Genomic DNA, 288,358 nt, shown 5'->3' on the forward strand with positions numbered 1-288,358 from the left:
GTCTTTTCGAGCGTCAAAAATACATTCGAGACAAAATCCACAATGATTTCCGGCGCCGGGGGGCGTTTGTACAATTGCCAGTATGTACAGCGGGGCGTGGCGCTTTCGACGGCGCTCGACGTTTCTGCACAGGCGCGAGTAAGAGAGGATGCGAGAGAGAAAATCTGGGGGCCTTCGCTCCTTGAATATGTGAGTCTGCCTAGGTACAACGGAGGAGGTTTCGCGTGTTGTATGCGTTTGTCCCCTAGGCATGCCATCATTGCGGAGTGCGGTCCAGTTTGCGCTCCGCCGCTAGCTGCCAGCGCGGTGAGGCAGTGGGACCGGACGCCCCATTTGGTGATCGCTGTGTCTGAAGGGGTAAGGTTCTGACTGGTGTTGTATAACTCATGGGTCGCTTTTTTAGTCGCGACGATAGATTGAATTTTTTACAAGCACTGCTCCAGGACGGCACATATAACCGGCAAATGGAGGCCTCAGGATAGCACCTGAGGTTATATGAAAGCAGGCGGAGCAGGATTTCCAGGGCACCCAAGCGGTAGCGGGGGGATCAAAGCTAGAAGCAGGGTGGTCCTTGGGTTGGGGCCGCGCAGGCCTCTGCGAGCCCCAACCCACGGACCAGGCCGGGTTCTAGCTTTGGTGTCCTGGAGGCGCCGCCAATAATTCAAAATAATGACGCGTTGTTTTAATTTGTAAAAAACACGATTGCATAAATATAATTGCGTCGAGCCGCCAACTTGCGATGCTAAGTTCAGCAGTACCACGCCCCGCGACTTCTGTCGGCATGCCTAGGGACAAGCGCATACAAGAAACTCCTCCGTAGTGCCTAGGCAGAGTCGTATATTCAAGGAGCAAAAGCAACACTCTCTACAGATCTCTTGTCTAGGTGGTGTTGGCAAAAGTCCCCACATTTTCGCTCTCGCACCCGCTCTTACTAGCGCATGCGCGCAAACGTCCGTCGTATCCGCAAGTGCCACGCCCCGCTGTACCTACTAGCAATTGGAATACGCCACCGGGGGCTGTTGTGGTCGGCGGTGCAGGACAGCGTGAAAAAATGACGGGGGGTGGGCGGCGGCTGAAGCACCATAAGGCCCCTTCCCCACTGGCTACGCCCCTGCTACACACATTGTCTGGATAGGATGCCACAAAGGAACTCGCTTTAAGGAACCTATGCTGCAATGGTTGCGGGTTAATTCCTTGGTGCACCATAGGAAATTGACCAATTTGATCGACAGTTGTTCGACCTACTCTAAAACAGTGACACGGGAGCACTTCCACAAGAAACGTAATGCAGTCTAAAATGGCAACTACACTTTCTTTTTGGTCACATTTGGCTGTATTTAATGCATATTGTGGTATTGAAAACTATGATTTTGACAGCAGGTTTTGTTGAAACTGGTGTCAGCTTATAACTATTCCTAAATTTAACAATGAACGAGAAGAAAAGGGATTAACCGAGGGGCCAGGTTTTTATTAATCATATCATAATCGCAAAAGCTTCAAGGACATTAGGTTACCTACGTCGTAATCTAGGTAATTCACCTTCCAACATCCGCAAATAGGCCTATGAGACATTTGTTTGTCCACAGCTCGAGTATGCATCATCCATTTGGTCCCCGCATCCTACATACTTAATCGACATGCTTGAATCAGTCCAAAACCGAGCTGCCCGTTTCATTTCACGTAATTATAGCCATCACTCCAGCGTAACGCAAATGAAACTCGATCATTCATACAGCCTTTAGTTCTTCGCCGTAATATCGCTCTGTTATCCTTGTTTCACAAATATGTTTATAATGCCACACAATCCACACTACATATCCAGATCGCCTCGAACACGTCTCGCCGATTAAATAACCACTTCAGTTTTGCGCGCATGTACGGTACGACACATGCTTTTAACTTTTCCGCGCTCCCTACGGCCATTCGCTTGTGGAACAATCTGCCTCATCACATTGCTTCCGAGTCAGATCAAGAAAAATTTCATCTCCTACACGAGCATTTTTCATAATACTAGCACTTACAAATCACTTTATCTTGTTTCTTACACTTGGCAATGTGCTTCGAACTTCTTGTGATTTTTTAGAGCGCAGCTCTTTGGCGTCCGTTCCTGGGTTTCGCGTCGTCGTCGGCGTTGTCGTCGGCCTCGTAACCAGCTCCGCCCCCCTTTCATCCCCCCAGCGCTAGCAGCGACCGACTGATACCGCTGGATGCCGCTGACGCCGCTAGAGAGTCAAGATAACGTGACTGCATAGAACACCGTCGCCGCCATGCAGAAAGAGGAGGAAAGGGTCCCCCCCCCCCCCCGTTCTTGTGTGGCGGATAGGGTGCTCTTCAGTTGCCGACGCGCCGGTTATTTCACGTAGGCCCCGGCACGTCGACGAATACGTGACCACCTTCCCACGGCTAGACCTAGTTCTTAGCGCTGCGGAAGCGAGGGTATCATATTGTTTGTGTCGGCATCGGCGGCGTTGTCCCTGAAACCAACTCCGCAGCTGGGGTTGACTCACTATCGGCGTCAGCGGCATCAGTCAGTCGCTGCTATCTCTTCCCTCCTCCCTTTATCGTGTTGTCCGCTTGCTGCGCGCGCTTCTGCCCCCATCGTTTGCCGCTGGGTGTACACGCCGCCCCCCTCCCCCCTCTTCCTGCGAGTCTCCGGTTGTCAAAGCGCCGGCTCGAACTTAATTCCTTTCTTCGCTCCTCCTCCAATGCAACCCCTGTGCGGTGGCAATCAGAGAGCCAGATCGGTGGCGGCGGATCTGTATATGTGCACCGCCCGAGCCGAAATTGCCGCTGCCGTTCGCCCTGTGCGGTGGCAATCAGAGAGCCAGATCGGTGGCGGCGGATCTGTATATGTGCACCGCCCGAGCCGAAATTGCCGCTGCCGTTCGCCACTGCGAAATTATCTGCCAGTTCTTTCTGAGCCATGAGCGAGACGACCGATGGAAGTCCTCCGTCTGCTGCTGCTGCTGCTGCTGCTAAACGAGCTGCCAGAGCAGAGGCCCAGCGCCGTCGCCGTCAGAATCCAGAGGTGCGTGCCGCCGAAGCAGAAGCTTACCGTCGCCGCCGTCGAGATGATCCAGGAGTACGCGTCGCCGAAGCAGAGGCTAAGCGCCGCCGCCGAGAAGACCCTGCCGTTCGCGCCGCCGAAGCGGAGGCTCATCGCCGCCGTCGAGAGCAACCAGCAGTAAGCGAGGCTGAAGCAGAAGCTCATCGCCGCCGCCGAGAAGACCCTGCAGTTCGCGCCGCCGAAGCGGAGGCTCATCGCCGCCGTCGAGAGCAACCAGCAGTAAGCGAGGCTGAAGCAGAAGCTCATCGCCGCCGCCGAGAAGACCCTGCCGTTCGCACCGCCGAAGCGGAGGCTCATCGCCGCCGTCGAGAGCAACCAGCAGTAAGCGAGGCTGAAGCAGAAGCTCATCGCCGTCGCAGAGAAGACTACCGTTCGCGCGGCCGAGGCCGAGGCCAAACGCAAACAAAGGCTCGCAAACAGTCAGGGTGAAACAGCTTATTTGCTGCGCTCAAATTTCGCATTAGGAAGTAACGTAATCGTCGGTAATTTTTTTTTATTGATGCATTGCTATCTCGCTCCTATGAATTGCTATATTATGCTGCGTCACGTGTTCACTTGTATGCCCTGTATATATTATAGCTTTTTTTGCGTCTGTTTCCCTAAATATCCCTTCAAGAATTGTACTCCCTGATATGTTCATTTTTAGTGTATTTTACTTTCTAGTATTAGTACCTTACGTTGAGTTTTACTCGTGTTATTTCCTTAAGTGTACCTTTGTGGCCTTTCATTACTTCAGTTGTTCCTTTTACATGTTTTTGGTATTAATGTTGATGAGTCCTGCATTGAGGCGTATCTTTAGTGTTACACATTAGAAGGCTGTTTACTCTTTTTCCCCCCTTGATTTTGTAACCCCCCTTACACAATGCCCCCATAGGGCCTGTAAGGTATTTTAAATAAATAAATAAATAAGAAGCCAACAAAGAGAGACACCAAGGACAACATAGGGGAAATTACTCGTACTTACTAATTAAAGAAATGACAAATTAATGGCAATGAAAACGGATGAAAAAACAACTTGCCGCAGGTGGGGAACGATCCCACGTCTTCGCATTACGCGTGCGATGCTCTGACCATCCTACGCGTAATGCGAAGACTGCAGGGGATTCACTCTGCGTGCGACTAGGGCTGAAGGCGAGCTTCTTATCTAGCCCCACACAGTCGCTCCGTGGTACTCCCCAACCAGTAGCGCAGGAATCGCGGCTACGTCGGGTTCGAACGAATAAGGCGGCGAGCGGCGTCAACTGTAACAACGTTTATTGCTACAAGCAATAAAGAACACTGGCAGAGGGAAATCCTCTCTGTAATAAGTAATAATAGGCTGGCCTCGTTGCCCGGGAGAGTCAGGCGAACGAGGTCACTCAGAGGTTGCGGCAGGTACTCCGGTGGCGCTGTTCTATGCCTTTCTACCTTTGCGAGGGGAATGTCCTCCTCGCACGTCAGATACATTCCCGTGGTTTGGGGAGGGAGGGTGCACGCGTCGTGAGAGCAAGGGACAACGGGAAGAGGGCGTCGAGCACCGCCCCCGTGTCTACGCCGGCTCTCGACGCGACCGCACCCAACATTACTATATAAAAAAAGGATTAAATTGCAGTGGTACGGTGGCAGCCTGAGTACAATGCATCCAGCCCTTTATGCTGCATTGTCTACAATGTAGGTCAGAAAGCGTGGCCAACTCAAGTAGCTGCTTTCTAACCATCCTTTCGCTGTAGGTGATGGTTTTGCTTTTGAGCCACTCCTGTATTTTTTCCTTCTTCCAAGCTGTCATCGGCAATTTCTCTTCTCTCCGGGAATGGTAAGGTGCATTGTCCAAAACAATGACGCTACCAGCAGGTAGCGTACCAGTAGTACCAGACGTACCAGCAGAATTTTAGTCGCGGAGGCAATCGGACGTCGCGCTTCGGTCATCTGGGCGGGGCCTCCCCTTTTTTCTAAAGTTGTATCCGACTATAGACTAGCTTCAGTTGTAAAACTCTCCGCCCGCGCGCTTACAGCCGCTGTCGCCACTTCTGTGACAGCCGCCAGATAGCAACATTGTTCCATCGGGCTCCACTGCAGACGCCCCGTCACAGCCTTGAGCTCGTGCGGACGGGCAGTTTGCGCGTGTTTCACGCTCGCCGGCGTTCTACCTTGTCCGTATGAGTGATACCACGAGGAAGCGGTGATACCACGAGAAAGCGGTATCCACCTACAGCAATAAGATTTATCGCGCCAGTTCGTTAATACTGAAAGGGTAAAATGCACGAAGAAACGCATACAGCGAAGCGCAGAGGCTGCGTTCCTAATGTCGTGTGTTTCTTCCTCTCGTCTTAACGTTTCGCGCAGTTTAGGCTCACGAGCCTGAATATCTGGCCAAAGTGCGTGATTGTAGGATGATCTTCATCCCCACCGAAGCTTCTCACCACGCCAAAGAAGCGCTACAAAACAAAAGATGAGGTCGGTCTTTCTACACACAAGCCACACACACACACAAAAAAAAAAAGAAAGGTCGGATTTTTCATTCCGTGAAGATACTTAATCAGCGAAGCTGAAACATGCAGCCACTGTGTTTATCACTGGGTAATCCCGAGGGTTCATTAAAGTATTTCCCAGCTATGAGGTTACACACACAATCGGCTGCGACGGAGAGAACGACGTCACTGACGGAATGCCCGCAGTTGTCGCTTGCGTTCGATGTCTCGAGTTTGCTCGGCGGCGTGGTTAGCAGTCTTCGCCTGCGATTTGCCGCTTGTGATTCTTCGAAATTAAATTTCTTCAAAATTAAATATTTCTGTTACGTAAGGCCATGAGTGGCTCATACCCCCGTAAACGCGGCCTCCTCATTACGACGACAGAAGTGAAGTGAAATTCAACGCTGGAAAGATGAACGGCCACGCAGCCAGCTGTGGAACACGACGACGAACGCGGGAGCAGTGACACGAGCGCGTGCCGTTGATTTCGCAGAGAGTTCCCGGTCGGCACGAGGAATCGCTTTGTTTCACGTCGAGCGAAGCGTCGCATTGCTGGGAGCACAGAAAAAGTGCCGCGCCGAACTGTCTACACCGTTCCGATAGCCGCCTATGCAGCCAGGCACGCAGCACGTCGACATCGTCTGCTGATATTCTTAACAAAGTCGGTGAAGGCTACAGTTTCGCGGATGATATGCTTGCTGAAATTCGCTGTCAACAACGAACCACAGAATACACCAACGCTGCACCGCGTGCTTAGTGCGTCCCGCCTGCGTAGCCGGCTAGTGAGGAAGAGAAATCGGGCGCGACTGCAGCGCCACGAAGGCGCGGGCGGGTGGCGGTTCCGCGCAACGGCGCCGAGTTTTAAAACTGAAGCTAGTCTAGTAACGTTGACCGCAACGACAGGTGGGCGCGTGTGCTCCCCACAAGACGTTGGATCGTTCCCCACCTGCGGCAGGTTATTTTGAAGCGAAGCCTTCTTTGCCTCTTCCTTGGACTTTCCCACTGCTGCTGCCGTCGGGCACACCGCGTCGGGGGGTGGTTAAGAGCGTCGCGAGCCAGAGAGGAAAGGCGACAGGAGAAACTCGTTTTCGCCCCACCGCGTCGAATGTGCACAGTGCCCTCTGGAGCTCCCTGCCCGTCGCCACATTAGCCGCTTGAGAGTTGTAATTATCCGTGACTCCCCTCAGAAGCACTGCAGAAACAGCAGCACTTCCCTTTCTACTATCGTGCGAGGCCAGAAGGAAGACAGGTAGAACTACAGAGAGGAGAAGAGGAGAGGGAGGTGACGTGAGAAGGCAAGGAAACCCCACTTCTATACGACAGCGGTTGCGGGGAAACAGGATAAGCTTAAAGGGTCCCTAACCAGGCCTGGATATTTTGAGCTGACAAGCGCAGAGCATACATTGCGTGATAACGATCGTGTCTGCAAAGTATTACATCGCTACGCGCCGCGGAAAGGTCTAAAATTTCAATCCGAACGCCGTTTTTCCTTCTCGCGGCCGCTGCGCTCCAATTGGACGGTGACGTACTCGCGTCCCTGCGCCTACGTACTCGGGTCCGCAGTGTGACGTCGCTCGTGGTGACAGTGACTTCGAGAATTATTCAAGTCACTATCTGTTATTTGTGTGATGTGTTGCTTGAATTGACGAACTGAAACGGGAATGCCTGCGCGTTTTTTTGCTTTACTTCGCACCGAAGCAAGAGATGTACTTCCGCTTCGTCTGCTTGTTCCCACGGTCGTGCGGTCACGTGCGCAGGTACCGAAACTATGCCATTTTCTACCGTAATGCAGCGCGTGATCATGCTCTGCGATCCACTTGCTCTGCCTCAGTATTCGTGTAGCACTGAATTATACCGCTAGTCATGTGTCCTTGTTCACATCGCGCCAAATCGTGCGCTGCGCGAAACGATAATCGCGCGCAACGCCGCCAGCGATAACGCGCATCACCGGGGGGAAAAAAAGGCGAGGAGAAAAAAAAGTGAAGGCGGGGCCCGTGACGTACGTGTCACGCGATCCTCAAGGTCCGGCATGAAAGATTGCAGGGAAGGAATTTCGCTTGCGAAGGCTAGACGGGGCGAGTTGAAGGGAGCCTCGCTATGCAGTGGAACCCTCCTGCCGAAATGATGGGCTCGCGGCACTGAAATATTAACGAGCCGTCTTGAAAAATTTTTGCGGCAGAACGCTCCCCAGAGGACACGTAACTTCCAGCATATAACCAAAATTTGCTATGGGGCCTGGTGAGGGGTCCTTTAAGTTCTAGGTACGGTTCAGTACATTGCTGCTATTTCTGAAAAATAAATGCCATGCAAATAAGCCAAGCGGGCAACTTACGCAGGGTGTGCAGAAGCAGAGCCGCATTAATTAAAGCGCACAGCAGAGCCCAGAGACAGTACGCAAGCGGTCGACCGTCAAATCAACACTTCTGTGCCCGCCGCGTTAGCTTTGATCCCAATCGCGGCAGCCGCATTTCGACGCGGGCGAAATAGAAAACGCACGTGCACTTAGATTTTGGGACACGTTAAAGAACATCACGGTGTTAAAATTAATCCGGAGTCCGCCACTACGGCGTGCCTCATAATACGATTGTGGTTTTGGCACGTATAGCTCCATAATCCAATTCAAGTTTAATACTTCTGCCACAATGCGATGTGCCATGTGAGGCAAGGACAATACTCAACCCTCTGAGGTTATAAAATATGGCGCACAACAACGCCTCAAGGAAGCACCTCTTCCTGTGTGTTCTGTGCACTACGCAGAGAAACAACAGAGCACGCAAGGTAACGTTTAACATCAACTCATCACTCTCGTGTTAGCCTAAACGTTGAAGAAATTAGGCTTTAGCTGTCAATATCATACTCAATGCCAGGGTAGGCAAGAAGCAGGCTGGAGACAAGTCAGTGGGGGAATATGGGATAGGCTCTAGGAATAGCAGAGGAGAATTATTAGTAGAGTTTGCAGAACAGAATAATATGCGGATAATGAATACCTTTTTCCGCAAGCGGGTTAGTCGAAAGTGGACGTGGAGGAGCCCGAATGGGGAGACTAGAAATGAAATCGACTTCATACTCTGCGCGAACCCTGGCATCATCCAAGATGTAGACGTGCTCGGCAAGGTACGCTGCAGTGACCACAGGATGGTAAGAACTCGAATTAGCCTAGACTTGAGGAGGGAACGAAAGAAACTGGTACACAAGAAGCCAATCAATGAGTTAGCGGTAAGAGGGAAACTAGAGGAATTTCGGATCAAACTACAGAACAGGTATTCGGCTTTAACTCGGGAAGAGGACCTTAGTGTTGAAGCAATGAACGACAATCTCATGGGCATCATTAAGGAGTGCGCAATAGAAGTCGGTGGTAACGCCGTTAGACAGGAAACCAGTAAGCTATCGCAGGAGACGAAAGATCTGATCAAGAAACGCCAATGTATGAAAGCCTCTAATCCTACAGCTAGAATAGAACTGGCAGAACTTTCTAAGTTAATCAACAAGCGTAAGACAGCGGACATCAGGAACTATAATATGGATAGAATTGAACAGGCTCTCAGGAACGGAGAAAGCCTAAAAACAGTGAAGAAGAAACTAGGAATAAACAAGAATCAGATGTGTGCGTTAAGAGACAAAGCCGGCAATATCGTTACTAATATGGATGAGATAGTTCAAGTGGCTGAGGAGTTCTATAGAGATTTATACAGTACCAGTGGCACCCACGACGATAGTGGAAGAGAGAATAGCCTAGAGGAATTCGAAATCCCACAGGTAACGCCAGAAGAAGTAAAGAAAGCCTTAGGAGTGCTACGGCACAATATGCGCGATCACGAAAGGCCAGCAGTGTGAAGACGACGACGACGATTAGAAGCTAGCGCGGGCTGTTGCCTCTTGGCCAAGCGCAGCGTATTTTCCTTGTAAATATATTTGTACATAGCTTTTCGTCTGCGTCTTCCTACGTAACATATCTGGTGGAGGTGCGGGGTAGCCCGCACGTACGACCGCGTCCGCCGCCGCTTCTATTGGCCTGGTCTCGCTCGCTCCGTTCGACGCTATGTTGCTGCCTGTGATCCCTGCCAGCGTCGGAAGACACCTCAGGTGCTACCTGCCGGTCATCTCCAGCCGATCACCGTCCCTGTGGAACCGTTCTTTCGTGTTGGATTAGACCTGCTCGGTCCCTTTCCCACGTCATCTTCTGGGAACAAATGGGTAGCCGTCGCGACTGATTACGCCACCCGATACGCTATCACTCGGGCTCTCCCTACCAGCTGCGCCACTGACGTCGCGGACTTTCTCTTGCGTGACATTATCTTGCTTCATGGCGCCCCGCGACAGCTGCTTACTGACCGTGGTCGAAACTTCCTCTCGAAAGTTATCGCTGACATTGTGCGTTCCTGCTCCATTCAACACAAACTGACTACTTCATACCATCCTCAAACCAATGGCCTGACAGAGCGGTTAAACCGTACTCTTACCGATATGCTGGCCAAGTACGTTTCCAAGGACCACCACGACTGGGACATTGCCCTTCCTTACGTAACATTTGCGTACAATTCTTCCCGGCACGACACCGCCGGATTTTCTCCCTTTTATCTACTGTACGGTCGCGAACCTACCTTGCCCCTAGACACGGCACTTCCTCCTGCTGCGGTCTCAACAAGCGAGTATGCGCGCGACGCCATCGCCCTCGCTGACCATGCACGCCAGCTTGCCCGTGCTCGACTGACGGCCTCACAGACCACTCAGCAGTGTCAGTACAACGCCCGCCATCGTGACGTACAGTTTTCACCTGGTGCGCTCGTGCTCCTGTGGTCGCCCTCTCGTCACGTCGGACTTTCAGAGAAGCTCCTTTCGCGATACACAGGGCCCTACCGCGTGCTGCGCCAGGTGACGCCTGTGACTTACGAAATTGCTCCTGTGGCCTCAACCTCGTCCTCTCCTGTGGCATCTAGTGATGTCGTACACGTCAGTAGGCTCAAGGCCTACTACACTGCTTCCGAGTCCGATCTTTAGTCGCTCCGGGACGGCGCTTTTGCAGCCGGGGGTAGTGCTACGGCACAATATGCGCGATCACGAAAGGCCAGCAGTGTGAAGACGACGACGACGATTAGAAGCTAGCGCGGGCTGTTGCCTCTTGGCCAAGCGCAGCGTATTTTCCTTGTAAATATATTTGTACATAGCTTTTCGTCTGCGTCTTCCTACGTAACAGGAGCTATGCAAAGGGGGAAGGCAGCTGGGGAGGATCAGGTAACAGCAGATTTGTTGAAGGATGGTGGTCAGATTGTTCTAGAGAAACTGGCCACCCTGTATACGCAATGCCTCATAACCTCGAGCGTACCGGAATCTTGGAAGAACGCTAACATAATCCTAATCCATAAGAAAGGGGACGCCAAAGACTTGAAAAATTATAGACCGATCAGCTTACTGTCCGTTGCCTACAAAGTATTTACTAAGGTAATCGCAAATAGAATCAGGAACACCTTAGACTTCTGTCAACCAAAGGACCAGGCAGGATTCCATAAAGGCTACTCAACAATAGACCATATTCACACTATCAATCAAGTGATAGAGAAATGTGCAGAATATAACCAACCCTTATATATAGCTTTCATTGATTACGAGAAAGCGTTTGATTCAGTCGAAACCTCAGCAGTCATGGAGGCATTACGGAATCAGGGTGTAGATGAACCATATGTAAAAATACCGGAAGATATCTATAGCGGCTCCACAGCCACCATAGTCCTCCACAAAGAAAGCAACAAAATCCCTATAAAGAAAGGCGTCAGACAGGGAGATACATCTCCAATGCTATTCACAGCATGTTTACAGGAAGTATTCAGAGGCCTGGAGAGGGAAGAATTGGGGATAAAAGTTGATGGAGAATACCTTAGCAACTTGCGATTCGCTGATGATATTGCCTTGCTTAGTAACTCAGGAGACCAATTGCAATGCATGCTCACTGACCTGGAGAGGCAAAGCAGAAGGGTGGGTCTGAAAATTAATCGGCAGAAAACTAAAGTATTGTTTAAGTCTCCAAAGAGAACAGCAGTTTACGATAGGTAGCGAAGCACTGGAAGTGGTAAGGGAATACATCTACTTAGGGCAGGTAGTGATCACGGATCCGGATCATGAGACTGAAATAACCAGAAGAATAAGAATGGGTTGGGGTGCGTTTGGCAGGCATTCTCAAATCATGAACAGCAGGTTGCCACTATCCCTCAAAAGGAAAGTGTACAACAGCTGTGTGTTACCAGTACTCACATATGGGGCAGAAACCTGGAGGCTTACGAAAAGGGTTCTGCTGAAATTGAGGACGACGCAACGAGCTATGGAAAGAAGAATGATGGGTGTAACGTTAAGGGATAAGAAAAGAGCAGATTGGGTGAGGCAACAACCACGGGTAAACGACATCTTAGTTGAAATCAAGAAAAAGAAATGGGCATGGGCCGGACATGTAATGAGGAGGGAAGATAACCGATGGTCACTAAGAGTTACGGACTGGATTCCAAGGGAAGGGAAGTGTAGCAGGGGGCGGCAGAAAGTTAGGTGGGCGGATGACATTAAGACGTTTGCAGGGACAACATGGCCACAATTAGTACATGACTGGGGTAGTTGGAGAAGTATGGGAGAGGCCTTTGCCCTGCAGTGGGCGTAACTAGGCTGATGATGATGATCATACTAATTATCGTCAATCAAAGCATCCAGCAAGGAAAGCGTCGTCTACATCGATTCCCACAGTTCGTGGGATCTGCATAATTGTTTTTTTCATCTGTTTGCATTGCCATTAATTTATCATTTCTTTAATTCAATTAGTAAGTACAAGTAATTTTCCCTACATTGTCCTTAGAGTCTTTGTTTGTTAGCTTTTTATGATAAATTTAACAATGCAATAAAAGTGTTTCGTTCATGGAGCTCATGTCCAGTTGTCCGCTCAGGTATTGGCACATGTTCGAAAATGGTAAAGTGCAAGGATAGTAAACAGCATTAGATGGTAATGTATCCCGTTTTGCAGAGTCTTCCTTCTACCACAACCTTGTGCTCTCATTCAACATCCGCAATACACTGAAGTCTGGTATGGTTAATTTTAAAGCCAGTTGTACACATACAAGGCTGGCATATTATGCTGACACTGTTAAAGGGGACATCTAAAGAATAATTAACCCAATGTAATTGGAGCTTTCACTTATTGGAAAGTGACTGAAATGATCCATCGGACATGCATTCATTCATAAAGTATCCTTTATTTTCTTCAGTCATGAAGTATGATTGAACGTCGATAAATGCGTGAAATTTACATAATTTTATGCCAACTTGCTGGAGACTCTACCGAAAGCAAGTAAAGGTGGGAGAATGACTGTGCATGTTATATAGTGGCTCATCATAATTACATAGTAATTAAATATTCATTTATTGCAGATAGTCATGCTACGTTTTATTAAAAGTATTGAATCACCCGCTCAAACTACATGCACAGGTTAATTATTGGGTGCAAGCATTAAAAGAAGCAAAGAAGAAAGATCTCTTGCAGTTACTGCCAAAACGCCCCACTTCAACCATCCCGTTAAACAGCAGTGCCTTCACCAAAGCGGTCGTCTGAAGTGATACATTTCACTCGGAAGCGGAACGAGTGTACTCAAAGCTTTACGTTCATTGTCTATCCCTTGCAACCACTGCACAAAAATGGCAATAATAGCTCTCCATTTACAGACGTGTATGCCATGACTGAAGGGGTTATGTCACATTTCAGCAATAATCGGACTGAATACAGCAATGTTCTCTGATCTTAGTGGAAGACCTACATACTGTTTCATAAGTAGGAGTGCCAGGGATCTTCCCATTTCTGGGTTGTTCCTACTCCCAATTTTACTCAGACGAGGCATTTTGTGGTTGAGTAAGGAATGGAAGTGGCCAAGGAAGTTTTGGAGCAGCGAATTTGGCACTTGGGAGCCGGTTTGGAGCATAAATTGTAAGTTTTGGAACAGCTTGGTAAACATCAATACGGGAGAAATACAGGCCTATGAAGAAAACGTGCTCCTTATTTGACTTTGCAGACCATTGTTAGGTAAAGGCTAATCAGTTTTGCACGCAACAAAGGAAGCTACAAAGGAAACCCATACAGGTTTCTCAGAAACCAGCATTAAATTACATGCCGGATGCGCCACCTGAATGTGTCCATGAAAAAATAACCTAGGGCTCTCCATGAACAGGGCCCACTCTGTGCTAACAGGCTTATTTTAATGCTAGTCGTTTTTTTTTTGTGTGCAAGCAAGTGATTAATGTTCACTGTTAATGAACTAACATTTATTATTACCTTACTTATTCAATAAGGTGCCAATGCGAAGGTTGTGGAATACACCGAGAAATGACCGAAACATATGGGTTTTGTGTGGTCTTCTTTTCCGACAAAGAACTTAGACTTTTGCGAAAAAAGGAAAGAAAAAAAAAAAACGAAAGAGCTTGTAGTTTCTTTTAAATTGCATTATTGGGCTTCATGTGCCAAAAGCACGATCTGATTATGAGGCACGCCGTAATGGGGGACACAGGAAATCTGGTCCACCAGGAGTTCTTTAACGTGCAACTAAACCTATGTACATGGGTGTTTTCACGCTTCGCCCCCATCGGAATGTGGGCGCCGTCGCCAGGATTCGATCCCGCGACCTTGTGCTTCGCAGCCCAACACTACAGCCACTATGGTCAGACGCAACGTACGTCTGCAGTGAAGCACCGCCCACGGCCTCATAACTGCCAGCCACTGTTCGTCCGCGAGGCTGCAAATAGTTCATACTTCAAACTTCCCATGACTTAAGTAGGGCGGTAGCCACAAAAATTAAAATAAGCACTTAATTCTATACATTTTGACTCATCTATTATAGGGTAACGGTGAAACCCTAATTTTATATCGAACTGAAATAGAACGATTGTTTCGCTGCAACTGTTTACTGTCAAGTTTCACTTCAGTTGGCATTGAAATATCATCAGTAAAAGACTCAGCAGTGAAATGAACTGCACCATGGACTTTAAAGAGTGAAATCCTGACTCCGTACACATTGTACATGTCTCTTGCAGACCTTATCACTTCCGACGATGAAACGACTCTTCCAGAACAGTAGATGTCCCGATATCAAGTACGATGCCATTTTGAGAACATCGCATGACGACTTCGTTTGCTTCTGTGGCTGGCTAGAGGAGTAAGACAACCCCATGCAGTCCGTGTGCCTTGGTTGCCAACTGCTGTTTTTTTAAGTTGTATCCTACTAAACAACCATAAACAACCACGGCGAGTTTTTTAAGTCCACACAACACTTCTCCATGCCACTAATATAAGTGGCCAAAGACGCGTGCCATCATCAGTGCATTGTTTTCAAAAACGTAGAAACCTGGGGCACGGTCTTGTAACGGTTCGCTTTTCAAAACGTTACAAGATCTCGCTACTTCACAATGGAGAGGTACCAAAGAAGCGCTCCAAAATTGCCGACGCAGCAAGAAAGAAAGCCCGGCCGCTTGTTCTCAGTGCCCCAATTTGACGATGTTTGCATAAAGATTGATGCAATCTTTGGTGTGCAGCATTGTCGTGGTCACTGCAATTTTTAAAAAAATTATTTCACGGGCTTCCTTTGTATTCAAAAAAGCCTTCACGAATCCCAAGTTGTTTTAAATGTCATTTGTAAACATCATTCACGTTTTCATTAACATCTGATCGATGAGGTAAATTTAAAAAAATTAAACGTGTTCCTGCACAATGAATTAGAAATATTCACAATGGCCACCATGGACAGCACCCATCAAGGTACAGTGAATGCTGTTCATGTGGTGCTCTCAGGCCATTCTCAATTCTTCGCAACCTTCAGACAAGATACAAGAATACCGCAGAATACGAAGTAATATATTTCGCATCACGTGCCAAGGAAAGGCTCTAAAGGGATAAAAAGGTTCACTGGCTTTTCTATGCGCGTCATTGACCAACATCTTCAACAAGCTTGATTATTCGGGCTTATTCACGGTTCTGCCACAGCAACCATAAAGCCAATGTAAAATGGCAACCGATATTTCGTGCAACGAATGATGGTTAAAATTTTTATCTGTGCAAGTCACGTTAATTAACGCAAGTTTGGAAGTTTGTGGTTTCACCAAACGATTACGATCACAGCTTGGCCGTTAAGGTTGACTAAATATGAAACTTTACATCCTTGGCTTGCTTTCTGCCCGATTTTGTGTGGAACGGCCTGGCAGAAAATAGTGCAGCCTGCATGCAAATTTCAGTGAAGATTGTGGTTGCCATAGGATACTTGTGACCAAGAAGCTTCATGAAAGCAAGCGGGTCGTATGTCAGCATGCCGCACTATCATCCCAGTAAGTGGACGTGGTGCATGTGTGAAATAGACGTACGTCACATGCACGGTGTTCGCCTATTAATCGATGCAGCTGTGCCAATAGGACGCAAAATAACGAAACTGATCAGTTAGACGCTGAGCAGACTTATGGCCTTATTCATTCAGCGTGGCTTTTCTCCCCGACTGCCACATGAAATGAGGGCAGTCTCAAATCTTTAGCTGATATACGCAAACGAGCAACACTTTTGTAACATTTGTGATGCATTGTTTAGCACAAAAACGTCATCTTCTTGTGGCCTAATTACAATTATGCCACCAAACAGACCCATGCTGATTGCCTAGGCTTAGATTGCAGGGTTAGCACTAGTCAAACCACGTCTATGGCTGTATGGTTGTCACTGAACAAGCACATCCTGCTAAATTTGGCAACTTCCTTCGAAATTAGTGTTATGGCACAGGTCGGTGCAGCACTTCCATCCCTGTTGAGTGCATCACTCGCCTGTTTCACAGAGTATAGGTATCGTCATCTGTGGATCACCATCACACTCATAACCGACTACACAGCGTTGACAAACTACCAGTACGAGGCCCAGTAGCATGGCAATGTACATTTTATTGGTGAGCAACTTATGCAGTGAGGATGCAGGCGCCACCGACACTCTTCACTTTCTCCTCAGCCTGCCGGCTGAACCACTTCGCCTTGACAATGACCGGCTGCTTGGGAAGAACGCCCTTGCCCAGAAGCTTGTAGTAGCCCTGCAAGAAACAGTTGCGGACATGCCATGTCTGTTCACTCAGGATTATTAAAAAACAGGGGCAGTTAAGGGGAGAAGCGGGTCTTTAAATGACAAAAATCGCAAAAAAAGTCAATTTTCTGAAAAGTGGATTTTTGCTACGTGTATACATTCAAGAATCCCTCTGCGAAATCTAGAACCTAAATTTAATTAGAAAATAATAAAAAAGCACTTATACGGGCCAGGGCGGCCGCAGAATTGGCAAAAGATTGCCAAAAATGTTCGAACTTCGCGCCGTCGTCATTTGCGAAGGCGGTGGCCGGCGGATGCCATTTTGAGCTTGTTTGGAAGCTGCTTTCTTTGTGCGAATTTTGCAGAGGTTCAAAATGGCATAGGTGAGGAGGAACCGACGCTATCGCATCATCTCTGAAGGATGCACCCGTGCCGCTGATTGGCCAAAGCATGCACGCTCCCCACACGGCTCGCTCCTATTGGTCTGGCGCCGTTTGGGTGCCGATTCTTGCGTGCCCGACAGGCTGGTCGCTCTCGTGTGCGCTGCGTGTACCTCTCTGTGGTTTTATTGCGCCGCTGTGAACGTTTGTTCAGCCTCTCGCTTCTCGACAACGTTCGATAAGGTGTCTTTTTCGCTGCCTGAATGGTTGAAGGAGATCGTCGTCTGAAGACTACTACGCATCAAGCGTGCGGCAAGACGCGAAGGCGGCTGTGGAATGCGCGTCATACACCTGGAGTTGCCGGTTGCTGGTCTGCCTGAAGATTCTGCCAGATCAAGTTCCGAGCTGCAACTCGGTAAGTCTAACATCAACACTTCGTCGACCCACGCCTCGCATGTTGGCACAGACCGTGTAGATACCATTTTCTTCACAACCGAAGGAAGTAGCAAGCGCGCAGCGATCGCCGATAAAGCGAAAATAGGCCTGGCATCGCAGTCTGCTACGGAGCCAAAGTTTGAGCTGCTAGGTGTTGACACAAAAGAGGACATCAATGACAGCTGAACGGAATTTGCGATCGTGGATTTATCCGTGGTACAAGACTTTCTTGGACTTAAGACGTGTCCCGTGTGCGGCAAGAAAACACTGATGCTTTTGAAGGACCCTGCCAAGGAGTACGGGCTCTGTGCCAAGCTTGTGCTGGAGTGCTCCACGTGTGGCATGCGTGAAAGGATCGTCGGAGGCCTCACATGTCCAACAATGATCACACAAACGGAAATGCTTTGACAAACAAGCTTGCAAAGAGGCACAAGCCAGCAACAGACTCTGCCTGCAGTCCTGGGCTTTTATAGGTCTAGGTGTGACCTGTGCTGAACGCACAATTGTGCGAGTGTGCAAGAGATATAATTCTTTTTAAAATTTGAATTCTGGTATTTTACGTTCCAAAACCACGATATGATTCTGGATAATTTTGACACGTTGGAAGTGCTACAACACAAGCACGTGAATTTTTTTGAATTTCGGCTCCATTGAAATGTGGCGACCACCACTGGGATTTGATCCAGATTTTTTGTTGTAGCCATGAACTATGCGCAACTTTATTTGCATAGAGATGCCATTTGTGTGCCTTCTGTTCAACAAGGAACTAAAATAGAAATGTGAAGCTCGTGGTGCTAGCTTTCTGGCATTGCTTTCAATGACTATGCATGATGTTGCAACCAATATCTCAGTGTTATTTTTGCACAATGGCCAATAGGCCAATATAACTATTACATAAATATATATATATATATAACTATAACAATGGCACAATATATGTCATGAACTTGTTGCTGAAAGACAGGGCTACATATTGATGCAATTCATATCGCCATATTGTTAGGCCATTAAAAGTTACAGTGAACTGAAAGTTAAAGTTCGTTTTTCTCAGCTTCATTATTTTGGACACCACACACTGCCTTACGGGGGGGGAGGGGGAATCTTCATATGTTCTTTATAAGTACCAGCAAAATGTTTGGTATCAATATATTTGTGTCGAATGGATCTAGCCGGTGATGCTATTAATTTATTTTTAAAGTTGCCGGCTAAATTTTAATTGCCACTAAATACAAATGAAAATTAGCAAAAATATTGAAATTATGTTTACATCTGTTTTTTTTTTGCATTATAAGTGCACTGAGAATAAAAATAGCATCACCGGCTAGAGCTACTCGCTGGCGTTCTGGCCGTATACTTAGTCTTTGCTTTTGACAAAGTTAAGTTTTTGAAAAGTCCCGTAAGAAATTGATTGAATTTCTGTATCAGAAACTTTCCATCATTTGTTCTAATGAAGATATACAAAATCTAATTAGATATTTGCAATCAACAGAAAAAACTGAACAATACGGTTAAATATCATCCAGTTCGTACTAAAATTAACGAAATTGGTTTTGGAACCCACGTCTCCCCTTTAATTAAGTCAAGCTAGTGCTTCAACTTTAGCTGCATTCTTGAATACGAATTCTTGAAAAAAGTAACGTTTAACAGTCCCAGGAGAGAACAGCAGTTTATGACAGGTAGTGAGGCACTGGAAGTGGTAAGGGAATACATCTACTTAGGGCAGGTAGTGACCACGGATCCAGATCATGAGACTGAAATAATCAGAAGAATAAGAATCGGCTGGGGTGTGTTTGGCAGGCATTCTCAGATCATGAGCAGCAGGTTGCCATTATCCCTCAAGAGAACAGTGTATAACAGCTGTGCCTTACCAGTACTCACGTACGGGGAGGAAACCTGGAGGCTTACGAAAAAGGTTCTACTTAAATTGAGGAGGATGCAACGAGCTATGGAAAGAAGAATGATGGGTGTAACGTTAAGGGATAAGAAAAGAGCAGATTGGGTGAGGGAACGAACGCGAGTTAATGACATCATAGTTGAAATCAAGAAAAAGAAACGGGCATGGGCAGGACATTTAATGAGGAGGGAAGATAACCGATGGTCATTAAGGGTTACGGACTGGATTCCAAGGGAAGGTAAGCGTGGCAGGGGGCAGCAGAAAGTTTGGCGGGCGGATGAGATTAAGAAGTTTGCAGGGACAACATGGCCACAATTAGTACATAACTGGTGTAGTTGGAGAAGTATGGAAGAGGCCTTTGCCCTGCAGTGGGCGTAACCAGGCTGATGATGAGTATGAGGGTTAGTGTGCATTTAAAAAACTGCTTTACAGCTAACCTCACAACAGACACGCACTGTCACAAGAGGCCACTCACGTGCTTGACAATGTCAATGACTGGCGCCTTGCCGTTGCTCTTGAGCTTCTGGCGCGTCTGCTCGGAGACCAGGGACCACAGCTTGTCCACGTTCAGGCACGGCTTCCAATAGTGGTTCTTGCGCAAGTGGTAGTTGCGCATACCTACCTTGCCAAAGTAGCCCGGGTGGCTGTTGAAGGAAGTGAGCCATGTACAATCAGCACAGCAGAATAAAACAAATGTAAACACCAAGTATGCAAGACAAATAATAAAACGACAATGGCTTTTCGTAACCTAAGAGCAAAAATCAATAATGGTGTATTCCACTGGGAGACCTGGAGCAGTTGACCGAACCCTCGAGCAAGCACAGTGATTTCGCAAATCCAAATCTGACAGTGGAAAACAGACTTCTATGCACAAGACCAAAGCGGAAGCCGTCGCTGTGGTCCAGTTCTGGAAATGGGTCTTCATGTTCGAATTCACTGTCCCATAGCATGTTTTGATATGTATGAGTTTTGGCTAGCATGTGGCCGACTTTGGTGCTGAATTTGCAAGAATCGGCATGAGTGGCATCACAGAGATGACACCAACTTCGAGAGTCGAGGCAATGGGGTGCAGCAACATTTATGACAGTGTGCAGCCTGCTAAAAGCAAACTCCTTTGGCCCTTCCTCCGAGCTCTTCTTAATCGGCGGATGTGACGTGCAATGAGCCCTCGAAAGTCCGACCAGATCAGTGATCGTTGGCAGAGCTAGACGGTCTGAAACAACCAGTGGAACGCACTCCAGATCTACCAGTGTAATTCAGCAATGGGATTACGGTAACAATTCTAGCACAAGAGCAAATTTGATACGTCAAAATCCAGAACGAGACCACGCAGTGGCACGGCAGGGAGTGGAACTACCTAAGGTATTGCAGCATCACAGGTCTGAAAGGTGCCTGGCTTGTAGCACATGTTGCGAAAACCGGAAGTGGGCAGTGCAACGACTTCCAGCCAACTCTGACATGCCTCCACTCTGTGCATTGGTTACACTCCGCTGCACTTCTACAGATCCCAAATACCGGCTATCACAAGCGCTTGAAGAACCAAGCGAGATTACGTTAAACTAAAACTGTTCCTAATAAGCACCTCCCAATGAAAACTATCTTTAAGAACTTTTAAACATTTACATTGTTGCAGGACGAAAATAAAGTGAGAATTAAAAGCAGATGCTAAAATGCAAATACCTGAATGTTAATAAGGCAGTGTTTCAATCACAGCTTTATCTTGTGGCCAATTTCATTCCCTATTCGAATACATGTAAAATGCAGAAATGCTTTTATAAGAGAACAGCTGGACTTGTTTGAGTAAATTTTGGTGCAATTGAAAGAGAAATTGGAACTCCAGCAACTTTTCATTCACGTTAAGTGCCTTGAATCATAAGCATATGCTAGAAAATTGGCAAGTATTGCAGTTCTCTAAACTGTCTCTGTTCGGGCATCTACATGCAGACAAATCAAGTATGTAAATTGACAACTAAGTGTTTACGGGGTTTTTAAGAAAGTCCTACTCACAAATCAGCAGTATGTTTAAGAGTGGTGTATTACACCAATTTTGTCCACTTCAGAAATTTTAATAATGCAGCTTACAGAATTCTGAGATTGTTACTGAATTAGAGCTACAAAGGCTAATGTGGAGCAGGGCATGCCCACAACACTCCGCCTATTGAACGTCACCATGGCGCGCACTGCAAATCTGACTTTGGATGTTCACGTAGATGCCAATACTTCCAATCTTGGCACTTACGATGTGCCAAACGCAGTTGTTCTCGGCAAGCCGCAGTGCACTCAGCCTAAGGACTCGTCGCAGCACTCCGCGGTATCTTCGATATGTAGCAGACCGCAACTGCATCCAACTGTAGCGCGTATGCGCTCATATGGTCCAGTCTGGCTGTGCTATGTGGTGGGGACTGGCTTTGTACTGCACCAGCTTGACCGTCAGATAGTAGTCACATCAAACTTGTGCATTTTGAAGCACTGTCAATAGCTCAATGTGAAGCACAGTCTTCCAAGGCATCCAGCCAGGAGCGAGCACAAGCTGGCAAGTGTGCATGTGGTCTGACCTTACGTTACATGTGGTTCAAGGCTAGTTGAGTGTTCAAAACTAATTGCGATTAGCGAGACCCGATGGCTATGACAACAAAAAGCAGCCTGGCAAATGTTTAGTCCCTACATATATGGCCATAAGTGTAGTCGGCTTCTTCCCGAAGTACGTAACTAATGAAATTGGAAAGCAGATTTCTGCTTGCTTCAGCCAGCTTATTAAAACTGCATCAAAACATATATAACTAGCAAATAGGAAGAAGTGCACTGATCCAAACACCCTTCTTGGTTGATATCAGTTATTGGCCAATAGCAGCTGCATGTGGGAATCTGCTATACTACAAAATAATGCGTCCAGAGAAGAGTGAGGAGCAGGCTTCAGTTCAAGAAGCATTTGAGAAAATCGTGACGTTGCGCTCCGCTTCCGTGCTCCATGTGCTGCGCACGACTGCAAAATTTGGCCGAGATGTGCACAGCAGTATCTGCGGACTTTTTTCACCAAGCCCGAGGGGTGGTTTAGAACCCCTTTAAGCACAGCACACAGATTTCACGTCTTGAAATCATCCAGATGCAAGCTCTTAATATTTACAGATTTGTGGAACAGCTTATTTGCACATTCAAGCCTCTACAACGGGCAGTGCAACATCATTTCGACAATGCTGCTGGAATGTGTTGAGAATTATGCTGCCCTGACCATTCACCAATGTTTCAAAAGCACCATCACTGCCATGATTTACACAACTATAAAAGAGCATGCAGCTTAAAGATGCCAACTAATTTGACTGCAAGCACACATGCTAGCCCTAAAAGCACAGCCAAGCAGGCAAGTCCTGTCGTTACTAAAGTGCATCACTGAATCTGCAGAGAAATCTTGCTAAAAGTTAACACATGCTATTGTAAACAGGACTCGAGTCATGCTGCTGTCACAGGTCATACTGAATCACCTTGGAAGTGTTCATGAGGCATCTCTTCAAGGCAACTGGGCCTTTTTATCGTATTCGACGTGCCACCGGAGTTCACAAAATTCAATTCCGTCGGATGTTGCTGCTGAAATATGTCGACCAACAGAGTAAGGTCGGCCGACACCTGAAGACAGCTTTTTTAATGTCCCCACCAACTGCCACCACAGTCGCAATATATTGATGCAGACACGGCCGGCTTAACAGTGGTGGGGGTTTGTAACTCCAAATTCACGGCTTTAACCTTGCTGCTTGAAAACAGCCTCGTACATTATGACGCAGGAGAGTCACAGCCTACAAAAGATCCGAAACTGCATTTTAGCACGATAGCCAGAACCTCGTATGTCACGTACAAGTTTACTAGCAGGCAACACGCGAGTGTTTGTTTTCGAACATTAACTTAGGCTGAGAGTGCGGCGGTGTGTCGCATTCAGTCTGTGCAGCGTCTGCAGCGCATTGCTGAAGTTTGTAACACGCGTTGCCCGACGATGCCAGACACGTTCGAGAAACAAGCTAGCTTCGTCACTTACTATTTGTCGAAGTTTATCCTGTGATGGTGCTGGCCACCAGCGTTACCCCGACCGCCAGGATGCTTGCGGTGCTTCCCTGCGGAAGGCAGAAAGTTACGATCGCCGCTCGACGCATGTGACACCGCGAACACAGCGGAGTTCGGCCAACCTACCCACACGACCGTGGCCGTGGCTCACGTGTCCTCTCAACTTCCTGGTCTTCTTTTTGTTGGTAGACTGCACAAGAACGAGCACACAAGCAGGCAACAACCATCAGTCGAAAATCACTCCGCACAAAAGATTCATAGCATGGCACACTCAGGCGTCGACGCGCGAGCCAAGTTTGCCTGGCCAATATAAACGCAGCGATTGTGATAACTGTATGGTTTAAACATTTCCTTGGGCATTTAGGCGATCGTGTTGTTGTATTTGAGAGAAATTAAATGCGTGATATGTGAAGATTACATGGATTTCGCGTAGGAACTCGAAAATACACCACCTACCATTTCGACCGTGCTATCCCAAAAGAGGAAGTGGTTACGATGCTAGCGCCGGATACCCCAGCGGTGAACGGGTGAAGTGCGTTGGCTGCACATGGTTGGCTGCTATTAGATGACCATAGGCCATTGCATAGGCATCGGCCGCGTACCATAAAGAATGTCCGTACGCTACTGTTGGTCTAATAAACGTTCGCTAAGCGACATGGTATGCACTAAATAAAATTATACCATACAGTGAATTATAATTTAGTATTCTAAATTGTATAAAATGTATTTATAATAATGAGGTTTGCTGTGATATACCGCTTTCTTACTTTTAATTTAGCGCCTTCTTTAGGTACATTGGCAACGTTGTGTAACATGGCGGCGTTCATAAAAAAGCTCGCTTTTTAAACTTCTCAATGCTTTCGTCCTTGTTTGTCGTATTTCATTTGGGTCTGCTTTTGTAAAGGCAGGGCTTGTTTTAGTTCATAGCTCGCTCGTCAGGACACTATGGACGCGAAGAAAGAGCTAGATGGGCTAACTTTTAAGGAGATGAGATTCAAGATGTGCCGCTTCCTCGAAGAGCAAGGGATCGTCAATGACCTTCGTGCGCGACTGCGCTACAAATTTGTGGAGGCGCTCAAGATAACTACGCAAAGCGCCAAGTGTTCTTCGCAAACTCTTCTCCATCAGGTTAGCGCTCTCATGTGTTACTCTGAACTATCAAATGGCACGCGTACTTTGTCTGCCTTCTTCCGAGGACCGCTTTTCACCGGTTAACAAATGGCAAGATGCGCCTGCATAGAACCTTCTCGATTCTTATAGCCGAGTGTACCTATTGCTGTATCTGTTGTATGTGTTGTCGCCGAACTTTGTAATCAGATTGTATGCGCGACGCGAATAGTGTTGCAATTCCTGGAAGGTATGCGAACACAAGCTACTACGCTGGAATCTTCGGAGATTCATGTATACAAGCCGACGCATGTGACCCGTTGATCAGATTTTAAATGGTGAGCTCTCCGCTATCCTTGTGCCGAGTGTGACTTGTTTTGCTGGGCACAGGTTCACCGAATACACAGTTATTACTTTCGTGACTTGCGTTGTGCCACTGTGGTTGCTTACCGTCACTACAAGGCGGCACAGATGTCGGGACGACAGGAAGAGAGTGCCCGCTAGCTTTCGGTGGTTGTTGAGTTTACTTATGATCGAACTAAACCAGTTCATAATGAGCGTGGTTACAAATATTGCTAGTTAAGCAGGTTGATATGCGCCAATAACGCACCAACAGAAAACCATCGACCAGTGCCCCGTCTCGAAACCGCTTTGAGCACTGCGCGCATTCACATTTGATTCCCATCCTTGTCCGCAAGCCACGGATCACCGCAGCCAACTCCCCCCTACATTTAGTTTAATCAAGTTCCTCGAACTCGCGCTTCCCTGGTGTGCGTGTCGAGTGGACACCGCCAAGGGAAGCTCCGGACAGCCAATGCGCAGACCCGCACTGCCGACACGCGTTGCTGGGCACAGAGGCGGCTTCCCGAAACACTCTCCGCCCAGGTGGTCCTGTGGCTGATCCAGGACTACCTGTCCAGCCAGGGCTACGAGTACGCGCTGTGCACGCTCGCCTGCGAGTCTGGCGTCGGCCGGGAGCCCTTCTCGGCGCGCGACGTCGAGGAACTGCTGCGCGTGCCCCCCCGGCGTGACGGGCCGTGCCTGCTGCAGCGGATCGTGTCGCGCATGATGAGCCACCGGCCGGAGACCGCCTCGGCACAGACGTCGGTCACACAGGGTGAGCGCCGCACGCCTTTTAATGCGATTAGCATTCTTAGCCTACTTTACGCCGCTGACCCAAGTTGTCCACTAGCTACGTGCTGGCTGGTATCTCGCCGAGCAAGGTAGCAGCCACAGTACTGGTTAGTATGTTTTACTTATTTATCACTTTACCCACAGCACCACGAATGGCATTACAGTGGGGGCATTATAGTACAGTGAAGGGGGAAAATACACGTGAATTCTCATGTGCATAAAACATTGCAATAACACATTCCTGGAATACACAATCTTTCGGTACCAACGATCAGTACATCGCCAAACTATGATAGCGTGATACGTTTTCAGGCCACTAGTTCCCATGTAAACAAGAAAATGTGCGAGGTGCATGTAACTGAGAGCAGTAGGCGCCTCCCATGGCAGCTTCCCTGTAGTAGGCACCCGCCTGTGTCACATGAAATTGCTGGCACGCACTCAGTTTCCTATTGCAGTTCCAGCAAATTTCCTTGCGAGTCGTCGCATGTCGCATTCGTGGACCGCCAACACTACTGCGATCAACCTCAATGAGTCAGCACACCATGCTGCACGAGGGATCGTCGACCGCATAGCTACCGGGCAGACTGATTTTCGGGGTACAAACAATCGGGACTCTCCTTCCTCGTACAATGAAATTACTAAGTGCTTTTACTTGCTTCGGAGGATCTGGCCCCTCCCACATTCTATACTCAATAGACCTCAGGCTCTAACACTAAGGCTTCTACAGACGGGGGCATACCCAAACGCCCTACTTCTTCACAGGCTTTACCCTGAAATTCAGGCAACAAATGCATGTGCACTATGCAGTGACAGCAAATTTAGACCATATGCTCTGGTGGTGTCCCACATTATGCGGCGATGAAAGCGACACTTCATTATGCTGGGATGCAGTTCTACACAGACCCAACCTCAAAGAACAGTTATGGGCTGTCCAACGGGCCATGATGCGGCAGAAAGGCTCGGCCTTTCTTTCACGACGTGGGAGCGGCCCATTGCGTGCTAACGCATGCCCTAAAGCACCACAACCATCCATCCATCCATCCATCCATCCATCACGTTCTGGCGTTGCCCACCTGCTCAATTTTGTTTCGGCTTCCCATTGCCGTCTTAAAATACTACACAATAGGCCTTGAAGACAAGTCCACTTGTTGAAACGTTGGCTCCTGCTTTCACCTTGTTCTTGTTTTGCTCATCGTCTTGAATTTCCATCTCCCGCCTTCCCCCTGTTTTCCCTGCACAATAGGAAAATTATATGTGTCTCGGCATGCTCAGGCCCCACCAGTTCGAGACATCTCATTCCACAACGATTCTTGCCTAGCGGGTATGTCAAAATTTCCTAGCCGAAGAAACTGCTGACCCAGGCCCAATTTGAGGGGCACCAATGTAAGCTTTCTAAAGCTGCCAAAACGACAATGGGTGTCTTAGGCCTCTAGGGCGCCACCAGCTCGGCGTGCATCGGCATTCGGTGCTGCAATAATTTGCACATTTTTATTACGTAGATGCCAACTGCAATTGAGTCCACCATATTTTTTAGTGACTTCAGATTGTACGTCTTCCCAGTTGGTACATTTTTTCTTGCATTTTTTCCCAAAATGTATGAACGAAATTCTGCTGTATTTATGGCATATTTGGGTTATTTGGGTGGTCGTTTGAGAGCTATCTGGCCGTGACAGCTTTAAAGCTCCATTACGAGAATAATCCAGTATGGAAGTGCTGATCCTGCTCCCTTACAAAGGCCTTGCAAAAGAGTAAATATGCGTTAGTTACTGCTAGTATAAGTGGAGCCCACTTATACTAGCAGTAGCTAATGCTTAGTTGCTCTTTTACAAGGCCTTCATGACTCTGCAAGATTCCTGTGAAATGACCACCCAAAGATGCCATTAGTTTGTCCTCAGGGCCTAATGTATTACAGAGGGCAGTGGCATAGAGGAATACAAATAATAAAGAAAACAAAAGTGCAGGGAGCGATTTAAACCAGCAATAACTTTATCTTCACTAGTTGCCATGTCAGCGGGGAGATGGGTTTTACTGTACGCGAGGTATAAGAAAACCAGAAGAAATATTGGTATTGCACATTTGAATACCACCAACTTTTGGAAGCAGTAGTTTCATTTCGGACCTAAATATCTGCAAAGTTCAAGAAAATATGCTGCAAATATCAATAAAATTTATTTTGAAGTTGTGTAATTCCGCACCAAAAATTGTAGTGTAATGCACATGTAATGTAGTCAAGAAGAGTTGATTGTTGGGCTAGCTGGTCTTGCATTGCTGATGAAAGTTAGTGCAACAAAAAGACAGTGCTTGTCTTGGTCTTCGGTTCCTGTGTGCATTGTCTTTTCCTTGCTGTAATTTTTCTCATCAGCAATGATGTATAGTAGTTTACAGCCTATGTGAAACAGTTGCATTCTTCACATGAGTATTGATAAAAAGCCTACTCGCAAATCAACATTCATTGAACAGGGCATGTTCACTGTCGATCAGTTTAAGCCTCCAGCATCATGTGATCTTCTGTCTTGTTCGGCTTACTCACAAAGTCGGTGGTATGATTTATAAGTTTACTCAATCTTACGTGTCTTAATAAAGATAGTTTGCACAATTGAAATACCATGTTTCTTCTTTTTTTTTTTTTTTTCTGAGCTGCAAAGTCGCAAACTTAGCATCAGTTTATTTTTTTATTTTCTGGCAGTTCTTTGTAAACGAGAAAAAAATAAAGCCATCATAAGTGACAAATCCGCTCCAAGCAGTTGTTAGATTAATTTTTCTGAGGTGTCAAACAGAGCAGATTGAGATTGGTTAGCTGCTTCGTAGCAAATTTTCTCCTTGCCCATGTATTTTAGCTACAAGCTCCTGAGGTAAAGCTTTCTGTTGACACTGTGTGCCACTTGACACTACATGGGTGCATTGCAGGGCTAATCTTTTCATTATGTCATTGCACCGAATGACGGCAGTGTAAGTATCTCTATTATGCAGGAGACCCAGAAGGGTTGCGTTTTAGTCAAAAGAAGGAAACAGCGCCAGAAGTGTGTGTGGGGGGCGGGGTGATTCTTTTTCCGATAGTACCACATGCAAAAATACAAATAAAATGAAAACAAAATAAAGTGGCATTACATTGACTACAAAATTTGCATGTTTGACATTCATGCACAACATTATAAAATTGATATACACATTTTTGAATAAAATTTAAAATTTTTTAACACTCGTGGGTAAAGCCAACAGCCCGCTGAGCATCGATACAAAATAAATGTGTTACAGCTGCTATCGGATTGCCTGGTCAAATCAAACACGGAGCAGCATCTCGGGTCCAGGTTGATAAACCCAAGCATGCTTATGTTGTCCTTGCGCCTTGAATCTCAGTGCCCGAGGCAAGCCAGGTGCAGGCCGAGCTGGAGAGGCTCAAGTGCTCCATGGCCGAAGCGGAGCAAAGGCTGCTTGCTGTCCAGCGGCAGCTGCAAGGTGCACAGCCTCCGAGCAAGGATGCTGTGTCACTGCTGAGTCAACAACCTTGTCACCGGCAGGTGGGTGACCAGGCCTTCTCCTGCAACACTGTGCTCAACCGAAGCAGCACGATACTTACACCTGGGCCAAACAGTTTGATTTAACTTCTAAATGCAAGCATTTCATGCATTGCCTTTGTTTCTTTTTGTTTGAAGGTGCTAATGTAAAACTCTTGTGCCTCATTAGTATTTTTGCTTTGTTGTATAGTTGCTAACTCTGTTATCAAGGCATGAAATCTGAATTCCTCGCGTGTGCAAAAAATCAATGATTATGTCAGCTTGCTGTGCAACTAGTTGAATATGCGAGTCCAGCACAACTGCAGAATTGAAGGAGGCTCACTAGATACGTCACAAGCTGTAGAGGTGATGGTCACAGTAGCCTGCATCAGTCATCTCAGTGCAGCAGTGACAGAGGCCGCACTGACCGTATTGCCAAAATTGACCACCATCGAAGCAGGCATTCTCTCCTGCTCCTTCACTGTGGCCATTCAGAACAGGATGAGCCTCTGCTCTCGTATGCGTAGCAGTACTGCCTCTTGCTTTCTCTCCTCTGTTATTTCAGCGAGTGAGGTCAGCTTTCAGTGAAGTGGTCGCAGTGTGGCCTGCAACCATTAGCAAAGTGGTTTACAGTAGCTCATGACCTGCACCTCCAAATTCCAAGTGCAAATTCCGTTATGTGACCTAGTCGGCCTGCTTCGAGATGAACGGCTTGATTGGGTGGGTCTGTAGGTATAGCGTGTGCTGTGACAGGGACGCAGGAAGACACGAAACAGCATGCACATTGCTTGACATGCTTGCTGGTAGTCAATCCTTTTAGGTACAAGACATAAATATCTGAAAAATACGCTTATTTTTAATCTAAGTGTGTCAAATACACAGAGGGCAAGCATACTAATTAGCGAAAAGAAAAATAATTTGTTGACACTTTTTGAGTAACAGGTGTGCAACACCAGGCGCAACACTGAAAGTGGGCTTAATCCCAAGCCACCTCTGGCTTCGTTTGGAACTTCTACAGACAGCTCTCGTCATTTGTGTATCATAGATGTAGATAGCATCAGCTTTACGTTACCCCCCTCTCCCTCTTGGGCTGGAAACCTTAGACAGCCCCGATTAGCTGGTGCATTTTGTTGTGGACGTGTATGCTGCTGTAATCGCGTCACGTATTAGAATTTGCTGATTCAGTTTGCAAGAGCCTATTTAAAAAACTTCACTGCCATTTTACATTGTTTGCTCCAGATCACTACTGGAGCAAACAATGTAAAAGCAAACAAGAACAGCGAGTCCGAAACTGAAAGCTCCCTTCAGTGGTTTACTAGCTCCCATCTGTTAACTTCGATTTGACTAGGTGGTCAACTACTTCTCTTCATTTCTCCCGAAGAGATGGTGTATCAGCGGCTGTCACGTGACTCCAGGAGGCATTAACGCGCTGGCCAGCGTGTGAAGCTCATTCTGTCAGCCCTATGTTACCCCCCTCCCTCAACCAATGCAATGACGTGTCAGACTTCCCCCCCCACCCACCCCTCAGGAAAGAAGGGTTCCTGTGTTTCCAATACCAATACCAAGGAGTTCTGCTCTGAATGTGCTTTTAAAAAACATGAGTTACTGGCCAAAATTCTTCCTCATTCCGTGTTCCTACTCTAACCCAACAAGTGATGCTTGGTGCCTGCCATTCAGTGTTGGCCAGAGGTATTTAGCTAGAAACTCCATACTCGATACCCTAACTAGGTGACAAGAAAAATGTTCTTATGGTGTGTTCCCGGTAGGCAGTGCTCATCTCTACAGGGTTATTGATGGTTCATGTGTATTTATGTGCCCCTGTTCTCGTGTGCGCTATACCTATAGATTATCACGAACTATCTACAAGCCCATTTTATCACACTAGTTGAGTCAGTTGCATTATGACATCATTCATCAACTAATTATATGTTGCGCTGTTGGGGAATAAATGCTTGTGTAATACACTTTATTGGCTACTGTAACCTGCTGCTGCCCTTCGAAAAATTTACAATTAAACCTCGATAAATAAACTTCAGTTCAACAAAATTCTTGATATAACAAAGTAATTAACTTTTTGTGACTTCTTGTTCATATAACACCTTGTTTTTTGAACCTCAGTATAACGAAGTGTGTTTATGCACTATTTTAGTATAGAGCCTACGCTCATTAAACGGACCCGCATACAACAGACTTTCAGGTATAATGAACCATACTTCAACCTAAGTTTGCTCTACCTATTTTATTGATGCAACGAAGTTTGCTTTTAACTAGGGGTGTGCGAATATTCAAAAAGTTAGAATATTATCGAATATTATATTTTTATTATTTGTGTTCGATTTGAGAAATAGCTATTCGAAAATGTTCAAATATTCGGTTGGATACTAATATTCAAATTAAACCGAATATATTGCTTGGTGTGTGGGAGAGACCACGATTCTTAGCATTTGTTTCTATCTAATCTAAGAATATTGGGGTGATTCTGTGCTGAATATCGCAATGATTTCGTGTTGCAAGCGAAATTTTGCTTGTAAGGCACACTTAGCCACTAAACGTGTAAATATTGCGAGAAAGCCTCTCAGAAGCAAGGCGCACGGGTTTGCAAACAGCCAAGGTGCACTTCTTTTTTTTTTAGCACCACCCCTAATTATGAGCTTATTGCCTGACAGCAAGTGCGATGAGTGACGACCGGCACAGGGTCTAACGCCTCCGATTTTACGGGTATTTGATGCGGTATAATAAGGCACAGGCTGGCGAGAACAGCTAGTGGGAATGACTAAATTCTTGAAGTTAACATGATCCAAATACATGCTGTCTTAGCATAACGGCTTAGTAGTCTAGCTTTTTAGCATTTACAATGTAATTGCAAGGTTCGAAAATAACAAATTAACCCAACTTGCTAATATATTATTACGATATTATCGGTAGATACCCGAGAGACGAGCCGCCGCGAGAACGACGACGAAGTGGGTCGGTGCCCTTGGCGCGAGAAAATGTCAGCCTGGTGCCCTGGCTCCAGTCCAGTGTAAATAGCTTGTAAATAGCCTCTTCCGTCTGTATCTTTCTACACGTAACAATATGCATGTGCATATCATTATTCATTATTCGGAGCTAAGTATTCATAGTTGATTTGCATGCGAAGATTTCGATGTTTGCACAGCCCTATATTTAACACACCATGCTGCAATGGACTATCGACTGCAGTGGACGCAATTAGCAGCAATTTTTTTAAAATGGGGCGTATAAAACATACTTGACAACTGACTGACATGCTGACAACTGACTTGCGAGGGTCAGCTGACTATAGCGGCTCAATATCGCGACTGTGAGGGAGGAAGGCGGGGTCTGGCGGCTCCTGCTTACGGCACTCTTGAAAGCGATCTGCGATGTGGACAAAGTGGGCCCAGTGCCAGTAGCTTCATATGCTCTGTGCTTTCGACGTTTAGTTTGCATTGAAGCAAGAGACAGCATGAAGGTCAATTCGCTTGCCGCTGCCATGCTTCCTCACTCCAACGTTTTGGCAGTAACTTTCCACGGTCATCAAGCAAGACGTGTTCATGTTTACCTGTGTGTGCTTGACACTGCGCTTGTTAATTTAGTAAGTGAATGTTGACAACATTATACGGCTGAATAAACTACTATCGTTACTTCGCATAGCTGTGTACTAATTTGCTATTGCAGTCGATGCTTCGTGTTTTAGGTGAAACTGCGACTTTTGCTTGTTTGTGTTTTTACTTTGAACCTTCGTCACTTTTTGCAATAACGTTGTTAGACATCGCGACCAAAGTTTGGGAAGTGAGGCATTTTGGATGTTACGGACTACGAACAAAACGGACATTTTTTGGCGGATTATCAGGGTACGTTGTAATGAGAGTCGACTGTAAGGAAATTTCAATGCCGCGGCGAAGGAATACCAAGACAATAAATTAACACTTCCGTGGATGCACATGTTCAAATGGTTAAACTAGAAGTGGCTGCTTGCGAATGTGCCTGTGAAATCGTGCGACCCACAACCAAGAGCGACAGCTGAAGCAGAGCAGGGGAACCATGTTTCATATAAAGTGTCTAAGTGTGATAAGATAAGTCTGTAATACACCCTGTATGTTTTATACTGTATGGGCAGCTTTGCACACGTCTCCTTTTCTAGCGTGCCTGTGATGGTGCATGGCTGTTAGCGTGAGTGAACACAGCTTGCACGCCCTGTTTGAGAGGTAATCTGCCACGTGTGCGATGACATTGTGAGCTGAGATGCCATGGCATCATGCACGGTCTACTCACTTGTTTAGTACTGAAGGTTGCATAATCTCGACTTTTTGAAAATGCGTGGAAACATGCTCGCTGCTGCTGGGGAGCATGTTTCGTCGGCAACTCTTAAGCTGGAACTGCATAGCGCGTTTTCCGCGAGCAAAAAACTTGACGTGCGGCGAATACCCGCGTTGCCGCCAACGCGCGAGCACCCGCACGAAAAAAGGGAGTGGCGCTCTCGCGGCGCGTTTTCCGGGTCGCCAGGCAACATAATTCCCAACGACATGAATTGTTTCTGTTAGCGCATATATAATATGCCCTTAAACTTGTAGAACACTACAATAAAAATAATCTTAGTGTAATTAGACAGCGGCATTTTTGCCGAAGTGTATTCATCAAACTTAATTCAAGCAGCAAGATTGTGTGCAAAACTGCGAATATGTACCTTCCGCATACTGAGAGGCCGCTGCTTGTTTACAACTTCACATAGAAAATGGAGTGTCAGCTGGTTACTACCGAGCAGAAGAGGCGATTGCTACTACTAAGGGGCATGCTGATACTGAAGCAAGAACAAACAATGCGGGTCAGGAGGTCTATGTGGGTGTGGCCTGCATGGTTGAGAAGAAAGCAAGAGAGCGAGTACCATACACTGGCAAAATTATTTCATATATTTTGTAGAATTAGCGATGAGATGCGATGCTTCTCCACTTCAGTTATTAGGGCCTTGTTGAAGGTTGCTTTGTCCATTTTAGGTGAACACGATGTGCGAATGAAATCATGGTAACACGTGCTTTCTTTGACGCACGCACCAGTTCTGCTGAGAAAAAAAAATAGTGCGCCAAAGAGGTTCCGTCGAGATGCGCAGAGAGCAGGGCCATCTGGTGGCAAAACCAAAATGCCACGTGACTTACCTGAACTCTGATAGGCGGACGTGCCATGCGAGGCGTTTTTTCTTCTGCTCCAAGCAGCAGCACGCGGCGGCACGATTTTGTGACGGATCATGCTGGGCACGTGTCAAAATGATGCCCGCGTCCCCCCATCCACGCGTCAATCGCGCCTGAAATCACGCCATGTGGTTCTGCCTTTACATTCAATAATAATTTCTTTTAACATTCAAATTTGTTTTTTTCAAGTTGTCCAATAATTTAGAAAAATTTTCAACCCCTTTCATGTAAGAAAATTCTTACATCATCACTTTTGAACTTTTTAAGTGAGACTGGTTTAGATGATTGCCTCTAGAAGCTGCGAGATGTGCAGTCAATGCGAAATGTGTTTGCGCAATAACTTTTTGTGACAAGATTACTTTTTGTATGGACAAGTTTACGCTTACGTGTATTGCGTCTACAGTGCGCATCCGCATATTGGACGTGTATATAGTATCTAATTGTACCATAACATAATCACCCGCTACCTACCTTTCCCTGTATTTCCCACTTCCCCTTTCCCCAGTGAGGAGTAGCAGGCTAGAGACACGCTCTCCAGGCCGACCTCTCCTCTTTTCTATTCATTAAAATCTACTCCTCCTCCTATCAGCTACTGCTTTTATCTGTATAAAAAATTGAATTTAAATGCAACAAAATTTTGATATTACGAAGCAAGTTGCCGATATTGCCAACTTTTTTTGTCAATGCTTAGCTGTACTACATATTAGAATGAAAAAAAATTCTGGGGTTTTAAGTGCCAAAACCATAATATCGTAATGGATACAAAAGGCAGGTACAAAAGAAAGAAAAGTAGATGAGGAGAACGAAAAGCTTTAGAGGCCGGACTGGCGCTACGATCACGCTACGACCTTCGTCCATCTCCTGCAAATAAAACCATTTCTTCACAACTCTTCGTAACAGTTGCGGTGGAAGGTGCAGGGTAATCGACACCTGAAGATAGAGGCTGAACCAGAAGTTCTTCGACGGAGCCGTCGCCTTGCTGGACTCCCACCGAATACACCGGAGTTGAATATGTCCCACGATGCAGGTGAACAACGACCCATTCCAACTGCTGCGCCGACCAATTCCGTTCAACAACTGAGAGATGCGCATCCTTTCGCTGGAAGATCGGACGAAGATGTCGAGGAATGGCTCATCGATTATCACCGGGTGAGTGCTGCCAACAAGTGGAACAGCGCTTGTCAGCTTTCGAACGTCATGTTTTTTCTAACAGATACTGCGTTGTTGTGGTTCGACAATCACGAGGAAACATTCACATGGGGAAGATTTGTTTCGGGAATCAAAGAGCGATTCGGCGACTCCGCGATGAAAAAGAAAAAGGCAGAACAGATGCTACTGCAACATGCTCAAGTGCCAGGCAGAACCTGCACGACCTACATTGAGGCAGTAATAAAACTGTGTGGGATGGTGGACTCTGGAATGTCTGAGGAAGACAAAGTCGGGCACATCCTAAAAGGAATTGCCGAAGATGTCTACAGTTTCCTCATCACAAGAGACACCCTGGCTTTCGTCGCCGACATTGTTCGGCACTGTTGCACTTTCAAGTAACTGAAGACGAGCAGCATCACGCCGAAGTTTGGCAGGCTAGCCAATGTGACGACAGTTGCAAGCGTAGACAGCAACCAGCCCCTCGATCTTGCATCAACGATGTGACAAATAGTTAGGGAAGAGCTTAGCCTGCACGCACAGGTGACACACCCAGGCACTCACAGCTTCCGCCTACCACCAGGCTTCGAGCCAAACGTGGCATCCTTCTCCCCTTATCCTGCGGTGAGGGGCATTGAGGATTATGAACTTGCGCCCCGACAGCAACCACGTCTCTACGACAGAGGCCCTACTTATGATGCTCGGCCACAACGAGAACAGCCGCGTTTTTACCCCCAAGGCCCTGTGACTTCTGTTAGGCCGCGAGAAGGGCAGCACCGACCCTACTACCACGATGTGACTTATGACGATATAACGGATTTCAGCGAGCAGCAGAGACACGTTATCCACATGACAGTGAACTTTCTCGCTGCCTGCAGCAGCCTAGCATTTGTTTTGAGGAAGATGCTGTGAACCGCGACCCTCCCACGTGCTACAACTACGGTTCCACAGGCCATATAGCTCGGTATTGTCGCCAAGGCCGTCAATCACGAAGGACACCACCGATGTTCTCGCCACCCAGAACCCGTACTTCATATGACTTGCGGGCGGCCGATTTGCTTTCAATGAACCCCTTCTCACACGAGACCAGGCGCAGCGATTCGCCAGCTTCTGAGCGGAGTTTGATGCAACCAAATAACCGTTCCCGTCGCTCTCCGTCCCCTCGGCGCCGTTCTCCCTCACCACCACCAGGAAACTAGCATCTGCGGATAGTGGAGGTGAAGTCGCCGAACGGTCTTTGCAAGAAATACCTCTGCCTGTTGTGATGTTCAAAAACAAAGTGAATGTGTCGATTGACGGAATACCGACCATGGCGTTAGTTGATATTGGGGCGACTGTGTCTGTGGTGAGCTTTGCTTTCAAAAACTGTCTAGGCCACAAAGTTATGGTTTCTTGGAACTACCTTTCGTGGAGTAGGCGGCGAGTGGCTTCATCCCCTTAATGTTTGTGCTGTGTGTGTTTGATTGGTTGGGAAAGTATTTATGTCGGAATTCCTTGTTCTTTCTCGTTGTTCGCACAATGTTATTCTTGGTATTGATTTTCTTGAGCAATGCGGCGATTCCGTGGTCTGTGATTGTGGCAAAATATCGTTGAACAAGTTATTTATATCAGCACATTCCGAACAAAGCTCGCATTGCGAAGACAGGGACACAGACACACTTAGTGTTCTTGATAAAGTGATTGCACCATCGTGGTGCCTGACGCCCATTCATGTTTGTGCAACTACTGTTGACGCTGCTTGTGTTGACCTTGTAGTTAGGCCTCTCCACATAAAGTGTGCTAAAAAAATATACTTGTGCCCTGCTCTGTTGTGTGCATGACGAAAGGAGTCGCCACATTGTGGGCGCTGAGCTGTTTGCCACGCCAGTTGTCCTTCCTCGCGGTACGGAAATTGCTCTCTTCGGTGAAGCCGCATCTAGCTCAATAGCGGCACTAACTGCGGCCATCTCTATAGCTTGCTCTCCTTGCGACAATCGCCATTCTGAAGTGCTAATGCTTGGCATGATCAGCAAGGCTCTCTCTACATCGGAACAGCAAGCACTGGTACAGGCCCTTGCCAGGCACGAGGCTGCATTCGACTTCACGCATGGAGATGCATCCCATCATTTACCGTTGTCCCACGCTTGTCACAGAATAGATACTGGCACAGCACACCCCATACGCCAGAAGCCCTACCGAGTGTCATCCTCCAAGCACAAAGTTATTGCAGAGAAAGTCAAGGAGATGATGAAGAAAGGTGTCATTCAAGAATCCATGGGCAGCACCAGTAATCCTGGTCCGAAAAAAGATGGCTCCTGGAGATTCTGCGTGGATTACAGACGTCTAAACGCAATGACGAAGAAGGATGTCTATCCGCTACTGCGAATTGATGACATCATTGATTTCTTACACGCTGCTTCTTACTTCTCAACACTTGATTTGCGATTGGGGTATTGGCAAATACCTATGAACCCTGCTGACAAGGAAAAGACCACTTTCGTGACTCCAGATGGCCTATTCGAATTTAATGTCATGCCTTTTGGCCTCTGCAATGCTCCTGCCACCTTCGAAAGATTCATGGATACAGTACTTCGTGGTCTAAAGTGAGAGATATGCATGTGTTACCTCAATGGCGTTGTATTCTTTGGCCACACGTTTGAGGAACATAACAAACGCCTCAGCCTTGTTCTTGACTGCATTGAGGAAGCTGGACTGTTTCTAAACTAAAAAAAATGTCACTTTGGCAAATGTCAAACACTGGTCCTGGGACACTTAGCCGACAAGGATGGTGTCGGACCCAAGCCTTGTAAAATTGATGCGGTGAGCTCCTACAAAGCCACCACAGTCAACACGAGAACTTCGCTTATTCACTGGCCTGTGTTCGTATTTTCGTCGTTTTGTTCCCCTGTTTGCCGACATCATTTACCCGTTGACAAGTACTTTGTGACAAGATGCGGCCTTCAATTGGACACCAGAGGGTGACACATCATTCTCTCAACTGAAGTTTATACAAACGTCAGCACCCCTCTTGCATCACTTTGATCCATCTTGCCTGACTGAAGTTCCCACTGATGCTAGTGGAATCGGCATAGGAGCGGTGCTTGTACAACGTCACAGTGGCACAGAACATGTTGTCGTGTATGCCAGCCATTGCCATGAGCATCACTATGTCAAAACATATGTTCATTGAGTTTAGGCTTAAACTTTTTCATTTCTATTGCATAGCTCTTGACCTCTGTTTGTTAATTTCTCATCCAGTGTATGCATCTTACAGCATCGCCCTTCCTTCCAGCGCCCATGTAGAGCAAGTTTTCAGTGTCACTGTTGATGTCTTCTGGAGAAAATGAAAGATGACTGACGAAAATTTTCAAAACATATTGTCATGTAGTAGTGACGATGAATAATACAGTGGCAAATCTGTAAATGACGAACTAACTTTTCGTGGGCGAACTTGTGCCCACAAAAGCAACTTGCACTCAAAGCCAGTGATAACGGCGATCATGGTTGGCGATTGTTGAAATATGATCTGCGGGGCAAGCACGTCGGTTTTTTACATGAGTCATCGAAGGTTCCAGAATAATCACTAGTACCTGCATGTCTTACAGAAAGTTCTGCACAATTAATGTTGCGCATACAAGCAATCGGATTACACAAGGTTCAGTGACAACAGACAGCCGATAGAACACTCGATAACATTTGAGAAACTTCTTATACATGCAGGCACATCCTGTGCTGAGCGATAACATTTCTTAGATGGTGAAACGCGGTCACCCAATAAAGATAAACAAGTACACGTGTCAATGCCCCCCTCTTAAAAAGAATCGTCCTGATGCTGCAAACATTACAGGTGAGGGAGAAACAAAAGCACAGTTAGTAAAAAAAGAAACTAACAAAGCAACGAAGAAACAAAATCCCGAAGTTTGTTAGCGCTGGTAGGTAGAATGGCTTAGGGCGCACAACATGGACTACCGTATTTACTCGCATAATCATCGCACTTTCTTGTAAAAAAATTTGATGCAAGTTCAGGGTTGCGATCATTACGGAGGTTTAATTGCCCACGAAAAGAAAACTGTGCTTTTTTTATCCTGCACATGCTGCGGGATGACAAGCAGGCGGCTGCCGCTGTCAGTGTGGGATACCAAAACAAAAATGGCGGCCGGCAGAGCAAGCCGAATGCGATTATTTTTCTTCTTGTGAGTACATTACGTGCATTGAAACAGTTTCTTCCGTATCAGTAATGAATAATATTGCCACGTGGTGGTGACGTTGAAGAACACAGTAGCAATACTGTGAAAGACAAAACTAACTTTTATTGGGCGAACCTGTGCCCACAAAAACAGGCTACACTTATAGCACAACGCTACAGCGAACACGGTTGGAGATTGTTGAAAATCTGATCAGTGGGTCAAGCGCGTCGGCTTTTATACAGCAGTTGTTGAATGTTCCAGACGAATTGCTGGGACCCGCGTGTCTTCCACAAAGTTCCACAGCTTTCGCGTCACGTGATGAAATCGGAGAACACAAGGTTCGGCGACAACAGACAGTGGATAGAAGCATCGATAACATTCCAGAAACTTCCGATACATGCAGGCACGTCCCGCTCTGTGCGATAACATTTGTTAGGCGGTGAAACATGTCGCCCGATAAAAACAAGTACACGTGTCAATACCTCCCTCTTAAAAAGCATCGGCCCGATGCTGCAAACAAACGAAAGTAATAAAGAAAAGCACTCGTAGCAAAGAAAACAACCACATTAAGAAGTTCGTCAGCGTGCGTAAAAGGACTTCAGACGCACTACGTGGACCACTTCAGATCGTGCCTGGCGCCGCTGTGACTGCGAAATGCCGTCTGGCACGACCTCATAGTCCAGTTCGCCAACATGTCGGTTGATCTTGTAGGGTCCGAAATAACGTCGCAATAGTTTCTCACTGAGTCCTCGTTGACGTATTGGGGTCCAAACCCAAACGTGGTCACCGGGCTGGTACTCCACGAAGCGTCGTCGAAGGTTGTAGTGTCGGCTGTCGGTACGCTGCTGGTTCTTGATCCGTAGGCAGGCGAGCTGCCGGGCTTCTTCGGCGCGCTGGAGATAGGTGGCGACATCAAGATTCTCCTCCTCAGTGACATGCGGCAGCATAGCGTCGAGCGTCGTCGTCGGGTTCCTGCCGTAAACCAGCTTAATCGGCGTGATCTGTGTTGTTTCTTGCACCGCCGTGTTGTAAGCGAAGGTTATGTACGGCAGGACGGCATCCCAGGTCTTGTGTTCGACGTCGACGTGCATTGCTAGCATGTCGGTGAGGGTTTTATTCAGGCGTTCTGTAAGACCATTCGTCTGTGGGTGGTAGGCAGTTGTCCTCCTGTGCCTTGTCTGACTACTGAAGAATGGCATGGGTGAGCTCCGCTGTACAGGCCGTCCCTCTGTCGGTGATAAGGACTTCTGGGGCGCCATGTCACAGCAGAATGGTTTCGGCGAAAAATTTTACCACTTCGGCTGCGCTTTAGTTTCAGCGAAGCGGGTGAGGTAGTCTGTCGCCACACGATCCACTTATTTCCGGATGTTGACGTCGGAAATGGTCCCAACAAGTCCATCCTGATCTGTTGAAAAGGTCGGCAAGGAGGCTTGATCGGCTGTAGTAATCCGGCTGGCCTTGTGGGTGGTGTTTTGCGTCGCTGACAGTCTCGGCATGTCTTGACGTAACGGGTGACGTCGGCGGTTAGGTGCGGCCAGTAATACCTTTCTTGTATCGTCGATAGCGTCCGGGAGAAGCCGAGGTGCCCGGCGGTCGGATCGTCATGTAGGGCGCGCAGTACTTCTGGACGCAGCGCTAACGGAACAACACGATGGTAGTTGGCACGGACTGGTGAGAAGTTCTTCTTCACGAGTAGATTGTTTTGAAGCATGAAGGAAGATAATCCGTGCTTAAATGTCCTGGGGACAATGTCGGTGTGCCCTTCCAAATACTTGACGAGGTCTTTTAGCTCCGGGTCTGCCCATTGCTGTTCAGCGAGGTCTTCTGCGCTTATCATTCCAAGGAAAGCGTCGTCATTCTCGTCATCTTGCGGAGGCGGCTCAATGGGGGTGCATGATAGGCAATCGGCATCGGAGTGTTTTCGTCCGGTCTAGTAGGTTACAGTGATGTCATATTCTTGTAGTCTGAGGCTCCACCGCGCCAGTTGTCCTGAAGGATCCTTTATATTCGCTAGCCAACACAATGCGTGATGGTCGCTGACGACTTTGAATTGCCTGCCATATAGATAAGGGCGAAATTTAGCTGTAGCCCAAACGATGGCGAGGCATTCCTTTTCGGTCGTAGAATAGTTGCCTTCCACTTTTGACAGCGACCGGCTAGCGTAAGCTATCATCTGTTCGACTCAGTTTCTCCTCTGGACTAGAACGGCACCGAGGCCTAGACTACTGGCGTCAGTATGGATTTCTGTATCTGCGTACTCGTCGAAGTGCGCAAGCACCGGTGGCGACTGCATGCATCGTTTGAGTTCTTCAAATGCATCGGCCTGCGGCGTTTCCTATTTGAACTCAACATCACATTTAGTTAGACGTGTCAACGGCTCAGCGATGCGTGAAAAGTCTTTGACAAAGCGCCTGTAGGCACACATGCCAAAGAATCTACGCACTCCCTTCTTGTCGATGGGTTGCGGGAACTGTGCGATGGCAGCCGTCTTTTGCGGGTCTGGGCGGACACCAGATTTGCTGATTACGTGGCCTAGGAACGGAAGCTCATCGTAAGCGAAGCGGCACTTTTCCGGCTCCAGAGTGAGCCCTGATGACTTGATGGCCTCTAGTACTGTCGTGTTTACAGGAGGTATTCAGAGACCTGGATTGGGAAGAATTGGGGATAAGAGTTAACGGAGAATACCGTAGTAACTTGCGATTCGCTGATGATATTGCCTTGCTTAGTAACTCAGGGGACCAACTGCAATGCATGCTCACTGACCTGGAGAGGCAAAGCCGAAGAGTGGGTCTAAAAATTAATCTGCAGAAAACTAAAGTAATGTTTAACAGTCTCGGAAGAGAACAGCAGTTTACGATAGGTAGTGAGGCACTGGAAGTGGTAAGGGAATAAATCTACTTAGGACAGGTAGTGACTGCAGATCCGGATCATGAGACTGAAATAATCAGAAGAAAAAGAATGGGCTGGGGTGCGTTTGACAGGCATTCAGATCATGAACAGCAGATTGCCATTATCCCTCAAGGGAAAAGTGTATAACAGCTGTGTCTTACCAGTACTCACGTACGGGGCAGAAACCTGGAGGCTTACGAAAAGGGTTCTACTTAAATTGAGGACGACGCAATGAGCTATGGAAAGAAGAATGATAGGTGTAACGTTAAGGGATACGAAAAGGGCAGATTGGGTGAGGGAACAAACGCAAGTAAGTGGTATCTTAGTTGAAATCAAGAAAAAGAAATGGGCATGGGCAGGACACGTAATGAGGAGGGAAGATAACCGATGGTCATTAAGAGTTACGGAATGGATTCCAAGGGAAGGGAAGCGTAGCAGAGGGCGGCAGAAAGTTAGGTGGGCGGATGAGATTACGAAGTTTGCAGGGACAACATGGCCACAATTAGTACATGACCGGGGTAGTTTGAGAAGTATGGGAGAGGCCTTTGCCCTGCAGTGGGCGTAACCAGGCTGATGATGATGATGACTGTCGCAAGCCGCCTAAGGTGATCGTCGAAGTTTCCGGCGAAGACGACGGCGTCATCCAAGTATACGAGACAAGTCTGCCACTTCAATCCTGCTAAAACTGTGTCCATCACGTGCTGGAATGTTGCAGGCGCCGAGCACAGCCCGAATGGCATAACCTTGAATGTGTAGAGGCTGTCTGGGGTGATGAAGGCGGTCTTTTCGCGATCTCTTTCGTCGACTTCTATTTGCCAATAGCCAAACTTGAGGTCCATCGACGAGAAGTATTTAGCGTTGCAGAGCCGATCCAATGCGTCGTCTATTCGTGGGAGGGGGTTTACGTCCTTCTTCGTGATCTTGTTCAGACGGCGATAATCGGCGCAGAAACGTAGGGTTCCGTCCTTTTTCTTCACCAGAACTACAGGAGATGCCCACGGACTTTTTGACGGCTGGATGATGTCGTCGCGCAGCATTTTGTCGACTTGGTGCCTTATAGCCTCATGTTCCCACGTAGAAACTCGATAAGGGCTCTGGCGGAGTGGTCGAGCGCACTCCTTGGTTATTCTGCGATGCTTTGCGACTGGCGTTTGTCGAATCCTTGATGACGTCGAAAAGCACTCTTTGTATCGTCTAAGTAAACTTCTGAGCTGTTGTTGCTTAATCATGAGGAGACTTGGATTTATGTCGAAGTCTGGTTCGGGAACTACGGTCGTCGGGGTAGATGTGGCAGAATCCGAGAGGACAAATGCATTGCTGGTTTCCAGAATTTCCTCTATGTATGCAATCGTTGTGCCCTTGTTGATGTGCTTGAACTCCTGGCTGAAGTTTGTCAGCAACACTTTCGTGTTTCCTCCGTGCAGTCGAGCGATTCCTCTTGCGACGCGAATTTCATGGTCGAGCAGTAGACGTTGATCGCCTTCGATAATGCCTTCTACGTCAGTGGGTGTTTCGGTGCTGACCGAAATAACAATGCTCGAGCAAGGCGGGATGCTCACTTGATCTTCGAGCACACTCAAGGCGCGGTGGCTAGGAAGGCTCTCCGGCGGTATCGCATGATCTTCCGACAGCGTTATTGACTTCGACTTCAGGTCGATGATTGCGCCGTGTTGGTTCAGGAAGTCCATGCCGAGAATGACGTCTCGTGAACACTGTTGGAGGATAACGAAGGTGGCAGGGTAAGTCCGGTCGTGAATGGTAATTCTCGTTAATATTGGCAAGTTTGCGACAATAATGTAGCCACGTCCACTTTGAGGGGACAGAGATGGGCGCACTTAGCTGCTAGTGACATAGAAACACATGGCGGGCATGCTATGGAAACTGCGGCATTTGTCTTTACTGCTATCCTAATACGGCACATTTCCACTAAGGGTGGGCGAATATCTTAGCTGCGTTACAAGCGTCGGCGTATGAATAGGGTGCACTTCTAACGTGTCAGTGTAAACATGGCCACTATTGTTGCCGCTCGCGATTTGTTGCGTGCCCACGAGTGCGGACGAGAAGAATCAAAAGGCGCCTTTTATGTTGTTGTTGACCAAAACCATTATGAAGCCTACAAATAATAAAGCCGAGGCAAGTTTGGTTGTAGCTTTTTTTTTTTAATTGAAGTGCGGAAAGTGATGAAAAAAATGAAATGGGGCATCTACTTATTAAGAATGTTCGGTGCGTGCAGACCGCTTGGTATGTCTTCAAGAGTCGTTCACGTAGCATGCGACAGATGGTAAGCGCGATCATCATTGGCTAGACTTGGCACACGACATATTGCTGCGACAAGTTCAGGGTGCGATCATTACACGGGAAAGAAAAAAATCGAATTTGACGAGAAAAATCAGGGGCGCAATCATTACGGGAGTGTGATCATTATGCGAGTAAACACGGTATTTCAGGTGGCGAGCGCCGCCACTGTGATTGTGAAATACTGTCTGGCACGACCTCATAGCCCAGTGGCCAATGTGTTGGATAATCGTGTAGGGTGCGAAATAGCGTCACAATAGTTTCTCACAGAGTCCTCGTCGGCGTGTCGAGGTCCAAACCCAAACACTGTTGCCGGGCGGGTATTCCATGTAGCGTCATCAAAGATTGTAGTGCTGGCTTTCAGTCTTCTGCTGATTCTTGATGCGCAGGCAGGCGAGCTTTCTGCTGGCGATGTCGACATTTTCTTCGTCGGTGACGTGTGGCAGCATGGCGTTGAGGGTCGTCGTCAGGTTCCTTCGATAAACCGGTTTAAAAAGCGTGATCTGTGTTGTTTCTTGCACTGCCATGTTGTAAGCAAATGTGACAAATGGGAGCACCGCATCCCACATCTTGTGTTTGACGTCGACGTACGTTGCAAACATGTCAATGAGGCACTTGTTCAGTCGTTCCATTAGGCCATTCGTTGGCAAGTAGTAGGCAGTGGTCCTCTGGTGACTTGTCTGGCTATACTGCAGGATGGCTTGAGTAAGCTCAGTTGTAAAAGCCATTCCTCTGTCAGTAATGAGGACTTCTGGCGTACCATGTCGCAGCAGGATGTTCTCGACGAAAAATTTGGCTAGTTCCGCTGCACTACCTTTGGGCAGGGCTTTCATTTTGCTGTAGTGGGTAAGGTAGTCGGTGGCCATGACGATTCACTTGTTTCCAAATGTTGACATCGGAAAGGGTCCCAACAAATCCATCCCAATTTGCTGAAATGGTCTGCCAGGAGGCTCGATCAGCTGTAGTAATCCCGTCGGCCTTGTCGGTGGTTTCTTGCGTTGCTGGCAGTCTCTACATGTCTTCACGTAACAGGCGGCATCGGTGGTAAGGTGCGGCCAATAGTACTTGTCTTGTATTCTTTCGAGCGTATAGGAAAACCCGAGGTGCCCGGCTGTCTTATCATCGTGCAGGGCGTGCAGGACTTGTGACCGGAGTGCTGTGAGCACAATGAGAAGGTAGTTCGTGCAGGCTGGCGAAAAGTTCTTCTTCACCTGGACATCATTTCGTAAGGAAAACAAAGACAATCCGCGCCTAAATACCCTCAGCAAAACGTCGGTCTTGCCTTGCATCAGCACGGCTTCCGAGCTCTGGGTCGGCTCGCTGCTGCCCGGCAAAGTCGTCTGCACTTAGTGTGCCTAAAAAGGCATCCTCATCTTGGTAGACGGGGTAGACGCATCGGGGTGGACGCAGCAGAATCAGAAAGGACAAATGCATTGCTGGATTCCACAATTTCCTCGATGTGCGGTATTGTTGTGCCCTTGTTAATGTTCTTAAATTCCTGGCTGAAGTTTGTCAGCATCACTCTCCCTTTCCCTCCATGCAGTCGAGTGATCCCTCTTGCGATGCAAATTTCACGGTCGAGCAGTAAACATTGTTTGCCTGCGGGACGCCTTCTACGTGTGCGGGTGTTTCGCTGCCAACGGAAATGACAATGCTGGAACAAGGCGGGATGCCGACTTGGTCCTCAGGTACATTCAAGGCATGGCAACTACGAGCGCACTCCGGCAGGATCGCTTGATCTTTGGATAGCATTATCGACTTTGAATTCAGGTTGCAGATTGTGTTGTGTTGGTCACTAGCTTTTATTGCGTGAACTTAGGGCCACAAAAGCAAGTTACACTCAAAGCACTGCGACAACGGTGAACACGGTCAGTGATTGGCAAAATCTGATCTGCGGGGCAAGCGTGTCGGCTTTTACACGAGCCATCAAAGGTTCCAGAATAATCGCTGGTACCCACGTGTCTTCCACTACACAATTTGCATCACAAATACAAGCAATAAAATTACACAAGGTTCGGTGACAACAGACAGCGGATAGAACCCTCAATAACATTTGAGAAACTTCTGATACATGCAGGCACGTCCTGCACTGAGTGATAACATTTCTTAGGCGGTGACACGCGGTCACCCAATAAAGATAAACAGGTATGCGTGTCAATATTGTGAGCAGATATTAACAACGTGTGAAGGCATGCAGAAAGAGCAATGGAAGAGCCAGGCTAGCTCATTCTATTTACTGTACTTGTGCAATGTTTATAGATGTTCAGACAATTAAGGTGAAAGTAATCTATCACTTCTAAGTAATTGCTCAATAACGTTTCTGGGGCAGTAATTGCTCACTGTACTTGACGTTTCAGTTAAGTATGAATTGTAATTTTTTTTCTGTGATGTAGAGAAGTCTGATAGTAAGCTGTTCATGATATCCTCATTGACAGCATTGGTAGCTGAACTCTAGGTTAAGTTAAACAACTGTTATAGTAACCCCTTTGTTGCTTCAGGACATTAAACCCACACGAGCGCTCCTTTAATTATTGCATTGCCTTCTGTTTCAGGCCATGCGTCACATGTCAGTACTGACTGAGTTGAGCAGCGTCGGCAGCGACACCATTCCTGAAAGCAGCACTCTGTCTACCTCAGGGTAAGGAGTTGTGCCAATAGTGTGCTGCTATCCAGGCAGCTTATACAGTTAAACCTCAGTATTGTAAACAATGTTGGAACAAACAATGTTTAATAAAATGCAAGGAAATACTACATTGCGACAACAGTCAAAGTGCACGCATGCACAAACACACCTCAGTGTTCCACACCAACTGCTGATGATGATAGGTTGGGCAGTGGCACCTAACGATAACACTCGGCCATTCTGGCCCACTGACTGTCCTCAGTCAGTAGTATAGTCAGGGTCGATCCAAATAAGTGGCGAAGCTTCGGGCGAAAAGCGGTTCAGTACAACTTGTCACCGCAAGGGTGGTTATGGGAGCAGCGATTGAAGCGCTACTATGTTTAGAGGGAACAAACATTAGGAAAGAAAAAAGGCGTTTTTTAATTCAAGTGAGACACAGTTAGACTCGTTCAATGAAAATGAAATTTCTGGTCCAATTTATATAGTCGTGAGGAGTTAAGAAAATAGAAGTTTATTTATTTCATGAATATAATAAATACATTTTTTTTCAGCACCCATTGTTACAGGGGACGTTGACGCCGCTATCACTCGCAGTGCAATGCAGCTCTTGAAATGTGCAAGGAAGGCGCGCTCGTAAAGTTCACCTGTGTAAATGTGCCCCCCTCACACATTGTACTTTTTTGTTTGTCGACGTTTGTCTGAATTTGGTGACGTGGGTAACTTCATTGCTTCTTAACCTGTTCAATCAAAAGGAATGAGTTACGACCGCCAGATAATTGTTTAGTTGCTTTCGTGCGACTGCGCTGGGCGACGGGCTTGGCATCCGACGATAGGATCGGCACTCTACACTTAAAGCTTTCGTCGGCCTCCAAGGAAAGTACCGTATTTATACGATTGCAAGTCGACCTTTTTTTGAAATTTGAAAATCTGAAGTGGGGGAGTTGACTTACAATCGAAATCAAAACATGGCACTGCAAAAAAAAAAAAAAGCGAAACCAACGGGATATCAGGGGAGTTACAACGTAGTTCCAATTTTATGTTTGCTCTACGGCCTCACCCGTAGCTTTCCGCTATCCCGAGGGTTTTTTCGCTTTTCGGAAGGGTTTTTCAACATTTTTGAGAGTTTTACAGTGCACGCAGCACTCCTGTGGGAATGTTGATAGTTCATGGAAGTGCCGCTGTTCCATTTGCAGTGGCACCCTCAAAACAGCGGCGCTTGCGGGGAGTATCAATAGTTCATGGAAGAGCTGACAGGAGCAGACACCGCTCGCAGCTCGTGTGTTTCTCTTTCCCTGTAGCTCTTTAGTTTCTTTCATGCGTTCGATTTGACTGCCGGCCACGTGCTACTTCCGTGCTTCCTCAGTCATGAGTGCTCCAAGTCCACTAAACATTCGGCGCTCGTTCACAGCGGTGTTGAAGAGGGCTGCCATCTCTTACGCTGAAGAAACAAATAACTGCGCAGCGGGCTGCAAGTTTGATGTTTCTTAATAGGTGGTGCGAGAATGGCGACGGCAGCGAAGCAAAATTTTCACCTGTGATGGCAAGCGGAGGTTTCTGCGCGCCGAAGTCGGGACACTTTCCGGAGCTGAAGGCCAAGCTTGCGGCATACGTTGCTGAAATGCGAGATCGGTCCCTGCCAGTGACGTGCGACATGGTCATGAGACAAGCCTGGATCTTCGCCTTTTAAGGACCTGCTCAGCCTTGAGTACAAGGGGCTGGCTGCAGAAGACCGCGAACTTACGCCAACCAGACATGTCAAAAAAAGCCTCCCTGATGGCTCTGTGTGGTTGGGTGCTTTCAGCGTGGACTTACGTATGCAAATGCACTTATGTATGCAAATGCGAAATTTCACTGGACAGCGACGTGCTTCGGGACCGTAGCAGCAATGACGATGGCAGCACTAGTGAGGAGTCCAGTGACCATGCCAGCTACAAATAAATTTTCATTATGAAATGCGCCCGTGGGTATGCTCTTTTTTTTTTCCCCTGTCACGCGATATGGGGGGGTCGACTTACATTCGAGTCGACTTACAGTCGTGTGAATACGGTATGTTCTGTGCAGAGGTGCGATTTCGACAACCATACAGCTGGCCTTTTTCTGCATCGCTTTCCACGCTGAAAGCTCGAAATGCCCATTAAGTCAAATGGCGGGGCATTTGAATATATAGCTCTAAAGGCAGGCCAACAAAAATTTCACGCCTTCGAAAAAAAAATGTCACTTCTGTTTTTAACTGATATGGCGTCACATTATTTTTTCTTCCGCCGGAAGCGTTCCCTCCATATACAGATGGCGCTAAGCCTCATGAATCCCCGATGAACTGCCATGTTTTGAACGTATGGGCTTCTATGGAAGCTTCGCTACTAGGTATATTTACCTTGGTATAGTCCTGGAAATCTTGTGGCCTCGTTTGTCGTCGCCCATGACTTAGCGCATGTAGTTCCAGAGCAGTTTATTCGGCCCTACCCTCACCACTGTCGACTTCTTCCTTGGACACATTGCAGAATGGCTTCAACTGACTTGCATCTGCTGTCGTAAAATACAGACTGGCATTCTTCGCACAGCAGTTCTTTTTTCTTTTTCTTTTCTTCTTGACTAAAATAACTGGACTGCTGGGCTCAGACTCACTGTCTGGGATCAGTCCACGAGCCTTGAGCTAGTCGTGGATTTCTTGAAGCACCTGTCATTCTGCCCATGAAGCTCGGTAAAAGGGTCACTCACTGGTGTACTTCCTGGTTTTTTTCTGAATGGTCATGGTCACCACAGGCATGCATCCAAGTTTCCTGGTGCGCATTGCAAAGCACTTTTGGTATCGGTTCAACAGCTCAAACAGCTCTTCTTTATGTGCTTCTGCACAGATGGCCCGAACTTGACTTCCTCAGCCTCTATTGGTGATATCGTGTTTGTTGCTTGTCCAACTTAGTTGACCACTTGCAGAGAAGATGCTGGCCTACCAAGATTCTTAAGCTCAATACGATCGTCATGCTTGACTATTTGACCTTTCTTTAAGTTGATGTCCGAGTGCAATAGATCCATGACCGGCAGGCTTGTCTTCCCATCTTTCAGTTCCCACAAGTATTCCACCTCATTGGTTCCAGAGAAAAGCACAAGAACATTTGGTTCCACACAATCTGAGACGATGATCGACTGAACCATGTTACCTTCAAGCTTGACCTTCTCACTTGTTGACAAGGCTAATCGATCATGGTCACTGTTGGTTTCAGTCTCGCTTAGTAATGGGATATCTCGCTCATCCAGCGGCATGATGGTGCCTTCTTACCTTTGCAGCACGATATTTTGTGAGTCAATGATGTCTGTTGCCACGATAATGTCAGGCCCTGTGAAGGCATCGTTCGGAACTACGTGCATCCTCAAGCCCTTGAACAGGTTACTGTCAACTTCTAAATCAGCCTCGATCTTGCCCATTGTTTCACAAGTTTCACCAATGCCGTATAACTGCTCACAGTTATTGGGCTGGCTACTCCTTTGCCCATCTGCATGGCACATTTGGGCGTGATCAAGGTGATCTGTGCACCAGTGTCCAGAAGAGTGGCCACAGGTTCACCATTGACATGTACAGTTTTCAGTGACTGACATTCCAGGCCTTTCTTCCTCATTCTTGCTTTATGTGGACCACGTGAAGTGTGTTTCCTTTGAGCTTGGGACAGACCTTTATGCTGTGCCCTTGTTTGCTGCAAGAAGTGAATTTTGTTTCATATCGTGGACTCACGCAATCTTGTGCAAGGTGATCACAATCTTGACAATTGTAGGTCCCTGCCGGTGTGTCTGCTTCGCCACATTCTCGTCCTGTCATGATGGCAGTTCGCTTGTCTTCGAAAATTGTGCAGGCTTCTTGTCACTGTGTCTTCGATCTGGCGTGACCTTCACTTTGCTTTCTTTTTTTTTTTTTTTTTTTTTTTGAAGCACTCGTAATTTTTAATGTCGCGCAGCAGGTCATTAATGGAATTGTAGACACAAATCCTCATAGCGTAACTTAATTCTCTCGACACCACTCCTGTGACGATTTCTTTCGTTCCCTCCACAGTGAGGCCAAGACTCGCAAAGTTTTTCTCACGAGCGTAGCTCTCGTAATGCTCCCGTTTTTGTTGGACGCACTGTTTCATGAGGCTCCATTGCTGTGTCTTCGATGGTGAATGAACGTAGGCATCTTGGAAGGCAGCTTCCCAGGATGGTCACAAAGCACAACTTCCTCCTGTGGACTGCTGCAAGTCCAATGAGGCGACGCAATACCCAACATTTTTAACTTTGCCACGGTGAGCTTCTCCTCACCTCTCCATCCCACTAAGCTTGCAGTTTGGGTGAACTTGTCAATCCATTCCTTCGCAGGAATGCTAGCTAGAGAATGTTGACACGATTGCTGACGCATCGAGAGTCCCTTGCTTGGGCAACTGCATCTCAAGTTTCTCGAGAAGCTGTTCATTCTGACGCAACACTTGCAACATCTCCAAGACGCCCATGGACTCCATTGACTGGTCAGGCCTCACCCCTCACCATAGGTAGCTGCCCTCCGCAGTTGCATGTTTCTCGAACTCCGAACGGTAATAGGAACTCACGAATGTTTGATGGCCTTCTCATTAATCGAAGGAGCGCAGTCTTATCCCACTTCTAATCTGTAAACAATGTTGGAACAATGTTGAATAAAATGAAAAGAGATACATTGCAAGAACAGTCGGAGCGCGTGCACACACAAGCACACATCAGCATTCCACACTGTCATATGTAAGAGGCATGCGGCGCAGAAAGGAAGAAGAAGATGATGTGCACGTATCAGTCCGAACGGCACGAGCCCTCAAGGCATGTGACCCGAGCTGTGATTGAGGGAGAAGCCGTGCCGAGCTGGCATTATTGACGTGGCTCTGTGCCAAGAAGGTCATAGCGTCAGTATCGCACTGGCGATGGGAGCCATGGAGGTTCGGTCAAGTCCATGATGCTGGCGGGCCAGTGTGTGGCCGTCGACCTCTGCGACGTTCGAGCGAGGGTCCTTGGACCTGCTGCATTCTCTCACGGCACTGCCGGGCACTCCAAGAAGGATCCACCTTCAGAGGCTGACCAGCAGGTACAATAGTTTCCGGGGCGTCTCCTCGGCACTCAAAGGAGTAGCAGTGGAACCCGGAGTTAGGCCTAACCGGTGAGGTCGGGGTGCCACGTCACCGATGGAGTTCGGGATATCGGCATCAGAGATGGACGAGTTGACTGGCCAACACCAAGGCAGCAACACTTACGGTGTCGGTGAGAACACTGACTCTGAAGGTCTGACACGCTTCGGACTCTGAAGAAACGTGTGACGACAAAAGCCTGTAAGAACGCTCCTTTCTGATAGCGTCGCAGCCATAGGCCAGGGTTGCCTGACTTTTGCATAGAAAATGCCTAGGACTATTGTAGACGGGGACAAGGACATGTTTAGGTTACATAAGTGCTACCATTCCTTCATTGAGTTTTATTTCGAGTCAATTGAGGTTTGAGTTTGTGAGTTTCGAGTGTAATTAAAATCTGTTTGCTGTGCTGCTCTGCGTCTCTCAATCCCATCTCTCGTGGCTTCCGCACGCCCCCGAGATCGGTGACGCATGACACGCACCAACTGCTGATCATGATAGTTTCGGCAGTGCCACCTAACTATAACAATACTGTGTAATGAATTTCAATATAGCGAAATTCTCATTATAGCAAAGTATATAACTCTTGATAACTTCTTGCCCATATAACACCCTGTATTTTGAATCCTAATACATCAAGGTGTAGTTATACAGTCGAAGCCACTTATAATGATATTGCTTTTAACAATATATTGGTTATAACGATGAGAAGCTACTGCACCGTCGACTTTTGTATGCTTTCCATGGTGAAATGACCCGCTTACTACAATGCCCGGATGCCGCGTTATCGGTTATAACGCTGAAGTCTGGCTGCTGGGTGTCCGAGCCGAAAGCCGAGAGGTAGTGAAATGTGAAATCCTTAAAAAGAATTTTAACCCTTTGAGGGTCAATGACCTAAATATGCGGCGTCGCGAACAAGTCAAAAAATGGTCGATGCCATATATTTACAGCGCCGTTTGTACGTTTAAAAAGCGCGCCAATTTTCTAACTTGTTATTTTCTATCATGTGCTGCCACTATTTGGGAATACAGGGAATTTTTTTCGCTCGCATCCCTCTCGGTTTTCGTTGCATGCTTTGGTTTAGAGCTAGTTTGCTCCCGCACGTCTATATACTACCGCTCGTGCATTGGCACGCGCGCAGGCGGGTGGCGGTTTGGGCTTCGTTCCATGGGCAGTTCTGGGTTCTTGCACTCGCAAAACTGATGGCTATCTCGTTACTAATCGCTCAACGGGCTACCGCTTGATTCTTGCTCGTATTGTGCTCACAAGGGTGTGCATAGGAAGGATGCCGCCGTGCATGTGTTCCCGCTGCTTCTTTTTTTTTTTTTTTTTTTTGACACTCGCGAAAACTAATTGCCTCTGGTTGGCGATAAGATGAAGATTAGCGGAAGTTTGTCGCATGTTTCGCTTTTTTGACGGGCGCACAACCAGACAATTTTCTTGAGTGCGTGCACCTATGCAGTTTGATTACGCTATGGACGTAAATATTAGTGTAAGGTGAGAGTTGCGAAATATTCTCGTGTGCGCATTTTTAAAGCCTTGAACTACGTGTATAACAATGCATCAAATTTTTAATTCAAGTTTATTTCCTTTTTTTATTGTTGTTATTCATGAATCAACAGTACATATATACCAATGCAAAATATTTTTTTCTCACATTACGGTCACACTAGAAAAATTACGGTAAATTTTTTTCGAAATAAGTCCCTAAGAAGAATTGGAATCTGCAATAAAAAAATCGACCCTCAAAGGGTTAAAAAATGAGAAATTCAAGCCGCTTTTTGATGTGCCACTGCTCCAACAAACGCCGCGCACTCATTTTCTAGCCATTTCCGTGTGGCTTTCTCCCGTCGCCCTTCCATGCCTCCGAACACGAATTGGCTGCGCCCATAGCTCTACGCCGCCCCACCCTCGGAAACACTAATGGACTGGCTCCTCATTCCTCGCTAGCTCCTCATTCAATGTAGTTCTGCGAACAGCTTAATCGCTCGTGTTCGTTTTTGTTGGTTGTGTCAAAGTCATTCCTGGCCACGTGGTTTCCCAACTTCATTCGCTTGACTCGCTGCCGAAACGGAAGATGGCTGATCCGCCCGCTGATCATCGGCAATGCACGACGTTGCCGGTGAAAACAAAGCGCACGGCTATAGATTTGGAAACTAAGTGCTTCTAACTGAGGAGACGATCGTCGCGAACGTGGTTGCATCGGATAGTGACGGCAGCGATGACACAGTAGGGCAGGCTGCCTCAACGTTGTCCTCACAGGAGGCCCGGCATGATTCAATCACTCTGGGGCTTCGTTTTCATGAGGAGCCTTCCGCTGCACTACGTGGAGCACTTGGATGTTTTGGAGAAGGATGTCGGCACGCTTCGCGTAAAGTATGCATGGCTGACGGACATAGGCTTTTCTTGTGCAATACAGTGAGAAGTACGTGGTGAGATGCCTGTGGCGATCTCTCCTCAGCATTTCGTCTGGATTTCGCAAGCTGACAGGCTTGCAATTTTTAAAAGGCCCCTTATGGGGCCACGAAAGTTATGCCTCGGCGGTGCCTGCCACCCGTGACACCTCTTTGCAGTTGTTATAGCAGTGCCATTCTTTAAAGGGACACTAAAGGCAAATACTAAGTTGACGTGAACTGTTTAAATGCCATTCCAGAAACCTCACAACACTTGTTTTGTGCCAAGAAATGACTTAGTTTACGAGAAAATTGCATCTGAAGGGTCCAAATACTTTTTTGGAAATTCAAATCTCATGCCATCCAACCGGGGGAGGGGTGCCATTGCATATGCCATCACCACCTTTTGCTGCCGTCGGCGAGTGAAATGGCGCCCGACAGACAGTGGTACCAAGCAAAGACAGTGCGGTTAATCGCCGCTGCAGCTGCTTTTTGGTCAAGTGGAGCAGACCATCCGGGCATCCCGCAGCATTGAAAGTGATCACATGGAAGTTGAATTCTGTGTTACATGCAGTTTGTGCAAGTTTCGCGAGCCAGCAAAACCGGTGCAACACTATGAGGTAACGAAAATACTGAAACGTGAGAGCGTGAGTGGCGTGGAGGCGAGCGAAAGCGACACTTTTCGTAATTTCCATGAGTTCTTTTTTCTGAAAATGAAGTAGAACTAGACAAGTAGCATTCTATTTCATCTTATAATACAGTAGAAGGATGTCTTTTGCAATGAGTGGTTGAGTACTAGTGATAGAATTTAATTGAGGAGTGCTTTCGTCATAGGGCAAGTGCTTGAATTTCCCAGGGGAGTCTCGAATCATGTCGTGCACTTATCTCAATTTCTCGATTATTAAGGCTCTGTTCGCAATAATATTGATGCCTCAGAGATTCTCGAGCACTGATCTATCATTTTAGCTTGACTTAATATTTGCCTTAAGCATCCCTTTAACGCTGACAGCCGTGGCTTGTTACACGTAATCGGAGCGCCCAGCAAGCAGTTAAATGAGTGAATACAATCAACAGCCAGGCGAAGGAAGGTGGCGGGGAGGGGCTTTGGCCTCCCTCCCTATATAGTTTTGTCATATCAGCTCAGCCATCCCCCTATTTTGGTTTTTTCATGGAACCCGGTTATAACAATTATTGGTTATAACAATGGAATTTTTGTGGCACTTGAATGTTGTTATAAGTGGGTTTGACTGTACATGATTTCAGTGTAATGAAATTTTGCTGCTGTAACAAAAAGAATACTGAGGCAATAAATAAAAACTGCCACAGAAACAGATGGTCAAATGGTTGAATCACATGCGGCTCTATGCAAATGCACCTCTCAAGTTGCACAGCAGCAAGGCCCTCTTGATGTCATGTTTTGTATCAAGTCCAAGTGTGAAAAGATCTTGTCACCCCTTGCGTGCCATATGCTGTGGTTTGCAAGGAAAAGCGTGCGAGGGTGAGCTGAAAATGGTGCTGGCTTGATGCGTGCTGACTTCCTGTGCCCGCAAAAGGAAGGTGCAGGGCTGAGCACATGGTAGCGTTATCGTGTGCACGGTTGGGGGAGTGGAGGGCAGGCGAAGGCGAGAATGTGCATCTCCTCCTCCTCCAGTCCGCCCATGGCTGTGCATTGTTGTCACTAAGGCTGAGTGCCTGTGTGGCTCGCGTGCCCTATCTTAGCAGTAATCTGTAGTGGGTGCAAATTTTTGGCGAGCCGAGATTTCTGTGGCTTCATGCGCCCTGTCTTTCCTGCACGATTAGTTCTGGAGATTGCGCAATGTCAAGTTTGAGAGGCACGTTGAAGCAAGAGGCAGATGATGCATTCACTTCCCTCTGCCTGCGCTCTTTATGATAGCATTTTCCCATTGCGGCCAACACTATCAGTCACGACAATGAAGAGGACACGAATTCCGTTTTCATCCCTCCATCCAGTGACATTGTGTAGGGCACTTGTATGCTGCATTAATGACACATCTAGGAGGAATTTGTATGGTATCGCATATTTGATTGTCAAAAATTTTTGTTAATTTGTTCAAGAACTAAGTACTAAAAGAAAACAAAAGGAAACACATGCACAATGGCATTATTCCTATGTGCACCCCAGTGAGCACTAAATGAGCGAGAAACAGGCGGTCGCCTTTTGAGCGATTAATAACGAGATAGCCATCAGTTTTGCGGGGCAAGAAGCCCAAACCGCCTGCAGAACAAAACCCAAACCGCCGCCCGCCCTTGCGTGCGCCAATGCGTGAGCGGTAGTATATAGACAGGCGGGAGCAAACTAGCTCTAAAACGAACCATGCAACGAAAACCAAGAGAGGGAGGTGCGAGAAAAAAATTCCCTGTATTCCCACATAGTGGCAGCACATGATAGAAAATAAAAAGTTAGGAAATTGGCGCGCATTTTAAACGTACAGACGGCGCTGTAAATATACGGCGTCAACCATTTTGGACTTGTTTGCGGCATCGTATATTTACGTCATTGATTCTGAAAGGGTTAATTGGAGTAGTAGTAATTTATTAAATCACATGTTGGCTGCATATGTAGGATGAGCTTCCGTGTTCAGAGCCACATGCCAGCAAAAGATTATTTGAATGTAGTCCTTTACCGGAAAGAGTGAAAGTCAGAATAAGTAAACAGAAGGCAATGGAGAGAAAGAAACCTGTCACTGTGTTGCACGGCGTGATGGCAGTTTAACGTGCCTGTGCCTAAACTTTTGAATTAAATCAATTTTATGTACCAGTGTACATGCTAGATGGTCATTTCAGGTTAAAGGCTGCGCAAGTAGCTTGATATGTCCCAAAAGACCTTACAAGGCAGAAGCAGTCAAACAGTGTTGCCAGTTACAATAGTACAGAATAACAATAACTAAAAGCAAATGCAAACGTATGCTGGAATTGCTGTAAATAATTTAGCATTGTTCTCACTCATAGAGAATGTAACAACATAAGCGGAAATTGGAACACTGATGAAAATGCAGCTATAGAAGTAGGTTCAATACATGGCTTGACAAAAACCAGAGAGGACCATCATTGATAAGCAAAGGGAAGTTGGCTGCTGACCATACATTCAAAGCATTATAACTAACGCTATAATGGCCTGTAGAACAAGCAGAGTTGTAGTAGACTGCTTTCAGTTGTAGTGTTTGACTTTCTCTGAGTAGTGTCTCCTCCTGGGCTCTTGCAGCACTTCGAGGCAGGTACAGAGCCGCAGGGTCAACAATTCTAGCGGGAGCAGCCTGTCCAGCCTTCCCCTGGATCGCGCAAGGCGTCGTCTGCAGCGGCTGGCACTGCAGACGGACTACCTGGATGACAGACTCCGTGCCATGGGCTCCACTGGAGACAGTGCATCTACGCTCTTGCGGAGTGTGTCCGGCGACGTGAGCATGGCATCGTGCGAGAAGAGCTCAGCGGCACATTCTTTCGATGCAGGCTGAGGGATCCATCTCATCTAACCAGGGAAGCCGATACGAACAGTCAGTGCCTCGAGTTACTCCGAGGGCGAGGTCTGTCGTACTGCTTCGTACACAGTTCAGGCGTAACATGATGTTTTCAGAAGAATGAACGCTCTCCTCTTCATTTGAATTTCAAGCGTGGCTGGTATCGAACATCAGCCAGAGAATGTCCACCAACGGAGCCTCCGTCGTAGTAGCTGCTGTGTGACCAGGCCACTGGAATGTGCAGCCAGATGCCAGCATTGGTAAAGCTCTGGCACAGCATACAGGAACATGCGTCAGAGAGCAGAGGGTATGAAAGAGAAGCACTCAGCGGGTGTATGGTGAGGTATTTCGAAAGATTCCAGCTTATTGCAGTAATTACACTGGATATATATGGTTAGGCGCTTGCAAAGTGTTTGGTAGATCTTGGGCAATGGCAAACCAGGCCCGCAGGACTTTCAAAGGGTGTTGAAACCCCTTACACAGCATTGCTGTCTTTGATGCATGAGTTCCTCAAATTTTCATACATCTGCAGTGTATTTTCTTTTTTTTTGCCATTCTTGCAAGTGACAAACCTGCTTAGCACTGTCTCTGTGCTTATGCAGCCTGTATAGTGCATGGCTGAGCACCCCAAATTGTTGAGTCCAGCACCTATTCTGGCTGTCATGCTCATTAGTATGTTTCCCTCACATGGTTCTTGGATCATCATTTACATTAAGCTTGTCCATCACTTGTCATAAGGATCTGTGAGTACCCGTAAAGGAAATTTTGCAGAATCATACCCTTAAGTAGGGCTGCGTGTCGGTTTCCATTCTCTTGTACAGTAATTTTCCCAGAATGCCTGTCTTGGTAATGCTGTCATCATGTTTGCCACCTTGCTAGCATCATTATCACCATACTTAAAAAGGTATATGTACTAGCTAGCTGGGGGGTAATTCAATGTCCTACAAAAAAAAAAAAAAAAGAAATCTGTGTGAAGTACTGCAGTCACTGACTGATTTATCAGACGCAAAAATGCCCCAGTAAGCAGGCAGTCTGCAAAAACAAATTTCAGGAAATTTTGTTCTTTTGTACAATGCTAGCAGTACAGAAAACTCATTTAGACTTTTTCACAGCACCGTACTTCAGTGAAACAATCTCTGAAATTTCATGATGGTCAAAGTCATAGGCGCGCTTTGCATTGATTCATCACAAAGCTTGATGTGCATCATATGTCATTGTGAAGTGCAGATGTCGCATGCAACTTTGACTGTGTGACATCTACGTTTTAAGCCGTATGGTGTAAATTTGGTTTGGAATGCATTGCTTATGTGCAAAATCAGCCTATTCCCTTTATGGAGTAAGTACACAGATAAACTTTGCAGGCGATCTCATGGTAGCTGCTGGCTGGTTGCCTAGAGACCCAAACGTGGCTTCGCATGACCAATAGGCCACTCATACAAACATATCAGTGTCAAGCTTTTCATGACTGCTTGCTATCAACCACCATGCAGGCCTGTGTGAATTTTCATCATGGCCACACTGCCTAATCACTTTGGCCTAGCGAAGCCTACTTCATTTGTTTTCACAGTGTACGTGATCGTGAGGATGAATTGTAAAAACATTAATGATTTGCAAATAAAAACAGACAGCTTTATAGCGCTCCTCAGTGTTTCAGGATTGGTGTGCAAAAGAAAACAGTGATTTTGCATTCATTTGTTGTGAAATGACACTGGGATGTAAGACAGCAACTGCACAAAAATAAAAAAAAAATGAGAGCTGAAAAAACTGTTACTAGTTGAAAACATTGCAAAGAGAACTTTGAAAACCTAAAAACCCCTTGGGCTGTAGTCTTTTGTCTGTGTAGACACATTCTCCTTCCATTTTGATGAAATATTTTGCTTCTTTGCATCAGTTTCATGCACCTGGTAACGTTTGTTCTTTCTCCTTGAAGTTGATCAAGTCTCTTCAAGGTGATGATCGGAATTGATGAAGCAGGAGGCAGGTTGGAGGTAACAAACTTGGAGATATAGCAGCAAAAATATTTACGCAGTCAAATGCAAAGTTTGCAGAAGGACACCGATGAAAAACACACGTGTACACAGCGCCTTACTCTTCTACTGTTTCACGAGTTAGAGCCTAGGACTACTGTCCCCACATACGACTAACCGAGTCTCACTGTTCGGCCACCAAGTGGTTACGGCCTGGACTAGCGTTCCATCGTACGGAGTCTTAGTGACCTATCAGTCTAGTAATTACAGCCTAGGCTGAAAGGAATGGGTTCAAGACAGTCTTCAAGTACATTTAACTAAACAATTGAGAAAGGGAAAGTGAAAACTGCTGGCCCGCTTCGACATTACCCTAGGCAATCAGGTTACAACCGAACTTAAATGACCACCTACTGCTTTTTGTTTTTTATTATTTTGTTTACAGATACTGCAGGCCCTTCTCAACCCCATGCAGGAGTGGGTACATAGAAAAGAGACAGCACAAATGAATTTAAATAAATTGCTTGGCATAGTTGCCAATAAATAATGCATACAAAAGCGGAAAAACATAGCAATACACTGGACATAAATAAATGCTAGTACAAGGGAATATCATTCAACTCGGAGTATACTCCACTAGACTCGAATTTCAGCAAAAACTGTTATTAGTACTAATACATTTTAACAAATGATTCCAACGAGACGGAGTTCACAGTATCTCCAGATAATGTATTCCAATAATAAATTACGCGAGGAAATAGAGAACTTGTAAACATTAATGTAGCTTCTGGTTGCCTAATAGTTTTACTGCGATGTGTTCTCACTGATTCTTTGAAAGGATGCTGAAGATATCATTCTTGTTATAGTTTAAAGTTCATGTGATAAAGTTGGTAAATAAATGTTACTCTAGATATCATCCTGTGCTGCTCAAGTTTTTGTAGGTTGGCCCTATTACTTAAGTGGCTGACACTGGAATGACGTGAGTAAACAGAATAAATGAAACACAAAGCTAAATTCTGTACCCTTTCAATTTTATTAATCTAGTATTGATGGCAAGGGGTCCAGATAGCAGATGCGTACTCCAATTTTGGTTGTACTAGTGTTTTGTATGCAATTAGTTTTACTGCAGGGGTAGTATTACGTAGTTTACTTTTCAAAAACGACAATTTCTGTAGTGCACCCCAACAAGATATTTTCAACATGTGGTTCCCAATTGAGATTACTCGTAAGTGTGATGCCTAAATATAGAAGTTCTCATGATGGTAGCGTTACCTAAGAGTAAGTAAAGTCAAGGGGTATCTTTTTGTTGCATAAGCATAAGGCAAGCTGTTTCATAAGTATTTATTCTTAAGCCCCACCTTGCACACCAGGCATCAAGGCAGTGCAAAGCATTGTTAAACTTAATTTGGTCATCTAGGTTGCTTATGGCTGTTTATACAGCACATTCATTCGCAAATAGTTAATCTGATTGGTGTTTCAATGCAAAGATGAATATCATTAATATATACCAAAAAAGAAGAGTTCAAGGAGCAAGCCCTGTAGAATGCCCGAGTACACATCTAAATCTTTGGAGACACTCCCATTAATGGCAACACACTGCGTTCTATGTGTTAACTAAGGTTCAATCCATGCCTTCCCCCAGAATTCATGCCTTCCCCCAGCTCCGCTGGGGGAAGGCCAGTAAAACAGTGTCAAACCACACACTTAGTCATGCGTGGCTCTGCTATCGCAAGCACCAGAGACCAGCGGAGCTGAGGGAAGGCCACTAAAGCAGTGCCAAACCAGACACTTAGTCATGCGTGGCTCTGCTATCGCAAACACCAGAGACCAGCGGAGCTGGGGGAAGGCCAGTAAAGTAGTGCCAAATCACACACTTGGTCATGCGTGGCTCTGCCATCGCAAGCACCAGAGACCAGCGGAGCTGGGGGAAGGCCAGTAAAGCAGTGCCAAACCACACACTTAGTCATGCGTGGCTCTGCTATCGCAAACACCAGATATCAGCGGAGCTGGGGGAAGGCCAGTAAAGTAGTGCCAAATCACACACTTAGTCATGCACACCATACAGCTGGTGTCATCAGACACGTTAAGAACTGCAAAAATACGCAAAACACGTTACCAAGTCGAGGGATAATAGCTTGATGACATATCTCATGCAGTACAACCACTTTACTAATTCCCACAGGGGCAGTTCTCCCGCTACCTGTAGTATTTGCATGGTCAGTATCCTTTAACGGCTTGTGATGTTTTAATACTGTAAGCTTAAAAGTGGTAATGCTAAAATGATGACATAGCATATTTTTTCATAGGTGTCCTTGTGATTTTTAAATGTTGGAATATAGGTCGCAAGCACTACAAGGTGCAAAAAGCTTTATTTTGGTTTTATTCACTGAATTTTTGCAACAAAATCATCATCATCAGCCTGGTTACGCCCACTGCAGGGCAAAGGTCTCTCCCATACTTCTCCAACAACCCCGGTCATGTACTAATTGTGGCCATGTCGTCCCTGCAAACTTCTTAATCTCATCCGCCCACCTAACTTTCTGCCGCCCCCTGCTCTGCTTCCCTTCCCTTGGAATCCAGTCCGTAACCCTCAGTGACCATCGGTTATCTTCTCTCCTCATTACACGTCCTGCCCATGGCCATTTCATTTTCTTGATTTCAACTAAGATGTCATTAACTCGCGTTTGTTCCCTCACCCAATCTGCTCTTTTCTTATCCTTAACGTTACACCCATCATTCTTCTTTCCATAGCTCGTTGCGTCGTCCTCAGTTTAAGCAGAACCCTTTTTGTAAGCCTCCAGGTTTCTGTCCCGTAGGCGAGTACTGGTAAGACACAGCTATTATACACTTATACAACAAAATGTCATGAGCTAAATGGGCACTTCGTTTACTACTGCTTTTACCGTCCTGACATCGTGCGAGATACAATTTGCGCCTCGATTCCTGAAGCGTGCCCATATGTGATGTCAGCGTGGTTAAAGTGACTTGGTGATAGTGCAAGGACCTGATGATGATAGTGCCAAGCAATACTGAAATCGGAACTAGGAATTCGGGCTGAAAATTGTTGGATCCGCATATAGTATGAGGTGGAAATTTCGCATGGTAAAAGCTGAAAAAAAAAAAAGTGTCGGACTACATCCAAGTCGTTATGGTACCTCGTGATCACCTTGTGTGACTGGTCCCAACATTGCACATGCATATCCATTTGCTTCTGTTGCAGGAAGTCATTTGCCTACTCGTCGAAAAAGCACAATGTAATAAGCAAACTGACAGGTGGAAAAAGGGGATGTGAAACGAACTGCAGAATGAGGCGGTAAAGAAATCTATGTCAAACACAAGACTGCAACTGGCATCTGTTTTGCTCTCATCCACTGTGGGGATTCCAGTTCTGTGCGTGTCGTATGAAGTGACTCGTACGCTGTGGAGACTTCAGTTTTGAGCGAGTTGTATCAAGTGAAATGTGTGTACTGTCACAAGCAGCTTTATAATCGAGAAGCATTACTTCGTTGAGGCATTTTACTCTCCTGCCATTAAAAGTGGGTTGCATAATCAACAAGCTTCTTCTGTGTTACGCAAAGAATTCAAGGGGTTTCAAGGGGAAAACAACCTTCCAGAACTTTAAAGGTCTGGATAACAGTTTTCAATTTCAAAGCTTTTCAAGGAACTGTGCACAGCTTGTCAACAGACCCCATCGTATGCGCAGTTGATCATTATAGAGAATATGTTTTTCAGCAGATGCTCATTGGCTAAGCCAACAGGCAGTATGATCGTCGTTCAAGTGATTAATTACACCATACACAATGAGCAAAACGAAAGCATGATGAAAGCAGGAGCCAACGTTTCGACAAGTGGACTTGTATTTTTCAAGGTGATATATGCTCTCCTCGGCACAGTATATACAGGTAGCGGTTTTCTATATGAACTGAAATGTGCCACAACTTTCTAGAACCAACCTCAGTGACTCAACCCTTTTCACTGCGTGTGAGGAAACTTGGTCAAAAAATGGGTAAAAAAAAAGAAAATCCGGTAATGGTCTCAGTGTAGCTGTTGCCGCTGTGGAAGTGGCAACTTGTCAAATGTGACACATCGTTTGTTGAAGTCACAAAGCAGGCACCAAAGGCACACATCCGAATGCACTTTTTAGAGCTTCATTTGAAGTATTCGTGTCCTGAATTCTATACTGATGTATCAAAGTCAAGCATGGGCGTATTTATGCAGCAGCTGGACCATCTTTTTCAGAATCCAACGTTCTACACCTGCAAACAAGTATCTTCACAGCAGAGGCCTACGCAGTAATATTGGCGGTTAAACACATAAAGAAATTGAAACTACAAAAAGCAATCATATTTACCGACTCCTTAAGCGTTGTAAGAGCTTTGGTGTCGCTGAAAAAGCATAAGAATCCTGTAATTATTGATCTTTATTTGCTACTGTGTACAACATATCAGCACCAGCATGTCATAATATGCCATGTGCCTGGACACTGAGGGATTAAAGGCAACATGCTCGCAGATGAAATTGCCACCCCCTTGGCAGGGAAGGCTAGCAGCTCCTCCACAGCTATCCCTACCATAGGCTTAACCGTTCGTGCGCGAAAAACAGAAGTTATTGGCAACGAAAGTGGGATAGCGAAACATCAAACAAGCTCCGCTTTAGTAAGACATGTTTATGAAACTGGCCACCAACAAAAATACGGCGAACTGAGGTTACTTTCTGCTGGCTTCGTATAGGCCATACATGTGGCATTGCTCTGAGCATGGGTGCACTCCAATCTATAAAAACACCACAATACTTTCCGTGCATAAGAATCAGACCACGAGGGAAATTATCGAGGCCTACTATATCGGGAAAAAAGGGTCGCGTTGTATAAGCATGCCATCGTTAAATTTGCATGACAGTGAACTTGAATTTTAAGCCGCCTCATAGCGTAGCATTAGATTACAGGGTTTTGTGTTTTTTTTGCCTGCGCACTGATAATGACGCCATCGATGGGAGAGCACGTGGCTATGGGTTGTGTACATAAGTTTGTGTATGCCTTCGAATAAAGTTACGATCGTCGCATACGTTTCATTGCACCTAAACCGCAGCAGGCTGTCTACCAACCGGGAAAACCGGGAATTTTCAGGGATTGTGAGTAGTCTGGAAAAACTCGGGGAATTCGTGCTTCTATGAGGGAAAATTAGCTGTAATTTTATATTGAAAGGGAACCCAAAGTCACGGTAATGCTGTCCCGAGTAACGGAGAGGAATCGTAACGAATTGTTTTTGACGCCGCGTCCTCGGCAGAAGGAGTTGCCATAGTTCAGTCAACGAGCGACTTTCCGGATGCCAGATAATTCGGACGGCTTCGCGTCACCACTGCGTGCCCCATAGGGTCACTGTATAAGAACGTCTGAACTTTCGGACGCAAGAACCCTTTGCTGTCCGATTTTCTAGACTTTTTGCCGTGACCGCAGGTCCGAAGCGGCGTTAATAAAAGCCACAACCGCCGCCATTTTGATAACCTCGCCGCTTCGAACCGGCACACTCGCACGCAGATCCGCTGGCAGCCATAGCCACCACCGCGGTAATGCTAGGCCTAGATGCTTCGAGGTTCAGTATTAAGCTTCTTGCCCCTTCTGTACAGTGTTTTTCATTGAAAGAATTCGCCGCTGTCAGCAATGGCACCGACACCGCATTTGTGGTCATCGCGATTGGCTTCGAAGTTCCGAAAGCACGGCGCGTTGCGTAGTGCCGGTTCCCGAAAGTCAGCCTCACCACATTACAGTAATGTTACGCTGTGAAGCATAAGTGTGGGAAGATGAAGATGTCCCTCATCCAAGAAAGAAAAAAAAAAAAAAAAAACGCCATAAAACGGTGAAACGCAACACTGAGGCGTTGTGCGCGGGCTGAGAGTATAATGTCAGGACAGTTGACGTGGACTTACTAGCTGTTGCGAGAGAAGCTCACTTGTGATAAAGTTCAGGCCTGATACCAATTGGCTTGCTGTCAGTTGATAGAAATAGCTCATATTCGAAAATATCCTGTATGCATCTCTTTTTTATTCGTATTTGAGAATGTTCGACTCAATTTGCAATGCGTTTTACTATTTCTTTCGAAAATATTTTATTCGCTGTGCATTTTACTAGCCCCTCCCTTCCGTTTTCTTTTTGAATAATATAAACACTACCCCTTACTATTCAAATTAGATCAAGTTCTTTTTTATTTTCCGACATGCTTACTAGAGAGTGACACCACTAGGCGACATGATATAGGGACGTCTTGACATAAAACAAAGTTCTGTGTCACTCAGGGAACATTGCAAAGGCACTCGGGGAAAACATGGAAAACTCGGGAAATTTGGGAATGTCAACATGGTAGACACCCTGATCCTGCAATAAGGTCACATTAGTGAATGGAACTTTTAGAAATACACAATTTATCTGCGAGGCTGATTGTAGGCTCAAACATGCGCTCTCACATTGCGCTGCGAGCTCTGTCCGCTTCAATGCCAGCAGAAAGACCAGCCATACCAACTTCAACCACTTCAGTACGCCTCAACCGTCTTCCACGTAGAAGACACCATGTCATACTCCATAGACAGCGCGAAAACAAGCGCCAGAAACTACTGCCGAGCGCGTACCTGCCATGCAAAACGAAGTGCTTGCCCAAGCCAGCATGCAGACTGCCCATAGATGGAGTCGCTGTGTAGCAATATTGTCACGTGGTGGTGACGTTGAAGAAAGAACACAGTAGCAATACTGTGAACAAGAAAACTAACTTTTATTGGGCGAACCTGTGCCCACAAAACAGGCTACACTTATAGCGCAACGATAGCGGCGAACACGCTCGGCGATCGTCGAAAATCTGCTCAGCGGGTCAAGCGCGTCGGCTTTTATAGAGCAGTCGTCGAATGTTCCAGACTAATCGTTTGGACCCGCGTGCTTTCCACAAAGTTCTACACCATTCGCGCTACGCGATGAAATCAGATAACACAAGGTTCGGCGACAACAGACAGCCGGGTAGAAGCATCGATAACTTTCCAGAAACGTCGGATACATGCAGGCGCGTCCCGCGCTGTGCGATTGCATTTGTTAAGCGGCGAAACGTGGTCGCCCGATAAAGATAAGTACACGTATCAATACCCCCCTCTTAAAAAGCATCGACCCGATGCTGCAAACAAACGAAGGTAATAAACAAAAGCACTCGTAGCAAAGAAAAGAACAAAATGACGAAGTTCGTCAGCGTCCGTAAAAGGGTTTAAGGCGCACCACGTGGACCACTTCAGATCGTGCGCGGCGCCGCTGTGAATGCGAAATGCCGTCTGGCACGACCTCATAGTCCAGAGCGCCAATACGTCGGATGACCTTGTAGGGTCCGAAATAGCGCCGGAGTAGTTTCTCACTGAGTCCTCGTCGGCGTATCGGGGTCCAAACCCAAACACGGTCGCCGGGCTGGTACTCAACAAAGCGTCGTCGGAGGTTGTAGTGTCGGCTGTCGGTCCTCTGTTGGTTCTTGATCCGTAGGCGGGCGAGCTGTCGGGCTTCTTCGGCTCGCTGGAGATAGCTAGCGACGTCAACATTCTCTTCGTCAGTGACGTGGGGCAGCATGGCGTCGAGCGTCGTCGTCGGGTTCCTGCCGTAAACCAGCTTAAACGGCGTGATCTGTGTTGTTTCTTGCACCGCCGTGTTGTAAGCGAATGTTACGTACGGCAGGACGGCATCCCAGGTCTTGTGTTCGACGTCGACGTACATCGCTAGCATGTCGGCGAGGGTCTTATTCAGCCGCTCCGTAAGACCATTCGTCTGCGGGTGGTAGGCCGTGGTTCTCCTGTGCCTTGTCTGACTGTATTTCAGAATGGCTTGAGTGAGCTCCGCTGTAAAGGCCGTTCCTCTGTCGGTGATGAGGACTTCTGGGGCGCCATGTCGAAGCAGGATGTTTTCGACAAAGAATTTCGCCACTTCGGCTGCGCTACCTTTCGGCAGTGCTTTAGTTTCAGCGAAGCGGGTGAGGTAGTCTGTCGCCACGACGATCCACTTATTTCCGGTTGTTGACGTCGGAAAGGGTCCCAGCAAGTCCATCCCGATCTGCTGGAATGGTCGGCAAGGAGGCTCGATTGGCTGTAGTAATCCGGCTGGCCTTGTCGGCGGTGTCTTGCGTCGCTGACAGTCTCGGCATGTTCTGACATAACGGGCGACGTCGGCGGTCAGGCGCGGCCAATAATACTTTTCTTGTATCCTCGATAGTGTCCGGGAAAAACCGAGGTGTCCAGCGGTCGGATCGTCATGTAGGGCGTGCAATACTTCTGGACGAAGTCCTGACGGGACAACAAGAAGGTAGTTGGCGCGGACTGGTGAAAAGTTCTTCTTCACGAGGAGATTGTTTTGAAGCGTGAAGGAAGATAATCCGCGCTTAAATGCCCTGGGGACAACGTCGGTGTGCCCTTCCAAATATTCCACCAGGCCTTTTAGCTCCGGGTCTGCCCGTTGCTGTTCAGCGAAGTCTTCCGCGCTTATCATGCCAAGGAAGGCGTCATCTTCGTCATCTTGCGGCGGCGGGTCAATGGGGGCGCGTGATAGGCAATCGGCATCGGAGTGTTTTCGTCCTGACTTGTAGGTTACAGTGATGTCGTATTCTTGTAGTCTGAGGCTCCACCGTGCCAGTCGTCCTGAAGGATCCTTTATACTCGCTAGCCAACACAACGCGTGATGGTCACTGACGACTTTGAATGGCCTGCCATAAAGATAAGGGCGAAATTTAGCTGTAGCCCAAACGATGGCGAGGCATTCCTTTTCGGTTGTAGAATAGTTGCCTTCCGCTTTTGACAGCGACCGGCTAGCGTAAGCTATCACCTGTTCGACTCCGTTTCTCCTCTGGACTAGAACGGCACCGAGGCCTAGGCTACTGGCGTCAGTATGGATTTCTGTATCGGCGTACTCGTCGAAGTGCGCAAGTACCGGCGGCGACTGCATGCGTCGTTTGAGTTCTTCAAATGCATCGGCCTGCGGCGTTTCCCACTTGAACTCAACATCACATTTAGTTAGACGTGTCAACGGCTCGGCGATGCGTGAAAAGTCCTTGACAAAGCGCCTGTAGTAGGCACACATGCCAAGGAATCTACGCACTGCCTTCTTGTCGGTGGGCTGCGGGAACTTTGCGATGGCAGCTGTTTTCTGGGGGTCGGGGCGTACTCCGGATTTACTGATGACGTGGCCTAGGAACAGAAGCTCGTCGTAAGCGAAGCGGCATTTTTCTGGCTTCAGAGTGAGCCCTGATGACTTGATGGCCTCTAGTACTGTGGCAAGCCGCCTAAGGTGATCGTCGAAATTTCCGGCGAATACAACGACGTCATCCAAGTAAACGAGACAGGTCTGCCATTTCAATCCCGCTAAAACCGTGTCCATCACGCGCTGGAACGTTGCAGGCGCCGAGCACAGTCCAAATGGCATAACTTTGAACTCGTAGAGGCCGTCTGGGGTGATGAAGGCGGTCTTTTCGCGATCTCTTTCGTCGACTTCTATTTGCCAATAGCCAGACTTGAGGTCCATCGAGGAGAAGTACTTAGCGTTGCAGAGCCGATCCAATGCGTCGTCTATCCGTGGAAGGGGGTATACGTCCTTCTTCGTGATCTTGTTCAGACGACGATAATCGATGCAGAAACGTAGGGTTCCGTCCTTTTTCTTCACCAGGACAACAGGGGATGCCCATGGGCTTTTCGACGGCTGGATGATGTCGTCGCGCAGCATTTCGTCGACTTGGTCTCTTATAGCTTCGCGTTCTCGCGGCGAAACTCGGTAAGGGCTTTGGCGGAGTGGTCGAGCGTACTCCTCGGTGATTATGCGATGCTTGGCGACTGGTGTTTGTCGAATCCTCGATGTCGTCGAAAAGCAGCTTTTGTATCGTCGGAGCAGACTTCTGAGCTGCTGTTGCTTAATCACTGGGAGACTTGGATTAATGTCGTAGTCTGGTTCGGGAACCATGGTCGTCGGGGTAGATGCGGCGGAATCCGAGAGGACAAACGCATTACTTGTTTCCAGAATTTCCTCGATGTACGCGATCGTCGTGCCCTTGTTGAGGTGCTTGAACTCCTGGCTGAAGTTTGTCAGCAACACTTCAGTTTTCCCTCCATGCAGTCGAGCGATCCCTCTTGCGACGCAAATTTCACGGTCTAGCAGTAGACGTTGGTCGCCTTCTATGACGCCTTCTACGTCAGCGGGTATTTCGGTGCCGACCGAAATAACAATGCTGGAGCGGGGCGGGATGCTCACTTGGTCTTCGAGCACATTCAAGGCGTGGTGACTACGAGGGCTCTCCGGCGGTATCGCTTTATCTTCCGACAGCGTTATTGACTTCGACTTCAGGTTGATGATCGCGCCGTGTTGGTCCAGGAAGTCCATACCGAGAATGACGTCTCGTGAACACTGTTGGAGGATAACGAAGGTGACAGGGTAAGTCCGGTCGTGAATGGTAATTCTTGCCGTGCACATTCCTGTCGGCGTAATCAGGTGTCCTCCAGCGGTCCGAATTTGAGGGCCTTCCCATGCAGTCTTAACCTTCTTCATCTGGACGGCGATGTGTCCACTCATGACTGAGTAATCGGCGCCTGTGTCGATTAAGGCGGTGACTGCGTGGCCGTCTAGAAGCACGTCGAGGTCGGTGGTTCTTTGTCTTGCGTTGCAGTTGGGTCTTGGCGTCGGATCACGGCTGCGTCGTGTTGAATTGAAGCTAGTACGTCGCGTCGTGAAGTCGTCTTTCGTCGGTGCAGTCTTGGCTTCCTGACTTCCTCGGGACGGCGGCGCGTCGTCATTATGTCGTCGAGATGGTTTCTTCGGCGCTTTCGTCGGCGGCGGAGGATCTTCGTCAGTTCGACGAACAGCAACCGCACCTCCATCGGTTGCTGCTTTTAGTTTTCCGGATATGGGCTCGCTGACCGGCCCCGGGCTGGGCCACTGTATGGTCGGCGCTGCGGCGACAGGTAGCGGCCTGGTGATGGCGAACGCGACGGTCGTCGAGAGCTCCATTGAGTAGCGGCGAGGTAGTCGGCGATGTCACGTGGGCGCTCTCCAAGCTGTGGACGCGGCGCGTTAACGGCGAAACCTCGCAGTCCCATCTCTCGGTATGGGCATCGTCGGTAGACGTGACCTGCCTCTCCGCAGTGGTAGCAGAGCGGGCGGTGGTCAGGAGCGCGCCAAACGTCAGTCTTCCTCGGGTAGCTGCGCTGGGCGACGGGTGGGCGTGCTGGCGGCGGCGGTGGTGGTCGACGGAATTGCGGCGTTACGGGGCCCTGGCGCGGTAGTGGAAAGGGACCTTGACGGCGGGCGACGGCGGCGTAGCTCATCGCTTGCGGCTGAGGCTGCGGTGGTTCTGGTTGCACCTCAGGAACTCCAAGCGATCGGTGGACCTCTTCTTTTACGATGTCGGCGATCGAAGCCACTTGAGGCTGCGACGAAGGCAAGACCTTGCGCAGTTCTTCGCGCACAATGGCCCTGATGGTCTCGCGCAGATCGTCCGTGGCCAGTGATTGAATTCCTGCGTAGGGGGTAGAGCTTGTACGGCGGTTGAATTGCCGGTTCCGCATTTCGAGTGTCTTCTCGATGTTCGTCGCCTCACGAAGAAACTCTTCGACGGTCTTCGGTGGGCTTCTTACCATCCCGGCGAAAAGTTCCTCCTTCACACCACGCATGAGTAGGCGAACTTTCTTTTCCTCGGCCATATCCGGGTCGGCGTGGCGGAACAGACGGGTCATTTCTTCCGTAAAGATGGCAACGTTCTCGTTTGGTAGCTGCACTCGGGCGTCCAGCATAGCTTCGGCCCTTTCCTTGCGCACGACACTTGTAAAGGTGCACAGGAAGCCGCTACGGAACAGGTCCCACGTAGTCAAGGTCGACTCCCTGTTCTCAAACCACGTTCTGGCGGCGTCTTCTAAGGCGAAGTAGACATGCCGCAGCTTGTCGTCGGAGTCCCAGTTGTTGAATGTCGCGATTCGCTCGTAGGTCTCCAGCCAAGATTCCGGGTCTTCAGTCGCTGCTCCATGGAAGGTCGGTGGGTCCCGGGGTTGTTGTAGGATAACGGGGGACGCTGGGGCAGCCATTGAGGTTGTCTTGACCACGATCTTCTTTGTCGCCTCAGGTAGAAGTCCGTGCTCTGGGGGCAGGCCTTGCAGTCTGCGGCTAGCACGCTGGTCTTGGGCGGTGTCGGTTTCGTCCTCGGGCTTCGGGCTTGGATCGCGGCTTTGCGGGGGCGTTCGGTACATGAACGCACAAGCACCTCCACCAGATGTCACGTGGTGGTGACGTTGAAGAAAGAACACAGTAGCAATACTGTGAACAAGAAAACTAACTTTTATTGGGCGAACCTGTGCCCACAAAACAGGCTACACTTATAGCGCAACGATAGCGGCGAACACGCTCGGCGATCGTCGAAAATCTGCTCAGCGGGTCAAGCGCGTCGGCTTTTATAGAGCAGTCGTCGAATGTTCCAGACTAATCGTTTGGACCCGCGTGCTTTCCACAAAGTTCTACACCATTCGCGCTACGCGATGAAATCAGATAACACAAGGTTCGGCGACAACAGACAGCCGGGTAGAAGCATCGATAACTTTCCAGAAACGTCGGATACATGCAGGCGCGTCCCGCGCTGTGCGATTGCATTTGTTAAGCGGCGAAACGTGGTCGCCCGATAAAGATAAGTACACGTATCAATATGTAGCATCTCGATCTCAAAGCGAGATGCTTTGTATCTCGCACCTATAATGCGAGATACAAGAAGTAGCATGTGCTTGCCCGTGGTTGGAAGATTGGTGGAAGTAGGGAAACGACAAAAAACAGACGTACAAAAGCAAAGTGCGCAATAGGGGATCAGAAAATTTGGTTGTGGGAGTTCATAGGTTTTTTTTTTTTTTCTTTCCTAACCTGTGGCCTTTTTGAACATGACAATGACCGCAACATTTTGTGGGATATTCTGGAAAGGGAAGGCTTAGGTGACGCTCGTCTACAGCTTTTGAGAGAGATGTACTAGAAAATACTGTTTGCGTTGAATAGGAAGGGATGAGGAGCGAGGAGAAAGTTCATATCAACAAGGAACTGAGGCAGGGGTGCCCTTTATCCCCACTGCTGTTTATGATGGAAATGGTGAGGATGAAGAGGGCGCTAGAAGGAAGTAATATCGGTTTTAATTTCTCGTACAAACACGCGGGTACAGTAGTAGAGCAGCAGCTTCTAGGTTTATTTTATGCCGACGACATTGTGTTGCTAGCTAAAAAGCAAAGTGATTTGCAACGTCTGCCTAATATCTGTGGACAAGGCAACAATTTAGGTTTGAAATTTAGTGCTAGAAAATCGGGTATTATGGTATTCAATGAAAACAGTGGACAGTGGCAATACAGGGCCAGGAAATACCTCAGGTAAGAGAATATAAATACCTTGGTATATGTATAAACGAAGGCAATAGATATATGGAAACACAGGAAAAAACAAGAACAGTGAAGGGGAAGAGAAATGCAGCCATAATGAAGCACAGAGCGCTGTGGGGATACAATAGGTACGAGGTGCTCCAGGGTATGTGGTGTAATGGCTCCAGGACTTACTTTTGGAAATGCAGTTGTTTGCTTTAAATCAGGGGTACAATCAGGACTCGACGGGAACCAAAGGTCAGTGGGTCGCCTCGCACGCTCACGGGAAGACTACAAATGAAGCAGTGCAGGGTGATATGGGCTGGACTAGTTTTGAAGTGAGGGAAGCTCACAGTAAAAGTGATTATGAATAACGACTGAGGAATATGGAAGAAAGTAAATGGGCTGGGAGAGTGTTGAGGTATCTGTACAGGAAAAACATCGATGCACAGTGGAGGAAAAGGACTAGGAAGCTTACCAGCAAGTATGTGGCTTGTAGGGTGGACAATGCAGCAACAAAGTCAGAGAGGCTGAAATAATCTTGTGGGTGGCGGCAATGGAAAAGAAACCTGCCACGAGAAACTACACGAGATGAAAAAAACGAAATCACGAAAGAATTTATGATAGGTCATTACTTTTTGAAGCAAGATCAGGATGCCTTAGAATACGCACCTATAAAGCGAGATATAAGGAAGAAGAAGCATGTGCTTGCTGCGGTAAAGCTAGGGAAACGATGGAGCATGTTTTATTAGAATGTGAAGACATCTGCCCAGCGGTCGATTTAGGCACCACTGGCCTCCTTGAAGCCCTAGGGTTCAGCGAGAGCAGGGGAAAAGTAAACATGTCTGCAATAGAGATTAGTAAGAAGCGATTGGAAGATTGGTGGAAGTAGGGAAACAACAAAAAAACAGACAAAAGCAGAGTTCGCAATAGGGGGTCAGAAAATTTGGTTGGGAGAGTTGTGCTTTTTTTTCTCTTTTTTAATCTAGGTAGGACATTAGGCAGTATAATAGCATGAGTTTGGTGGCGCAACCCGCCGGCCCGTTCCAAAGGGGACGCTCATAACATCCATCCACCATGGTGGCACCCATGAAAAAACCGTCAATAAAGAGCCTTCATTCATTTTAGAGGTGTTCACTACAAATCTGCGTGAACGCCCAATTAATTGGAAATCAAGTTCTGGTTGCCCTTGAACACTCGGGGGCAATGGGCACGTTGCAGATTTGCCACCGCATGATCTTGAAACACCTCTAATACTTCACTGCAATTCCATACTAGAAAATTCCATGCTAGAAAAAGAGTCTGGTGCCAGTGACTGCTTATGGTACCAGCGTGGGAATGATAGTCAGTGCAGTGATTTGTGTAATTGTAACCCTCCTGGCTTCACATGCCAATTTTTTGTTGTTAACCCAATGGCAATTTGTCATGTAGCTGCTGTCACTATTTGAATACTTTTAGGATAAAGAAAATGTCAAATTTACCCATGGTGAGCTCTGCAATGCCCAGCCAGACGTCTAGGTTTGGTTGTGCCAATTTCTTAAAAATCTGTTTAACACTGCCAGAGTAGCTGAACTGCAGCACCAAATTTTTGTCTGAGTTAAACAACAAGCTATAGCTCTACAGAGTGGCCTGCAAGCTTTATATTCTCACCCGTACATTATTATTTTGACAATTACTATTTTTCATCGGATTGTCACTGCCATCAATTTGTTGCGATTGTATCGGGGAATTCTTGAATGTTGTCGCGAGGTGCTCATTGCTGTTGTTGTACTTAAGAGTGTTCGCTTGCACTTCTCGCCACAAGTTCGTCCTATAGAGTTTAGCATGCAAACTCGCAGTTTTGGCACCGTCTGGTTTTGCACCGTCGCTACATGACATCCAACTGTAAACAAACATCACTGGCAGGAAGAAGCTCGCGTTAGATTTGGCATGAATTGTGTATTACGTCCCGACAGTATGCCAACAATGAGAGTGCCTTCATAATGTCAATTTGTTTTTATGCTACATGACAGTCATAATGTGGTGCAAATAAATTGCCCATCAGGCATGCATCACACCTTCCAATATCCCATTGTGCTTTCTTGGCAAACTGTCACGCACACCTCTGGATGGCTAGCTCCCACACTTCTGCAATGTGGTGCCATGGGCAATGGACCACACCAGGCAAGAGCCAGAAAGGGGGCAAGTTTTTCCGTGGCATCTTGAACAATGACCGAGTAGTCCATTGCGTTTTGACTGGGGACAGCTGCTTGTGTTTCCGTTGTCTTCTTGCTCATCTGTTCAATACAAAATCCAGTAACACTTGTAAAGCGTACCTTGGGACCCAATCAGTGGTTGACACAGTCACGGTGCCGAAATTGCCAGCACTTTATTTCTTGTTATAAAAAGCACAAGTGCCATTGGCTTCGTGAACTTGCCAGCACAGCAGACAAGGTGACAGAGCAGATCGTACTAAACAATTGAAACACAAGAGACTCTTGCATCTTGCAGCACCTTGCACAGCCCAGGAAGTGGACATCTGCAGGCCGCTTGTGTCTAGAAATAATCGCGCACAAAAGAGAAAAAGAAAGTGCTGACACTTGCACTACAGTAACATTTCAGCCATTGGGTGCTCCATCGGTCGGAAAGGGCGTTCACGTCCATAGATACCCACATAGATACCCGAGATGTGGACATTGAAACAGCCACTGCCGTAGCACACTTGGTGGCGCATTGCACACGTAATGCGAAGGTTGTGGGCTTAGTTCCCACCGGTGGCAAGTTGTTTTTTCGTCAAATTTCATTGCCCATTAACATTGCTACACTTTAATTAAAGCTACACAACTTCCCTGTGCTTTCCTTGGCTTCATTATCTGTTGGCTTCATATGGTCGCGATTCAAAAATTGGGCCTCTTGGTCCCTCCCACTCCTTTGCTCTCGTTAATTGGAAATTACTTCTTAATGTAAAACTATATTCCGGCACTAAACTATCATTTTTGGCATTGCACAATTGATGGTACCCTGGTGTCCACTTTGTCTAAGCAATGTCATTTTACATGATTTAATGTTCTTGGTACGTTAATCCAGCAGAGAACTACGTTTAGCTCAATAGATTTCTCGCTCTACTGACAGCACAACTTTCCGCAATAAAACTAGTATCGCAAACAAAGTGTTAATAATATGAATTTTAATAAGAGTGGTGCATGTAATATCACACTGTGCCTGTCCAAATGCCCAAATTAAAATTACAATAACTGCAAGGTCTGTCACATTAAAAGCATGTAATATAACTGTGTACAGAAAAGTGAATTTTGTACTGCACAAACTGTTATTGAGGAGTACTGCTTTGTGCTTTGCACAAAATTTACAGTGAAATACCTTCTCACATCTTTTCATTATAAGAATCTTGAAATTTACTTTGTTGCACAAGTTGTTAAAATGAGCTTAAGCTGTGCAGCCATGCTACCTGATCCAAATTTTTTTTTAGATAAGTCAGAAAATTGTTTTAGCCAACAAGAATTGAAAATATTTCTCGAATGAGTAAGGCACAAAGATGATAAACTGAAGAGAGCAACCCTCACAAGGCCATTACTCTAAACAGTAACAGGCAGAGGCCCAATGTAAGTAAACCTTTGACCGACATTCTCAATTTTTTTTTTTTGTACAGCGCTGATGCCACATGCCTGTCATGGGCACCCAGATTTTTGTTGCTTTGTCATAACCTAAAGAGCATGTCTGCTTCAGTGGCAAAAATATGCTCAGCCTAACCATGGCGCTAGTACATACGCCAGAGTAGTAGTTATGGCTGGAATTTAGATTTAAAACCAACACATTACTTCCTATTGTCAAGTCTACAGAATTGATTTAAAAGTTCTGCACGTAAGCAAATGGTACTTGGAAGTAAACAACTGTCAAGCACTGGCAGCAATGCAAGAAGTGGAGATGCTTGGGACCAAGTGTCTGCAAACTGATACAGTATAATTCATCTAGACAAATGATACCCAAAGCATCAAGAGTGATTAGGAGAGTAGCAATACAAGACACACACAAGGCCCACATCCACATGTCATAATACAACCAAACTGTGCTTGTACAGTTGGGATCACTTGTGTAGAGTGGTCAAGTGACTGGCTGCAAACTGTGCCAGCGTCCATAAGTGCTAGTTTCCACAAATGCTTCTTCTATAGCCCATGGACCCAACATACAGCACGGTCATGCATGGTCTGCGATGGCAGCCTGCGCTTTTTTTTTTTCTGGAAGACTGCAGCCAACTGATCACTTTAGGCAAGTGCGATTCAGATTATATGCAGTGTGCCAAAGCGAGCATCCCACCATTAGGTGGGCAAACTGCCCCGCAGGAAAGCTGCTGCACAATTCTGAGAAGGATCTGTCACCTACCACCGAGTCTGCTACATCACTCTGAATGTGGACAGCAGGAAAGGTGGTAATTTCAAGTACCACTGCAGATTCTTAGTTTTGCAAGGCGTTCAGATGCAGTACACTTTTATCATGTGCTTTGCCTTCTTTCTAACAAACCACTTTGGGTCAACTTGTCGGCATGCTTACAACATTCTTGAATGCTCGGACACTTATTTCCCCTCGGTGGCGGTGCAACTACAAAGATCGAGGATGCACAGTGTACTGCCAACTTGATGGTGGAAAGGCCTTGTGCAACACAGTTGACTGCCTGGGGCTTCTCAAGGTGCAGCACTTGCTTGGTGCACAGTCATTCATTAAATTAATCTCCTCTCGTAATGCAGCTGACACAGCCAGGAATGAAACCAAATTAGTATTCTGTGCTCAGCCACAGTAGCTAGTGCCGCTTGACTAAGGCGACAGAAAGTGTCTGAACTTTTAATCCACAGTCCATTAGTCTGGACCCACTGACACATTTCACATGGGCCAACACCAGTGGCAATAGTGTAGGGCACAGCTTTTGCGAGGTCGCAAGAGTAACAGTGCCAGATTTTTCAACCCTTTGCTGTCACGTGCATTTGATGTCAGAAGCCACATCATCTGAAAAAACATTCAAGTAAACAGACACATACAGATTTATTTCAGCAAATGTACTTATTCCCGAGGCTCTCAAGAGTACTTCAGCACTGTGTGGTATCGTTTGAAACACTGCTAGAGGCCCAGATTTGCACTGCAGCACTGTAGGGCCCTTAGTGTCACTTTCTTATTTAATCACGTCAGGAGGGTCTCAGCATATGATCACAAAGGGCCTGTGCACAGGCCTGAACATGCGTCTCTTTCTGGTAGCGGTACTGCATTCCCCCCAAGCAAGCACACGGCCACCCTGTTAGCCTACAACCACTATCTCAGACATCAGGGGAATAAAGTGGAAAATAAGGTGAACTCATATCCTCAAACACTAGCTGATTATGGCAACCAAGTGTTAATATGTATGTACGTCGTTCTGCGCCCTGCGACTCATTTATATTGTATCATACATAACAGTATACATCTTATAAGAATAGAAGAGCTGATTGTGAAAAGTAGCCGATTAACTCATGGGAGCATCATTGCAGGTGGGTGTAATACAGAGAAATAAAGCTACTTTCTACATAGAGACTGTGTCAAATGAAATAGTAAAACGACACTAGGCAAATCATGCTGAATCTGGCTGGCACATACAGAGAGAGTCACCCTACACCCTCTGCTACGATTAGGTGGACTAATTCATTGCAGGACCATCATCAGAATATACATGCCGCACATGCAAGATGAGTGTTGAGCCTCACCCAGCAGACAAGAGCCAAGCTTATTTCACACTTAGTCTAGTGCTTTGGTAACTAGCACACCAACTAACAAAGCTGTTATTTGATTGCTAAAAACAGAAGTTATTTCTTTCCTAGTTCATTTTCTTTTATTTTGTGGTCTCATCAACACTACGAAATGCAGGTAACCATGCCCCGAAGAATTGATTGTCTCGATGTTGCACCAAACAAACACGGCATGAAAGAAATGTTACTACTACACATAATAGTAACATGCGTAATAAACATTCCCCAGTTGCAGATTTAAGGTCAGCATGTCTAGGTGCCGTGATAAGCACTAACAATTTAACCTGGAGATACTACTATAAGTGGATAGCACCGTAGTTATCACACAGCAACAATAAATTTATGCTTGGAATTGCTTACAGCACCCGTAACTTAAACATGTAATGCCACACGTGTGATTTGCTGTCCTGCACACAAGCACAGCTGCGTAAGCAGATGGGCTAGTACCATGTTGACACATGCAATCAATGATCAAATGCATGAAAAAAATACTGAAACCGCAGTTACTAAGTATTACCCAAATCTATCGACACCCAAGCACTGCGCAATTTTGATCGAAAGCAGCGTATATTAGGCGATACATTGCATTTTGACATTTAATTGTAAAGCAAGAATGATGCAAGAAACAAGGAGGCAAATCAGAACACGGAAACAGCAATATCAGAGATGACAGGTGCTCATCATGGCTCATCGTTCATTAAGTTTTGTTTCAAAGCTATACTCCAGGTACGAGAGGTACTTCAGTAAGGTACTGGAGACCTCAACCACAGGGTGTAAGTACTTACTGTACATCAAAATCCTAGTGTATCTGGATGCCTGTCACCCACATTATTGGTAGGTGGGAATGGAGAGCTAAGCAGCAATTCCTTAGACCCCGAGCTACCCCAATATGTACTGCCCAGAATTCCTATAGCATATGCACAACAAAGACACAGTGCATGTGATGAGCACCACTGCAAACTTGGAACCACGGTTGTCCCGTCTAGTATGTTGTCCGTTATTTTTTTTTCTCTTCTCTAAAGTTCCTCGTCATGGTGCAGTGAACTAACCAGCTCTCCGAAATACCATAACATATTAATGGTTGCCAGAGTTGCTGTATGTGGGAGCCGAGATGTGCCATCTTGCAAACCAGTTAAACATGGTCTCAAAGGAAAGACAAAAATGCATGTTTGCAAGCCAGGCTCAATGTAACCTAAGCAACGAGTGCTCATCCAGCCTGCTTCATATAGGGCACCCAGGGACCATCTTACAACAAAAAACACAATATTGAAATCTATGGTAGACATTCAATTTCTTCACAATGTGCAGAAATATCTCATTGCATGAACCAAGGCCATGCTTAATGCAAGAGCGTTCACTCCACACAGTGCCATGGCACTATCTGTCAAAACGCAGCCACAGCAAAACTGAATTGGAAATAAGTTTTTCAGGACTCAGTGCTGAGCCAAAAAAAAGACAAGACCGCCAAATTCTAGTAGTTACTGGGTCATTGGTTGACAAAAATTGCATGTTTAGACTGAAGAGTGAAGCACTGACTATGATAGCAAGATTTATCAGTGCGCTTGAATTTCTTGGATGGTGTTTTAACTATATGTGTGAATGTGAATTCACGCACATGAATGTGCCAAATTTCTGGCACCCTTAAAGACGCCCTGTAGGGCCTGTAACGACATCCACAGGTGCCACTACACTGCCCGTAAAGAGCCGCACCAGTAAAATTGCACCACTTTCTGGTTTGAGCACTGATAATGTTTTGAACCTTTAATATCTAATAGTCCAAGAAGATTTAGGATAAAAAGGCATGTGCTGTGAATGTTATGCATCATGAAATTTGTTTGCAAGCTGCCATTGTCAAAATTCTTTGGAATAACTTAGTCAAGAGTGCAAGACCTGGTATCACTAACTTTAGTGATTGAATAGTGTAGCAATCTAACCCGCATATATGGCGTGCGTAAGTATATAGCACACATACACATAAATATACGTGGAGTCCAAGGCTATGATGTCAGCAAGAAATAGCTCGGAGTGTCCATATAATTGCTACTGCAACAGAATTGCGGTACACTAATGATAGACACTGGCACCACTACACCTATGGCTTAGTGGGAGCTCTCTATTTAGTACACGGCTGCTTGTTGGACCATATGACCCAGCTTGGTGAAAGGAATCTTAAACAAACCTATGAAAACAAACACAGCTCTGGAACCACGTAGGCCAACTCCAATAGCCTAGTTGCTGCTCCAGACTGCCCCACCAAGCGGTCTTTGTGCAACACTCCAATTGGTGCACGGACTTTGCAGGGTGCAGCCAGGAAGAGTTGAGTAGGCTGCATATCGCATTTGTTCTCCAACATGCATGCAGAGCAACACAAATGCTAAATACCAGCCTTGACAGGCACCATGCCAGTCTCAAGGTTGCGAGGTCTCAGGTCTTAACACCGGCTATTTTGGGCAGCATCAGCCCCGGTCTTCTGCCTCTTCTTCCTTTGTGCTGTTGCTGCCACTCACCTAAGAAGGTACATTGTTTGCTGATGGATTGGCAACAGTTCCCACAAGGTTCAGAAACCATATTTACCAAGAATACAGGGTCTCCCAAGCATCAAGTACACATACACTACTGCCTTTTGTTACACAATCCGTCTTTTGTTGCACAAGCTGTCTTTAGCTGCCACAAGGCTATAGCAGCATCTGTACAAGAACATTATCCTTGATTACACTGCACTTAAAATGCTGCCGAAAAGTATTTTCCATCAGAAAAAAGAAAGAATGCCTCTGTTGGCGCCACTTACTCGGAAGTGTAAAGACAAGAATGGGAATGATCGACTTCCTCCGAACTGCTTTTCATACCTGTCCGTCAGAGCCAACATCTCCAACTGCTGCAGCTTTTACTGCAGCCACTCTTTTCTTCAGTGTCTTGCATTTGTGGAAGTGGGATGGCAGCTTTTCAAGCATAACAAAGCCCTATCACCAGGTGTGTTCCGTACACAGTGCACAGACAAAGAAGCTTTATAAGTACATGTGCCTTCAAGCTCTTCTAAAGCATGGCAGCACAGCTGATCTCATATGGCTTCACAAAGAGCCAAGCATTAGCCCAGAGACCTGGCGCCCTTAAAACACTCGAGTGAACAGTCGAGCGCTAACCCTGCCTCTGCAGTCACACCCTGGCCGAAAGGCCTCTTAGCCAGTGCAATCCTGACTTGTAGACTACCTATGCCTGGAAATCCAAAGTATGTTAAATGCTTTCTTACATTTGATAAGTGCACCTTACACAACACATATGAGCTTTCTTGTAAGCACATGTTTTCTTGTCGGTCATTTGGGGTAACCGAAGTGACAGCGACAGAGCTGTTATCAGTGTGCATGTATACTAATATCAGTCAACACCTTGTGTAGGATGTCGTAGTGCACAATCTTGCCAAGGCATGTCGGACAGTGGGTGAAAACTGGCAATGGACACACATGCACACACACCCACAGACAGCACTGGCCAGTTGTCATCTGCTCGGAGAGGGAGAAAAGAGAGACAGCATACGCAGTGCACATGTTTGTGACGCAGATGTCTGTTTTTGGCTGCCCTCTGCTCGTCATTCAGTCCTGTGAGAGGAGTATTCCTCCTCGCTGGCTCAGGCATGGACTGTGTCGCAGTCCAGCTCCATTAGTGACTCGTGGTACGGTGGAGGCTCCTCGGGCGTTAGCAGGGAGCAGGCCTCCTCTGCATCTGGAATGAGAGGAGGAGCCCTTCCGAGCGTCAGCGGCTGCACAAGCACATCACACACACACACACACTGATGCAGCATACGTGAAACATAGGTCTTCCGAGTACAAAAGGACTGAGAATCAAACAAGCAAAAGTTTGCACAGGCAATGCATGCCCCAAAGTGAATGGCGCTCTTGTGCTTACGTAAATTTAAAGGCCAACACTACCACCTTCCCACACACTGCCTCGAACTAAGTGCAGCCTTCAAGGCCTTCAGTTTTTTCTTTTTATAACTGCATTTACACACAAGTGGGAACTCTGCCAAAGCAGGCACTCTTGGGACATCTCAACAGAACATGGTGCCCAATTCATAGTGTCTCCTGGGGCACCTCCAGCACTTCATAGACAAGCTGCAGAGCCACTCATCTGCCTTCATGCTTTGACCCTAAGACTCAATATGCTGGGAACTCTGCGTCACAGCTGTCAAAGCTATATTTTATTTTTTCAACTTAGTCTACTCTTTAGCAGGTCAAACACAGTGCACTTGTATTTCTGATCTTTGATACAAGATAACTATAAAATAGTTGATAGTTCACCACGAACCATGAATTTTAAAGGGCCCCTCTCAGGAGGCCTCGTAGCAAATTTCGGTCATACACTGGAAGTTGTTACATGCTCTCTAGGGGACATTCCACTTTTTGCAAGAATTTTTCAAATTGGTTCATTAATACCATGGGTATAAATAGTTGTTGCAAACCCATGATATGAGGAGGTGAGCTAGACTGCCACTGTAGACATCTCTCCACTTGTCCCACTTAGCTTCTGCAAGCAAAATTCCTTCCCCAAGTTCTCCCATACCAGAACTGGAGGAGTGCGTCAGGTCCTTTTTAACTTTTTGCTGTGCAGAGCACTTCCGGCGACCGTCTCGCATACGAGCTGTTGAGTTTGTCTCGTTTTGCACTGTGCATAAGAACACCTGCATTACTAAGTCTCTTCCGATTCTGACTAGCATCAGAGGCAGTCTACATAGACAGCCAAGGAGACAGCTTCGATGCCATATAATGAAACGAGTTTCTAGCCGTCTGGAAGACTTACGGAAGACTCGTCTGCGACGTGACGCCACCTCACGGCAACAAGAGAAAAGCACACATTATTTCTGTTTTGAAGTCTTTGTGCCTGCAAACTTATGAAAAACACAATGTAGCTTACATTAAGGGCGCAGGATCATGTGTCTAAGTGTTTTTGTGCGCAGGCAACCTTCCTGTCAGCTTTTCAAGCGTCCTGCTCAACTGCCATCTTGTTTGGACAGGAAAGTAGCCTGCATCGTTTTTGACTTCAATGATGTCTTCGCAAAGCTGTCTACTTTGATGTCTTAGTGAGAATTGGAATGAGACTTAAGATGGCTGCTGCCCACATAGCCATCTACTTAGCCGTCTACGGCGAGTATTAGAACACAGCCATTGTCTGGCTGCTTCTGCACTACATTGAAATGAATTCCTCAGTGCACACAAGTTTGGAGATTGTTTCCTTTTTTTTGCATGCATGACTGTACAATGTGGGAACAAGCAGACGAAACAGAAGTACATCCCTCTTTCTATGGCACAGAGTAAAACAAAGACCCGCAGACATTCAGTATGTAGGTTTTACTGTTTCTCTAAACTTGAAATCGTCTAGTGAAGCAACGAATCGAACAAATAACTGCTGTAGCCTTAAATCATTCTTAAAGTCGCATGTCACGGTGAGCGACATTTCAGCAATATGAATCATGTAGGCACACTTGTGTGAGTGGGGCTCCCTCGAAGAGGGCGTGCATAGCTTGGTTTCAAATTTCAGCTGTTTTCGAAACATGCGGTGGTGTAATAATTGGCAGACACAATTGTGAGCACACAATGTATACACTACACTTATCTGTTTAAAATGGCCAAACCCGGTGAAGGGCCCTTCAAAGGTAGAGACAAGACTCGGCAGAAAAGAATGAGCTTGTTGACACCTGCCACTACTATTTACTTTAGAAGGGAAGGTGCATACTATCCATCCTTCGTCACCGCCCCCACCAGGGAGCGGCAAAAAGGATAAACCAAAGCACGTTAGTCCTGCCAGGCATTCTAATGGCTTCCATTGCTTAGACTATGGAACCAAGCACAAGAAAATCCCATCAAGTGTTTGTGTGCAAGAGTACATCGAGATGCATGCGTGACGGGTGTCTACCTACAGGATTCCCATACTCTGTTGGTTATAATGAAATTCATTCTGTCACACTTCAAAGCACGGGTGCACACTTGTGACGCCAGGACTAGACACACACTGCAGATAAAGTAAGCAGTGTGCTTTACACAGTCACACACGGCAGTGCTGTACAAAAAAAATGTGGACGAAAAGTGTTGCATGTATAGATGAAGATGGTCTTCTCACTTCTATGTGGTTCCCAAACTGCAATGTGTGCCTTACAAACACTTACTCTGTGATAAAGAAAAGCTACCCCTTGGCACATCAATGATAGAAACATGAGAGTGACAACGTGCCTCATTGTAAGGATCGTGTGTCGATTTATGGTGTTAAGCCTAACGCCAAAGATAGCTATAGCCTTTACGAATGTCACAATGCCTCCATGTACACACATACTTTTGAAGAGACTTTACAACAGCGTGTAAGAAGCAGGCTTTCCCTCAATCAGTCTGTGCAACAAACCCAACCCAGACAAGGCAACGTGTCTTGTCCAGAAATCAATGCAAACAATCTGTAAAGAGACAGAAGTAAGGGTAAGAAAGCAATGACGCTGCAGTTTGAAGAACACGACGCCAAGCGATGTTCTGCGAAGTCCCGCAAGATGGAGTGCTACAAATGAACAGAACCATCAGCAAAACACAGCAGCTAATTAAAAATTTAGTTGTTTACTACTAAAGCATCTACAGCATTGAAATGTCACACTGTTTCATCATACTTGGGCAATTGCTCTATACATGCATGCATAGAAAAACCAAACATGTAACACACACGGTTAACGATTGGGCTGCATCAAAACTGGAGACCAGAGCAGCAGCGTTGACACGAGAGCAACACAAGTCATGGCGCAACAACTGTAGGCATCTTTATTCATCTACAAAATCTCTACCACCCTGACCTCCCTGGTCGGGGAAAGAGCAACATGGCTTCACGTAACGATATCACTGCATACACAAATGCCGTTGGTAGCTTCTCACCGGCTAAGAGCAAAGCAGTGAACGGTGAACACGTGGCACAAATGTCTTTGGGTGAAGTTGACGTTTGCACATTGCAAACGGGGCAGTTTTAAAAGCAAAACAGGTGAACCACAGCAGAGCAGAGCGAACAAAAACTACCAGTAAAAAAAAGGGAGTAATTGAAATCAAGTTTTGAGCAGCAGTTAGAAGTGAATTGCACAGAGTAAGGCTACAATGCAGACAGTGAGAAACATTTTATGCAGAAAACGAATCTTTTGAAATAAGCTTTTGTAATAGAACACTAATGCCAAGTGAGCCGTCGTATGGGATTTCACAGTACTTTTTCCTGGTGACAATGCAATGAAAAACACTCGAAAGAAATAGGAATGAAGAGAGCGCAAGGGAAAAAGGGAATACAGCACAATGACTCGGGTGTCATTCTAGCCTAAAGGAGTGGCCAGCTGCAACACACAGCGACTGCAGCAGCACAAAACTGTGGCCCTAGGAGGAGGAGCCCGACACACCCACACAACACGCACGCCTTCGCAACGTACTTTCTGGTCGCTTTACCGAAGCAACCCACGAGTTCTACACGCAAGTGCACCTCTCCACTGCCTCGATGGAGCATATCAATATCAGTCCAATAAAAAAACAACTTAAAAGCTCTTCTTCGGCGCCGAACACACACAAAACCGCAACTCTCTAGATGTCGTGTAATCTCTCTAAGCTCTCGTCATGCCGTGCATCTGCAACAGATGGGCAGTCCCTATGCCGGTCCAGCAACAACCTCTTTGGCAAAGTTTCTGTGCCCCTCGAGTGTACCGCTTGTTTTGGCCAGCCACTGCACAGCCGAGCCGACGGGCACACGAAACGAGTCCCTGGTGTTCCTTTCTAAAGCGTTGCCGTCCCGATGCCGTAACCAGCTCGGCGGCGATTGGCGGGATCGCATCGGCGGGTGTCGGTGGAGGCCTAGGTCTCTAGAGGGGCGGCACATGCAATGCGTGTCGCAGCGGCTCCGTTCCTTGTCAGGAGCGCAGGCGGTGTGGCTGAAGGTGCATCGCAGGCCGCCGAAGATCTACAGGGTGAAAGGCAGAGAGAGGAGAGAGAGAGAGAGAGATGGGGAGAATGGATACAGCGTGCCATCCGTCAGCGGTTCCAGCCAATGATGGTTAACTCTGATTGACCCCTTCGGACACAATCAACTGGAAGTTATAAAGTCACCAAACGTCACATAAATAGGAGTGCTAGGTCTACATGCGACTCCTTTCTCTTGCTGGCGCTCGACTTTCATGCTCCAATGTTCTTTCATGGAGCACGTAGTTTGATGTCGCATTGCCACATGTGAATGCATTACTTGCCTGTATCAGCCAAAAGGAATCGGAGGCACACAAAGTCTGCAGTGACAGAACAGAAAAAAAATTCAGACTTTGCTGAAAGAGGAAAGTGGTACGGTCTATCGCCATAATAACAAAACATGGCACATGTTTCAACCCAACAACAGATGGCACCACTATTTTGTTGCAGCAAGATTTCATACATTACGCATGTTAATTTTTTCTTGATAAATGTAATACATTAAAAATGCGGCATTAAACTGCATGCACCATGAAAAACCACCTCAATGCAAAATTTGAGTGTATGTAAGCCAGCAGTCTGGCCATGAAATTTTTTAGACCTGGCACTCCTATTCCTATGACATTTGATATTATTTAACATGTTATGGACAATGGATGAGAACAACACATCCTCCATTTGTTTAATAGATAACTTACACAACCATGTCAAACCAACCAGCCTTAAGACCTCAAAGCTTTCACTTACAACTTTAAAGCCACACTCCAAAAAGGTGCAATTCTGCGCACAGTGTACATTTATTTTCGACATACTACAGCACTAAGGGGTTAGAGGAAAAGAAGGGAGAGGAGTGGGTAGAAATGCAATGCTGTGCACAACCTTAAAGAAGAAAGGCAATGGTTCACAGCACTGACACGGTGTTTTCAGATTGAAAAAACCGATGGTACGTGCACAGCTGTGGAAAGAAAAGAGACTTTCTTCCAGTCACTGCTCACCCTTCAGTGTGGCATCAAGCAAACAAACAGATGTCAGCGGGCAATCTAGACGCACTCGGCTGGTCATTGTGTCAGCTGGGGGTATTTGGCATTGTTTAGCAATGCAGCCATCATTTTCTGGCACAGTAGTACAGTTATGCAAGAGGCTATAAAAGAGTGCCACATCTTCAAAAACTAATGACTGCGCTGTCCACACATTGGCCATTTTTTGCGTGGTTTTCTGTGCATATGTGACTTGAGAAAGGGTCTTTTGAAATTATTTGCGTGGCTTTAATAAAAGTTGCAGTTTCACCCGAAAGGCGAAGCATCAATTGCGATAGCAAATTAGCAGACAGCTATATGATGTAAGGATAGTAGTTTTATCGGCTGTATAAACTTGTAAGCAGTTGCATACTAACTAATTTATCAAGCATTGGTCATGCGCCCACAAGCAAACAAACACGTCTCACTCAATGACCCCGGAAACTTGCTGTTGAAACGCTGGAGTGAGCATGCGCGGCAGCATCAGTGAGCGAACTGACATTCGTGCTGCCTCTTGCTGCAACATGAACTAAGTGGCGAGAACACGCTCGGTGCACTCTGTCGCCATCGCAGATTACTTTCAAGACAGGGCCCGTGTGGCTGCGCCATATGCAGCCGCCACCAGAACCCCCCGGTGCCTTGCGCGGGACGAAGACGGCACACTTCCTCTCCGCTCTCCTCTTTTGCATGTGTGTGACTGAGTCACCGTCGCCGACTCACCCTCGCATGCTTGCACTCGTACACACAGCATATGGCAACAACGTTGTCGCCCTTGGACTTTAAACGAAACATCACGGTGGTGGCATAAATGCGCCTGGGGTGTCCATATAATTGCTATTGCAATAAAAGTCGGTCGCAAGTAGTATGATTGTCTGTCCTTTTCCCTTGTGTTCTGCTTGACACCCAAGACACCGCAATAGTGATGTGAATTGGCAAAGCCTGAGGGTTAGTTTTAGAATAAAGGTGCGGAGAGCCAATGTTAAATTAACTGGTGAGAAAACAAGAGTTCGGTATTTATAGTCTTGAAACCCTTCAAGAGTATATTTGGTCTTCGGCAAGTAATTGCAGGGTGCCTGACTGATAACGGGAAAATGTCCAGATTAACAAAAAATATTGCAGGCACTTGGAATAGCAAGTCACGAGTGGTAGCTCATCAATATCCTTCAAAAGAAAAATGTACAGTCATTGCATTCTAGTGGAACTAGCATGTGGGGCATGAACTTGAAGGTTAACAAACAAGACTGAGGAGAAATGATGACCGAACATTGAGTGACAGAAAAAATTATAGGTGTAACATTACAAAACGGGAACATGACTATAAGTACTGTTGACTTTCATTAATATGACCTTGATGTGAAATAAAAAAAAAAAGAAAGCTAAAACACAGCCCTGCTTCAGTTGGCAGTATTTGCCCTCATTTACTTGCCAGCACAAAAAAAAAGAAAAGTGGAAAGAACACACAATCACTTCACTTACAAGTTAATTGCTAGCTAAAATATGGTCACTCCACAACAACTTGCCTAATCTTAATTAACTATTTTTTATGGGGTAAAAGTAGAAAAATGCTGTAAAAATGCATTACAGCTCCTAAACAATGTAGAAATTGAATCCATACCTGACTGAACAAGAAAAATGTAGCGCACCTCCAATTCTGCCAATTGAGAAAAGATTAAACCAGCAAAGTCTACCTTCTCAGAATGGAAATTTATTTACAATATCTTTAACAAGAATACTAAATTGAGTGAGTTGGTTTATTTGTAGGGTAGCTCTGGAGCTACCCTTCAAATCATGAATTGCACTTTCTTTACTATTGCTCACTCTCGGACAGTACTTTATTGTTGTCTCCGGCACACAATATGTCTTATGTAAGGTTAATTGCATATTTCATACTCTGCACTTATCAAATGACTCGGCAACAATCACAAACACGATGGTGTCCCATGCCTGAACTAACTACTTTGCTAGTCAGTCCCGTGAGGCGTGCAATTCTCAGTAACGCCAAAAATGGCTGAAACATTTCTGCTACCAACTTATTGGTATGTGCAATAACTATATTTTGAATGAGCTTTTGTAATCAATTCCTAGAAATGGCGCATCGTCCTTGCCATCCCTACGTGATAACTTGTTCTGTCACCATCCATAGGTGACAATGGTGATGATGCTGGCTCTGACAGTCGCAATCACTGTGAACGCTGCTTTGTATTTGATTTCAATAAGCAGGCAATATTCAAACCAATTTTTCGAATATTCGGTGTCGGAAAGATTGGTTGCTGACTACAACTGATTGGCAAAGCTTGGTTTATGGAAAACCAATAAAGCACCTCGTAATATATTTGCAATCTAGTAAACATAACTTTCAGGCATGTTTCTCAATGAATATAGGCCACTGAGTGTGCAGGTCATGGTGCAGGCAGTCAAACAACAACAATGAAAGAAAACAGTATAAAGCTTAAAGCTAGACAGGTGGAGTGCAACAATGAAGAGCATACTTTTGTATCTACGTAACCCCACCTGCATGGCTTTTGGCTGCAGCATATGCTAAATAAAATTGACCTAGAGGAGACAGAAAATAATACAACAATATAGAGCTACAAAACTGGGAAGAAAGATCGAAAGGAATGGTCCTGTGATTTAACTTGAAGGTCTAGGGTAGGCTGTCTCAGAGTGCAAAGCTGTAAAAGTAGATTTACCCAACAACATGATCTGTGTGTAGCATGTAAAAATACTGCAGGGACAACTATACACATCTTGTTGGAATGTCATAATATAAATCTAAACGAGGATAAAAATGTGGTCAGCCTCCATGAAGCCTTGGGATTTAAGGGCAAGATGAATGGGTAAGCATATTATGGCAATAGACATTCAAAGAAATGATGTGAATATTGTTGGTGCATAGGTGGAGGAGAACCACAGTGATGTCTAATAAATTTTGCTATATAGTCTCAGAATATATAACCATGGATGTATTAGAGATATCAAGGAGCTGGAATATCTAACAATGGAAAGGCTTGGTGAAATAACATAGTCTGCAGGTAGCATACGCTGCTGTGAACATCTCAGCCAAGTATTTCTGTTGTACGCGGTGCGTGGAGATCGCAAGCGGATCACAAAGTCACTTTTCTCTCAAACATTCTGTTGTTAATCAAAGGCCCTGTCCTCACTCTCTTCTGGATGCTTTATTTTGTCATTCCCTTAGACGGCTGCTATTGGCCGATAGCTGACATCAAGCTGCGGTCGGCCACACAGCATAGATACCATGGCCACAGACATGAGTCCACTCGCTAAGCGCACTGCGGCTCGCTAAAGACATCCGCGTTTGGCTTACATTTAGTATGTCATAGGCATCAAAGGCGGAAGTCGTGGTGTTGACGTTAACATCCAAAATCAAATTTCAGCTGCACGCCACAATGACATTTAGAAAACGGAGCACTGTTGGCACGCTCCACTGTGCCGTAGCCTTCGCAGTGCAAGGCATTGGAGACGGAACAGGAGCACAGCGGAGGCCATGGTTGATTGCCAATAACTCCGCTTCTGCTGAACGCAGAACGCATTAAAGTACCTTTTGCGGCAATGTACTTCTGAAATAGCCTGTTTTCACTTCAAATGCCTTTCTTCACTTTGATTAAAAAAACTAGTTCAGGGCCCTTTTGTTTTGTTTAATCACTTAAATTTGTTTATAATCATCATCGGCATGTTGATAACAAGGATGATAAAAAGACAGCTTTGACAAGAGTGTAATGGCAAATACAGCAGAACCTCATTGATACGATCCTGTGATGTATGTTTCACCCGGCACCAACGTTTGCAATTGAGAACACGAAAAGTGGCCTAATACAGACTTGTTTTCTACCGGTTTAAAAGTTCCCAGAAAATGCAATCCCAAACGTTCAGTAAATCGCCAAACTAGGATCGCATAATATGTTTTCCCGTCGCTAGATCCCGTGCAAGCGAGAATAGTAGCCATCTGCCGCAACAGCAGCCTCCCCCTCATACTCGCCTGCCTGTCTCGCGTGAAAATGCCAGCATGCATTTAGTTTCCCATTTTGGTACCAGCAAATTTCCTCCAGTTGCGCCCTGCATTCACAGCTATCGCCACAGGTGCTGTTGCGATAAGCATTTTCACCTACCTGTTCCACAGCATGTGGATGCATGGTGCCGTCGGAAGCATACTGCACACTTTTAAACTCAAACGCACTGCTGTTCCATGCTGCAGGCGGCACGAACTCAACGTCAATCGCATTGCAGTCAGGTAGCATCATATTCTGGTGTTGCCCACAAGCTTGATTTCCTTTTGGTTTCACAAAGGAAAGTGACAACGTGCGATTGAATGACAGCAGTCATTTGGGCGCCACGCAAATCAGCGTCTCGTGCCACAATTTGCCAATCAGCGCCTTGTGCCATTTAGGCCGAATGGGCACGTCAAAACTTCCCGCCAAAGTGCCCCACTTTGAAAAGGCTGATGGCCCAGGCAGACTTCGAGGAATGCAAACAAAAGCTTGCTGAAGCTGTGAAAATGGCAATGCGCATCTTGGGTCACTTGGCGCCCCTGAGGGCGGCGTGCGTCAGGGTCTTGTGCTGCAATGATTTATGCAACACTTCGCATTACGTAGATGCCAACTAAGTTAAGTTTGCCAATTTTTTAATGACTTTGGATCGTACATTTTCCCTGTTACAGTAAAACCTCGTTAAACCGTACCCGCCTAAACAGTAGTTTTGTTTTAAAAGTAGTAAAGTCAAATCCCCGACTTGGTGGCCATTGAACATAATGTGTTTTGTATCCACATAAACCGTACCAGCCTGTTGCGTACGTATCGGTTAACACGTAGTGTTTCCACTTTTTGTCGCCCAAACATGGCGGTGCGTCGTCTCCATCGGGTGGCCCAGCAGAACAACAGGCCTCAGAAATCAGCACAACGGCCTCCAAGTGCCCTGTGCATTTGCGCGTTAAGCCACACCAACATTAACATCATTTCAGAGTCGTGCCAGAGAGCTTTGTCGCGTCGTGCAAGCGAGAACTCACGTCATGCCGAAACTCAGATATAAAAGACGCTGGGTGCTTAGCTTAGAAGAAAAATTAGACATCGTTTGTGCTATTGAATGTGACATGAAAAGTCGGCGCTGGCATGCAACATGGGTCTACTGTTGACTACGGTGTGTGACATTTGGAATGCGAAGAAGTTGCTCGGCAGCGCTGCCGCGACCGCAAGGAGATGTCGGCTACAAGGTTCGACTTTTTGCCATCGTTGCCTCTGTTGCTGCTGAAGTGTTGCCTAGTGACAGTGATAAGGATGACACGGAAAGCGACAGCACGGGCGATTCAGGCCCGACAGTGGCAGAAGCTGCGCATTACGCCAGCCTCGTAATTGCAATCGTCGCGACGAGAACAGCACCCCGCAATGAAAAGGTGCCCTGCGACTTCTGCAACACTACCGCGCCTGTGCACGGAGAATATGTAACACCAACGAGGAATCTGCCATTCGAGTGTTTGCTGAGTAGAGGGGGCTGGCTGAAAAGCTGGCTCCCAGCTTCAGAAAGTTTGAGGCCGCTGCCGTCACTGCTAGGCTGCGGCGGCATCGAACGAAAATAGCACATTTTGTCATGCGAAGTAAATAAATACTGCATGTTTTTTCCCCTTTCATAGCACTCTCTCGGAGTTCCGTGTTTGACAGGTAAATGGCTGATCATCCTATTTCGGTTAAGCAGTACTACCATTTAGTATGTACTTTTTCCAAGCTCCGGCCAATTACGGTTTAACGAGGTTTCGCTGTAGTAAGTTTCCTGTCCCATTTTTTTTCCCAGAATGTATAAATGAGGTTCTACTGTACTGCCTTGCCTACTTAGGTGTGTCAGTCACTTTGGTTTGTCTTGCCAGACAAAAAACACATGAAGATGCTACCAACATTCTGAAACACTAACTCAACCTTGTATGTAAGACAGGGAGTGACTTTGAGACTGTGTAGTAACTTGGGAATAAAAAATAAAAGGCCTCGCCTTATACTCTAATAAACGTAACCACACTGGAGATCAAATGCGAAAGACGTTAGTGAAAGAAGGAGGAGAGGTATAGCAAACTCACCGCACATGTGTCACTGACCTAGAAGTGCGAAAACAAAGCAAGCATTAGGGGAGCCGCAAGACATGCATGCGTTACTGCGAGCAGGCACTGCAGACAAAGGTGTAACAATGCTACTTACTACATGCTTGCAGTAGTACAACCAATCAGTAGCAAATAAAGGAGCAGTCATGAGCTGCTGCGCAGAAGCCATGCATGACATTGCACAAGGCCAGAGGAGAAAAATTATGCTACAGCATAACTCACTTAAGTAGTTGGAGGCTTCGTAATAGTAGGGTATAAGTAGGGGGCTGAAATTATATCAAGGTGGTTAATCATGTAGAACAAGTTTTTGTACTGACAGACAAGGAAAGGAGATGTCTGCCAACACGACCTTATCCAACCATAATGAACAGCTGCAATAGTGTGAGCACAGTCTGCTTACTGCATTCCCTGTTGTGCCTGGTAGCCAATTGGTTTGCTTGAACGGTGACAGTCTTCAATTACAGGCAGAGCTTAGGGGACAGTGAGGTGTTGAACAGACGTTATCTCCAATTGAAAATGCCCATTTTTCGCCTGCCCTAGGAAGGTTTTCAAGCAAATAATGGCAGCTCACAATGTCCGATTACGATATTTACTCGATTCTAACATGCAACTTTTTTTTTTCATAACAAAATTGAGCCAGACATGATCGCCGCCTTCGTATGCTTTGCTGCATAACAAGGCTGCATTGCGGCGAAGCTGAGTAAAAATCATGCAGCGTAATTTGTTATAAAAGCAGCTGCCAATGTGATCTAACGTATTAGCACGACAGCGCTAAAGGCTCCATGTCGCAAAAAATCTGATGTCAGCGTTGGACGTCATTTGGCGAGACATAATTCCAAACCCCAACCAAGCAGGCCATCCGAGTGGCGCACAAGCTGGCATACAAGAAAACATAACTGTTACACGGAAACACAAACACAAACCCCTTTTCCAGCATTTCTACCATACATAGGGCGGCCATAGCCTCCAGGATTTGGGCACCAATCTCGGAGGCAGGCCATTGAGCGGTGCGCCTGCTTTTTTTGTAACACCTCTAGATGGCGCTTGCCTCCGCCACATCACTTTTTCCTGGCGGATTTTGTGGCGGATGGACGTGCTTTTCGGGGCTCCGTGGCGACGACGAAATCATAAGTTTTTGTGCATGCTTTGAGCTTGCTTCTGTTTTTTATTTGCTGGTTTTTTTGCATTTAAATAGTAATTGGGGGGTTTTCCTTTTCTTTCCCTTTTTTTGTCTCGTATTTCGGGTGCGCGGGTGTGCTTGTGTAAATTTGTTTTGCAGGATGAGTAGAGCGTCCTTTCGTGCCACGTGTTCAAACACGTGCAGCCGGGTGGGACGTTAAGTGTTTGTAGTCTTTAACTAGTAGCTTGGAAGTGGCAAGACAAATAGCTATTAGCGGTTTTACTGTGCGTGTTTGGTAGAAAAGTGAGAGCGTGGCCGCGTGGTTGAGCGCGTGCGAGAGCGTGTCATACTTTCGGTCTCCGCGACATTGTTTATTTTTGAAACAGTGGTGACAGTTGCTTTGCGGCATTTTGAGGATTTGGATCCTGTGCGTATCGTTTTTTTCTAAAAGGCACGTGCTCTGCATTGATATAGTATTATAGTATTTGCAAAAAGCCGTGCCATACATGGCGAGAAAGCCGGTAAAGCAGGCAGTACGGGGGGGGGTCCCTCAAGGCAGATGAGGAGACGGGTGAGAATGGAGAGGGCGTCGAAACAACCGGCACACAATGTGATGTCGATACTAGGCTGCAGAAAATGGAGGCTTTCCAGGAAGAGCTTCTCAAACAGGTGCAAGGAATCAAAAATGAGCTAAACAGTGAGCGTGAGGCCACGGAAGGTAGTTGAAAAAAGGCTTGAAGCAGCCAAGGAAAAGCTGAACAGGGCCGCCATTGTGAACGACAATGTGCGTGACAATGGAACGCAGACCCCCGACGCGACACGCGAGGGAGGGTCAGAGAAATACGTCGAACGCAGGCAGGGTAATGAAGGATTAGCTGGAAAGAGCAGCACCTACCTTGAGGCCGCTACGCGGAAAAGGCAGGGGCCCAGGGGACAATCCCCCTTGTCGAGTCCGAATCACGCGGAAAATGACAAAAGGAAGCAGGGAGAGGTAGGAGAAAGTGAAATGGTCATTATCGCTGGCGATTCAAACCTGGCTGGGTGCTCAAAAGCAATTGTGGAGAGGGTGAAAGGCGACAGAAGAGTGGCGGTAGGGACATTTCCAGGGCACACACTTGGTTCTATCACGGAGCGAGCAAAAGAAAAGCTTGCGGAAAATGCCCACGTGCACAACCTCGTCATAGTAGCAGGTGGGCTAAATGACGTCCTAAACAGGCAAGGGCCAGGACTAGCCCAGCGCTTGGCGAAGGGGGTGGACGACTTGCGTGAGCTATCCCCTCAGGTGCAGATCGTGGTGTGCACGGTACCGGAGGTGCCTGTACGTGACAGTCACGTACAAAGAGCCGTAGTGGCTGCTAATGAGGCAATCTGGAAAATGAGCCGAGAGAAAGGCTTCGAGGTTGTCGAATTAAACAGGGAAGTGAGAAGTTGTGGTGGTTTTAAACGAGACGGGATCCACTTCAATTACAGGTTAGCACGAGAAGTGGGTTGGCGACTTGGTGGTCGCGCTGTTGCTTATTTAGGGGGCCCGCAGGCGCTCAGGAGGTCAGAGTAGATAGTAATGAAGAAGGTCCCCTAGGGGAATATCAGAAGAGCATCGCCGTCGATAATAGAAAAAGGAGGAAAACAAGAAAAAGAGCTCGCCATGCAATAGGCTACTTAAACATGCAGGGCGGCAGAAGAAAGGAAAAGTGGGCAGAGATTGAGGAGCAGTTACACAGAGAACAAATAGGGGTGTATGCGGTTACAGAAACGCACCTTAGAGACTCAGAAGAGCCGCCAGTTATTCAGAATTATGTTTGGGAAGGGTGCAACAGAACTAAGTCGGAAAGAAAGGGAGGGGGAGTCGGAACGCTCATCCATCAGGGAGCCAAATGGAAAAGAGTAAATTCAACACCTCAAGAGCATCTTTGGTTATCAGGTACAATGAGTGGGAAAGAAACTTGGCTGGGTGTTACGTATTTGTGGACCGGAAAAAATTGCACAGAGAAGAATAAAGAGTTAGTGGAATGCATAAGCGCTGATATTAAGGGTTTCGGGAGTGGTGCTGAAATTGTCCTATTAAGTGACATGAATGCCCACATACAGGATTTAGATGGCTATACCGACAATAACGGGAAGTCAATGCTGGACCTTTGTGAGCAACATAACCTCGTGATTGTGAATACAGGGCCTAAGTGTGAAGGACAGGTCACGTGGGCAGTGGGAAACCGGCAATCAACCATTGATTACTGTCTGATGACAGAAGGAATTCATGATAAGTTGAGAGAAATGGTCATCGATGATGAAGGGTTTAACAGCATAGGGAGTGACCATAAACGCATAATATTGAAAATGGGATATGTAGTTGGGAAAGAGAGCAAGGAGAGCAAAATGGCCAGTCCAAATTTGAACGCTGAACAAATAGCAAATACAATCACTAGAGTTGAGGAAGAACTTGGCAAATGGCCAAGTAAAGAGTGGGAATATGGTGAGCTTCTAAGTGTAATAACGACAGAAATACGGAAAGAGAAACAACATGTTCGTTGGAAAGGAAAAAAGAAGCCAAAAAGCTGGTGGAACAAGGAGATACGAGATGCGATCGCCGAACGACAGAAAGCATCTCGAGAGCACAGGCAGGCAAAGAAGGCGCAGTTGTCACAGGATGAAGTAACTAGTAAATGGGAATTATACCGGGAGAAAAAGTCTATGGTTCAAATACTGGTGCAAGCAAAATTAAAAGGTGAAAGTGAACGTTGGTTGTCAGAAATACGTGAGAAAAAGAAGGCCGCACCTAGAATATTTTGGAACCACATAAAATTATTAGGCAGGAAGTCAACAACAATACAACAACATATCCTAGACAAGATGAAAGCAGACTGGAAGGAGAAGCGGCAATAAATTACATCCGAAAAATAACAGCCGAATTTTTCCAAGGCAATGACATGGTTGTATTTGAGGAAAAAGAGAGCATGAAAGAGACCCAGGAAAAGAAACTGGTGCTTACAAATTTAAACTGGAAGAAAGCGGAAGAGAAAATTCCTAAGCGCAGAGCCACAGGGCTAGACGAGGTTCCCGTTAAGCTGATAAATGAACTAGGACCAAGAAGTAAGGCAGCTCTGGTGAAAGCAGTGGAAAAATGTTTAAAAGATAGACGGATACCAGACAGTTGGCGACAAAGTAGAATGAATTTAATTTATAAAAGTAAGGGGGAGAAAGACAGAATTCACTCGTATAGACCGTTGACCATTACATCGGTAATATACAGGCGAGCAATGCAGGCAATCAAATTAAAGCTTCAAGCATGGACAGAGAATAATGGCATATTGGGAGAGCTTCAGAATGGCTTTAGAATAGGTAGGCGTTTGGACGATAACTTGTTTGTTCTTACTCAGTGTATTGAAATATCAAAAGCAGAAAGCAGACCGTTGTATGTGGCCTTTTTAGACATTACAGGAGCCTACGACAACGTAGACCGCAACATTTTGTGGGATATTCTGGAAGGGGAAGGCTTAGGTAACGATTGTATACAGCTTTTGAGAGAGATTTACCTAGAAAATACCGTTTGCATTGAATGGGAAGGGATGAGGAGCGCGGAGAAAGTTCATATCAACAAGGGACTGAGGCAAGGGTGCCCTTTATCCCCGCTGCTGTTTATGATGTACATGGTGAGGATGGAGAGGGCGCTAGAAGGAAGTAATATAGGGTTTAATCTCTCATACAAACAGGCGGGTACAGTAATAGAGCAGCAACTCCCAGGTTTATTTTATGTGGACGACATTGTGTTGCTCGCTAACAAGCAAAGCGATTTGCAACGTCTGGCTAATATCTGTGGACAGGAAGGCAACAATTTAGGTTTGAAATTTAGTGTTAGAAAATCAGGTGTTATGGTATTCAATGAAAACAGTGAACAGACAGTGGAGATACAGGGCCAAGAAATACCTCGGGTAACAGAATATAAATACCTTAGTATATGGATAAACGAAGGCAATGGATATATGGAAACACAGGAAAAAACCATAACAGTCAAGGGGAAGAGAAATGCAGCCATAATGAAGCACAGAGCGCTATGGGGATACAATAGGTACGAGGTCCTCCGGGGTATGTGGAAAGGGGTAATGGTTCCAGGACTTACTTTTGGAAATGCAGTTGTTTGCTTTAAATCAGGGGTACAATCAGGATTCGACGGGAACCAAACGTCAGTGGGTCGCCTCGCATTGGGCGCTCACGGGAAGACTACAAATGAAGCTGTGCAGGGGGATATGGGTGGACTAGTTTTGAAGTGAGGGAAGCTCGCAGTAAAATTGAGTATGAAGAACGGCTGAGGAATATGGAAGAAAGTAAATGGGCCGGGAGAGTGTTCAGGTATCTGTACAGGCAAGACATTGATTCACAGTGGAGGAAAAGAACTAGGAAGCTTACCAGCAAGTATGCGGCCTGTGGGGTGGGCAACACAGCAACAAGGAAGGTCAAGCGGAAAGTCAGAGAGGCTGAATTAATCTCATGGGTGGCGGCAATGGAAAAGAAACCTGCCATGAGTAACTACTTAAGGGGAAAAAATGAAATTAGGAAAGAAACCATTTATGATAACTCAAAGGGAAGCTCATTACTTTTCGAAGCGAGATCGGGATGCCTTAGAACACGCACCTATAAAGCGAGATATAAGAAGGAAGAAGAAGCATGTGCTTGCTGCGGTAAAGCTAGGGAAACGACGGAGCATATTTTATTAGAATGTGAAGACGTCTACCCAGCGGTCGATTTAGGCACCACTGGCCTCCTTGAAGCCCTTGGTTTCAGCGGGAGCAGTGGTAAAGCAAACAGGTCCGCAATATACATTAGTAAGAGGCGATTGGAGGATTGGTGGAAGAAAAGTAGGGAAACGACAAAAGACGGAGACGTACAAAAGCACAATTCGCAATAAGGGATCAGAAAGTTTGGACGCGGTAGTTCATAGTGTTTTTTTTTCTTTTTTCATTGGTTAACCTAGGTAGGGTATTAGGCAGCATAGTAGCAAGAGCTTGGTGGCGCAACCCACCGCCCCGTTCCAAAGGGGACGCTCATAACATCCATCCCATCCATCCATCCATCACAAAGTGGTTACGAGTTTGTGGAGGACGGACACGTGTTTCCAGGGCTCCGTGGTAGCGATGAAAACATTGTTTTTTTCTGCACGCCTTGAGCTTGCTTGAGAATGCAGCTGGGCAGGTCATGTAATGCACCGGTTAGATAACCGTTGGACCATTAGGGTTACAGAGTGGGTACCAAGAGAAGTGAAACGCAGTCGAGAACGGCAGAAGACTAGGTGGAGCAATGAAATTTGGAAATTCGCGGGCGCTAGTTAAAATCCGTTGGCGCAGGACAGGGGTAATTGGAGATCGTAGGGAGAGGGCTTCGTCCTGCAGTGGACATAAAACAGGCTGATGATGATGATGAAATAGTAGTTTGGAAGTTGCAAGCCTATTTGCTATTAGTGGTTGTAGTGCGTGTGCATTGGTATCGGGAATATTGCTTTAGTAATACAGGGAGAGTGTGGACACGTGTTTGAACATGTATCATACGTTTAATCCGTGCGGCATTTATTGCTTCTAAATCATTGGTGATAATTACTTTGCAGCATTTGCAGATTTTGTGTGTATCGGCATTTGCTAGAAGGCACCTGCTCTGAAAGCTTCGGTGTTTGTATTAGAAAAAGCCAAGTGCAACACATGGAAAGAAAGACGGTAAAGCATGCAGAGTGCGCGAGATCCCCCATGGTAGACGAAGAGACGGATGAGAAGAGAAAAATTCAAGTCAGTCGGCAGAAAATGTGACGTTGATCCTAGGCTGATGAAAATGGTGGCTTTTCAAGATGAGCTTGTCAAACAGGTTAAGGAGCTCGAAAATGAGCTAAATATGCAGTGTGATGCACGGAAGGTGGTGGGAAAAAGAACAAGCAGCCAAGGAAAAGCTGAACAGGGCCGGCATCATGAACGAGAATGGCTGTGACAGTGGAATGCAGTCTGCTGATGTGACAGGAGAGGTAGCGTCAGCAAAGCATGTGAATGCGTGCAACCTGGGGAGGGGGTAGCGGGAAAGAGCTGCACCTACCTTGATGCGGCCACAAAGGAAAAGCAGAAACGCAGGGGTCAATGCCCCTTGTCAAGTCCAAATCGCACAGAAAAAGATGACAAAGGGAAGCAGGGAGAGGCCTCGGCAAAAGAAGAGAGTGAAAGGGTGATTATCACCGGTGACTCAAACCTGGGCACGTGCTCATAGGCAATTGTATAGAGGGTAAAAGGTGACAGAAGAGTGGCGGTAGGTACATTTAAAGCACAGACACTGGGCGCTGTCATGGAGTGAGCAAAAGCAAAGCTCACGGACGCAATCTTGTCGTAGTAGCAGGGGGCTAAATGATGTCCTAAACAAAGAAGGGACAGAACTAGCTCAGCGCTTGACGAAGGGGGTGGACGACTTGCGCGAGCTATCCCCTCAGGTGCAGATCGTGGTGTGCACGGTGCCGGAGGTGCCTGTATGTGACAGTCATGTACAAAGAGCCGTGGTGGCTGCTAATGAGGCAATATGTAAAATGAGCCGAGAGAAAGGCTTCGAGGTTGTCGAAGTAAACAGGGAAGTGAGAAGATGTGGTGGTTTTAAACAAGATGGGATCCACTTCAATTACAGGCTGGCACGAGAAGTAGGCTGGGGACTTGGTGGTCGCGCTGTTGCTTTTTTAGGGGGCCCGCGGGCGCTCAAGAGGTCAGAGTAGATAGTAATGAAGAAGGTCCCCTAGGGGAACCTCAGAAGAGCATCGCCGTCGATAACAGAAAAAGGAGAAAAGCAAGAAAAAGAGCTCGTCATGTAATAGGCTACATAGACATGCAGGGCGGCAGAAGAAAGGAAAAAAGGGTAGAGATTGAGGAGTAGTTGGAGAACAAATAGGGGTGTATGCGGTTACAGAAACGCACCTTAGAGACTCAGAAGAGCCGCCAGTTATTGAGAATTATGTATGGGAAGGGTGCAACAGAACTAAGTCGGAAAGAAAGGGAAGGGGAGTCAGAATGCTCATCCATCAGGGAGCTAAACGCAAAAGAGTACATTCAACACCTCAAGAGCATCTTTGGTTATCATGTACAATGGGTGGAAAGAAACCTTGGCTGGGCGTAATGTATTTGTGGTCTGGAAATAATTACTGGAAGAAGAATCAAGAGTTAGTGGAATGCCTAGTGCCGATATTGAGGGCTTTGGGAATGATGCCGAAATTATTCTATTAGGTGACATCAGTGCCCACATACAGGATCCAGATGGCTATACCCACAATGGGAAGTCAATGCTAGATTGTTATGAGCAACATAACCTCTTTGTTGTGAATACAGGGCCTAAGTGTGATGGGCAGATCACGTGGGAAACCGGCAATCAACCATTGATTACTGCCTGGCGACAAAAGAAATCCATGATAAGTTGAGAGAAATGGTCGTTGATGAGGAAGGGTATAGCAGCCTAGGGAGTGACCATAAATGCATCATTTTGAACATGGCATATGTAGCTGAGAAGGAGAGCAAGAAGCACAGAATGGCCAGTTGACATTTGAACGCTGCGCAAATAGCAAATATAGTCACAAGGTCTAGGAAGAACTTGGCAAATGGCCAAGCAAAAAGTGGGAATTTGGCGAGCTTCTAAGTGCAATAATGACAGAAATACGCAAAGAGAAGCAACATGCTCGTTGGAAAGGAAAAAAGAAACCAAAATGCTGGTAGAACAGTGGAATATGAGAAGCGATCGCCGAACGACAGAAAGCATCTCGAGAGCACAGGCAGGCAAAGGCGCAGTTGCCGCAGGATGGAGTAGCCAGTAAATGGGAAATATATCGGGAGAAAAAATATGGTTCCAACACAAGCCTTCGTCCTGCAGTGGACGTAAAATAGGCTGATGATGATGATGATGAAAACCTCGTTAATTTAACCCTAGTTAATTCGGAAAATCAGCGAATTCGAAAAATCAGACAGCTCGAAAAATCGGACAATTCGAAAAGCCAGACAATTCAGAAAATCAGACAATTCGGAAAATCAGACAATTTGGAAAATCAGACAATTTGGAAAATCAGACAATTTGGAAAATCAGACAATTTGGAAGATCAGATAATTCGGACTCATCTTCTGGTCCCGGTAGGCGTGTGCATTATTTAGTCAGACTCTTGGTAATTCAGATGTGGCTGCACATCACTTAATTCAGACAACTCTAGATCAGTGAGCACGGAGCACTGCAAATGCGCGACATAAAAGAACAAAAACGGCACTAGCATTCAACCGAAACAAAGTGAGGCAGTCCAAATCACCATAGTCATCAGTGGAAATCGTAGGTAAAAGACGGCAAGATTGGAACGCTTTATCACTATTCGTGCCTTTAAAGCTTTTATTCTTGCGTTTACCATCACGCATAACACTGCTTCGACCGCAGGCGTTTATAACTGCGTTGTTGCCATCTATGATTGTGTCGATAGCGACCACGATTTCATACGCAGTTGTTGCAGGAAACAGCAGTTCTCTTTTGACTAGGTGCGTGTCGGCCATGTGCCTTCAGAACAGCAAGGTTGCTGTCCGTGATCATGTCGACAGTGGCTGCGGTTTCGTTCGCAGAGGTTGCAACAAACAGTAGTTTCATTCTAACTCACTGCAAAGCTGTCGAGAATAAAGAGCCCCAGCTGCATTGTAATGGACAGATAATCTGTTGACGACCAGGTTCAACAGCTAAAAAATTAACGGGATGTGCATGCAATTGTGAAAGGCATGTCTCAGATGAAGACGTGTGCTGCTGCCACACTGGTAAGGAAGTCGCGAGGTATTCGCCGTTGCGAGCACTAATCAGTCACGAGATGACTGAGAACTGCTGCTTCCGCGCTGCTTTTGTGCAATATAGAAAGAGGATTTACCGACTCATTCAGTAAATAAAAGCAGGTTGGCATAGCATGCATTTATTTTCTTAACACCCTCGGTAATTTGACATTCGGTTAATGAGGAAACTTTTTTTTCGGTGTTGTGAAATCTATATTAATAAGGTTTTCTGCAATTGCGAACCACACTTAACCTATGGGATAAAGAGCTGCTACATTGACTCCTTTATGCTTAAGGGGGACGTGGCTTTGAAAATCAACTTCCTTATTTCTTCATCGATTTTGATGAAAATTGGCACAAATGTTTATAATGTCTCCCTGATGCTTCCATAAAAGCTTCAGAGCGATATCTTGAAAACATTTTATTGAATTTTATTGAGCAGAATTTTTCTCTCTCTAACATTCTGGAAAGTTTGGGGAACTTAAAAAACGTGATAGATGGCTTGTTAAGCGCTGACTGCATAGCTAAATGCATGGTGAAGGTCGTGACATTCTTGCTTTTTTTTTTTTCGCAATACAAATTTTTCGGAGTGTCACTTTTTATGTAACCTTCGCATCAAGCAAACTTTCGGCGTAGACATAAAGCCATGTCATAAACTTAAAAAGTCAAGATAAGAAAGTGAGAATGTCACGACCTGCACTGTAGCCCAAGGGACATGACAAAAAAAAAAAGAAAACGAAAGAAAAAACGGAATAACAATATGCTAAAAGGTAACAACGAAATCAGCCCCAGAAACTGAGCAGAAATGCAAAAAAAAAAAAAAAAAAAAAAAAAGCAGTTTTGAGAAAACGGCTCAAAGTTTCACCTTCTCTTCAGTTCACTAAAAGGCACCAAATTTGTATCCGTTGAGGTGTTTTGTGATGTGGGGCTTCTTATGCATATGACCTCTGGTCTGTTGTGCTCCCCCCCCCCCCCCTTTCTTTTTATATGGCATTCTTTGCTGCTGCAGCTCTACAAAGACCATGGTGCCTGGGTTTTAAACCAAGCGACGTGCAGAACTCTGTGTGGGGATAAATACAGATCCAGTGCTGTACCTGCAGGCTGCCTGATTTATAGCAGCCTCCAGTACAATCAGTGAGGGATTTTTTTTTTTTCATTTGGTAGAATTGACCATGTTACTGAATGAAGGCTCCGAGTGTCAAGCCTTCCAAGTCATCGTCACCTGGCAATGGCTGTGGAACTTAGGATCAGAGAGCCAGTGATAGATATGCAGCTGCTAGGTGCTTTCTAGAATTGTACTTTTGTACGATGCCTCAGTCACTTCTGCAGCCAGGTGTCTGTGCCAGCCCAAAGGGCCTAGTGAATAGAGCTCATGATGAGATTCTCTTTATGAAGGAATGGTATGATAGATATTGTTACGAGCTACCAAGACAATATGATAATAGAGTGAACACGCAATATGCTTCGTTGCGGGTCCGAGATGCCAATGTGCGAAATGCCTAGCCGCAGATAGAAGTATCCGATGCACAAACTGCAGTCCGAGGTGCCGATGCGCAAAATTCCTAGCCACGGGCTTGGGGAGACGACACTCGATGTGCTTATTCGCGCAGTCCAAGGTGCCGACGCGCGAAATGCCTAGACGTGGGCTTGAGGAGTCGACGCTCAATGTACTTAGTCGCGCAGTCGGAGGCGCAGATGCACAAAGTGCAAGATGAGGGTCCGAGAAGTCCACACGCAATGTGCATGATCGCCAAGTCGGAGACTCCCTATGCGCGAAATGCTTAGCGGTGGGTCCGAGGATTGCGTGCACAATGTGCTTGGTCACAAATTCCGAAACACCGAGTGCTGAAAGGCTTAGCAGCATGTCCGAGGATTCGACGCGTGAATCTCAATTGCGAAGTCCGGGTCACCGATGCTAGGAATGCTTAGCTGCGAGTCCGAGACGTCCACAAGTGTAGGTGTCAGCCACGCTACTGCGATTTCTGTGTAGCGCCCATTTTGACACGTCGAGATTATGGTGAGTGGAGACAGCCAGACTCGCGAGGTGCAAAGAGCTGAGCAGATGACGCGAGTGCCGGACCAATGGCAAACCGCGCTGGAGCCACATGACGGGTGCAGCCAATCGCAGACTCTGGCACGACCTTCAATCATTTGCTTTTTGTGTGCATGTTTCTGTATGGAGGAGATAGGAGGTAGGTGAAGCAGCAAATTTGAAGATGGAGAAAAGTGCTTTCCAATGAAACCAAGATGGTGGCGCTTTGGTCGCACTGTTCCGGAGATATTCTGGCTTGAAAAACGCTGTTTTTTCTCGATTTCCGCGAGATTTTTCGCCACCTTGGCTGACAAAACAAATTTTTAGAGCAGTTCTACGTGGTTTACAGTGATGATATTTGGGAATCAGACAGAAAAAGAGGTAAAGAAACTGAAAATGTGATTTTCAAAAAATATATTTTGGCCATTTTTTGCGATGTGAAAGCCGCGTCCCCCTTTAACATGTTAACAGTGTTAAGAGCGTGTGTGACATACAGTGCTGCACTACTGCACATCTTTCTTAGTAACCAGAATTCCTGTTATGTTCCAATTAACAGGAATGATTTATCTGGTCCCTCGAGCTTATGTTTAACAAGCTTATACTGTATTTATTATTCCCGAAATGAATTCAAGGTGCTCTAGCTCTAAAGAAGCTGCCATTTCATTACTTGGGTAGCGATTGGTACCAAAATGAAACAAAATACTAGCTGTCATGTCACGACGCACAAGCAAAGGTATGAACCAAGGAGAATTGGCACTCAAATAAATACGAGTGGCATCCTTGCAGAAGATTATACAGTGCTTGTAATAAGTAAATGTGACTAGTACACGCAAACTTGAATATGCATAAAAATTTGAACTGCATGCGAAACTCTTTCCTGGCTGTCTACTTCTACGTCTTTCTCTCACCCCCCAAAACACTGCAGCTGTTTAGCTGTATTTCAGAGAAAGGAGCTCCACTCTGTGGTAGCAATGCATTGCTGAGGTTTTGTCAACAAAAAGCGCCATCGCACGGTCTGTTTACATACAAAGTTGAAGTTCGTGTAGCCAAGAATCCTGCCTGCATATTATGCCATTCACACACTAAATGTAGCACCACTGCAAAAAAGATCTGTAAACAGCAAAGGCTGACATCCAGTAAGCTGCTATAAAGAAAGGCCAAACAAGTTCTTCAAAGAAATGATGCTGAAAACTGCAAGAAAAATTTTTTGTGCTAGAGAATTGCTAGATCTCTCGCTCAGTGAGGTGGTTGCTTTCCCCACTAATGTAAAACATTACGTGTTTCACAATCAAGACAACTTGTGCTTGCAAGTGCAAAAATGCTGGCAAGTAATTGTGCGCCATGTAAAAGAACATCAAGATTGCCGAGGTTCTTGCCCACATCTACAGCCGCACATGTGATCTCAAAGTTGCAGACATAAAAGTCAGTAGAAATGTCTTTCTCCAGCTTACAGTACAAAGAAAAATTACTTCAGTGTTTACAAGTCAAAGTGTAGTTCACCATAACCATAGGACATAGAAGCATAGAGGAGCAGAGTTTTATGGCACCCCCCCATTCGACCAGTCGATTTCAAGCATTCTGCCAGCACACTTTACATTTGGCTAGTCAAAATCAAGCATTCAGAACGCATTCACCTGGTCTGTCTTTGAGCTGGGAGTGCAATTAAGATTAGATATGATTCTGCTGCTCCCATTGCTCTGGGAGCAGCTGAGTGTTCGGCTCTGGTATGCTTTCCCTGGTCAGTCAGAGAACGGTAGGTACCCATTGCACATGCCATTACTTTTCAAGCTGCAGCTTCACAGCACGGCCATTGGCCAAGCCTGCCACCCAAAGCAAGAAGAGCCCAACCACTCACCGGCCTGTGACTGGGTGGCCGACACCTTGTCGGAGGAGACCGACGTGGAAGCAGGGGAGGCGCCCACGGCATACCTGGGCACAATCCGCAGCAGTGGGATCTGCAGGTGGGCGCAGATCTGGTTGCACACTATCACCGAGTAGTGCAGAAGGTCCGCCACCGAGTACACCTGCGCACACACAAGCCACGTGTTAAAATACTGCGGGGGCTTGGCGTCCCAAAGTTGCACACTGAGCTGCGAGTTAGCAAAAGGCTCCGGATTAGCAACGTCAAAAATACTGGGCTCGTACCATATCAACTGGAATGTAAATCAAGATATCTTCTTAAGAAAAAAGCAGGCTAAACTGACCCTTCGCCTTCATACTGTGTTACAGATATTACTATATTTACTCGACTCTAACGCGCCCTCGATTGTAGCGCGCACCCGTTTGCCATGACCTAAAAAAGGAAAAGTCCTTTACATTACCACGCACCTCATTCATTGTAGAAATACAACTCTCTCTCATTTGGAAAAACAAATATTTACTCCCAATGCACTAAAGTTGCGATAAGTAAAAAAAGTCGCAGTTTTGCCCGAAAGGCGAAACATCCATTGCGATAGCAAATTAGTAGACAGCTATACGAAAAGTAAGGATAGTAGTTGTATCGCTTATATAAACTTTTAAACGTTCACTTACCAACAAAATTAACAACATTCGCTTACCAACTAAATTAACAAGCATAGTACTGCGCGGGCACAGGCAAACATAAGCACGTCTCTTTATCAAAACACTGGAGTAAGAAAGTGTGGTAGCAGAACCAAGCGAATCGACCTTTGTCTGGCCTCTCGGTTTAACGTGAACTAAGTGACGAGAACACAGTGTGGTGCACCTAGATGCGCAGAGTCTCATTGCAGATTGTTTTGAAGATGGGGGCCGCGCGGCCGTGCCGTGAGCAGCGGTTGCGGAAGTACGCCTCTCCTGTTTGCGCCAGTCCCGCATACAAGTTTCGGGAACTCCGAACGCCCGTGATGCGGCCCGATTTCTGTCTATCTCCGCACCCGTGGTCACTTTCCTCTTAATTGCTACATCGTGATAAACTCGGCATGTCCTTGCAGTCGGCACTTCCATGATGATAGAGTAAACGCAGAAAATGGGAAGACGGACGGTGGACTAATTTACTTAAGAAAAGAGCACTACAGTAAAGCGCTACAGAGTAAAAGTCCTACAGCGAGGCATGCTTCATTTTATTGGCGGGCATGAATTTGAGGCAGCCACTGAAAAGCCATTCAGTGTAGAGTGCCCAAATTCTATCTTTCACTGGCTGGTTCAAACAAACATCGAGCGGCTGGAGCTGCGATGTCATGCTGCCTGGTATCACGATAAGGTCGGTGTTGCATGTAGCCAGCTTGTCCTTGATGCGCTGGTCAAGGTGGCACCTGAAGGCATCGAGCACAAGCATGCCATGCAGACCCAAACTGCTACCGGGTCTCTACCCCCAAACGTTTTCAATCCAGTCAGCAACCAAGTCCGTGTTCATCCAACCTTTTTCATTTGTACGCACAATCACGCCACTCGGAAACGCGGTTCCTTTCGGGAGCGTCTTCCGCCTGAAGATAAGATACGGGGGCCGCTTGTGCCCATCCGCAGTGCAATAAAGCGTTGCGGTGACTAGTTTTTTCATAGCCAGAAGACAAAATGCGCACTTGCTTCGCCCCTTTCCTTTCAACGGTTGTGGTGGCAGGCATGTCAAAGTAGAGCGGCGTCTGATCAGCATTTCCTTCTATGGCGCAACTTCAATATGTACCGCTGAAAACTGTGCAATTTCTCTTCATTTCTTCTAGCAATTTTTGCCATGTCCCTGTCCGCCTTCCAAGAGAAAAGTCTTTTCTTTTCATAAAATTTGATAGCCAGCACCTGCTTGCTTTGAAGTCACTCCACATTAGTCCTTTCTGTAGGGCTAACTGCATCGCCCGTACTTTGAGCAGATCGGCCTTCACAGGCCACTGTGCCGCTCGCTGCTCTTGCACGTATTCTGCGAGCAGCTCTTTTATTTCGGCAAAGCAGCCCTGCTTCAGTCCACTGAAACCCTTCCTTGTTGCTTTGCTGGCAAAAATAGTCTGTTTGCCCCAGTCCCGCACGCAAGTTTAGGGAACTGCGAATGCCTGTGATGCGGCCTGATTTCTGTCCGTCTCAACGCACATGATAACTTTCCTTTTAAATGTGGCATCATGGTGGACTCAGCATGTCTTCGCATTCGGCGCTTCCATGCTGATTGAATAAATGCAGAAAAGCGGAAGACAGGCAGTACACCAGCGCCTGGTTACAAGTACAACATGGAGGTACGCACATGGAGGAAGCTACGGCAGCTAGGCTAGAAGCGCATACGAGGCGGCCATTTTTCAAATGCCGATGGCGATATGGTAACGCGGATGTAGGGCCGTACTCGATTCTAACGCGCATGCAATTTTTGGACCCGTTTTAACGGAAGAAAGGCGCGTTAGATTCGAGTAAATACGGTACTCAATTCATCCGCATATATCTTTCTGGTATACAGCACATATGGAAAACACTGCATCTCACTGCAATGCACTGAAGTTGAAGTCTTGTCACATCATAAAGATACATAAGTGTCTTAGTATATAAGTCTTATAGCAAGAGGTCCCAAAGTGAAAACTGTTTGGGGGACCTCCTATCAGTACGACATTCGTTGATTACAGGGCAGGCGAATATGAAGCAGTTGGCGTACAAAAGATTAAAAAACTTGACAGAAACGAGCAATACGAACAAAATACAGTTAAACCTTGATATAACACACTTCAACATAACGAAACTTTCTATATAACGAAATAATCAACCTTTTATACCTTCTTGTCCACAGAACACAATGTGTTCAGAACCTCAACATAACGAAGTGTTTTCAATGTAACGAAATTTCACTGCCTCTAAGAAGGAATACTGGGACAATAAATGGAAACTTCTGCAGACACAGATGGTCAAATGGTTGAATTACAAGCAGCTGCTTGCCAAACACCTCTCAAATCGCATGCCATGCAACCAAGAGGGACCGCTGAAACGTAGCAGCGTCTTGTTTTGTATAGAATCCAAGCAGCACAAGGTCCCAAGGCTGGTGCAAGAGTTTTTTTTCTGGGCAGTGGTGGCTGTCGGTGCGGCTGAGCTCATACACAGCCCGCACGCCCTGTTTTAGAGGCAATCTGCCACATGTGCAAAGAGCAAGCGGGCCGAGATTGCATGGCATCATGCGCACGGTCTGTCCGCATGTTTAGTACTCCAGTACTTAATCTCAAGTTTCAGAAACACGCCGAAGGGAGAGGCAGACAAAGTGTTCGTAGCGGCCCTTTTCAAGTTCCACTGTGGGTGAAACTATCGGCCATGAGGGCAGAGTGGATGCAAAAGCATGGCTGCCTTCATCACTTCGTACTGCCGACGTGAACATATCGCCGAATTTGCATGGAACTATCTTTCGTCGCAGACTCTCAAATTCAACAAACTTAATTCTTTTTCGTATTGAAATTAGTTTTTCCCTTTGGCTGATAATTCGGAAAACATTGCAGACCCTTCCGTGTAAGAAAAACCCATTGGTGATTGTACTTATTTGCATAATAGGTTAGATTTCAATATAACGAAATTTCATATAAATATGCAAATGGCCGATTTCACTGACTTCATTATACTGCACTACATTAAGCACAAATTTAAATTATCAATAAGAAACATACAGTAAGACAAAAAAAAAAATTAAGGAAAGGAAAAGAAGCAGGATATTGATCCTACAGTTTGCAAGAAAGCACCATTCAAAATACAGATTTATAAATTATAAAAAGATAGCAGTAGACAATGTACACTCGGCCACAAAAGTTTACGGACCCCGGGATCGCACAAAACAAATTTGCAAGCAGCCTGCAGCAGTAACCAGTAGAACAGTATACGAAAATGTTCTAACATATTCTAGCCGATGCCTGAAATGCAAATACCAGGCTGCGTTGTGAGGTTGCGGAGATATTCAGCTTTTTCTCAAATTTCATGGTCCGTAATATTTTGTGGCCGGGTGTACATGTCATACAAGAAGCACAAATATATGCAATATGTAAAGACATTAGTTCTACAAGAAATGTCAGACTGTCAGAGGGAAATATTTGCAATATGCAAAATATAGTTTAGAAGTTCGAATAAATGATCTTTCAAGCTGGTTTGAAGTGATGCTAAGGTTGGGCATGTTTTAATGAACACAGGCAACAGCTTTCAGGGGGTAATTGCAAAAAACAGCCCCGTCTGTTTGCCGTAATTTGCGTGAATTTTCGGCAATAGAGAATTATACTGGTAGAAGAATTTAGTGCCAAAATTTGTGAGGCAAGATGACAGGATGCATTTAAACTCTGTTTCATTCATATGCACATGAAAAATTATAATTCCTGGCCTAAATTACCCTATTTACTCGCACAATGATCACACTTTTTTGTAAAAAAGAAATTGAGTAATATTCAGGGGTGCGATCATTACACGGGTTAAATTTCCCGCAAAAAGAAAAAAAAAATTTAATCTGGCATTTGCTACGGGATGACAACAGGTCAACAAATAGGCGGCTGCCGCTGTATGTAGTGCTGGACACCAAAACAAAAATGGCGGCCAGCAGATCAAGCTGAACGCGATTTTTTTTTTTCTCGCGAGTACATTAAGTGCATTAAAACAGTTTCTTCCGTATCAGTAATGAATAATATCGGCAAGTTTACGGCAATAACATAGCCATGCCCACTTTGAGGGGACAGAAACAGATGGGGGCGCTTAGCTGCCAGTGACATAGGAACACATGGCGAGCATGCTGCAGAAACTGCGGCATTTGTCTTTATTACTATCCTAATACGGCACGTTTCCACTAAGGGTGGGCTAATATCTTAGCTGTGTTACAAGCGTCGGCATATGAATAGGGTACACTTCTAACGTATCAGTGTAAATGTGGCTGCTATCGTTGCTGCTTCCGATTTGTTGCGTGCCCACGAGTGCAGATGAGAAGAATCGAAAAGTGCCTTTTTTGTTGTTTTTCTTGACCACGACCATTATAAAGCCTACACATAATAAAGGCAAGTTTGGTTATATCTTTTTTTTTTCATGGAAGTGCGGAAAGTGATAGGAATGAAATGGGGCATCTGCTGAAGAATGTTTGGTGCGTGCAGACCGCTTGGTTTGTCTTGAAGAGTCATTTGCATAACATTTGACAGATGGTAAGAGCGATCATTATTAGCTAGACTTGGCACACAACATATCGCTGCGGCAAGTTCGGGGCGCGATCGTTACATGGGAAATAAAAAAAATCTAATTTTGAAGACAAAATTTAGGGGTGCGATCATTACGCGAGTGCGATCGTTATGCGAGTAAATACGGTATATGTCGTAACTGCCCTTGGAATGTGCAACACCACAGTTTTGAATAAATCAGTCAAAGAAGTGAGACTGAGGGCCTTACTAGGCAGACAAGCAGAATGATGTACTCGTTGATGAAAGTATTGAAGTACTGGTTGAGGAAAAGCATGCCGGGACCCAGCAGTGCAGAGTCCATGTAGTCCATCTCGCTACGGCACATGTGTGCCACCTGCATGAGCATCGAATTAGGTGGAAACGATGCATACTGACAAACAGCTACATTCACAGAGCATGTGGCGGCACACTGGTAGGATACCACTGATAAAGGCCCAGCTGATGCTCAGCCAAGGCCTTGAGCAGTGTCTACGTCCAAGTTCGGCAGAGCCTCAAATTGTTAACCCATTAAAACATCAACTAAATAGTACTAAAATCTGAGACAAGCCCAAGCATTAATTAGGGATAACCTCACTTTGGGCAAACAACAAACAAACAAACAAGACCTAGCCAACAACAAGGATGTGTGAAACACATTGCTTCCTTTGCAGAACACCGTTCATGCCATTATACCTTCCTGTACTGTAACTCAGGCCACATCACTTCCAAGTTGTAAGCACAGTTAAGGCACTTAACACAAAACCAAGTCCCTAACTTGCAATATAAACGATGAATTAACTTCCAAGCTCTTGTGTGTATAGCATGCCAAGAAACTGGGGCTAGCAGCTACTTATGCAATCGAACAAATGTGCACCGTAGTTGTCAACTTCAGAACTTCATGTCAGATGTGCAAAATCAATCCTGCTGCAGAAAGGCAGCTTATACCTCGCTCTGCTCTTTGCCATCAATATACAATGAACTAAAGGAAAATATTAAGCCGAGCCAAATCGATAGCATATTTGTGCAGAAGACTATCAACTTTTTCTGCATGCTAATAATATGTGAAATTACTGTGTAAAATATACAGTCAAACCTCGATATATCGAACACGGATATATCGAATTATTGCGTATATCGAACAATTTCTATATCACATGAAAAATCGCATGCATTTTTAATTCTTTATTTCGAACGGGGCCGGATGTAAAATGGGTATATCGAACTCCGCCGCCCCAGACCAAGTGCGCTCTGTTGACATGAGGCGAGCTTTCCCGCAACACCTCGAAGATTGCGGCGGCGCGATCGGCGTTCCAGACTGCTGCGTACGACAGCTGCCCACATCGGTTGCGCCGAGGGCGCCATTTGAACGTAGCGGCGTACACACGCGGCGGCTTGGAGCCAGCACGGCCGCCGCGACCACGCGCGCACCTATGCGCGCACGGCGGGGCAAGCCGCCTCGATCACGCGCGCACGGCGAGGCTTGCCCCCGCCGTGCGCGCGTGATCGAGGCGGCCGTGGAGCCAGTTGGAGCGCTTTGTCGGTGCTGAGCCACACATCATGTGCATTGCGGACTTCGTTGGCGGTGACGACTGCACCGGAACAGTGGCGGAGTTAACAGACGTGGAGATCGCGGCAGAAGTGACTGCTGAGCTGCCAAACGAAGACGCTGCCGAGGCTGATCCAGCAAGCGCTGATGTTGCCCCGCTCCCGACTGCAACTGAGGCTGTAGCTGCTTTGGCCGTTGTACGCCGCTACTGCGGCGCAATAGAAGGCACTGGACTGTCTATTGTGGACCGTTTGGACTATGTTGAGGACGCCGTGGTCAAGCACGCGGTTGCCAATATGAAGCCGGCTACGCTGCTTCAGTACTTTCAGCGAACTAAATAAATACTTTGTTTGAAGCTTCATGTGATTATCTATTGCGCCACGATTGGTTCATTGATTGATTTGCGCTAGTTTTTGACGCGTTTTCTACGTGATTTTATATATCGAATTCTGGCTATATCGAACCATTTTGCGATCACCGCGCTGTTCGATATATCGAGGTTCGACTGTAGCTACCTAAGGTCCTGCTACTGCTCAATTTTAATTGCCTGTGCCAAAATTAACAGTCATGTGACCTCCTTCTCCTGTTGCTCTGAATCAGCCAGTGCTGACTTCATTCATAGTCCAAAATAGGTGGTGCCACTCTAATCTTCATCATTTTATCACTTACAAGAGCTCTGTTCGCATTACCAATGACAAAGTCATTATATAAGGCTAATCTTTCAATCTTGCTGGACTTAGCATTTTCCTTTGGTGTACTTTTAATTGGTACAATGGAGAGGCTGTGGGTTCAGCTTCTATGTGCAGCAAGCACTTTTTTTCTGCACACTTTCATTTCAATTTTTCTTAAGACAGTAGAACCCTGTTAATATATTTTTCAAGGGACCACAGGAGAAAAAATGTAACAGCGAGGAAAACGTAGCAGTGAGGAAGGCCACAAATCACTACATCAACGTCAGAAACAGCTCTGTATGGCTGCCAGTACAGTGATTAAAAATCTCGGTGCTCATACTGTGACAGGAAATAGCGCTTGCACGGTGTTCCGTGACAGTGGCCCCTTTCAACTTTTGGGTTTGGGTTTATTTAACCAAGTGGTACACAAAAAATGTGCGTTTGTGGTTCAGTACGATGGGAAAAAAGCTGCATAAAAGCAGCTTGAAGGGCCCCATCACCCCTAAAAAAAAAAAAAAAAAAAAAACAAGCACAAGCAGAAGAGAACAACTTTTGATATGCTTCACTGCATAATACAGATCTATTGCAGTGAAACTGACTAAAGAGAACCAGTGATTACCCATGTAACATATATAAGACCCTTGCTGGGCACCAGAACAAATGCAGCCCAGTGCTCGGCGGATTTGGCCCAGTGCGCATGGTTCCCAGCAGCCCACTAAGCTTGTGCTACTTGTGCAGTGCCTGGCTTTTGCAACTTCGGTTGCCTGTTGCAACGTACCAGTTGCTTGCTGCAACATGAGAGCAAACTTTCCTCTGCACTGCCAAGTTTACGTGACAGTCAGTCACGTTTAAACAATGCAAGATGAGGGAACGTTACAGAATGGCGGCATGTCAAATGAGAACATAACACATGCGAGTCAATGGGATTTAGGTCAGGACCACAAAAATGTAATGTAGCAACTGGGAAAATGCAACAGTGGGGCATATATCAACAGGATTGCACTGTATTACTACGTTCCAATTAAAACATAATTAACTTCCCTTATGCTTTCTCTGGCTTCATTGTTTTCTTCATACAGATGAAACTAAAAAAAAATTAGGAGACACTCGCGTCACCTGTCGCACACACATGGGCACTTCTTCGAGATCAATATTAAGTAGATGATTCACAAAGGAGGAGTAAGGATTGCTCTCTGGCAAACAGCAAGAAATTGTACACCAATGAGTGTCTCAGTGATGTCACGATGAAAGGCATTTCTTCGCTCCACCTATGTCAGTTTGTACCATCCTTTTCTGTCAGGTTATTTGCAATTCAGATGTCAGGCCAGGTCAGTTTATTGCCTTAATTAAGGCTCTGTCACTGGGAGCGTCACATAAGGGGCGGTGCACAAGTAATGAACACTTTAATATTACTTTGGTGACACAACAAAAAAGGTAAGTACAGTTTTAAGCATAAAGAGTAACAATAAAAAAAGCAAACACTAGATGATGCATTCGTACAAAAACAGACTACTATCAATTTAGCAATGCTGAAGAAACATCAGCAACAAGTGGCTAGTGGCTGACGGCGACTGGTGACAGCAACAACATGGTGGGAAAGGGCATTCCAGTGAAGTAGGAAGTGAAGTAGGAAGAGAATGCCATAACAAGCTCAGCAGAGCCATGAAGTGATCGTGCCTTGGCAAGAAAAAAAAAGGTCACCCACCACGAGCCTGTTTGTGACCTTGGCAGCAACCATGCCAAAGGCAATAATGTACAGGCACGGGTGGTTCTCGTAGATGCTGGTGCTCGACTTCTGGTAGATGATGAACGCTGGAACCACCACCAGTGCAATGGGGATACTTGGAGATAGAACGCTCGTGCCCTGTTCATCCGTGACAAGAAAGCAGTGCCAAAAGGGGTGGGTCACAACACCGGACTGTCTATGAAAAGTCGTGAAATGACACTACACGCAACAAGCTCTGGTCTGCGTGTTAAGAGCCAACTGCAACGAAATTAACTTCCCTGCCTTTCTCTCATTTGCATCTCTCTCTCGCAATGAAATTTCATTTTGGCTGAATTCAAGTTGTAACTGAGTAGTATGAATCCCTGAAGCAATCTTGGCAAAGCCACAGTGCCGGTAATTGTATAACTTTCTTATTAGCAGCCTCTAAACAGCACCCAAGGAGATGTGTGCACCCAGTGGGTAGCACTATGACGCAAGCCGCAGCATGTTGCCTCCAAGAGTTGCGTTACAGGCACTGTCTAATCTTGGAGGTCACGCCAAGGAGCTGTGAAACACCTTCGGCAAATAGTAATGCCCATGTTTTCTTTTTTCAGTTTCGGCATAAAAAACAGCTATTTGTGCGAGCTTTTCGTGACACTTCCACTTTTATAATAATATACAAAAGTGTAGCTGCTACTTGCACAATATAAAATTATACAGAATGCCTTCATTTGAAGCAGTCCTCTCAGCTAGCCCATCTACCACCTTCTCTGCTCCAGGAAACCTCCCTGTAACTAAGTTTACAGTGCAGTTCTCTCACACAGCTCTTATGCTTTCAAATCAGTATTCCTCGAGGGTTGCTTAGCCTCAATTTTAAAAAAATGCCCAAGGGCCATCATTATGCATATTTCATTTTTGGTTGCAATTTCTCTTCTGCAATGAACTATCATTCCAAAGCAGCTGATCCCTACTGACATTCACGGGATGCTTTCTCTATTTCTCACTTAAACATTCTGCACAAGCATTGCACGGACAGGAACAATCGTCAGTTTTCATGTTATTACATATTACATAGCTCATTCCTGCAGTCATTCCAATTTTACTAGAAATGCCTTCGATGGCGAGATAAGAACAGTTGCAGAAATCACAGTGCAAAATGTTTTAGATGTTGCCCACATTTGGAAGCGCCATTAAGTTGGATTTTAATAGCTTTTAAGGTGCCTTGTAACCTTTAGTGCCTGTCCGTTTTATCTTCCCTTTGGTCCCACAGTTCTTCCGTCTTTTTCAAATATGCTGCAACAACTCAGCCAAAAGAACAATCATAAAAAAATCTAAATCATAAAAAAAAGCCAGGACGAATTTCTGTCAATGGAGTCATGTTCATATAAGCTAGTGAACTACCTGTGTAAAAAAGTTCAATTATTCAGCAAAACTTAGCACAAACTTTTTGTTGATCTAAGCCTTTCATTTTCACTGTCCAAAATTTATTTTATGTTCCAATATATATGTTTATAAATAACGTCACAGTTGTACCTTGGCAACTGATTATCGCAGTGGTGAACAAGTAAAACAGTAACCTACTAAACAGCAAAACTAAATTAAACACTAAAAACTAAACTAAAAGTAAAAGATAGAAACTAAACAATTAAAATGGCAACTTAAACAGCAACTGGCACTAGAATCCCAAGCAAGGAGAAATGTTAGAAGCCATAGACCTTTCTTGTGGAACAGTTGGCTCAAGAGGTATGAGATGGTGCTTCCGACAACGCGCTGCACATTGCCTCAGTGAAAGCGCGCGAATGTGAAACGATCACTGCTGCTGCCCTGCTACTGTGCATTCACATGCCCGAAATCAAACTGGGTGCTTGCTAATGCATTGTGCTCCATTCATGCTGCAAAATGTGGAACAGCAGAGACGAAAGACATGTGCAGTAGTTGGCTGCACAAATAGTGAATGGCATATTATGGAATGACATGAATTTGTGTGACCAAGGTTACGAAGCGCTGCTAATTAAGGACTGCATGTGTTGCTGGGTCTTCGTGATGCACGGCTTTCCTCGAGGATAAAAAAAAGTCCCCTCATCGGCCAGCGTTGTATCACTAAGCTCCAAAGTAAGGACATCAACCCCTGAATGTCGGTAACAGTTAGTACTGCTCGTTACACAATGACAAAGGAAATAGCATAGCTTCCCGGCAAAGTAAGTTCCTCACACTTTATCTGCACATATCCACCCCAACTCACACGCCCACTCTATTGCCGATGTATGAAGACTAAATGAATGGGTGCAAACTTGAGTCAATGTGCTGAAACATGGGTGACGGCAACTACACTGACAGCTCACGAATGTTTGAAGCTGTACATTTCATGATGGTCCACGGGGTAAGTGATTAACTAGCGATAATAAATTTTTGCTACATGTTATTACAAAGTACAGAAGACCCAATTCAAAGCCTTGTGCACAGCGAGAACAAATCTATCGCAACTAAGCACACCTGAGAGCGATTAGGCAGAAACTAAATAATCCCACAGAGACTGCACCGAGGAACTTTACCGAGTCAGAAACATGACAAGCCGCTGCTTCAAGGTGTTTGCCAATTAAAGAAAGAACAGCAAAACACTGATACTGACTTAATTCTTAAGTGGAAATTTTCGGGCAGCTTGGAATAAATTCCTAGCCCCGCTTTTTAGGACAAGCACTGTGCATGCTGCTTGCACCATTTCGACAAGGCGTAATGAGCACTGAAAGTGCTTACGCGTCCTCTGAAGCCAAAGCATGGTGGCAGCCACCCAATCACAGTCCACAATATCTGCCAAAACAAAGGTTTGCTGAACCGCACGAGGGCACATCCATTGTAAACACGGAGGCCAGCAATCGACATGTCACTATGTGGTGGAACCCACGGGATCGCAGTGAAAAGGGTCTATACCGTCTTGGTATTGATAAAGTTGAGTTTTTGCTGAACAGCGCTCTACGTTCTTGCTAGCAGCTGTGCTGGGAGCAGGAATTCAATCAATGAACAATTGTTTAACGCACGAAGAAAGGGAACATGCCGCTCTCTTGAAATCCACAATTATTGATATAAAGACCCTAAACTGCCCCACCTTCTTCAAACTATATATTAAAGCAAATTATCTCTCAAATTCTTTATCGACTGCTTGTGTTGACATTTGTGCTCATTAAATGTGCCCTTCCATTTGTCAAATTATTATTATTATTACTACAAGGGTTGATCTAGAAATAAGGTTCCCATCACTTTTAGAAATAGACAACATTGTTTATTCTCATAGAAATTTACATCATTGGGAAGATGAAACTGCTCTATTTTTCTACATAATTGCCATATTTTTCTATGCATTTTTGTAGACAGTGCTACAATTTCTGTATCCCAATGTCGTAGAACTCCGCCGCCAACCCGTTGAGGAAGTGTTTCACCTCTTTGACTTCATCGTCGCTCCGGAAGTGCTGGCCACTCAAATGTTCCTTTAACTTGGGGAACAAATGATAATCACTAGGCGTGAGGTCTGGGCTGTACGGTGGGTAGGACATGACAGTCCACCCAAAGTTTGTCAAAAGTTCCTGGGTTTGACGAGAGACTCGAGGTCGGGTGTCATCATGAAGCACAGTTTCACTGGCTGCCAGTCGTTCTTACCGGCAGTTCTGGATAGCTCGCCTGAGTTTTCTTAGTGCTGCAGAATAACTGTCTGAGTTGATTGTTGTCCCACATTCCATAAAATTGATCAACAGTATCCCCTTACGATCCCAAAAAACACTGGCCATGACTTTGCCAGAACAAGGAGATTGTTTGAACTTCTTTGCGAATGGTAACTTTGGGCGACACCACTGTTTAAATTTTTGTTTTGTTTCGGGAGTGAAATGTAACACCCATGTTTTGTCTCCCGTAACAATGGAGTCCAACAATCCTTCCTTATCTTCTTGACACTTTTGAAGAAACAGGCGAGCACAGTCAAGGTGTTTCTCCTTGTGGTCTGATGTCAATAGCCGCAGTACCCATCGAGCACAACACTTGTGATACCCCAATATTTCAGTCAGAGCACTTTCCACTGTACCGTAAGAACTCCTAGGAATGTGAGCAACAAGTTCACGGATTGTGATCCTCCTGTTTTGAAGCACTTTGCGTTGGACCATCCATCTCGATAACCGCCTCCAAAACTGATGGTCTTCCACTCCATTCTTCATCATGAGCTTCCTTCTGACCGGCACTAAACTCTCTGCACCACTTTCGGACATGCTGAACGGATATACACTTGTCGCCATACACTTCTGTCAACTGACAATAAATATCCACGTGTGGAGTCCCTTTGGCGTGAAAAAAGCAAATTGCGGAACGAATCTCGCACTTGGCGGGATCAACAATGGGACGGCTGCTGAGCCAAGAATGAGCGGCGCAGCGAAGCGCGGCCGGGAGGAAGCGAGTGTGGGGGAACAGCCGAGCGCAGCAGTGTTGCCAGATTTCGGCTTGCACCTTCCAGTGTGGCTGGAGCTCTTTGGGAACCTTATTTCTAATCAACCCTTGTATTACTATTGTTGTTGTTGTTATTATTATTATTATTATTATTGTTCATTGAATACTGTCTACCCTCTACTCAAGATTATTACAAGGAGGAGAAAAAAATCTAAATCTAAAGAAGCCCTAATTCATACAATGTGACCTTCTGTTCATTAATTGTGCCGTGACTGAATGTGGCCTTCTGCAAGTGGCAACTAGGCTGACATGACATTTATTCTTAGCTGAACTCGCTAAGAATAAATCCTACCAAAACGTCTTATGCTTTTTCATTCGAATCATAGGACACCAGAATTCATTCCCACTGTCAACCTAAAGTCTCTTGACATCAGTGCAGTTAATGAATGCTCATTTCTTGGTATAATTCCAGACTCAAAATTAAAATTATGAAGCATATCGCCTATTTGAAGCGCAAAATTTCTCCCGATATTAGAATTTGACTTTAATCTAGGTATTATTTTAGCAAACCAACATTGCTAACCTTGTATTATTCTTTGATTCACAGCCATTTCAATTATTGCATTACAACATGGAGTAACACACATCCAACTCATATAGCACCACTACAGAATTAGCCGAATCAAGCCATCCAGATATTGTCGTTCAGCTCATTCTATTGCAATGCTTCTCACATGCTTCTCCCAACCATAGAATACTTTCAGTAAATAATCTTGTGAAATATAAGTTAGCCGTAATGTTATTTAACGTAACACGTAATCCTCCCCCAGTAAATATCTTTTCTGAGGCTACTTTGGTTAACTTAAATCGCACAAGATTTGCCGCTAACAACAATTTCTTATTGCCACTAATATACTGTACATACTAATTATGGAAAACAATGAATATTTCGCAGCGTTATCTACTTGGAACAGCCTCCCCCTAAATGTCAAGCGCTTATCGTCTTTAGGTTTCTTCAAGAAAACAATACTCACTTTTCTACCAGATACCCAAAATAATTCACATATCTAAGCTATTCACTTCACTCCTGCTCATTTCCTTTCCATTTTTCCCTTTTCTTTAGTTTCTTTTTCATTTGTAGCCTTTATAAATATTTTTGGTTTGTTCTGTTGTGAATGCCTTAAACTACTGTTTTAATTCTAAGGCTAGTTATTGACTTTATATTATTTTGCAGTTTGTACTATATTTACTTTGCATAATCTTCTACTTGGTGACTACTATATAGCTGTTTTATGCTGTGTATTTGCTCCAATGTGCATATTTTCTGACAGGAGGTCCCATTTTAGCCACATGCTCTGGGACCTCCTTCTGTACACTTGTGTAAGCATGTATATCTACTTATTAAAGAAACAAACTGAAACTGGTGTTCTTATAAATACACATGCAGACACGCATTCAGATGGGCAGGTGCTAACTTACAGCCACGGTCGACCCGTTTTTGCCCACGCCGCCCGAGAGAATGACCATGATGTCCGCATACCACATGATGGCAGAGACAGACAGTGCTGTCGCCACAGGCAGTAGCCGCAGTTCCACATTGAACAGCGGCAGCTGAGGCATCCACCACCACCGTCAGCGGTCACCACATTTCCAGAGCAATCCATTGTGCAAGCACCGGGCAGGAGGAGGGCAGACAGGCAGAAGCAGCAAAGATGACATTCATCCATTCGTATTGGTCAGTCGAAGGTCAGGGAAGACGCACAAGGTAAACAGGTGATAGGGGGAAAGAGAAGGGAAAGAGGCAGACAGTTAGTTGAAAGGGGCAGAAGAGAGCCATTGAGGAGGCACCTGCACAAACAGATCCCTTATGCAGCCTAGTATAGACCTCGCCCTATTCGACTATACGGGCACCTGGGTCACGATTTCGTAGCGATGCCTTTTCCGATGCTTTTCCTTTTCATGCTACCTCAGTGGTCAGAGCGACGTTCCGCCCGCATTATTAACAGGATTAGCCAGTCATGGATGGTGGATGACACGAATTTAGTACATGGCATCCCTACAAAACAGCAGCCTTTGTAGTCAAGGAATGAATGGATGGCCATCTGAGGAAATGTCCATATCAGCCAAAACGGGTACTAAGCTAAAGCTAACAAGAAGTCAGCACAGTGGTGCACACAAGGTTTAGGTGAGTACTAAATTGACCTGCAGACACAATTAAGAGCTAATCACATTAGCTAAAAAATAGCCTGTTATTCTTCACTTTCTGCCAGCTTGACTGTCTCATATACCATTCAAATAAAAGTTATGGAATGGGAGTTTGTTAAAGTGCCTCCTCGAGACAACAAGTTTAACAAAAGATGCACTAGCTCTGGTATAAGCTCTCTAAAAAAAATTTCTATTTGTGAGAAAAAGGTAGACCACTTCTTTTACTGTCATACACAGATAAGCACGGGCAAGAAACAGCATGAGACAATGCACATTGACCCGAGTGCACATTTGTCAAAAAAAGAAAAAATGAAAAGGAGCTCCAACTGCTGCCAACGTATCCTGTCTGTACAGTTATGTTCAAAAAGAAGAGAGGCCAAGCTGCACAGTTAAGTGGGTCGCTGAAAAAGAAGGTTAAGAGTCAAAACAAGACAAGATTGCCCGTCTGTTCACCAACCACCCATGCACAGCACGGTGCCTGGTTTTAAACGCAAGGAACACCAGAGAGACAAGGCTGATTAATGACAGAAGTGAGTTGTCGGCGAGAGGCATTCTCCAAAGCAGCGCAGGCACAGAGGAGGCAGATGTCAACCTGACGAAGAAGGCACTCCGCTGGCGAAAGGTCGACGACACTGCCCCGACTTACGGCAACTGTCGAGCCATTCTTGCCGACCCCACCGGTGAAGATGGTCCCCGCGTAGCTGAAGAGGGCAATGCTGCCTGCCGTTAGACCCGAGCAGAGAGGCAGAAACTTGAGTGGCAGCTCAATGACGGGAACCTGCAGCGCCCATAGCTCAGCTCAGGGCGTATATTTTGTTGTTGTTGTTGTCGCCGTGCAATGTGAGGACTGCTTCTTGGGCAAAACCACCGAACAGAAATTTCACTCCCACAGGTACAACACAGAGTGTGAGAATGGCACCTGGCACTGACGGTGACGAAGTTCAGATTGCAAGTGCTACATATAACCGAGGCTTTTGTACTAGGAATATAAAGTAAGGGTGTGCGAATACTCTAACCGAATCTCATAGTGACTGTCCAAATAATTTCATTCACGAATTGAATATCTACTACATGACTTTTCGAATATTCTATATAGTCAATGTGGAGCCCCTCATGCTCCATGCCACCCAAGTGAGCGTTTCACTTCATTTTTGGCACAAAAGGAGCGCCGAATGTGCCATGGACAGGTCATCCTGGCTGAAGCGGTAACAGACTTAGTCACTACACGTGCTCCCCTACGACGGCCCCGTGTGGGATAGTGCACAGAGCACCCTAATGCCGCAATTTGCAGAACTGTGCCAGATTGGACGAGGCTATTTCTGTCGGTACAAGGTGCGTCTGGGTCGACGGGACCAATCGAAATGATAACGTGACAAGGAAAGAGGGAACAGCAACAATAGCAGTGCATATTTCATAAAGTGCAAAAGCATGCACGAAGATCGGGCCGATTAGCTGCTGATGCAGGCAGATACACGGTGTTGGATACATGGCGATGCACTTCACGCCGCTTTAAGAGCCTTCAATCTAACCCACACATGTGATCTCTGGACCAATCACTGATGATCGACCCGTCTGAACGTATCTGCAGCAAGCATTCCCCGATTGCTTGCAGCGCGTTGCCACATTGGCCAGTGGCAAATTTTTGTTACTGCCACACTGCCTAGGCCATTAGGCTTAATTGGCATCGCTTCATTGGACGTCAGTTTGGAGCTGAACGGTGTGGGGAGCACACGCGCCCATCTTCCCCTGCGTCGTCGTGGTCGCATCGAGAGCCGGCATAGACATGGGAGAGGCGCACTACGCCCTCTCCCGCTTCCCGCTTCTCCCTCACTCTCACCCTTCCTCCCCGACTTGCAGGAAGGCAGCTGACGGGCGAGGAAGACATTCCCCTTGCCAAGGTAAAAAGGTACAAAACAGCGCCACCGGGGGAGACCCTCTCTATCTGACGCCGGACCCCTAACCTGCCGGACCGGAGTACCTGCCACAACCCGTGAGTGACCTTGTTTGCCTGACTATCCCGGGCAACGAGGCCAGCCTGTTATTACTTATAACAGGGAAGACGTCCCTCTGCCAGTGTTCTTTATTGCTGGTAGCAATAAACATCGTTATAGTTGACACCGCTGGTTGCCCTATTCATTCAAACCCGATGTAGCCGCGATTCTCCCGCTACGGGTTGGGGAGTACCACGGAGTGACTGTGTGGGGCTAGATCTGGAGCTCGCCTTCAGCCGTAGCCGCATGCAGAGTGGAACCCCTACAACGGACACTGACGTAATCACAGCCGCCCCACAACAATCGGAAAGTCAAGAAACCACCTCGCAAATGAAAGTGAGTGTACAGTGATGGTAGTGTATGGAAGCTGTCCATGGCCGCCATCTTTGCAACGCATCTTTTGGAAGCCTCTCGTTCCAGACGCCATTTGTAGATGCACATCGGTGTCTTTTTGTAGCTCTGAACAACCCACTGCAAGACAGTTGCATGCCCATGTGCAGACGTCAGATGAATAAGGGCCGAGGGGAAAGGGACTGGCCCTTTAGATATCAGAATCTGACAGGTGGCAAATCACGTGTGAAACCTGACAATGAAACTGTGCGGATAGCGCCTGCTAGTGGCCGTCAGCCCCAGCTACGTGCAAAGTGGTGATCAATTCAGGTGGTGCGCAATCATTTTTTCTGTCACGCAGGTTGGCCTTACGATAAACCACCTGCCGTAAAGTTGTGACAGCCCTTTTGTATTATGAGAAAATCTGGAAACCAAAATTTTCTATGCAATAAATAAAAGATTGCCACAACGCAAAGGCCCGCTATTAAACTGAGAACCTCATTGTTATTCAGTAAAACAGGACATCACTAATTGACTAGTTTGAGAGGAAATAAAGCGCTTACATTGTTCAACAGAAACCCTACTGATGAAAAAAATTTTAAGACCTTCATATACAACAACTGAGCTGCAATCAGTGCTGGCACACTAATTTGGTGTTCCCTTTAATAAGAGTGGACCATACTGTATACTTCGATTTCTATGTATCTAACTTACTGATAGCTTGCTACATTCTTGTTATGCAATGCTAGGAGACTCCCGGGCATGTGCAGCACTATGCTGTCTTGCCCCAAATTTGTAAGCATGAAGTTCTGTAAAAAAAAAAAAAAAAAAAAAAAAACTGGTTTCTGATATTCATCTTTGTTTTTTGGGTTTGATATTAGATTCAAAATCTACTAGTATTCGGTATTCGCACACCCCTACTTTGAAGTGCCGTGCTTAAAGTTTATGTCTAGTAGAAGGGCTCTGTTATATGTATCACCTACAGCCCAGCTTCATCTGTCGTCTTCCGAGCACACCCCAGAACAATGTGTGGAGTTTCTTGGAGTCCAGCAGCTGTGTGGCCGCATGCAACTGTGGCTGGCTGCCTGGTAAGAAGCCTTCTGTGCTGCTAAATGCACGCATGTGCAACAGTACTTGTCCATTAGGCAAGACCAGAAGGTCTTGCCTAATGTATCATCCGTACACTACTGCATCACTCTGCTCTTGACAACTAAAAGAAGTGTGGTGTAGCAAGGCGGCAAAGTGGGCTAGTCTTCTGGTTTTCTTTCTTATCATGGTGTTAACAAGGTGCGAAAAAGTGGCAGACAGGCTTCTGGTGCAGATGACGCAGACAAATTTTGATGCGGTCGACACAGTTTCAAATTTTTGTGCTTAATGCATCCGCCATCTTTAGCCGGCGATACTAGTGTGTGAATCCGTGTACATTCATGTTGTACTATCGCCATGTTAATCGTCACTTGTGTATCAGTTCCTGCCTCTGTCAGCCTTTTTTTCATCTTGTTTCTCATGCCGTTACTCGTCCTTAAGAGCGAACTTCAAGAAGCTCTAAACTTGTGTACTCTGAAAATAACTTGCCAACACACCACTGTTCTCAGAATAAAATGTACCGGAGCTGCATTTTATTATACAGTCGCATTTGGCCGCGCCTTGCGTATAATGTAAAAAACAATTATGCCTAGCAACAGGAAAACACCGCTAGATGTCGCAATGTTTTTGCAGTGTGTGCTGTAAGCACACATCACAGAGGAGAGGAAAGGTGGCAATGGCAGTGAATACCTCGGTTACGCTCCATCTATGTACACTCATGGACAGCTTTCTGTTGCTATGCCGGCAAAGCTACAGAACCGGTGCGGACTGCTGCAGGACATGGTACCGAGTTTAATAGCTACGTTTAAAGCATTAAATATCAAATTTAATTCAATATTATATAGTAGCTGCTTTTAGTATTTGGAAGAATAAACACCCGGAACAAAACAATGGCACAGTCCTAGCTTAGTCAGCTGCACGGTTCATAGCACAACAGGCGCCCCTGTGTGAACAAAGTTCGTTTGTGCCAACAAAAACACCACTGGCACCCAGAGATTTTTTTTGCTGATCTGGCCACTCAATGTGAACGTTCATTACAAAAACAGCAGTTTTACAGCAATTCAGGACAGCATTCAATACACAAATAATTCAACACTCAATCCAACTGCCTATGTCAGGCAAATGGTGCTACCTTCTTTCAGCGAATACCTTGAGCAAAAAACAAAAAAAAGGCTCACACACACCATCAAATGCACGCTGAAAGTGACAGCTCACAAGTCAGCAGCAACTCACATAATCAAAGGGAGTTTGTAGAAGAAAAAAAAAAAAAATTTCAGCCCGAGTCACCTACCTTGGTTGCCCAAATGTCGGGGCCAAAGAGTGCAGAGATGATGTGGATCATCATCACCGAGAACTGCGCTTCCGTCACATCAAACCTGCCGAGAGAAACACGTGAAAACAAGAGACCATCCAACACTGGAAAAGAATGCAGCACACAGAGTTAATATCATTAAACTGACTGCCTTCCCAATTCTAACAGCAGGTTAATTCTACACAATGCCTGCTTAAAAATGAGCCTAAGCACAGTAACCAAATATGCTAGCAGCAAAAATCTAAATGTAGCATTCCCAAGACATTCCAAAGCATTCCCAATTGACTGACCAGATTTAACATATTTCTTATGAACTTGTTATATGTTCATACCTCAAGAAGGAAATTTACAGAAGAATAAAATTGGGTTGGAGCGCATACGGCAGACATACTCAGATCCTTACTGGAAACTTGGCATTATCTCTAAAAAGAAGGGTTAACAATCAATGCATTCTACCGGCGCCAAGATATTGGGCAGAAACTTGGAGACTGATAGAAAAGCTCGAAAAAAAGTTAAGGACCGCATAAAGAGCGATGGAACAAAGAATGATAGACGTAACATTAAGAGACACAGAGCGGTGTGGATCAGAGAGCACATTAAGAGAAAGAAATGTAGCTGGGCAGGTCATGTAATGCGTAGGTTAGATAACCGGTGGACTGTTTGGGTTACAGAATGGGTGCCAAGAGAAAGGAAACGCTGTCGAGGACGGCAGAATACTAGGGGGGGGGGATGAAATTAAGAAATTCACAGGCGCAAGTTGGAATCTGTTGGCGCAGCACAGGGGTAATTGGATACCGAAGGGAGAGGCCTTTGTCTTGCAGTGGACTTGAAATAGGTTGATGATGATGATCATGACCTCGACCCATTCAGATGCTGTCTTTCCTGCAGTGCTCTGTGACCTGGCAGCTGAGATAACACCATTTGGTAAGCTAAAACCATAATATGAAAAAAAAAAAAAAAAAAACATAATTGAAAAGGTGCTTTCTCAGACTTAATTCACGGTGAAAAAAGAAATGCTATATTTGTCCAAATGCAGTAATAACCACAATAAGCTACAAGACTGGCTATGACTGTTGTTACAGCGAGTGTCTGTTGGATAGTGGCAACCACTTAGCCTCACAATGTGCAACGAAATCTCGGCAAACACGAATTAATTAATTTTGCTTGCAATGGCAAGCGCCCACTGAGACCCCAAAGTTTCACACTAAGAATACTAGAAGGAAACCTGGCAGTGCAGTAGTTCAACCTGTTATGGGAATTATGGGTAGGAGATGGGTTTTTCAACAATTTTTGATACAGCTCTATTAATAAATTGCGTTGCGGCTTTTCTATTACAATTCTTTGTCATTTCATTACATTGCGTTCTAGCCTCATGTTTTAGTGCTGCAAGCATTAAATGTCGACAATTAAGTCATGTCGTTATGCAAGCATTGCCCAATTGAACACTTTTGAGTATGTGCGTCACTAAGTTTGGATAATATCTGAGCAGCAGGACTGCCTATAGGTAAATAGTACTTTTAGGATTCCTGTTCTTTGCAACATCCTGAGAAATGTTGAATGGCAAAAATCAGTGGCTAATTGAGGCTAACCATTGCCATAGAACAAATGTGCAAGAAATAATTACCTCGTAGATGGCTGTGCACAGCCATGACACTTCAGACATATTGAACATCACGCCCATGCTAGCTGAACAGTCATACTTGCGATGCGCATAGACACCAGTGCCAGTTTTTCCTTGAGCGTTTCCAGTACGAGCAGGGTATCTACCAAGTTGGCATTTCCAAATTCCCAGAGTTTTCCAGGTTTTCCCCGAGTGCCTTTGTGAAATTCCCTGAGTGGTGAAGAACTATGTTTTATGTCAAGACAGGCTGAAACCACGGCGCCCGATGCTGGCACTCTCTAGTAAACATATGAAAAAATTTTAAAAAGAAACCAACTTAATCCAATTTGAGTACCAAGGAGTAGGGAGGAGGAATAAACTTTCATTGTACAACCAGCACTTTATGATGGCCGGGCCTAAGCCTCCCATGAAGGGACGTTGAGGGCTTGCCTCGCTGCGGCCTCGCGGGCGTGCTGGGTCGCCCAGGTTTGGTCGAGGGCGGAGCTCCACAGAGCCTCATGCAACCTCGACGAGAGAGTCGTGGTGTTAGTCTGTGTGTACTGTGCTGGGCACTCCCACAGCATATGCGGAAGCGTAGCCAGGTGAATGCCACAGCACCGGCAGTTGGGGGTAGTGTAGACGTCTGGAAATATAAGGTGGAGGCGGGTGGGTGAAGGGTACATGTTTGTTTGAAGCAGACGCAGGGTGGTAGCCTGCGCCCAGCTGAATTTGGGGTGAGGCAGGGGGAAGCTTGGGCGAGTGAGGTAAAAGGCCTTAACGAGATCGTTATAAGTTGTCAGATTGTCCCTGGTGTCCAACTCATCTCCAGTGACTCCGGCACGGTTGACTAGGCCTCGCGCAATTGAGTGGGTGACCTCGTTGAGATTGGGGAGGTGTGGGTGGACAGGGCCCACATGGGCCGGGGTCCATGTTAGGGAGATTATGCTGTCTTTAGAGTGCGGTGCCTGGCAGAGGATGCGAAGAGCTTGGGGAGAAATACGGCCTTTGCTGAAGTTTGTGACGGCTGAGCGATAGTCACACACGATGGTGTGACAGGTGAGATCTAAAGTGGCCAGGGCGATGGCCACTTCTTCAGCCGTCTCGGCAGTGGGGGTAGTGACGCTGGAGGCGTGGTGTAGGACTCCATCGCATGTGGCGATGGCCACAAATAGTGTGCCATAGGAATATTGGGCTGCATCAACAAATGTGATGCCAGGTACGTGAGCAAGGGCTTTTATGATAGCTCCGGCCCGAGCTTGGTGCCGGGCCGGAATATTCAAGAGAATAGAAGGGGGGTGGGGTTAGTAAAATGTACAGCAAATAAAACGTCTTCGAAAAAAATTACAAATGGAGTTGGACATTCTCAAATATGAATAAAAAAGAAATGCACACAGAAGCAAATATTTTCGAATTTGAACTATTTCTATCAACTGACCGCAAGCTCAGTGGTATGAGGCACGAACTTTGTCACAATTGAGATTCTCTCTCAACAGCTCATAAGTCAACCTCAACTGTCCTGACATATATGTCAGGACAGTTGAGGTATACTCTCAGCTTGTAATCAACGCCTTAGTGTTGTGTTTCACTGCTTAAAGAGGTTATTTTAGTTTGGATGAGGGACGCCTACATCTCGGCACCAGCCAACACTTTGCTTTTTGAAAAAGCTCATCTCCTTCATAATGGCGGTAGCATGCTTCCTTTCCCATTCATTCCTCAATGCGTAGTCCTTTCCTTTCTTGTCCTTCTTCCGCCACTCGTTTGCCCCACAGACCATTTGAAGCATCTTCTTGGTCAGTTGCACAGGTCACGTCCGATTTTTCAATCTCCCTAGGGGCTGTGAAAACATTAAAAAAAATCGGCCAGTTCGAAAAAATAAGTGCATGTCATTTACTGTCCTTAGGGGCTCAAACCGCCACAGGCACATTCGAAAACGCTCTGAAGGCCTGTCGGTACATGTATTAGGCATATCGGTGCTCGTACTGAGACAGGCAATACCGGGTGCATGCGTGTCTATTTAAGGAATACATACAGTAAAACCTCGTTAAACCGTACCCGCTTAAACAGTAGTTTCGGTTTAAAAGTAGTAAAGTCAATTCCCCGACTCAGCGGCCGTTGAACATAATGTATTTTGTATCCGCATAAACCGCACCAGCTTATTGCGTACGCATCGGTTAAAACGTAGCGTTTCCACTTTTCGTCGCGCAAACACGGCGGTGCGTCGTCTCCATCGGGCGGCCCAGCAGAACGAGCCTCAGAGATCGGTACAACGGCCTCCAAGCGCCCTCTGCGTTTGCACGTGAAGCCGCATCAACATCAACATCATTTGGACGCCGTGCCAGAGAGCGTATGGAGTGTTGTGGCGTCGTGCAAGCGAGGACTCATGTCATGCCGAAGCTCGGATAAAAAAGACGCCGGGTGCTCAGCATAGAAGAAAAATTAGACATCGTCCGTGCTATCGAACGTGACACGAAGAAGTCGGCGTTGGCCCGCGACATGGATCTGCTGTTGACTACAGTGTGTGGCATTTGGAATGCGAAGTTGCTCGGCAGCGCTGCTGCGACCGCGAAGAGATGTCGGCTACGAGGTTCGACTTTTCGCCATCGTTGCCTCTGTTGTTGCCGAAGTGTCGACTAGCGACAGTGATGAGGACGACACGGAAAGCGGCAGCATGGGCGATTCAGGCCCGACAGTGGCATAAGCTGCGCGCTACGTCAGCCTCATGAATGCAATCGTCACAACGAGAACAGGGGCGCGATAACGTAACTATTCCAAACAAAACGTTTTCCGAACTCCGGCACCTGGCAATGAAAAAGGTGCCCCGGGACTTATGCAGCACTACTGCGCGTGTGGACGGAGAATACGTAACACCAACGAGGACTGCCGTGCGTGTGTTTGCCGAGAGGAGGGGGCTGGCTGAGAAGCTGGCACGCAGCTTCAGTAAGTTTGAGGCCGCTGTCGTCGTGCTAGGCCGCCGCGGCATCAAACGAAAATAACATTTATGTCGCGCGAAGTGAATAAATACTGCATGTTTTTTTCCCCTTTCATCCCACTCTCTCTGAGTTCCATTTTCGACAGGTAAGTGGGCGATCTCATGCTATTTCGGTTAAACAGTAGTACCGTTTAGTACGTACTTTTTCCGAGCTCCGGCCGACTACGGTTTAACGAGGTTTCACTGTACTGTGTCTCGTGGCAATAGACGTCCGCATGCCAAGTTTCATCCTATACGCCAGCGCTCGTTTCTTCCCTGGTGGAATCACCTCCAACGGATGTAGGTTTCTGCCGCCGCTTCCCTTCACAATCGCGCTCGCGTTCATTTCGCGCTGCACGCGATACCGTCTCTTGTTTGCGACGGCGCCTCTTCAGATGACCGGAAATTATTATTGTGTTGTTAACTGTCACGACAGCAATGTAAACACGAAAGGGTTGATGCCACCAGTGAAATTCTGCCGATTCACAAGAAAATACCACGAAAAAAGCAGATGACAGTAAACACGAAAGGGTTGATGCCACCAGTGAAATTCTGCCGATTCACAAGAAAATACCACGAAAAAAGCAGATGACAGACATGGAGTACTGAGGTGCGCCGAACGAAGTAAACAACTGGCAAACGAAGCGAGCTCGTTCATTGATCACTCCTGAGTGTATGAGGGTTTTTATGTCTAACCCACATGAATTTATTAATTACTCGGTATATAATCCTTTTATTCATACAAAAACTTTCAGTTGTTCGATCTGCGCTTGTCCTGTCTTCTTGTGTTTCGTTTGTGTGTGTGCTGCCCTAGAATGGAAACCACTTCTGTTGCATGTGCTAGCAGTGGCCAAAGTCCACGCGTGCCGAGAAATTGAATATGTGCACGATGCATTGAACATGACCGGAGTTCATTCCTGCATCACCACTGCACCGATCGATTGAGTTACTGGACGATACAAGCCCGCGTCTTGGTCGCGGTGGCATTGCTGAAGCAGAAATGATTACTAATACTTTCAACTTCCGTCTCTTGAGCACTGTTAAAAAATGGCCAAGCTATTAACATTGCTGTCTCTATTCTACATTGTAGGGGACGTACTAGTTAAAGTTGTGTGCGCATGTCGTACTTGTGCTATGCAGCGATATATCTTGTTTATTTCCGCACAGTGTCGATGGAAGTCCGATGTCGCCATCAGAGACAACACGGATTTGTAGCAAACATTTGGTGAGAAACTACAAAAAGGACTTTAGCTTGTATGCGCCGTATGTATGTGCCGCATCGTATGTGCCGACGATTCCGGCGGCACATACAATGTCCTTTCAAATTACCTGCTCAGCCTCACTTACATAGCTAAGCAGACGCTGCCCTTTCGCCGCATTGCAGCCATAAAAATAATCGTCAAGCTTACCGATCTTCTTAAAGGCAAACAGAAGCGTGTACAGTCTGTTTCACACTTAGGGGAAAACTCGGAACGCATTGCATCACGATGCGACAAGCAATGGAGTCGTGCGGCAGCAGCAGCTCGAGCAGGCGCATACGATCGAGGGGCGAAGTCGCGCTGGCCGCATTGTCAGGAAGCGGGCTACTGTCAGGGGCAATGCACCGATTTCATCGGTACTGCGGGAACTGAGCTGATATTCTTTACTGAATGTTGTGCAACACCAAACTCTGAGCCTTCATTGGCAATAATGGAGTTCCACAAACTACTTTTGACAGCATGCTTTGTTTCTTCTTTGGAAAGGCCGGGATACTGAGCCCGTGCACGTATATTTCTTCACTGTGTGTTCTACCGTAATAAGCAGCAACAAGACGCACCAAGATGTGCGAGCAACATGCCGTCTTTATTTGACTCGAAAGGAAAGCAAAGCACTCAACAATAATAACTATGAGGGTCGAACACGATGAAACAAACGGGTACGATTAAATGAATGTTTTAGGCTAAGACAATGAGCTGGAAGTGATTTTTCTCGACGATCATTCACTACACCAGACAGACCCTGCCCGCCGGCGGGGAATTGGACACATCACGCACGGAACTTCAGATAGTATCTCGTCATGTCCCCAGCGTCAGCGATGACAGCGCTCATCCTGGAAGGCAGTGAAGTGTAGAATGACTTGATCAGGGATGTGTTCATTCACAGCACGTCTCAGTCGCTGACGATGGTGGATCGAAGCCTATACTCAGGCGACTGATAGAGGGGATGGTGCGCCAGCGATATTTTCAACGAACCCCAGACATTTTAAATGATGTTGGCGCCCGGGGATTGAGGCGGCCGCTCCAAGAGAGTGACGGCGCGCTCTTCACAACAGTTCTTGCACAACACGAGCAGTGTGGATCGGCGGCCTATCGCGTTAGAATATATAGTCGCCTTTCAGGAACGGGCCGTGAAGAATGTATGGAATCAGTACATCGTCTATGACTGCCCTGCACCTTTCAGCGATGAACTTACCTTCGAGGCGTATCATTGAGCGTCGCACAACGCTTAGTAAAGAAAACCGGCTCATCTCACGCAGTAATGATGAGATCGGCGAACTGCAACTGACAGTAGAACGCTTCCCGACAATGCCGCCAGCGCATGCCGCCGTTCAAGACGCCGCCCCTCGAGCACCTGTGCCTGCGCTTGCTGCTGCCGCCGCCTGACTCAAGCGCTCGCCGCATCGCGATGTAATGCGCTCAGAGTTTTCCTTTAAGTGTGAAACAGACTGTACATCGTCCTTCGAATAAAACGTCCACGCACGCACACACACGTAGGCACACACCGCGCGTGGTACGAAATGTAACCAAACACGCGCAGTGCAAGCGGCAATCAAGGCGGTGCAAACGAGAGATGGGAGAGGCGTACCACCCGCTAGTTGAATTTTGCCCCGCATGCGGCGCTCTCATTGCCGGCGCAGTAGCACCGCTCGCGGTGCCGTTCTTGTCTATAGCCCCTTCCCACGCTTGTTATGCTTCACCAATTAACATTCCTGTACAGAGGCAAAGCTGGCTTTCAGAAATCAGCGTAATGCAATGCACAGTGCTTTCCAAGCTTCTAAGCCAATCGCGAGGACCACAAAGGCGGAGTCCATGCCATTGCTTACAACAGCGAATTCTTTCAATAAAAAACATGGCACCCAAATGGCAAGAAGCTTCATAGCGAACGTCGAAGCAGCTGGGCCTAGCGTTGCCGCAGTGGTGGCTACAGCTGCCAGCGGATCTGCATGCTAGAGCGCCGGTGGCTTTGATTAATGCTGCTTCGGACCTGCGCTCATGGCAAAATGTCAGGAAAATCTGACGGCGAAGAGTTCTTGCATCCATGAATTTCAGCCGTTCTGATACATTGACTCTATGGGGTACGTGGTGGTGCCGCGAAGCCGTCCAAATTATCGGTAATCCGGAAAGTCGGTCGTTGGCTGTACACTGGTAACTCCTCCAGCCGACAACAGGGCGTCAAAGACGATTCATTATGGTTGCTGTCTGTTACTCAAGCCAGCATTACTGCAACTTTCCACCCTTTCAATAAAATTGCAGCTAATTTTCCCTGATAGAGGCACAAATTCCCCGAGTTTTCCCCGAATTTTTCTAGACTAGTCAAATCCATGAGAATTCCCGGTTTTCCCGGTTGGTAGATACCCTGATGAGACTATGAATGCGGCTATTCTTGAAGACTGCGTACTTTGCAACAGAAGGACTCGACGGCTGAGGCACTGCAGCGACAAGTGGAGAGAAGGGACCCAGGCAGAATGGGGTTTGCCTGAGGTTGCTCATTGACCATAGCAAGAAAAGATTGCCACAGAAAGCATAGACATGAACAAATGGGCACTGCAGAGTTTGTCTTGTGATATAAAAAGTGTCAAAGCAAATATTAAATGTTCAGCTGCTAGCCCAGCAGTGTGTTGTCTTGCCCTCCAACCTAGTAAATGATTTCTGCTGGAAATGCTTTCTTGGTATGACACACAAAGAGGTGCTGCTCACTTTCCAAAGCGCAGTGTCCCCGACACGTAGGTCTGCCAGTGGGCACAGTAGAACAGGGTGATGGCCACAAAGCACTGGAAGAACATCCAGCCCGGGTATGAGCCCAGCTTCACAGCTATGCACACCGCCAGGGCTACGAACACTGAAACAGGAGAGGGCAAACACAGGTACTTCCAATGCTGCTACAGCAAAAAAAAAGTGTCGATTAAGAGTGGCACACTAACACCAGGAGCTGCAGGAAGAAATTACAAATAAGAAAGATAGATTAGACACATAGATGATAGATGTGACCAACTGGGGTTCCTTGCCGTGCACCCAATGCCTGGTACGCGGGCAATGTCGTATTTAGCCCCTATGGAAATGTGGCTGCCACAGCCGGGATCTGAGCCCACACCCATAAACAGATCTACGTGACACTGAAATATGTTTAAACAGGAAGATGGACACCAGTGGTTGAATAACGGATGTCTGTCTGGGGCCAATGTTTTGGCAAGGGGACCAGTCTTTAATGACAGACACAAGTACCCTTGTTGAAACACTGGCTCCAGATGAACACCTGTTGTTCAACCACTGCTTATCACTGTAAACAAGGTGTGAGAAACATACCACTGCTTTGAATGGAAAAAATAAATCCTCCATAATCAACCCAAAAACAACCTGAATGCATGTGCCCCAACACACACATTTTATTACGGAGCGAAAAGCTCCCCAACTTATAAGTAAACTCAAAGCAACACAGTAAACACATTCCAAATCTTTAACCTGAACCATGCTCTATTCCAATGTTAGGTTAAAAAAAAAAAACATGCAACAGTCACAAAAGTGATGTGCACATGAACTGTTATTTGCTGCTGCTTACAAAAGATTTTCTGAAAACTGAAAAACAAGAGAGTGCATTCATTTCAAGCCACAAGCGAATCAAAGAAGTGCTGATCATGCGCAATCCTGCAGCACTTGTCATACATCAATGCAGTAGCTTTGGAACATTATCCCTCTCACTTCTTTTATAAATTCTGTACCTGTGCTAAGTTCTGTCCCTGTCTAACTTAGTTCTCTTGAACCGGCGCACTCAGTTGCTGTGCATGCATTTCTTTTGAAAATGCTTTACTATGCATGCTTATGGCTGATTCAACAGAGATGGCACAAACTTCATGCAAGTAACCACTACCTGACAAGGTAGCATCAGTGAATTCGTCCACAGGAAAACAATAAAATTGACCAAATTGTGTTTTCTTTCATAACGAAATGGAATGTAATTCCCTCTTTGTTATTAGCAGCGAGTACCCTCTATCAGTTATATATGTGACACATTATGTGTGGGAGCTGGCTCCGTCTTTTTGCCCAGGTGGCACCAATCATGTCCCATGTTTGTCACTCTTCTTGCTTATGGATGCTCTGTTCTCGGTAAAAGTTAGGCTTTGTATACGTTGCAGCATCAATCTGTCAGGGCAAAGAAAAATTGTCATCCACCTGAAAATAGTGTAAAGTCACAAAGGAAACCCAATATGCAATTCTGAGAAATAAAGCCTCACAGAAAGAAAGCTGCAAAGCTTTCCGAGAAACCCATATTGAGTGGCTAATGAGAATTCTCCATTTGAAGAATCCTCCTCCACCTCATATGGATTTCTGCAAAACTGATTTACTAATCTGTTGCAGTAGCTTGCCTCAACATTAGACTTGAGCATCTTGTCGTGAGCCACTTACCCGTTGATATGGAGTCGCAGCCGTGGTCGAAGAGCTCCCCGAGGGGAGTGTTGGTGCCTGTGCGCCGCGCCTGCTTCCCATCGCAGGCATCGAGCGTCTGGTAGACAAAGAGGCCAAGTGCACACAGAAGGAACGCCCACCGAGGAACCTGCAAGGAACGTGCCGGAATGCTTCAGTGTGTGCACTTCAAAAATTTAGATGTTGCAAATACATTTTGATAGCCAACAAACTGGGACATAGCGTTTGTGTGAGGTCCATGCATGACGGGCTGTACAAAACACAGCAAGGTACCATCATGTTACAAAGTCGGGACACAAGGCTAACTATTCTATGGCTACGAGGAATGTTCACAGCTTGAAGCATATGCACACTGCAGTGCTCTGTGGAAGACAAGCACAGAGAGGGCTCTGTGCACAGAGAGGGCTCAATGACCTTAGAAAAACAGGAGTATTGTAATGACTAATCGAATTTTTTTTGTACTTCTCCCCCTTTCCCTCCTTTACCTCAACACTACTCCTGTGAGCCACCACTGTAAAGTTGTGTAGAGTAATTTTGACCCCGTTGTGTAATATACACAACTGTTCCTGCATACCACCCGTACTCTAATCAAGCCTGCAACATTTGGGTTCATGGAATGACGCCATAGTTTGAGCTACTGTCATGTATTTGGTGAAATTTGGTTATCGACAGCACATTCTGCTGTGCTGTCATGCACTGAGGCATTTTGTTCATGAACAAAGTTTTGTACCCCAAGAATGAGGTGAACGAAACTTCAGCTAGCAGCCTACTTAACCAGCAAGCATACAATCACCAATGCCCTGTACAAGCGTGGAGACTTTCAATGGTACACACTTCTGCATTATCAAAGTGACTACTCTTACTATCAAACAGGCTTGGCAAACCAGAAGGAATGCAAAAATGAAACTCATGGGGCTGCTACACTGATTCCTCCACCATTTTACCATGACAAAAGATTATGACAATGTCTCCTTGGGTCTAGTTCAACTCTTAAAAGCCTTGTAACCAAACATTCAGAACTAGCGAGTTTCAAGAACTTGTTGCACACCAAGACGGCCTAACTTCAAGATTTCAAATCTGCGACATCTTACTGATATACCTGCACAGACTGCAGCATGAAATTCAGAGAAAGCAAGCGTAGCTTTCACCATCCAGTAACAATTTTTTCAATGAATAAAAACAGAGTTCCGAAATAATCCTATAAAAAGATTCAGTTCAGTGTTTTAATACCCATTTATTGCCCCGAAGCAACCAAATGGCTGAGAAACACTGTTTATTGATATTAGTATTACACTATAACAGATGCTGAAGGAATAAGCTAAGGTGAAAGCTACTTCTTTCCATCTTTGTCTCTGGCAAGGCTACTCTTGCTAAACATACCGTAAATAGCCTTTCGGTTCTGCGCTTCACACGTACCAATACACCTGCAGCTGCCCAAAAGGCTCTAGTAAGACAATAAAGACATTTCTTGCAAACAAAAAATGGTGCAAGAAAAGAACCCAATGCAAATAAAGAACGCAGCTGAGCACTGCAGATTAGCTTTGACTAGACAGGGTTGTCTGGTCTGAACCTAGAGGCAAGGTTTGTACATAACAACCGAAGTGAAATTCAAGGACGTTCAAGGAATTCCAGGTTGGTGAAGGCAAAAATGCAAAGAGGTTGGAACAACCTTCAGTCACAAAAACAAGCTAAGGAATATTAAGATCTCCTTCCTAGCATCAACTCTTTAGAGCTAGCAGCGACTGTATTGCGTACACACACTTCATGCTCTTCAAGTGGCTTTTCTAAGTCGACCTTCCCGCTGTAACAATGTCAATCACCTTGTGGCACATAGCACACTTTGCTCAATGAGGGTTAGTAGTATAGTGTCTGGCTTCACCTAAAGATACTCGCCACATTGAAGCCTAATGGCTGAAACTTTCCTCCAAGCATTGGAGCTGGCTGCAATGCTTGGATGGCTGCAATGTAAACCAACTAGGAAAACAAAGATGGTGGTAGAGCTTGGTCTGTCTTTGTCGAGCACCATGATGGCAATGGCGATTTAAACAATTCCATCGCAAGTGGCTGTAGACATGCCACACCACAATTGCTTAGCAAAACTCAAAAAGCGAATTATATAGCACATTTACATTTCCTGACAATGTCCACAACATAGCACCGATGCAGAGTTTGTTACTTCGAATGTTCAGAAGTCACCGTGAACCCCAGATTTCAAGGTAATCAAGGAGCATTTATTTCCAAGGAGATTTAAGGGCCCTTAAACCTCTTTTTCCAAATTTGACGGTTTTCAGATAATTCCAAGGAGGTGTCAAAACCCTACAGGAGTATTTTTTTAATTCCATCAACCCCCAATGGAACACGACTGCTGCAATCTCACGGCTTGGCCACAGAATGCAGTCAAATGAGCAACATTTTCTGTAAGGCTCATATGATTACAAGTTGAATCCTGATCCATGTTTCCATGGTTGGCATTCAGATGCCCTACACCTCAGGAGGGTGTGGATACAGGAAAGTTTTCAAAAGCACTAGCACATTGGGCCGCACAAAATGGGTAGCACAAAACAAAAGAATTGATACACACACAGACATACATGCATGCACAGGGGAAAACAGCACTGTGTACATGCACATCTGCTCTCCAATTGTGCACAAGCTGTTCTTGTTTCGAAAATAGATGTGAAGCTGACAGTGACAAGTTGACATTGATAATCTCACAGAAGGCACCAGTCTCAAGGAGAGGCACACGCTTTTGACATTTGTAAGCAACTAGAGATGCTTCTGGCAAATTTTGACTTGGATAAATTTTTGCAACAGCAAAAATTGCATTTTGGGGTGCTTTAGACTCACCAAAAATCAAGCTTGTAGCATCTGTTACAGCGCAAATTCCCCCTTCATTATTCCTTGCTCCAAATGCATCAAGTATATGCTTCGATACCATAAGTAAAATTAGCTCATTTGGTGAATGCTTATCCCTGGCTGTATGTAAGCCATTAATCGACAATTACATGCAGTGTGTTTCTGCAAAGATTATTAAAAATAGCGGATGCAAGGCAAAATGAAATTTCTTTCTGTCCAAATTTCATAGCAGTGGTGGACATCATAATATGTGTGATAATAATCAATACACATAATGGGAAAGATTTGCACTAATTACCCTTTAAAGTAACTCTTGGCAGCATGGTGTAATTTCGGAACTGGAATCCTCCGGTACTCTTAAGTATAACAGTTTGCTAGAAACACCTTACGTTGCATCAGCTTTGAGAAAGTATTAGTATTACTCCAAATGTGAAGCAAAAGGGACTGCTGTTCCTGTTAATATTGCAAGTATTCCCACTGTGTGGAACTAGAATGGAAATGCCTTTTCACTCATTTTCATATTTCACTCATCCCACAGCCTGTGGCTGCTGCAAGCTAGGAATTGAGCTCGCAACTTTATGATGCTAGGCAGCAGAACACCACAGACACCAAGCTGCTGCAGCAGGTCCTTTGTTTCAAGAAACAATACCTTTCGTGTATGTAACAAACACATGGCAGTGCTACGGGTCAAGAGCGCTCACTGTTAAGAAAGATGTGTGCTGGGAAGTATGGGTGGCCTCAAAACCATAACGGAAGCAAATGAAAAAAGTCCACGTAGAAATATTTTAAGTGGCTAATGCTGTCATCCACAGCACATTCAAGGTCGCAAACATAAACACTATAATTATGAACATTATAATAATGTAGAAGCCTTCCCAATACCATTTAGAAGCATACCATTATGAACCCTTATGGGTGAAACGTGCAATAATGCAAATTTTGAGCGCAGCTCTATACGTGTTTTCATGTCGCTATATATTGAGGCATTGCACGGACTGGCAGAGCCGCAACGCAGCACTACAGAAAGACTGGCCACACACTTGCCGCTTCCCAGCAACTGCAGCTTATGCAACCGTAATCTTTAGTGGGAAACGCTTGCGGCAAACAATGAGCGGGAAGGTGGGCTTTCTGGTTCTTTTTCTTTCCCCAAGATGGCCAGCGCCGCTGCTGCCACAGATGCACCGACGTGAGCGCTATCTGGTGGTGCTTCAAAGTGGCTTCCTCCTTGCTCTCTCTTCGGTATCGCATTCTTCTGCTTTTCTCCTCACACTTTTGCCATACTCTCCTCCTCCACTCTCGACCTCATGACTTCCCTATAGCCTCCGCCTCCAATTTCCTAATTGCGCCCTCTTCGCTATCACCTTCTTTCATTCTCTGCTGCACTCCACATTTGCTCAGTTATGCCAAGGGAGGACATGAGGCACACTGACGCTGCACGCAGGAACAGGCGCCTAAGAGCTGCACTTTAAAAGTTCAAGACTGCATAACGGTGATCTAAAAGGAAATGATAAGCTTATCATAGAGCTGGTCAGATTGGAGTATGGATTAGAGGTAGAAAGCAAATGGAGTACACAATCTGGTTGAGAGATTAAGGGGGCATAATTGCAGTCAAGCTGGTTGTGAAATCCGTAGAGAAGTTAAGTGCACACCAAAGGAAGGGAAATGAGCACGGTTGGACTTTAGTACAGAGCCGTTTCATTTCCAGGATAACTAAAGTAAAAGAAATCAAAAAATTAATTTTAGAGCAGAAAAGAAACAACGAGGACAGGTTTGAAACAATGTGGGCACTAATTCAAATTAAGTTCATTTGCTGGCATTCAATATATGTGCAGATGGCTATGAGCCATGAGTATGGTCAAGATATGAAACTTCTGTTTCCATCAAGTCAGAACATGCACATGCATACACTATTTTTAATAATTAAATGGAAATACAGAACATGAAGATGATAAAATGCATTTGTTTGCAAGCTGCATAGACTGCCAGTCATAGGCTTGCAAAACACTATCACATAACACACACAAAGGATGAAGTGGCACTTAACGCGTGACAAAATATGGCATAAGTATCTGTGTACACCTCACATGCATTTCCAGCCAGTTTTGAATGTTCACACAAGATGGTGAGCCCATGCCCTCACAAACAAGCAAAGATTTCCAAAAGTACATCTCGGAGAGAACATAAACACAAAGGGCCCCTGAACAGTTGCACAATCTGTTCCTCATAAGCAAAGCCAAGTTTTTCTCATGAGTGTTGCAAACCATTATTCTTGAAATTGCACCCAGAGGCAAACTTACGCCAGCAGTTACCACAAATATGCTCTGGCAGTGGCAGGGAAGAAGTTTGGGCGTGTTGGTGGGATACATACAAACTGGGATTCATAGCGCAAGAAAGACACAGGGACAAGCAGGAACACGGGATAGCGCCCGTCCCATGTTCCTGCTTGTCGCTCTGTCTTTCTTGCGCTATGTATCCCAATCTGGCGGTGGCCCAAGTGCTCTGGTACACAAAGTGTTTCAGCAATGCAGTGGAGTCGCATACAAAACGGGGTGATGAGTAAGCCAGCTAACATGTTATGCTGTAAACATTCACGCATCCCATACACTGCCTTAGACATAATGCCACCAAATGAGTTCTGACTGATGAAGCATTCCTTAAAACTAATTAATTTTGCATAAGAGGTCGATTACTACAAGACAAAATGTAGGGCAAACTTCTATTTACTGAACTTTGTGCTGTAACTCTATTGCCGATGCATCATTATGACGTGAATTGCATATAATTTATTGTACCTGTTTGTACAAGGCCTGAACAGATGTGCTATCATACCAGACGTAAATTGAAACAGAGAGGAACAAAAGACATCTTACACTTATTTACTCAAAGTTCTTACCTTGCCAGTTTTCTCAAAACTTCACTCATGAGACTTATTATTCAGCGTGATTATCTTAGTTTACACAAAGTTTTCTGGGTAACTGTCCCTTACGTAGTATTACAATATCTGTATTAAGTTCTACACACAGTTCACATGTTTGACATTTTGCTGTACATACTTGTTTAGTGTTCTGAATTCAGCGATTTGTACATGCCTGCAGTCAGTTAAATTAACTTATGGGGTTTTATGTGCCAAAACCACTTTCTGATTATCAGGCAGGCCATAGTGGGGGGACTCCGGAAATTTGGACCACCTGGGGTTCTTTAAAGTGCACCTAAATCTAAATACACGGGTGTTTTTGCATTTTGCCCCCATCGAAATGCGGCCATCGTGGCCGGGATGCCTGTAGGTCAGTTTATTATTAATATTATTACTATTATTATTATTATTATTTGAATCATTTGGCTGTGTTGCCACTGTTTCATCATTTCCCTTTGTTTGCGTCACATTTTCTCTACTACACGAGTTTAAGTGCCTTGGTCTAAACACCTACTGTTGACTATTCTCCAACATATTTTAGCCCTTTGACTAGCAATGCACATTTAATATATCACATCTTGAACTTTGTGCAATGCCCCCCCTAACAATAATGTTCACTAGATAAATAACGAGACTGAAAAGCAGATTTAGTTATAATTGTACATTTCTTCAGACCACTGACTATATTACAGTGAAATAGCCAGACACACAACAGAACAACCTATTATATTTAAAGACAACTGATGCCACTGCAAAAAGAAGTAGTAGCTATCCTCACTGAGCTATGCTATCCATGAGGTCTAAAATGCACGAGGTATAAAATGTAGGAAGAGCCAACTTGTGGAACGGTCACTGTTGTTAACGATGACATCATCAAAACAATGTTTTAATGGCTGTTAATAAAATTTCTTTTTTATCCTGCCCTGAGTTTAACATGCAATACAGGGTCCAGAAGAGGCACAACAAAAGCGTTGGGCATGAAACAGGGAGGAAAGTGACAGGGCAAAATGTAGATAAGTCAGTGCCAGGGTGACAACAAATGCACACATGGAAAATGTCACATGGTGACAACGGCCACGTGCTGTGAAGGTACACCAGAATGCACTTCAATATGGGCAGAGTGGTTGCTGAATCACTAACTGTCAAGAAAAAAACAAGACCTGCAAATCTCCGCTTGCATATCAGCTGACAAGACAGCTGACAAGAGCGGGGGAACTAGTACCGCGTTAAGATGAGTTGAGAGTGTTACAGCCTTTATCAGATTTGTCACTTTTGAGCATATCTACACTGATAAAAGATTATGCTCGTGCTACTTGTGATGGCAGAGACTGAAAGGCTAGCGGCAACTTGCAAGTTTGGTAAGAAAGCCTGCAGCTGTGCCTTAAAAAGAGCACAAAGTGGAAATGTTTCATTACAGTTCAGTCTCCAGTGGTGGAAATAGGGCACATTAGTAATTAAAACAACACACGCACACAAGCGCCGGCTGTCGAATAGCATTTCGTGGAACAAAGACATGATGCGTGCTTCTGCAAAAACTATCTTAAACAACTAAAAAGCAGGGGAGTTGACATAAAATGATAACCTCTGTTGACTGGACAGGTCATCATTCAATACGACCCACTTTGTTGTTCAGCATACTTAAAGGGACTCGTAATCGATTTTTAAGGGCTTAGTTTCGAAAAGCTCACCGACTCTCGGTAGTGTTTACACCTGCAGCGGTTACTACCAAAAGCATGTGGATATTTCGTAAGCAGAATTTTTCGAGCTGAGCGGCCTCTATGAATGAGTTCCTCCTCCAGCAACACTGAGAAGTGAGAATGATGCCAATAGCCCACCTCGCGAATTGTGAAAGCCACCTATCATCCTGCTTTCACAGGAGAGAGTGTAACTGTGGCTAACCACCTACATTTTGACCCTTTCAACCACTTTTGAAAATATATGGTAGACCTGTAGACCTTTCTTACATCTGTACTGCGTTTTTCCCGAAATATACGACTACGTCATGGCTGGCTGGCACCTGTCTTCATTATTCTGTCGATAGACTAGCCAAGCCAACTCGTCGAAAATGAAGGCTTATCTTCACATTGTAAGTTAGAATAAAACTTATAATGGAAAAAAGCGTAGTGCATTTCAGTACTAATAAAAATACCAGGAACCACGTACACTAATAGGTCACGTGACAGGCCACTTACGCATCTTCACGTTTGTGTGACATGGGATGCCAAAGGTAATCCCTCACGACTTTTAGTGAAGAATTAAAAATATAAATCCACATTTAATGAGAGAAAACACAGTACCCTGCCACTCTGTGAAGAAGGATGACCAGCAAAGCTGTGCATGTGGGCCCCTTAATGGCAAACTGCCCCTCCGCCGTGGGTTGGCACGGCATTTCACTATCTTTGGGATGGCCCACATATGGGGAGTGCTTAACGCCTGCGTCAGCTCCACTGCGGGTCGGCCTCCGGCACTGTACTAACTTCGGGATCGGCCAACATATCGGGGGTGCTTAACGCCTGCCTAACCTCCGCTGTGGGTAAGCCTGGCATTGCACTATCTTATGGATTTTTTCTACATGCGGACATGATAGTGGGAAAAGTAGCCCCTAACAGCTTCGCTGTAAAACATGGCTATTTTAACTTGGCAATTTTTCCATCAACAGGACTATCTTGATTCATATTCTGAGCAGCTGTCCATTCCTTTAACAATATCAGTCCCGTGGCTCTACGATGCGAGAACCTAATGCTTGGTATATTGCAGTCTAATGCAACATCAGAGTGCTCAATTAGCTGCTTGTCCATGGTGCTGCATGCATAGCTTCGTGAGAAAAGGGGGTTAACCGAGGGGCCCAATTTTTATTAACTGCATCATGAGAAGCCAACAAACACACCAAGGACAACATTCGCAACTTTCACGGCCTATAGGGGGCGCCACCTTAAATCCAACATGGCTGTCTGAGAGATTAAGAGCTAGAGCAGTCGGTGCAGTGCTGTGGTCGTCTTGCTGAGTGACATGTTTCGTGTCGTCATGTTGTAATGTCTCTTCAATTTACACGCCCGCTGTCGTTAGCCTGCGTAATGGCTCATATTGGGCGAGCAGAACGCAGGATTCGAAGCCTACTTGAAGGCGAGAAAGTCCTAAATGCTGGTCATCTTGTGTGCTGTGGCATAAAAGCGTGCACGTCGACGTCCGTGACTGTTGAAGGCCTTTACATGCAAACTTCGCGGCTTCGAAGCAAACCACACGAGCTGTGGTTTCAGTTTTACCGCGACGGGTGTTATTAAGAGAAGTCACCGTGTTTTCTATGAAGAATTCAATATTATTAATCCATTCTGCAGCAGCACACATTTCATGAGCAGGTAAATACCACAAATCTAGTAAAACTAAATTTTCAATGGAAAGAGTTAATTGAACAGCAAAGCCTTGGCCTGGTTCTAAGCTGAGGCTTCCCTAGAGTGCGCACTTTCATGTCTCCATCAAGACTCCTTTGTCTTTGACAGCCTAACAGGCAGTTCAAAAGATATACTTTTACCTGTAGAAATATATCTATAGAAATATAGAAATACACAGTTCTTAATTTATCAGGTCCTTATGATCAAATACATTTACTTGCAAAGATACAATTAACTTTCCTATGGCTGGTGACTCCAGTTTTATCAACCCACTAGTGTGCATCTCTTGCTCAATTGAACAATGCTGCCTCAAATTTGTCAGGCAATGCATATCTCTACAAAAAGTGCCGACACACCCTCACTACTAGAATGAGAAAACTACCCTGCATAGCAGGCAGCGACGTTCATCTCACTGAGAAGCCATGTGTGCCCAAAGCACTCTCGCTTTGCAACCTATCCCAGAAACAGGCGAGCAACTGGTGGAAGGAAAGATAAGGACGATCACGCTAGGCGGAAGCTCTCCTTATCAGCTTAAGAGGGCTGAAGAGGCCACAAGGACAGCACACACCTCCACTGTGGATATCGGTGGCAAAAGAAACACCGACACACCTCAAGAAGGCAAATCACCCCCCCCCCCCCCTTTCCTTTTTCACTGCAAGGACGACTGTCTATCAGCCTCAGTGCACAAAACAGAACGATGAAGGATAATGCAAAAGACCTTCCTCAGACAAGTCAGTCAGCCAAGTACTTCTAGCAACAATTAGGTAGCCAGAACTTCTGACCTCCGTCGAATTCATTTACTAAAGTTTGATTTTCTGTACCATGGGAGACATAGTACAAGAACTTGTTGCACAAATGTCTAAAAGCTACAGCGTGGTCTGGTCAAATATTGCAGGCAAAGTACCAATGCTGCAACAAATGAAGTGTGTGCACCCACTCCGTTTATGATTTACCTAACTGCACAAACCAGCAACAAGCAAGAAATTAGGGTGGAATGGCAGTAGTTGTTCAGTCACTGTGACTATTCACAGGCTGGCTAACAAGTCAAAGCACATTTACTCACGTCACCTTCAACTGCCTAATTTAAAAGCAGCACTACACTGTCACGGGCAGAACCAAAACAGACCTTAAAACGACAGTGCTGCTTAACCAATGATGGGGACGCAGCCCTTGCACGAATGCGGCCCTTACACGAGTCTACACAGTAACCACCACATTTCTATAATTTATTGCAGAATTAAGGACCGATATATTAAACGGATCGACCTTGAAATTATAGTAGTAGAACAAGGCTGGTTGCTTAGGCTAGCTGGCAATTCATGGTAAAACAGAGAGAAATGAAGAGGGAAAGGTAGGGAGGTTAACCATGGATGTGCCTAGTGTGCTGCCCTACACTGACAGAGGGGAAAAGGGAAGAACAGATAAGGAGAGAAAAGAAAAATAATAGTCATTCACAGTCAACCACAGGGGAATCTGCGCTGCCACAAGCGTTCATGTAATCCGATGTCCTCCAAGAAATGCAGAAGGGCTTTTGTGGCCTTTTTCATGAAAGAACGCATGAGCCATGGTCCAAGGATTTTTTCTTCTGAGAGTACTCTATTGTCTAGCAGGTAGAGCTTAACTTGTAAAGTACGTCGTTGAGTGTCAAAGGATGGGCAATGACACAGAAGGTGCTCTAGACTCATCGCACCAGCACAAATTGCATGCCGCACTGTTGGCGATTCCCAACAGGAATGAATAGGAATTTGTAAATGCAATACCTAACCCCATGCGTCACAGTAAAGTTGTTTCGTGACAGGAGAGTCCAGGTGGCAGACGAAGTTGTAAGTTAGGGTCGAGAGAAAAACGACGTACAGCATGAATAACAAGGACAGAGAGACGACAAACACTGCGATGTACAGCAGCCAAAATTGCCAGGACATAATAGCGCTCTCAGGATAGGTATGGGATCTCATTTGCAATACGGCTACAGCGTGCTTGTTCAAAGGCTGTCGCCACAGTGCACATATTCTTAGTGGGCTCCACAATCATGTGGGCAGCTGTGTCCAGGTGAAACTTGCACTTTACTGCTCAAGACACTATCCTAGCTGAACCTGCAGCTGAACACTTTATGAAATGATTCCACAAGTTTTCAGCAAACAAAATTAAATTTAAGACCTATGGCCTTGAAAAACAGAACAATCTACCCTTTCAAAGGGACATCAACAGGGAATGCTAAATCAAGCTGCAGCTGCAAATTATGCTTCCAAGAGACAAAAAATGCAAGTCCTACAAAACACAGAGTTGGTAAGCCAGAAAGGAAGAACAACAGAAGACCTTGGAGTTGCCGCACTAACTGCCTATGACGTCCCGGATTGGGACATTGTCTGCTTGGGACTAATTAACATTCTGTAGATAAAAAGGGGAATACGTTGCATTCTGAAGAAACGAAAGGCTAAAGCTGATGTGTTACGAGAAACTTCTTCGAACAGAAGTCCGAAAATGTGGAAATACTTTGACATCAGCAATGTGATGATGTATACATGCGGTTTGCATACAAGATTTAAGAGAAAAAATGTTGGGTCTTCATTTTATAAGCTAGTAACAATGCCTTCACTGCGAAATAAATGAAACTCATGTAAGTAACTCTTTAGTATGCTTTTAAGTATAAACCCCATGCAACCAATCTTGCGCGCGACAGCGACAATCAACACAATGGAGATGGCTGTCACGTTTGCTTGTCGCCTACAAGTCGAAGCCCACGCGAGTGACTGAGCGACATCTCCCCGGTGTTGCCGATATGAGGGCAGCAAATATGTGCCGAAACAGGAGTGATGCATGCTTTATTAATTTAAATGGATCTGTTTTGCTGTAAAGAGCAGCATAAAATATTTCTGAAGGTCTCACAGTAGATTCTTATCCTTGCACGTATCAAAACTTGGTTGTTTTCTTGTTCCGTGCGACATTCAGTAGTACTTGACCGTTGCACTACATCCAGTTTCAGCTTCGCATTAGCGACTAGTTGCTCATAGCACTTCTCGGCAACAAGCGACAGATTCTCAGTTTCCAGAACTGAGCGATTGAGTGACGAAGAATGAGCGATCTGTTCGCACGACAGCCCATTTTGTCGCTCGAAGTCATTGCAAACAAAATAGCTCTCATGGAGTTTGGGTTTTAAATTGTCGACGCTGTTACACCAAATTTTGACTCCAAAATGAAACACAGCACACACCACAGGATTTATTTGATGTGCGGGGGCTTGTACAAAGTGGCCAGACATGCGATACGATTGAAGTGCATCGCACTTTCATCAGTATGGCCAGAGTCCTGACAACACTTTTCCTTTTTCACCCTATTTTTATTCACGTAGTGGCAAATTATATGCCAGTGCAGCTTGGAAACAGCAATGCAGGCTTACTGCAGTCGTTCTACACAAAGATAGGCACTTCCTGAAGAAAAAGGCAACGTCATGCTAAATCGACAATTGGCAGAGTACCTGAATATGGACACGGCCTGGTTGCTCATACTAAAACAAGCAAGCAACTGCCCATAAGGACAAAGTACTGCCAGCCAGCTGCCTTTGTCTCAATTCGTCGGAATGCTTTGAAAATGACTAGCCAACACGTTGATTGAAAGACCGTTCTTGCTGAATATTGTAATTTTTCGCATTAATGCATATAAATCATAGGTTGGAATGCACATTCACTGTCTGGTCGCCTTTGCTAACACAATTTGCCGGTTCCTAGAATTTTTGAGGAAGTGTGGAACAGTTGAAGCAACGGGCTATTTAACCTACAAGGTTATCTTATACCAGTTAAAGTGCGCCGTGCGACACCAGTATTATGGCTCTTTAGCACCTGAAATTCGCATTAAGGTCCGTCTGCTCGTTCGAGGCGTGAGCACGCTACGCCAGACACAAGGCTAGCGCGAACACGTGTAGCTGCACATCCACAACTGAACACGCGTGGAGCGAGCCGCAGCTGCGAGGAAGAACGGAAGCAAGGTCGGGGATTAACGTTGCGCGAGTCACGGTCTTCCGCGGCGCGGCCTTGTGACAGGCGCCAAACAAGGTGGCGAAACTGGGAACAGCCGCGTGCGTGGTGGTGGAAGTCTGAGCTAGCCGTAACTAGGCGAGAATTTATTCAATTTCATTCAATTAAGCCAGGAATATTTCATTCAATTAAACCAGGAATGACAATCGGGTGAAGGGAACGGCCTTGACAACCGACACTATCTTCAGACCGGCCGCAGACGCACCGGAACTGCACGTGCAGAGCGCGAGCTCTGCCTCGATACATAAACGATACATCGATACGCAGACTGAAATACAAATAGGGACTTGACTCGGCCGGACCGAAACAAAAGAGTGTGCCCAGTTGCACACGTAGATTGCGAAAGCGTGCATGTGGCGGTAGGGGACACCCTATCCGTTGCGCAACGCGCTTTCAGCACCTGCTCGCGCTTTGGGTCGCCGCGTGCGATGCAAGGTCGGCCCGTGGATGGGCACACCTTGCGAGGCTCGGCCTCGGCATAACGGAAACAGTCATGAACGGAAAAAACGGAGCGCGGTCCGTCGAGAGCGGGTCAACCTTCGAGGACAATCGCCCTTGCGATGCTGCGCCGTCAATATGGGCCGAGAAGAGGGGCGAGGGAACGACGACGCAGGCGCGTGCGACGCGAAATTTCTCCTTCGCCCTCCTCTCCCCACTCCGGCGTTAGCGGGCGATACGCCTGCCGAGGGTGTCCCCCGGCCAGCCAACGGGTCGAGCGGGTGACGTGTGTACGGCCGGGCGCGGATACCCGATGCGACGAACGAATGAACGAAATCGGCGGCGGCAATGTGCGCCCATCCCTTACCTCCTGCGTGGCCGTAGGGCTGTACCACACGAGCACGAGCGATGTGGCAATGTTGACGAATAGTCCCGACAGCGTCATGAGGTTAGGCGCCAGCCAGAACGGGCACTTGCTGGTCACCCAGTTCCAGAAGGGTTGCATGAAAGGGTCCGCAAACGAGGAGCCCGAGCAGCTGTACTTGTGCTCGGAGAGCCGCTTCAGCTGCTGCTGGGTCAGGATGTCGGCCGAGCTGAATATCATGGTGGCGGTCGCGCACCGACGCAGAATCGCACCACACACTCGACGGAATCGGAGACCCTCCGTGAACGCACACACCACAGGCACTCACTGAACGCTGCTTCGCCGGCCTCTAGCCGCTACCGCAGGCGCCATCGTCCCGTTATCAGAACCACCGCCGCGGACGACGTTCGTCGGTCAGTCGGAACTGCACCGCACAGATACAGCGACGACCAACCATAGAATAAAGACCAACCGAGCAATGCGAAAGCGAGACCGCGAGGTATGAGGCTATGCCGAGGCGACGTCAAACTCATTATTGGCTCAAATTGCTGATGATGATAGCCCAACGCGAAGCCACCTGTCGGTGCAACCTTCGCAGCGCTTTGAGTTTCGGTTTCTGTCTTGTTTCGGGTCGCCTGCTGTTGCTGGGCGCTAACGTTTTCGCTCGCCGCTGACTATCAGGGCCGGCGCGAGGATTTTTTGACCGGGCTGCAGGGAGGCGCATAACTTATGCGTTGTTTTTTGACTATGTTTAACTGGGCTGAGGGCCTTTTAATACATCATTGTGAATAAGCTATTCCAGCATCGTAGTAAGATATAAATTGAAATTTAGCATAGTCACACAGCAGTGCCTCTGCTAAGAATATGAAAGTTTATATAATACATGGTACAGCACATACATAAGAGAGTTTTAGAATAGGGGCCCCGTTAGTTTGGTGCCCCAAGAGAACTTTGTGGGTGCTAGAGTTGGGACACGCAGGAGTGAAGCGTTTTAGAATAGGGCTATAGTGAACTAGAATACTGTAATAGGGCTTTGCGCATGGAGGAAGGAAACTGAGGAGAAGCCCTACTAGGGAGGCGAGAATGGGGAGGTGTGAAGATCGCGGCGCCGCCACCATTGCCTAGCGAGGCCCCGCTGCGCGTTCCTTCCACTGGGGGAAAATTCGGCGCTTCCATCGGGGGCGCCGTAGGATGCCTCGATGCGCACCCGCCATATTTCTCACTATGTAGTGAGAAACTCTATGGCACTCGCGCTCCGTTTAGCGATAGTCAGAATCTCTATGGTTTAGGGCATAGAGTTTCTCACTATAACACACAGAGGAAGGAAACTAAGGAGAGGCCCTACCCCCTCCGCGCGCTAGGAGAAAAGTGTGGCGGAAATGACGTAGTAGGTTCTCATTTTCTTGCTGCTTTTTTATTTTTTTGTTGTATGGCCACGCCTTTTGGGCCACAATGGCGGCGTTGTTATGGTTTTGAGCGCTCACACGTGTTGCTCTGGTAGGTTTCGGGCCGTGGCAAAGGCGCTGAGTGGGCGGGTTTGCGTTAGTCACCGTGTCTTGTTGCGCTGTGTTACCTGCACCCTGCTCTGCCAGATGTAGCGCGAGCGCGCGCGCTCCGCGCGCGACACCACGCGCAGCGCGGCGTGGTTTCGCGAAAGATGTAAACAAGAGAGGAGGGTGGCCCAAAAGGCGGAGCATCGCCATGAGCAACGCCAAATTGCGGCTTCACTTTTGCTTCACAAAGAGTGACGTCAGGGCCTCTCCTTAGTTTCCTTCCTCCGTGCTATAACGCGTAGTGAGAAACTCCATGGCTTAGGGTGGGGACATAGAGTTTCATGTTAGTATACCTAAAGGGAAATCTGGCACTGCGATCGTTGAACCATCATGGGCACGGAGGAAGGAAACTCAGGAGAGGCCCTGACGTCACTGGGCTTCTTCGATTTTCCACTTCTGGCTACCCGCGGGCTGCCAGAGCCAGCCAGAGCGTCTTCGTTTTTCTCGGGTTGCTCCGCCCACCGCGCTACGCACTTCCGCCGGGCGTTCGTTTTGCTCGCTCTGGACGGTTCTGGCTGCCCGCGGGCTGCCAGAACCTGCCAGGACGATTTTGGTCTGGCTGCTCTCTGGAAGTTCTCTGGCTAGCAGACGACTAAAAGAAGCGATGGGCGCTCGCCGCCATCTTTACGGGGACTTCACGGATTGCAACGCGGGCGCTTGAGGACTTAAATTTACCTCGCTCAGCCAACTGTCTACGGTCATCTTCGGATTTCCTTACTTCTAGTGTTATCTTTTTAGGTGCTAACGCTCCGTTCCGCGTCGTGAAGCGGTGTGATACGAGCCGTGGTGAACTGTTTGAAGCTTTTGTGTGTGTGTGTGTGTGTCCCCTGATTGCTTCTTCGCGGCGGTGAACAGCGCGCCGCGCTCTCATGCGTGTATGTTATCTGCATCGTGTTCCACGCAAGTTGTAGAAGCTCATTCACACATTGCGGTACATCTTGGTTTCGTCTTTCTCTGGTGGCGTTCCTTTTCACATATTTCGCGTATGTATATCTCTCCTTTCTCTGCAGTTAGCGAAGGCTTTGCAGTTAGCCCGTGTTCGCCCCGTCTCTCCGTCGTACGCTTAGGTGGCAGCTCGAAACCGATATGTGTTCGAACTGCAGGCCGTTGATCTAAGGATACACTGATTGCACTCCGTACATTTAGACACACGTACATTGGGCGTGCGTCTATTTGTCGTACAAAAATCCCTCACGTGACCGAATCCTAGGTGCCTAGGGACAGCATCGTTTAGGGATTTTTGAGAAAGCGCGATGCTGGCGCCGAGCGACGCTGTGTTCGTTCTCTGGACCGCGCGTTGTTCACCATTGCTCATGTGATTGTACGTGCGTTGCTTGTGTGTTGGTTGTAGGTTCTGTGTTACTTGGCGGAAAGCCGTGAGTAGTGGCGGTGCGGCAGTGCGGCTTTGGCCTCGGTGAGCTCTGCTAGTACAGAATCTGCGTTGTGTGACCCGTGCTTTCTTGAGAACCCGGCGGTGGTGACAATTGAAATATCGAAGTGGCCTAGCGCTTCGGCAGCGAAGTTCTGCGAACCGCGATGTGGCGTCGCCGTGTCTGGCTTTGCTTAACGGACATCGAGGGATGTGCTGCTCGCTGCAAGTCATGTAAATGCAACTGCGTCGACCGCCCACTGTTCAGCGCTGAGTGCGTGTTTGGTGTGCTGTGCTTGAAACGAGTGGTGCAGCCGTGCAGAGGGGGTGGCGAAGGAGCAGAGTGGCTTAGGGGCTCCGTTTGCGTGTTCACAGACATGTGCTCCTGTCTTGGTCTCATTAGCGGCTGTCGCGGGATTGTGGTGTGCTAGCTCCTTGCCTAGTATGAAGTTTACGACGCTAACACACAGCATGTTCGCGTTTTTCCGCGCTATATGTCATTTGCATGACGGCCGAGTTGAAAACGAGACGTATGTCTGTGTTCTTTGCGTTTGTGTGTTGTAAATTACGTTCTATTGTGGAAGTTCTGGGAGTCTTATTGCGCAAGGAGTGCGAACGTAAACATAAACACATGTCTGTCTGAATCAGCTACCGTATGTTGCGACGCTCTTCCGTGTGGTAGACTGATGCATGGTGCGATTTTATTGCTGTACTGTTTAAAAACCATTTGTTTATTCACTCAATAAAAATGTACGGCTTCTTCGCCGCAGTACAATTTAGTTACGCGGTGAAGCATACTGAAAGTGGGAGGGGGCCGCTATCAGTCAGCATGGTATGTCAACTTAGGCGACCTGTGAGGCCGCGGGTGCGCGAGTGTATAATTAAAGAACTCTTATTATGTCCAGTGACAGTGGCCCCTTTTCACTTTTAGTATGTTTCACCGCAGTACATTGCTTAGGCTTCACCGCGAAATATTAGTGTATTGCGAGAAAGATAATCATAAAAAGCCTAATTATGCAAGGTTTCTTTTGTAGCTTGCTACACCGCAGTACAGGGGTGTAAATAAGCATCATGCAGTAAAGCATACTAAGAGTGTAGAAGCCGCTGCAGGGTGTCGGGATCTCATACACATCTTCAGCTTTGCAGGGGACACAGCATCTGGCACATAGTTTGTCACAGGCCATGTATTCGGGGCAAGTTGAGTTTACTCACTAGCAAAGGGAAAACCAAGCTTGTTGGATATGAAGTAAACCGCCTGTATACTCAGTGGCCTTCTTCATTTCGTGTGACATATGTGGTTACAGCGACCCTTGTTTTAAGCACTTCTTGTCCAGCAGTGGTCGTTTGCTTTTGAAACACTCAGGATAGCTTTCAGCAAGCTGCACAGGAATAACACTGAAAAACCAGCAGATGTTAATTGTCGCACTTATCATGCGAAGCTTCGTACAGTATGATGAGAGCATAAATAAATGAGGGTGTTCCTCAAGGCCTTGTAGCACGTCACGAGTTTGGAGGAACATGATTTATAGCACTTTTTTGATCGCATGCTATAAGTTTAGCAGGTGTGGCCATGGTTGAAGTGTAGTGCAAGGTCAAGAAAACAGATATCTATGAGCAGCACCCTGGTAAAGGAGGCTCCGGGAAAACTAGTGGGAAGCCTGTTGAACATCTGGTTGACCCACTTGCTGGCTCCATCAGGCAAAGTATGATAAAGAGAAGGAAGTCATCAACACGTCAGAAGGTTTTTACATCTAAACACTGTGCTAAGGCCATAACATGCCAACAAGTCTTAGTGCGCAGGCTAAGCATGACCAACTACATATGCCTTCTGTTCAGACATTGCTCATTGTAACTAACAAGGATGGAGTGGACAAAAAAAGAAGAGCAGCTCCATTAATTTGGTTTCACTGGTATCAACAGTGTTTTGTAAGTGTACATTGCCATACTCTCCAATGCCTTCTTGGGTGACATCAGCAAGGACCAGCTTGAGGCAAGGGGTAATAGACGTCTTTACAAGCTAAACATGCATGCATGCATGGAGAGCACATTGTGTCCAAAAAGTAGGCACTTCACAGGGGCGCTGGAGAAGGAACAGATTATTAACAGTGGGCAAAGACAAGCTACTAAACACCCAACACTGCTGCATGTAACGACCTCTGAAACAATCCCTCTTAAAGAGGAAATCATCTTTGTGTATCCATAAAGAGGGCAGATGGGCAAAGCCCCTTCAGTAATGCTCCAGCTTCAAAAGCCCACTTTGCACATCCTGAATGCTTCCTTCTTACGATTTTGCTTGGTGCAAGCATTCTACTGTCCAAAAGCTGTCATTGAGAGCACTGTTGGTTTGGTGGCAATACAGTTCAGAAGCGATTGTAACAAACCTCCCTTCCTAGTTGGCCTGGATGCTCACGGTGCTTATGAAACAGCACCATGAGGCAAGCAAGGTGAACGGATGCCTCGAAGCCCTTGTTTGTTTATCACACTGTTCTGTTAGTAACAACCATGAGACTTGAAACCAATAAGCTCAAGTTCAGCACTCGCGTGGTTACTGCGGATCCATAAAAAGCACAAAAACAGAAAACTCAGGGAAAGGATAAAGCACCATTTAACACTTAGTATTGCTGCAGCCCACCCCCTTCTTTTATTTTGTCTGGTCGTGCTACATCTTTTTACTATATATAGGCACGAACTTAGGTGATGTTCCCAATCAGTGTCCAATTTTATATACACTACGTGCTGGTTCAAAGAGGCTCGAAACACTGCAATGGAAGCTTCAAGTAGAAAAGGTGCCTGGAAGAAAAAAAAAGCTGTGCTGCTACCATCTCGGCAACATCTTGTCCCCTTAATAAAAATTGTGCTTTCACATCACTTCATACTAGGCAAGGAGCTAGCACACCACAATCCCGCGACAGCCGCTAATGAGACCAAGACTGGAGCACATGTCTGTGAATTCGCAAACGGAGCCCCTAAGCCACTCTGCTACTCCGCCACCCCCTCTGCACGGCTGCACCACTCGTTTCAAGCACAGCACACCAAACACACATTCAGCGCTGAACAGTGGGCGGTCGACGCAGTTGCATTTACATGACTTGCAGCGAGAAGCACATCCATCGATGTCCGCTAAGCAAAGTCGGACACGGCGACGCCACATCGCGGTTCGCTGCCTTCGCTGCCAAGGCGCTAGGCCACTTAATTATTTCAATTGTCACCACCGCCGGGTTCTCAAGAAAGCACGGGTCACACAACGCAGATTCTGTACTGCCAGAGCTCACCGAGGCCAAAGCCGCACTGCCGCACCACCACTACTCACGGCTTTCCGCCAAGTAACACAGAACCTACAACCAACACACAAGCAACGCACGTACAATCACATGAGCAATGTTGAACAACGCGCGGTCCAGAGAACGATCACGCCGAGGACGAACACGCCACGGCGTCGCTCGGCGCTAGCATCGCGCCTTCTCAAAAATCCCTAAACGATGCTGTCCCTAGGCACCTAGGATCAGGTCACGTGAGGGATTTTTGTACGACAAATAGACGCACGCGTACATTGGCCTATTGCTCTCATGATTGCGACCAATGTTGTTTTCCGTGTGAAACGTTTCGCTGGTCACAGGCGACGTGCATTTTCACGCGCCAGCCGCGTCCCCAGCTCCTTAAGTGAGAAGCACCATCAGCCAGAACAAACTTTCTGAAATCGAAGCCCAAGGAGGTCGGCGCGAAATTTTATGCGTATGAGACGTGTCCGATAACCTGCTTTTTCATGTCTTGTGATGATACAGCGCCAACTCATCAATGTCGCCGGTAGGCGACGTGATCGCTGCGAACAGGGATCTTCCAGCTATCGCTTTCGAGTATACAATCACGATTTCGCGTCTTGTCATCCGCCGCGTCGGAGGCCATCTGTTGCGCTGCGCAAGGCGAGGTTGGCCCAGTACGCGTCCTGCGACGAGTCGCGCGAAATCGCGCGGAAGTGATCGTATTCCTGAATGCAACTATATATTTTCAAGCTGGCAACGCATAAATGGGCCGACTACGCCGAGCGCGCGTCGGCCTCGACGGGCGCTGCCATGCTGGTAGCATGTTTACATTTGGCCAGCTGTACCGGCGTTCGATTTTGCAAACTTCGGGCAGGTTTGGGTTGTCTTGGGATCCCAGCCCACGTGACTTCCTGTCAGAACCGGAACTAGCTGGCTGCCGTCTGGCTCCCAGCGGGCTGCCAGAACTGCGAAAATCGAAGAGGCCCACTGTTTGTGAAGCTAAAGTGAAGCCGGAAGTTGGCGTTGCTCCGTTTATCGGGACAGTTCTCCTCTCTTGCTTATATTTCTCGCGAAACCACGCCGCGCTGCGCGCAACTGTGCTGCTCGGACCCGCGCGCTCCGCAGCAATACTAAACAATCGTTAGCACGTTAGCATGATTCCGCCAAAGAGGGCAAAATTTCCCGCGGATATTCCTTCGTCCGTTGCCATTGCCGTGGCGCGGTACATTGCGTACAGCGTTGCATGCGCGTTCATTTCACGAACTTTAGCTGCTCCTGTCCCACCTGGCCGCAGCAACATCCGGGAGAGCACGGTCCAGATAACGCAGCGCAACAAAACACGGAGACCAACACAAACCTGCCCGCACGGCGCGTTTGCCACGGTACGAAACCTACGGAGTAACACGCGTGGTCGCACAGAACCAAAACAGAACCGCCATTGTGGCCCGAAAGGCGTGGCCGCTACAACAAAGGAATAAAAAATTAGCAAAAAAGAGGGGAATCTATTACGTCACTTCCTTCACACTTTTCTCCTAGCGCGCGGAGGGGATAGGGCCTCTCCCATGGTGCGTGGAGGAAGGAAACTGAGGAGTGGGAATGATGAGAAGTACAGGTTTCGGATTGGCATTCTATTGACTGGCGAACTAGTTTACAAGTACTTTTTTGGCAGTTTTGGTTTCGCTCCAACTGCAATTGCTATAGCATGCAGTGGGACAGTGCAACGTAAAGCGCTCTGCCTTTGTTCTGTTGCTCGAAGTGGCGATAGCGCGCTGGGTCAGCGGCTGGGACGATGTTTGCGTCGCCGTGTGGTGTCGAAACCCTGACAAGAAAGCGACGGCATCGTAAACGTTGAAAGAACATGTTTTGAACGTTTGTACCTTGGTTTGTTAAGTGTGTTAGGTTGGCACTGTAGCGTAACGTGCTTTATGAAACTTCAGAATAGGCAAAAGAAGGCACTACTGATACAAGACATATACAGTTGTACTTCTAGTTGTTTGACAATCAAATTTTATTGAGGGCTTCATTATGCATTACTCGTTTATGTGCTCATTGAAATGCGTGTTTTAGGACTTTGAGAACACAAACTTACTTGTGGTAGGAAAGGTTGCTGCTTCCTGGCTGTAGTCTAGTGTCGCAAAATGGGTAAGTGCAAAGCCATGCCATAACGCTTCGGAAGCGGTACGTCAACATAAAATATGATGAAGCATACTCGTAGGAGGCCACTAGCGTCCTAGCTAGCACTGCAGCAGATGTGCTTAAAAGTACTTGAAGACGTTCAGCAATCGTGAGAGCCGACACAGCCTTTCGAAAGAGCGAAAGACTTCGCAATTGCCTGTCGCCTGCGAGAAAAGTCTCGCGTTTGCAGCGAGCAGGCGTCGTAGCGGACGACACTCCGCTCAAGAACGCAACACTTTCTCACAATACAACGTTTAATCAGTTAATTATGGGGTTTTACGTGCCAAAACCACTTCCTAATTATGAGGCACGCCGTAGTGGAGGACTCCGGAAATTTCGACCACCTGGGGTTCTTTAACGTGCACCTAAATCTAAGTACACGGGTGTTTTCGCATTTCGCCCCCATCGAAATGTGGCCGCCGTGGCCGGGATTCGATCCCGCGACCTCGTGCTCAGCAGCCTAACCCATAGCCACTGAGCAACCACGGCGGGTCAATACAACGTTTCTGTTTCCATAAATACTTGATGAGTATTTTTATATAAGTACATACAGGGTTGTTATTGCTGTTGCAAAAATAAATAAATAATTATTATTTGGCGTTAAATCGGAAACAGAATCGCACAAGTATGCATACCCTGGTGTGTCCTGGTGACAAACCACAGTAAACCATGCTTCCATCTCAAAGTCATACAAAGTATATGTAGCGTGTTGTACATTATATAACTTACTGCAGAAATAAAATTAAATTTTACGGAAAAATGTTTGAGTATAGCTTTGTTTACTGCGCCGCAAGCAAACGCCACTAGGGTGGCTAGAAGGGGAGTTGTGAATACCGGCGGCGCTTTCCTTCGGGCGCGCGTGACCCCCTTGCGCACCGATGCCACCAGGGTGAACCTGGCGCTGCTGCTCGCGGCGTGGTATTACGGCGTGGTACTCCCGCGCTGGCCTGCGCCCTCCGCTGTCAGTTGGTCTCGTCGCCTGTTTTGGAGTGTTCCTCCCGACATTCCGTCATTCGAGGGCGAGATGCTGTGGACCACCAAAGTTATGTTGAGCACCGCAGCGACGCACGGCTAGTTTACTACATTGCAGGTTATGTGGTGAGAAGGCGTGTTTTGCCCACACATTGTGAAGACTACGAAGCACCATAAAGGCAATATCCCCAGGGAGCTTCACCCAGAGGCATCCAAAGAGTGGGATCTTGAGGGCCTTTTATATCCCTCAGAATCGTTCTATAAGCTGGACAATGCCCTTGAAAACAAACTCACTCGTTTATTCAGTGTAACACTCGCCGTGGTTGCTCAGTGGCTATGGTGTTGGGCTGCTGAGCACGAGGTCGTGGGATCGAATCCTGGCCACGGCGGCCGCATTTCGATGGGGCCGAAATGTGAAAACACCCGTGTACTTATATCTAGGTGCACGTTAAAGAACCCCAGGTGGACAAAATTTCCGGAGCCCTCCACTACGGCGTGCCTCATAATCAGAAAGTGGTTTTGGCACGTAGAACCCCATAATTTTTATTTCAGTGTAACACGCTAGCATGCCAAAGCTGTGGCCGAGATTTTGCAGTCAATTGGTTAAATGTCAAAGATTGGTTGCCTAGACCATTCTGCTACCCTGACAGCCTCAGTTATACGTTTTTATTGCCTCACAAGGATTCACTTTTGCTTAAAAGTTTCAATCAGCAGAGCAGTGAGAAGAAACGGAAAACACTGAAACCTTGTGTGTTGTAAATATTTTTGCTCACTTGTAAATAAACGATTTCATGACCAGATCTGTTGCTTCACTGTCTGCAATCATAGTAAATTCCTTATATGAGCGTCAAAATGACATGCTACAGGTCTGCAAGTGCAGACAAAAAGTGGTTTGTAAATACGTCCAGACTTTATCAGGTAATGTCTGCAGTTTACAGGTCTTACGGCACGCATAGGGTGATTGAATGCTGATCTCGAGGACGGCGGTCGCATTTTCAGGGAGGCGATATGCAAGGCGCCCGTGTGCCGTATGACGTCAGTGCGCGTTAAAGAAACCGAAGTGGTCGAAATTATTTCGAAGCCCCCACTAGCTCCTAACACCCAAAGCCAGCTCACGAAATGCGCACAGACAAAACGCGTTTGAATCTCGATACAGTGCGAACTGGGCCCGTAAAATCTCACAGGAGTAATGATTTGGGCTGACATAACATTGTTTTCATGATAAAGATTAATTCTTTGACGCTCGCAGAAAGCGCGGGATACCCGAAACGGGCTCATTTTCACTTCGGTGGTAGAGATGCAGCCGACGCGAGGCTGGCGAGGCGCTCATTTCGGCTGCGTGCTTACCCCGCCTTGGTCAACAGCGCCGCCCCGCGGCATCGGTGCGCTGTGGGGTCACGTTTGCGCCGCCGGTATTCACACCTCCCCTTCTAGCCACCCTAACGCCACTAGTCTAAAGATCGAAGTCAATCCGAAGCCTGTACGTTCCATCATTCCCATGTAGGTTGAGGCAACGCTCATGAGAACCCCCGTAGACACTAGCGCCACATTTCTCTCTAGGGTATTTATTAACGCGACAGCGTTAAGGAGCTCGTGTCGCAGAAAAGCCGGTGTCGCCGGCGTCGGTGTCAGCGGCGTTGGCCGTGAGTGATAAATCCCAAAAGGCACTTCATAAATAAAAAAAAAAAAAACATCCGGCAGGATGGGCTGTGGGAATCGAAGCAGGGTCTCCGGAGTGTGAGACGGAGACGCTACCAGTCAGCCACGAGTTTTTTTTTTTCTCTTTATTCAGCCACGAGTTCGTTCCTTCAAAACGGGACAAAATCGTCTCTAGTGAATGCGGTGTTGCCTTAGAAACGTGCCGTAGAAAGTTGTACTGCGGTGTATATCGGTAATTATGACCATGTAACTTACAGAAGTCACAGTTTCACGAGTAGCGAAGTACGTTTCCGCTACATTTCTTCTGCGCTCTGCGCACACGCAGAGCCATCTTGCGGCGAACACAGAAAACCCCCTCCTCGCAATGTACGGCGCTGCCCCGACACGTGGCGCGCCACTCGCCCCATGATCGCGTCCGCCTTCATGGCGTGTCGGGGCACGGCTATCTGTGCCGATCGCGACGTTTAGCTGGCGTAGCGCGTTTGAGTAGGCGGTGCGAACGGAGTGCGATAACGCTATCGCGTTCCACTCTTGAAGGCGAAGCTTAAGCGTCCTCCAATTTTTTAGAAACTCTATGGGGTGAGGACAACCACGTCGTCTGCTAGCGCGGCCGCCATTTTCTTGCATACGCTGGTCGCGATGCGCGCGTTGGCTGCGTGACGCGCCTTGATAGTGCTGGCCCCGCTAGCAGTGGGGGCTTGAATGAGCCTTTACCTTTGATAATTATTCGTTTTCTAGGGTGGATGAAAAGTGGGAGTAAAGATTCGGTGACGCATTCGCTATATCGAGACGATTAGCGAAGGCATATCGGATATATTTTTTTTTACGTTAGGTGAGCACGGCGGGCAACTTCTCGCCGTCGTGAACTTGCTGTCGTTGCGCTTACATATGAACATAGCAGTAAGCAGGCGAAGTACGCGAAGGAAGTGAACTTTTTTAGAACGACAGAAAGCTGAGCTAGTTGGTAAGGATTCATTATGCAAGTGAACTGCTGGATATTCAAGTACGGATGCACGGCACGTTGACGTCCACTAGCAATATTCTTCGTGGTGGTAACATAGGATTACCTGACTGCAAACTGTCATGCGTACACCATGCAATCAAAACATATAGGCTAACGCGCAAGGAAAAACAATGATTTAATACCTTGATGCACAAATACATCATGTCTAAAATGATTACGAACATACTTGACTGCAGTTATAATGCTGCTTATGATTACTACGCTCAACTTTTTCTCATGCTTATGTGCATGTATACGAAAAGTTCATACTTATTACAGCGTCTTTAAGTTAGACTAACACCAGCACAACTTTTGGTTCCGTAACCTCCGGCACGTGTGGCTGGGTACTGACGTAAATGTATGCGTAGCCGCTGTCTTGTGTAGGTGGCTATGAGCATTTTACTTATTGCTTCCCTGTGGTCTGCACATGTGTTCACGCATGGCCGGTCTACCTTCACAAGGTATTCCGTAAGCGATTTCAGCGGGGACTTCATCGTGGGTATATTGTTTGTACACCACGCGATAACACCCGTGAAGTGCTCCTCGTAGTTCTTTAGAGTGCGGATCACTTCCCTGCTCGGATAGATCAAGTTCCGTCCATCACTTACATACTCCTTGAGAACTGTCAAACAAGCAGATTCATTGTTTGCTGCTCCAAGGAGGGCATCCTTGCATTGGGAACAGGATACGTGCTTTACGACGCTTTTCAGGGTGAAGCCCCCTAGGCAGAATAAAATACAACATTCCGTTGACGTTAGCTCCTCAATGAAGAAAATCTCAGAGTCGTCCATTTCATCGAAAAAAATTTCTGGGCACAGCTTCTTTGCTTGAGAAAGGAGGTCGACGAGGTACTCTCGATCTTGCGCGCTCTTGCGAGAAACTGGCACATGCTCACAAGCCTCATAGCACATTTTAAGTCATATGCCGTTGGCACTGGCTTCATTGGGCGTACTCACGGAAGAAGGAAACTAAGGAGAGGCCCTGACGTCACTCTTTGTGAAGCAAAAGTGAAGCCGGAATTTGGCGTTGCTCATGGCGATGCTCCGCCTTTTGGGCCACCCTCCTCTCTTGTTTACATCTTTCGTGAAACCACGCCGCGCTGCGCGTAGTGTCGCGCGCTCGCGCAACATCTGGCAGAGCACGGTGCAGGTAACACAGCGCAACAAGACACGGTGACTAACGCAAACCCGCCCACTCAGCGCCTTTGCCACGGCCCGAAACCTACCAGAGCAACACGTGTGAGCGCTCAAAACCATAACAACGCCGCCATTGTGGCCCAAAAAGCGTGGCCATACAAAAAAAATAAAAAAATAAAAAGGCAGCAAAAAAATTAGAAACTACTACGTCATTTCCGCCACACTTTTCTCCTAGCGCGCGGAGGGGGTAGTGCCTCTCCTTAGTTTCCTTCCTCCGTGGGCGTACTACAGAAAAAATATTGCAACGCGACAGCGTTAAGGAGCTCGTGTCGCAGAAAAGCCGGTGTCGTCGGCGTCGGTGTCAGCGGCGTTGGCCGTGAGCGATAAATACCAGAAGGCACGTCATAAATAAAAACAACTTGCAGGATGGGCTGGTGGGAATGGAACCAGGGTCTCTGGAGTGTGAAAAGGAGACTCTACCAATCAGCCACGAATTCGCTCCGGCGGAACAGGACAAAATCGCCTCTAGTGAATGCGGTGTTGCCTTAGAAACGTGCCGTATAAAGTTATACTGCGGTATATATCGGTAATTATGACCATGTAACTTACACAAGTCACAGTTTCACGAGTAGCGAAGTACGTTTCCGCTACATTTCTTCTGCGCTCTGTGCACACGCAGAGCCATCTTGCGGCAAACACAGAAGACCCCCTCCTCGCAATGTACGGCGCTGCCCCGACACGTGGCGCGCCACTCGCCCCATGATCGCGTCCGCCTTCATGGCGCGTCGGGGCCCGGCTATCTGTTCCGATCGCGACGTTTGGCTGGCGTAGCGCGTTTGAGTAGGCGGTGCGAACGGGGTGCGATAACGCTATCGCGTTCCACTCTTGAAGGCGAAGCTTAAGCGTCCTCCAAATTTTTTGAGGCAGTCTTGAAGTAGCCTGCTCGTTAGGAAAAAATTCGTAGCGTTCATTGCCCAGGAAAACGTCTTGGAGGTGAAGGACGACTGTCGTGGAAATAAGGAGCCCAGCTTGGGACGGTTTCTATTGAGATGTGGCGTCCATATTCACCATATTCATCCCTTGAATTGTTTCTGCCGCAAGGCGTAAGGTTTTCAGAGCAGCATAATATTTGTCCATATTTAGGTGGCTTAAAGCTAAAGGGGGATGGCGTGACGACATCAAACCCACGAAACACAGAACCTCTTAAAAACTTCTTGAAACGGCTACAAACGGCTATAGACGTCTTGGTCTACGATAAGACTGAAAATAGAATTTCTTCTAAACATAACCTCAGCACTTGGAATATGCTAGTATATATTCTATCAGCGGCAAAACCCACTACTAGTGTCACTAGAGTCTGTTTTGGTAAACACATTCAGAATGTCTAACTCAAAAACTTTTCTAGATCTTTTTGTCCAAAAGTGCTTAAAATGCCAAACGACGTGGTAAAGTGCGGTTACCGTCGGCCGTCGGCGTTAGCGAATAAAAAACGCCACAGGCAAATCGAACTCGTTGGAAGCAACATAAGTTAATTGATTTTAATATTACATAATTTCACACCAGAACTTCAACAATCAAGCGCGTGTTATTGTTTTCCATACGGGGCGCGCACACGACGCCTGGAAACCATTCTATGCTCGCGCAGCAGCAGGAGCGAAACGCCGGCGTTGCACAGCGGTGTGACCGAGCCACCGCGCTGCCATCACTTCGGCGGCACAATCCAAATTTGTCGGACATCTCATTCTCTGCTGGAAACACTGGGAGGCAGGAAGTTTGAAAAAACGGCCACCACGGAGGAAGGAAACTGAGAGGCCCTGACGTCACTCTTTGTGAAGCAAAAGTGAAGCCGGAATTTGGCGTTGCTCATGGCGATGCTCCGCCTTTTGGGCCACCCTCCTCTCTTGTTTACATCTTTCGCGAAACCACGCCGCGCTGCGCGTGGTGTCGCGCACGGAGCGCGCAACATCTGGCAGAGCACGGTGCAGGTAACACAGCGCAACAAGACACGGTGACTAACGCAAACCCGCCCACTCAGCGCCTTTGCCACGGCCCGAAACCTACCAGAGCAACACGTGTGAGCGCTCAAAACCATAACAACGCCGCCATTGTGGCCCAAAAGGCGTGGCCATACAACAACAAAAAAAAAAAGCAGCAAAAAAATGAGAACCTACTACGTCATTTCCGCCACACTTTTCTACTAGCGCGCGGAGGGGGTAGGGCCTCTCCTTAGTTTCCTTCCTCCGTGACGGCCACTAATGTCTCGGTCGTGGGTTCGTTATCTAGTTGTGCGTCATTCTAAGCCGTTCTGTACATTTGTACTGAACATTAACTGGAGTCATTTAGCTGTGCTGATGCTGTTTGCCGTGTTTTTTTGCATCAGTGCTTCGTGGCGTCGGCTGTATTGCGCGTTTTCGCCGACGGCTTACTACCACAATGGCGAGATCTGCGTTCGCCGCCTTCGTGTCTCGGTGCGTCTTTGTACGTCGCACGTTCGGATAGCACTTTTTCCGGTAAGTGAAATACATTGCACTTCGTTTTTCATTAACAATGTAAATATTTTTAGGTGTTACCCGCGACAATTCTTGATATATGGGCTCTTCTGCCCTGTGAGTTTTCGCCATTACTTTTATACAGGTGTTGCAAATGGGTCGCAAGCCCTAAGGGTAGCGTTGGCCTGGCGGCCTGGGGCACAACTGGAAGCATCCGAAGGTCCTGGCAAAGGATGAGTCGATTGCTAACAGAACAACTTGTTTATTATAGCATCGCAAAAGAGCGGCCGGTCAGGTCGACCGAAGTGGAGAGACGGGAGATCACGTTACTCGACGGAAGAATTCGAAGCCTCTCTCGGCGTCCGTGGGCTGCTGCTTTTATGCTCTCGGAGTCGAGGGCAAGAAGGAACGGCTCGGGATGAGGCTCACGTGACGGCGCCGCGCGGACACGTTGAGACTAGAAGTGACGCATCCGCTTGGCCGGCGCCGGTCAGACCTCCTCGCTTCGCAGTTGGGGAGCTCCTCTCCCCGGCTGCCGCGATTTGACAAGCGTGGGCACCAACATGCACACACACACACGAAGACACGTGGCATTGAAACATGCCTGGACGCGCATGGCAGGAGGCGTTGCGGCAGCGCTGAACGGGCCAAAATGTCTGCCGCTTTGAACGAAGCCCCGGCGTCCGTTGCATCCGCGCCGGCTCTACCGCGCATCGTATATAGGCGAAACGTAACAGACCGCCCCGCCGGGAGAAGGAGATCCCGATGGTCAGGGGACTGCATCCGCTGTCCGGAGGGATGTCGCTCGATGATGCTCATAACCGAAGTCGGTCGTCCCTCGGCGTTTCTTGAGCGCAGCGCACAGAGAAGGCCTCGTTCTCACGTTCAGGTTCACACAGGGCACTGCAAAGTGACTTCGGGAGAGTTGCCATTTTTGTTCTCGTTCCCAGCAAGCGTTAGAACTACGCCGAAACTCAACCGCTCAGTCAGCAAGCACGACACAACCGTCACTAAGCCATGCCAGGCTCTTTCCCCTTTTACACTACTGCCTAGTTCCTTACAGTAGTCTAGCAGCACTCAGAACGCGTCCACAAATTGGAAAATTGCACTAGAAAGCACGTCATCACTTTGAAACACTAAACAAAAGCAATATGTTAAAAATCCTGCCTCAGGAAGAAAACATCAGTAACAAACAACTTTGAGGCTGATTCCTACGTTAGGGGCCTCGACTTAAGCCATCGGCGTTACCGTTGAGACTCCCCTTTTTGTAACGCACCTCAAAGGAATATTGTTGCAAAGCGAGGCTCCAGCGCAGGAGGTGGCCATTTTTGGGAGAGATGGTCTGCAGCCATTGGAGAGGGCAGTGATCCGTCTCAATGATGAACCTCGAGCCGGCTAGGTAGCATGACAATTTCTGAACGGCCCATACGAGACACGCACACTCTTTCTCGGTGGCGTTGTACGCCTGCTCACGACTGGTCAGCTTACGACTAGCATACAGGACGGGGTGTTCCACTTCTCCATTTTCCCGTTGGCACAGTACAATGCCCATGCCTCGCTCACTAGCATCGCACTGAACAACGAACCCTTTTGTGTAGTCTGGCGATCGTAGCACAGGCTGGCTTGTTAGGGCGCTTTTTAGGGCGCTAAAAGCTCTTTCCTTTGTCTCGTCCCAGACGACTGTTTGGGGCTCTGTTTTTCTTAGAACATCCGTCAGGGGAGCCGCGATATCAGAGTACCTGGGGATGTACCTCTGATAGTAGCCGGCGACACCTAAGAACGACCGAATATCGGTCTTCGTGCGCGGTTGCGGGAAGTCTCGCACAGCGGCCACCTTTATTTCAGAGGGGCGGCGACGACCCCGACCAATCACGTGACCGAGGTAGACAACCTCGGCCTGTGCTAACTGGCGCTTGGGAGCCTTGACTGTCAAGCCCGCTTTGCGCAGGAGGGTTAGCACTGCCCGCAAGTGTGCCATATGCTCAGACCAGGATGCGGAGAATATCGCTACGTCGTCTAAATACGGTAAAGCGAATTCTTCCTGTCCCCGCAACACTTTGTCCATGAGGCTTGAAAAGCAGTATGGCGCGTTCTTCAAACCAAAACTCAAAACTTTAGGACAGAATGTTCCCATTGGTGAAATGAACGCCGCATACCTACTAGCCTCTTCTGTAAGTGGAACCTGCCAATAACCCCTGACAAGATCTAGGGTGGAAATAAACTGAGCGCTACTAACTTTCTCAAGGCGCTCCTCGATGTTAGGGATCGGATAAATTTGATCCTTAGTGATGGAATTAAACCTGCGGTAGTCGACGGAAGGACGAGGTTCCTTGCCCGGTACCTCAACTAAAATCAAAGGGGAGGTATAATCACTCACCCGCCTCAATAACACCGAGCTGTAGCATTTTCTTTACCTCAGCCTCCATAATATCGCGCTGGCGGGGTGACACCCGGTACGCCTTCGATCGTACTGGCTCTGGGAAGGTAAGTTCTATTTCATGAGTAAGGACAGAAGTCCTACCAGGCCTCTCAGAGAACTGACCTTGAAACTCTTGTAAGAGCTGGTGTAGTTCGGTTTTCTGCTCAGGCGACAGCGGTGCTTTACTGATTAAGTCACTAATGACTTGATTGGTGTAGTCCCTGTTCGTCACTGAGCCTAGTCCCGGAAGCTCGACCGGAAGCTCTTCGGGAACGTTTACCATCATGCACACCACTGCTTCTCGTTGTTTATAGGGTTTGAGCAGATTACAGCGGTAAACTTGCTGTGCTTTCCGTTTTCCTGGCAGACTCGCCACGTAGTTAACGTCCGACAGTTTTTGAACAATCCGTGCTGGGCCCTCCCACTGCACGGCTGCTGCTTTTATGCTCTCGGAGTCGAGGGCAAGAAGGAACGGCTCGGGATGAGGCGCACGTGACGGCACCGCGCGGACACGTTGAGACTAGAAGGTGACGCATCCGCCGGGCCGGCGCCGGTCAGACCTCCTCGCTTCACAGTTGGGGAGCTCCTCTCCCCGGCTGCCGCGATTTGACAAGCGTGGGCACCAACATGCACACACACACACACGAAGACACGTGGCATTGAAACATGCCTGGACGCGCATGGCAGGAGGCGTTGCGGCAGCGCTGAACGGGCCAAAATGTCCGCCGCTTTGAACGAAGCCCCGGCGTCCGTTGCATCCGCGCCGGCTATACCGCGCATCGTAGGCGAAACGTAACAGAGGGTTCTGCTTGTGTTCAGCCGTTCAGAACTACCGCGCTCCACGACTTCCGCATACCCAGTCAGAACTTTGCCCTGCTTTGTTAGTCTTTGTGGTTGACGTAGCACGAATCAACCGAAAGGAGTGCATTCGAAGACGACGCGCTGGCTGTAATGCTGAACCAGGCTGAACTCGCCCTATTTTGTGCCCTTTTGTTCTTGCGTGTGCGCGTGTGTGCGTCAGTGGCTATGCAGTTTGTAGCGTTCCCACTTTATAGCAAAACAAAAATATAACTGCAATGTTTACTTCATCCATACAGTTCCAAATTAAATCATCTTCTGATGTACAAATGCCACTTGTGTTTTGTTCGAAATAAGCAGCAATACCTTTAACCTAGTAGGCGCTTCATCTGGGAGTGAAATCACGACAGCTTGGCATTTATTAATGAATGACTGTGACTGGGTCACCTTATTTGTAATTGCAAATCTGCCTTTCAACTGACTTGATGCTATCTTATTTTGTTCCTTTCACTCTATAGACGGCTGGACATCCTTCTTGTACCTTGGCGCTAGCTGGATGACGGGACCTCATCATGATCAGTGTAAGCCAATGTACTGTACCCTCTCTGGTCGTCCCAGTGATTTTTATATGGGTTAAGGCCAGGGAGCGCTTCGGGGTAAAATAGCTGGTTGGTGTCTCACAAACGGGCATTTTCTCGCAGTGGTCCATTATAAGCTGCCACTATTATAACCAATTTCTGAGTGCCAGTGTACATACACAGTTCTACTAATAATTAGTTTCCCTAAGCCTTACAAAATGTACCTGTAGGTAGTCATTGCTATGTAAGAACTCAAAAATTAACTCTGCTGTGTCATACAAGTATTCCACACATAAGTAAAAAATTGCTAACAGTGTACATTACACCTTGCTTCCTTAATGCACAAATGTATTCAAGCCAGTATTTGATTAGTTTGGTATTCTAAATGTTTTCTGTGTGATTTAGTTCTTTACAGGAATTTACTGTACAGCATCAGCAAGCAGTCTAATTTAAGATTTATGTGTGCTGTAAAAGGTGTGCTTTGCCGCTAGAATTGATAAAACATGGGCCGAGGCGTCCATACAAGGACAAACTTCAATTTCGCTCTACCACCATCAGCACTTGGCTGTCGCTTGCAAAATGAATCACATCAGGTAGCTTGTGCCAGACTGTTTTTTAACCTTATTGTGAGGAGATCACAAAGTGATGTGTGGAGGCGCCTGTGTCTGAGATATAGATTGCGCTGCAACATGTGCGTGTAGAACAGGCATAATGCTGAGGGTTCCAGCAGTTTGCAGAGGTGCTTTTAAAATTTTGTCATAACTGCAATTTTACCTGTGCTGTTTCTTATCACCTATTTCAATAATATCATTGGAGGTGTTATCAGAATTTAGCAATCTATTTGCCCTGGCCCATTAGCCTGCCACATTTGCCTTTTCACTAGGTGGGCATTTATTCAGCATGGACCATTACTTGAACGCACCTTTTGTGTGCAGTGGCTTCCCAATTGCAAGTCAACATAGATGCTCAGAATTACCTGATGCTATAGATGCACTGATGAATTAGCCACCTATACAAATCACTTCGCACTTTCTTGCCAAACAGCATGTTAACACTTCCAAGACAGTGGGCAATGTTATCGTTTGATCCCGTCATGAGATACTTTCAATTTTGTATGACGCATCATCCAAGGTGTTGCATCATTTGTGTGAGGTATTGCCCTAAGCCAATTAGGGTCACATGAAAATATATCAACAAAAGTGATTGATCCAGCTAGGAGTGTTGCTTTGGAACACTACTTTATCACCAGTCCTCCTTTGCATGCTGCCTGCTTACTCTACTGTGTCATGTTTAAGTTTGAAAGAAAGGCAACAGCTAGGCAGCACAAAATGCCAAACTTGCTTTTAGTTCAACAATATAAAACGCTATTTAACTTTTTAATTAAGTTAGTACATCATTTACCTGCAGAACGAATTACTGTTTTAAATTGATTATATTTTGCAGGAAGCTTTTCAGACTTCTTTGACAGGTTGATAAGTGGCTTTTGAGCCACAAAACACCATATAATAATTTAAAGGCTGACTTTGACTCTGCTAGGCAACTTAATGAATATATGCCAGGAACAAGATCTCTGATTTGTGGCGCTGGCTAACACTCCCAGGGTTCTGCTAGGACACATAAATACCCAAGAAAGTGGATGGGAAAACGACGCCACTGTAATTCAATTGGTAGAGCATAGCACGCGAAATGCGAAGGTTGTGGGTTCGGTTCCCACCTGCGGCAAGGTGTTTTTTCATCCACTTTCATTTCCATTAATTTATCGTTTCTTTACTTTGTTTATTAAGCACAAGTAATCTCCCCTATGTTGTCAGTGTTTGTTGGCTTCTTATGATAGGGAATATACTAGTCATTTTAAACATCATCGCATACATACCTTAAGATACCCGTAATTTAAGAGAAAGGAATGCTTAAATTTATTTTTAATGTGAGCCAGACTTCTTACTTAGCACATATTGCTGATTGAAGTTCCAATTTCAACATTCCCAGTTCCTCCCTCGCCTTTTTTTTCCTCTTCTGTGCAGGTATTGTTTGCCTATGTCTACAAGAACCGTCACGCGTGGCCTGTGACAGCAAGATTTTGTGGGCAGCAAGTGCTCTCCTACGAAGGCTGGCCTACTCTGGCAGCAACGGCAATCATCTTCAAGATTTATCCATGATCACCTTTGCTGCTATTTCTCACTCTTGTTAATTACACTTCCTGCATCTTTTCTAATTTATTAGGTAATAAAGTATGAGTATGTGACATGGTGTGAAGTTGATGTCTTGCTGCATTTTCACTTGCAATCATCTTTTATGCATGAAAAGCTCATCGTACAGTTTATGAAAAGAAATAACAGCATATTATGATTTATCTTTCAGTTCTGGTAACATGCAACGTACAAAGAATTCACTAATGGATGGTATGCCGAAGAACTGGCCATTATTTCTGCGTGATGCTGTGCATGCATGTGGCATTACCTTACAAGAGGCACCCACAAAGTAAGTTACAATTTACTTTTAAATGAAGCATGGACATCAGAAAAAATATATTTATATTGCTAGTCAGAGTGGTTTGCAGAGTATTTTTCCAGATGTGTACTATCCTTTATTTCTTAACTCATTGTAGCACAGTGTTGTTTCGTATACTGGTGTACGGCTATTGTGCCCCCTGTAGCTGAAACCAGGATGTAATTTTTGCCTGAACTGCAGCATCACTGACAAAATTTTTCTTTGCTAGAACCTATTTCAATTTGGTGAAGACCCAGCAGGGCGAAGTTTTGTCAGTAATGACGTGTTTCACGCAGAGATGTTCTTGTTTAGGTCAATGGGTGAACATTGGTATTATATCAGCATACAATACAGATGTTGTTTTATTTGCAAAATAATTCTGACAGGCGGCATTCAATTGATTGGTCTAATTAAAAAGCACTAATTGATCAATGAGGCTGTACTACACTATTCCCATGGTTCACATCTGGAAAAACTATCTTTGCATCACTCTATCCGACAATATAAACTTTTTTTCTGATGTCCATGCCTCGCTTAAAATAAATTGTAACTGTGGGCAAACATCGTGTTACTGTAACAGCTGCCGCAAAAATTTTAGGGAACGTCTAATAAAAGTCTTCAGTTGTTCTTGTCAAGCTGTCCATTAGCCAACTTTTAGCGTAACGTTAGCAGGGCTAACTGAAGTACTTCTAGACGTCCATGGCTACAAAATGTCTTGATCAAGACAGCTACTAGGCTTTTGAATTAGCCGTTCAAGACATCTTTTAGACATCAAATAGCTGCTTGCGTGTTTCGTGGGAAGCATACCATTTTGACACTAGATCCACGGCATATGCTGTCGTTTCGGCAGATGGGTCAAGCAGCCCTTCGTTTACCAAAAATCGGATGGCCGGTGCAGCTTCTCTGAAGAATTGGAGAGCTACACTAACCTTCATTTTTGTGAAGTGGACGCAGCTCACATGAACCTCCGATAGGGCAGGGGCTACTTTAAGTTCCCTCTCTGCGTCGTAGACAACCAATGCCTGAATGTGCTCCAGTTTCACGTTCGGTGACGGCAGGTTGTTGTCTAGCACGGTGGCATCGCTCAGTATAAATACTTTGGAGCTTAAAAGTTGTCCTCGTAAGTTCTTCAGCACATGTACTGCATCGGCAGGGAAAAAAGCTCTTTACCGTCCAAACACGGGTGTGGTATCGAGCAGACTGTGGTGGAATTTCTGTGGATCGAAAACCCGAATTCCCGCCACATTGCTCGATTTGCTGATCCCATGTCACATGTGACTGCACTGACTCTTAGATAAATCTGGCTACAGTGCCGGGTGATGTGGAGCACATAGTCTTTGAGCAGGGCACCTTCCACGTGTCGGTCAGTGAATTCATATCCGATGACCTGCTTCCACCTCCGATTAATTCCGCCCAACATGAACACCAACGGCGTGATTGACTTTGAAGGAAGTGTTGTACCCCTAAGGGGAACGTCTTCAGTTCTATCCAATTCAAATGCTGTAGCTATTTCCATCTCGTCTAGAAACAGCATGCAGTCTTTCTCCACGTTTTCTATAGTCTCAGCCTTGTACTTCATGACATCAAAAACTTCCTTGAAGAATTAATGGAAGGAACCTCAGTCCCTGGATCCTCCGCGCAAACGTCCTGCTTGACGGTAGAGGGTAACCCAACTTCCTCAGTGTCTCATAGCCGGTCGTTCCGCAAGCGAACTTAATTTGCAAACCTTGTTTAACTGTCTCCGCAGACCATGTGTTACCCTGGGTGCTATATTTAGAAAGAGCGGAAATCTTATCTGAATTCAAGAACCGCGTATATTTTGTGAAATTATCCACCTTACTTTCAAGCTTCTGCACTTGCTTTTTGAAGTTTTGGATTGCGTTCTTAGCAATTGTGTGATGTTCTTGAAGAGTGGCACATTTCCTTTCCATGTCTGCCAACTGCTTTTTCAACTCAGCACGATTCTTTTGCGTCTCATTATCTGTGGGAGTTTCATCTGTCGAGCTTGGAATTCCGACGTTCAAAGCTTCGTCACCTGGGCTGTTGACTTGGAAGTTGCTCGATGACGCCTCTTGCGATACCGTGTGAGTTGACTCGGGGAGCATTTCCCCTGAATCTGATGTGGCGTGAGGTACTTCAGCGGAGTTGCTTACCTCTTCATTGGTGGATGTGGGCACAGGCTACGTTCTGTCTCTAGGTGGCTTTCGCTTCCTTGGGGCAACTGGAAGCAGAAATATGCACAAACCGATTATCAAATTAAGCACTAAGTTGAGGGAAAACGCGGGAGTCAAGGAATATGGAAAATCAAGACGATGCGGAAACGAGGCATGGCCAGCGTCTCGGCAATACTTTATCAGTTGTTTAGTTTTCCATAAAGAAAACCTAAGGGTAGGGGGACAAATAGGTACACATAAGTACTTGACTAGGTCGCCGCTCCCTGTATTAATTACAATGTCGCGTTGGTCAATTACACATTAATTAACCAAATCGGCTTATTCCCTTTTTCAACAGGAAATGTGTTAAGTGGGTGTGTTGAGATTAAGGTTGTTGCGTGAACCGATCGACAGTACAATTGATTAGGTAGAAATGCTTCTCGGTAAGAGCGACAGAAGCAGCATTGGTACACACACACGCGCGCGCACATACGCGCATACACACACACACACACACACACACACACACACACACACACACACACACACACACACACACACACACACACACACACACACACACAACCTGTTAAAATCAAAATAAGTGACGCATGTCGGGCCAGCGGCTCAAATACTGCGGAAATGTTTCCGAGCGACCACCACTCTTTCGGTAACGAATGTATGCACTTTTAAAAAATGAGGCGGTGAATCAAATGGAAAATAACTTCTTGGTCACGTTCGGCTAGCGGCAGAAGCCAGTGGAGCCCTGGACTTGGGGCACCACCCATCAAGCTCCTAATCCCCTATCCCCATTTCCCCAGTTCAATAAAGTTATCTACCTCTGAATGGGAAAGCCGTTGGTACAGCATTTGGCTTCAGCTTCTTCCATCCATCTACTCGGTTTTGTTCAAAACAGGATTCTTCAAAGTAAACCTGCACGAAACAACTTTGTTAATATAGGTGCCTTAATCACCCGAGAAATAAGATTAAATGGCGAACTGACGCCGGCATGCACATGGGCTCACATACGCACACATGCACAAAATAGAGGCGTAATTCACACATTTGTTTTCACCTCCACGCGCTACTTCCGTGACAATGATAAGCTGGAATAAATGTCTTGAATAGGATAATTTTCGTGCACAAGAAAACGTATAAAATACCTTTATTTGAAGCACCGCGTAGAAAGCACGAGCATAACGGGTCGCATGCTGTTTTGCGCTCCGGGATTCGTCCACTACACTGCTATATGCGCCTGTCAAAAGTGGGTAGCGAGGGCTTTTGGTGAAGTAAGCGTGATGCGCTCCAGATCACGCTTCGTGGCTGAGAAAGATGTTTATATGTTTATAAGGCTGTGCCTTATTTCGTGATGCCAAGTGAAATATATAGAGCTGCAAATGCGCCTGAGGTAGGTTTCATGTCGGCCCCTAGGTCTAATAGGCTACGTCCGTTTGCAGCGATCAAATAGAAGAGGGCCGCAAAGGCATGATGACGCCTCCGACATGAACAAATAAAAAAAATTGGAGGACGCTTAAGCTCCGCCTTCAAGAGTGGAACGCGATAGCGTTATCGCACCCCGTTCGCACCGCCTACTCAAACGCGCTACGCCAGCCAAACGTCGCGATCGGCACAGATAGCCGGGCCCCGACGCGCCATGAAGGCGGACGCGATCATGGGGCGAGTGGCACCCCACGTGTCGGGGCAGCGCCGTAAATTGTGAGGAGGGGGTCTTCTGTGTTTGCCGCAAGATGGCTCTGCGTGTGCGCAGAGCGCAGAAGAAATGTAGCGGAAACGTACTTCGCTACTCGTGAAACTGCGACTTCTGTAAGTTACATGGTCATAATTACCGATATACACCGCAGTATAACTTTCTACGGCACGTTTCTAAGGCAACACCGCATTCACTAGAGGCAATTTTGTCCCGCTTTGAAGGAACGAACTCGTGGCTGAGTGGTAGCGTCTCCGTCTCACACTCCGGAGACCCTGGTTCGACTCCCACCAGCCCATCTTGCAAGATGCTTTTTATATATAAAGTGCCTTTTGGTATTCATCGGCCATCGGACACTCACGGCCAACGACGCCGACGACACCGGCTTCTTTGCGACACGAGCTCCTTAACGCTGTCGCGTTAAAATCGTACGTCTGGTTTTTAGAAACAGTTGCACAGACAAGCTGTACATAAGCCCAAGAATGGATTTGGCACTGCTGGGAAATCTCGCACTTGCACTGCATATTGCCACGTGGTAGTGACTGTGAAGAAAGCAGCCAAACTGAGAAAGACGAAACACTAGCGTTTTATTAGGCGAACTTGTGCCCTCAAAAAACAGGCTACACTCAAAGAACGGCGACGGCGGCGAACACAGTCGGCGATCGTCGAAAATCTGATCAGCGGGTCAAGCGCGTCGGCTTTTATACAGCAGTCGTCGAATTTTCCAGACTAATCGTTGGGATCCGCATGCATTCTACAAAGTTCTACACCATTCGTGTCAAGCGATGAAATCAGACAACACAAGGTTCGGCGACAACAGACAGCAGATAGAAGCATCGATAACTTTCCAGAAACTTCGGATACATGCAAGCGCGTCCCGCGCTGCGCGATAACATTTGTTAGGCGGTACAACGTGTCGCCCGATAAAGAAAAGTACACGTGTCAATACCCCCCCTATTAAACAGCATCGACCCGATGCTGCAAACAAACGGAAGTCATAGAGAAGCACTCGTAGTAAAGAAAACAACAAAATAAGGAAAGTTCGTTAGCGTCCGTAAAAGGGTTTAAGACGCACCACGTGGACCACTTCAGGTCGTGCGTGGCGCCGCTGTGAACGCGAAATGCCGTCTGGCACGACCTCATAGTTCAGTGCGCCAATACGTCGGATGACCTTGTAGGGTCCGAAATGGCGTCGCAATAGTTCCTCACTCAGTCTTCGTCGGCGTATCGGGGTCCATACCCAAACGCGGTCGCCGGGCTGGTACTCGACGAAGCGTCGTCGGAGGTTGTAGTGTCGGCTGTCTGTACGCTGCTGGCTCTTGATCCGTAGGCGGGCGAGCTGTCGGGCTTCTTCGGCGCGCTGGAGATAGGTAGCGACGTCAAGACTTTCCTCGTCATTTACGTGCGGCAGCATGGCGTCGAGCGTCGTCGTCGGGTTCCTGCCGTAAACCAGCCTGAATGGCGTGATCTATGTTGCTTCTTGCACCGCCGTGTTGTAAGCGAATGTTACGTACGGCAGGACCGCATCCCACGTCTTGTGCTCGACGTCGACGTACATTGCTAACATGTCGGCGAGGATCTTGTTCAGGCGCTCCGTGAGACCATTCGTCTGCGGATGGTAGGCAGTTGTCCTCCTGTGACTTGTCGGGCTGTATTGCAGAATGGCTTGCGTGAGCTCTGCTGTAAAAGCCGTTCCTCTGTCGGTGATGAGGACCTCTGCAGCACCATGTCGCAGCAGGATGTTCTCGACAAAGAATTTCGTCACTTCAGCGGCACTACCTTTCGGCAGTGGTTTAGTTTCAGCGAAGCGGGTGAGGTAGTCCGTCGCCACGACGATCCACTTATTTCCAGTTGTTGACGTCGGAAAGGGTCCCAACAAGTCCATCCCGATCTGCTGGAATGGTCGGCAAGGAGCTTCGATTGGCTGTAGTAATCCGGCTGGCCTTGTCGGTGGTGTCTTGCGTCGCTGACAGTCTCGGCATGTTCTGACATAACGGGCGACGTCGGCGGTCAGGCGTGGCCAATATTACCTTTCCTGTATCCTCGATAGTGTCCGGGAAAATCCGAGGTGTCCAGCGGTCGGACCGTCATGTAGGGCGTGCAATACTTCTGGACGCAGTCCTGACGGGACAACAAGAAGGTAGTTGGCGCGCACTGGTGAGAAGTTCTTTACGAGTAGGTTGTTTTGAAGCGAGAATGAAGACAATCCTCGCTTAAATGCCCTAGGGACAACGTCGGTGTGCCCTTCCAAATACTCGATGATGTTTTTCAACTCCTGGTCTGCTCGCTGCTGTTCAGCGGTCTTCCGCACTTAAAATGCGAAGGAAGGCGTCGTCATTCTCGTCATCTTGCGGAGGCGGCTCAATGGGGGTGCATGATAGGCAATCGGCACCAGAGTGTTTTCGTCCGGACTTGTAGGTTACAGTGACATCATATTCTTGCAGTCTTAGGCTCCACCGCGCCAGCCGTCCTGAAGGATCCTTTAAATTCGCTAGCCAACACAATGCGTGATGGTCGCTGACGACTTTGAATGGCCTGCCATATCGGTAAGGGCGAAATTTCGCTGTAGCCCAAACGATGGCGAGGCATTCCTTTTCGGTTGTAGAATAATTGCCTTCCACTTTGACAACGACCGGCTAGCGTAAGCTATCACGTGTTCATGCATCTTTTCTCTGGACTAGGACCTCACCGAGGCCTTGGCTTCTGGCGTCAGTGTGGATTTAGGTATCGGCGTGCTCGTCGAAGTGCGCAAGCACGGGCGGCGACTGCATGCGTCGTTTGAGTTCTTGAAATGCATCGGCCTGCGGCGTTTCCCACTTGAACTCGACGTCACATTTAGTTAGCTGTGTCAGCGGCTCAGCGATACGTGAAAAGTCCTTGACAAATCGCCTGTAGTAGGCACACATCCCAAGAAATCTACGCACTGCCTTCTTGTCGATGGGCTGCGGGAACTTTGCGATGGCGGCTGTCTTCTGCGGGTCGGGGCCGACTCCAGACTTGCTGATGACGTGGCCTGGGAACAGAAGCTCATCGTAAGCGAAGCGGCATTTTTCCGGCTTCAGATTCAGAGTAAGCCCTGATGACTTGATGGCCTCTAGTACTGTCGCAAGCCGCCTGAGGTGATCGTCGAAATTTCCGGCGAGGACGACGATATCATCCAGGTAAACGAGACAGGTCTGCCACTTCAATCCTGCTAAAACCGTGTCCATCACGCGCTGGAACGTTGCAGCGCCGAGCACAGTCCGAATGGTATAACCTTGAACTTGTGGGGTTCTCCTCCGTGCTCTTGGGACAAAGGAACGACAACACAGTAGTGCAAACAGTCACAAGGGCATTTATTGCACCTTTCATAGATCAATGCCTGCTAGCCGAGTTGCTATCCACAAAACATGCCGATGGGCGCGCGACAATTCTAGAAGTCCGACTCACCGCGACCGGATAGCGAGCGAATATGTTCGCCCCATGCTGGATCCCAACGCCTGGTCGTTCGCGTGTACGGTCACGTGAACGGTGGCGCGTTCCAAGGCGGCCACGCGAGACGGTCTCGCAGAAGCATGGGTCGGCGCATGCGCGGCACGGCACGTCCGTCCCGCTCGCAGTCCCGAAAGTCTTTCCGCACCCAAGTAACCCCGCAGCGCGCTTGTAATCTTTCGCACCGCGCTTGTACCACTCCGACCGCCGCGGGCGCCAGGCCACGCGAGCCGTGAGGGAAAACAACATATCAGGGGATGCGTGAGAGTCGCGCATCCCCACAAACTCGAAGAGGCCGTCTGGGGTGATGAAGGCAGTCTTTTCGCGATCTCTTTCGTCGACTTCTATTTGCCAATAACCAGACTTGAGGTACATCGACGAGAAGTATTTAGCGTTGCAGAGCCGATCCAATGCGTCGTCTATCCGTGGTAGGGGGAACACATCCTTCTTCGCGATTTTGTTCAGTCGACGATAATCGACGCAGAAACGTAAGGTTCCGTCATTTTTCTTCACCAAGACAACAGGGGATGCCCACGGGCTTTTCGACGGCTGGGTGATGTCGTCGCGCAGCATTTCGTCGACTTGTTGTCCTATAGCTTCACGTTCTCGCGACGAAACTCGGTAAGGGTTCTGGCGGAGTGGTCGAGCGCACTCCTCGGTGATTATGCGATGCTTGGCAACTTTTGTTTGTCGAATCCTCGATGACGTCGAAAAGCAGCCTTTGTGTCGTTGGAGCAGACTTCTGAGCTGTTGTTGCTTAATCACGGGGAGACTTGGATTAATGTTGTAGTCGGGAACCATGGTCGTCGGGGTAGATGCGGCGGACACTCAGAAGCCAATCAAACGCTCTCCTCGTTCAAAGGAGGTCACTTTTCTTTACTTGAAAAACGAATAACATTGCCTACACTGAGCAGCTTGTATTATCTAATTGGCTCACAGGAGCCGAGGAGCATGCCCAAGTGGAAATGGACTCCATGGGGCCGAGCCACTGCACTGAAAATCGATAACCAAATGAAAAGGGTGGTACCGGCGTCTGTGATTGGTCCGCTTTCCCTTACTTAGCTTACGGTGGCTCGTCGACAATCGCGGCGGCATGCAATGGAAGCTTAAAAATGGCACTAAAACGGATCCTCAGCCAAGAATAGTTGGCAGAACGAGGTCGTAAACGAGCCGAAAGTGTTCGAAAACGCTACACGGCCAAGCAAAAAGGTTTATTACATGCAAATAAACCCATGCTCTCCGGTAGGTGCGAGTAGCCAGTGCCTAAGCGATCGGCGGCAACCATCTTTTATTTCTTTCGGAACGGGGCAGCCTGCGGCTATTCAGAAGAAAATTCAGTTTTGTTCGGCATATTAATGCATCTTTAACACGCACACGTCACTTTGACGTGGTGAGTTTTTGTGGTTTTGTGACGTCACGTGACAGGCAGGTGAAGTAAATGCAGCCCGAAAGCTTTTGACCAGTAACCGTGAGCTAATGGTGAAAAGGCAGTCGAATCAGAAATAACTATTTTCTTTTCTTCAGTCAAATCATGCATAATCAGTGTGTACACGTCATATCAGATGGGGACCTATCGCAGTTTTCGTGACGTCGCGTGACAGACAGGTGAAGTGGGGGTGGTCCAAAAATGTTTTTCACTAATCACGGAGGGCTGATTGCAGAATTGGAAAAGTTTGGAATAATTTTACGTTATGGGGGGGGGGGGTGCCCCGTGTTTGCATATCGAGCGGCTCCCATGAAAGCCACAGAGTGCTTTTCTTCCACATTCTGTAGTCCGTGTCCTCGCTTATTAGGGAGCATGCCGTAACTGTGTCCACCTGAAACTGGACTGACTTTTACTTCACTCTCAAGTCCACTAGGGACTTCGGGCAGGGTGTACGTACACTTACTGTGTGTAGCTTGCAGCAGGATTTGCTGACAGGTGGTGGATTGACACTGTGTCCGTAGCTGCTAGTTCTCAGAGCATGGTTCCGTGCTTTTCTTTGAGATGCAGGCACGCTCGACGTGACCTTCCTTTTGGAGCAGAAACGGTACTCGGCTGTCTTGAATTTGCATGTTTCAGGGTCGTGCAAGCCGTCGCATCGATAGCAATGTCGTGCTGACGTATGCTTGCCTCCTAGCTTGATTTGCGACGTCCTGTTAATTTCCCCCGAGTTTGCCACTCCCTTGATATCTCGCTGATGCCTTGACGCACTTTCCGCTGACAGGGCTAAGTTCACAGCGCGTTCAAATGCCACGCTTTTCCAACGAACAGTCTCTGCGGAAGATGCTCGTCCCAGACGCCGCAGACGAACCTGTCCGGAAGCATCACATCTTGGGGCGGCATAGCTGGGTTCGCTGCTGAAGCGGTCATTTGGGTGTCAGGTGACGTCGTCGATATTTTAGCCGAAGGCAGTGCTCCGTAGTTGCAGTCGGCTGTCAAGGTGCCGAGGGCCGCAGTGTAGCTGCTGATCGACTCGTCAGGCCGTTGGTCGGGTCTTTGAAACACGTAGCGGCTGTAAAGCTCGGGTGTCCTGGTGTCGAAGTGCCACCTGAGAAGTGTCACTAAGTCGTTGAAGTTGACTTCTCCTGGGGTCTTCGGCGCTATCAGCGCGCACACAGTGTTCGAAAGTGTCGGCTCCCCAAAGCGTGAGAAGTGCCCGCTTCTTCGCTTCGTCGCTCGCCACGAAGTAAAAGTCGAGGCGCGGGATCTACGATTCCCATGATTTGCCCGAGAAAGGCTCGACAGTGCCGTGCATTCGTCCTGTAGCCATGGCCTTCGAAAACTTATCCGATTCGCAACTCCTGCCTCATCGCCAGTGTTACGTACGGGGTCTGGCCCCATCCGTGAAAGGAGTGCGCATGGGTTGGTGGCAGAAAACAGACTGCATTTATTTTCTACAAAAGGCGCAGGCGAGAGCTGCATATGTGTTCGAGGGGGCAAACTCTCGGTCCCTGCCCTGTAACCGAGAGACGCTGAGGGCGACGGAGGATTCTCAGAACTCGACTCGGGATGGTGTCGCTACCCGTTTGTTCCGCGCTGGTGCTTCGTCCAGCCGAGGAGCGGTGGTGCATCGCTTGTCCACAACACAAGCTTTCGCTAGCGCAGCTACAAATAGTGCGTCGTCGCGCCGTACACAACCGAGCACTTAGTGACGTATGTTGTCGCTACATTATGCGGTAGCAATAACAAAAAAAAAAGTGGCACAGGTAAGACTACCGCACAGTGTTCCAAAGGTGGGTCATCACGTCGACGCCCCACATGCAGCACAGAATGTGACAGTGCAAGAGTCGCGTTTTCACCATGACGCAGAAGCTTAAACGTACATCGATAAAGATATGCCAGTGTCGTCTGCTGTTGGCGATAGTTGCCGACTTCGAACAGCGTTGCTCGCACTGCGGAATGCTTGCCAGCTTTCAACAGACGTCGCGTCCCCAAACCGAAGTGCGGTTGCCGGCGCATGTGAACCACTCGAGCTAACTAATAAAAAATAACTAATAAGAGAGCAAACGTAATAACAAAATCCTGGCACGGCGCCAAATATTGCTGGTCGCCAGCACACGAGGCTGCCAACTCGCTGATGCATGTTGCCATTTGCTGGTTACCTATTTGGACAACCAGAGGGCGCATGCGAACCACACCGCATCATGCGGTTTCAGCGTAAATGCAATTTTGCGAGCGATCGCGAAGACCGCCCGTTTTTCACGAACCGCCTGCGTGCGGTGCGGCGTGCGGTCCGCCAGTAATGGCCGACGTGACGTCACGAGAGGCGGTCGTGAACTTTTGCCTCCGTGCAGCGACCGCACAAACATGGCGCTGGTTCGTAGAGAAGCAGAGCGCGACGCCTAGGCCCCTAAGCTGCAGCGGCAGTTTGTTTTTTCTGTGGTTTATTGTGATCATTGCAAGAGCTATTCAGCAGCTGGAAAGCTATTTGTCGAACGCAGCAAGCCGATGTACACTTCCTGACCTCTTCAGTACGTGCGATTGCCAAAGGAAACAGACGGATTTGTGTTGTGTTTACGCGAGGGTCGGAAGGAATGAAGCCACCGATTTCGTGTTTTAGGCCGTTTTTTGCATGTGCATTACAAACGCGAAGGCCATCGCATACACCTGAATTCTAAGCATGACACTAGTTTGGTACGCGCCAAAATGAAAAGATTGCGATCGCCCACCTCAGCATATGTTGTTCGTAGGTGTTGTGTGTGCGCGCTTCATCGATACGAAGATTGTAAGTTTGTGCAGTGTTCAGAAGGGATGACACGATGTGTAGCGATGAGCTTTATTGTCGTGTCATCGCAGTCATTCGTAATGTGCTGCTTGTGTCTTGCTTCGTGTGAGCTGTTTTGCGGGCTGCGATGCACATTGGTGACCGCGAACACGTACAGAACATTCGAGCGCTAGGGTTCTTACCACGGCCAGGTTCTGACTGGTGTTGTAGAAGTAGCGGGGCACTTTTTTGGTTGCTGGGTGTACGTCTAACAAACTTTATCGCACCTGCGGCGCTTTTGCTGAGTCAGTCATACCATATTATGCCTTTTTTGAGCATTACCGCGCTCTACTTTCGATATAACATCACTGATTTCCTTCGGGGAAGCAGTAGAGTCCGTAGTAGAGACCGGGCCTGCTCTCCTAGAGAGAGAGAGAGAGAGAGAGAGAGAGAGAGAGAGAGAGAGAGAGAGAGAAGTTTAATGATACGAAATGCCGAGAGGTAGGTATCTTCACTAGTGCCAGGCTTTTCGTATGCTGCTCTCTGTGACCTTTCGAAAGCATTTTTAACGCGACGAGTTAAATCAACGTCCTTCTGCAAAAACATGTGCAAAAATCAGTAGGCGCGAGCCACAGAGTTAGCGCAACCGAAGCAAAGCAGGTACGTGCGAGATACCTTTAGACAGCGTTATTATAATCTCAGGTGTTTTCTCGAAGCCTCCGCTTGCCAGTTACATGCGCCCTCCTGGAGCAGCACTTGTAAAAACTTCCAGTATATCGTCGCGATGAGAAAGGCACCCAGGAACGAAAAAAGCGCCCAGCGACTTCTTCAACACCAGTCAGAACCTTGCCCTCACCATTACGAAGCGTAAGTGCACTGTGATGTGTACGTGCAAAGTGTCGGTGCTAGGCGTATAAGTGTTCGTTTTATGCAATATATATATATATATATATATATATATATATATATATATATATATATATATATATATATATATGTGTGTGTGTGTGTGTGTGTGTGTGTGTGTGTGTGTGTGTGTGTGTGTGTGTGCCTTTCTGCCTCGTTTACATATCTTAAATGTTTTTCAGAAGTTATTTCTGTGCTATGAAGGTGTTGATAATCGGTGAGGGCAATATAAGGAACAGCTTAAAAGTTACATGAGTACACTGTGTACATGAGTAGACATGAGTGCACTGTCGAGAAATGTGGACGCGCTTATGCACTGTTCTCATGAACGCAAATTTCGGGCACTCTTCATTTTTGTCATTTGGACATTGGTGTGAACTGCGGAAATCCTGAGGCATATTTCTAGATTAAGCAAAGTATACAGTATTATACTGAGGGATGTGAGCGCCTTGCATGTGCAAGAAATTCAGCCGTCTTGTTGTTACTGTCCGAGTACACGCCGTTTCTTCAAACACCAGTGGCACGGCTTGATGAGCATATAATGTGTGAAAACTAGATACTTCCTTTTGATTCCTGACAAATTTGCATTTCTTGATAAAAAGCCATATGCACGTAACAATGTATGAAGACGACAAAACAACTGATATGGTCAATATATGATTCGAGGATTGTAGCAGCAGAACTTAAGGAACACGGACACAGAATGGACGACTAGACGAGGACGCAGCTGCACTGTCAACTGATTTCTTAATTGAAATTCCCACTCTTATTTATTTCGTTGCCATATCTCTTCTCTCATCTGTCTGAGGCTATCTCAAAAAGGTGACTTCCTTGTCAAGGCGACTGACGGCGTGCTTACACATTGCGCTCCTGTTTCACTTATCTCAAATGCCTCAAGAATCTCCCGAGTTAGCCTATTGTTGTTTCTTTTCAGGACTTGCACTTAATGAAATTTGGCGGTGCATGTGCTTACTTAGCTATTTTGTCCCTTCTTGTTCATTTCGCAACGTTTGCAGTGCAAGGTCATATTGCTGCCAGGGGTCCCTGAAAGTGATGATGCGTGCTCTCTTGTTCGATCATTAAGGCATCTTCCTGTTCGCCCTATGTATTGTTTTCCACAGGACAGGGGGATGGCGTACACTACTCCTTTGACGCAATCGCAGTCAAATCGTAATGAACACAAGATAGCCAAGTAAGCATGTGCGCCCCCTAATTTCGTGAAATGCAAAAAAGTCACTCTCATCATGACGGGAAGGTTGGTAAGCCAGAAAATACAGACTTTCCGCACCAGCTCACTATAACGTCACGGACTTTGATGGCATTTACGTGGGCCTGGTTAATACTCTTATCGGTAAAGATAGACTGCATTCTATTATAAAAAAGGCAAAAGCTGAACTTGCCGAGTTTCAAGAATTTTTACTGAGCCATTGCTGCCTATATATGAGGAAATGCGATGACCGTGACATCACACCGATGTGCTGGTACTAGAATTTCAGTGCGAAATTTAAGAAATAAAACGTCTTTCTTCTTTGCTTCTAATAAACAGTCTATTGCCAGGGAAATGAATGAAAGTACAGTTTTTTAAGAGTACATTTATCAGCCTAAACTGATTTATTGTTTCCCTTTAGTGTCCCTTTAAGTCGAATGACACACCTTTAGGCTAGGTAGAGGTGTGGCACAGAAAAGCTCGGTGTGAAACCTTGGACAGTTCATTTAGCTGTGCACCTTGAATATGCAAAGGCGTTGTATAATTTATTATATTTTTAAACACCTTGGCTCCACGTGGCATGTTTGTGCCCACCTGTGCTCGTCTCGGTGTTACCAAAGTCCGGTTTCCGTCCCTTTCGTGTATGTTCAAAGTAAGGCGCACTTTCTTGCCCGATGAGTAACTGTCTGCTTCTTTGAGCGGCAGTGCAGTGTCGCTGATGTGTAAGAAATAAAGTTACGCAATGCGCACATTTCTGTTTCCTTTGTTTACTGTGTTCTTTTAGGCATTGCTTACGGGGGAACAGCGTAACAATATGATGATGGCCAAATAATCCACTCGCAATGGTGTACTTTCAACAAACATTCATTTTGCCAGTAAACAAGCTTTTATACGGACCATCACAACAATATGAGAAATACCAGCAGTATATACTGCTCCAATAATCATGTCACTACACCAGTTGCCGGTTTCTTCTGAAAAATACTCTTTTTCCCACAAAGCTCTACAGGAGAACAGCCTACGCATTTATTACCAGCATGTGTTGTTTTCACAGCCTAGATAACTCTTGTAGGTGCCGACGTTTTTCTAGAAGTAACATTGCATTCATTGAGGGTGGGTTTTTAGCCACAGTCATGGAAATTCACACCAGGATGACGTTGAACTGCATGGTCGACAAGTTTGTTTTTTTATGAAGATTCGCATACAATCCTGTCTACTGGCAAAGTAAACGTTTGTTGAAAGCATAGTGCTGTGCATTTTATTCATGAGTTGCTTTATCTTCAATGTATTCTTATGCTGTTCCCTTGTAAGTGATGGGAAAACCAACAGGCCCAACTCGAAATGTTACTGAACTCTATGAGGCAATGTAAAGTTAAATCTGGCTTACCGTAAGTGCACACGATATAGAATCACTCGTTGTTGGACTCTGAAATCTGTACAGTTGTGCGATTTTCAAAGACCCAAAGCAAATTTTCTTTAGCCATCGCATGAAATTTTTTGCTCATGAAATATATGGGCTGACCAATTTCTTCATTTGCACAGCAAACATAATTACCTATTTTGATTCATTGTATTTTAGCAAGTTTGCAAAGAAAGTCATTGTGCTAACGAAAAAGAGCTCTTGCAAAGTATCCTTGTCAATAACAAAACACAATTGAAGGTGAGAAAAAGAAAATGCAAAGAAAATGCAGATACAGTGCACAAGTTGGAACCTTTGTGAGCTTTTACGAAGTGGTTGATTAAATATGATGCATAGATTTGTAGTATTTCATGCAAATGCACATTGCGAGACGTCGAAGGAGTGATGCCAGGAGGACGAAGGTGATGTTTGATGTTCGTCGAGGAGAAAGAAAGGTGAGGAGACGTGCACGCAGAGAGAAGACGTGAAAGACTGTAGCAGGGTTGGAAATTACTTGTTTTATTCTTGTGTCTTTGGTGCACATGCATTTACTCTTGCACGCATGTGTAACCGAACAGAAGGCTGATATTGAAACCTTTTTATGGCCCAGACGTGTTTCTCTCATAATTGCATGCTCCATAATCAGATCGCAGTTTTTAGACGTTAAATTCCTGAAAGTATATAAAATTTATTTACACGTCTTCACACTTGAATAGTGGGCCGATCGGAGATAGTGCAGTCACAAAAATTTTACGAGCCCGACGCTCCTCCCACCTCGCTCACGCGAGGAGCGACGCGATGAAGTGCGCTGCGCAGTGAATCCACCCCTATCTGACCCCCAGATCCCTCAGGAAGACAGTCTTTCATGGACTAGCCGAAAGTTGAATCGCCTTCCAACTTTATCTCTGGCCCTCCTGCAGCTCCCAAGCTTCCGGATCCTATTGACACGCGTACTTGTTTCATTTTCTCGCGTGACCGCTTTTCACCGGCTAACAAATGTGCAACATTATCGTTCAGCCCAGGACAGGCCTATATGATTGGAACTTACTCGAATGTTATCTTTGATTATCGATCATTATCGAAATGGTCTCGCCGAACCTTGTGCAATTATATTGTATGCACAACGCGAATTGTGTAGTACTTTCTGGAAGACATGCAGGCAGCAGCGATTTCCCTGGAACCTTCGTCGAGCGACGTATAAAAGACGACGCACTTTACCCGCAAATACTTTCGATTGCGCCGACTGTGGTCGCCCTTATTGTTGCGCTTGACTGTTGCTTATTTCTTGGCACATGACCGGTCAACAAAGAGTTACTTTCGTGATTCACAATTTTCGTCACTGTGTTCTTTACTGTGACCGCAACGTTACAATATGAAGTGGCAGAGAAGCTAAGACCAAACCTTGTGGCACGCCTGATTGGACTGCAGATTTTATTAGCTGCAACGTACTGACAATGGTCAGATAAGAATTCTTCGATCCATCGGAGTAGCGTATCAGTATTAAGATTGTTAAGTTTGAAGCCGTACATATGAAAGCCAATTTGTTGTGCTAGTCTTGTGTGTAAGCGGCAGCACGAATAAAGAATTCAGTGGTTAACGCGATAACAGGCCTGAGCAGTCGCGGAAGCTTTGGCGCTGGTGGGCCATCGCTGATCAGTCCCGAGCCGACATGTCCGGATTACATTCATGGCCGGTAACGCTGTGTCCGGCTGGCCACTACACCGCAAGCACGCTGACAAGTTCGTCTGCGTGATTAATCTCGCATGTAGATAAAGGTCTGAACAGCGTACGTGAATGCACATGCATTCCAGTCGCTAATCGGCCCGATATTCTCGCACGCTTTCGCGCTTTCCACAGGTGCTCTGCTGTCGCCATTCTCTGTTCCGAGTTGAATACGAGAAGTGTTTCTATTGGTGCTGCTGGCCTAGGACAAACCTTGTATGAACAGCCATGGAAAAGCTGCTTGTGTCAAGGCACTGACCACAGCCGGGACTTTCACAGAGTAACGAAATAGTAGGCCTTCGCTATTTGAACTATTCGAATGTTTACTATTCGATTCGTGTATTCGAACATTGTCGGGTCTCACCTGTACTCTTGGGGCAAAGTAACGACAACGCAGTAGTGCGAACAATCACAAGGGCATTTATTGCACTTTTAATGCACCAATGCCTGCGAGCCGAATGGCTATCCACAGAACATGCCGATCGGCGCGCGACAAGTCTAGGAAGTCCGACTCACTACGACCGAGTATGTCCGTCCCATGCTGGCCACCAACGCCTGGTCGTTCGCGTGTAGCGTCATGCGAACTGTGGCGCATTCGAATGAGGCCTCGCGAGGCGGTCTCGCAAAAGCATGGGTCGGCGCACGCGCGGTACGTCCACGCCGCTTGCAGACTCCAAGACGGAAAGGAACAGCCTTCGCCCTTTTGCTCCCAAGTAACCCCGCCGTTAGGTGGCGCTAGCAGCGCAACACTCACGCCATCTATCGTACTTCTCTGAAAGCACACCGACCGCCGCCGTAAAGCCATGCGGCGAAGCCGGATTACAGGACACGGGAGCCACGCTTGCAAGATAACATCGTCCCCACAACATCCATAATAATAAATAGGAAGCCTTGGAAAGTTTATTCTTAATCTTTCAAAGATGGGGACGTCCCGCAATCACATGACCCCCTTAATTTTGAAAAATGGAGTGGACAACATTCTTTTCGTGCTGAAACAAAGGCATCTGCTGGAAGGATAACCGCGGTTTCAATGCATGTAGCGATTTCATTGAATTAAAAGCGAATCTCTGCGACTGTCCTTAACTTTTCGTAATCGTGACTACAATATGCGTAAAGCACCATCCCATAATTTGGACTTGCTTCCAATGCAGTCTGCAATACGTGAAAACAATTTTATGTAACTGGCATTTATTGACATTGTTATTTCAGATAGCAGATTCTTTTTGCATATAGGAAACATTGTACAACTAGTGAAAAAAAAAGACATGTCATCGAGCTCATGGAATGTCACAACTATTGCAGAGACAAACGAAAAACAACCAGAACAGAACATTTACTGCACGAAGCCACGCCAGACTGCAACATTACTTCATGTCACAGCTCCAGGTTAGAAAATCACTCTGCAGCTCATCGATAGAAATTTCTTTAAGAATGACTAATAATAGGAAATGTGTTTTTTACATGAGGGTGTCTTTACGAAGTTAGGCAGATAAAAATAAAACTGAAATTTGTGCATATGTAACAACAAACTTGCACAAACGTACCACTTGTACACGCTTCCATAGAACACATACCAACAAAGTTTGCCATAACACTGTCACAGAGTTGCATGCCCGCGCCCCTCTCGAGTGGGCCGACATTGCCACCGCAGCCGCAACGCTGCTTGCACGGCGATGAGGGAGAGCGCTCCCCATTGTCCCTGAACCCGCCCGACGGGTTGATCACGTGGGTCGCCTGAGCGCGACGGAGGGACGAGGCGGCTCGGCGAGCCGGCAGAGTGGCTTGGAAGACGGAGCAGGGTGGTCGTGCACCGGGAGACAGCTGAAGATGTGGTCGGCAGGCTGAAACCTCCAGGCCGAAGTCTTCGCCGTTCGACCGACAGACGGTGCAAGTCCGTCAGGATCTTCGGCAGCGAGGTACCAGCAGCCCGACGCTCTTCAGACCGGGATCTCGGCAAGCACGCCACAGTTAAGCCTCGTGTTCCAGCCCGCTCTCAGAACTTTCCGCCGGACTCTTTTTTTTTTAATCGCGTTTAATCTTTCATTTATTTATCCATCGCGTGTTAATTATTGTATGCTCTGTTAGTGTAGTGTTTGTCGCATTTATTGTCGCGTGTATTTTTCATTTTTGTCGCGTATTTTTTTGTTTATTCGCGAGTGTTAGGAGCTCCCACGTGGTGGGCTTAGTGTCGCGCGAGTGGCGTCAGGGCGTGTGCTGTGTGACCCGCACGCCTTCCGCGAACTAGGCCCCACGGCTTGTAATTTGTATGTTCTTTTTCTTTTATTATGTTTTGCCCATGATTTTATTTTATTAAATTAAATGTGTTAGTGGTACGTCGCCTCCCGTCTCATGCCTCTGGTTCACGGTCGATCAGGCGTGGACCTTATCGCCGGTCAGCAGTCGAACCCTCACTAAACGCACGCGGGGTGGGTTTGTTGTCGCCCAATCCCCTCCGGTTCGGAGAGTGCGATTACCTCACCACCAATCTTTGACAACTGGCGTCCGCACGACAGGACTTGCTGACCACGATCTTCCGTGACCACGAGGCATAGCGGGCGTAACAGACGCTTATCGCCGAGAGCGGGAGAAGGCCGAGATATGGCTGATGGACTCCTCGAGGAATTGGAGCGCATCGTGGCCGTCGGGAGGCAGATGGGCCTTGAGGGGCCAGCGCTCCGGGAGTTTGTGCGCGACATGCGCTCCAAAGAAGAGGCGGATCGTCGCGAGCGCAGGAAAGCGCGAGAGCTGCGACAACGCGAGGCGGAGGAGTGCGATGCGGCACGGTCTTCCCAGCGCGTCCTCGAGTTAGAGAGGGAAATTGCGCTGTTGCGCGCGAGGGAGGGCCGTGACGAGAGCATTCGGAACACAGAGTGCCTGCCGGGCTCGACCGTCGCCGCTGACCAACCTCATCCCTCTGGAGTGAGCCTTGCGCAGGTTCGTGCCCAGCCCGAATCCTACCTCGTGCCTCAGCCCTTGGGCGCCGGGGCCTTCGAAGCGAACGTGAGGCCGGTGCTCCGAGAATCAGGCGGTGTGGCGGGTAACGATGGTCAGAAGCCGACCACGAAAAACGTCAGCCGCCGCGCAGGCAAATTGTGCCATCGCAGGCCGAGAGAGGCGGCGAAGTGTGTGGCGCGGCGGAGGCTGGCGGGTTACCGCACACCGCGGAGGTACGAGGTACGGACCGCTAGCAGATTGCAGAGGGTGAGGAAGAGGCCGCGCGAAATGGCGCAGAGGTCACGGAGGCGTCGACGGAGCTCGGCGGTCGCGGAGCGTTGCTCGTCGCCGCGAAAGAGAGCGCGAGCGATACATTCGCTGCGGCAGGTGCCGCCAAGCCGCGCACTTCGTGGCACCCGGTTGGTCAGGCGCTGCCCGTGGGTGAGGACCGGGCAAGGTTCAGTGTACCCCAATCACCGAGCCAAAAGCAGGCAACCGGGGCGCGAGGTGACATATCACTGTGGAGCGGGTAGCGCGTCTCGCCACCTCTGCGTCGGGAAAGCTCGGGGGACGGCAGGATTGCGACCCCAGCGAGTACGACTGAAAGAAGCGGGTATTGAGAAGGGAAGCCGGCACCGCATTATAATTTAGTTTGGTTAATAGTGCCTCGCTACATTTTTTTAATGTTTCACTGCGTTTGTTCTTTGGTTTTCCTGCCCTTCAATACACCGATCTGTGATTTTTGTACGTTTTGTTTTGTGTGTGTGGGATACGGGTTGCGTGTAGACTGCGCATACCGGCTTTGCCGTGGTTTGCGCCAGTCACAGGGCCCAAGGGGACAATACCGTATCGTATTCATTTTGGAGCTGGGGATTCTCGGGACCATTATTTTATCACTAGTTTTCCGTTCTTTTGCGTTGAGTTGGGCTGTGGACTGCACTGACTGGCCGAGAGCGAGGCGGCGATGTGCGCGGACAGGTGCCTTGTGCGAAGTGCCGTGACCCACACGACGACGTGATTGTGCGCGTGACCTTCGAGTGCGTGGGGAGTGCGGTCTCCTTAAGGTGCGCGTACATGACTCTGTGTTAGTTTGAATGTTATTAGAATAACATTCTTGTCGTCGGGGTGGTGTCACAGAGTTGCATGCCCGCGCCCCTCTCGAGTGGGCCGACATTGCCACCGCAGCCGCAACGCTGCTTGCACGGCGATGAGGGAGAGCGCTCCCCATTGTCCCTGAACCCGCCCGACGGGTTGATCACGTGGGTCGCCTGAGCGCGACGGAGGGACGAGGCGGCTCGGCGAGCCGGCAGAGTGGCTTGGAAGACGGAGCAGGGTGGTCGTGCACCGGGAGACAGCTGAAGATGTGGTCGGCAGGCTGAAACCTCCAGGCCGAAGTCTTCGCCGTTCGACCGACAGACGGTGCAAGTCCGTCAGGATCTTCGGCAGCGAGGTACCAGCAGCCCGACGCTCTTCAGACCGGGATCTCGGCAAGCACGCCACAGTTAAGCCTCGTGTTCCAGCCCGCTCTCAGAACTTTCCGCCGGACTCTTTTTTTTTTAATCGCGTTTAATCTTTCATTTATTTATCCATCGCGTGTTAATTATTGTATGCTCTGTTAGTGTAGTGTTTGTCGCATTTATTGTCGCGTGTATTTTTCATTTTTGTCGCGTATTTTTTTGTTTATTCGCGAGTGTTAGGAGCTCCCACGTGGTGGGCTTAGTGTCGCGCGAGTGGCGTCAGGGCGTGTGCTGTGTGACCCGCACGCCTTCCGCGAACTAGGCCCCACGGCTTGTAATTTGTATGTTCTTTTTCTTTTATTATGTTTTGCCCATGATTTTATTTTATTAAATTAAATGTGTTAGTGGTACGTCGCCTCCCGTCTCATGCCTCTGGTTCACGGTCGATCAGGCGTGGACCTTATCGCCGGTCAGCAGTCGAACCCTCACTAAACGCACGCGGGGTGGGTTTGTTGTCGCCCAATCCCCTCCGGTTCGGAGAGTGCGATTACCTCACCACCAATCTTTGACAAACACATTTAATATAGGCATTGTACATTGTTTAGGAAGACTCATGGGCAAGTCCATCGTTAGCTGCTTCTTGTACACACAGGCGTGCTAACAGCAATGTGACTGGCCGAGGATATTTGGAGCAGCTTTCTGGTGGAGCTAAATGTGCATTTTGAAACAGAAAACTTGAATTTTGGCGCATCTAAATACATAATTTCACGAGTGGATAAATTGGTTTCTTGAGAAGCAACACAATGTACAGGAAAAGAAGAAAATCCCTCTTTAAATAAAAAATAATAGCTGTGGCCGAGAACGGGTGTTACAATAAATTATGTGACCAAATAAGATATTACGCTTAATAATGAATTTTAGAACTTTGTCGCTTAATATGCCACTATTGTGAATAAGTGCTAGCTGTACTCTAGTTATCAAACTCCTGTAGGATTGCACTTATGTATTGCACAATAATCAAGTCAGTGTGGAACCTAATCTACTGCAAAATGACTAGGTATGCATATAATGACTAGTTTAGAAAGAAATTTTAGGCAGGAAATACTAACAATTGACAATGTAAGCCTGTATGGGAAATAATATGCATAGATTATTAAATTCGCCAGGGAGTGGAGAGACCAAGTAGGCAACAGCAGCTGGAATCAGCCCGGTCTCATAGTGCACTGTGCGAAAAAATCGAGTTATAAAGCACACCAGCTGGTAGTCCCTACGTCAAAGACAAGTTTGGATATTAGCACAGAGTACTGTTTGCTAGTGTTTGATCATGACTGATAAGTGCAGCCGAAAGATCGTTCGCAGACACCAAAATGCCACTTGTGGCCCGAGAACGGCGTGAGCTGCATATTCACACACAAAGGTAAAAGTTTGAGCCACTTGGCCATGGGAGCGTGTCAGGAACATGATATGCTTGAAACAGCGAAGTCACAGCAAAGCAAGGAGTTCCCCCCTTCCCTTTTAATTTTAACCATGATACACGTACTTGAAGCGGCCATGCCGAAGTTTCATTGCGTAAAAGCTTCAGTGCATCAATACTACGCTTTTACATAAGGTGCAATTAAGATTGGCGTTTAGCTTCGAAAGTGCCGCTACAGGAATGACTGCGACCGCTGCATTTCTATCGAGTAGCGTTACACCCGTGTGCACATTTCCCTTCCTCCATGCACTCGCAAGACATGTGCACCTGACAAATGATGTCATGTGCGATAGCAAAATGCTGCAACCTCAGACTTTAGCTTGGTTTTTCCAATGTAGTACACAACACTTTTTGGTGCAGCTTCGCGCCCATCAGCGAAAATTTTACACGAAAAAGCGGGATTTGCCATTTGGAGGAGTTCGAAGCAATTTTAGCGGCCACGACGTCACTAGTTTAGGTGCACCCATGTTTTGACGTTCGCAGAATAACATCCTCACCCACTTCTATTGTACCAATACAGACAAATGACTTCGTTCACTACTTTTGAGTACTCTACAGCACATGCGTTTACTGGCACAAAGAGCCATGCCAGACTGCAAGAATACTTCATGCTGAAACTCCTGGTCAAATAGTCGCCACCCAGCTCGTAAAAACTTTTTTGAACGAATAAATATGAAAGATATTTACAATAATTTTTAAATGCGAGAGTCTATACAAGGTTAGGCAGATAAATGAAAAAGTGGAATTTGTAAATACGTAAAATAAATTTCACAAATCATGTCATTTATACATGTGTCCGTTGGACAAATAACAAAACACTGCACTTTCAAAGTACGAATACAGTTTCACTAAATATCACACTCCATTCAACAAACAGCAATGCCTATATTGAAAGACTGATGGCATATTCGTAGACAAATCACCTCGTTAGCTGCCTCCCATAGAGAGAGACATTGTTGCAAGCCATTCCCAAGCATTGTAGAAGGCAACGAAACTGCTTGTTGGCCTAGTTGTGCTTGCTAAGAAAACGTATTGTAGAAGGCGCCAGCGAGGGGATGAAGACGAGGATCGAAGACGTGCTCGTGTGGTTGTTCCACCATCTCGGCTTCTCTCTGTATATATTACCTAAATACATTTTCCCTTTTGTGTTGCCAGGTCTTGCCCCCCCCCCCCCCGTCACAATATTATTAAATGCAACCATGTTTGTGTAATTCATAGATGATGTGTGGGTTTTATTGCGCAAGGGCCGGGTCTCCCTAAAAAGCGCCATGAAAGATCGTGGGTTTTCACGTGAACGATCAATGGCAATGGGTGGCTGTACCATGGCTTAAAAAAACCATAAAACACATTTGCTGCAAAGTGCATAAAATAGCCATGTATTAAAATTATGAGAATGTTTCATCAGGATAAACATAAAAACATACTAAAATGGGTTTCATACTGAAACATACCATTGCCAGTGGCACCACTGCCTCAACATAACCCTTGAAGGCACGTGCTATAGAAAAGGCTCCTAACACAAAAAACTAAATTATGGGGTTTAACGTGCCAAAACCACTTTCTGATTATGAGGCACGCAGGCTCCTAACACAGAAGCAGCCTCTGGTGAGAGACAGTTCACATGAAGACATCGTCACTATTGCATCGAAGGAAATGAATGACATTGTTCAATTGTTTTTGGTACTCGACAGTGTGCGCATCTTGTGCGGTGCTTTGACTGTGGTACACAGCTTGTCAACATCTTTTCGCCTCATGTGACATTTGTCCACCTGGCAGCACATGCCTTTCTATAACAACAGCCTACGCTTAAATGCCATGCAAGACTGCAACATATCATGGTGCAGCCTTACGTAAGAGGTCCGCAATCAAGCTTGAAAATAGGAATTTTAAAAATTATTAGTATATCCAAACCCCTGCTACGTTTTCCTGTTATATAACGTTACTTCGGTCACAATCTGCAAATTACCGCCACGCTTTTTTATGACAACGGCAGTATCGAAATAAAGGAAACACTGCCACAAAAAAGTTGGCGTGCAGATTCTAGCAAAATCAATATGCTCGAATGTGCTCGCGCATACGATCGTTGTTTATGCGTCGAAAATGTTTGTTTCGAGCAGTGTTTTAAACGGTATCTAAATCTGAAGCCCAACACTACACCGTTGACACAAATATGTCAGTTGCATGATTACAGAAGACATCATTTTGTTTTCACTTTAAGCATCAATGTCGATGACATGTCCATGCGTACTTACCAGGGGGAACTTACTAAAAAAGATTTTTACACACGCACGCGCACGCACACACAAATAGCGTCGTTCACGGAGGAGGCACTTGTGTCCAGTCTAAATGTGAATCCATGGCTTGAAATCCATCATCTGGCTGGAACGGTCTCGGCGCTTTGGCGAGTATACTGCTGGTCAGCTGCGTCCTGCGTACTTGGGCGAGGAATTGCTGGAAGAATTTATACTAACCGTTACTGACCACAGTTCATTACACCACATTGGAGCCTTGGGGACATTCCAGGCTTTCCTCGATTATACTAATCGTTAAAATTCTCTCAGCTGCAAGCAAGCTGGCAGGTTCCTCTTTCTAAAGCAAAAGCAATTATAAGGACAATCTAGTTGAATTTCTGGCCTCGTCGTGTATGCATGATTGGTGGCACCATAATCGAATGCGCACAAGGGTCAGGGGAGCTTGCGTCTACGCTAGACCGACCGCGCACGGCCTGCGCTCTATCTTCGAGCAGATCCCTGGCGGTTGCCATAGCTGGGAAAGCCGAGACAGCGTCTCTGCGATGAGTATCTGCATAACACTAAAACTGGATGTCTTCTTTATAGCGGCACCTATCTTGGGTGCTTAATTTGTATATTTTTAAAATTTTTCAGCTGGAATGTTCTGAATACAGCATGGTGCGACAGTATACTAGGCATTGAATACTAGATCATTGCTTTACTACAACAAATATGAAGTGGCAATATTATTACCATATCTTCTCGCATAATGGTCGTTCTCCTAAAAAAGTGACCAATACTTTCGTGTGATGTTTTTGGGAAAAAAAAACTGTTTGGGCTGCCGAGAATGAAACTTGTTCTGATGACATTAGTATAACGCCACCATATGGTCCCATGCAAAGCAGGGAGAAAACGGCATCAGAGTGCCTTGCCAAGGCTGGCGGCCCGATATCATTATTGCCTCTCAACTTTTTTTTCCTCCACATGGAAAAAGAAACGCTTGGGGAGTGATCATTGCGAGACTGCTGTCATTCATCATCAGCTTATTTTTATGCCCACTGCAGGACGAAAGCATCTCCCAGCAATCTCGCATTGATGACGAACAACACCGCTGTACTAATTGGCTTTATGCTACATGAAGTCAACAAATTTCGCTTTATGTCATGATAATGATACAAAAGGTTCCGCATTTCAAAACTACTTTGGAAAACATTTGATATTTCAAGTTGATTCCAACCTCTGTTGGTCACAGATAACTGTGATCCTCCTATATGGTAGAGCTTACACAACTTGTAAAATATGTCAGTACTGTTTTCTTCAATTGAAATGTTAGCTACGAGTATTTGCTCAGATAATCAATGCCCAGACTGCAAAAACGTCAGAAAATCGGGAAGTGCTAAAAATGAATGCAAGCCTTTTACTGTCCTCAGGGGCTCGAACCACCTCGGCCGTATCTGAAGAAACTCTGATGAAGGCCTGCCAGAACACTTATCAGTCGTCCCAGTGGTTTACTGTGATGGGAGACAGCGGGTGCGCGCCTGTGCTATAATTAATGAACACCTACTATGTCCCATGATAGTGGCCCCTTACCACTTGCGGTATGCTTCCCCGCTGTACTTAGTATGTACTTCACCGCAGCATTGCTATTGATTGATTGCCACGAATGCACTATACCCAAAGACAACGTTACGTGGCAGCACAGCCAAAGCTACAGGTTCGAAGAGTGCATTTTTCACTTCACGCCTGAATGTAATTGAATGTAGACATCTGTAGGCTAAGCAGCGTAACGCGAAACCTACCAATTATTTCTTTGTTTCAGATTTTTTCATAGTAAATAAAAATATCAATGAGAAAACCAACTCGTTTCTTGCTGCTCCTAGGTTTATGTTTTCCATGCCTCTCCCATACTTCTCCAACAACCCCGGTCATGTACTAATTGTGGCCACGTCGTCCCTGCAAACTTCTTCATCTCATCCGCCCACCTAACTTTCTGCCGCCCCCTGCTACGCTTCCCTTCCCTTGGAATCCATTCCGTAACTCTTAATGACCATCGGTTATCCTCCCTCCTCATTACATGTCCTGCCCATGCCCATTTCTTTTTCTTGATTTCAACTAAGATGCCCTTAACTCGCGTTTGTTCTCTCACCCAATCTGCTTTTTTCTTATCCCTTAACGTTACACCCATCATTCTTCTTTCCATAGCTCGTTGCGTCGTCCTCAATTTAAGTAGAACCCTTTTCGTAAGCCTCCAGGTTTCTGCCCCGTAGGTGAGTACTGGTAAGACACAGCTATTATATACTTTTCTCTTGAGGGATAATGGCAGCCTGCTGTTCATGGTCTGAGAATGCCTGCCAAACGCACCCCAGCCCATTCTTATTCTTCTGATTATTCCGTCTCATGATCCGGATCCGCCGTCGCTCCCTGCCCTAAGTAGATGTATTCCCTTACCACTTCCAGTGCCTCGCTACCTATTGTAAATTGTTGTTCTGAGACTGTTAAACATTACTTTAGTTTTCTGCAGATTAATTTTTAGACCTACTCTTCTGCTTTGCCTCTCCAGGTCAGTGAGTATGCATTGCAATTGGTCCCCTGAGTTACTAAGCAAGGCAATATCATCAGCGAATTGCAAATTACTAAGGTATTCTCCATTAACTTTTATCCCCAATTCTTCCCAATCCAGGTCTCTGAATACCTCCTGTAAACACGCAGTGAATAGCATTGGGGCGATCGTATCTCCCTGCCTGACGCCTTTCTTTATTGGGATTTTGTTGCTTTCTTTATGGAGGACTACGGTGGCTGTGGAGCCGCTATAGATATCTTTCAGTATTTTTACATACGGTTCGTCTACACCCTGATTACGCAATGCCTCCATGACTGCTGAGGTTTCGAATGAATCAAACGCTTTCTCGTAATCAATGAAAGCTATATATAAAGGTTGGTTATATTCCGCACATTTTTCTATCACCTGATTGATAGTGTGAATATGGTCTATTGTTGAGTAGCCTCTACGGAATCCTGCCTGGTCCTTTGCTTGACAGAAGTCTAAGGTGTTCCTGATTCTATTTGCGATTACCTTAGTAAATAGTTTGTAGGCAACTGACAGTAAGCTGATTGGTCTATATTTTTCAAGTCTTTGGAGTCCCCTTTCTTATGGATTAGGATTATGTTAGCGTTCTTCCAAGATTCCGGTACGCTCGAGGTCATGAGGCATTGCGTATGCAGGGTGGCCAGTTTCTCCAGAACAATCTACCCACCATCCTTAAACAAATCTGCTGTTAACTGATCCTTCCCAGCTGCCTTCCCCCTTTGAATAGCTCCCAAGGCTTTCTGTACTTCTTCCGGCGTTACCTGTGGGATTTCGAATTCATCTAGACTATTCTCTCTTCCATTATCGTCGGGGGTGCCACTGCTACTGTATAAATCTCTATAGAACTCCTCAGCCGCTCCTCATCCATATCTCATCTATCTCCATCCATATCAACTATCTCATCCATATTAGTAATGATATTGCCGGCTTTGTCTATTAACGCATACATCTGATTCTTGCCAATTCCTAATATCTTCTTCAATGCTTTTAGGCTTCCTCCGTTCCTGAGAGCATGTTCAATTCTATCCATATTATACTTCCTTATGTCAGCTGTCTTACGCTTGTTGATTAACTTTGAAAGTTCTGCCAGTTTTATTCTAGCTTTAGGGTTAAAGGCTTTCACACATTGGCGTTTCTTGATCAGATCTTTCGTCCCCTGCGACAGCTTACTGGTGTCCTGTCTAACGGACTTACCACCAAGTTCTATTGCACACTCCTAAATGATGCCCACAAGATTGTCCTTCATTGCTTCAACACTAAGTTCCTCTTCCTGAGTTAAAGCCGAATACCTGTTCTGTAGCTTGATCTGGAATTCCTCTATTTTCCCTCTTACCGCTAACTCATTTATGGGCTTCTTATGTACCAGTTTCTTCCGTTCCCTCCTCACGTCTAGGCTAATTCGTGTCCTTACCATCCTATGGTCACTGCAGCGCACCTTGCTGAGCACGTCCACATCTTGTATGATGCCAGGGTTAGCGCAGAGTATGAAGTCTATTTAATTTCTAGTCTCGCCGTTCGGCGAGACTGCTCCTTAAGTATTTTTTTCACGAGATTTCGCGCGTAGCACCACAGACATGAGAGTCTACAGGTGAGTGTTCCTGGTACTTTGCAATGAAATGGATCAGTTTCAGGGACACAAACGCGCTCGCAATGTCTCGCCGGTCGAATAAGATATGTTGATGTCTATCGCAGTGAAATCTCAAGGTAAGAAACTTCAGGGGACCATGGCAAATTGTTAGTTATTCTGAAAGGTAGTTATAGTGAAAGCCTCAAAATTACGCACTCCACGCATCAACCCATTAGTTGATCAGTTGTCACTGTGTCATCTGTCCACGAAAACATCGCCGTTGGCTCTCCGCCCGATCCATTGATATTTTTCATAGATTGCACCGTCACTCTCCACCGAAGCACTGTACAGTAAGAGTGGCGCACGCATAGGGAAGCTGTCGCCGAGAAAACCTCCGACAATGAGGAAGCTGCATGTCGCCTCCACCAAAGCGCATTGTTTATTTTGTTTGGTTTGTTTTTCACATATCTTGTCGTGGACACCGCAGCTGTCTCACTCGAGATGGCCATCTGGGGCGCGATGGGAGGTCTCTGTTCGGAACGCGCCTTAAAATTCACCTCACGTGATTGGGCTAAGCCGCGTCGACGTCGTCAGCTGCGGGCCGCGCCCACGTTGTTGGTGATGTCAACATGACGACACGCTCCCATCAATTACGTTGTAACAGAACACGTCTATTAGGAGCAGAACACGACGAGAGGTGCCCCGTTCACGCGATCACGCTCTCACTACGAGGCCAGCTTCATTTGGCAAGTCTGGTGGATTGGAGTAGGTCCTAACAGCGGCTGTGGCTATACAAAATGGCGCGTTGGGGTCTAATACACAAGCTAATTCGAGAATATGGTGCATGCAATGTGTAATGCGTACAATGCGCAAGGAGCCTCTCTGTCCGAATTGAAAAAAAAGTCGGCCCCAGCGGGAACGACGGCGTCACGAGAGCGGAGTGCTACTCCGTGAAGGGCAGCTCCTTCTGGCGTGCCGAGACCCGGGGCCCAGACGGACATTGGCAGGGCTCGATGGTTCTTGAAGCGCGTGCCACTCTGCCCGTCGTTTAATTTCGCTAAGCGCGACACCACGTAGCGACCATGCAGAGAAAATACTAGTAAGAAATTCTAGTTGTCATACGTATTACTAGTCGACAAGGTGTTTAACCTTGAATGGTAAAAGTCTTATACAAGAAAGATCATTTTTTATTCATTAAAAGAGAAGAAATATTTCCTTTTGTAGTATATTGTCATTGACGCCAAGTGACGACAAACGAGGCACCACAACTTCTGGGGAGTTCAGCATGGGCCGATTCGCTGCTCTCTCCCTCCCATTCTCGCAAACCTTGCTGGCCGCCTACTTTTTGACGTTGCAGCGAGCGAACGCGTTCTGTTCCGAACGAAAATATCAGATTATCCCTCGTGAACTATTAAAAAAAGGAAGCGCGTGTGAAAGACACCGTGCGGAAAGTGCGGCCGTGTTTCATCGCCGCGAGCACGGAGGTTAGGTTACATTTCTCTACACGCGTAGCTGGTACGACCACTGAAAGAAGTGCAGAAAGAAGACGCGTGCGCAGAAAGAAGGAAGAGACGCGCTTCCGTTGCGAGGCAAGACCTGACTGGGTGGAGCATGCTCTATGGGGTGGAGTACGCGCTCGCACAACCTGATGCGTCATCGCCTCTGCAATAAAATGATGCGCCATCGCCTGCGCGTTTTTCTCCTCCGGCGCCGTTTCAGGTTTTCCTAACATGTACCGTGGCCATCCGCTTTCTGCGCACTGTCTGCTAGCCTAGTGTATCGGCTGCCGTTAAGGATACACAAAAATCTAGAAATCCCCCGGTTTTGGAATACTCATTCGTAGTACTCAGGCGTTCTAACATGACGAGGAAACTAAATCGCGATCGCTAATCTGAACAATTCGTTATTGTGGTGTTCGTAGCAAGGTGGTTTCACTGTACAGAGGTGACAGCATTGCTTCCACTCTACAAGACAGCGTCTTTGTCCTATGTGAGAAATTCTGCTGCCTGGAGGCGCCGATATATCCTATGTCGCCGCGCGAAATACCGTAAATTGATTGGCGCCTCCGAAAGTAAACTGAGAACACCGATTCTGTACGCCACAAGATTTATCCCTTACGTAGAATTTCTGAACCGGTTTGCTCGGTGGTCCGTAGTTTTTCATGATTCTGTTGAAGAAAGATATCATTGACGATGACACCCTAACGAAAAACAACAAGGCCATTCTGGGGCTGGACCTGCAGAGCGCCTTCGACAAGGTGAAGCACTCTGCGATCCTAGCCCAGGTGTCCAGACTCAACATGGGCGCAAGAACGTACAATTACATCAAGGACTTTCTGACGGGGCGGACAACTGAGCTCTGCGCCGGCGATCTACGGCTCCAAGAGAAGAGGCTCGGCAGTGTCGGGACCCCCCAGGGCTCGGTCATCCCACCGTTGTTATTCAACCTCGTTATGATCGAGGTGGCCAAGCGACTCTCTCGTGTCGAAGGCGTCCGGCACACCATTTACGTCGATGACATCACGCTGTGGGTTCCAGGAGGCAGCGATGGTCCCATTGAGAGCACGCTGCAAGAAGCTGTCGACGCGATCGAAGACCAGCTGAACGGTTCCGGTTTGATCTGCTCACCGAGCAAGTCAGAACTGCTGGTGTTACCACCGAAGTACGTCAGACGTAACAAGAGCAAAGCAAGGAATTACGAGGCCATCAAGATCGTGACGAGGAACGGCCTAGTGATCCCGGAGGTCGACAAAATCCGAGTGCTCGGCATGATTATAGGCAAGCGACGGGGCAACGGCGAGACCATTTCGCGCCTTACAGCCAAGATTACCAACGCAATACGTCTCATCAGAGGGGTCGCCAACCGCAAGGCCGGGATGAAGGAGGAAAGCTTGATTCGGCTTGTGCAGTCCTTCGTAAGCAGCCCCGTCACCTACGTTGCAGCCTTCCACAACTGGATGCAGTGTGAAAAGAATAAGATCAACGCCCTGATACGCCGAGCTTACAAGGCGGCGCTCGGACTATTCGAGTGTACGAACGCCAACAAGCTCCTCAGCGTAGGTGTACACAATACCCTCGAGGAAATTGCGGAAGCGCAACGGACCGCCCAGCTGGAGCGGCTCTCTATGACCGAAGCCGGCAGGCGCATACTTCAATACTTGGGCTTCACGCCCGGGGCGAAAATGGCGAGTAGCGACGTTTGTGTCCCGGATGAGACCCGGCGCCGGATTCGGGTAGACCTCATCCCGAGAAACATGAACCCGGAGTTTAACAAAGAAAGAAGAGCGGCGAGGGCCAAGGCTCTCATCGACTTTCACGCCAAGGACGAGCACGCAAGGTTTATGGATGCGGCAGAATACCAGGGAGATTGCGCGGCGTTCGTACCTACCGTCATCGAAGCGTCGTCCGGCGCGACGAGGGCAGCGGCGAGCTTACGGGTCCGTGAGGCGTGTCAGGCGGAGGAGGTGGCCATTGCCCTGGCAATTGCCGACCCCGGGTGCCAGACGGTGTTGTGCGATTCGCGAAGCGCAGTGCGGAATTATGCAAAGGGCAAAGTGTGTGGTGAGGCTGTGCGCGTTCTGTGCTCGGCTGACCTGCAACGAGAGAATCGGTATGTTAGAATCAAGTGGTTCCCGGCGCACGCGGGCAACGATGCGTCGGAGAAGCACGATAACCACAACGAGACGGCAGACGCAGTGGCGCGAGCGCTAACTAACCGTGCCGCTGCAACCGACCGTCCAACGTGGTGTAGTGCCAAGGACCACATGATGACGTTCAACGAACTTGCAGAGTTCCACCGCCTGGCTCGAAGGACTTTCCCACCCCCGCACCCGGGGCTGAGCCGAGCGGAGGCAGTGCTGTTCAGACAATTGCGAACTGGTTCTTTACCCACCCCAGTGATAATGACTCATCTATACCCGAAATTATATGTGAGTGATGTGTGCCGCGTGTGCCAGCGGGAGAGGGCCACCCTGACGCACATCCTATGGGATTGCACCAAGTTCCCCGACGAAGCTTCGACAACTACGATTCCGCCGCGACTCGCGGCTGCGGCGGAATGCTACGACCACGAAAGCCAAACCTGGGCCGTCCAGCAGGTCTCGGCGGCTCTTGAAAGACAAAGGCCGAGCGAAACCGACGGAACGTTGCCCCACAGGGCGACCGACCGCGGGAGTAACACGCGCTGGAGTTGAGTAGAGACCACCCGCTGAGAAGACGTCAGGGCCCGCGTCACGGCGCCATTTAGTCATGGTGTCGTTCTGCAGGCGACTACATGAAGTTGTTTCTTTCTCTCTCTCTCATGATAAATATGTTTGTTCCACTAAAGGCGCTTGCTACACTCCTTCACAATATAAAATATAGCATCGTTTGCCGTATATCTTCATCGCAGTGCATTTTGCACCTTTACACATGAAGTTAAATAGTTCGTGGCGCAGCGTAAAATCAGAGGCGATTTTGAAGTAATGCATTTTGGAAAAGAGCTCAACTATCTGTTCCTTCAGTGTACGATGAATAAATTAAATCAGCTATGCAATTTAACTTGGCACTATTTCACAAATAGTATTTATACACTACGTGGACTCGCATGAAAACAATTAAGAAAACGCCCATGTGCTGAACGTACTGGTAATACAAATTGAAACGGTCAGCAAAATGTTGGCTCTACTTTGTATAGTAACGCAAGTGCAGAAACTTCGCCCACCTAGCTTTGGCTGTGCTGCCATAGAAAGTTTGCAGCTATTGTGCTAAACTAATTTTTAAGGATGTACAAAAAATGCTTCGAAATGGACAAAAAATAAGGCAGGAAATCCAGCCGAGTAGTACATGATGCGTCAGGCCGATGTATGCAGAATTGCAGGTTTTCAACGCTCACCGTGAAGCTCTCAATGGTGGTTACCTCACCCACAGGTCCGGCTGCGGTGGTGGATGCAATAGATGCCTTCTCGACCAATTTTCCCTTGCAATGCTGTCGGCTATAGGGAACTTCCTTCTGCGGCAGTGACCAAGAAGAACAAAAAAACATCGCTATTCGCACAAAGAAACTGCTGCAATTACGTGAGCTGCACACAAGTAATGCCTATCAGCAAATATAATGAATACACTGCAAATGGTTGCAATAAACACTGTTAAAGCAAATAATGCCAGTACCACTGAGAAAGTACATGTTACAGGCCTCTAACAATGTTCCGCAGTGAGCGTGCAAAGGCAGGCAGTCGTCTTATTATGTACTTGAATTGCTTTCCTCTCTCACAAGCCTTTGCAGTGCGCTTTTAGAAGATTTCTGGGACAATCCTCCTCAAAGAGTACCTCCTCCACACAGTTCGACGACAACTGTAGAACAAGTCAGTCTGCAAGGAAGCTTTCGTTGCAGCAATTGATATGTTCTCCTGCCATTCCTAACGGTTCGTGCCTTCCGTAGTCTTCAAACAATTTATTACAGCATGTTTGTCCCTTCCTTTGCCTTTTTTTTTACGAGTGCGCAACCACTGAGTTTGCTTGCACGTTTTCGCACGCCACGCCACATTGTCCACGTGGCCCTGCCTGCTTGGGCTAAATCTTGTAAAGAATCACGGCACTTTGCATTCTTTGTCACTGGCTAAGACCAACTTTGCAGGTCGCTGTACCCCTGTGTGATAAGATCAGCCCTCTGGCATGACATATGATAATTAAGTATGAAACATTATAAAATTCAGGCATTACCTGTTTCAAGTTTGCTTACAATATAGGAACAGGTTGCTCAAATAACGTTCTAATAAGGACAACACTTATTTGAGCCTATTTAGCACAAAAAATTCACAATATTATTTAAATACTACCAGTGTGCGAATATTTATATTTCTTATTCTAATTAAATGAAGTATATTCGAGAGACACATCCTCAAAATCTCAAACTTATTATAGAATAAATTTCTGAACAGACATCAGATACGAGGTAATCTCTCGGCAAAATTATGCAGGTGACATCTTGGAAAATGTGTGTGAAGCAAAGCTTTTCTGAAGCAGTTAATCAACTGCTATAAATTTGCACCAAGGACGCAGGGCTAAAATGCGCAACGTCCTCTCGCACACTCGTGCCACATGTGCGACGGCAGATGTGGCGATTATCTCAAAGAGCTGGTTGGCTTTGGCACAAATGAAGTATGGCATGTCAGCTTGTAGGCTAGTGGTTGGAGCATTGAGCTGCATGTTAGGAGGCCTAGGTTTGATCCACCATTAAGCATGCAAGTGAATTAGTAGAAGCTGTGTCAAAAGACCGCTGCAGCAGCACCAGCCACGGTCAGGAAAGTCCAGGAGGGTTCTCAAAGCAAGCTTCGCTTAAAAAAAATAATGCCTGTATTCATCGACTTGTTTGATACCGTTCACAGCAGACATCCAAATAACTGTGGAGCTTGTAAATTATGAACACCGCATCTGGGGCGACAGGGCAATGACAGCAGTGGAACAATATAAGAATATACACGTTAACAGGTGCCCATGCACTCTTGTGTTCGCTGAAGCCGAGACGTGGTACTACAGCATCGTATATCGCTTTAGAGCAATGCAAAGATGGGGACTAGACAAATAATAAATTGGAAGAAATTTTTATCCAGGGTGCCTAAAGGCAAGGCACCTTATCGAAGGAAGAAGTTGCTGATCAGAAGTTACCATATTTACACGAATCTAACTCACATCCAAAGTGCGAAAATAAAAGTCCGCCTGAATGCATTATGCCCCTAATTTATAAAAGAAAAATATAGCATGTCCCCACATTAGTGACAAGAAAGAAATGAGACGTAGAAAATTTACCTTCATATTGGGAAACAATATTTCTAAAATGAACTTTCGTAACAAAAGCAGTGCGTCGTCGTCCTTCTCAAGATACCAAGCACATAAGGTGGTATTATCAAGCCATCACTTTTAGAGCTACAACTACACCTTTCATGAGATTTTACACGACTCTCCAATTGGGCTTGTCGAAATATGCAGCCGAGATCGTTCCTGGCCTTCGGCGCAGACTGCTGGTGCGGCACGGCATCAGCAATGACCGTATATGCCGAGTCAAGCGAAACCTCGCACTTGATACGTAGTGCCTCCAAAGTTGATCGCTGTTGAACACAAAAAGAGCTAACAACAGCCTTCAAGAAAATGTGCTTTGCGACCACCTCATGACGATGATGATTCTCCGTCTGACAGTAGGCTGCTGCTCTCAATGTCACACATCTATTGTAATGATCAGGCAATTCTTGGACGACATTTCTTTTTCAAAAAAAAGTGCACGTTAAATAAGGAACTCGTGCCTCCGTGCAACAATCGCAGCCAATCCTGCAGCAGAATCATTCGAAACAGTCCTTGCCTGTCTATATCTTGACACTCCAGTAAGTTTTGTTATCCGTAATGTACGAATGACACGAATGTTAAATTTCACCAACAAATGCTCGAATCAAATAGCGCTGACTACTCAACTTGTGGTTGACTAGCTTTTCACTCGTACTCAAAATTTTAAATATGTGCGCACCCCTATTAATTAGTCTAGCTTGTTGGCATACTGAAAAATAGAAACCGCAAATACTGCACGTATACATTACACTTTCAATAATTCGACTTTATTTATACTTGACGGTTAATTCGATCCCAACCGAAGGTATCGGCCAGCGCTCATGCATTTCGATGCGCCCAAACTTTCCTTATTTCGATCCTCAAGTTGGTCTTTGACTTATAATGCCAACTTTGTTAATCAGCATGCACGCTCCTGACCCCTATGGTGACCCCAATAGTGACCCATTTAGTGGCAGCGTCTGTATCGACAGCTTATGGGACTAAATCACTTGAACAAGCGTAATCTCTCGTCGAAGACACCAATCCTCGGCCTGCCCTAGAAAATTATTCAGGCAGTAACAGTAGCTCACAGAGCGCGATTGTGGTACCGACCGAATTCTAACGAGCGCTTTTCTTTTTTAAACAAAAATGCGACCACCAACCGCACTTGTGTGCTTTGCCACATAACAATTATACTGAGGCGAAGCTGACTTTAGGTAACCGAACACCACTGTCCAAAACGTGAAAGCCTTTCCCAGTTTTCTTGCTAGAAAATTGGGTGCATATTAGATTTCTCCTTTATTTAGGGGCTTTAGTAATATTTCGGCGTTATAGTTCTACTTTGGACACACAAAAAGCAGGTTCTCATTTGATTCAGAGGTGCGTTAGAATGGGGAAAAAAGTGCAAATTGAGTCAGCGATGTGTTTGGACATTTTTTTTGCATTTTGTTTAATTTGTTTAATAAAATTTGATCCAGTTCGTCAGTTTCGTCGATATTGGATTAACGTAAGTAAACTATATTAATTGTACATATGCACATGCCTCGACATAATTATTCAAGGTCCAACGGTTGATAGATTCTGGTTGTGACCATATCTTGGCCGGTGAGGGCCGACTTGCAATCAGCGTGCTTGAAATCTGCAATAGGCCATGGACAGTTGGAGAAATTTTGGCTTAGACTGGGTCCTCACGAGCAGTGTAAACCAAAATGTGTTCAAATGTGTGCTACATGTGCAGTTTTTTCCGCTTCCAGGTGCGTGCAAAAGGCTGTGCGAATTGAGCGTAAACCGGCCCCAAAATCAGTCCTGGTTTCTTCACTAGTGGTTTCACCGGTTAGGGCGGAGCGAGCCCAATGTACGCGATTACCGACTTCAATAAGTACTTGTGGAAGAACCTAGGAGCGCTATGCTTAGAATCCGGGAGCAGATTTTTCATTACGTGCGACTGCCCTACCGGTTCTTTATGTCATATTAACCACTATCTGGGCATTTGATGAAAGCTGCGCGCTCCAAATGTAGTCTTTGGTGACTGCCTGAATGAGACAGTGTGCTACACCATGCTCCCCTGGGTACTCGTCCATGAAAATAGTCAGATAAACTCGACGAGTGCGTTTTGCTCTAAAGATTGTGAGCGTTAACCTACTGAAAGTTCGCACTGGATTATGAGGGTAAGCGTAGAGGGTGCCTCCGGATAAGTTTTGATCACTTGTGGAGCTCTAACGTGCAACTAGATCACTGTAAGATATGATTTGTTGCATTAACCAACCATCGAAATACGGCTGCTGCCGAATCGAGCTCGTGACCTTTTGCTGAGCACCGCAACGCCAATGCCACTAAGAGGCTGATGGTCAAGAGACTGCAAGTACACACACTAAGATTCCTGTGTTTTCCTCATTGGAGGTCAGTGCCGGCCCTATAAAATTTATCATTCAGCAGCCAACAATAAACATTTCTGCTAAGTACAATGGACAGAAAGTATGTCCTTTTACAACCTCTGCGTACAGTGTACACAAGGGCAAGACAAGGAGCGAATGAAACACGCACATGGCGCTTCTATTCAGCGTTATTCTTGCTCTGCGCATTGTCTTTCTCTGCACTGTATTTAGAACAGTGTGCATTAAGTCGGCCAAAGGTGTCACCATAGCAAGGCTTTCTGGACGTGCTCTGCAATCCACCAGGTTGCACTTCCTTTGAAATTGCTTCGTAGTACCGTCGAGCCCGAGATTCCTGCTTTGCGATGCACTTTTCATTAATTCCCGTCCCATCCAGAAGTACCAGTGTCACTTCTTAAATAGGCAACCTTGGGCTGGAGTACGTTAATATAACCTCCCCCCCCCCATTTCCTCTGAATACGCGTAGAGAAGGTACTTGTGATAGTGATATACCTGGGCCTTAGACGAGCACCGCCGGATATTTTTCGCGCCTCGGACCGGTATGTTCCCATTCGCCGCCAGGGTGTTTCTGCCGGCTGGTGTGCCCCCGCGCCTGATGGGCGAGAGGGCGCCCCTGCCTGACCCGAGCCGAGCCATCTTGGATGCAGTGCGGGAGGGCGTCACGCAGTGGGTCCTTTTCCGGCTGCTCGGTTTCACGGCCATAGCCTTGCGACGGCTTTCCTGCAAGGAGGAAGTAAGAAAGCAAATCTGAGTTTCACAAGTGCGCTTGCCGTTTCAACTGCAATGAAACGCCCCTTCGTTATTGCATGCACAATCGCACATGGCAATTGACCTAAAATGTTGGTACGCGAACGAAGGATTGAGACTGGTGACTATTTATGAAGTATGTTTACAAGGAGTAGCTGCAGCGCTGGCCAGTTCAGCCGACAGCTCGAGAGCCAGAAAGCGTTCGTCGTATTCGTCAGGGCGCCCGCGCGCATTGACCACAAGAAACACTCAATATGCATGTATCATTATCCCCGGCGGTGGAAGCACCATCCCGGTGCGTCTAAATAGCGGTGATAACAGGAGAGTAATATGGTTTGTGGCGTGCGACATGCACAACGTAAGTGGAATTCGGGGCAGATGCGGCACTGGTACTGACTGGGGCAATTTCGTACGTAACTGGAGTCACGGCACGCAGCACTCGATATGGGCATGTGTACTGAGAGAGGAGTTTTTCTGACAGGCCAACGTGACGAGCCGGAGAACAGAGGAGTACCAGATATCCAGGCGAAAAGTGGACGACTCGGTGTTGGTGATCGTACAAACGCAGTTGCTTCTCTTGCGAGGTCAGGAGGCGAGCGCGGGCAATTTCGCGTGCTTGGGCTGCCCTGGTGATGGCGTCAAGTGCATACTCACTGGTCTCTGCTGCGGCAGATCCCACGAAACACAGAACCTCTTAAAAACTTCTTGAAACGGCTACAAACGGCTATAGACGTCTTGGTCTATGATAAGACTGAAAATAGAATTTCTTCTAAACATAACCTCAGCACTTGGAATATGCTAGTATATATTCTATATGCGGCAAAACCCACTACTGGTGTCACTAGAGTCTGTTTTGGTAAACGCATTCAGAATGTCTAACTCAAGAACTTTTCTAGATCTTTTTGTCTAAAAGTGCATAAAATGTCAAACGGCGTGTTAAAAGTGCGGTTACCGTTGGCCGTCGGCGTTAGCGAATAAAAGACGCCACAGACAAATCGAACTCGTTGGAAGCAACATAAGTTAATTGGCTTTGATATTAAATAATTTCACACCAGAACTTCAACAATCAAGGGCGTGTTATTGTTTTCCATACGGGGCGCGCACACGACGCCTGGAAGCCATTCTATGCTCGCGCAGCAGGTATACGGACAGCAGCAGGAGCGAAACGCCGGCGTTGCACAGCGGTGTCACCGAGCCACGGCGCTGCGATCACTTCGGCGGAAACTTAATCCAAATTTGTCGGACATCTCATTCTGTGCTGGAAACACTGGGAGGCAGGAAGTTTGAAAAAAACGGCCACTGCCGCCCGCAATGTCCCGGTCGTGGGCTGGTCGTGGGTTCGTTATGCCAGTTGTGCGTCATTCTAAGCCGTTCTGTACATTTATACTGGATATTAATTGGAGTCATTTAGCTGTGCTGATGCTGTTTGCCGTGTGTTTTGCATCAGTGCTTCGTGACATCGGCTGTATTGCGTGTTTTCGCCGACGGCTTACTACCACAATGGCGGGATCTGCGTTCGCCGCCTTCGTGTCTCGGTGCGTCTTTGTACGTCGCACGTTCGGATAACACTTTTTGCGGTAAGTGAAATACATTGCACTTAGTTTTTCGTCAACAATGTGAATATTTTTAGGTGTTACCCGCGACAGTTCTTGATATATGGGCTCTTCTGCCCTGCGAGTTTTCGTCATTACTTTTATACGAGGGTTCTGCTTGTGTTCAGCCGTTCAGCACCACCGCGCTCCACGACTTCCGCAACACCAGTCAGAACTTTGCCCTGCTTGTTAGTCTTTGTGGTTGACGTAGCACGAACCAACCGAAAGGAGTGCATTCGAAGACGACGCGCTGGCTGTAATGCTGAACCAGGCTGAACTCGCCCTATTTTGTGTCCTTTTGTTCGTGCATGTGCGCGCGTGTGTGTCAGTGACTATGCAGTTTGTAGCGTTCCCACTTTATAGCAAAACAAAAAATATAACTGCTATGTTTACTTCATCTATACAATTCCAAATTAAATCGTCTGCTGATGTACAAATTTCACTTGTGTTTTGTTCTAAATAAGCAGCAAAACCTTTAACCTAGTAGGTGCTTCATCTGGGAGTGAAAACACGACAGCTTGGCACTTATTATTGAATGACTGTGACTGGGTCACCTTAGTTGTAATTGCAAATTTGCCTTTCAACTGACTTGATGCTATCTTGTTTTGTTCCTTTCACTCTATAGACTGCTGGACATCCTTCTTGTACCTTGGCGCTAGCTGGATGACGGGACCTCATCATGATCAGTGTAAGCCAATGTACTGTACCCTCTCTGGTCCTCCCAGTGCTTTTTATATGGGTTAAGGCCAGGGAGTGCTTCGTGGTAAAATAGCTAGTTGGTGTCTCACAAACGGGCATTTTTTTTTGCGCTGGTCCATTATAAGCTGCCACTATTATAACCAATTTCTCAGTGCCAGTGTACATACACAGTTCTACTAATAATTAGTTTCCCTAAGCCTTACAAAATGTACCTGTAGGTAGTCATTGCTATGTAAGAACTCAAAAATTAACTCTGCTGTGTCATACAAGTGTACCATACATGAGTAAAAATTTGCTACAACAGTGCACATTACACCTTGCTTCCCTAATGCACAAATGTATTCAAGCCAGTATTTGAATAGTTTGGTATTCTACATGTTTTCTGTGTGATTTAGTTTCTTTACAGGAATTTACTGTACAGCATCAGCAAGCAGTGTAATTTAAGATTTATGTGTGCTGTAAAAGGTGTGCTTTGCCGCTAGAATTGATAAAACATGGGCCGAGGCTTCCATACAAGGACAAACTTCAATTTCGCTCTACCACCATCAGCACTTGGCTGGCGCTTGCAAAATGAATCGCATCAGGTAGCTTGTGCCAGACTGTTTTTTAACCTTATTGTGAGATCACAAAGTGATGTGTGGAGGCGCCTGCGTCTGAGATGTAGATTGCGCTGCAACATATGTGCGTGTAGAACAGGCATGATGCTCAGGGTTCCAGCAGTTTGCAGAGGTGCTTTTAAAATTTTGTCATAACTGCAATTTTACCTGTGCTGTTTTTTATCACCTATTTCAATAATATCATTGGAGGTGTTATCAGAATTTAGCAATCTATTTGCCCTAGCCCATTAGCCTGCCACATTTGCCTTTTCACTAGGTGGGAAATTATTCAGCATGGACCATTACTTGAATACACCTTTTTGTGTGCAGTGGCTTCTCAACTGCGAGTCAACATAGATTCTCAGAATTACCTGAGGCTATAGATGCACTGATGAATTTGCTACCTATATGAATCACTTTGCACTTTCTTGTGCAAACAGCATGTTAACACTTCCAAGACAGTGGGCAATGTTATCGTTTGATCACATCATGAGATACTTTCAATTTTGTGTGACGCATCATCCAAGGTGCTGCATCATTTGTGTGAGGTATTGCCCTAAACCAATTGGGGTCACATGAAAATATATCAACAAAAGTGATTGATCCAGCTAGGAGTGTTGCTTTGGAACACTATTTTATCACCAGTCCTCCTTTGCATGCTACCTGCTTACTCTGTTCTGTGTCATGTTTAAGTTTGAAAAGAAGGCAACAGCTAGGCAGTGCAAAATGTCAAACTTGCTTTTAGTTTAACAATATAAAATGCTATTTAACTTTTTAATTAAGTTAGTACATCATTTACCTGCAGAGTGAATTACTGTTTTAAACTGATTATATTTTGCAGGAAGCTTCTCAGACTTGTTTCACAGGTTGATAAGTGGCTTTTTAGCCACAAAACACCATATAATAATTTAAAGGCTGACTCTGCTATGCAACTTAATGACTATATGGCAGGAACAAGGTCTCCGAGTTGTGGCGCTGGCTAACACTCCCAGGGTTCTACTAGAACACATAAATACCCAAGAAAGTGGATGGGAAAACGACGCCGCTGTAGCTCAATTGGTAGAGCATAGCACGCGAAATGCGAAGGTTGTGGGTTCGGTTACCACCTGCTGCAAGGTGTTCTTTCATCCACTTTAATTTCCATTAATTTATCGTTTCTTTGTTTCATTTATTAAGCACAAGTAATTTCCCCTATGTTGTCCTTAGTGTCAGTGTTTGTTGGCTTCTTATGATAGGAAATATACTAGTCATTTTAACCTTAACCTTTAACCTTTTTATCTTAAGATACCCATAATTTAAGAGAAAGGAGTGCTTAAATTTATTTTTAATGTGAGCAAACTTCTTACTTAGCACATATTACTAATTGAAGTTCCGATTTCAATATTCCCATTTCCTCCCTCGCCTTCTTTTTCCTCTTCTGTGCAGGTATTGCTTGCCTATGTCTACAAGAACCGTCACGCGTGGCCTCTGACAGCAAGCTTTTGTGGGCAGCAAGTGCTCTCCTACGAAGGCTGGCCTACTCTGGCAGCGGTGGCAATCATCTTCAAGATTTATCCATAATCACCTTTGCTGCTTTTTGTCACTCTTGTTGATTACACTTTCTGCGTCTTTTCTAATTTATTAGGTAATAAAGTATGAGTATGTGACATGATGTGAAGTTGACGTCTTGCTGCATTTTCCCTTGCACTCATCTTTTATGCATGAAAAGCTCATCGTACAGTTTATGAAGAAAAATAACAGCATATTATGATTTATCTTTCAGTTCTGGTACCATGCAACGTACAAGGAATTCACTAATGGATGACATGCCGAAGAACTGGCCATTATTTCTGCGTGATGCTGTGCAAGCATGTGGCGTTACTTACAAGAGGCACCCACAAAGTAAGTTACAATTTACTTTTAAATGAAGCATGGACATCAGAAAAAATATATTTATATTGCTAGTTAGAGTGGTTCGCAGAGTGTTTTTCCAGATGTGTACTATCCTTTATTTCTTTACTCATTGCAGCACAGTGTTCTGTTTCGTATACTGGTGTAATGCTATTGTGCCCCTGTAGCTGAAACCAGGATGTAATTTTTGCCTGAACTGCAGCATCACTGACAATTTTTCTTTGCTAGAGGCTATTTCAATTTGGTGGGACCCAGCAGGGCGAAGTTTTGTCAATAATGACGTGTTTCATGCAGAGATGTTCTTGTTTAGGTCAATGGGTGAACATTGGAATGATATCATCATACAATACAGATCTTGTTTCATTTGCGAAATAATTCTGACAGGCGGCATTCAATTGATTGGTCTAATTAAAAAGCACTAATTGACCAATGAGGTCTTACTACACTATTCCCATGGTTCACATCTGGAAAAACTACCTGTGCATCACTCTATCCGACAATATAAACTTTTTTTCTGATGTCCATGCCTCGTTTAAAATAAATTGTAACTGTGGGAAAACGTCGTGTTACTGTAACAGCTGCCGCAAAAATTTGAGGGAATGTCTAATAAATGTCTTCAGATGTTCTTGTCAAGCTGTCCATTAGCCAACTTTTAGCGTAACGTTAGCAGGGCTTACTGAAGTACTTCTAGACGTCCATGGCTACAAAATGTCTTGATCAAGACAGCTACTAGGCTTTTGAATTAGCCGTTCAAGACATCTTTTAGACATCAAATAGCTGCTTGCGTGTTTCATGGGATGGGAGGGATGCATCGAGTGGCAATGTAGGTTCTCGGTCGAACAACAGAAAGAACCGGGAATAACCGGCAGTGTCGTGACGCGAAGAATTATACGCGAAAGGGAAATAGGGTAGGGCAAGGTCCCAATCAGTATGGTCGGACGAGACATTCTTTGCAAGCATGCCTGTTAGGGTACGATTCAGACGCTGTGTGAGACTATTAGTCTGTGGGTGGTAAGACGTAATCAGCTTGTGCTTGGTTGAGCAGGACTGCAGGATGTCGACGATGACCTTAGAATTGTCCGACAACGGTCAGTGAGCAATTGGTGTGGAGCGCCATGCTGCAGAATCACGTCACGTAAAAGAAAATTGGCGACATCTGTGGCGCAGCTTGTTGGAAGTGCTCTGGTGATGGCGTAGTGCGTGGCGTAACCTGTCACCACAGCGACCCACTTGCTGCCAGACGGGGATAGAGGGAAAGGGCCAAGTAGGTCCAAGCCAACACGATATAGCTCCGAAGAAATGTCGAGCGGTTGAAGCACCCGGCAGGGAGCGTCGATAGTGTTTTTCGGCGCTGGCATTTCTCACACCCCGCAACGCATTTCCGGACGGAGCGGGCAAAGCCTGGCCAAAAGAAGCGCCAAGGAATCCGGTCGTAGGTGCGGGAGACGCTAAGGGGTCGGTCCTGCCATTGGTAAATCATTAAGTTCTTGGAGAACAGCTGACCGGAGTTCCTTAGGAATGTCGAGGGTAGGGCAGGACCGTCGGGGCATACATTGTGGCGATATAATACACCATTCCGGAGAACAAACAGTTGAATGGACGAATCACAAGACGAAGATTCCAAGCCATCAATAACGGCGCGCAAGGCGGCATCACGGCTTTGCTCGTCGGCAACGTGTAGCAGCTGAGAAACGGAGAAAATGAAAGCGTTGTCATTGGGGTCAGGGTCGGCGGCTGGTTCGTCTACTGGATAGCGTGATAAACAGTCTGTGTCCTGATGTAATCGGCCCGACTTGCACACTACTGTATAGGAGTATTCTTGCAGCCGCAGAGCCCATCGACCAAGCCGGCCGGTAGAATTCTTGAGTGAGGAAAGCCAGCAGAGCACGTGGTCGTCCGTGATTACAGAGAAGTGCGTGCCTACAAGTATGGACGGAATTTGGAAACCGCCCAGACGAGAGCCAGGCATTCACGATCTGTAATCGAATAGTTGCGCTCCGCTGCTGCGAGGAGGCGGCTAGTGTAGGCTATAACACTATCTTGACCCTGTTGGCGCTGGGCTAAGACGACTCCGATACCGTGACCACTGGCATCGGTACGTACCTCTGTAGGAGAGTACGGGTCAAAGTGGGCCAGTATAAGTGGCGTGGGGAGAATGCTGGTCAGCTGAGCGAACGCGGCAGTTTGAGCGGAGCCCCCCGTAAACGGCAAGTGCTTCTTCAGAAGATCAGTAAGCGGTCGGGCAATCGCTGCGAAGTCTTTAACGAAGCGTCGGAAGTAGGAGCAGAGTCCTACAAAACTTCGGATGTCTTTGGCAGACTGAGCTAGAGGAAAAGACGTGAGAGCACGAATTTTCTCCGGGTCGAGTTGAATACCGGAAGCTTCGACGAGGTGGCCCAGCACTGTATCTGCCGACGACCGAAGTGACACTTCGATGAATTTAGTTGCAGCCCAGCCTCGCGGAAGACTTGAAGAACAGCTGATAAGCGCCCAAGGTGTCTCTCAAATGTAGGTGAAAATACGAGAACGTCGTCTAGGTAGCAGAGCATGTTGACCATTTGAACCCTTGTAGTAAAGAGCCCATCATACGTTGGAACGTTGCTGGGGCGTTGCATAGACCGAATGGCGTAACTTTGAATTGCTTTAGACCATCAGGGGTGAAGAACGCGCTCTTCTCTTGGTCCTTTTCATCCACAGAAATTTGCCAATAACCGGACCGAAAGTCTATTGACGAAAAGTATTCGGCATCGTGGAGACAATCGAGGGCGTCGTCAATGCGAGCCAAGAGGTAGACGTCTTTCTTGGTAATGCAGTTTAGATTATGATAATCTACGCAGAAACGCCACGTGTCATCTTTCTTGTTAACAAGTACCACGGGCGACGCCCAAGGGCTCGACGAAGGTCCAACAATACCTTTGGCAAGCATCTTCTTCACTTCATCTTGAATAACCTTACGCTCTGAAGCAGTAACTCGATATGACCGGCGATGAATAGGACTGGCATCACCAGTATTTATGGGATGCTTAACAATTGAAGTCTGGCCCAATTTACGATTGTTGAGGTCGAAGATGTCGTGGTACGAACCCCAAAGGCGGCACAGAGCTGCTGCTTGTTCAGGCAATAGGTCCGCAGCAATCATGGGACGAAATGTTGCGTCAGGGCAAATAGCACCCTGTGGACATGATGAAGAACTTGAGCAGACGTCAACTGAAAACCTCGTACTGTGGTCATCTCCTGTAGCACGCAGCATTGCAACCGATATGCCTTGGAGTAGAACTTCCTGTGTCAGGCCAAAATTAACGACGGGGAGGCATGTCTGGTTATCGGCGAGGGTGACTATGGAGTGGGGCACAGTTATATTGCGCATTAAAAGGACACCAGGAGCAGGTGTGGCGACGTAATCACCATCGGGCAAAGGAAAAGATCATAGCAAACCTACGAAAATCAAGGCTTTAGGCGGCAGGCGGACGAAGGCAGTCGTACTAAAGTTGCTCGGAAGTTCGGCACGAATATGTGCAAGTAGAGGAAGTTCGAGGCAAAGGGTACCGGCAGAACAGTCGATAAAAATTATGAAGATTAGATAATGATTAGATCAAGATCAAAAGATCAGATCAAGATTATGAAATAAAAACTGCACGTAATTTCGGCTTAGCATGTAATTCATTTTTATCTGTCTATGCAAGATCTTTGAACTTGCGAGTCTTGACAGACATGGCTGAGATTTATGCTCACTATATGTTCCTTAGGCATTATATATATATATATATATATATATATATATATATATATATATATATATATATATATATATATATATATATATATATATATATGTATATATATATATATATATATATACATACATATATATATGAATGTATGTTTCTTAGTATTTTTGCATGCTTTTTTATTCTCTAGCTGACCTGTGCATAGTTGTTGTATATTGCACTGGACCGGCCACTAGCCATTTCAGGCTAACGCATTTAGGCTATTTCTGATGTTCTTGAAAAAACTAATCTTTCAGTTTCAAAAAAGCTGAATGCGCCATAAGAAAGTCCAGTCCGATGATTAAGTCATGGGGAAAATTGGTCAGCACTGTAAACAGAACGGCGATACTGATATGGGAAGTACACATTCCAGTGACGTCAATAGTGCTACAATCGGCCACGCGTACGGCTCGAGTTGAAGGAGGCGTGAGAACCTTCCTAAGTCGACGACGGAGGTTACAACTCATTATGGACACCTGGGTTCCAGTGTGTATTAACACCGTCAAAAGGACATCGTTGACGTGAACATCAAGTAAGTTCTGGTTCATTGGGAGCGTCAATGGAGGATTTCTGCACGATGAAGATAATGCACCACTACCGCCAGGAGCTGCATGGTCTAGTTTTCGGTCCGGGAGGGTCCACAATTGGTCGGCGACGAGTAGCGGCGTGGCTGGGGTGACGGGGACTGACGGCGCTGAGGTGACGGCGAGCGAGCACGACCACCGTCATCGACTGATAAGTCTGAGGTAGGAGGCATACGGCGAGGCGAGTAACAGCACGGGTGGGCATATGGCCGAGGAGACGGGGAAAAGAAGCTCGAATATGGCGACATCCAGGAGGTGCGACAGTGGCGAGCGGCGTGGCCAATACGGAGGCAACGGAAGCAAATGGGCTTGTCCGGCGTTCTCCACTCGGTAGGGTTGCTGTATCTGGGAGGGGAATACCGATCGCAGTGAGGCCTAGTGTCGGCATTGGTCGGGCGTTAGGTCGGGCGACGGAGTAGGCAGCAGGACAACCGAGGTTGGCAAATTCTTGCCGCACAACTGCCTGAAGGAGAGAGATCGCTTGGGCTGCTTGGTCAGTGGTGGGGTCAAGTGGGCGTGGATGGAACGGCGCAGGACTTGCAGCCTCGAACTCGCGCCTAACAATACGGAAGGCGCGCTCATTTAAGGGTGGTGAAGCGGTAAGGTCGACGCAAGACGACACAAGCCGGGGGAACTGTGGAATGACGCGGCGGCTTTTGGCGAGCTCAAAGCGGCGGCATTCCTTGACAATGATGTCGATGATGGACACACTGTTGAAGATCATCAAGTTGAACGCGTCGTCCGCAAACCCCTTACGTACGGGGCCGACTTTGTCAACTTCGGCCATTTTGTCGTCGACTTTCCGGGAAGGAGCGAGCCCGTCTTGTATGTACGAGACATACGATTCTGTAGAAGACTGAACTCGGGTAGCAAGCTCTTTTCTGGCAGCCAGCTGCCGACCGGTGGGATTCCCAAAGAGGTCGGTGAGCTTCTCCTTGAAAGCATCCTAGCTAGAGATCTCGTCCGCGTGTGTCCGGAAACAGACGTGAGGAGTTCCGTCCAAGTAGAATAGGACATTCGCTAGTATAATGGTAGGGTCCCAGCGGTTGTTTTGGCTAACACACTCACACAGGGTCAGGCAGTCCTCAACGTCGACATTATCTTGGCCGGAAAGTATGCCAGGATCGCGGGGATTGGTAACGGTAACGTACGTTGTTGTCGGGGTCGCAGGAGTAGAAGGAGACGAGGTGTCGTCCCCGGGAGCCATGGCGGAAAACAGGACGGTGCAGCCGCTGCAGAGCTCTGTGGCGAGAACGGGAAACGGCACCCTTCACCAAAATGTTACGCGAACGAAAGATTGAGAATGGATACTATTTACGAAGTATATTTACAAGGCGTAGTTGCAGCGCTGGCCACTTCAGCCGACAGCTCGAGAGCCAGAGAGCGCTCGTCGTCTTCGTCGAGGCGCCCGCGTGCATCGGCCACAAGAAACACGCAATATGCATGTATCAATATGCATAGCTACACAGCTGATGGTACAGTATTAGAGCGTGCCAAGGTGTTCAAATATTTCGGTCTCTATATATATAGATCATAACATTCGTTGGGATAATCATATCACTGCTATTTCTGATAAAGCTGCGACCAAACTTCGTTATTTAAGGAGGGTCTGAAGAATGCACCTAGCAACTCCGAAATCGTCGGTTTCAGAGTTCTATAGTCGGATACAGCTTTAGAAAAAAGGGGGCGTTTACTCCTCCGAGGCGGATGCACACGAACATCCACCAATGGGCGCGCACTCTGGACCGACGTCATGCGCCGGACGGCCGGTGACCCCGCCGTCGGAGAAGATGGCCGCCCGGGCTTCGAACTGGGCCAAGTCGCGTCAGCTGTGTGCGTCAACGCCTCGTCACAGTGAATTCCCAAACTGTTTGTGATTCTCTATCATGCCAGAAATATTACTGCGAGCTTACGATGCGGCATTTGTGCCACGTGCGTTTATTCCAAGCCGTGATCCGGCGAAGAAACATTGCAGCGAGCATCGCTGACGCTGCACTACGCTTTGCCTGAAAACAGGATCCCACGGCGACCGCTGCAAACACACATCCTGCCTGTTTGTTCCATGTCTGTTTTATTTCGCTCCCGAGTGACGTTACGACGAGAAAAGTTTTCCAAAGTCTGGTGCCTGCTGTCAGCGGCGGGTGTGTTCGTGTACTGTGTCGCTGCGTTTCTCGTCGGACGGGGTGAAGTGATGGAGCAAAACCATTCTCAGGAGAAATGAGAAAAGCGTGCGCGCGTGAAACAAACGTACGAGCGTCTCAACAGAAAATATTTGCAAAAGAAGCCTCCAACGCAAAGATTTTTTGCCGTCAACTTAGCGTGAACGATCGTTTTCAGCAGTGAGATGGCCGAGCGTCTAACGGCGGTGCTCGTGCGTTGTGTGGCACCGTCGATTGCTTTCCACCAGTGCTCACCGCGCGCGCAAGGTGTAGAATGCGTGGTGTGGCACAGTCACGCATAAGTTGTGTTGCCAGCGCTCGATATGGTTTCCCACAACATAGCTTCGCGCTGCTTTTCGATTCTTGTGATATGTTGCAATTAAAAATTCCCATGACAGTGTTAAGAGAACGGTTAAAAAAATACATACGAGAAGGTAGGCACAGCAGCTTGTGAACCCGCTCCTATAATACCTCTACCTGGGTCTGTTTGTAAATGTGTGTATGTTTCCTTGCGTTTGTCAATTTTTTTTTTATTTCCCACATTTCTTTATATTTGAGTTTTTCTTAGTTATTGCGTTCGTGTGCCTGATTCCATGCATGCTCGCGCATACTCTTATTTCTGTCCTTTTATTTTATATTAGCATTTGTTTTTGCTAGTTTTCTTTCTGCAAAGTCTTTGCACATTTTCATTAACGAATCTCATTCAAAGCACTAACTCCTGTACACTGCAGGGCTGGCCTCTTCCATCTCATTAACACCTTTCTCACTGGTCTACCTCGTCTTCTCAATCTGCCTACTCGCTGTGTTTTCTGTCCTTGCTTCTTGTGTTGTTGCTGCAATGTGATTAACCAACTTACTCAAAACAAATTTTGATCGCCTATGAAAACAGAAAGGTTGAGAGATACATTTTCTTAAAAGCGTCATGTGGGTTGCACGGCAACTTTGCCTGTTAGCTCTGTTCATGTTTATGCATCAGTACATATGACAGCTCGCCAGAAGTGCACATGAAAGGCTGCATATTGCGAAGCAACATCTTTGTATGCTGTTGCATTTTTCATGCATTCAGTCTTAGTAAACAGACGGTTTCGCTGTCCATCACATATGATGGTAAAAGTTTTCAGCACGAATAACATAGTGCAGTGGGGAGTCATTTCCTGTCTGACACTTTCATCGTTGCAAATACATTTTTCAGTGAATGGAGCCAAGCGAAGCAGTGCACTGAGAGCTTTCGCAACTTTCACCATTTATTACTTCACAAATGTCATTGTCTGAACCTGGCTGTCCATCACTATGCCGATGGCTTGTGAATTAAATAATTGCCTCAATAAAACACATTCAACTTAACTCAGCATTTTTTAGTACAAACAATGCTAGCAGAGCTGTTCAGGGTGAATAATTGTGCTTACGTTGGTGTTACTTGCCCGGTCAGATAAACAAATACAACAATGGCTGTGGCATGACTATGATTTGGTGTGCAGACTGCGAACGGTGCCTTTCAACCGTGCCCTGGACTACTGCTATTTATAGTTACCCGAATGAGTATTTTGGGCCTAACTAAGCTAATGATGTTTGATAATTGTTCTTATTCGCAAAACTTGCCTGGGCCAGGTAGCCAAATAAGCAATGCCACCACATGAATGTGTTTTTGCATGCAACCTGCCAACAGTGGCTGTCATTTTCGCGTTGATTGCTGCTGTTTCACCAACAGTGGCGACAGCTTGACTGCGCTTTGACGTGCAGACTGCTAATGGTGCCTTTCAAGCGTGCCCTCGACTACTGCTATTAATAGCTGCCGAAATTAGTTTTATGGGCCTAAGTAAGCTAATGATGTTTGATAATTGTTCTTATTCGCGAAACTTGCCTGGGCCAGGTAACCAAAATAAGCAATGCCACCACATGAATGTGCTTTTGCATGCAAACTGCTAAAAGTGGCGGTCAATTTCGCATTGACTACTGCTGTTTCACCTACAATGGCTACGACATGGCTGCGCTTTGGAGTGCAGATACTAAAGGTGCCTTTCAAGCGTGCCCCGACGACTGTTATTTCATCACAGGGCCCGTCATGCTCGTAGGTGGCTGCCCAATAGAGTATTTTGGGCCTTCTGACATTGGCATTATTCATCTCATCGGGCTGGAAAAAAGAATAGGGGCAGCACAACTGCACGCAAAGCACAATATGCTTTGGCGTGCAGGCTGCTAAGAGTGGCTGTCACTTTCACGTTGACTACTGCTTTCTTGTGTAAAGCTGGACAGTGGCTGCCCGAATGATCATTTTGGGCCCCACATAGTTATTCAGGGTTAATAACTGTATTTGCATTCAGATTTTCCAGCATTTCAGCATGTTTCTATGCCAAATCTTATATTGAGCACGATCTGTGCAGGACGATGCTTTTTCAAAATTGGGCTTCCATTAAAAGAAATATGTCGCCAAACGAACTGTTTATTTATTTCAGAGGTCACGGGGAATGCTTGGCTGCTGCGAACCCACCCGCACAATTTTGGTACCCCTAATAAGGGCTGTTCTTTTGTTAATAAGAAGCTGTTATGCTTGATCGAGTGGCTCAATGCCGGACAGCTCGCAGTCGGAGTCGCTTTCTTCACTGTCACCTTCACCCACTTGGATGATGATGGGTTGGATACGGTCACTTTCAGACGTATCAAGCCTGAACTTTACCTCCAGGTCCATCACGTGGTGAATGTTCTTCCTCCAGTCTTCTGCCGTTACGTGCTTGATTTTTTCTCTCAAGACGACTTCGACTGTGGACAGCTTGAAGTCTCCGTTGTCTGCAGCGATACCATTTTTCACCTTTGCCCACACGAGCTCGATAGGATTAAATTCGCTGTGGTACGGTGGCAGCCTGAGTACAATGCATCCAGCCCTTTCAGCTGCATTGTCTACGATGTAGCTCAGAAAGCATGGCCAACTCAAGCAGCTGCTTTCTAACCATCCTTTCGCTGTAAGTGATGGTGTTGCTTTTGAGCCACTCCTGTATTTTTTACTTCTTCCAAGCTGTCATCGGCAATTTATCTTCTCTCCGGGAATGGTAAAGTGCATTGTCCAAAACAATGACGCTACCAGCAGGCAACTTCTGCGGAACGTCATTAAACCATCCCTCGAAGCGATTGCCGTCCATTTCATTGTGGTAGTTGCCGGTTTTTTGGCCACGGAATCTATCTCAGCAGCCATCCATGAAGCCATCCTCGCTGCCGATGTGCGTCACAATCAGGCACTGGCCTTTTTCAGAAGGTTGTTTCAGACCCGTCGACAGGCCATTTGCTCGAGCGTATAGGCGTCCGCGCTTCTGCACCACGATGTCTGTCCACACGATCGACCCTATGTGTCCCGCCGTCACCCATGTCTCGTCCAGGAAAAAGATCTTTCGGCCTTCTGCCTGTAGCGCTCCACGTCAAGAAGGTAGCGATTCCACCATTCAGCGATGTCATCCCGGTCGATAAGCAGCGAATTGCGGCTCCTCTTCTCATGCTTGAATCAGATCTCGACAAGCAGGCGACGCACAGTTCACCGCTTCAGTGATGGGAGATCCATTTTTGCGTGTGCCGAGGTATGTGTGGCCGGCAGGAGGTCTGAACCCCACTTCACGTGGAGAAGAGACGAGGAGAGCTTTCTCGGCGAAGAATTCTTTATACAATGTTTACATGTTGTGGTCGTTATCAGGATAGAGGCCAACAGAGCAGAGCAAGCTGCTTAAATAACACCCCTCAGTCCCCAGATTCCCCAGACAACCCCTAAAGACGAAACAAGGTCGAGAGAGAGAGTCCGGGCAGCTTCCGTGGTCCTAACGCCGCTCTCGGTGGCCAGTGCTTCCTCGAACCGCGCTGCGGCGTCGCGCCGATCTGGTGGTCGGTCAGAATGGTGCGGCGGGGAAGTTTTATAGCCCGCATAGGACAAAGGGAACCAACTGCAAGGCACGGGGTCGAAACACAGCCCTCCTTTGGAAACCGTCCCAAACACAGCGGCGGGAGTCATTCGTGGTGCGGGCGCCGCCGGACAAAGGAAAGGAGGGGGGTTGCATTGCTGCCGGCACGTGGAGGGGCCGAATAGTACTCCGTGATCCGGTGGCCGCTTCAGTCGTGGACGCCGCGCAACCGCGAGGAAACCCGAGCCGTGCACGTAGTCGTGTGCCCGAAGCAGGCACCATGCGGGGATGAATGCTGCCTCCACGGTAGACACACCATAGCACTGGCCTTCCGTCAGGCAAATCTCAGGGCACAAACATAACACCATATATACGCTTCGAGAACTCGTTAGTGATCTTCAGGACCGTCGGTATCTCGTTGCGGCGAAAGAAATCGTGCACACGACCTCGGCGCGCACAACGTGTAATACTTCGTGCTGCGTCTTCTTTTCTCCGCATTTCGTGGGCGCTTTCGCGACGGCGTCGACAGTTTGCCACCCGAAATATGCGAAGCTTTGACCTCCCTCCGCAGCTTGAACACTGTGCTTTCGCTGACACCGAGCATCTTGAGTTTGTAATGGTTGTGATAAATGCATTGTTTTATATAAGTACTTGTTTAATATCAACTGATTCATTTGAAGCTCGGAACAGGAGTAGTATATTTGCCGTGTACATGTAAACAAGCGCAAAGGCCATGCAGAGCTGCTCTTTCTACTTTTGTCACTTGCAATGAAGCTAAAGAGCAGATGACGGGCAGCGTTGCAGAAGGCACGGGGTTATTTTTCTGTCGCGATCCGGCACGTGCTGTAGCACATGAGAGCTCTACTAAACCAGTCATCAAAATACAAGAGTCTTTATTTATACCGAGAATGGCGCGTTTCAGAAGCACAATTTTTTGAGAGGGATTATTTTAGTCGCGGAGGCAATCGGACGTCGCGCTTCGGTCATCTGGGCGGGGCCTCGGTGGGGCCTCCCCTTTTTTCTAATGTTGTATCCGACTATGGAAGCAGTTAAGAAAAATCCCTCCGTTTCATTTTTTACCGGTATGACCGCTATTTTTTCACCATCATCTACCCTCCCTACGCTGAAACTATCATTAATTTCAGTACGTCGTGATGAGGACTCATTAAAATTTTTGCACAACATAATCAACATGTCTTATACTTGGAACACAGCTTGTATATCTTTCACCAAGCCTTCATGTCCGCACTAATACTTGCTAGTAGAGCTTCTTTCCCTGCACTACAGAAGTATGGAATTCCTTACCTGACTGCCTTCGTTCACTCCCGATAAGCGAGTTCAAAAGTGCTCTTTGCAAAAACCAGTGCGTTTAACTACCTAAACTAGGCTGTTTATGCTTGATGCGTATGTATGTCACTGCTTCGCTGCTTTTAGTGTTGAAGAAAACAATTTTCCACTGCACTGACTGTTGTACTAATATAGTTGCTAATGTAAGAGTCATTGCTGATGTCACTTTATTTTTTTAACCGCTGTATCAACGGACTCCTGCACTAGCCCTCATATGGGGCTGCAGTATGTACAAGTAAGTTTCCACGCGAGACGGGTGGGCGAGTTTTGCGGGGGAGTTGCTGTGGCGGGCAGTTACTGTTCTCAATAGTATGCGCGTCGCATCTTTCTTGTTTGCATGGAATGTGGCGGCCGGTAAAAATAACATATTCTCTGTTTGGCGATCTACTCAATGTTGGTGCCGAAAGGTCGCATTTCCCGGAAACGTTTGAGCTAGTAAAAAATAAGCGTAACTGCACTGAGTCATCTTGGCGATTTCGATTGCAAACATTGCCGCTGGGAAATTGCACATAATGCGATCGTATCAACGAGGTCTTATTGTATGTGAACACTGCAATTAAATTGGAAATATAATCTTGAACTGGTAAACTACGTCCCTGATACACAAGAAGCTGGTGTCATTGTAAGTAATCCACAGAAGAAAAATACCCAACGAGCGAGACTTCAAATTTTCGTGCTAGCTGTTTATAACGTTGCGACATTTGGACAGCGTCTGCTTTTAACTGGCTAATGGTTTATGAACACTGCATTCTATTACCTCAACCTACGGTACTTGAAGACAAGCTAAGCTAAAGCCGCGCAAATGCCCAAAAAATACTTCTGAATTCATGATGATTGACTACTGTACTCGCGCTGCAGTATGGGCACATTTGCAGAGCGGGACTTTGCCTTTCGTTTTCACCACAACTAAGAACCGGCCTCTTGAAAAATTTTTTAACCAGTCTAAACTAACTCACGGTACAATCAGGTGGTTCCGGCCATTCCGAAATTCGTATAGATAGGCGGATGGATGGATGCTATGAGCGTCGCCTTTGGAGCGGTGGGTTGCGCCACCAAGCTCTTATTAAATTGTCACCGGTATAAAACTATTTGAACGATGCACTTATAAGGCGTATATAAACAGCAGCCGAAAAATCCCGAGAGGCTGTTGCCACTTCTTCTTCACCGTCGACGACCTTGGAGTTGGAGTTTGGAGTTGGAGTTTATTTCACCACAGTGATTGAATGTTTACATATTCATACATGAGGCAAACATACAATGTGTGGTGTGGAATGCGGGAAAAAAGCTACGACATAAACGCAGCTTGACTGGCCCCACATCCCAGCAATACAAGGCAGAAAAGTGACAGCATTCGTAGTCATGAAAACAAGTAAATAGGCACATAATTGCACAGTGAAATCGGTACAATAAGGAAATATAATTATACAAAAACGAAAAACGCATAAAGATTTGTACTCCTCGAGAAGACAAAAAAAAAAAACTCTAAAAATGCAGCATCTCATGCCGCATTTTTTGCACCAAAAAACACTTCAAGAAGTACATCATGTCAGTAAAAAAGATTGGACATATCCTGTCGCGAAAGAAGGCGTAATCGCTCTAATGAAAAATTGAACTTGTTTAGTATGTGGGGGAGTTAATATTTCAGCATTTGGAGACCATAGTTTGTTCGGCATCGAGGAACCTTCCAATAATCGCTCTGTCTAGTAGGTCGAGACGAGGTGCTGCGCTCTAAGCATGCTATGGAGGTAAGATTATTATTTCCTTTGTTAAATTCAGTTTTCAAGGACACTAATAAACAATATTCATACATGTTATCAAATCTTAATACTTTGAATTTGTTGAATAAAGACGAGGTATGTGCATTATATTCGGCATTTGCTATACAACCTAATGCATTTTTTTGAAGCGCGAGTAATTTTTGCTTAGATTGCAGGGTGCCAGTGCCTCACACCAACAGACCATAGCGTAGCTATGAACAAAAAAGCGTGTTATAGATAGTTAACATCTGAGTAGTTGGCAGAAATGATTGACATCTCCTAAGCATGCCTAGTGCCTTACTTAGCTTTTTTCTTGCAATTTCACTATGGGAATCCCATAACATATGTTCGTGAAAAATTATTCCCAATGCTTTAGCTGTCGAAGAAAAATCAATCGCGGAACCGTTCGCGTATAGCTTTGAAGTAGCTGTGTACGTTGTTCCCTTCGATCGAAACAGAACAGCTTTGGTTTTTAAGCAGTTGATTTGTAGGGAGTTTACGGTCGACCATGCATACAAGTCACTTAGTGTCGCGTTTGCTGCTGAAATAATGTCATTTACGTCTACACCTGTGAAAAACAAGGAAGTCTCATCCGCATATATGACATATTGGATTGTCTGGTTTATGTTTATAATGTCGTTGATATAAGTAATGAAAAGTAGTGGCCCCAATATACTACCTTGAGGTACACCTTGAGCAACATTTTGCAAGGACGATTGTTCTGTGTTTATACTTACACACTGTAGCCTATTGCTCAAATAACTGGCAATTAAATTCAGTGCAGTGCCTCGGATGCCGTAATAGGGTAATTTTTGTAAAAGGGTATTGTGTTTGATCGGGTCAAAGGCTTTAGAGAAGTCAACAAATATGCCTAGTGTAAGTTTCCTGTCCTCTATAGTGCCTAATATAATTTCCTTTTGTCGTAGCAATGCTACCTCTGTCGACAGCCCTGACCTAAAACCGTATTGAGCCGGTGTAATTACCGAGTGTTTTGTAAAGAAATTCGATAATCTTATGAATATTAGTTTTTCTATGGGCTTTGAAAACAATGGTAGGACGGATATGGGCCTATAGTTTTTTAAATAATTTTTGTCTCCCCCCTTAAACAGTACTGTAACTTTTGCATGCTTCATACGTTGTGGGAAAATACCTGTGCCTAGAATGAGGTTATAAATGTATGTTAAAGGGACGACTAATATATCTATAACAAAAGAGATTGGAGCGTTCTTCTAACCGTCAATATCTTCCGATTTACTTTTCTTGAGTTTTTTGAAAACGCACATAACCTCATATTCGTCTGTTGGGGAAAGATAAACCGACGAAGCTACTTATGGGGCAGACATGTAATGTAGTGCAGTGGTGTCACTGACGCTGTCTACCGACGAAGTAAGGTGATTATTAAATTTCTCAGCCAATGCTTTGTCCCTGTATGTTCGATCCCCTTCAGTTATCTCTTCTACAGTAAAATTAGCTTTATGTAATGTGGTAACTGAATTTAATTTGCTCCACATCTCCTTAACTCCTGCAACACACTCGAACATGCAAGAATAATAATTGCGCTTCGCTATTTCCATAAGTTTAGTTAAATTATTTCTATACTTCCTAAACGAATCCAATGTGTCTGGATCGCGATTTTTCAAGCATAGTTGATACATGCCATTTTTCTTATTAATCATTTTTACCAGCTTCTTTGTGATCCATGGTTTCCGTGAACGTTTCGACTTCCTTACTTCTTTATAGGGATAATACCGCTTATAGATACAGGAAATTATCTCCATAAAATTGTCATATGCGGCGTTTGCTGATGAGCACGAGAGCACTGTTTCCCAACTAGTTCTGGAGATTTCGTCTCGAAACTGCGAAAGAGAGTTTTCAGTTATGTTCAGGCACCGAAATTTATAGGTTGGCTTTGATTCAATGTGGCACTTATCAATAACAAGATATATCGGCAAAGGATCACTAAGTGTAATGTTAATTGTCCCAGAAAAGAGGCTTTCACGTGGTAAACTTGTAATAAAAAGGTCCAATAACGTGGCGCTGGTTGCTGAAATGCGAGTTGGTTCCAGTACCACATTTGACAACAAATACGAATTAAGAAGTATGGAAAATTCCGCTTGTTTTGATGTATTAGAAAGCATGTCAATGTTTAGATCCCCACCTAGAACTAAATTCTACTGGTGTATATTAGCATAAGAGAATATCGCGTCTAGCTGCTGAAAAAAACCATTTAAGTTGACGTCGAGTGGACGGTACACCACAGCGAAAAGAAACTTTCCACATTTCAAACATATTACATCAATATCCGACGTACATGAAGATAGGTCATCAAGCAGTTCATAACTTATGCCTTGTTTAATAAGCATACATACGCCTCCACCTCTTCTAAGCGATCTGTTCAGGAAAACTCCGTTATAACCTTCTAGATGCATGTCATCATTTGCCGAAAACCACGTTTCTGTCAACATAATTACAGAAAAAAAAAACTGAAGTCACTAAGAAACGTACAGAATTCATCCTGTTTGCCACGCGTTGACTGCATATTAAGATGAATAAAAGTTAGTGGTGAGTCGCATGTCTCGACCTTTTCATACCTTAACACTGACGGACTAATGCTACAAGTGCTCATTTTAGTTTCTGAGAGGTCAACAGGAAATCGCGCATTGTAAATTCCGAGTTTATTGCGAAAGCAATTTTGCGTTCGAACAACAGTGCAACGACAAAAGCAACGACAGCTATCCTTGTAGAACCAGTTCCACAACCCCGAACAAGATAGGCTGCATAAATGAAAAATTGTAACAACAAGCTACAACACCACGAGCCTTGGCACATTCTAAGAAAATAGAAATAAGTAAAATAAATTTTCCTAAATAATTTATACGCGAAAACGTTGTTTTTACATGGTAAAGCAAAGATTTCATGAACCAACAGATATGTAATGTCATGACCATGCGCGGTACTTGACCTACTTGGCAACAGAAAATAAGCATGAAATAAGTCACCGATGTTTTCTTTTGCAGCAGCGCCGTAATATTTGTGCCCATAACACAAACCGCCTCTTTCGCTGCACCGATTTGAGGAAGAACTGGTCATTTTGTTTACATCATCACTGTTTTCAATTTTGATCTTTGGTGCGTTATCAGTCTGCCGCGCAAAGATTTTTCCATCGCGCACCCAGACATACTTCCAACCGGTCTCGCGCTTGCGCACCGTAGCTTGACCAAGAAGTCGTTTCAATTCTGGGCACTTATGTTCATTTACGAACACCGCTGACCGAGAGTCAATGTCGAGATCAGAGCATTTCAGGCCTACTGCGCGCGCACTCCTCAAAAAAGCATCGCGCCTTTGTCTCTGCTCGAACTGCACAACATTTTTTTGCTTGGGTTGTGTGCCGTTGGAACTCTGTGTGCTCGTCCGATATCAGTCGCAGCAAGCGGAACGCCCACCTTCTTTCCAATTTTTATGACCATTTCAACTAGGTCTTCAAAGCACTCGTACGGAATACCTTTGATTTCGACATTTGCCCTCCGGGAATACTGCTCAGCCCGAAGTATTCTGTTCTCATGGTCATTTACCCGCCGTGCGAGATCAGAGCACTGTGCCTTTAATGCATCATTTGAAGCTCTCAGGGCTTGGTTTTCATTGCTAATTTGTTCATACTCCTTGTTTGCTGTAGCCAAAAAAGTTTTAATATCCCTTAGTTCCTTGCGAAAGTCTCGCTCGATTGTGTCTTTGAAATCCTTGAACTCCGCCCTAAGTTCACGCTTCAGCTCATCAAAAAGTAATCTGATCTCCTTCGACATCCTTAAAACAAATAGCTATGCCCAAAACACAAGTTGGTATAAATGGCAGCAATGACAGCAGCGGCAAGAACGGTGACAATCAAGAAGTGAACCGATTCCCAACCTGCGTAAAAGATGCGCAGAGTCCGTGAGCACACGTGAAGCCTGCTGCCGCCCTTGCTGCCAAGTGGAAGAGCAGCGGTGCGCTCGGTGCTTTTGTAGGGTCCGTACAGATGAGCCAGCGGGGCAGAAGGGGCAGTGCCGCAGTCGAACTTCCGTAACTTGAAAGGTGATGCTAGCGTAGGAAATGCACCTTTACCATCCACGGCGATGAAGTCTGAAACGATAGCGAAGCCACCAGAGCCGGATTGCAGGATAAGGTATCAGCAAAATGCCTGCGTAAAAGATGCGCAGAGTCCGTGAGCACACGTGAAGCCTGCTGCCGCCCTTGCTGCCAAGTCCTCTTTTTCCACCGTAACACGACCCCCGGTAGAGAAAGCACCGTCCCGTTGCTTCAAACGGGGCCGTTGGTAAGGGCACAGTAAGGCATAACCCGACAGGCGTGTACGACGTCTGGTGATGTGGAACCGGTGGCAGGACAGAGGTCAGGGGGATTATCTCGTGACATTGATCACTTGACGTAGAACGCGGTAAGGGCCTTTGTGACACAGGTGTTTCTCTGAGAACCTCACTCGGTGGAAAGGGGATCAAAGTAGCACGAGAGAGCCTGGTGAAAAATATCAGTCACGATGGCAGCGATTTGGTGGGGCGGGGGGGGGGGGGGGGTAAGCGTGCTGTTGAGATTTACGTGATGCCTACAAACGAGTACGGGCAAGCTGGCGCGCATGGTCAGCGTGGGCGATGGCGTCGCGAGCATACTCGGTACTCGAACCCTGTATCAAGGGGAGTGAAGTGTCCAATGGTAATACAGGGTCACGACCGAAGAGCAAGTATAAGGGGGAATACCTGCAGTATCGCGGCGTGACGAATTATAGGCGAACGTGACATAAGAGAGAGCCACATCTCAGTCCCTGTGGTCGGGTGAACCGTATTTCGATAGCATGTCAGTAATGGTCCAATTAAGTCGCTCTGTAAGGCCGTTGGTCTGGGGATGATAGGAGGTAGCCAGTTTAGGCTTGGTAGAACATGAGCGTAGGACATCGGCGATGACTTGGGAGAGGAAAGTGCGGCCGCGGTAAGTAAGGAGCTGTCGCGGGGTGGCATGTACTAAAATGATATCCCGGAGTAGAAAATCTGCGACGTCGGTTGCGCAGCTCGTAGGAAGTGCCCGAGTGATGGCATAGCGCGTCGCGCAATCAATAGCGACAGCAGTTCACCTTTTGCCGGAACTGGACTCTGGGAAAGGGCCAAGGAGATCGAAACTCATGCGAAAGAATGGCTCAGGTGGATTGACGATTGGTTGTAAGTACCCGGTAGGAAGCATCGCTGGCTTTTTGCGATGTTGTCAGGACTTGCAAGCAGCTACATAGCGCCGTACGGAGCGTGTAACGCCGGGGCAGTAGAAGCGGTGGCGCACGCGGTCGTAAGTGCAAGCAAACCCCAGGTGCCTGGCAGTTGGGGCGTCATGATGCTTCTGAAGCACGGTTGAGCGGAGGTGTTGAACGACAAGGAGAAGGGGAGGACCATTAGGATGAAAACTGCGTCGATACAATATTCTGTCGTTGAGGACGAACCACCGTAACGATGGATCAATAGGAGCAGATTCCATTCGATCAATGAGGGTCCTCAAAATAGCATCATGGAGTTGCTCGTTGGCCATGTCCAAAAGCTGGGAAACGGAAAGAACACTTGCGGAAGCGTCCATGTCGGCGTTGGCTGGCGTGTGCACAGGGTAACAGGACAAGCAGTCGGCGTCCTTGTGTAGGTGACCCGACCTATACACCACCGAATAGGAACACTCTTGTAGCCGCAAAGCCCATCTTCCAAGCCTCCCTGCGGGATCTTTTAAGGAGGAAAGCCAAGAGAGGGCGGGGTGGTCCGATACAATAGAAAAGGGCCTGTCGTATAAATATGGGCGGAATATTGCAACTTTCCACACAACGGCCAAACATTCGCGCTAGGTAATAGATTAGTTCCGCTCCGCAGATTACAAACGACAGCTAGCGTACGCGATGACACCTTCATGGCCGTGTGGAACTTGTGCCAAGACGGCACGGATTCCGTGGCCACTGGCATCGGCGTCTACCTCTGTAGGGCTGACGTAGCGAAGTGTCCTAGAATCGGTGGGGTGGTGAGCATGGTGGTAAGGCGAGAAAAGACGGTGGCCCGAAGGGATCCCCATGAAAACGGCACACTTTTCTTCAGGAGATCTGTGAGGGCGTGCTATGGTGGCGAAATCTTTAACAAAGCGGCGGAAGTAAGCGCAAAGGCCAACGAAACATCGGACATCTTTTGCGGACCGTGGAACAAGGAAGTCTTTCACGTCGCGAATTTTTTCTGGGTCCGGTCGGATGCCAGTCGCATTGACATGTCCAAGAACAGTAATCTCACGGTGGCCGAAGTAACATTTCTTGCAGTTGAGCTGTAGACCGGCCTTGCGAACAACGGCAAGTACAGCTGAAAGGCACTCAATGTGTGTGCTGAATGAGGGTGAGAACACAACATCATCTAGGTAGCAGAGACAAGTCGACCAATTGAATCCTTGGAGTAATGCGTCCATCATACGCTCAAAGGTAGCTGGAGCGTCGCATAGCCTAAAAGCAATAACTTTGAAGTGGTAAAGACTATCAGGCGTTATAAAGGCGGCCTTTTCACGATCAACATCATCGACAGCTATTTGCCAATATCCGGACCGTAGGTCGATGGACGAAAAATACTGTGCCCCGTACAGGCAATTGAGGGCATCATCGAAACGAGGTAGCCGGTGCACGTCCTTCGTGCTGCGGTTGGGGTGGCGGTAGTCGACGCAGAATCTTCATGAGCCGTCCTTTTTGACCAGCACGGCAGGTGACGCCCAGGGACTTGACGATGGCGCAATGATGTCTTTCGCTAGCATATTGTCTACTTCCGTTTTGATGACGTAACGCTCTGAGGCTGAAACTTGGTAGGTGCCGCCGGTGGAAGGGTGGATTATCGCCTGTATGTATACGATGTTTGACCAGTGACGTAAGGGTCGGTTGTTCAGTTCGAATATATCCTTATAGGAATGTAATAGAGTGCAGAGCTATTCAGTCTCCGCAGGAGTAAGATTCGGGGCGATCATTTTCCTAATGTCGTCAGTACATTTGGTAGGCCGGAGAGGCTCACAGGAAGCGTCGCAAAAGTCTCAACGCAACTAACTTATAAAGTAGTGATTGTAGCCAGCGTGATATTTTTAGGCAGAATTCGCTTAGCGAACCCGAAATTTACCACAGGGAGATACGTGCGATTATCTGTGACCCTCAGTATTGTATGCAGGACAGTAACGTTGTGGGTGAAAACGATGGCAGTTATGGGAGCGGAGATGTAATCACCATCGGGAACTGGCGTAGAAGGCCACATTTCGATGCATCTCAAGACTTGTGGTGGAACGTGAACAAAATCAGTCTGTCTGAGGCGCATTTTGTGTGGCGCCGGAGGAACCTCCAGTAGAGGCAGGTAAAGACGCACAGTACTTAGGAACAACCGATGAGCGCTTAATGGGCGGAGAGGAAGTCTAGGCCTAGTATGAAGTCATGGGGGCATTGGTCAAGCACAGTGAAAAGGACGACAGTTTGTCGGCCGGAAATGCTCACACATGCAGTACACATTCCGACCATGGTGACCACGCTACAGTCGGCGATTCACACAAACCGAGTAACGGCAGGCGTAACAATTTTCTTTAAATGTCGGTGCAGGCGGCTGGTCATATCGATGTGTGTGCTCCGGTATCTATGAGTTCTGTGACGGGTGGGCCATCAACTTGGACCTCAAGAACAGCGCCAATGCAGCACCACCTCGAGGTGCCGCATTGCCTAGTTTTCCACCTGCGATAGTTCAAAGAAAAGCTGTCCGACGGTTTTGGCAATGCGACTGATTGACAACTAGCCGCCAAGCAACAACTCACCACACGTGCTTAAACTGCTACCGAGTCGTATGTCTCCTACATTCAGGACAATATGGTCTAATGTCCTATGTATGTTAGAAAAGAACAAAAACCGCGAAGAATTCCCCCCACCAAACATTCTGAACCCTGGTTGGGAACCTTGTTTTTGTACGCCTCCATTGTTTATCGTTTCCCTTCTTTGACCAATTTTCCCATTGCCTCTTACTAACCTCTATTGCCGACGTGTTTACATTCCCCCTGCTCTCGCTGAACCCAAGGGCATCAAGGCGGCAGCAGGTGCCTAAGTAGACCCGTGGGAAAATATCTTTATATTGTAATACAACACGCTCCATTGTTGCCCTAGCTTTACCGCAGCAATCACATGCTTCTGTGGTAAAGTGTGTGTTCTAAGAGAACCTTATATCACTTAGTGAAGGAAGAAGCTTCCCTTAGAGTTATCATAAATTGTTTGTTTCCTGATTTCGTTTTTTCCCCTTAAGTAGTTAGTTACTCATGGCAGGTTTCTTTTCGATTGCCGCCAGCCATGATATTATCTCAACCTCTGATTTTCCGGTTAACGTTCCTTGTTGTCATGCTGCTCACTGTACCGTTCCCATACTTGCTGGTAAGCTTCCTAGTTCTTTTCCTCCACTGCGAATCAATGTTTTTCCTGTACTTATATCTGAACCCTCTCCCAGCCCATTCACTTTCTTCCATATTCCTCAGCCGTTTTTCATACTCAATTTTCCTGCGGGCTTCCCTCACTTCAAAATTAGTCCATCCCATATCACCCTGCACAGCTTCATATTTAGTCTTCCCGTGAGCGCCCACTGCGAGGCGTCCCACTGACCTTTGGTTGCCATCGAGTCCTGATTGTACCCCTAACTTCAAGCAAACGACCCCATTTACTAATGTAAGTCATGGAGCCATTACACCTTTCCACATGCCCAGTAGCACCTCGTACCTATTGCATCCCCATAGCGCTCTGTATTTCATTATGGCCGCATTTCTCTTCCCCTTTACTGTTATTGCTTTCCCTGCGTTTCCATGTATCTATTGCCTTCAGTTATCCATATTAAGAAGTAGTTATATTCTTTCACCAGATGTATTACCAGGCCCATTGTTGACATTGGCTGTACACTGTTCTGTTTGAGTACTATGACACCTGATTCTTAACGCTAAATTTCAGACTTATATTCTCGCCTTCCTGTCCAGAGATATTAGTCAGACGTTGTATATCACTCTGCTTGTTAATTAACAACACAATGGCACCCTAGAAGCATGTTCCAAGCGCTCGATCTTGTTTAATGTACACAGTTGAATGTATCATTCATGTTATTTATTTAAGTGCCTTTACGTATACTACTGAATGCAGCTGAGGAGGAGCTGGAGAAATTTCTATAGCTGTCGTGGCAACAACATGGGATTGTCAGCAGTGGTCAAACAATGGGAGCTGTCTTCATCATAGCTTTGAGAAAGTTTCTTCCTCGTACACTTTTTATCTCTTCAAATCTGCCTCTTCCTACGACTTTTTTTCTGGACAACAGATGATGAAGGGGAACTAGATAATTCATTTGCTGAGACATAGTTACTAGCGCTAATAAGACTACCGGAAAAAAGTTGGGTCAGGACAGAGCGCTAAGACATAGGACATAGATGAAACTTCAGAGAAATGTTCAGAGCTATTACAACAATGTTGTGAAGATGTAAGTAATCCTGATGGGACAGACTGATTGCACTGAAGACAATGAGCTATGGGGCTAGGTTTGTTCAAGAAAAGCTTACGAGTTCGCTAAAGTACCATAAGTGGTCCATTCGTTCTCCACGCTTACAAATATCGACCGGACTCATTTGCGAATTTTACGTGAAATGATTTGAGGGTGCAAGAAACAAACTACACAAAAGAAAGGAAACGGACACGGGACAAGCGACCGTGTCGTCCTTTTCTTTATACTTTCGTGGTTCTTACAATCTTTAATCATGTCCAGTGTGCACGAACTAGGTCTTCTGAACGTTCCTTGACAACTAGAAACGCGAGAACAGTAAACTTGCATTTTAATTTTGGTCGCTTTTCCCAAACGTTTCTCACCATCGGGGTCAGGTCAGTTGGAATAATAACAGACCCTGAAAGACGGTGGAAGCAGGATAAATTTGCAGGGGAAGGGACACGTGTTAAACACCCCATAGGTCAGTCACACCATTATTGCACGGTTCAACCCATAATAAGGACGGAACAAGAATTAAGACCTAAAATACTCGGAAACTTTGCGTTGACTCTGGAGGTCTAATTTCTGATTAACAAGTGCAGTCTTTTTGTATGTTTGAGCAGCTTTTGGGTAGACGCTAACTGACCGTTGCATCAGACTTCCTCTGCATTGCACTTTCCCCCCACAATTAGACCAGTCCACAATATTCCTCTAAAGAAACAGTACGAGGTTATATTCGAACATGCGTACAATTCTTCTGTGAATAATGCTAATCCGCGATGATTGTACATACTAGGATGTATATTGGACTCCTCTAAATATACAGGAAACTTATTTGTGAACAGCCCGAATACAACTTGTGTGCACAAGACTCCGTGCACGCAAGTAGCACTACGCTGAAATATCTGCAGTACTAGAAATGTAATGCATCCTGTTCTTGTGTGCTCCGTTGTTCACATACAAAGGGAAAGACATTGAGGTGCCTCTCTTAACGAGGCCGAGAACGTATCGTCTCCTTGCGTTTAGCAAAGGGGCAGGCATGAAGTAGTGGAGACAGCTAGCGCTGCAACCTTTCAGCGAAAATTGACCTCCTCGGGAAAAGGAAAAAAAGATATTACACGCCTCAGGCAATGCTTGGATTCCTATCCAAGGCGATTTGTTAGTTGGTGCCAGATATGAGGAAACATATGTCCTGCTGCATTTAAAGAGGCAAATCAAGCATTAAAACGAAAACACCGAAAATGAGGAAATTTCTAGTGGTGACGAGTACGATGATGGGCCCCTCACGATGCCCAATTGCAAATTTTCGTGATACACTAGAAGTGGTAACCCGCTGCCTAAGGAGGGTCTTACCGAAGTAATTTTTGAACTTGTTCAACGACCGGAGGTAATAAATGCTATTGAATAACCTGTTGCCATACCGACAGGTGGCAAGCGCGACTGAGTAAGGACTTCCCCCAGTGTCCCTCGACTGGCGTGAACAGCGTAGTTTCATCCCTGCCTTCTACCATGCGTGGGCCGAGGGACTGCGTTAAGCTCACGTGACGAGCTCCACGTCTTTTCCTTCTCTATTTGTTTGTTAGTATTGCTTTCTTTTTTCGCTGTACGGTGCACTTGCAGTGGCAGCATTTCATGTCCTGGTTTGGACGGTTTACCAAAGTCGCGTGTCACGGTGAGCGCGTTGCAGGGAGTGCATTTTATGTAAGACATTTGTGCATTCAAGCTTGATTCTGGCTGGAAGAGAGACTTCCTTGATAGGGAGGGCGCGCACAATTTGGTGTGAAATTTGAGTCATTTTCCCGGTGCGCGTTGTTGCAATACCTCCTAGGCACAATCGTCAGCATGTGGTGATACACTGCTTTTGTCTGTTCAAGATGGCCAAAACTGGTGAGGGGCCATTTAGCAACATTACTGTAAAAAAGCCTGCAAATGTATTTGCTTTTTTCTTGCTGATGATATGGTTAACACTGGGTAACACTTCACGCCTGCACTTCTATCTATGCGATTTCAAACGCACACATGCACACAGAAGGTGCCTTTGCAGACACACCCCTGGATGCCACGATGATAGAAACAAACAAACCTTCTCTCGTTCTAGAAGATTCATGTGCTGCTCCAGCTCTTGCAGGTCTTCCTCAGTAGGAGCGGATGTGTTGTTAGGAAGAACCAGAGTTGGGGCACGCCCAGCTTGGTGCACAGCTCGCACTCCTTGGAGCGCAGCTTCTTACGTTCTCGCCTGCGGAAACTCTTGATCTTTTTAATCCGCTCCAGCCTTTCCCGGATGACAGTCTCCTTCTCGATAATGGGGAGAGAACTGTCGACCTGAGGAAGAACAGATGTGGCAACGTCAGAGCCAGCCTAGTTACACGGGGCAGAGGAAAGGACATCAACTTGTTTTTCCATGTCCTTTCTACTGTCGTACCAATAGGCCCAGTTGATGCTTTATTTACACCGGACACTAATATAAGGCATGAACATTTTCCAAGAAACATTTCGCCATAGAGAGCACAATCTAGACAGACGTAGAACATGACAGTTGTTCTGAACCCTCAGCCAAAAACGATGACACCAGGTAGACCAACACAGACTGGTTCTTTGTGTGTGTGACGGTCTATCTTTGTGTCGCCATTCTCGTGCCTTGTACCTGTAGATCTATCTTAGCGTTACGACCATGGTGTACCGTCTGCTAAATACTCTGGGTGTAATGTGGTGAGACCTGCTTACCTAAGTAAGGTAAGGTGATGTAAATAAACTGCACTCTGTAGGTATTTGGGATAACTTTGATTACGTCAGTTAAAAAATTGCTTCATACTAGGGCTACTCAAAGAGCTTAATGGACATGACACCAGTGCTCAAGACACTGTGTTGCATGTTAAAACGTACTTTCAAATAACAAACCTGGCTGAAAAGAGAAGTTTTATATTTTCACATGCTCTTCATTTCGTTTTGTTTGCAGTACGCTCGTAGATGTGCTTTTAATTTTCACATGTTTCTTTGGTGTTCAGAGGAAAAGCACTTTACACATGTGTTGCTTTACGATTAAGCTACCGCAATGGCTGTCCTACAGTCAATTTTAGTTTGATTATTTGTATCAGTGTTTTAGTGTACGTGTATAAGATTAGCCCTGGGAGAGTTAGCCAGTGTTTAGATGTGGTTTGGGGAGAAGGTTTAAACTTCTGTGGAGCGAACGAAGGAACGAACGACAACAATCTACAAGGAACTAACGCCAACAATCACCGCACACAAACATATATTCAAACGTCCAATATACAAGTACACGGGTACAGATCATGGGGACAAGCGAGATCAAGTTTCCCTACACAGCGTTCAGAGCGACTATCTCCGCGCACTCAAAGTTTGGTTGGCGTTGCGTCGCTCGACGAAGTGTAAGAGCGGAGGTGGCAGGATGGCTCTCTAAGACTCAAATTGTTGGGATGGTATGACGGGAGTGGAAGACATGTAGATTAGAGGTCCCCTCGTGCGTTCCTCCGACAGCGGTTGGTCTCCCGAACGTTGAAGTCCAACCAAGCCAACACGCCCACCCTCACCCCCCGTCCTGGCTCCTCTAATCAGCACCGTCTCTCTGACGACGGGTCTCTTCGCCATCTCTAGGCTCTGAGATGATAGTGATCTAAAGAAAGAAAAGACGCTTGATTATGCAACCCGTGAGGGAGCACGGCGAAGTGCCGTCAGTGGAGAGGGAACGGGACGTGAAAGATGATAGAGAAAGACGGAGGATGTGGCCTAATAGACTCCACTCAGTAAAGTGGCCAGCGTTGTAGCGGACGCCCAAACAGAGTAAGTATAAAAATTTCTGGCTCTCCCGTAATCGAGAGTAGATGAAAGCATGAAATGGTAACCGGCAAAGCAGATTGGAGATGATACTTGCCCCAATCTTGAAATGGGTGTAGTGCATGTTCGCCACGGCACACCGCACCACAGCGCACCACGCCATACAGCACACTGGTTCATATGGATACTGCCTAGCTAGAAGAAGAAAACTGGCTGAAGGAGGCGCCACATAGCGTGATACACTCTCTGGAGGCGATGAAAAACCCGCGCCGCGGAACTCACGGACCACTGGCTTTCAACAGAACACAGACAACACTGTGTCAGCGCGAAAAAAGGGAATGAAGTGTATTGTGCCCTGTATCTGCCATTTGAACGTTGCTAATGGAAGAAAGCAGCAAAACTTGGAATGATGAAACTCGTGTTTTATTGGGCAAACCTGCGCTCTAAAGAACAGGCTACACTCAGAACGGCGACAGCGGCGAACGCTGTCGGCGATCGTCGAAAATCTGATTTGCCAGTCAAGCGCGTCGGCTTTTGTTCACCAGACATCGAGGGTTCCAATCTCATCGGTGGTGCCCGAGCGCCTTCCCGAAAGTTCTACACAAGGCGCGTCGTATATGCAGTCACATTACACCAGCTTCGGTGTCAACAGAACCATCGATAACATTTGAGAGTCTTCCGATACATACGGGCGCGTCCCGCGCAGAGCGATAACATTCGTTAGACGTTGAAAAGCGCTATCCCGTAAAGGATAAATAAGTCGACGTGTCAATGTTGTGAACAAATATTAGGAAGAACTCGGAATCAGTATCTTTCATAGCTTTTTTGGGCGGTAAACAGCTTACGTAATGCGGTCTTGTACAAAAGGTAGGGGGCCAGACCGTATTTTGACTGGTTACCCGGATGATCTCGTTTTGTTTCGTAACTTGCCAGGATGTTGTCGTGTGATAGCCCGGGTAACGACTCTGGCTTTTGGCTCAAATTTACTTGAAGGTCACCGACAACAGGAGCTAAAAGCATTTCATGCCTAAGAAACTGAAATCTGCGATTGGTGTTGAAGTTCGGCATGGAACTAAACTGAATGTTTGCCCATTATTTTGACCCACTAGCAATCAACATTTTATATGCCAACGGAATGAAAACAAATGCGAAAGGATATTGCAGAAGCCTAATTGCATTTCTCTATTGTGGTCGTTCAGGAAGGAGCAAAACTATGCCAGAACTTACCGCAGGGCTGGGAACTGAGAGCTCCAAGGGCAGCTGCTGCACCTCATCGCTTAATTCTGTGACATTTTGAAGGAGTCTTTCCCGCATTCCAGTTTCACTCTCGAGCATCTCGTCTAGCAGGGTGGCAATATGGTTTCGAGTCCGCTCAAGGCGTCTTCGCGTAGGCTCGCAACTCATGCCCAAGTTGGACCAAATTCTTGTAAGTTGAGCAACTTTAATCGTAACCATTTCCCACAAGTCTTCATTCATCTGTGCCCTGCATTGAGAAAGAAACAAGACAGGCTAAGCACTGCTTACTGTGGCATCACTTGGTGCAACACCTCAACAAGAATGACTTCATATATCATGTACGTGTGCTAGTTCAGATAATGGAACACCAGCTGCTATCTATGTGTGCTGTGGAAAGAAAAACACCCTTCGACCGTTTATTACAAGCCATTAATAGTGGCTAAATATTCCCATGGTGAGGTCCTCACAAGCCACAATATGTGGAATCGCTCGCGACAAAATTAAGCTGCCAAGAGCAATTATGGGTTAAATAGAAACTAGAGTGATTAATAAGTGTGCTGTGTTCAGAAGTTACGCTTCTGTAGCGCCAAAAAAACTCTTGTGTAAGAAGTTGCAATCATCTAAAAAAAGACGATCGTAGGGAGGTGATGAAACCTAGAAGCTCTCACACCAGATGGCGATGGCATCACTGTGTTGATGACGTCCGCTTCGGCTGGGTAATATTTATGGGTAACGACAAACGACACTACTTTTCCTAGGTAAACTTTGTGGCGCAAAATACATTTCTTAAAAAGAATTTCTTTGAAAAGAATATATTTCTTCAAAAGAATACATTTCTTCTGTCCCTTTTCAAAAAAGGTATGTGGCGCCACAAAGTATATCTAGGAAATCTAAGCACCAACTTGCCCAAGAAGAAGTCCTTTTGGACACTACTTTAGGAGAGTCTATATCTGAACTTGGCAAGTTTCAAGAATTTTCCCGAGCCAGAATGGGCTGTTTATAGATGTAGACTGTGTTCGAGCCTCGGCTAAAAAAAGGCTGAAAGAGATGCCAACCTCAAGTAAATTGCAATTTTATTAGAGAAAATTGTCGCGAATCATGTACCACGCATCATGTACGACATGACGCATCATGCATCATTTTGATGCACCATTAAGTTGGGTATACATGGCGACCAATACAGTAAAACATTTGTATTAGAGAAAACCGAAAAGAATGTATCCCATCTAATAAAAGTACTCCAAAATGTGAAAAATAGAGTGCATTTCTCACTGCTGCAACTACCGCAAGCTTCTTTGAAATTTGATGACACTATTTTTGGTTGAATAAATGACAGCTTCAGCACCTCAGCCAGTCCTTTTAGTAAGCTTCACTGAATGCGAAATGTTTCCCTCGGCTTTACCAGCCTGACACAAATAGAAACAGTTGTTTTCTCTTCTACTAGAGTTATCTGTCGCTGCTGTTGCCATTATTCGAATATGGCAAGTCCCCCATTGTGTTTACTGTGGACATGGCCAGCACTTTGGTTTCTTGACATATGCATCACAATAATGGTGCAAAGAAAAAGAATAGCCAGCAGACAGGCCACATTATGCGATCAAATTCTGCGTGCAAAGAAGCGAATCTTAGTTTTCGTCCGCATAACAACCCAGAACTTCGCTTTGATTTACATATCTAGTAATTAATCCTTGCTTCAAAGAATGACAAATGGTTTTCTCGCTCAAAGCATTACAGTAGGCTGATAAAGGCCAAACAAACCCCCTGATATTTTTTTGCATTGCTTTTAAACTATGGTTGCCAACTGTCCCGAATTTAGTGGGACACTGCTTACTTTTGAACAAAGTTCCCGAGTTTAGAAAGACAGGTTGGTTAACCAATTATTGCGTTTGTATTCTAGAAGCGTGAATATGAGACACTTCCGAATAGTCAATTGAACAATGCCCTTTTTGATTTGACCTTCAAATCAAGTAGTCGCCCATGATAAATGCAAATATGTTTTATAGTGATCGAAAATTTCAAAATGTCAACTAAGCGCAATAAAACATAACTGGAATAAATTTCATCCAAACGGTCGTAGCGTGGGCATATTCACACGTGTACTTATATTTATCGGGCGACCACGTTTCGCCGCCTAACAAATCTTATCGCACAGCGCGGGACGCGCTTGCATGTATCCGAAGTTTCTGGAAAGTTATCGATGCTTCTATCCGCAGTCTGTTGTCGCCGAACCTTGTGTTATCTGATTTATTCGCCTGACGCGAATGGTGTAGAACTTTGTGGAAGGCACGCGGGTCCCAACGATTAGTCTGGAACATTCGACGATTCTGTATAAAAGCCGATGCGCTTGACCCGCTGATCAGATTTTCGACGATCGCCGACTGTGTTCGCCGCTTTCGTTGTGCTATAAGTGTAGCCTGTTTTGTGGGCACAGGTTCGCCCAATAACATCTAGTTTTGCCTTTCACAGTATTGCTACTGTGTTCTTAACGTCACCACCACGTGACATCTGGTGGAGGTGCTGGGTAAGTCCGGTCATGAACGGTTATTCTTGCCGTGCAGATTCCAGTCAGCGTAATGGGGTGTCCTCCAGCGGTCCGAATTTGGGGGCCCTCCCATGCAGTCTTAACCTTCTTCAACTGTGCGGCGATGTGTCCACTCATTACGGAGTAATCGGCCCCTGTGTCGGCTAAGGCACTGACTGCGTGGCCGTCGAGAAGTACGTCGAGGTCGGTGGTTCTTTGTCTGGCGTTGCAGTTGGGTCTTGGCGTCGGATCACGGCTGCGTCGCGTTGAACTGAAGCTGGAACGTCGCGTTGTCAAGTCGTCTTTCGTCGGTGCAGTCTTGGCTTCCTGACTTCGTCGGGACGGCGTCGTGTCATTATGTCGTCGAGATGGTCTCTTCGTCGTCTTTGTCGGCGGCGGAGGATCTTAGTCAGTTCGACGAACAGCAACCGCACCTCCATCGGTTGCTGCTTTTAGTTTTGCGGATATGGGCTCGCAGAGCGGCCCCGGGCTGGGCCGGTGTATGGTCGGCGCTGCGGCGACAGGTAGCGGCCTGGTGACGGCGAACGGGACGGTCGTCGAGGGCTCCACTGAGTAGCGGCGAGGTAGTCGGCGATGTCACGAGGGCGTTCACCTTCCCGAGGGCGCGGTGCGTCGACGGCGAACCCTCGCAAACCCAGGTCGCGGTATGGGCATCGGCGGTACACATGGCCGGCTTCGCCGCAGTGGTAGCAGAGCGGGCGGTGGTCGGGGGCTCGCCAAATGTCCGTCTTCCTCGCGTAGCTGCGCTGGGCGATGGGTGGGCGTGCTGGCGGCGGCGGCGGTGGACGACGGAATTGCGGCGTTGCAGGGCCCTGGCGCGGTCGCGGAGGGGGACCTTCACGGCGTGCGACGGCGGCGTAAGTCATAGCTTCTGGCTGGGGCTGCGCTACTTGTGGTTGCACCTCAGGAACACCAAGCGATCGGTGCACCTCTTCTTTCACGATGTCGGCGATCAAGGCCACTTGAGGCTGCGACGATGGCAAGACCTTGCGCAGTTCTTCACGCACAATGGCCCTTATGGTCTCGCACAGATCGTCCGTGGCCAGTGATTGAATTGTGGCGTAGCTTGTCGGCTTGGTGCGTCGGTCGAATTGCCGGTTCCGCAATTCCAGTGTCTTCTCGATGCTCGTCGCCTCACGAAGAAGCTCGTCGGCGGTTTTCGGTGGGCTTCTTACCATTCCGGCGAAAAGTTCCTCCTTTACACCACGCATCAGTAGGCGTACTTTCTTCTCCTCGGACATTTCTGGGTCGGCGTGGCGGAACAGACGGCTCATTTCCTCAGTGAAGATCGCGATCGTCTCATTCGGCAGCTGCGTTCTGGTCTCCAGTAGAGCTTGGGCTCACTCTTTTCGCACGACGCTTGTAAATGTTTGCAGGAAGCCGCTTCGGAAGAGGTCCCACGCCGTCAAGGTGGCTTCTCGATTCTCGAACCACGTCCTGGCGGCGTCCTCCAATGCGAAATAGACATGTCGTAGCTTGTCGTCGCTTGCCCAGTTGTTAAACGTAGCGACCCCCTCATACGTTTCCAGCCAGCTTTCCGGGTCCTCAAATGTGGAACCGCGGAACGTCGGTGGTTCCCTGGGCTGCTGCAGCACAATGGGAGACGCTGGGGCTGCCATTGGGGTTGCCTTGGTCACAATCTTCTTGGTCTTCTCCGGTAGAAGTCCGTGCTCCGGGGGCTGCTGTTGAAGACGGCGGCTTGCTCGATGGTCCGGGACTACGTTGGTGTTCTCTTTGCGGTCCGGGCTTGGATCACAGCTTGTCGGGGGCGTCCGGTACATGAACAAAATCACGAAGAAAGACGTATACCCCCTCCCTCGGATAGACGACGCATTGGATCGGCTCTGCAATGCTAAATACTTCTCATCGATGGACCTCAAGTCTGGCTACTGGCAAATAGAAGTCGACGAAAGGGATCGCGAAAAGACCGCCTTCATCACGCCAGACAGCCTCTATGAATTCAAGGTTATGCCATTTGGACTGTGCTCGGCACCTGCAACGTTCCAGCGCGTGATGGACACTGTTTTAGCAGGATTGAAGTGGCAGACCTGTCTTGTTTACTTAGATGACGTCGTCGTCTTCGCCGGAAATTTCGACGATCACCTTAAGCGGCTTGCGACAGTATTAGAGGCCATCAAGTCATCAGGGCTCACTCTGAAGCCGGAAAAGTGTCGCTTCGCTTACGATGAGCTTCTATTCCCAGGCCACGTCATCAGCAGATCTGGAGTACGCCCCGACCCGCAGAAGACAGCTGCCATCGCAAAGTTCCCGCAGCCAATCGACAAGAAGGCAGTGCGCAGATTCCTTGGCATGTGCGCCTACTATAGGCGCTCTGTCAAGGACTTTTCACGCATCGCGGAGCCGCTAACACATCTAACGAAATGTGATGTTGAGTTCAAGTGGGAAACACCGCAGGCCGACGCATTTCGAGAACTCAAACGACGCATGCAGTCACCGCCGGTACTTGCACACTTCGACGAGGACGCCGATACTGATATCCACACTGACGCCAGTAGCCTAGGCCTCGGTGCCGTCCTAATCCAGAGGAAAGACGGACTTGAACGGGTGATATGTTATGCTAGTCGGTCGCTGTCAAAAGCGGAAGGCAATTATTCTACGACTGAAAAGGAACGCCTCGCCATCGTTTGGGCTACAGCAAAATTCCGCCCTTACCTCTATGGCAGGCCATTCAAAGTCGTCAGCGACCATCACGCGTTGTGTTGGCTAGCTAACTTAAAGGACCCTTCAGGACGGCTGGCCCGGTGGAGCCTCAGACTACAAGAATATGACGTTACGGTAATATACAAGTCCGGAAGAAAACACTCCGACGCCGACTGCTTATCACGTGCCCCCATCGAACCCCGCCGCAAGACGACGAGGACGACGACGCCTTCCTTGGAATAATAAGCGCGGAAGACTTCACTAAACAGCAGCGAGCAGACCCGGAGGCCTCGTCGAGTACTTGGAAGGGAACACCGACGTTGTCCCTAGGGCATTTAAGCGCGGGTTGTCTTCGTTCACGCTACAAAACAACCTGCTCGTGAAGAAGAACTTCTCACCAGTCCGCGCCAGCTACCTTCTTGTTGTACCGTCAGCGCTGCGTCCAGAACGCCCTACACGATGACCCAACCGCTGGGCACCTCGGATTCTCCCGGACGCTGTCGAAGATACAGGAAAGGTATTACTGGCCGCGTCTCACCGCCGACGTCGCCCGTTACGTCAAGACATCCCGAGACCGTCAGCGGCGCAAGACACAACCGACAAGGCCAGCAGGATTACTACAGCCGATCGAACCTCCTCGTCGACCATTCCAGCAGATTGGGATGGATTTGTTGGGGCCGTTTCCGACGTCAACATCCGGGATTAAGTGGATCGTCGTGGCGACGGACTACCTCACCCGCTTCGCTGAAACTAACGCTATACCAAAAGGCAGCGCAGCCTAAGTGGCGAAATTTTTCGTCGAGCACATCCTGCTGCGACATGGTGCCCCAGAAGTCCTCATCACCGACAGAGGAACGGCTTTTACAGCAGAGCTCACCCAAGCCATTCTGCAATACAGCCAGACAAGTCACAGGAGGACAACTGCCTACCATCCGCAGACGAATGGTCTCACGGAGCGCCTGAACAAAACCCTCGCCGACATGCTAGCAATGTACGTCGACGTCGAACACAAGACCTGGGATGCCGTCCTGCCGTACGTAACATTCGCTTACAACACGGCGGTGCAAGAAACAACACAGATCACGCCGTTTAAGCTGGTTTACGGCAGGAATCCGACGACGACGCTCGACGCCATGCTGCCGCACGTCACTGACGAGGAAAATCTTGATGCCGCTAGCTATCTCCAGCGCGCCGAAGAAGCCCGACAGCTCGCCCGCCTGCGGATCAAGAACCAGCAGAGGACCGACAGCCGACACTACAACCTCCGACGACGCTTTGTCGAGTACCAGCCCGGTGACCGTGTTTGGGTTTGGACCCCTATACGCCGACGAGGACTGAGCGAGAAGCTCTTGCGTCGCTATTTCGGACCGTACAAGATCATCCGACGTATTGGCGCACTGGACTATGAGGTCGTGCCAGACGGAATTTCGCATTCACAGCGGCGCCGCACACTATCTGAAGTAGTCCACGTGGTGCGTCTGAAACCCTTTTACGAACGCTGACGACCTTCCTTATTTTTGTTTTCTTTGCTACGGGTGTTTTTCTTTATTACTTTCACTGGTATGCAGCATCGGGTCGATGCTTTTTAAGAGGGGGGTATTGACACGTGTACTTATATTTATCGGGCGACCACGTTTTGCCGCCTAACAAATCTTATCGCATAGCGCGGGACGCGCTTGCATGTATCCGAAGTTTCTGGAAAGTTATCGATGCTTCTATCCGCAGTCTGTTGTCGCCGAACCTTGTGTTATCTGATTTATTCGCCTGACGCGAATGGTGTAGAACTTTGTGGAAGGCACGCGGGTCCCAACGATTAGTCTGGAACATTCGACGATTCTGTATAAAAGCCGACGCGTTTGACCCGCTGATCAGATTTTCGACGATCGCCGACTGTGTTCGCCGCTTTCGTTGTGCTATAAGTGTAGCCTGTTTTGTGGGCACAGGTTCGCCCAATAACATCTAGTTTTGCCTTTCACAGTATTGCTACTGTGTTCTTAACGTCACCACCACGTGACAATATATTGTGAGAATTTACTTGCTGAAGTAAGCTACTTCCGATTATGAAGCGTTCATTTGCACTCTCTGAAGAGTCATGTGTACGCGAACCAACGGCTTATTTGTTCCAAATAATGAATTTGTACTCTTAACAGAAAACTCTTCATAATGCGGAATGCATAAGGACGCCAACGTCGCTCTAAATGAATCGCGAAAACGGCGGTTATTAATTTAAAAAATTAAAATATGCTCGATATTCTATTCACTGATCGCACTGTTGGATTTGTATTCAATTTAGATTAAAAATACTATTTGTAGGCCCCCCATTTAGCAGGACTCTTTGAAGAACTATCATGCATTGTGTGGAATATCATTGGCCATAGTGAGGTTAGAGAAACTGGTGAGGCTTATGCAGTGCTGACTAACGGCCTCGTACTGTGCTATAGAGGACTCCTAGATAGGAAGTTATACGGGGTAGGATTCCAAATACATAAGGACATAGCGGGCAGCATTGAATTCTACAGCATTAATAAGAGAGTTGCTGTAATCGTAATAAAACCAAATGAGAGGTATAGATTAAAGGTGATACAAGCCTACGCTTTAAACTCCAGTCCCGATGAAGTAGATCAGTTTTATGAAGACGTGGAATTAGCCATGAGAAAAGCGCAAACTCAGTATGCTGTAGCAATGGGAGACTTCAATGAAAAAGTGGGGACAAAGCAGGCTGGTGAACAAGCAATTGGCAACTACCACGTCGGCTGTAGAAACACTAGAGGAGAGATGCTGGTAGAATTCGCGGAAAGGAAGAAGCTACGAATAATGAACACCTTCACAAAGCGTAGCAACAAAAAGTGAACCTGGAAAAGCCATAATGGCCAAACAAGGAATGAACTCAATTTCATTCTTCCTGCCGATCCCAGCATATTGCAGGATGTAGAAGAGTTAGGTAGGGTAAAATGCAGTGATCACAGGTTACTGAGGTCTAGGATTCATCTGAATTTTAAGAGAGAAAGAGCAAAATTGGTCAAGAATAAACAGGCCAACCTAGATGCACTAAGGATAAATGCGGACCAATTCAGGCTGGCACTTGCAAATAAATATGCAGCGTTAGAGCAGCGAGATGTAGATTACATAGATGTAATGAATAAAAGAGTAACTGGGTTGGCTTCAGAAGCAGCACTTGAAATGGGAGGTTATCCACCAAGACAACCAGTAGGTAAGCTCTCCCAAGCAACGAAGGAACTAATAAAGAAACGACAAAGAATGAAACAGCCCAGCTCGAGAGATCAGATAGAATTCGCGAAATTCTCAAAACTGATCAACAAGAAGAAATTAAAGAATACCTTAAATTATAATGTAAGAAACACTGAGAAACCAGTAATAAATTGACGCAGCATGAAATCAGTGAGAGTAAAACTTGGCATAGGACAAGCCAAGGTGTACACTGAAGGATAAGCAGGGCAATATCATCAGCAATTTCGAGAGATACAGTAAAACTAGCGGAAGAATTCTATACTGGCCTCTACAATACTAGGAGCAGCCAGGACACCTCCTTTGAAAGTAGTATGAACAGGCTCCTTCTATAACTTGCGATGTAATTAGAAGGGCCTTAGAAGGCCTGAAAGGGGGAAAGCGGCTGGAGAGGATGGAATAACAATCGATTTAATCAAAGATGGAGACATAATGCTTGGAAAACTGGCGGCTCTTTATACGAAGTGTCCATCGACGGCAAGGGTCCCAGAAAACTGGAAGAATGCAAACATCATACTCATCCACAAAAAGGGAGAAGGTAAAGAAGTGAAAAATTATAGGCCCATTAGTTTACTTCCAGTATTGCATAAGATATTCACCTAGATAATTTCCGATAGAACAAGGGCTACATTGGACTTTAGTCAACCAAGGGAACAGGCTGGCTTCAGGATGGGATACGGTACAATAGATCACATCCATGGGTCATTATTCAGGTAATCAAAAAACCTGCAGAATACAATCAGCCTTTCTATATGGCTTTCATAGATTACGAAAACGCATTTGATTCAGTAGAGATACCAGCAGTCAAAAAGAAATTACGAAAGCAAGGAGTAACGGACGCTTACGTAAACATTTTGGAAAATATCGGCAAATATTCCACAGCTACGCTAATTCTCGACAACAAAAGCAGGAAGATACGTATAAAGAAAGGGGCAATGTTAAGGGCCAATGTTATTCACTGCGTGCTTGGAAGAAGTATTGAAGCTATTAAACTGGGAAGGCTTAGGAGTGAAGATCGACGGCAAATATCTCAGCAACCTTCGGGTTGGCGATGACATTGTTCTATTAAGCGACAATACGGACGAGTTTCAACAAATGATCCAGGACCTTAACAGACCAAGTAGGGCTTGAAGGTTAATATGCACAAAACAAGAAGAAGAAGAAGAAGAAGAATTGTTTTAAATCGACGGTGTATCGTAGCATCTAGGAAGATGAACATGCTGGGCCGGGGCAGTGGGGGAAAGAACCCCGATTTATTGCACATGTGTACATATATAGGATTTAGGAAGGGGTGTGTCTTTTTATCGAGAACAGATAAGTTGTTGCACAGCATGCACATGGTGCATGCGTTTTGACATACGATGCGCTTGCGCGGTACACGTGTGGCGCTCGGCGCCCGAAATACGATACATCTTCCTTTGTTCGAAAATCAAACCAAGAAATGGGAAAAGAACATTAATGAAAATTGTCAGGCACTTTAGTTCAAGGCACTTGCGCGAAGTTCTGGTCGTAGGCCAGGCGTTGAGGCGGTCGACGTTGTCTGAGCGACCTCCTTGGGGCTGGTGTGGACGAGACACTAATTGGGGCACAGGGCTCAGAGGGAATAGACGGGGCTGTACATTCTGTGTAGCTAGGTGCCGACCCATTTCTTTGGCCCGAGTTTCCCTCGAAGTCATCGTCGTCGTCTTCCTGTACGCTGCGTCGGAAGGGCTCCCGGGTCAGTAGCAGGTGCTGCCGGTTGCGCTTCAACACCATGCCGTTTTCTGTGACGTCTGTATACGACCTCGCGTAACCAGCAGGCTCGAGAACCTTCGCTTTCGTGTCCCATGTACCTTTCCTGATCCGGACCGCATCTCCAGGGCTCAGGCGTGCCATTGATCTCCTAGAGTGGTCTGTCTGAAGGCGCCGGATCACCTCATGACTGGGGTTGCCTTGAACGTCGGGAATTGTTGTGCGGAGCCTTCGTCCCATCAGCAGCACAGCGGGCGATGCGCCGCACTCGAGTGGAGTGGTCTTGAAAGCGAGCAGTCCCAACCAGAAATTTTTTTTCGCTTCAGTCGTTTTCCTGAGGATACGCTTAGTTATCTGAACACCTTTTTCTGCCAACCCATTAGAACGTGGGTATCCCGGGCTAGACGTGACATGCCTAAAATCGTACACTTGTGAGAACAACGCGAATTCGCGACATGAAAATTGAGGGCCATTGTCAGAACAAACTTCTATGGGAATGCCGTGTCTAGCAAAGATCTAACTTGTTGCGTCAACCACTATTTTGGCCGTGGTGTCTTTGAGCAGTCCCACTTCGGGAAAGTTGGACAGGGCGTCGTGATGATGATGATGATGATGATGATGTATGGGGTTTTATGGCGCAAGGGCCAGGTATGGCCAAAGAGAGCCATGTCTGTGGTAATGAGTTTGCAGTGTAATTAGGATTACTATGAAGTTGGTGTGACGTGGCTGTAAAGGGGACTTAAAATATACGCTCTAAAGTGCGTAACATCTGTATAATAAAATTATGGCGATGACGTATGACTTGTACTATGAACATTTATATGCATTTAAACAGAATGATGCGATAGGTAAAATATATCAGATTATAAGAAATGCTAGAGCACTACTGCCTCCTTGGAGCCCTTGAAACACAAGGGCCTGGAGGCATGTGCTATACAGTACAACTATCCCAGCGGCATCCTCTAAAGAGAGGAAGCGCTACGAATGCATGGGGCTCATAACATGTAAGACCACATCTCTCAGGAAACCTAGGACTGTGTCTGTATTAAAAAGCGGTTCTGGGCCGAGGAACATTACTGGATGAAGAGGAATGTGCTATCTGTATGCTAAGGAAAAAAAGTCTCATTCTCTCAGATTCGGCTTCCCGACACTCCAGAAGGACGCGGAGCACGGTCAGCCTCTCCCTGCACCTACCACAGGTTGGAGGTTCAATTCCAGTAAGCAGATAATTATGGGTGCCAAATGTGTGTTCTATTCTGAGGCGACAGAATAGGACATCTGTTCGCCGAGATATTGTTGGCGAGGGCCAATAACCTAACTGTGGCTTTATAACGTGCAGTTTGTTATTTGTTTGCGCGTCCCACGTGCACTGCCAATGGTTTCGCAGTCTATTTCGCAAGAAAAGCCTCAGATCGGTGACAGGCACATCAGCAGTAGGGTTAACAGCTTGCGATGTGATTGACGTGGCCATCTCGTCCGCCAGAACGTTACCTTCGATTCCCCTATGGCCAGGGACCCAGCATATTATGATTTTCTGGTTAGATGAGTACGCTTTACACAAGACCGAATATAGTTAATTAAATACGGGATTTTTATGTTTGCTGAGTGACATTAAGGCTTTCACGACGCTTAGAGAGTCTGTATAGATCGCTGCTTTTGGATGTTTTGATTTTCTTATATGCTTCACAGCAGAGAGTAATGCGTAGGCCTCGGCCGTAAAGATACTTGTTTCCGGATGTAGTACATCGGATTCCGAAAACGATGGGCCGACGGCTGCATAGTATACCCCGGCATTTGATTTCGAAGCGTCTGTGTAGAACTCTGCGCAGGAGTGCTTGTACTGTAGTTCTAGGAAATGCATCCGGATTTCGGCCTCAGGGGCGTGATTTGTAACTTTTATAAAGGATATGTCACATTGTATCACCTGCCACTCCCAAGGAGGTAAGAGCTTGGTTAGGTGGATTAAGCGATGCTCGAGGAGTGGGACATGCATTTCATCGCTAAGCTCCTTCACACGCAGCGAGAAAGGCTGTCTTATAGAGGGGGCGATTGCTGAAAAGTGTAGCGCACGTCATATCGGTAACGATGCCAAAACATGGATGTTCAAGATTAGAACGTACTTTAAGGAAATATGTAAAGCTGATGTACGATCTCTGAAGGCGGAGTGACCACTCATTCGATTCGGCATACAGGCTTTCAATCGGGCTTGTTCTGAAAGCGCCCGTGGCCAAGCGGATACCTAGGTGGTGAACAGGGTCTAGCATCTTTAGCGCGCTCGGGGCGGCAGAGTTGTATACCACGGCACCGTAATCTAATCGTGACCGAATCAGGCTCTTATAGAGATTTATTAAGCACTTCCTGTCACTACCCCACGTAATCTGGGATAGAAGTTTCATTAGGCTCATTGTTTTTACACATTTTTCTTCAATATGTTTAATGTGAGGGACGAAAGTGAGTCTATTGTCGAGTATAACACCTAGAAATTTGTGCTCTTTGTTTGCAGGTATCTGTTGTCCACACATTTATAAGCAAGGATCCGGAACAAGGCCTCTCTTCCTTGTAAACAGCACACAAGAACTCTTTTGAGGACTGATTTTAAAACCACTTTTCCCTGCCCACCCTGACACCTTGTTCAAACCATGCTGTACCTGTCTCTCGCATACTGCGAGGTTACAGGATTTGAAACCTATTTGAATGTCGTCCACATAGACGGAATACAAAATGGCCGGTGGTAAGAAAGCACGAAGCGTTGTCATCTTAACAATAAAAAGTGTGCAACTGAGCACGCCTCCCTGGGGTACACCAGTTTCTTGTGTAAAAGGTCGTGACAGCACATTGCCGACTTTCACCCGGAAGGTACAATTGGACAAGTAGCTTTTTATTATGTTTAGCATATTACCATGAATGCCCATTTCTGACAAATCTCTCAAGATTCCGTAGCGCCATGTTGTATCGTACGCCTTCTCCATATCGAGGAATATTGATAAGAAAAACTGTTTGTGTACAAACGCGTCACGAATATGTCCTTCAATACGTACAAGATGGTCGGTTGTAGAGCGCCCTTCTCGGAAGCCACACTGTTAGGGATCAAGCATTTTGTTTTGTTCAAGGAAATGGATGAGTCGCCGATTTATCATTTTTTCAAATACCTTACACATGCAACTTGTGAGGGCTATCGGGCGGTAACTTGCCACTGAGGAAGGGTCTTTCCCTTGTTTCAAAACAGGGGCCACAATGGCTTCTTTCCATGCCGTTGGAAGGTACCCTGTGTCCCAGATAGTGTTGAAAAGTGTAAGTAGTGTAACTTGCGTGTCATTGTGTAAGTTTTTGAGCATTTCATAGATGACTCTATCAGATCCCAGTGCAGTGCTCTTGCATGCGCTCAAGGCAGCTCTCAACTCTGCAATACTAAAAGGACAATTGAACGGTTCGTTCTGCTGACACTTTCTTATGAGTGGCTTGCATTCTTCCATTTGTTTATGTTTGAGAAAGGGTTTTGAATAGTTGGTGGAACTTGACACGCTCTCAAAGTGTTCCCCAAGTGAGTCTGCCTGATCTTGCAGTGTATCGCCCTGTGTATTTACCAGAGGGAGTGAATACGTTGGTCGTCCTCTAATTCTATTTACCCTGTTCCAGACTTTGGCCTCATCTGTAAAAGAGTTAATACTCGATAAAAAGTTCTGCCAACTTTCTCTTCTGGCCTGCCTGCGGCTTCTCCTGCCTTGGGACTTTACTTTCTTGAGGTTGATAAGATTCTGTGCAGTGGGGGAAGCGCGTAGCAGCCCCCACGCTTTGTTCTGTTTCTTACGAGCGATCCTACATTCGTCGTTCCACCACGGGACACGCCCTCTGCATGCCAAGCCACTACCTTCAGATATGCATTTAGATGCGGCATCTATTATAAGCGCTGTAAAGTACTCCACAGCAACATCAATTTCTAAAGAAGACATATCAGCCCATGAGATGGTAGCGAGAGTTCGAAATTTCTCCCAGTCGGCTGTATCTATCTTCCACCTAGGAGCTTGTGGAGGAAATTCATTTTCTTTAGACATTCTTAGCAGTACGGGGAAGTGATCGCTCCCGTAAGGACTGCTCGTAACTTCCCATTCGAGTTCGGGCAGTATAGACTTGGAAACTATACTAAGATCTATTGACGAAAAGGTTCTGTTTGCAAGAGAGTAATATGTGGGTTCTTTCTTATTTAGAAGGCACGCTCCAGAAGAGAAAAGGAACTGTTCAACGAGACGACCTCGCGCATCGATACGAGAGTCTCCCCACAAGGTGCTGTATGCATTGAGATCGTCAAGAACAACATAAGGTTCTGGCAATTCATCTATGAAGGACTGAAATTCAGGTTTGTTTAACTTGTAATGTGGGGGTATGTAAAGCGAACAAATAGTGATGAGTTTGTTTAGCAGGACAACTCGAACCGCCACTGCTTCGAGGGCCGTTCGTAGCTGTAAACGTTGACACGCTATGCTTTTTTGAATTACAATGGCGACACCGCCCGATGATGCGATAGCATCATCGCGATCTTTGCGAAAAGTAACGTGCTGTCGAAGAAAATTTGTGTGTTTTGGTTTTAAGTGTGTTTCCTGTAAACACAGCACTTTTGGATTGTGTTTATGGATGACTTCTTGGACATTATCAAGATTCCTGAGAAGACCTCTGACATTCCATTGAATGATTTGTGTATCCATATTTAAAGAAAACTGGTGCTGAGTTTACGGAAACGGAAGTGATGCCTTAGGTTACAGAGCTCTTTCGAGGCCCTGTAACGGGGGTTCTGCCCTTTCTGGAGCGTTCGAGGGAGCCTCGCCGCTCCTTAGGCGTTTGGTGCGCCTTGAGGACATGTGTAGTGTCAATTGCCTCTTGTGAGGCGCCGGACACATACTCTTGCGAGCGAGAAGTTACAAGAGAGAGTCCCGCCTTGGAGGGCAAGACCCCCGCGCCCACCAGCCCGGAGGTCGATGGGGCACCCTGCGGGATTTGGCTGCGCCAGCTGTTGCCAGCGCTGGGAGGGGCCGGGGAGGTTGGGGCAGCCACGGCTGCGCCCACCGTCGGGGTCGATGGTCCCCTCTGCTGTGTTGACGGAGCAGCGCTAGCTGCAACCGCCGCGGGGGCAGATGGCGTAACTGCCGAGTCACTACCTGTGGGTCGGACAGCCGCCGGAGGCCATTGTGACGCTGCCCCCTTACGCGCCACATCGGAAAAGCTGCTCTTAGACAGGTATGACACCCGCCTACGTGCCTCCTTGAAAGATATGTTTTCTTTGACTTTGATTGTCACAATCTCTTTTTCTCTTTTCCAGGACGGGCAGGACCACGAGTATGCGGCATGCTCGCCATCACAGTTGACACAATGTGGAGTGTTCTGGCACGTTTCGGAGGAATGTTCATTGTCACTGCACTTGGCACAAGTCAGCCGGCCTCGACAGTTCTGTGAACTGTGGCCGAAACGTTGGCACTTAAAGCATCTGAGAGGATTGGGAACGTATGGCCGAACATGAAGTTTGATACAACCAGCTTCGATGGACTCGGGAAGGTCACTTGAGCCGAAAGTGAGTATCAGGTGTTTCGTCATGATCTCTTTTCCATCTCGCCTCATCTTAATTCGTTTAATATTGATAACATTCTGGTCACTGAAGCCCTCCAAGAGTTCAGCCTCAGTGAGCTCCATCATGTCATCGTCAGAGACAACACCGCGGGTGGTGTTCATCGTGCGGTGCGGGGTTGTAATTATTTGGGTTTCCCCAAATGACACCAGTGTTGACAATTTTTTATATTGTTTTTGATCGCGGAGCTCCAAGAGGAGATCACCGCTTGCCATCCTCGACGCCTTATATCCAGGACCAAAGACTTCAGTCAATGACTTCGAAACAAGGAAGGGTGAGATAGTTCTTACTGGTTTATCTGGTTTTGCAGAATGGATGACATGGAAACGCGGGAATGATTCTTTTTGGCGGCCAAAAAATTGGAAGACTTCATCGGTGCGCCCTCTTTCCTGAGGGCGATCAGTTAGTGGAGGGAAGGAAGTAGCCATCATGTGTGGACGTGTAGTTTTCGGCAGCAACGCTAGCCACCCACCATGGAGTCCAACAAGGGGACGCTGCAGGGCCTGAAAAACAGGGCCTGCAAACGCCAGCTGTACGTTGCCACTATAACCCAATATGACATAACCAAGGTTGGCTACTCACACAAGGTTAACCCTTGCTGCCAGGAAGGTCGGAAGTAATAAAGAAATGAGAAGGAGACAGGAAAGGCGGAAAGTGAGGGAAAGACGAAAGCTGGAGGGAGAGAGAGACAGGAAAATGCAACTACCGATTTCCCCCGGGTGGGTCAGTCCGGAGGTGCCATCTATGTGAAGCAGAGGCCAAAGGAGTGTGTTGCCTCCGCCGGGGGGCCTTAAAGGTCCAAACACCCAGCATCAGCTCAACCTCCAGGATCCCCCTTTCCCCAGACACGGCTAAGCCGCGCACTGCTACACGCTGGAAGGTCCAACCCTCGTGTACTCGGGTACGTGGTGTCGCAACACACCAAACGCCTGCCGACGCAGACGCCCCTGCGGGGGGACAGGGCGTCGTAAACTCAGAGGTATGACCTCCCGCCGTATTCAAAAATGTCAATGCCGACACGGCACCACGGTTGGTCCGGTACAGGGCGCATCAGTAGAGGCTCTCGAGGTTGGCTATATGCATACTTCTTGCAGGTAGAACATGTCTGCACGAACGATTCTATGTCCGAGTTCATGCCTGGCCAAAAAACTAACTGTCTTGGCCTGGCTTTGCTCTTGTTGATTCCTAAGTGCCCTTGAAGAATTCTTTCCAGTGTCTCTCTTTTCATGCTAGCCGGAATAACTACTTTGCAGTCTTTGAGCAACACTCCTTTCACGTGTGATAACTCGCCTTCGAATCGTTTCCACAGCCCCTCCAAGCATTTTCCAGCTTCTAGATCTCGCCGCAAGTTCATTTCATTCAGTGTTTTTGGAACACCTCAGGGGCGGACGATATGCCGAAGGGTAATCGTAAAAAGCGGTAACGACCAAATGGGGTAGAAAACCTGCCAATGCGCGATGCCGAGTCATCCAAGGGGATTTGGTGGAATCCAGAGTTAGTGTCTAAGCGGGAGAATACGGTTGCACCAGCTAACTCAGCTTCTATATCTTCTCGTCGCGGCATTATGTAGTGCTCCCTCTTTATGCACTCATTGATTTTCCGAGGCTGAAAGCAGAGACGAATTTTTCCCGTTCTTTCTTCCAGCAATCACCAAGGGACTCACCCAGTCAGTAGGCTCGGTGACTTTTGTGATGATTCCGGCGTGCTCCATCCTCTCAAGTTCACCCCGGAATGGTTCTGTCAGGGCCAACGGTACACGTCGAACTGGTTGAATGACTGGCTCGGCGTTGTCTCGAAGAACCATGTGATACACTTTGTTCGCGCAGCCTGTCCCAGTGAAAATGTGACGAAATTCTTTCACGATTTCTTCACAGTCGTCCTCTGATAAGCTGTGGACGCGCGAGAGCAATCCAAGTCGTTCGGTTGCTTGTAGGCCTAGGATCGCGCGACCTTTGCGCACCACAAAAAATTCGAGGGGAACAGTCCGGTCACTCAGCGTTACTTCCGTTCGGACGACTCCAAGATGTTTGATCGTGTCTCCACCGTACGAATGTAGCACCACGCTACTTTGCTTCATTTCAGGGCTTGGGCGCATCCTATTGACACGCGTATTTATCTTTATCGGGCGACCACGTTTCGCCGCCTAACAAATGTTATCGCACAGCGCGGGATGCGCCTGCATGTATCCGAAGTTTCTGGAAAGTTATCGATGCTTCTATCCACTGTCTGTTGTCGCCGAACCTTGTGTTATCTGATTTCATCGCGTGACGCAAATTCTGTAGAACCTTGTGGAAGGCACGCGGGTCCCGACGATTAGTCTGGAACATTCGACGACTGCTGTATGAAAGCCGACGTGCTTGACCCGCTGATCAGATTTTCGACGATCGCCGACCGTGTTCGCCGCTATCGTTGTGCTGTAAGTGTAGCCTCTTATTGTGGGCACAGGTTCGCCCAATAAAAGCTAATTTTGTCTTTCACAGTATTGCTACTGTGTTCTTCAACGTCACCACCACGTGACACTATTGTATATTCCAACGGGCATCAAATTGACCTGAGACCCTGTATCGACTTTTAGTTCGACCGAAACGTTATTGATGTTCATTCGAACCACCCAGTCGCGTTCGCTTATGACGGCTCTTGCAGACACCTCTAAGACGCTGAAGTCATTTTCGTGATCTTGAATTTCGCCGACCAGCTCGGGGGCTCTGCAGCAAATCGCAAAGTGGTTTCTCCATTGGCATTTTCTGCACGTCCGCCCGTACGCGGGACAGTCTCTAGGCTGATGCGTGCGTCCGCACTTGAAGCATTTGTACATGTTGGCTTGCGCCATTTTTGGATTCGAGCATGCATTGCGAATGATGCCTACTTGCTTTTGACCTCATTCCCAAGTTTCTTGGCGGAGAGCCAATGTTCTGCCTTGCAGACATGCTCAGCCTTCTGCAATGTCAACTCACAGTCCCTGAAAAGCTTTTCTCTCACTTTGTCGTCGTTGGTTCCATACACAATCTGGTCTCGGACCAGAGAATCCTGAAGCGCGCCGAAATTGCACGCCCGTGCCTGTTGCTTCAGGTCCCGCAGGAAGTGTTCAAATGGCTCACCTTGGCCTTGAACTCTCTTCCGAAATATGTAGCGTTCATGTACTTAGTTGGTCTGCAGCTTGAAGTAATCGTCAGATTTCTTGATGACCGTCGCGTAGTCGGCCTTGTCTTCGCCTTCTACGAAGCTCAGCGTATTAAATATCTCGATGGAGTCCTCAGCTGCGACACTGAGAAACAGCGCTGTCTTCGACGACACTGATCGCTTCTTGTTATGCGGTTCTGATGCCGCAAGGAAGAGTTCGAATCTCTGCTTGAACGTCTGCCAATTCTTGCTTGCTTCTCCCGTCATGTTTAACGGACCAGGCACTCTCAATGAATCCATTACGTTGTCCCTACAGTGCTGCCCGTCGAAGATCAAAGCCGTGCTTGACTACGCATCCCACTTCTGACACCATGTATCGTAGCGTCTAGGAAGACGAACATGCTGGGCCGGGGCAATGGGGGAAAGAACCACGATTTATTGCACATTTGTACCTGTTGCGTGCGGAAAAACACAGACAGAAGAGGCTATTTACAAGCTATTTACACTCGAGCCAGGCAGCCAGGCCGACCCTCACTCGCGCGAAGCGCACCGACCAACTTCATCGTCGTTCTCGCGGCGGCTCGTTTCTTGAGCATCGCTCGATGATATCGTAATACTACCCCCCCCCCTCCCCCCCGGCGGCAAAAGCACCGTCACGGTGCTGTTAAATATCCAAGGCGCCTGGAGAGTTGTAAGGCTTGAGTCGGGCGACGTGGACAATGTCACTGGTTGTCACAGCGGAGGACGTAGTGGCCGTGGCTAGAACGATTTCATAGGTGACATCGGTCACTTTGCGGAGCACGCGATATGGACCTGTGTAGGAAGAAAGGAGTTTTTCACATAGGTCAACTTTACGCGAAGGTGACCAAAGCAACACGAGGCTGCCGGGCACAAAATGGACATCACGGTGACGGAGGTCGTAGCGTTGCTTCTGCTTGTCTTGAGACACTTGTAGATGAGCGCGCGCAAGTTGGCGAGCGTGGTCAGCATGGGCGATTGCATCACGGGCATAAGCGCTAGTTGAATCTGTGGTGGACGGACGCACAGTGTCCAGCGGCAGCGTCAGTTCACGGCCATACAAGAGGTAAAAAGGCGAAAAGCCAGCACTTTCGAGGCGGGAAGAGTTGTACGCAAAGGTAATGTAAGGTAAAGCCAGGTCCCAGTCACGGTGGTCGTCTGAAACGTATTTGGATAGCATGTCTGTAAGGGTGCGGTTCAAGCGCTCAGTGAGGCCGTTCGTTTGGGGATGGTAGGAGGTGGTAAATTTATGCCGTATTGAGCAGGCACGCATGATGTCGTTGATGACTTTGGCCAAAAACGTACGGCCACGGTCTGTTAGCAAATGACGCGGAGCACCATGCATCAAAATGATATGCAGGAGGAAGTCCGCAACGTCAGTTGCGCAACTGGTCGGAAGAGCGCGGGTTACGGCGTAGCGGGTCGCGTAGTCCACCGGGACTGCAACCCACTTGTTCCCTGATGTAGATTCCGGAAATGGGCCGAGAAGGTCTAAGCCGACACGATGAAAGGGCTCGGCAGGGATGTCGAGCGGCTGCAGGTAACCAGCGGGGAGCTGGGAATGCTTCTTGCGTCGTTGGCAAAGTTCACAAGCGGCGACGTAACGTCGTACGGAACGGGCAAGGCCCGGCCAGAAAAAACGGCAACGTATACGGTAATAGGTTCGAGATACGCCGAGACGTCCTGCCGTTGGCGCGTCGTGGAGCTCTTCTATAACGGTGGAGCGGAGGTGTTTAGGTACTACAAGCAGGAACTCAGAGCCGTCCGGATGAAGGTTACGACGGTACAGAGTACCGTCGCGGAGGACGAAGAGGCGTAGAGCAGCATCGGCCGGAGAGTGCTCAAAACGGTCGATGAGTGCTCTGATGTAGGCGTCACGGCGTTGCTCGTCAGCGAAATGAAGCAGCTGTGATACAGAGAATATGCAAGAAGCGCTGGCAATATTAGAGGAGCCAGAGTCGTCAACAGGGTAACGCGACAAGCCGCCAGCGTCTTGGTGCAGGCGGCCAGACTTGTACACCACGGAATATGACAATTCTTGTAGCCTCAAAGCCCATCGACCAAGCCGGCCTGTAGGATCTTTTAGCGAAGAGAGCCAGCAGAGAGCATGATGGTCAGTGACTACGGAAAAAGGGCGACCGTAAAGGTAAGGACGGAACTTCGCAACCGCCCAGACAACAGCAAGGCATTCTCGTTCCGTAATGGAATAGTTGCGCTCCGATGGTGTGAGGAGGCGGCTCACATAAGCAATAACGCGATACTGGCCACGCTGACGCTGGGCTAAGACGGCACCTACGCCATGACCGCTGGCATCTGTGCGCAATTCTGTAGGGGCATCAGGGTCGAAGTGGGCGAGAATGGGTGGTGAGGTTAGAAGAGTGACGAGACGAGAGAAAGCGGTGGCCTCTCCAGTGCCCCACGAGAATTGTACGCCTTTCTTCAAAAGATTAGTTAGGGGTCTAGCAATCGTCGCAAAATCTGGAACAAAACGATGAAAGTGCGAGCATAGCCCTACAAAACTTCGAACGTCTGCGGCTGTTTTCGGAACCGGAAACTCTCGGAAAGCGCGAGTTCTGTCGGGATCAGGCTGTACTCCGGAAGCGTGAACGAGATGGCCCAGAAGAGTAATTTGCCGGTGGCGAAAACGACATTTGGACGAGTTAAGTGGCAGCTTCGCCTTTCGAAATACATCAAGTATAGTTGTGAGACGTTCAAGGTGAGTGCCGAACGTTGGCGAGAAGATGATGACGTCGTCGACGTAGCAGAGGCATGTGGACCATTTGAAACCTTGGAGCAAGGAGTCCATCATACGCTGGAAGGTGGCAGGGGCGTTGCATAATCCAAACGGCATTACTTTAAATTGGTGTAGGCCATCAGGTGTGATGAACGCGGTTTTTTCTCTGTCCATATCGTCAACAGCAATCTGCCAGTATCCCGAACGAAGGTCAATAGACGAGAAATAGCTGGAACCGTGCAGGCAGTCAAGGGTGTCGTCTATACGTGGGAGCGGGTAGACGTCCTTCTTAGTAATGTTGTTCAGATGACGGTAGTCTACACAGAAGCACCACGTGCCATCCTTCTTCTTAACCAACACCACAGGTGACGCCCAGGGACTCGAAGAAGGTTCAATGATGTTTTTGTCTAGCATTTTGTTCACTTCGCTTTGAATAACTTGGCGTTCCGACGCAGAAACTCGGTACGGTCGTCGGTGAATAGGCGTAGCATCGCCAGTAAGAATCCGATGCTTGACTGCGAGCGTCTGGCCTAAAGGGCGATCGTCGAAGTCGAAAATATCTCTGTACGCCGATAATACTCGATAAAGGTCTTCAGCCTGCGCAGAAGACAGGTCCGTCGCAACCATTTTCTTTATCTTGGGATCGGCGGCCGAGGCTGGCACGAGAGGCCTGCTAAGCTCGCAAGAAGGATCGGTTGATAAATTTGCCACGTGATGGTCGCCGAGACAATCAACGTTGGCAAGGCAAATACCTTATGGTAGAATTTGCTTTGCCAATCCAAAGTTACAGACAGGCATGTGAGTGCGGTTCTCAGTAATCTTAAGCACACTGTGAGGCACTGTAACGTCATACCTTATTGGAATGCCGGGCAGAGGAGTGACGAGGTACTCGCCATCAGGAACTGGTGGGAAAGACAACAGTTCAATATAGGCTATTGACTTTGGCTGCAGGCGAAGAAAGCCGGTGGTACGTGAGCGGCAGTGGGGTGCGTCAGAAGGTTCGGCGAGCATCGGCAACTCAAGGCGAAGGGTACTGGAAGAGCAGTCAATAAGAGCAGAATGTGCGGAGAGAAAATCGAGGCCGAGAATGAGGTCGTGAGGGCAATGAGCAATTACGGTGAAGAGGACAGGAGTGTGGCGGCCAGCGATGCTGACGCGTGCCGTACACATGCCGATGATAGGCACAGTACCGCCATCCGCAACGCGGACGACGCGTGCCGACGCTGGGGTGAGGAGCTTGTTCAGTCGTCGTTGGAAGGCAGCACTCATAATTGAAAGACGTACTGCTGTATCGATGAGTGCCGTGACAGGATAGCCGTCAACGTCAACGTCAACAAGGTTTCTGTTCGTGGGTAACGTGAGCAGAGGATTTGAGGGCAGGGTCGACAACGCAGCTTCACCTCCAGAAGCTGCAGTGCCTAGTTTTCCGGCTGGATCCGGGAGGCGATAGGCGGCGAAGAGAAGCGACGGGGTTGGGAAGAACGAGACTGATGGCGTCGAGGTGAGGGCGAGCGGCTGTACCGCAGGTTCGGAGCAGGAGCATCAGCGGCAGTGCATTCATGGCTGGTGGTGTAGGGAACGGAAGGTCCAAAGGTGCGGGAATAAGCGGCGGTGTATGTCCGAGGAGGTGGTGGCCATCGGTTGCGGCAGCGACGAGCGACGTGGCCGATGCGACAACAATGGAAGCAGATCGGCCGGTCATCAGTGGTACGCCAGTCGGACGGGTTGCGGCGAGATGTGGCGGAAAAGGACTGCCGAGGACGAGGAGGGCCGCTAGAGAACTGGGGAACGCTGGGTTGAGACGTGGAACATACGGAGTTCAGACCAATGTTCTCAAATTCCTGTCGGACGACGGCCTGGATCGTCGCAATGGTGGTTGCTGCCGGATCGGGAGGCGTCGTGGAGAAAGCTGGCGAACAGGTGGCCTCGAGTTCGCGGCGAACAATGCGGGTGACATCGTCACAGGTGGTGGTCTGACGTGGTCGGCCCTCACATGTCGACGTAGCAGCAGTGTTGGGTAGCCGCGTGATGTGGTGTGTGATACGGCGGCTTTTAGCTTGTTCAAGGCGACGGCATTCTTTGATGATGGCGTCGATAGTCGAGACGCTGCCGAAAACAAGCAAATGGAAAGCGTCGTCGGCGATGCCTTTTAGAATATGTGACACTTTATCGGCTTCGGACATAGCATCGTCAGCTTTGCGAGATAGAGCTAAGACGTCGAGGATGTAGGAAACGTACGGCTCCATAGATGACTGAACACGAGTCGCAAGAGCCTTTCTCGCGGCAGCCTTGCACCCAATGGGGTCGCCGAACAGTTCCCGTAGCTTCTCTTTGAAATTGTCCCAACTGGCTATCTCGTCGTCATGCGTTTGGTGCCACACGCGTGGGGTGCCGCCGAGATAAAAGATGACATTGGCGAGCATAATCGTTGGGTCCCACCTGTTATTAGCACTGGCGTGTTCATAGAGTTTGATCCAGTCTTCAACACCCTGGCCCTCTAGGCCAGATAACACACCTGGGTCGCGATGTAGGGTAACCGTGACGATCGGAGCAGTGGGACAAGCCGAAGCCGTTGCAGAGGTGGGCGAGTCACCGGGAGGCATGGTGACAAGCTCGGTGTGCCGACCACTTCTGAGTTCCGTGGTGAGGACGGGGATCGCTGACCTCCACCAGAATGTTGCGTGTGGAAAGACACGGACAGAAGAGGCTATTTACAGGCTATTTACACTGGAGCCAGGCAGCCAGGCCGACCCTCGCTCGCGCCAAGCGCACCGACCAACTTCACCGTCGTTCTCGCGGCGGCTTGTTTCTTGAGCATCGCTCGATGATATCGTAATAATATATAGGATTTAGGAAGGGGTGTGTCTTTTTATTGAGAACAGATAAGTGGTTTGCACAGCATGCACATGGTGCATGTGTCTTGACATGCGATCACCTTGCGCGGAACACGGGTGGCGCTCGGCGCCCAAGATAAGATACACATGGGTATGCGTTTGTGGGCATGGACTCACGAACAGAAGTCATTGCCATATATGCAGGGGATGTATGTACATTGACTCGTAAAAGAAGAGGGGCACCGATTGAGGGGTTGTCTGTGCCGTACAAACGAAAGGCGGAATATTTGGGTCTCTATAGCACACTCAAATGTGGGCATGCACACATGTGTGCGTGCATTTTCGTGTGCGTGCGGGCGTGCGCGTATGCTCGCAGACGCAGAAACGCGCTCGTGCGCACGCAGATTGAAATACGGAGACAGAAGCACGGGGAACACACAGGCGCATGCACACTAACGACGTGCACACGCATGTACACTCCCTCTCCCTCTCTGTTGCCTCTCAATTTCATTTGCATCCGAGAGTAGGTGCAAGTAAGGAAATGCTAGCTTTTCTCTCACACACACATGTATTCATCACTCTCTCTCTCTCTCAACCATACATACGCACAGGTAACAGGCACGTTTGCCCCCATGGGGGCAAACTGCACTCACTCTGCACTGTACTGTGTGCAGAGTTAATCACACTTGCTCTGCAATTACAGTTCCAACGCCAACGCCAGCCTTACGCTTTAAATTTCGTACTTCTTGAAGTCACACACCCCTATACAAACAAACTCTCTTTCTCAACCATACAGACGCACAGATAACAGGCACGTTTGCCCCCATGCACATATACACGCGCTCACGCATGCACAGAAGAAGAAAAATGTGCGCACGCACGCACCCGGAAATGCACGCATACATAAATACACAAATATGCCTATTTTCTTATGTACACTGGCTACAAGAGTTAGTGTAGGAAGTCGCCATTTTTTACTTAGCGTAGAATAGTTTAGCTCCGCCTACCTACATGAAGTCATTTTTTTATAGCTGCAGTACAGCATGAAATGTACACTTTCTACACTGCGCTTTCGATGAATGCAAGCAATATTAGTGATATAGTGACGATAGTAAATACTCGCTGCAAAGACCGTAGCGAAGTGCTTGCGTGACCATGTGTCACAGAGGGAGGTGAGCTAATCTTTCAAGCAGGTAAAATTACTCATGGGTGGTGCAGGCTGTTTCAGACTGCGCGCTGACTTCGTGCACTGCGCATTCGCCATGTATTTAGCTGCAGTTTGTTGACGAAAGAAAAATCCTACACTGGAGTTTAGTTTCAGGGTAGCGTGATGCGGGTAATGCTACGGTTGTCCGCGTCGTCGGCAGTGCCCGATACCAGCGTGTATGACGGCGATCCCTGCTCCTGCAAGGGGCGATGGCAAGCGGCTACGAGTAAAGCGACGTTCCCTTGGGTGTTGTCGCCACTCACACGGAAATAAGTCAGGTGCTTTTCGTCTGCTGATGCAGAAGACGCGCAGTCTGCTGTGATGGGCAGACTGTTGCCCAGCGAGCCAAGTGCAACACAGGGCGTCATTAACCTCTGCCCAGCACGTCTACACGAGCCTGCACGAAGTGAAGCTTAAAAAAATATGGCCCTCATTCTCCCTCTGCTGGGAGCGCAGACATCAGTCTGCGCTCCCAGCAGATGACTTTTTTGCCGGCTGTCCTTCCTCAGCTGCACTCCAACCTTACCAACCTTACCGCCAGGTACTTGTCTATCGCCGGAAGATTCCACAGAGCCATACAGCTCTATGCAGCGTGAGGTGGAGGACTCTACACGGCAGAGTCCTTCACCCTCACCCCTACGACCCCTGTCTCGTTCACCCACTCTTTGCCAGTCCGCATCTCCCATGTACCTGCACTCTACGGGAAACTGACGGGTGCAGTTTAGAGAGGTGACGCTGCTAGAACGACCGAGATTGCAATTGATCTACTGACCTTATCGACGGAAAGGAAGTTGCTGTGGCGTAGATGGTGTCCCTGTCGCTGCTCTGCTTGTTAAAGGCGCGCACATGTACGAAGCGACCTGCTTCGTAGACAGCTCACTTACGTCCTGACACCTGCGGCATCCTGTCTTCTGCAAGTCGCTAGCGAAAGAATAGGAATGTGTGCCGCTCGCGTTGGCGTCTCTGGCCGCCAAACATTTGTTTATTGTTTTTAAGAGTATCCCCATGACGTTATTCTAGGCCTTGATTTCTTATCCACTCACTCCGCCCTTATCTACTGCTCCACTGGACTTCTCCTTGATTTCCCCTTGTCCTGACCCTCCTGAAGAAGTTCCCAGCGGGTTCTTCTTCGCTGCGCACATTCGACTCGCTCCACAAGCCATGAGCAGTGTCCTGCTTTTTACAGCTTCACCTGTGCCTGACTGTGTTGGGGTGACTGTGTTGTGTCTCCTCTCGCGGAAGTACTCCTTGCTCATCACGTTGCTCTTCCGCAAACTGTCGTCAGTATCCCCAACAACTCTACCAGCCTTCAGCTCGTCAACTTCGGAATCAGTGGCCACGTCCTACCATAAGTCATAGCCTTAGGTACGCTGTCTTCCTCCCAAGTTTGCCTGTTTTCAGCCTCGGCTCCCTTCTCTTCTTTGCCGGCTGTCCTTCCTCAGCTCACAAACGTTATTGCTCCCGAAATTCCACCACGCCAACTACTTATGCCAGCTGCTCTCCGCGTTCAGCGACATTTTTGACCTGGGTCGCCCTTTAGGCCAGAACTCTCACACGACACACCATGCTGACAGGGGTGACGCACACCCTATTCACAGATGACCATACCGTTGCTCCTTGCACGAACGACAAGTCATTCAAACGGAGGTATCTCTCGATGAATTCTTGGGCGTCCCCTGTTAAAAAGGACACCAGCTGCTGCTTCTGCGTGGCTTAACGGCACCTCAACAAGATCAAAATAAGGAAATTTATCCTCTACCACGCGTTGATGACGCCCTCGACTGCCTCCATAGTGCGAAGTACTTTTCTTCCATCGACCTTGGTTGCTGTTACTGGCAGACTGCGTCGACGACATGGACCGAGAGAAAACCGCCTTTATAACACCCGATGGCCCATACAAGTTGAAATGTATACCATGCGGCTTATGTAATGCTCCATCTACTTTTGAATGCATGACGGACATACTCCTTCATAACCTCAAGTGCCGTACAGAAGTTTACCGCGCTAAAGCTGTCCGGAGCTTCGTGGGCCTGTTCTCGTACTTCAGCCGTTTCATGCACAATTTCGCGGAGGTCACCCGCCCTCTGTTCTTCTGAAGGCAGACGCTTCATTTTCTTGGGGACCTGAACAAGCAACTGCCTTCTCGAAACTTATTTCTCCTTACATTTGCATTCCTCCTTGCCCTCTTCGATCGGACTGCTCCAAGAGAAGTCTGCACTGATGCCAATGGTCATGGAATTTTTTGCCAACGTCAACGACGCCCCGACCGCGTTATTGCCTACGCCAGCCGTCTGCTTTCTCCAGCTGAGAGGAATTCATTACTGAACGTGAGTGCCTTGCACTTTTCTAGTCAGTGGCGAAGTCTCACCCTTACCTATGTGGTCGGCCCTTTACATTCACCACAGACCACCATACGCTCTGCTGGATTTCGTCCCTCAAAGACCCTACCGATTGCCTAGACCACTGCGCGCTACGCCTACAGTACACAACTCGTACACAGTTGCTTACAACTAAATTACATCCGAAAAGTAACAGGGCTAGACGAAGTTCCCGTTAGGCTGATAAATGAACAAGGACCAAAAAGTAAGGAAGCTCTGCTGTAAGCAGTGGAAAAAACTTTAAAAGATAGACGAATACCAGACAGTTGGCTGGTATTCGTCTATCTACCAGACAAATGAAACATAGAATTCACTCGTATAGACCATTACATCGGTAATATACAGGCTAGCGATGCAGGCAATCAAATTAAAGCTTCAAGCATGGGCAGAGAATAATCGCATTTTGGGAGAGCTTCAGAATAGGTAGGTGTTTGGATGATAACTTGCTTGTTCTTACTCAGTGTATTGAAATATCAAAAGCAGAAAGCAGACCGTTGTATGGGGCCTTTTGAGACATTACAGGAGCATACGATAACGTAGACTGCAACATTTTGTGGGATATTCTGGAAGGGGAAGGGGAAGGTAACGATTGTCTACAGCTTTTGAGAGAGATTTACCTAGAAAATACAGTTTCTAAGATGAGGAGAAAGTTCATATCAACAAGGAACTGAGGGTCTGCTTAGCTCACCACGCTACTGAACAGCGCCGAGATGCCGAAGAAAAGTTCAGGTCTAGGTCATGTGATCCTTCTCTTGGCATGTTCGTAGGAACAACGTTGGGGTGCCCGTTATCCCCGCTGATGTTTATGATGTACATGGTTAGGATGCACAGGGCGCTAGAAGGAAGTAATACCGGGTTTAATCTCTCATACAAACAGGCGGGTACAGTAGTAGAGCAGCAACTCCCTGGTTTATTTGCAACGTCTGGCTAATATCTGTGGACAAGAAGGCAACAATTTAGGTTTGAAATTTAGTGTTAGAAAATCAGGTGTTCTGGTATTCAATGAGAACTAAAGGTGAATGGAACTAAAGGTGAGTGGGTCGCCTCGCATTGGGCGCTCACGGGAAGACTACAAATGAAGTTGTGCAAGGTGATACGGGCTGGACTAGTTTTTAAGTGAGGGAAGCTCGCAATAAAATTGAGTATGAAGAACGCCTGAGGACTATGGAAGAAAGTAAATGGGCTAGGAGAGTGTTCAGGTACAGGAAAAACATTGATTCACAGTGGAGGAAAAGAACTAGGAAGCTTACCAGCAAGTATGCGGCCTGTAGGGTGGGCAACACAGCAACAAAAAAGGTCAAGCGGAAAGTCAGAGAGGCTGAAATAATCTCATGGGTGGTGGCAATGGAAAAGAAACCTGCCATGAGTAACTACATAAGAGAAACCATTTATGATGACTCATTACTTTCCGAAGCGAGATCGGGATGCCTTAGAACCCGCACCTATAGAGCGAGATATAAGAAGGAAGAAGCATATGCTTGCTGCGGTAAATCTAGGGAAACTGTGGAGCATGTTTTATGAGAATCTGAAGACGTCTACCCTGCGGCTTCAAAACTAGTCCAGCCCATATCCCCCTGCACAACTTCATTTGTAGTCTTCCCGTGAGCGTCCAATGCGAGGCGACCTACTCACCTTTAGTTCCATTCACCTTTAGTTTTCATTGAATACCACAACACCTGATTTTCTAACACTAAATTTCAAACCTAAATTGTTACCTTCCTGTCCACAGATATTAGCCAGACGTTGCAAATAAAACAGGGAGTAGCTGCTCTACTACTGCACCCGCGTGTTTGTATGAGAGAATAAACCCGATATCACTTCCTTCACCACTGGCCTTGAAGCAGCGCTTGGGTTCAGCGGGAGCAGTGGTAAAGCAAACAGGTCCGCAATAGACATTAGTAAGAGGCGATTGGAGGATTGGTGGAATAAAAGTAGGGAAACGACAAAAGACGGAGACGTACAAAAGCATACTTCGCAATAGGGGATGAGAAAATTTGGGCGTGGTAGTTCATAGTGTTTTTCTTTCTTTTTTCATTGTTTAACCTAGGTAGGACATTAGGCAGTATTCATTAGGCAGAGTGTTCAGGTACAGGAAAAGCATTGATTCACAGTGGAGGAAAAGAACTAGGAAGCTTACCAGCAAGTATGCGGCCTGTAGGGTGGGCAATACAGCAACAAAGAACGTCAAGCGGAAAGTCAGTGAGGCTGAAATAAAAATGAAAAAAAAAAAATGGGTGGCGGCGATGGAAAAGAAATGTGCCATGAGTAACTACTTAAGGGGAAAAAACGAAATCAGGAAAGTAAGGGGCGATTGGAGAATTGGTGGAAGAAAAGTAGGGAAACGACAAAAGACGGAGACGTACAAAAGCACAGTTCGTAATAGGGGATCAGACAATTTGAGTCAAGCGTTGGGTTGGATGGATGTTATGAGCGTCCCCTTTGGAACGGGGCGTTGGGTTGCACCACCCAGCAATAGCTTGGTGGCGCAACCCAATGTCGTCCAGTTGTGGACGACTTCCTCCGTTCTTATTCTACCAAGCACACTTACTAATGCATGCCATCCGCAGACGAACGGTCTTACGGAGCACTTAATCGAACAATAACAGACATGCTCTTCATGTATGTTTCTGAGGAGAGCAGTGACTGGGATACTGCTCTCCCGTTGGTCATATTCGCCTACAATTCATCACGCCACGGCACTGCACGTTACTAGCCATTTTATTTGTTGTGCGGCCAAGATCCAGTATTGCTTTTTAATGCAATCAAGAGTCCGTGTATACAAGCGTTGTATTGCTCGAGCCCGAGAAACACGCCAATTAAGTTGCTCCCTGTCGCCTTTGTGCTTCTCAGAACAAGCGGAAAAGCATTTGTGACAGGAGTCACCGTGACGCCCAGGGATCTTGTCTTTTTGTGATCTCCAAGCCACCGTTTCGGCCTCAGAAAAACTGATGTCCCGCTGACAGAGGGTCCTCTGTCAGGTAACCAACGTAACCTACGAGATCGCACCTACTACTCACTCCATCCAGACTTCCCATCACGTCGTTCAGGTCAGCCGCCTAAAACGCTACCAGTCCTTTTCTGCCTAAAAAGCAGCGGGACGACGCTTCCACGCCAAGTGGAAATGTGTTGCGCAGCTCTGCACAAAGCTGAGGAAGATGAGCACGAGCTTAGGTCTGAACAAGTGAACGCTTCAATTGACAAAGACAAGGCTTGGCTTTGTCAATTGTCAATTTGTCAATTACTGTAAATAACTGCACATTATGTAAATAAAAAAATAAATGATGGGGTATTACGTGCCAAGACCACGATCTGATGAGGCACGGCGTAGTGAGAGAATCTGGAAAATTTTCACCACCTGGGCATCTTTAACGTACACCTAAATAACGAAACATATCGCTGACAATGCGGAAGCCCGCGGCTGCAGTCGTGCACAAATAATAAGAAAAAACAATGAATAAAATAAACGCACCGTAAGCTTTGCGGGAGCCGTTATCGCGGCCATACATCTCACCCCGAAGTAGCGAAGTAGCAGGTTGCCTTCAAGATAACGCAGATACATAGGCGCGCTCGTTTCGAAGTGCCGAGTTGAAGCAACAGTCTCAGGGTCTCTTCTTTTTATTATGTTTTCTTTAGTTGTGCGTCATGGCATACGTCACGGCGCGAATTTCAAATGGTCGATACGCCACGTGGTGGAGAAAAAAGAAACTAAACGCATGTCCAGAATTCCTGGGTATGCTATAGATTGATAAAGTTTAAGAGGAGTTGGTGCAGATGAAAAATTGCGGCGCAGGTAGCCTAGTGCGCGGTTAGCATATTACGATATATTAGGATACGAAGTCAACATGCTTGTTCAATGTGAGGTTGCGCGTTCAATTAATGAGAAATACCCATATGAACAGACTAATGTTAGATTGATTTATTTTATTTCAAGTAACTGCAGCGCATGAAGGCAGGGGGGAATAGGGGGAATAGGGGGAATATGCAGGGGGAAATATGCTGGGAGCAAATACATAACTGATCAAACAAAAATAACAATAGAAGGGTTCACGCCACTATAAATTAAACAGCAATTTCCTGCGGTAGCTGATTCCACTGGGATATTGTGTGTAAAATAAACGAGTGCTGGAAGACGTGTTCTACCAATGATTCCTGTTATTTTTAAAGATTCGTCACTTCTGTGAAATAAGAAATGAGGAGGTAAAAGGCAAGGTTCTTTATCTATTTTAACCATAGCGAAATAATTTTTAAATATCATTTCTAATCTCACGTTATGTCTGCGTGTGCTTAATAATTCCCACCGCAAGCTATCCTTAAGTGCAGTAATATTAGAAGTAAAGTCATAATTACTACAGACAAAACGGGCTGCGCGGTTTTGTGCATGCTTGAGCAAATTAGACAGTTTTGGTTTGTGGGTCCCAGGCCATACAGGCATACTGTAATACGGGTCTTACGTTCGAAAAGTAAAGTAGTTCTTTAATTTTGGGAGAAGCTAACCGGAATTTGCATTTGTAATGAAGCAGACGCACCCCTGTGTATGTGCCGAATGAAGAGGAAGACTGTGCCGTGATCGCGAGCGAGCCCCGTACTACGGAATGCCCTTGCAGTGCCTTGGGATACCTAGCGTTAATTCCACAACGTTGTGAACGACAATAAACGTCATCGCGTTTGGTGGAGGTTTCCGAGATCCTTCGCCTCGTCCTGGAGCTCCGCACTCGAACCCTGCCAACAAGATCACCCTGATCACGCCACCTCGTTGCCTGCACCACCGACTGCCACTGTCATCTGCGCCGGCGTCCCTCGTCAACGCGACCCACCCATTTTCAGTGGGACCGCCGAACACGACGTGGAAGACTGGCTGCCATCTTACGAACGTGTAAGTGCCGATAACAAATGGGATGACCAGTCCAAGCTGACCCACGTGCCTTTATGCCTCACCGACGTAGCCAAAATTTGGTTCTTCAACCACGAATCCGATTTTACAAGCTGGTTCGCGCTTAAGGCTTTTTGCCGAAGTGTTTGATCGCCCAGCTGTGCGTAAGCTACGCTCTGAACAGCGTCTACGCCAGCGCGCGCAGCAGCCTGGAGAGACATTCTCCAGCTACATCGAGGATGTTCTGGATTTGTGCAAGCGGGTCAGAGGATGACAAGATCAAGCATATCCTCAAGGGCATTGAAGACAGCGCATTCCAGATGTTGCTGGCCAAAAGCCCAACTAGCGTATCCGTCCTCATTAGCCTCTGCCAGAGCTTTGACGAGCTGCGCCGCTAACGTTCCATCACCATCAGCGTGCTTACGTTCGAAAAGTAAAGTAGTTCCTTAATTTTGGGAGAAGCTAACCGGTAGTTGCATTTGTAATGAAGCAGACGCGCCTGTGTATGTACCGATTCCGCCTCGAGCATCGCGGTTTCTACCGACATGACCAATTCGTCCCTGTCGCAGCATATCAAAGATTTTATTCGTGAAGAAGTGGCCACGCAGCTCTCGCTACTGCTTCACAGCGACGCACCTACGTTGCCTCCAACGCTGCAGCAAGCCATCCGGATTCAGATATCTGAAGCGCTTCCTGCAGCTCCTGCAACCCCTTCCCCCCCCCCCCCCCCCCCCCAATCCTATGAGTGTGCCGCTCTACCATACCGACTTTGCCACTCACCCTATGTCGCTGCCGCTCAGTTATGCAGCCGCGGTTGCAGGGCCAGCTGCGCCGACAGCTTCCTTTTCATCGCACATGCATCCGGCTTCATTTCCAGTTGCCCGACTGTCACCACAACTTTTTCGTCCCACCGAGACGTGGCGCACTCAAGACACCCGGCCTATCTGCTTCGCCTGTGGCATTGCTGGCCATGTGGCGCGCTTCTGTCGCCTCCGCGCCCCAACTACGCGTACCACCTTTGACACGCTCAGCTACGCACCGCACTAAGCCGCCACGCCTCGATTTTCACCGCGACGTCTTGAAACTAATCGCCAGTCGGAAGCTCGGCGTTCCCCTTCCCCTCTTCGGCGTTTGATTTCGCCCTTGCGTCATCGAGCTCCTACTGAAGAGGGAGACTGACTGGTGCAGTTCCTGAGGCAAGAACTGCAAATACACCGAAGTTTTTCAGACGTCATTATTCGCGGCAAAATGTTATTACCGTTTTGTTGAGAGAGTACCCGTAGTGACACTAGTCGATACTGGAGCAGCCGTTTCCGTCATTCACTTTTATCGCAAACTATGAAAAGTGACTACAGCTCCCTTTGGCCTGGTGCTCTCCACTGCCAGCGCGCAGTGGCGAGCACCAGGCCAAAGAGAGCTGTAGTCACTTTTCGATCTGGTATGCATGGCTCGCGTCGTCATCAACGACGTTATGTCGTTGATGACGACTTCATCTTTGGTTGGGATTTCCTGTCACGTCATCACGCTGTCATTGACTGTTCGAGTGCAGAAGTGTCAACGGTGATTCACTATGTGAATCACTGTTGACCAGCTTTCATCACTTTCCAGACAAACTCACTGTGGATGCCGACACAACCATACCCCCTGAGACGTCGATGGCTGTTGTCCTGTCATCTGGTGCCGCATCGGACGCCACTGTAGCGTTCACACCGTCCGATGTGTTTGCTCAGCGCAAGGGCATTGTTCTTCCGTTTTCCGTGCTCACTATAACCTCGGGGTCAACTGTGATGCTGTTCACCAACTACTACCAATACCCGATCAGCCTACTGCGTTCACCGTAGACGGTCAACATCTCTCCAGGCGGTCGAGCACGTTGAAGATCTCGATGTTCCTACCAGCTCCTTCCGTTACGTTGACGCCATCGCTTCGGTGTCACACTCATCACCTTCAGTTGGTTTTGACAACGCCGTCAACCCTAACCTCATCGCCGCCAACTTCTCGCTCTCCTTCACAAGTTTCACTCTTCCTTCGACTGTCATCAGGCGTCATTGGGCCGTGCCAGCGGTGTTTTTTACACCATCGACACCGGATCCCACTCCCCTTTGCGACAGCGCCCGTATCGTGTCTCAGCCGAAGGGCGCCGAATCACCACAGAGCAAGTGGACGACATGCTCAAACGTAGAATCATTCGTCCCTCCCAAGTCCTTGGTCTTCACCTGTTGTATTGGTAAGAAGATGGCTCCATTCGCTTTTGTGTGGACTACAGACGACATAAGATAGCGAGAAAAGACGTTTATCCACTGCCTCGGATCGATGACGCTCTAGACTATTTACATGGCGCAGAATATTTCAATTCCTTGGTACTGGCAAGTTACAATGGCCAAATCTGACCATCCGAAAACCGCATTCGTTACACCCGATGGCCTCTACAAGTTTAACGTAATGCCCTTCGGGTTGTGCAGCGCACCTGCTAGTTTTGAGCGTATGATCGACACCATCCTTCGGGGCCACAAATGGAAGACTTGTTTATGTTACCTAGACGACATCGTCATCTTCTCAACCGATTTTCCGACACATCTCGCTCGCCTGCATGACATTCTGCTCGCATCTGCCAGCCTACAGCTTAACCTCAAAAAGTGCCGTTTTGCTGCAAGCAAACTAACCATCTTGGGTCACACTATCTCAAAAGACGGCGTCCTTCCGAACCCAGACAAGCTCCGCGCCGTTGCAGACTTCCCAACGCCCACGTCTATCAAAACCCTCAGAAGTTGGCTTATGTTCCTATTTTCGTCGCTTCGTCCGCAATTTCGCATCCATCGTGGCACCCTTGACAAGTTTACTTTCCGCCAGTAACAGCATAGCAGCGTGGTCACCTGAATGTGATGCAGCATTCCAGCACTTGCGCCACTTGTTGACCTCACCACGGCTTTTCCGCCACTGCGACCCTGATGACCACACGGAAGTTCATACTGACGGCAGCGGAGTTGGCTTTGGCGAGATCTTAGCGCAACCGAAAGCTGGCTATGATGAATACGTCGTCGCTTATGTGAGCCGTACTCTCAAGAAAGCACAATTACATTACTCCGTCACAGAAAAGGAGTGCCTAGTGATCATCAGGGCGCTAAGCACGTTTCGCCCATACCTTTACGGCGGTTCTTTCGCTTTAGTTACTGACCACCATGCCCTTTGTTGGCTTTCTTCCTTGAAAGACCCGTCGGGACGCTTGGGCGCTTCGATTGCAAGAGTACGACATCCGCATCATGTACCACTCGGTCGCTGATGCGCTCTCTCGCTCCCCACGCAGCATTGATAGCATCAAAGACAGCTGACAAGATAGCTTTGTCAGCTTCCTCGTCCACCCTGTCACCGTTAACCATCACTGACATGCTCACAGAGCAGCGCAAGGACCCAACACTTGCAATGTTACTTGACTACCTTGCCGCTCCGTCTGATGTCCCTTCGACACGAGCACTGCGTCGCCAAGCGACCCACTTTTCCGTGCGGGACAGCATTCTATATCGCCGCAACTACATGCACGACGGTCGGAAATGGCTCCTTGCTATACCTCGTCATATGCGCTCTGACATCTGTCAGAGCGCATATGACGAAGTATATCAAGGAGCTCAGAGGATCAGCGCGTCTTTTCTTGCTGATCCTCTAAGCGCTGGGGACGACGACGAAGAAGAAGCGCTCGTCCCTAGTCAGAGATCGGCTCCGTGATTGCTAGCCAATTACGCAGTGCTAATTACCTCGTACCAAAGTTTTGCTTGTACCAATGTGTCCGTGAAGGCGAGCGGCATCGACCGATACCAGCTGACCCCAGAGGTGCGTTTTTCTTTGCCACATTTCGTGACTGCTTCTACTGCCGCCGTGCGGAGGCTTGCTAGGCTTAGGCGTGTTCCGCGGACACTAGGCCCAACAACACCGTCGCACCGACAGCGGCCTGCCGTACATCCCGGCGGCTGCCGCTCGTCAGCTCCGAGATGGAGGCGCCCTCTGAAACAACAATGATCGTGGACAATCACATGTGCGTTCAAGTTCAGGGAACAGAGAGATCACCCGAGGAATACCACAGCGACGCCGGATGGACGCTCGCGGGGGAACGCATGTCGAGGCTGCGCCAGCGGATCCCCGCCAGCGGCAAGCCCGATGGACCCGGCGGGAGTCAAACAAGCACGAGGTCAAAATTCTACAAGAACGTCAGAGCCTCGGCCATCAAGGCAGCACGCATGCCAGCCATGCCACTAGAAGAAACCAAGATAGTTGTAAGACCCAGAGGGGGACTGGACATCGTCAAGACCGGCACCACCACCGTCGCTGCGGCCATACTCGCTGCGGCCAAGATCACGAGCGAGGAAAGCGCCGCGGACACCATCTGCCCCAACAGACAACAGAACATCATGGTCGTAAGTACACCGAACGAAGACAACGCGGCAAGGTGCGCTAAAATCCAGGAAATATCTATTCAAGGCAAACCCTACGAGGTCAGCGCATATCGCACGGCACCTCACGACACCGTGAAGGGCGTCATCAGAGGCATCCCCATCGAGGCGAGCGCCGAAGAGCTAGATAGAAAGATCGTCAACGAGAGGAACCCGCTAGCAGTGGCCTCAAAAAGGATTGGAAGCACGACCACTGCGATTGTGGTGTGCCAGGGGCCCAAGGTACCGAACTTTGTCCGATACGGAGTCACCCTGATACCGTGCCGCCTCTACAAGAAACAGATCGACGTCTGCCAGCAGTGCGGCCGAGTGGGACACCGCAAGGACGTGTGCCCGACCCCCACAATCAAGAGGTACCTGGCCTGCTGACTCGCGAACCCTACAGAAGACCATCGCTGTACCCCAAAATGTCAGTTGTGCGGAGGTGAACACCCGACCGGAGACCGAACGTGCAAGGCGAAATACAAGATCCCCTACGTAGTGCGCAAGCGACAATGGGAGCGCCGACAGGCCGAACGCCAACTGCTGTCGGAGAGCGATTTCCCGCCACTCGACAAGCCGCCAGCTGCGCGAAAGTCAAGGACCCCATCGGAAAACAGCGCGCCCAAATCCAGAGACAGCAGTTGCTGCAAGAGAAGCCTCAGCAGGAAAACGTCACCATCACGTGAGCGAGTGAGCTGGGTCGACGCAGCGAAAGGAAACAACATAAGGAACGCGCAGAAAATCACCGAAACCACGAAGAAAGAAGATATTAATAAGGTCCGGGAGGCAAATGAGCTCCTAAGACAAGAAAACGCGGCGTTGCGAGCGACCATCAACAACTTCACGAAAGAGATCGCCGAGATCCGTCAGTTGCAGCTATGCAACAACGAGCCTCTACAGAGACCCACGCCAAGCACAAGCAAGACCGAGGAAATGACTACGAACATCCAGGAGAAAGCCATAGAGGAACCGGCACCGAAGAAGCGAGCCATCGAGGCCACGCGCACGCAAACAGAAAACGATCGCATCGACAGCCTCGAAGCGAAATTCGAAGCGACATTCAGCAAACTCGAACAGCTAATCACGACAAACATCGCAGCAGTGACAGCACTGAAACAAACAATGGAGACCTACCAAGCCGAGAACACGAACAGATTCGCCTACATCGAAAGGACCCTACAGCCGATGGTAAGCCACCCGACGTTTGCGCCCCTCTTCGCGCATCATCCGCCCATCCAGGCAGCCCCGTACACGCCAACGCAATCATGGCCGCCAACGCAACACCAGCAGCAGCAAGTGTAACCGCGTGGCAGTGGAACTGTCGCGGCTTCGCAAGGAAGAAGGCAGTCATCCAACAGAACATCGTACATGCCGCGCGCAAACCAGACGTTATACTACTACAAGAAACACTCACCCTCCCCGGCTACAGAGTGCACAAGGGACCACCCGACGGCAGAAGCCTGTGCACCCTGGTCAGGAAGGGACTCACGTTCGTCGAACACGAGCTGCACAGCAATATCAAGATCGAGCACACGCTGACCGAAATCATCCCGGGCAAGAAGAAAAAAGGAAGCATATTTCTGCTCAACGTCTACAGCAACCCATCGCAGAGAAAACAGAGATTCAAGACATTACTGCACAGAGCCAGCACCGCAGCGGGCCGCAACACGTTGATCGCGTGCGGAGACTTCAACGCGATGAACCCTGCCTGGGGCTACAACAAGTACAGCAAAGGGCGGCGACCTGTACCAAGACGCCACGGAACTCGACTTCACCCTCATCACGGACCCGACACATCCGACGAGAATTGGTAACTCCGTGTCCCGGGACACCACTCCGGACCTCACGTTCGTCAAGAATGACATCCGGGGCGCGATCACCTGGAACAACACGGGGACCGACCTAGGTAGCGACCACACCATCGTTGAAATCTGCATACCGGAACACAACGACACCAGCATCAAAACACACAGATGGACAGACTGGGATGAATTTCGAGGCGCCAGAAGCCAGAAGAGCGACGGTGACGACGAGATCAAAGACATCGACTCGTGGACGGCCGAAATCACCAAGAGCGTACGCGACGCGACTAAAGAGATTGAAACGGGCGCGGAGATCGACAAAGTAGACAGCCGGCTTGCGCATCTCATCGAAGCCAAACAGTCGATACTCAATCGCTGGAAGAAACAACGTCTTAACCGCAGACTGAGAAAGAAGGTGGCGGAGCTGAACTGAGCGATCGAGGATCACGGCCGCGCTCTCTGCACGTAACAGTGGAACGAGATCTGCAACGCGGCAGACGGGCAGATGCACAGCGGGAAGACGTGGAACCTGCTGCGGCACCTGCTCGACGAAACCAAGACCAAGTCACACCAAAGGGACAGACTCGCCAGGCTCATGCATCAGGCGGTCTCAGCACACGACGTCGACGAAGTCTCCAGGCGCATTAACGACAAATACCGGCCGACTACACCTACCGAACAGCACGCGCCGTACAGCGGCCTGCCTAACGCGAAGCTCGATCGTGACATCGACGTCGAGGAGGTACGCGCGGCCCTGCACGACCTCAATAGCCGGTCGGCAGCCGGCCCGGACCTCGTCACGAACAAGGCTCTCAAGAACCTCGATGACGGCTCGATTGAAAAGCTCGCAAAATACTACAACAAGTGCTGGAGAGCGGGCGCGCTGCCAAAGCTGTGGAAGACAGCCAAGACCATCCTGATCCCCAAGCCGGGGAAGCCGCCGGACACGGATAACCTCCGGCCCATCTCGCTCACGTCCTGCGTGGGCAAGGTGCTGGAGCACGTCCTGCTCAACAGGAGGCAAGACTACCTGAAACGAGAAGGGCTGTACCCGGCCACTTTGATCGGCTTCAGACAGCACCTGAGCACGCAGGACGCGATGCTGCAGCTCAAATACCAAATCATTGATGATGGCGGCAGCACCCGCGACAACAAAGCAATCCTAGGGCTGGACCTACAGAGCGCCTTCGATAAGGTGAAACACTCGGCGATTCTGTCCCAAGTCTCCAAGCTCAACATGGGCGAAAGATTCTACAACTATATCAAGGACTTCCTCACGGACAGGACCGTCGAGCTACGAGCAGGCGACCTACAGACTCAAGAGAAGAAGCTCGGGAGCACCGGCACACCGCAGGGATCGGTCATTTCGCCGATGCTGTTCAACCTGGTAATTATCGGAGTGGCCGAGAGGCTCGGGCACATCGAAGACGTCAGGCACACCATCTACGCGGACGATATCACGCTATGGGTGACCGGTGGCGGCGACGCCCACATCGAAGGCGCGCTGCAAGCCGCTGTCGACGCAATAGAAGACCAGCTGGAAGGCACCGGATTGAGATGTTCGCCGAGAAAATCGGAGCTTCTCATACTCCCACCTACCAAAAACAGCAGAAGCAAGACCAGACAACGCGAAAACGAAAAAATCAGAATCGTCACCAAATCCGGCAACGTGATCCCTGAGGTCGGCAAAATTAGGATCCTGGGCATGGTCATCGAAAAGCACGGAAGAAACGGCAAAACTATCACCCGTGTCAGGGCAAAAGCAGCCAACGCGATTCGACTCCTAAAACGAGTCACTTCCCGAAAGGCTGGCATGAGAGAGGAGAGCCTACTTAGGCTCGTCCAATCTTTCGTCATCAGCCACGTCGCGTACGTTTCAGCCTACCACAGATGGCTGCAACACGAACGAAACAAAATCAACGTGCTCATCAGAAGAGCGTACAACACGGCGCTGGGCCTGTTCGAGTCCACGAGCACGAACCGCTTGTTACAACTCGGATTACACAATACGCTCGAAGAAATAGCCGAAGCGCAACGGACTTCTCAACTGGAGCGGCTGTCCATGACCAAAGCCGGGAGGAAGATACTGGACGATCTGGGAATTAGGCACTCGAACGAGGTGGAGATGAAGCTCCCCGTCCCCGAAGAGGTCCGACGCCAGACCAGAATCGACCCCATACCGAAGAACATGAATCCCGAGTTCAACAAGGGAAGAAGAGCAGCGAGGGCCAAGGCTCTCATTGACTTGCATGCCAACGACGAACACGCGCGGTACGTGGACGCGGCCGAATACCAACGGAACGCCTTCGCAGCGGTCGTCATAGAGGCGTCAGCCGGCGCCACGAGGACGGCAGCGAGCGTGAGAAGCGCCGGAGCGGAACAAGCGGAGGAGGTAGCATCGCCCTGGCCATCGCCGACGCAGACTGCCACACGGTGCTGAGCGACTCAAGACAGGCGGTGCGAAACTTCGCCAAAGGCCAATTCTGCAGG

The 288,358-nt window shown here is 47.2% G+C and overlaps 4 protein-coding genes, 2 long non-coding RNA genes and 1 pseudogene across 13 annotated transcripts; 3 read left to right on the forward strand and 4 right to left on the reverse strand.

The window, feature by feature from the left end:
- Positions 1 to 16,423: 16,423 nt before the first annotated feature.
- RpL27A (ribosomal protein L27A) lies at positions 16,424 to 23,836 on the reverse strand. Its single transcript, XM_050185366.3, has 5 exons — positions 23,792 to 23,836; positions 23,462 to 23,525; positions 23,310 to 23,385; positions 19,761 to 19,929; positions 16,424 to 16,586 (listed from the first exon to the last, which is right to left on the reverse strand). Exons 1-5 carry the CDS (start codon positions 23,792 to 23,794, stop codon positions 16,458 to 16,460), a joined length of 441 nt encoding a protein of 146 aa, XP_050041323.1. The 5' UTR covers positions 23,795 to 23,836; the 3' UTR covers positions 16,424 to 16,457.
- A 281-nt stretch (positions 23,837 to 24,117) lies between these two features.
- LOC126538503 (uncharacterized) lies at positions 24,118 to 60,011 on the forward strand. 3 transcript variants are annotated; one of them, XM_050185361.3, is made up of 5 exons: positions 24,118 to 24,463; positions 25,349 to 25,559; positions 28,934 to 29,094; positions 47,305 to 47,390; positions 58,103 to 60,011. In XM_050185361.3, exons 1-5 carry the CDS (start codon positions 24,281 to 24,283, stop codon positions 58,350 to 58,352), a joined length of 891 nt encoding a protein of 296 aa, XP_050041318.1. In that variant the 5' UTR covers positions 24,118 to 24,280; the 3' UTR covers positions 58,353 to 60,011. The 3 variants fall into 3 exon arrangements, with proteins under 3 accessions (XP_050041318.1, XP_050041317.1, XP_054930788.1); XM_050185360.3 differs by having other exon boundaries at positions 24,120 to 24,463; positions 25,328 to 25,559; XM_055074813.2 differs by lacking the exon at positions 24,118 to 24,463 and adding an exon at positions 24,472 to 24,780 and having other exon boundaries at positions 25,328 to 25,559.
- LOC140217420 (uncharacterized) lies at positions 58,925 to 74,139 on the reverse strand. Its single transcript, XR_011893996.1, has 2 exons — positions 73,883 to 74,139; positions 58,925 to 64,704 (listed from the first exon to the last, which is right to left on the reverse strand). It is a non-coding gene; the product is annotated as an uncharacterized lncRNA (long non-coding RNA).
- Positions 74,140 to 76,030: 1,891 nt separating this feature from the next.
- On the reverse strand, positions 76,031 to 153,573 carry bbc (choline/ethanolaminephosphotransferase 1 bbc). Of its 6 annotated transcripts, none has more exons than XM_055074811.2 (10): positions 153,050 to 153,573; positions 139,037 to 139,184; positions 137,333 to 137,474; positions 128,788 to 128,872; positions 123,364 to 123,495; positions 117,460 to 117,618; positions 113,767 to 113,892; positions 108,308 to 108,476; positions 94,494 to 94,511; positions 83,153 to 83,169 (listed from the first exon to the last, which is right to left on the reverse strand). In XM_055074811.2, the coding sequence occupies exons 1-9, from the start codon at positions 153,284 to 153,286 to the stop codon at positions 94,504 to 94,506; spliced, it is 1,206 nt and encodes a 401-aa protein (XP_054930786.1). In that variant the 5' UTR covers positions 153,287 to 153,573; the 3' UTR covers positions 83,153 to 83,169; positions 94,494 to 94,503. The 6 variants fall into 6 exon arrangements, with proteins under 6 accessions (XP_054930784.1, XP_054930785.1, XP_054930786.1 ...); XM_050185350.3 differs by lacking the exon at positions 83,153 to 83,169 and adding an exon at positions 86,212 to 87,402; XM_072288011.1 differs by lacking the exon at positions 83,153 to 83,169 and adding an exon at positions 87,422 to 87,721.
- Positions 153,574 to 198,931: 45,358 nt separating this feature from the next.
- On the reverse strand, positions 198,932 to 213,848 carry LOC129384614 (uncharacterized). Its single transcript, XM_055070208.2, has 3 exons — positions 213,627 to 213,848; positions 208,820 to 208,936; positions 198,932 to 200,013 (listed from the first exon to the last, which is right to left on the reverse strand). The coding sequence occupies exons 1-3, from the start codon at positions 213,834 to 213,836 to the stop codon at positions 199,879 to 199,881; spliced, it is 462 nt and encodes a 153-aa protein (XP_054926183.1). The 5' UTR covers positions 213,837 to 213,848; the 3' UTR covers positions 198,932 to 199,878.
- A 1,268-nt stretch (positions 213,849 to 215,116) lies between these two features.
- On the forward strand, positions 215,117 to 218,414 carry LOC129386715 (uncharacterized). Its single transcript, XR_008614015.2, has 2 exons — positions 215,117 to 215,458; positions 216,099 to 218,414. It is a non-coding gene; the product is annotated as an uncharacterized lncRNA (long non-coding RNA).
- Positions 218,415 to 283,667: 65,253 nt separating this feature from the next.
- LOC126531258 (uncharacterized) overlaps positions 283,668 to 288,358 on the forward strand; it is a 9,478-nt pseudogene continuing 4,787 nt past the window's right edge.

This window comes from Dermacentor andersoni, chromosome 4 (genome assembly GCF_023375885.2).
Source record: "Dermacentor andersoni chromosome 4, qqDerAnde1_hic_scaffold, whole genome shotgun sequence".
NCBI lineage: Eukaryota > Metazoa > Arthropoda > Arachnida > Ixodida > Ixodidae > Dermacentor > Dermacentor andersoni.

Coding starts and splice junctions, on each gene's coding strand:
- RpL27A (XM_050185366.3), bottom strand. Junction 23,386..23,461: donor CCACGGCCACGGTCGTGTGG/GTAGGTTGGCCG, acceptor TGCCTTCCGCAG/GGAAGCACCGCAAGCATCCT. Junction 16,587..19,760: donor TCATTGACATTGTCAAGCAC/GTGAGTGGCCTC, acceptor TGTTTCTTGCAG/GGCTACTACAAGCTTCTGGG.
- LOC129384614 (XM_055070208.2), bottom strand. CDS start 213,836: ATGGCCGTGAAACCGAGCAGCCGGAAAAGGACCCACTGCGTGACGCCC. Junction 208,937..213,626: donor GGTGCTCGTCTAAGGCCCAG/GTATATCACTAT, acceptor TCACTGCCGCAG/AAGGAAGTTCCCTATAGCCG. Junction 200,014..208,819: donor CCACCATTGAGAGCTTCACG/GTGAGCGTTGAA, acceptor AAATTCTTCCAG/CAATTCCTCGCCCAAGTACG.
- LOC126538503 (XM_050185360.3), top strand. CDS start 24,281: ATGGACGCGAAGAAAGAGCTAGATGGGCTAACTTTTAAGGAGATGAGA. Junction 24,464..25,327: donor CGCAAACTCTTCTCCATCAG/GTTAGCGCTCTC, acceptor CTCTCCGCCCAG/GTGGTCCTGTGGCTGATCCA. Junction 25,560..28,933: donor ACAGACGTCGGTCACACAGG/GTGAGCGCCGCA, acceptor CTTGAATCTCAG/TGCCCGAGGCAAGCCAGGTG.
- bbc (XM_055074809.1), bottom strand. CDS start 153,286: ATGATATTCAGCTCGGCCGACATCCTGACCCAGCAGCAGCTGAAGCGG. Junction 128,873..137,332: donor GGGACACTGCGCTTTGGAAA/GTGAGCAGCACC, acceptor TTCTCTCGGCAG/GTTTGATGTGACGGAAGCGC. Junction 108,477..113,766: donor TCATTCTGCTTGTCTGCCTA/GTAAGGCCCTCA, acceptor GTGTGTGCGCAG/GTGTACTCGGTGGCGGACCT.